This window comes from Dama dama, chromosome 15 (genome assembly GCF_033118175.1).
Source record: "Dama dama isolate Ldn47 chromosome 15, ASM3311817v1, whole genome shotgun sequence".
Lineage (NCBI taxonomy): Eukaryota > Metazoa > Chordata > Mammalia > Artiodactyla > Cervidae > Dama > Dama dama.
The window spans coordinates 78,596,487-78,821,350 of NC_083695.1; the positions used below are offsets into that span (position 1 = coordinate 78,596,487).

Genomic DNA, 224,864 nt, shown 5'->3' on the forward strand with positions numbered 1-224,864 from the left:
GTGGGTTGCCATGCCCTCTTCCAGGGGATCTTCCTGACCCAGGGATTGAACCTGTGTCTCCTGCATCTCCTGCATTGGCAGGCGGATTCTTTACCACTGGGCCACCTGGGAAGCCCCTTGCCTCAGTAGTGGGGTAAAATCAATCCTAGAATAAACACTGCTCTGGTCCTACCTAACAAGTAAAAGGCAGTCCCCAAAGGATCAAACTTTCCAAAGACAGAATGTTCCAAAACAAAGCACAAGAATACTTATAGGAAGTCAGAAATATTTAGCACCCAACAAGGTAAAATTCACAATGTTGTCCTTTCAATCAAAAGTCATCAGGCATACAAAATGAAGCGGGAAGCAATGAACCACAGTGAGCAGAAGGGTTAATAAATTGAAAGAATCCCAGAAATGACAGAGGTGATAGAATTGGTAAATACAGACACTAAAAAATACTTACAACTATATTCTGTAAGTCCAAGAAAGTAGAGGAAATATTGAATGTGTTCAGTAGATGTGGAAAACCTAAAAAGACCCAAGCGAACTTTGTGGCCAACCCAACTCTTGAAGGTAAACTGTGATAAGTTAAAGATGTATACTCCAACTCTTAAAACAACTGCCGTAAAAGCAAAATAAAGAGTTGTAGCTAGTACATCAATGAAGAAAATAAAGGAGAATCATTGTTAACAAGTCACTCAACGAATCCAAAAGAAGGCTGTAAGTGAGTAGAAAGGGGAAAAAATGGATTGATAAAGAGAAAACACATAGCAAGATGGTAGATTTAAATTCATGCATGTAAGTAATCACCCCAGTTAAAAGGCAAAGATTGTCAGACTGGAGAAGAAAGAAAGAACCAATTGTATGTCATCTATTAAAATCACTTTAGATGTAAAGACAAATTGGTTAAACAATTGAAAAATAATGTACCATGCTAATGCTAATCAAAAGAAATATGGGTAGCTATATTACTATCATAAAAAATACATTTCAATACACAGAATATTACCAGAAACAAAGAGGATCATTTTATAATAATAAAGGAATCAATCCAACAAGGGATAAAATGATTTTAAATATTTAATGCATCTAATACAGAGCTTCCAAATATATGAATCAAAAACTAACAGTCTTGCAAGGAGAAATAGAAAAATCCATGACTATAAACAGCAGTTCAACCTCTCTCTCCATAACCGAGCAAGTAGGCAGAAAATCAGTAAAGATGTTCAAGGCTTGTACAATACCATCGACCAACTTGACCTAGTTGACATTTATAGACCACTACATCCATCAACAGAATATCATTTTTTCAAGTGAATACAGAACATGTTTTAGTAAAACTTGCCATAAAACAAGACTCAATAGATTTATAAGGATTCAAATCACATGAAACATAATATGACCACAGTGGGAATTAGAAATCATTAATTTAGACATACCTGGAAAATTCCCAAATATTTGGAAACTAACATGTTTTAAAAAAACAAAAGCAGACCAAAAAACCCCCCATGGTTTGAACAAATAAGAATGAAAATTAGAAAGTAGTCTGAACTGAATGATGATGAGAACACCCCTTATAAAGACTGGGACTCACTCCTTGAAATACCACCTTGAGATCAGTGGTTGGAGTTGAGACCTGTCTTCTCCTCTAAGACAGATGTTTTACTGCTATAAATGTTTCGCTAAGTATTGCTTCAGCTCCATCTGTCAAATTATACCACGTGCTTTTTTTCCTCTGTGAGAGTATTATGAGAAGCAATGTCGACTGACTTGCCAAAATTCAGTGATAAAATATATATGACATTCCATGATCTCAGATATAACAGTTACTCTATCAGAAACTTTTAAAGGAAATAAAGTTTGTCCTGTCTTACTCTTACTGAATCCATGCTGTTCTCATCATCTGCTTTCCTCTAGTTTCATTTTCTTTTTTTATAAATATATATAGAACTCCTACTGCCTGCCAGGCAGCAAAGATGAAACCGTCTAGAAGACACACTCCTGTTTGATCGTTGTGTCCCAAAAGATTCAAAAATCAGCATCAAGTTCAGTAGACTGTGGCCTCTAGAACTCTGTTGATTTGGGGCAAACACTGAGACCCATCTGTCTGCTATCTATTCCTTGCAGGTTCCCAGCTATTAGAAGCCTGATTTTATTCAGGGTGATCTTTTGTCCAGCCCTGAGAAAACAGTGAATCAAAGTATCTGAGTTAATAATGATAATCTTGCTTTCTAATATTCTGACTGTTCCTGCAGCCAAGGTGGTCTTATGATCCAGTTTTGGGCAATGACACCTAAGAGAAAATCAAACTTGAGGATTTCTGGAAAAGCCTTTCTTTCCTGGTAAAAGGTAACCAATACTGTTGGCATGTTACTTTTTCAATCTTTTCCCTATTTTCTCTGCAACTTAATATCCAAACCCCACACTACCAATCACACAAGACTGGTTTTTAAGCCACTTAAATCTTGTTTTCTGTTGCATGTTCTGTCGCTCAGTCATGTCTTACTCTTTGCGACCCCATGGACTGTCACCTACCAGCTCCTCTGTCCATGGGATTTTCCAGGCAAGAATACCAGAGTGGGTTGCCATTTCCCACTCCAAGGGATCTTCGCAACAAATTGCATTCCTGACTCATCTTTAAATTTTAAGCACAGTCCTGGCTGCTAGAATAACTCAGGTATGTGGAAGGGAAAGAGTGATGACAGATAGTTCCTGCTAGTGTATCACCCTGGGGAATGGCAATGGATATGACCTTCGAGCCTGCCATTTAGAAAGTACCTTAGGCCAGAAGAGAATGGGAGCCCTTGTAGACTTTTGGATAACAGCCATCCTGACTGGTGTGTAATGGTACCTCATTGTGGTTTTGATTTGCATTTCTCTAATAATGAGTGATGTTGAGCATCTTTTCATGTGTTTGTTAGCCATCTGTATGTCTTCTTTGGAGAAATGTCTGTTTAGTTCTTTGGCCCATTTTTTGATTGGGTCATTTATTTTTCTGGAATTGAGCTGCAGGAGTTGCTTGTATATTTTTGAGATTAATCCTTTGTCTGTTTCTTCATTTGCTATTATTTTCTCCCAATCTGAGGGCTGTCTTTTCACCTTACTTAGAGTTTCCTTTGTGTAAGAGGGTTCCCTTTTCTCCACACTGTTGGTGGGAATGCAAACTAGTACAGCCACTATGGAAAACAGTGTGGAGATTTCCTAAAAACCTGGAAATAGAACTGCCATATGACCCAGCAATCCCACTTCTGGGCATACACACTGAGGAAACCAGATCTGAAAGAGACACGTGCACCCCAATGTTCATCGCAGCACTGTTTATAATAGCCAGGACATGGAAGCAACCTAGATGCCCACCAGCAGACTAATGGATAAGGAAGCTGTGGTACATATACACCATGGAATATTACTCAGCCATTAAAAAGAATTCATTTGAATCAGTTCTAATGAGATGGATGAAACTGGAGCCCATTATACAGAGTGAAGTAAGCCAGAAAGATAAAGAATATTACAGCATACTAACACATATATATGGAATTTAGAAAGATGGTAACGATAACCCTATATGCAAAACAGAAAAAGAGACACAGAAGTACAGAACAGACTTTTGAACTCTGTGGGAGAAGGTGAGGGTGGGATGTTTTGAAAGAACAGCATGTATATTATCTATGGTGAAACAGATCACCAGCCCAGGTGGGATGCATGAGACAAGTGCTCGGGCCTGGTGCACTGGGAAGATCCAGAGGAATCGGGTGGAGAGGGAGGTGGGAGGGGGGATCGGGATGGGGAATATGTGTAACTCTATGGCTGATTCACATCAATGTATGACAAAACCCACTGAAATGTTGTGAAGTAATTAGCCTCCAACTAATAAAAAAAAAAAGAAAAAGAAAGAAAATATCAATTTAAAACAACAACAACAAAAAAGAATGGGAGACTTCCCCCCTCCCCGATTCACATTTACCACATTTATGACAGAACCAGTACTTCAGTTTGACAGAAAATGGCTTCACAATAGACAGCTAAAAACTTCAAATAAGCCAGGCAGGAGGCAGTCTAGCTTCTGGGAGAGTTTCCTTGGCAGCTTCCTTCAAGCTTGGCAGAAGACTTCAAGCTTCTGCTTGACAGGGCTGATGGCCCACCCCCACCCCAGGAAGGAAGGCAGGCAGAAACTAGGTAGGGTTCCAGGCTTTTGGTCACTAGCAGGGCCTCGGGCCCTGACGGCTCAGCAGATAAAGAATCCTCCTGCAATGCAGGAGACACAGGAGATGCAGGTTGGATCCCTGGGTTGGTAAGATCTCCTGGAGGAGGAAATGGCTAGCCACTCCAGTATTCTTGCCTGAAAAATCCTATGGACAGAGGAGACCAATGGGCTACAGTCCAAAGGGTCGCAAAGAGTCAGACATGACTGAGTGACTATGGATGTAGGGCCTCAGGGCGGGACATCAGCTCTAAAGTTGGAAGTGGGACACTGGATCAGTAACTGCTAGAGCTGGGTAATTAAGGAATTAGCTTCCCAGTTAGGTTCTCCCCCCCCCCCCCCCCCCCCCCAGTTTATAACTGTTAGCTCATTCTTAAGAAAGGAAAATTATTTCTCCTTCTTCAGGAGTGTAGCCAGGCTCTGTGGTTTAAGTCCCAAAGTTCTGTTGAAGGAGCCTAAGTCAGTGCCACTAGCGGTCATTTTGTTCCTGAAAGAAGACAAAATCTGAAGGGCCCTTTGATTCCCCTGTGCAATCAAGCTAGATTGGGTGAGAGGGAGAGGTTTGTCTTGAGTGGGGGTGGGGGGAGGGCATGGAGGCTGCAGTGAAGCTCCACCAGCACCTGGTCACCGGAGACCAATATTAGATAAAGTAATGGGAAGGGCCGCTCTACGTGAGGAGCAGCTACGCTGAGGGGAGGGTGTGAGAAGGATGGGAAAGAAGACCAGACGAGATCTTTCCAAGAAGAGGGGACTACACCTGCCAAAGCCCCGAAGGAAGACAGAGCTTGGCAGAGAGGACTGGACAAAAGCCAGTGCACGCTGGAGGGAGTGAGGGGGAAGGTGGTGGAGGGAGGGGTTGGGAAGACAGAAGGGGCCAGACAGAATAGGGCTTTTTAAGCCATAGTCAGAAGTTTGGAAAATTAGAAAGAAAGCGGTGATGTGTCATACATGTTGAGGAGGAATCCACATGCCCTTTACTCTATCAAGATTAGAGAAGAATGCATCAAAACAGGATCTCTGGACTCAGACAGCCTGGAGAGAGAAATGCGCCTTGATTCAGGAACTTTGGGGTAAGCAGGGGCCTGCCTGGTGCAAATTGGCCTCAGAGCATCTAGGTAAGAGGTAAGTCAGTACATTTTGTAAGCTGTCACTCACTGGCCAATTATTACACGCCAAGCACTGTTTTCAGTACTTCATAGGCATGACCTCAATCAATTCTTTGTATCAGTCACAGTGCAGTGTGGAAAAGAGCCCGTGCCAGACAGCCACTAGCAAACTTGAATAGAGTTCTGCTTAGAAAGTTCTTAGAAGAACTGAAAGGACCATAGGGGACAGTGAGGCAGCCGGTAGCAGTAGAAGATCACTACCTTCCCTGGGGCTAGAGTGACAAAGCCAGGTGCTAACAGAGCCAGGAACCAGAACCAACTAGGCAACAGCTGGGACCAAGGAGAGACAGGCTGCCTAAGAGGAGCAGAAATCACACTGGAGATGTCCCTGGAGAAAGAGGGGGCCACTCTCCCTGGCTTTTACCCCTTTCTGGCTTCCCATCACCTGCCAGTGCTCCTATTGGCTGAAGTAAACTGCAAGGGAGTCTAAGGAATGAAGGTGCAGGGGCTGCCTACCCCACTCACTCCCCCAGCCCCTCCCCAGACAATGAGTAGAGTCGAGAAGGGTGGCAATTGGATCTGAAAGCAAACAGGCAAATAAGGTGCCCATCCTCCTGGCAGCCCCATGAGCTAGGAACTATAAATCCCAACTTTCCACATGGGAAAACTGAGGCATGGGGAGAGGTAAATCTGGTATGTGGAAGAACCCCAATTTGAAATCAGATCCCTCCAATTCTAGAGCTCAAACGTATAACTGATATGTTATTTAGTCAGTGTAGATGAGAGCTTAGGAGTTAGGACTGGGCCACCAGATCCCAGGTCTGAAAAGCATATCTTCATGTTAAACCCCACTCCATGAAGGAGCTGAGGATAGTGATACTCAGAGGGGTTTGGCCTAAAAACTGAGCTGCTGCCAGTCGGGATATCAGTGGACTAACCCCAAGTCCTTCCAGCAGAATGTCTGAGAGTTATGCCAGGACTTGGATGACAGGCCCCCTAGGTTCCAGTCATGAAAGTGAAGTGAAAGTCACTCAGTCATGTCCGACTCTTTGTGACCCCATGGACTATATAGTCCCCGGAATTCTCCAGGCCAGAATACTGGAGTCAGTAGCCTTTCCCTTCTCCAGGGTCTTCCCAACCCAGGGATTAAACCCAGGTCTCCCACAGTGCAGGCTGATTCTTTACCAGCTAAGCCACAAGGGAAGCCCATGAATACTGGAGTGGGTAGCCTAGCCCTTCTCCAGCGGATCTTCCCAACCCAGGAATCGAACCAGGGTCTCCTGCATTGCAGGCGGATTCTTTACCAACTGAGCTACTAGGTTCCAGTCAGAGTTCTGCCATTTCCCAGCTGTGTGACCCTGGGAAAGTTATTTAACCTCTCTGAGCCCCTATTGTCTCATTTTAAAAGTGGATTTGCTACATATGGCTATGTACATATTAACCTACTAATTCATGTTGCTGCATGGCAGGAATCAAACCAATATTGTAAAGCAACTATCCTTCAATTCGAAATAAATTTTAAAAAAAAATTTTTAAGTGGATTTGCTAACATTCCCTTACTTACTGGGTTACTTTGAGGTAAAATGAAATAATGTATACAGATAATTAGCATATTGCCTGCCAAGTGGTGAGATTTACTAGATAGTAGCTATTTTTATGATTGTTGTTGGTCCCCTCTTGCATAGATTCCAGAGACAAAAGAGATATCCTATTCCTTTGAGCCTAAATCCTGCAAATATTTGTCCTGAAACCTTCCAAACTCATTTGAGCCATTAAGGTTACTTTGTTCTGGGGAGAACATCATGGTATTGGTCAGGATGGGATAGGTTGCAATTTAGTAACAAATGTCTCAGAGTCCTGAGACAACAAAGATTATCTGCCTATGCTACATGGAAACTGTGGGTTATTACAGGGGCTTATAAAGTCACTGAGGGAGGCTCCAACTTGACATGTGCTTCCTCGATTGCTGAGGCTGGGACCAGAGAGTGTAGTGAACCATGCACCAGGTCTTAATTCACATCACTTCTGTTCCCATTTCGTTAGATAAAGCATCATATGTAAGCAAGAGAGTGAAGAAGTGTAATCCCACCGTGTGCCCAAAACAAGGTAACTAAACATTTATGAACAACGCTAGTGGTTATCAGAACAATCTCAGTGAAGCTTTTGATTGGGCTGGATAAACAAAGGCCCCAGTCTGGAATGAAAAGATTCGGGAGCCTCTAACAGGCCAGAACTACCCTATATGACATAATAAAAGTTTGTCTTTTTTGAGAAATGTTTTTGTTGTGGTCACAGAACATAAAACTATTTTAACCATATTTAACAGGACATTTCAGTGGCACTGAGTCCATTCGCAGTGTTGTACAACTCTCACCATCATCCATCTCCCAAATTTTTTACCTTCCTAAACTGAAACTCTGTCCCCATTAAACACAAAGTCCCCATTACCCCTTCCCACCCCCTACTCCCCCACACCAGTTCCTGGCATCTACCAGTGTACTTTCTAACTTCATGAATTTGACTATTCTAGGTACCTCATATAAGTGGAATCAAACAGTATTTGTCTGTACCAACTGTGTATTAGAATGCAGTTTTTAGGTTGACTTAACATATACCCTACAATTAGATTTTTTCTTCCCCCCTCTGCTATACAGTAGGTTCTCATTAGAAATCTATTTTATGCATAGCCATGTGTACATGTTAATCTCAATCTCCCAATTTATCCCCCTTCTTTTCCCTGTCTGTGTCCATACATTCTTTCTCTACATCTGTATCTCTATTTCTGCTTTGCAAATAAGTTCACCTCTACTATTTTTTCTAAAAGTTTGTCTTCGTTGTGCTTAGAATTGCACCTCTGAAGACATTATGTCTTTTAGGAAAACCTTTTCTTCCTAAATATTGCTAAAGACCACTTCTCTGAAAACCACTGTCGGTTGTTGGATCCAAGATGGTTTGTGGAGCTGAGTTGCTGACTGAAAACAAAGCAGCTTGTCTTCTGAAAGAGGGATCCTAATTGGGTTAAATTGTGCTTGCCCAGACTTAGCCAGGACCTTTCTACTGTTGCATAACCTGCTGCTAGATTCTTGAATAGTGATGGCTTGTTGAGCAAGCTCAAGCTCTCGGTGTAAGCCTTTTCTCTGCTTTCACAACCAACCCCATGTCCTGCTGGATTGCTTTCTACCCACCTGAATATTTTTTCTTGGCATCTTTCGCTAGCTCAAGGCCCTTCTTCATTCTCATTTCACACTCTGTCCTTAGCAGACCAGGAACCTAGGAGTTGTTCTTAATTTCTTCCCACATTCGATCTGATACTAACATCTGACAATTTTATCTCAGCTTTCAAACTCATCTCCTTTTATTTTCCTCTCTACCTGAACTGTGTTATTTGAGGACCTCACCACCTTCCCTGGAAGCATAACAGCTATCTACTAGGATACCTTATGTCTGCTTTCTACCCATCACCCTCCCGAACATGCCACACATCAACCAGGATGTACATTTGAAACAATGTAGACAACACAGACAGTGTCAAACACCTCCATTTCTCTGCCTGATCCCCACTCCAGCTGAGGAAAATCTTTTCAACTATTCCTTTAGAACTGCCAGTGCCTGGCACATTTCACCCTTGTTAATCTCACCACCCTCATCTCCTCCCGCTTGCCCTCTTTTTCTCTGACTTCAGTCACCATGACTTTCTTTCAGTTCCTAAGAAAAAGGGACTCAGCCCTCCGTTTGCACAAACTACCTTCTCTGCCAGCAGTGGTCCCCCCCACAGCCCTCTTTTTCCTCCCACTCATCCTTCATATAACATAGTTCAAATCTCACCTCCTCGTGAAAAACTTTTTGACCCTCAGACTAAGGCAGGTCCCCTGCCATACACTTCTTCTCCAGGGAACTTGTCACAATTTTAATGAATATTATTTAATTGTAGAATTAGCCACATATAATTAGCCATCATCTTTCCCTCTGAAATGTCTATCTTAACATCTCCCATCCCCTTCCTTTTTATCCTTAGCACCTAATAGTGCCTTGTACAAAACAGATGCTTAAGATCTATATGTTAAATGTCTAAATGCAAGACACAATTAACCAACAATTAATAAAGAGGGTGTGAATGGCTATTACAATGGTAAAGAGTCCTGGACACAGATAGCTCCAGGGACAGAAGTATTCCAGGAGAGATATGTGAACCTAGAGTTTTGGGGGCTCAGGACTCACGTGTCCTGGGGAAGGCGTACACCCAAGTCTGACAGGAAGGTAGGAAGCAGATTTCCCATTCCTCTCCCACACCCACCTCCTGAGCCATAGTAGTGGGAACCACATAATGCAAGGGGAGCAGGGGCCCCGGTCCTCGGGTAACCAGCAACACAGGGGAGCTGGTCCACCATGGGTGAGAACGCCACAGCTGAGAGCGAGGCAAAGCGCGCAAGTGCCCAATACGCTTGAAGGAAGGGACTGGAAAACACTTGAAAGGGAAAGCTAGACAGGACTGGAGACAGACTTATTTTTATTTTTCTTCTCCTAGAATCAGTCTTTGTCAAAAAGGAAAATACCCAGGAGAATAACTTTCCCAAAAGAAAATCTTAGAACATCTATGTCCCCAAAAGTAATGAAAGTAAATTTATTTAAAAGTGTTCTAAAAATGAGCCTTAGTTGAACTACAATTGATCTTTCCTCTAATTAGACTTAATAAGTTTCTAGCTGACTTTGAACTCATTAGAAAAAAAGAATAAATGCAGAGTAGTTTTGTCTCTCCTTGTCCTCTTCATGAATTTTTTTTTTCTCTTTTAACTTACAGTTTTCCCAAAAGAAAATCTGTCCAAAGTAAAGAGTGTTATCAACCCAGTTTCCAGTGATCTAAATTACCTGATATAAAGTGACACCCCAACAAGCATAATACAATTGACTGTGGCTTTAACCAAATATTTTCTGCTGGTCATCATCATATTACTCCATAAAATATTTGAAATTTGTTACAAGGATGACCTTCAACATGAAGTAAGGTATTAAACAACAGGCTTTCCATAATTGAGGGTCATGGGTTGAAATCCTGTCTCCTAGGTCCACTTTGTCATTCTGCTGTCTTGGGGTGGGATTAAGTCTGACCCTTCACTCAATTAAGATGACTTCCTGTTGCATATTCAATTTTGCTTAGAAGATGGCAAAACATTTCCCCCTTTATGAAACTATGTTAAATATTTTTTCCCCAGAGGGTCTGTGTTCTAGCCCTGTGTCCCTACCTTACCTCTGTATGTAAATTTAGCCCACAGACATGAATTGTAGGATTCCTAGTAGCCACTAGAGGCTACAGGTGGGATTAAACAGACCTTAATATCCACAGTGTTGGTTTTCCTATAGATTATTTATAAGTGATTTTCTTAAAGAACGGGCCATCTAAATTTCTAAGTCACCTGCTCATTAATTTTTGAATAAATATAATCTAGGCAAAGGGTGAATTATCTCTAAAGTCCCATCAACTAAGTAACTCCTGGAATGAAAGAACTTTAGCCTCCCAAAGATAAGGTTTAGCTATCTTTAAGCTCTGCAGGGCGATAGTATGCCTTATGTACACAGCAGAAATTTCTTAGTGATAATAATAGCTACAATAATAAAATTGTCTACTTGGTCAGTCACCACACTTTATAAACCATGGTGATTCAGCTAAATTCAAATTAAGTAGAGTAGTCAGCTGGCTCACCTTTGCACGTGACCTGCAATCTGTTTTTATTTATGAAACCAGAGCTGCCACCTTTAAAAATCCTGTCATTAATGAGTCCTGGGCTTCATGGTTACAACATGGCCACTATTCAGACACATCCAAAATTATAATTATTCTGAGCTATTAATTAAAGCTGGACAAACTATATTATCCAGAACAATGAAGGGTCTTGGGATGCTGAATATAAAACTTAATGTATGGTTTTAAGCTGTGCTTGCTCCATTTCCCTCATCTGTAAAACGAGACTAATAACTGTACAGACTTTATAGAGTTACTCTGAGGAATAAGAGGTAAAATCCATAAGGCTCTAGGACGATGTCTATGAGAACTATATAATGTTTGCAGTCATAATAAGAATTCCCAGGAAAATGTTCAGGTCCTCTAGAAGGAAGGCTGCACTTGATCCAATTATCAATCCCACTTGCTTTCACAGATCAGGCTTGATTAATGTGATTTTTGAGAATCACCAGCTTCCCCAGCTCCAACTCTACAAATGTTCCTTTTCCACTTAGAAAAGTTCTAGAATTTTCCTTTGAAACTCACACTACAGATTGAGTCAGTAAAGTTTTTGAAGCAGTAGTTCGTAACTTCTTAGAATTAGGGAACACTTTGAGAGTCTAATGAAACTCTAGACTTTCTCCTTTTAAAAAAATGTATATGTAAAAAGTTTCTATTACATTTCAGGGGGCTCATGACCCCCATCCATGATCATTCATGGACCCCAGATTTTAAGAATCAGTGTTTGAAAGCATGGCTTGGAAGAGAGCCGCCTTCATATCTTGCTCTTTTAACAATGTCTGAAACAAAATGAGACAGAAACACATACTTGCACATTGTAAAACTGTTAGCCAGGGGAAAAGGGGGCCAATAAATAAAGGGTTTTGATGAGGATGAAGATGATGGAGGAGGAGGAGAATGAAGAAGAGAACACGAGAGGGAGGAGGCGTCACCCCAAGTGAATCGAGGTTGGTAGACTAAATGCACACTTCTGCCTTCACGTGAGCCACACATGCAGCAGGGCTTTGAACTGGCAAAGACTGTATGACTGTTATTATTGGCAACTCAAGGCAGTTTATCTGATTGTATCACAGCTTTCTTTTCAACCTCAAACAGGTAAAATATTATCACTGGGACTCTTCACCCCTGTTCCTTGGCTCAGATACAAAAGAAATGCTAATTACGGGAACTGAGCTGTGAATTTTGAGTGACCCTAGGGACCAAATGATTATCTGGTTGTCTTAAGTTGTGGGAAATTTGTTAGGGGGTTTTAAAATTACACTAACTGTTTTTTACCTTAAGTGCTCCACCTGGAGAAGTATTCAAGTCTCCTGATAAAGAATGATTTCGAAGAGGTAATAGCATCGGCCAGAAGACCTCTGGGGTGAGTCAAGGGTACTGTAAGGAGAAAAGCCCGAGTGAGGCTGGTGTGCCCAGCCGGGGTGGTGAGATGGGTTTGCCACCCTGACTCCAGCTGACGAGGGCCCCTACGCGTCTCCTGTTTCTAACAGTGATGAATGCCAGAAACCCAAAAGGAAGAATAATATACTTACAACAAAGATCACAGAACGAGGCCAAGGACTCGGTTACATTTCTGCCCCATTACCATCTTAGATTGCATCCATGCCTCTAAAAGCCGTCTTCCCAGGGTCTCCAAGCAATGACATATTCTTACCTGTGCTGACCTCTGCTCCTTGGTCTTCTACCATCACCACCCCCTGCTTACTGTGCCCCCGTCCCCAAGGCCATCACTTTGTTCTTGGACCCTCCCAAGCTCACCCCTGGCTCAGGGCTTCTGTATTTATTGTTTCAGCCAGGAACATTCCTTCTCTAGATGTTTGCATGGCTGACTCATTCTTATGTTTAAGTCTCAGCTCAGGTAGCAACTGAGCTGACTCTGTCCCCTGCCCTGTCACCTGCTTTATTTATAGCACTCGTCACTAGCTGGAAATAACCTCTTGATTTGTTTTCTTCATATTGTCTGTCTTCTCCATTAGAATGTAAGCTCCACGAGCGTGGGGATCATCTATGCCTTGATCACAGCTGCAGCACCCGAGGCTTAGTGCAGAGAAGGCACTAGACATGTACTTGTTGGCTAAAGGAATGAATGATCATCATAACAGCTACATTTATTGAGCTCTTCCTCTGTGCCAGGCACAGAGCTGCAACTGTTTATAAATACCATCTCACTGAATTTTCACAGCGGCTCTCCAAGGTGAGTCTCTCTTATCCCCATGGTACAGATTAGGTATCAGAGAGGTGATGAGGCTTTTCCAATGTCAAAGCGAGTGAGTAACTAAGACCTGATTTGAACCAAGGTGTATTTAGCTCCAACGCAGACACTCTAAATTAGGAACCAGTAGGCTTTTTTTTTTTTTTCCTGTAAAGGGTCAGATCATAAATATTTAAGGCTTTGCAGGGTCCCTATCACAACTACTGGACTCTTGTAGAAAACAACCATGACAGACATAAACAAGGGCATGTGGCAGCGTGCCAGCACAACTCTGTTTACAAGCAGGGAAAGGGTTTGGCCTATGATTCACAGATCCCTCCTTTATGTCATAATTCTAGCTATGCTTTCCTAGAAGGGGATTCAACACAAGAGGAGGAGGGGAGTAAAATAAAAATATCACACTGTGTGCTCGTCAAATAAGAAAGACAGCAAGTGGATTAACTAAGTTTAAAAAAAAGGCAAAATAGACAATGAAATTCAGGTGGGAGTTGTGACTCTACTGATTCAACTTTTCAGCTGAATTATAACCATCACTGAAGATAACTGGAGAGTTTGGTGCAGACAGGGAAGCCTGGCGTGCTGCAGTCCGTGCGGTCGCAGAGTCAGACATGACTGAGCAACTGAACAACAGCAAGGTATTCTGTTTGAACCACAGTCCCATTCATGTTGTAATGACAGGTGATCTCACCTGCCAACATGCAAACAGACCCACATACCCTCCATCCCAGCAGGCCCAAGGTAGGCAAGATTGAAGGACAGAGTAAGCCAAGGCACACTGATTGCTAAAACTCTTCCTCTCTCCACCACTGAGCCTGAAAACTTCAGTCTCTTCTTCCCAAGCAAATGTCTGAGTTCACTGGCAAGAGGTGAAAGATGTGAATCACAGGTCGGAGCCAACCCAGAGACATCTCTTGAAGCCTCGTTGAGGAGGTGAACATACTGGGTGCCCAGCTGTTTAATCAGAGTGGCTCTTGAGACTGAATATCAGCATGAAAGCAAAAGATCAACTCACCAGAACCTTGAGCCTGGGTTGAAAGGTGAGAGCTGAACTTTGGGAAGATGGGAGGCAGGAACAAAGGTGCTTTCTGTAGTGCTTAGCTGGTGCGTGGGCAAAAGCTGGTGTGGGCTGGAGCCGTGGAGGACAAAGCCTCCTCACTGCACAGTTTTCCTCTCGGGCAGCCCTAAGGCATCAGAAACACGGTGGATAAAATACTCATTTCTCTCTTACCCTGAAGAAAGAATCCCTCTGGAAACAACATATGATTCTTTTTTTTTTAACATATGATTCTTATCTTAGACCAATAGGTGAATTTTCCTCAGTCTGTATGCAATTTTCTAAACATGGGCTTTAAATGTTTGAAGAATGACAAAGATCCAAACCTTAGTCAGGGCCCTGAACCTTCTCTTCTCCGAGGCCTGCATGTGTGCTTTCTTGTAAAATCCAATTCTCATAAGAATGCTGCTGAGTCAGTTTAACCAGAGTCCCCACCTTTGACCTCTGATTAGGTTCCTTATCCTCTGCCATCTCCCCAAGTGATATTCGACACCTTAGACTTTCAGCAAAGAATCCTATTAGGTCAGTCCACCCAGAATCCCCCTCATCCTTGATGTTTCCTCTTGGCAATTTTCTACCCACTGACCCCCAAACTGCTCCTTAGCTATAAATCCCCACTTGCTCAGGCTCTACTGGGAATTAAGCCCAGTCTCTCTCCCCTACTGCAAAATCCCATTACAGCAGTCTCTATATTTATCACAGTGGTCTTGAGTGAAGCCTGCCTTGCCATCTTGAACAAGAGTTGTTGATACTTTTTTTTCTTCTAACACAGAAAGGCACCTCCAGCATGGTAGAACCAGCATCTGAAGGGGAATCTAGAGATGCGAGATCTGCATTAACAAGCAAAGATGTCCTGGGTACCTCTTCCCACTCTCTTTATTTTCTGAGCCTATTTTCTTATCCGTAACATAGCAAGTCAGTTTTATACCTTTTCATCCATCTTTTTGTCTGTTTAACATCTACTATATGTATTGTTATTAATATTCATATTTAAGATCCTTTCTACTATTATAAAAATTGATTTCTATTGAATACTTGGTATTTACCAGAATTGTGCCATATGCTTTCCATATATTCTCATATTTAATTCTCACAACATCCCTATGAGGAGAAACCCTTCTGATTGCAGACTCACCGGTATGACAGCTCAGGTTCAGGAAGGTAACATAAATTGCCCAAGGTCAACTGGAGAGTATTTGGCAGAGTTGGAATTTGAGCCTGAACCTTTTTTCTTTGAGAACTGCACTATCTTCATGAGTCTTAGAGCCCCTGGTCAGGGTCTAAATGGAGAGGAAAAATGCAGATTCAAACTGTCTTGCCTAACTTTTTATTACTGCACCACAATTTCTCTCACTGATTCAGGCTATAAAATACCAGGGTGTTTTTCCTGGAGGAGATAGTGCTGGACCTGCCAGGGATGTTCAGTGCATGGTCTTGAGACGCTTAAAACCCAGGAAAGATGATAAAACCCATGACTTTATCCAGGCCTCAGGAGTCCTGATAACCCACAAAGTGCTGTCATCCTCGATGCCTTAGAGTCATTTTTGTGCTAAACCAACAGCAAACAATGGCATCTACAGATCTCTGGTTATTGGAGAATCTTTTCTCTTTGCTAAGGAGAGGCAGTACCTTTATGGATGGACCAAGTCAACAGTCTAGTGATACAAGCACTCCTTGAAACAAACTGTTAAAATTTCTTTTTTGAAATGACATATCCATGTTGACTTGACAGGGAGGAGGTTGCAGGCACATGGTAGGATAAGGGTAGAGTCCCAGAAACAGAAGAGCAAGGCTGGCAAAGTTACTGGTTTGTGCAGAGCTGACTCTTGGGGTGGAGGAGAGAAAAGAGGAATGATTTTAATTATTGAATGTCTATACGATCTAGGTGCTTTTATATACACTAAGCATTAGGTCTTGACAACAATGTATAGTTTCTATTTGACAGATGAGGCTAGCAAGACAGACAATGCGAATTTGTATGACTCAGGAAACTCAAACAGGGGCTCTAGAGCAACCTAGAGGGTTGGGATGGGAGGGAGGTGGGAGGGGAGTTCAAGAGGGAGGGGACGTATGCATATCTATGGCTGATTCATGTTGATGCTTGGCAGAAACCAACAAAATTCTATAAAGCAATTATCTTTCACTTAAAAAATAAATACATTTTTAAAACAGAACATTGTTTCAATAAAAGCTAAAAAAAAAAAAAAAAAGGACTTCTAGCTCTTTTTTTTTTTTTTTCAATCTTTACCTCAGTGCCTGTGTAGACACACCTTCCTACTCTAATTCAGATTTTCATGAAGCAGATGGCACTACAATACCAGTATATTTAGGCTGTAAAAACTAATACAGTGCAGAACATACAATCTCAATAAAATAGGATGAATTAACAACTCCTAATGTGGTTTCTCAAACTTAGATGTCATCTGATCCAATAGTTCCCCACTGGGGATATTTGGAAATATCTGGAGATACTTCTTGTTGTCACAAAAGAGTGGAGGTGTACTACTGGTATACAGTGACTAGGATGCTGCTAGCATCCTGCAATGCACAGGACGGGTCCACAAAAAATTATGACCCCTAACGTCAATAGCGCCAAGGTTGAGACAATCTAATCCAACCAAACGTGATTCACTAGGAAACCATGACCCAGAGAGATGAAGAGACTTATCCAGGGCCATACATCAATCATATGCCTGGTTGATGACATCCCCTGGAGCCTTCTACAATTGTTTCTTGCCAGACCTCAAGGCTAACCAGCCGGAAGGCTGCCTGTGGTAAGAGAGACCGGTTCAGTGGGAAGGAAAGCTCATGTTGGCATAAGGGCCCAGGTAAACCAAACGTAATCGCACCAGCTCAAAAGGACCACAACTCTTCAGTCTGGATCATCCCCTGAATAAGCAGCAAGGGAGGTTCTGGAACTAAGAGACCAGAACTCAGAACACAGAGTATTCACCTGGAAGCCTTTACTGGCCACCAGCTTCATCCTCCCACTCCTTCCTTTCCTGAGGGTTGCAAACCAAACACAATCATCAAGTCAAAAAAAATTTTTTTTTCTTTTAATAATTAAATAGGCAAGTTAAAAATATTAATGATTAAGTGGTCATATTAGGTCAAGTAGAAATTGCCAGAAACTGAGTCTCTCTAAAACATACTAGTCATTTGCATTGTCATTGTCACCATCAAAAAGTTTTAGACCACTTATGTGTCAAGAGACATGCTGGGACCCAGGGGAGAGATGGGCAGAAGGAGAAGAGGATCTCCACCAGAAACACACAGAAGTTATATCCTTGACCCCAAGAAACATTAAGTCCAAATGTGAGGGTCTCCTTTGCAATTGCCAGCACAGAGCAAAGCCCACATTGCAAAACAGGTCAAATAAAGCCCTTCTTAAAGCTAACTAGCTAAACCTTGTATGAGTGACTCATTTTAAACACCTTTTAACATTCAACTTCAGTCCAAGAATTTGGACTTTACCACTTGTATAATATTACTGGGATTTGGTTTGCCTGGTGGAAATTCTCTTCTAAGCATCAAGCCTTGGGGGCGGGGGTGGGGGGCGGATTTTCAATGCCCTAGATAATACCTGGAATGGCAGGTAACCAAGTGCAATATGGGACTTCATCTATCAGAGCAGATGCTTGAACCCCAAGGTCCCCTAACCTAAGAAGGTAGGCAGAGGGCCCCCCAAAAGGCAACTTTGAGCTAGAGTACCAGCATCTTTTCCAGTAAGTCTCTAAGCTGCATCTCAGTGGAAGATGGGGATCTCAGTTAACACAATTCTGCAAGATCAACTTTTATCTTAAAATTTTAATGAAAAATTAAACATCCTGATAACAGTGAGTACTAATGGCTTTTATTTCCATCACAAGTGCTTTCTGAGATGGATAATTCCCTTTTAGATTTTCATGAGTTTGACCCAGAAATTGGATATTCAAGGCATTAAACATACAGAAGCCTGGGCCGCCAAGAAAACAGTAGAGTCTATTTAAGGACTGGGCTGCCACAGGCGGCTAAGTGTCTTGGGGAAGTGAGTGGAATTTGAATACAGCAGCTCTCCCACTCTGCTACAGACTAGAAAATCAGATACTAAGACAGACGGCCCAGGGGCTCCTGCTTGGGTTTGGACATAGGTGTTAATTTCAGTGATGAGCAGCTTCTTGGGCAATGATTCCCAAACCTTGAACTATCGCTTTTTTATTCAGCCCAGTCAAAATATTCAAATTCAACTCAGCAGAAATGGACAATCTACAAACATCATCATGTAATAAAGAAAAAAATGTTTTAACAGCCCAACAAGCAGGACCGACAGCTTCTCAGAACAATGGGAAGTTTCTCAAATTGAATATCCATGGTCATCTTAAAGAGCTGCTACTTTGTCCTCAGGTCTTATGTCATCATAGACTAGAAAAATCTCATAGACCAGCACCCATCTGCAGTCTGGAGTCTGGGTATTGTGAGCAGCCACTGGAGTTGTGTGAAGAATTAGGCTTGAGACCCAGCTTAAACAGAGAAGATATTCCAGGGCAAGGATAGGGAGGAGTGAGGGGGTGAAAACGGGGGGACAGCAGTTTCGCTGAGAATAAGCTGCTCTGCTCTCTGGAGGCCCTCTGCACGCTGTACTGTCACAGTACGTTGCTTGCTTAATTACCCGTCTCTTCCACTGGGCTTTGAGCTCCTTGAGAGCAGTGTCTGTGCCTTGTTGCCCCAAGTCCCAGGGCTAATGAGATGTGGTCGTCAGGCAAGGGGGCACTGGAAGGAGCAATGGAAAAGCACAAGGGACACACAGTGCTGCTTCAAGACCCACATGATCTGAGGATCTGGAGGGCACATTTTCTATTATCTAATCATGCATGCAGTTTCTCCCTGGTGGAGTGAAAGGGGTTCCACCTCCATCCTACCTGGCAGACTCATCCTGAGTATCAGCCCACAAAAGAATTAAAATGTGCCCAAGAGGAGCTTGGTGGGGGTCAGGTGCCAGGGGACCCCTGAGCGATGGCTCAGGTCTGATCCTTGGTCTCTGAAGCTGTTTGGGCAGCAGCAGGACTACAAGTGGGAGCAGCCAGCCTCCTGCCCACTTGCTGCTCGATCCTCCTGTTTCCCCCCTGCCAAGTCTGAGAAGGGTTCTCAATTCCAAGGTTTTCACTTTTCCCAGACCCTTGCTCCTCATAGTCACATTCTGGAATTGACTCAAAGAAAAACATCCCTGACACTGTTACCAGGAGCTCCCAGGGTTAAGCTCCACAACAAGCTCCCCTTCCCTGCAGAGAAAGTCCAGCCCACAGGGAAATAGATGTTGCTTTCTTTCAAGACTCATTTTGGGTGTGTTTTTGTTTTTTTTTTTCCAGTCAACCTGATTTCTAGCAGGACGCTGAAGCCCAATAGACAGGGCCAACTTCAGCTGAACTTCCTGCCAGCCCCACCGGCCACTGGATGGAAGCCAGATGCAAAACTCACGCAGCAAATGTGCTGAGAGAAGGGGAGGATAGGGTGGGGAGACAACACAGGAGCCCAGGAGTGATGATTGAGCGTTTTCATTAGCTGACTCAGTGCAACAACCAGGAGCCCCGTTAAACATCTGAAATGCAGCCTAGGGGCTGAAGAACTAGGTTCCATGTTGATGGGATTAGTGAAGGTGTTGGTTCTGGGAACTGAATGGTGACGGTGAGTTTCCCATTGCAAACATCCTGCCATTTTCCGCTTTTGACCTGTTGGGGAGAATTGACCTTGGGGTACCACTCACTATTTAAAGTCTTGCTGGAAATGGTCTTTGTCTAGTGTATTATTTACAGCGTAGCATCTCTTTTCCTTTCTCAACATCCAGTCTTCTGTGACTCTCCCACCAAAGAGGGTCTGAAGTCCTGAATCCTGGTGAATTCACTTACATGACTTAAGATATCAATCCTCCTGCCTGCTACCTACTGCCTGCTCCCTACTGCCATGCCTGCTCCCTTCAGCCATCACTGCCGAAAACACTGATGGCCCTGGGAGGTCCTACTAAGACCTGTGACCATTGAGCAACAGGTGGGAGTTGGCTAGAAGACAACTGAAGGCAAAAGAATGAAGCCCCAGCTAAGGAAGAGGGGATGGAGAGAGAATTGATTTGTTTCTGAAGGTCATGGGCACAGGGTCCCCAGTGGGAAGGTGGAAAAGAATTGAAGTTGCTGACACCGTTCTTTCAGGAACTTGAGACTGACCATTTCCTTTCATCACTTTCTACAGGCTCAGGCTTCCCATCACCTCCCGGAACTTCTGCCTTTGTCTGGAAAAAATGCTAACCAGCTCCTTACAAGAGCTGTCAGTGAAGCCCCGGCCAGAGGGCCCACAAAGACACTGTGTGCAGTGGGAAAGGAACATGGTGCTCCTGGGAGGCTGGGCGGGTGGGGAAGGGGGGCAGCCAGAGAAGATGATGTGCCCACCCCGAGGTACTCACACCCCCACCCACTCTCCTCCCAGCCTGTCCGTGCTTGGAATTTCACCACCAGAGAAGACTGCCCCAGGTGGGTTAATCATCCAGGATGGAGGTGTAGGAACCTGGGGGAGAAAGACACTGAGAACCTGTTTTCTGCACCCCCAGCTACCCCTGCCATCCCTGGGAAGGGGTTAGGGATTTTCAGCTGATAGCAACAATCCCAGGGGAGAGAGGACATTGGGCGCCAGCGACGGAGTAGGATGTGAGGGTGCTGGATAAAAGGGATTCTAGGAGACCGGCCAGCTCTTCCTCTGTCCTCTTTGAGTTTGGGCCCCGCCTCTCTCCAGCAGTGGAGGCAGCCAGGTAGAAGAGCACTGGACAGGGAGTCAGGAGGCCCCTGTTTCATCTGCCTCAATCCTGCTGCAGGTCAAGGAATTGTCAGACACCAGAGAGCAACAACTCAGTCTCAGGAATCATTCAGCTCATCAAAGGGGACTTTCTCATTAGCTCTCCACCCCCATCTGAATCAAGTCCTTTGTTCTTTTTTCTCGTCACAGATGGGGACGATCTATTTATCTGTGTAATTGTTCTGTTTGTTTATTTACCACCTCTCATCCCCCACCCTGTTGAACTGTAACCTCCCTGAGGACAGGGAGCTTCCTCTGCTTCATTCTCCACTACATCCCAACGCCCCTCACACGGGAGGCACACACCACTGTTTAACGAAAGCAGATTCTTTATTACCAAGGTAACCCCATGAGAGAAGTCTTAGAACCATTTTACAGATGAGGGAACAGGCGCTTAGACAATTTAAATAGTCAGTGGAAAAGGCAAACGTCAGCCGTGGATCTGAATGGCCCTTCCCCCATGCTGTACTATGTTTGTAACAAAAATGACCAGATGACCAGACAAGGGAGAGGCCCTTAAGCTGTGGGCATTGGCTTAGGCTTTTCGGGCTGTGATGCTGTAGGACCAGACGCCCAAGATGGCTGGAGAAGAGGAGGTAGGAGGAGGGAGTGGGGTCTCTCGAGAACAGAGAGCAGCTCAAAGCCAGAGTCCCTGGGTAGGTGCCTGGTCTTGCCACGTCAGGCGCTAGATCAGGATAAGGAATCATAACTCTGTGCCCTGGGCTCATCCTCTACCTCTTGACATTTCCCTGAAAATTATGAGGCAGAAGCAGGATTCACTTTGATGAACTTCTCAGACCAATGACTCTGAAGAGTCTCAAGAAATCCAGCGGGCTCAGTAGAGAAAACTCCCTGGGAACCACCAAGTGTCAGCGGGAAGAAAAACTGCCATCTGTGGGGCAGCTTTGTGGAACCAGGCCCTGACACCCTCCCACAGCAGCTAACAGAGCAGGGACAACTGGGTACAAACACCTGAGAATTAAGGCAACACAGATGGAAACATCTGGAGATTAAGACAGTCACCGAGACAGGAGAAGGGCAATGCTCTTGGCATGGCTATTTCTTCATCAAAAATGTGTAGGGAAAAATCAGTTTTAAGAATAACCATTTACCATTTGTTGTTTAGTTGCTAATACACGTCCAACTCTTTTGTGACCCCAGGGACTATAGCCAGCCAGGCTCCCCTGTTCACGGGATTTCCCAGACAAGAATACTGGAGTGGGTTGCCATTTCCTTCTCCAGGAGGTCTTTCTGATCCCATATCAGGATCGAACCCATGTCTCCTGCATTGCAGGCAGATTCATTACCACTGAGCTACCTACCATAAAAGGCTTCTTTTCCACTTAATGCCAAAATAAAATTGTTTTTTGGGGTTTTTATTGCATCATATCCCCCCTCCTCAGCCACCTCTAGAAAACCTAACAATTAGACAAGACAGAATCCATCCTTTCAACTCTCTCTCATTTTCACTACAAGAATGGTTGGTTAAGTTCCTGCTCACACCACAAGGGCCCTGCTTTCATCTGTAGCAAGGAAGTTCTTTGACATCAAGCTCTGTCTGCCTATCTCAAGCTTGAAAAACACCACTGAGGTGGGACTATGATGAGGACAAGAATGGACAAGGCACATCAAACCCAGATCCCAGACAAAGTGGGAAACAAATTCTCCTAAACAAGGAACTCAGCCCACTCTTCCTTCCCTGATGCCAACATCCCAAGGATTGGTACCACCAAGACACGCCTCTGAAGTTAGATGTGACAATGTTTCAAGCTGAAGCAAATGGATTTCTCAGCAAGTGTGCAAAACCTTCTCAGTAGGGAGCCAGGGAGGAGGATGACAAAGAGGCCAAGGGAACAGCTAGACCTGGAAGGATTTCATGGGGACAGAAGCACACAGACCTAAATGGCACATCGCCAACCATCACACTCACACCTCTCCAGGTGCAAACATCTCATGCCTTGGCTCTGCCTTTCCATAGAATCCCAAGATTCTGACATCTCTTTCCTTCTTCCTTCCTCCACGTCCTTTGCCTTTCCCAGGCAGTTCTCCACCCCAGCCCTGCCCCCAGCCCTCCCACTTCAGTCCCATTTCCTAAGAAACCAGAATCCCCTCCTTCCCCCGCCACCAATTTTTTTTGTTTGTTTAAATACCTATATCCTTGACTCTGTGCTGATTGAGGACTTATTTCCAAGCAGCTGATGAGCAAAGCCGATGGAGACTCTGGAGAAGACTGCCCCAGTCAGGGTGAGGGATGAAAGAATATCTCCTCTGGGTGCTTGTTTGTATGGCCAGAAATGGAAGGACTTTGGGTGCTCGGTAGTAACCTTGGAAAAAAAAATCCCCAGGCGGCAACAAACCCTCCCAATGCAGTTTTGAAACACCACGGGAGGAGGAAGCCCTCTTTGATCAAATAATAACCAGCCAGAGATAAGGCCCGCTAGGCCGAGCCCAGCCGGCCAATCACATACCTCCTTCCCACCACAAGGACAAACAGACCCAGGCTTCTCACTCACCCAGGAGTGAGTTTCAGGGCTTGTTATAATTTAATGATGCTGCCACTGGTGTCTTCTTGACTTTGCCTGGCGGGGCTTTCTGACTAGGAAGTGAAGCTTGCAACTCAGGAACCTCACTCTCAGTGGAGGCACCCGGCCAAGGGGCTGCAGCTGAGGACCCCATGTGATCACATGACACCCAGCTTCCCACACTGGTGCTCCCACCTTGCCCGAGAGAGTCCTCCCTGCAGCTGGGGAGCAGCTGGGGTCAGCAGGGGGTGAGCATATTTAACTCACGTGACCCAAAGAGGTGGTAGAGACTCCTGTGACTCACCCTCATGTGTTGGAGATGCTTCACAGGCATTTCTTAGGGACCCTTTGTTAGCAGTGACTTTGAGCTTTTCTCCATCCTCCAGACTTCCCAATCACCCTCCCCTTCTAATGCTATCAGGGCTTGCTTAGGCCACAGAGGTATATATAGAGAGAGGGTGGGTTCTGGACACTTAACAGGCCTGGGAGTGAATAATGGCCCTCCAGCTCTTTTCCAGGTCACTGTGAGGTTCTTACAGGCCCTGAGAAGGTATAAACAAACCCTTCAGTAGTACTGTTATATGAGAGGTTAATATCTAAAGGAACTCAAGGAGCACCCTCTTTGGCTTTGTTGTGTTTTTATTTTTTGATGTGGACCAGTTTTTGAGAGTTTTTATTGAATCTGTTACGGTATTGTTTCTGTTGTATGTTTTGGTTTTTCAACCTAGAGGGATGTCAGATCTTAGCTCCTCCACCAGAGATTGAACCTGTACCTCCTGTGTTGGAAGGCAAAGTCCTAACCATTGGACCATCAGGGAAGTCCCAAGAACCCTTTTGTTATTAAGTAACACAGCATCGATTTTAGGGCATTTCATCACCCCCCATAGGGAACCCCTTTCCACTAGCAGTCATTCCCCCTCCCCCAGCCTCCCCATCAGCCATTCACTCAACAATATTTATTCAGCATCTATCACTGGAGGAACACCAGGGGTGAGTTCTCCACCCTCATGAAACAATGTTACAGCATAGGAGGCAGGAGTTTAATAGAGTCCTCAGTGCATGGAGCCAACAGCAGGGCAGTAAAGGGGGCTTGTCACAGAGGATCGGCTCCCCTCCCAGGGCAACAAGGGAGAAACCAGCAATGGTGCAAGGGAAATGGACTCAAGTCAGAGGGCCCCATGCAGCCCAACCTTCCCCAAGGGAACTTCCTGCAGATATCAGACAAGGGGGGGAAGAGGAAAAGCAAAATTGTATCTTCTCTCCTTTAAAAAAAAAAAAAAAAAAAAGACTGTTTTATATATATTGGGTTTCCCTGGTGGCTCAGACAGTGAAGAGTTCACCTGCAATGCAAGAGAGCTGGGTTCAGTCCCTGGGTTGGGAAGATCCCATGGAGGAGGACATGGCAACCCACTCCAGTATTTTTGTCTGGAGACTCCCCATGGACAGAGGAGCCTGGCGGGCTACTGTCCTTTGGGTCTCAAAAAGTCAGACACAACTGAAGTGACTAAGCACAGCATATATATACAGTCTCATGAAGAATAATTCCCATACGATGCAGTTCTCCCATTTAAAGTATATCATTCAATAATTTCTAGTATATTCACACAGCTGTACAGAATCAGTTTTAGAACATTTCATCACACACACCCCCACCAAAGAAATTTTTTCTCATTAGCAGTCACTCCCCATCCCTGCCCTCCATTCCCACCTCCACCAGCTCTTGGCAACCACCAATCCACTTTGTCTCCCGCGGATTTGCCTATTCTGGACGTTTCACATAAATGGAATCATACACTATGTGGCTTTTGTGACTGGCTTCTTTCACTTGCCACGATGTTTTCAAGGTTCACTTCATTGCTTTTTATTACTAAATAATATTCCATTGTAAGAATATATGACAATTTGTCTTTCCATTCATCCATTGATGGACATTTGGATTGTTTCCACTTTTTATGCTGTTACAAATAACGCTGCTATGGACATTCATGCTCACATCTCCACTCCCTTTTTTCCCTCAAATTCACAATCTCATAGCAGGGAAATAAAAGGAAACAAAGCAAGTGAGAGAACTAGCTTTTGAAAGACATCTCTCTAACTGGAAGGTGGAATAGCACAGCAGTGGCTAAGCCTCCTATCTGTGTACATTTTCACAACATGTGAATTTTCACAATTCTCTCTCGTGTAGTCCTCTCTCTAATCCTAGGGATGAGGGAGGTTTCATTTTTATTGCCATTTTAAAGATAAGATCATAAAGAATAAGAAAATTTGAGTAACTTGCCAAAAGTCACCCAGTAAAGAAATGGACCAGAATTGAGTTCTCTGTTCTTTCTACTCCAGCTCTTCTCACACAAAACAGGCTTTATTCTTCTTTTATATACTCAGACTTGGCTTCCAAGATGCATAGCTCAAGGGCGTGGGGGTACAGAGGAAGAAGAAGAGAAATGAAAGAAAAAGAGATTTGGCATTATTTATGGAGAAAGTGGAAATTAGGCCAACAAATAGTTGTCATTGTCTGCATTTAAAAAATTTGTACTTAAGGCTCAGGAAGATTAAATATCTTATCTAAAGGCACAGAACTAGTGAGTCAGCCATCGCTGATTTAAAGGCAGCTACGTGATTTCCAAACACAGGCTAGATTAGCTTCTTTTCTTCCTAACATCTAACCAAGAGTGGTAGAGCTCTTGGTTATTCAGGTGGGAAGAAGGATTAACTTTGGAGGGAGCACTGCAGGTGAGGGTGGGCCTGGGTGATAAAGAGGCCATACACAGAAGGGAGTGCAGAAGGGGATAAAAGAACATGAGAGTCTGAAGATGCAGAGAAAAGACAACTATGGAGAGAAGAGCAGAAAAGCAAACCAGAAAGAATGTGGAGCGAGTCCAGCTGAAAGGCTGGCCAAGTTCCCAGCTTGTCCCATGGCCAGGAATGTTTCATCCAAACCCTTGCGGTCACTTGATAAACAATATGAACAGATGTTCTGAGTGCAACAGTGTGGGAAAAATATCAACCAGGGACAGAGCTAGAGAATCCATCCAGCTTCTCATCCCCTGTCCAGTCCCAATCAAAGAGCCCAGCCATGTACCACCCAAGAGGGATTCCCTGAGGAGCAGGTGGGCAAAGATCTCTATGGGGGAGAGATGAGGTCAAACAGGCCGGGTGAGCACAGGTAATTGCTGGACACAGCTCACCTCCCCCAAGGTGGAGATTCCAATGCCAAGTGCTTCTCACCTGGGAGTAGGGATGACGTAGGGATGACGTAGGGATGACGGCATGAACAACAGGGCTGTGGGCATGCCAGAGGTCTGGAACCAACCAGGCATCTCATGGCTCTGGCTCTTGACTCATTGCACCAAGACCATGCCAACTATACTTGGTTTCCTTGGGCCCATTACCTGCAGAACTCATTACACAGAAAAGGACTATTAGTTCAGTCAGTAAAGAATCTGCTTGCAGTGCAGGAGATCCGGGTTTGATCCCTGGGTCTGGAGGATTCCCCTAGAGAAGGAAATGGCAACCCACTCCAGTATCCTTGTCTGGAAAATCTCATGGACAGAAGAGCCTGGTGGGCTGCAGTCCATGGGGTCGCAAAGAGTCGGGCACGACTGGGCGACTAACACTTACTTACACTTACTTCAGTACCTAGCAGGCAAACCACTGTCAGGAAAAGTGGGTTAGAAAATCTCTTTAAGGTTAGGAAGCAGACCTAAACTAGTCACAGGACTCTCAAATCTCTGAGCCGTCGGCAAGATCCACTTCTGGAAAATGATGGGCTATCTTTGGAAAGTCTGCATCATGGGCCAGGTCCCAATAGACACTTTCCCTGTCACATTTTCTCTTTACAAAAACCTATAGGGTGGAAATGGGCTTCCCAGGTGACTCAGTGGTAAAGAATCCACCTGCCAATGCAGGCAATGCATTCCCTAGGTTAGGAAGATTCCCCCAGAGAAGGAAATGGCCACCGCCTCCAGTATTCCTGCCTAGAAAATCCCACGGACAGAGGAGCCTGGCAGGCTACAGTCTCTGGGGTCACAAAGAGTCAGACACAACTTAATGACTCAGCATACACCCATGCATAAGGTAGGAATATGTATCCTCATTTCACAGGATAGAGGGTTGCCCTGGTGGCTCAGATAGTAAAGAATCTGCCTGCAATGAAGGAGACCCGGATTCGATCCCTGAGTCGGGAAGATCCACTGGAGAATGGAATGGCAACCCACTCCAGTATTTTTGCCTGGAGAATTCCATGGGCAGTCCCTGGGGTTACAAAGAGTCAGACACCACTGAGGAATAAACACTTTGACAGGATGAAAAAGGAGAGCTCAGAGAGATTAATTAGTTCACTTGAGGTCACACACAATCGGTGGCAGAGCAGAAACTTGAGCCTAAGGCCATCTGACTCCAAAGCCCATAATCTATTTCTTGTCACCACTCTTTTCTTAGATTCATTTTTTTCTGTCTCTGACAAGCTGCCACTTATTCCCATTCTTCCTTCAGCGATTTTTCTAGCACTCTCCAAGTCATTTTTGTGCATGTGATATATAACATATATGCACCTAAGTTCATATTCATACGTATCTGTGAGAATATATATCTGTGTACACATATCCACATGTATGCCTCCTTGCTTTTAGCTATGTGTGTTCCGTTGCCTTCCTGGAAGGGAACAAGTGCCTTTTCTTTTAACTTCCTTGAGGCTGTGGATAAGTCTGTCCTGAGATGCCTGAATGGATGTCAGCTGTTGGAAAAGACCCTGACACTGGGAAAGATTAAAGGCAGCACAAGGGGACGGCAGAGGATGAGATGGTTGGATGGCATCACTGACGCAATGGACATGAGTTTGAGCAAGCTCTGGGAGTTGGTGAAGGACAGGGCGGCCTGGCGTGCTGCAGTCCATGGGGCTGCAAAGAGTCCGACACGGCTGAGTCACTGAACAACAGCAACGCCGAACAGAGAAATTGGCTCCTGTGACCACGGCAGGTTCCCTGCTGCAGGCATCGTCTGAGGACCTGGTCTTGGGATGGGGCTTTCCTAAGGGTTTCTGAACCTGACACTCAGGCTTAAGATTCTCAAAAACAGAATTTTCAACAAACAAGGAAAGATCAGAGAATCCTGGCCCAAACCTAGAACCAGCAAAAGGCAGACACTGGTCCACAGTGAAATGGTCCTACTAACCTCAGATACAGGGCTCCTAACTTCTGCACCAAGCTATGTCACCTTGGGCAAGTTCTTAAGCACTCCACCCTTCTACTATCTTTATTTGTTTATTTCTTTTTTGGTTGGGTGCTGCAGCTTTCAGAATCTTAGTTCCCCAACCAGGGATCGAACTCCGGCCCACAGCAGTGAACACTCAAGAGTCCTCACCACTAGACCACCAGGAAATTCCCTTATCTTCTCATCTTTAAAATAGAGGTGCTTCATAGGGTTGATGTAAGCATTGGCTGCATTAAGATATGTAAGTTCTTAGAAGAGAGCACACCATGTGCCAAGCTCACAATACATGTTGACAACGTACCCTCTCAGATCCACTGGAGACTCCTGACAAATCTGCCCATGGAGCTTCAAGCCGTGGCTCTCAGCTTCTCAAGCCAACCCATCTGGTAGTAGTCGGGCCAGACAACTCCTTCTGAAAGCTTTGGTTCACAGGAGAGAGTTTGCACTCTGATTTTAGCCTCTCCTCATTTCAACAGTTGATGGAATAGTCCTGCCTTGAATATGAACTTTTCAGTGTCTCTGTAGTGTGTCCACGCCCTGGGATCGGGTCCCTGAAACCACAGACTCTGGAGAGAGATAGCCAGTCTTCAAATCCCAGTGTCACCACTCTACCTCTTTGTGCCTCAGCTTTCTCATCTGTAAAATGGGGATAATAATGGTGCTTATAGGATCACTGTGAGGATCAAATGAGTTAACTTATAAAAAGTTCTAAAAACAGCTCCTAGCATATATTAAGGTCTATATTAGTATTATTGTCATGACTCTTATTTTTACTGTAGAATTTAAAATATTTTAATTGTGGTAAAATAGTTATTGCATATCAGTTAGCATCATTTCTATTTTAAAAACTTTTTATTGAAATATCATTGATGTACAATATTATATAGGTTACAGGTGTACAATATAGTAATTCACAATTTATTGTTATTATAAAATATTGGCTATATTCCCCATGTTGTATAATATATCTTTATAGCTTACTTTAAATATAATAGTTTATACTTCTTAATCCTCTTTGTCATGTGATGTGAAGAGTCAACTCATTGGAAAAGACCCTGATGCTGGGAAAGATTAAGGGCAAGAGGATAAGGGAGCAACAGAGGATGAGATGGTTGGATGGCATCACTGACTCGATGGACATGAGTTTGAGCAAGCTCCAGGAGATGGTGAAGGACTGGGAAGCCTGGCATGCTGCAGTTCATGGGCTCACAAAGAGTTGGACACAACTGACTGAACAACAATTTCTTAATCTCCTACCCTTATTGCCCCCCCTTTCCCTCCTTCATCATCATTTTTAAGTGAGAGTTCAGTAGGATTAAGTATATTCACAGTATTGTGCAAACATCATCACATCCTCTCCACGTGGAACCATTTTTCATCTTGCAAAACTGAAACTCTGTACCCATTCAACAGCAGCGCCTCATCTCCCCTCCTCCCAGGCCCTAGAATTCATCGTGCTATTCTATGAGTCTGACTATTCTAGGGACCTCACAGAAGTGGAATCATACAGTATTTGTCCCTTTGCAACTACTGTATTCCCCTTAGCATTAATGTCTTCAGGGTTCATTTGTGTTGTAGCATGTGTCAGAATTTCCATTTTAAGGCTGAACCATATTGTATATATAGACCACATTGTGTTTATGCATTCATCCATCCATGGATTCTTGAATTGCTTCCGTCTTTGGCCATTATGAATAATGCTACTATGAACAGGGGTATATCATATCTCACTGAGTCCCTTCTTTCAATTCTTTTGGGTTTATACCCAGAAATGGAATTTCTGGATCATGTCACAATTCTGTGTTTGATATTTCTGAGAAACTGCCATATTATTTTCCATAGTAGCTGTACCATTTTACATTCCCAACCAACAGTGCTCAAGGGATCCAATTCCTCTACATTTTCCCCAACGCTTGTTATTTTCTGGAGTTTTTGTTTGTTTTGTTTTTATAGTATCCATCCTAATTAGTGACAGATGGTATCTCATTGTGGTTTTGATTGGCATTGTCCTAATGATTAGTGATGCTGGGCATGCACTTATTGGCCATTTGTATATCTTCTTTAGAGAAATGTCTATTCAAGCCCTTTAAGCATTTTTAAATCAGGTTGTTTGCTTATTTGTTGTTTAATTCTCATCATGATTCCTAAGCATTGACCTCTGTAATTTATATTATTTGGAGCTTGGTAACATTCAGAAAACAAAAACTGCTTGTTTTCCAAATAGCTTACAAGGAAAAAACCAATTTCTTAAAACTGCTGACAGAAAATGAAAAGAAAGTCCAAGTTATTGAATTCAGTGCCTTTCCTTCTTTGTACTTGTATAAACTCTGAGACATCAGGGTATTAGCATGAAATAGTGTTTGCCACCAAAAGAAAAACACTTCCTGCTGATAAATAGATGTCCAGGGAGTTTTATACAAATGGCCAAACGCTGAGGGAATTAACACAGATCTTGAGACATAAGAATGTTAGTAATAATATAAACTGAAAAGACTGACAAAATTCAACTCAAAAGGCCAATAATTGGAACTAATAAAAACTACCGCCATCTCCAAATCTAAAGTGCAAAAAAAGATGCAAGGTCTGTGTCTGTGCAAGACAGATTTTGTATGTTTGTGTGATGTTATGTATAGATTGTGCAAGAAAGAAAGACTGCATGTGTACATGTTAAAAAAAATCAGGTGATATAATTTAATTCTGGAACAGTCGGGCAATTCAAGAATTGGTACTCTGTTTGGTCTTTTGTCACCTAGTTATTTAAGCAAGCGTTTCTCCCTTGACATGTTAATAGATTCTGAACATACGAAAATGTCACTTCATTTCATGGTAGAAAACCAAATGCATGAAATATCATTTCCTGGGTATTCTGTGAAAACAGAAAACACATACAACCAATACGTTTCTTATTTTTCTAGTTAGACTGGAAAGTATGGGGGCAGAAATATGCTCTAGCATTCTTCAATTTTCCTCCACATTGCCTAGCAGAGATCTTCCACATCATAATATGAACATGACTGCAGATAGCTACTGGGCTAAGCACTCTATATAAAACTCTAGCAGCCCTGCAGAATAGATATCATTATGCCCACTTGACAGATGAGAAAATTGAGGCTCAGGAAATCTAAATGTGTGATAGTATTGTGGATATGTTTTAAAAGAAGAACAGTGTCCTTATTCTTCAGAGATTTCACCAGTGAAATTATAGGAGGTTAGGGATTTGCTCCAAAATAATACAAGATGTGGGAGCTGGATGAGGCTAAAGGTGAAACAGAATTTGCAGTGAGTTGATAATTGTTGAAGCTGTGTTATGAGTGTGTTGATGATCTATTATATGATATGTTATTCTATTTTTTCATGTTTTTTCTATGTAGTTTTTTCCCTATTTTTTGTGTGTGATAAATGGAAAGACTTCCCACTACTACCTCATGCTTCACAGAGCTTAACAGATATATGGTAATGAAATGAATAGCTTTGTCCGTTGTTTGTACCCCACCATGTATATTAGCAGGATTCCAATCATTAGGAGCCCCACACACAGTCTCACATGTCTCTATAGGTTTTTTTTTTAAAGACTCATCAGTCTACAAGGCCCTTCAATATTGTAAGCTTGTTGATGATCCACCTAATTACTGTACCTGGCATGGAGCCTGGTAGTTGATAGATACTCAGTGAATGTCAATGGATGGAGGCAACACGTGGGCGTGGGGCAGGCTGAAATGATGCAGAACACTTGGCACACACACCTATCATATTGCTTAATGGGAACATCCTAAGCTCTCCTCCAAGGACCCCTCTTTGAACCACCAGCACACATCATCCCCCCACAGTCTCACACTGCTCCATCACTCTTCTGTTGTTATTGCCTTGGCCATTATTTAATGCACATTCCCTCGCTGAGGTGTGCATGTTTGGTCCTCCCAGCTAGACAATGGGCTCTGAGGGATGGGAACCACGTTCCTCAGATCCCTGTAGCCTCCGGGCTGAGCATGGAGCCTGACACAGGGGGCGCAGGCAAACACTGCATATCATGGCAGCCACAGAGGTGCACAGTTCAGCTGCGACGTCAAGAGAACCTGCTGCGGGAGCGTGGTTGACTGACAGCCTCTAGGTGCCGCCCCTTTGGACCACGCCGTGTTCCCACCAATGCCACACTTCTGCTGGGCTACTGCTGGCCAGGGCGGGGCCCTAGAGCCAGTCCCTTCCTACCCGCTGTGACATTCTTTTACCGGCTCAGCAGTGATGTTCCAAAGCTGCTCTGTGGTCCGAGGCTCTTCCTATCGAATATCACCTTCCCCCTCTCCTGCCACAGGGCTCAGACCTGCATCCTGGTCCAAGGCTTGCCTATGTCTGCTCCTTCCCCCTTTACAGAAGCATCCCCCTAATAAATCTCTGGCATATCTATTCCTTTAGCATTGGTTTCTCCAAGGACTCAAAGTACCTGAGCTCTGATAATATCCAGGGACTTTCACAGTTCCATACATGTGTGAAAAATGCTATCGACCTCCCAGGGACATCAGAATCAATGCAAATAAATTAAATAAATTGCATACCGCACTAAGCTGTTCTTTTCTATGCTGAAGTCACAAGCTGCAGTAGAGTGAATCAAGTTTCCCTATTCAGTTACACGTGACCATGGAGACCTTGAGCAGAGCACTTTACCTCACAGTGCTTCAGTTTCTTCTTCTTCTTCTTTAAGTGAGGCTAAGAAGATCTTCCTTCTGTTGAAATAAATGTCTAGGCTCCAGATGGAGACACTCCTGTCTTGGATGCCACATCAGCAACCTGAATCTTAGGTAATTTTCACTTCCCTGTAATGCTCTTTACTCACCACTCCTCAAGCACCAAGCCACCTCTGGGCTCTATATTTATTTCCTTTTTCCTTGTTAAGGAAGGCCATCAGTGGCCAGAGGATGAGAGGGGAAGGGGAAGGGATTTGCAGAGCACAGGAATTAGAACCCAGAGGTTGGAGGGAAGTGGGGGGGCTGTTTCTCATTGGAACTATAGAAAGAGGCTTGGAAGAGATGTGGGGAAGTTTCACCATGCCTGGCATCCAGGTTGCACCCTAAACCCATATGACCCTGGGTACACCACTCACTCTCTTGAGCATCTCCATATCAGAAAAGGTAATTGGTGGCCTAAATGACCTCCAAATCCCTTTAAGTGCCAACATCTATGATCCTGTCTACCCCAGCCAGTATCTTCCTCTTTTACTTCTTGTGGACCCTCTCCTGATGTCTTATAGGAAAAATGACTTAAGGTGTTAATGTAATGTGGTCTTTGAAGAAAGGAGAGTCTTTTTTTTTTTTAATATTTTTTTTTTTTATTAGTTGAAGGCTAATTACTTCACAACATTTCAGTGGGTTTTGTCATACATTTGAAGAAACTTTTAAACATGAACTTTTACTTCTTAAGGAAAGTTAGTTTGTGGGATGAAGGAGCATAACAGAATTGATTTCTCTATTCTGTTCTTTTCAACTAACCCCTGAGCCCTCTCTCCTGCTCCACCCTCCTCTCTGGCACTTTTTCCTGGAGCCCGGTCATTGGCTGTCCTTGTTCTTCTCTTGCTCAAGTGACTCACCTGATGGGCTGAGAGGTCAAAGCCCCTTCAGTTCCTACAGTCAGCAGTGGCCTTGGCTGTTAGACCTCTAGTCTCCTACCAAGCGGAAGCTAAGATTAATCTTCTCAAGAGAGTTCTTCCTGGTTGTGCTGTTCCCCATGGTTGAAGAACATGGATTGAGCCAGGCAAACGAGGAATGAACTGCAGACATTCAGTGAACAGTTGGCTCTCATCCTGCTGCTGCAGGTGGCCAGGCAGAGGTCAAGGTTCCCACCCCCACCCCCAACCATTGCGCAATGACACGCCAAGGAGAACTACATGGCAAGCACTTGGTGACTTTTGGAACCACAAACAGTTCAGGTTAATGTGATTGGAAGACTTATTGGGCAACCATACTACCCCTTCCCCTCTTTTTCTACCTTGCCATGAGACTCCCTGATGACCCACTACCTGCTCAGGCAAGAACACCAGCTTCTCAATTATAAGAGACCACATCACCAAGCATAGTTCAACTAATTGACCACCTCCTGTTAGCAGACATGAGCAGAACCATAGCCTCCTCACTAATCATTTCCAGATCTTTTCAAACAAAACCTTTCTTTCAAAAGGTTAATCTTACCACTGGACTGAGAGATGAGGTAATAACAATGGATGATGTAATAACAATAGATGATGTAATAACAATGGGCAGCTGAAAATATTCCTTAAGTGAAAGAGTACTGTAGTGTCATTTTGACCACTCTGCTTAACATTTTAGAAAACAAACATTGTTTTGTGTTCATGCATTCTGTGAAGACCTCTAAATCAATAGTCTCAGAAATTCTGACACATTCTGTAACCAAGAGATCAGAGAGTTAAAATCAGACAATCAAACCACTAATTTATTGAGTATCTATGTTTCACAGAGCACTGTACTATGAGTTGATACACAGAAATATAAAGTTCAGCTCTTGATTTGGGGATGGTGAGTTGGTCACTGAAGGGGGTTTAAAGACGTAAAAGTCACAAACCTACATAGAAATCATTGAGTGAAAATAGCCAGATGTTATGAACTCCCACTGAAATGAACATGTGAATAGGTACCTTCCTGGATTAAGCATATTATTGTGAACATGGCCCCACCAAGTTCAAAAATGAGAGTTGGTAATTTTGCATGGAGCATGGAGAGATAAAGGACAGACTTATTTAATACTGAATTCTACATGAATTTCAAATCGGTTAGGAGGGCAATCATAAACAATGGCTGTAAAACTCACAATAAAGATTTAAACAATAAATCTTTATAAATAAACTCACTTTACAAATAAACTCACTCAATAAGAATTCCAAAAGTAGATAGCTCAGAGCTGGAGAAGTTATCATGATATTTTATCAACAGTTTCTACTTCACTTGTGGATTTGTCCTTGTATTTTCAAAATAGTTGCTACACTCCAGGCATCACATCCACATTCCAAGAAGGAAAAAGAAAGGGTAGTATAAACAGCAAAAGTTTTCTCTTTTTATTTTCTTTTTATTTGGGAAGAGGAGCCTTTCTCAGATATCTGCTTTCATTCTCTTGATGAGAATAAATAACATGACCACACCCAGCAGACTTCCCCTTGGCTCAGATGGTAAAGAATCCACCTGCAATGCAGGAGACCTGGGTTCGATCCCTGGGTTGGGAAGATCCCCTGGAGAAGGAAAAGGCTAACAACTCCAGTATTCTGGCACTGTATAGTCCATGGGGTCGCAAACAGTCAGACATGACTGAGTGACTTTCACTTTCACACCCAGCAGCAAGGGAAACAGTAGCTTTCCTGTACCAGGTTCCATAGTAGAGAAAAGCAAGGAAGAAGGTGATTTAAATAGGTTTCACTGGGCCAATAGTATCTCCCATATTCTATCACATAATAATCACGTTATGTATGAAACACACTGAATTTTAAGTGGTCATATTATAAGAGATTATTTCCCTGGCCTCACTAAATGTGCAACATGGCCCAATTTTTATTGGAATTTTTATTATGAACAACTTTTAGACATAATTATATTTTAGGAGTATCTTTTTAAAGATTGTTAGGTATATATTTTATAGTCATTATCTCTGAATTGTGAAACCATAGATTTTTAAAATTTCTTTGTGCTACCTGGGGTTTTTATTTCATTTTATTTTTTCTAGTTATTTTATCATTATTATTTTACAATAAGAAAACAAAATAAAATTTCTTAAATAAGAATATTCGTGATGGTTTATGGCATAGTCAAATGAAAAAGCAGTATATGACATGTTCCCAATTTTCTTAAGCATATATGAGAGAAGTAAATAATATGTATATGAGAGAAGTGAAAGCCTGGAGACTTCTCTGAGTGCTGGGAATATGGATTGTTTTAATTTTCTTCTTTCTGCTTTTTAGCATTTTCCAAAAGAATCACAGTAAAAAATACTAGAAACAAACAGCTATCTCAGGTTAAGCAGTTCACTGCCTGGTCTTGAAGGAAAGACAGCCTGGCGTATCACTGAACAACAGGCTTTGTGAATGAAAATTGCAGCCAAAAAAAAAAGAAAAGAAAAGCATTCACCAGAGGAACAAGCCTGGTTTGTTGACACCAAAAAGGATACAGGAAAAAGCTTCCCTCACTCCCCTTTTCCTTTTTCCAAAAGCACTTTCTGCTGAGAAATATTAAACCCTCTTAACATCTTCAGGGGATTCTCAAGTCCGAGGCTCAGAGCCCGACAGAGGGATGTCTGTTCCTTTCTGGTGCATCAGCTGTGAAACATGGCGGATTGTTTTTCAACCAATATGGCCACTGGAAGGGACATTTTCCTAGCCTCCTTTCTTCCCAGGAGCAGGAGAAGCTGGCGAGCAGAAAGAGGGCTGACAGCTCCTTTGCCCTTCAGATGGCCCCGTCCATATTCAAATCCAGCAGCCATCCCCTTCTCTCTCTGGTTCTCTCTCTTTCTTTACTGCTTTCTCCCAGAAAGCAAAAGGCCATCCACAACTCTCCTGAATATGCAGAGGCAGAGGCTGTAATCCCAAAGGCCTGGGAAATTAACAGTCCTGCCCCCACTGACTCCATCTCAATGACAGACAGCCCATTCCTCAGGCATTCATTCATTCCTTCATCTACTCACTCTTCCATCCAACCATTCAACAACAGTGCCTGGTCTGGGGATACAGTAACAGCAAGACAAACAAAACATGGGACTTCGTATTTGCAGGGCACAGGGGCGAAGGGGACCAGACAATAAGAAAACAGGAAACACAGCAACACATGCTTTCATAAGAAATAGAAAGAACTATATTCACACCATGTAAGAATATAAAGCAGGGCAAGTTTCTAGAGAGTCACAAAGAAGCAGGGTGGTCAGGAAAGGGTCTTTCAGGAGATGATATTTGAACTGAACTTGAACAGTGGGAATGGGGTAGCCGTGAGAAGCTCAAGCATGTTACAGACAGGCTGCAGCCGGAGGTGAGATCAGAGTCCTGGGAGCATGGGGTCTTATAGGGAGGAGGACAAGGGTCCATAAACAGGGTAGTGGGGAGTCAGAGTGAATGGTTGCAAGCGGCCATCCAGGTCTCAGTGACTATTTTCCAGCCCTGCTGAATGGGAACACAGAAGACTTTTGATAAAAAGTTTCTTATTTCCTAGGAGTATCCAGTCTTAGGAGGCAGAAATGACACCTAACACAACTGTGGAAGAATTCAGGGCCAAATTGTGTGGCTCTGGTTCTACGCAAAAGCATCTGGAGATACTGAGATCAATGTGAGCAGAAGCAGTAGAGGATTTCATGACTGGGGTGGGGTGACAGGAGAGGGGAAGATCAATCCCACGGTGAAGACTGTGCTGCACTCATGCCCCTCCCTCCACTGCAAACGCCTTCACCCCTTCACTGCTCTCTTTTCTACTCACTGTGGTCTCCAAAACCTCAAACCAGCATCCAGGCGGATGCCTTCAGTTAATCAGAGTTAGCACAGGAGGAGAAATCACAGCCTAAATCAGAGATAGTGGGTCAGGGAAACTGGGGGGAGAACGTGCCTCCCAAATAGAGTGGCCTAAGGATCAGATGGGAGTTTCCCAAGTGAAGCTGGAAGAGATAGTGGTCCCAGCTAGAAGCAGGGCCCTTGTGAGGACTAGGAGTTGGAAAGGGGGCAAGTGATTCCATGTAGCTGAGTTTATAAAGTGCAGGGGGGCAGAAGAGGCTGGAGACATGAACACAGAGGGCGGTGAAGGTCATGGGAAGAATTGGAACTTGACGGGACAGCAGTGAATAGTCTTTGAAGGGCTTAAGCAGCAGGACATTGGGTGGATGGGCAATATCCTAGTCTAACTTCAACCATCATCCTAACTGCTCTACAAACCAGGGACAGTGCAGGAGAGGGGGCTGTTGCAGGAGCCAGGGCATGGGGGGGTTGTTGGGCTACAGTGTCCGGGGAAATGGAGCCAAGTAGGTGACTTGGAGGAAATTTAGGACAGGGAATTGCTTAAAAACAGTGATTAGACGTGAGCACAGAGAAGAGGGTTGAGGACAGAGTCCGGCTTCCTCACGTGAGTCCACAGGTGTCCCCACTGACAAGGGAGAACTGAGCTGGGTATTCAGATCTGCAACACCCCCAGGAAGCATCAGAGCCTGAAGTTTTTGCAAAAGATGTCTACATCTCTACTGAGAACTTTACACACCAGACACGCAGCTGCTTCTCACTTCCGCTTTAGGTCTCAGGCACACTGTACACAAAGGCCTGTATGTCCCAGGCATCTCCTTATACAGGCACAAAGCAGTAGCCCAGCCTTTGAAAACCACGTGACATTGTAATTTGCAAATGGATGATCTGCACAGAGGATCATGCTAAGGCTCAGAAAGGCTAGGGATGTCATTAAAGGTCACACAGCAAGTTGGAGATGAGTAGAAAGTTAGAACAAACCAGTCCCAATTTATTAGACTGCTTGCTGCTCAGGTCCCTAACCAACCCAGCATCTTAAGTTATTATGCCTCTTCCTGCCTTAGCATGTTTAAGCAATAGTGCCACATGCAGGAGAAAATGACAAAGCTCTCACCCTCTGTGTGTTGTGTCAAAATCTCTACTAGACTCCCTTGCACATTATGAACACCCTTCAGGGTTTGCCCTGGAGAGGTCGATGGGTGAGCAGGGATTCACATCTACATGCATCCCAGTTCCTCCAGATTCTACATCTTCCTTCTTTGATGAGCTTTTAAAACCTGAAAGAAGGTGGAACAGGGTGTGTTCAGATTCTGAAACATGACTTTGGAACGGGACCTCACTTCTGAGAGCAAGCTGTGAGCTGAGGTAACACCTCTGACTCCTCTTTTCTAGGGGCTCCCCCAGCAGGCTTGTGAGCACCTTCTGTGGGCAGGACTGCCATCAGCACTTCTGTTCAGGCCTCTGCACTTTATGCAGACAGGAAGAAACAAAAAAAGATTTTGTAAAGTTTGCCTTCTCCTGAACCCTAGGCCCCTTTTGACTGACCTCCTTGTGTGAGGCATGCAAATTCAAAGCAGCTGAATTTTAGTGTGAAGGGAAACGATGAGACATCTAAAGATCTGGGGAAAGATGAGGGGAGGGGGGGTCCTGGCATCTCAGAGGCTGGGAAATCCCCACTGGGGTTGAGCCCACAAAGTAGAGAGTGAATATTGACAAGCCAGACTTTAGGCTTTCCCCATCCTCTACATCATTCATTCATTCAACAGATACTTTCACAACATCTTATAAAGCCTTCTGGATGCTGGAGCTATACTAATAAACTCAAAAGATCAAAATCTGTTCTCATGTAGCTGATGTTAGGGTGGGGAAGACAGATGATTAGGAAGAACATCAGATGTTAAGTAATGATATGTGCTGGGGGCAAACCTAAGTCAAGGAAGGAGACAGATGGGGAGGGTAGTATGTGAGGAGAACAGGGGTGGTGTTGGGGCAGGGAATATAAGGGATTCTCCTACAGGTTTAGAGAGAGTATGGTTAGCTGACATCTTTTTTTTTTTAACACAAAATCAAAGAAGTAGGTTTTTTTTCTTAATTTTTGAAGTATAGTTGATTTGCAATGCTGTGTTAATTTCTGCTGTACATCTGCTGACAGCCTGATTTTTTGAATTCTAGCCTCCAGAACTGTGAGACAATAAATTTGTGTTATTTTAAGACAAAAAGAAAGAAATGAAGAAAAAGGAAAGGAAAAGAGAAAACTCGGAGAACAATGAACCATCGTCATTATTATCACCCTTCTATGCTGCTGCTGCTGCTGCTAAGTCGCTTCAGTCATGTCTGACTCTGTGCGACCCCATAGACTCTGCCTACCCACCAGACTCCGCCTTCCCTGGGACTCTCCAGGCAAGAACACTGGAGTGGGTTGCCATTGCCTTCTCCAGTGCATGAAAGTGAAAAGTGAAAGTGAAGTTGCTCAGTCCTGTCTGACTCTCTGCGACCCCATGGACTGCAGCCTATCGGGCTCCTCCATCCATGGGATTTTCCAGGCAAGAGTACTGGAGTGGGGTGCCATTGCCTTCTCTGATCACCCTTCTATAGGTGAGGGTAAAGCAGCATCCTTCAGGCCCCAAGTGAATTAACTAAGATACCTCTGTTAAGAACAGGGCTCCTCATGGGCTAAAAGTTTTACATAGTTCAGTAAAGCCTTGTCCCTGATCCTGACCTTGGCCAGAACAAGAGTGGTTCCCCCTAGTAATTTGCTCCTCTTGGGGCTTAACTTACACAACCTCGTATTGCAGCTGTTTTTTAACTTATCACTTCGTCTTCATGGTGAGTGTTTCAGAGTCGCATTGTATTTATCTTGAATGTTAAAAGCACACATCACATATTTAATATTTGGAGTAATATTAAGGAAATCAATCCTGAATATTCATTGGAAGGACTGATACTAAAGCTGAAGCTCCAATACTTTGGCCACCTGATGCGAAGAACTGACATTGGAAAAGACCCTGATGCTGGGAAAGATTGAAGGCAGGAGGAGAAGGGGGCAGCAGAGAATGAGACGGTTGGATGGCATCTTCGACTCAACAGACATGAGTTTGAGCAAACTCTGGGAGATAGCAAAGGACAGGGAAACCTGGTGTACTGCAGTCCATGGGATCACAGAGTCGGACATGACCGAGCAACTGAACAACAATTGCATTGGATGATAAGTTTAAAATACATTCATTATCAGACTCTCTCTCCCACCCCAGTTGCTATCACTCTGGTCAAGCTCTAAGTCCCTGCAATGTTATGGCCCCTGGTACCAACCACTCTGACCTCATAACCTGTGACTTGTCCCTAAGGCATTGACCCAGCCACATTGCCCTCTCTAGTCCTCCATCTGCCAGGAAGGCTCTTGTCTCTAGAACTTTGTGCTTCTTCTTCCCTCTGCACCAAATAACTCCTCCCCAGTCACTAATGTGGCTCCTTCTCCAGCCTCCCACAAGTCTTTGTTCAAATGTCCCTTTCTCGGTGAGGCCTACCCTAAACTCCACATCTCCTGAACTTCCTGTCACCTTCTCTGTACCACTATTATATATTTTATTTATTCATTTATAACCATCTCCCTCCATTAGAAAGGGCTACAGCAGAGCTTGGCAAGAGTAAATATAGGTGCTTGACAAACACGTGCTGAATAAATAATCAGTGGGTCTCATCCATAGCTCACTGTATCTATACTGCATTTCACTCCCTTGACCTGACTATCAGTTCCAAGTTTAACTCAGGCTCTGAGACCAGAGAGCATCTTTCACAACTAATAATGTTCAAGCAGCAAAGTGTAGTTGTAATAAAGCATTCTTAGCTCGTGTGAATGCCAAGTGTCCCAGAGTCCACTCGACTCTGCTTACCCCAGACCCAGAAAAAGAAGTCCTAGACATAAACACAACCCATCAAGGGTTACAAACAATCATCTCAGCAATGTTGAAAGTCTAATGTGTTTTCAGTGCTCTCTGAGCTTCTCCTTGAATGATGCTCTCAAAAGAGGCTTTTCCTCTCCAGATTCTTCTTCCCTAGTCAGACACGCAGGCACACACAGAAGTATGGAATGATGGAGCAACGGAGCAAGGCAGGATTCAGGGTCCAGAGGGTTAAATTCTAGTCTAGCCTCCTATACTTTGTAGCCATGAGTTTGCACAAGTCCCCTGTAGTCTCTGAACTTCAACTTACAAAATAGCATCTAATCTTAATCATCTCCATATGCTCCTTTCTAGCTCTGAAACTATTAATCTCCTGTGAAATCTAAGTCTCTGTAAAGAGGATGCCAGAAAGATTCAGGATTGCATCTTCTCTCCTCTTCCACTTGCCCTGTCTCTGCCGTCTGTCTCTTCCCTCTGAACAGACCATCTTCAGTCACACTCAAGGGCAATCTTGATTACAAATTTCATGAAAGGGTCTCCTGAGCTTCAGGTAGATCATCTCTGAAATGCAATAAGCATACTGACCTCTTGGGATAAAATAAGCTCATATACACAAAGCACCTCCCTCAGGGCATGATATAGAGCAAGCTCTTGGCAAACATTCATTCTCTCCCTTTCAGGGCCCCTCACGGTTGGTTTGGATGACTCCAAGGAAAGAGAGAGTACACCAGATCATTAACGCTGGCCTCCATCTGATCGCTTTTTCATCTTCTTTTCAGAGATAACAGGCCAGGCCAGTTTGCCTCGGTCTGTACACTTCCTCCTGGGCTCAGTGAAACCATCATGATGTCAACAGGCATTTTTGTGGATCACTCACAATACTTATTTAACTTACATGCAGAGTATATCATGTGAAATGCTGGGCTGGCTGAAGCACAGGATGGAATCAATATTGTCGGGAGAAATACCAATAACCTCAGATATGCAGATGACACCACTCTTATGGCAGAAAGCAAAGTGGAACTCAAGTGCCTCTTGATGAAGGTGAAACAGGATAGTGAAAAAGCTGGCTTAAAACTCAACATTCAAAAAACTAAGATAATGGCATCTGGTCCCACCACTTCATGGCAAATACATGGGGAAACAATGGAAACAGTGAGAGACATTATTTTGGGGGGCTCCAAAATCACTGCAGATGGTGACTACAGCCATGAAGTTAAAAGATGCTTGCTCCTTGGACAAACCTAGACAGCATATTAAAAAGCAGAGACATCACTTTGCTGCCAAAGGTCCATATTGTCAAAGCTATGATTTTTCCAGTAGTCTTGTATGGATGTGAGAGTTGGACAGTAAAGAAAGTTGAGTGCCAAAGAATTGATGCTTTTGAACTGTGGTGTTGGAGAAGACTCTTGAGAGTCCCTTGGACTGCAAGGAGATCTAACCAATCCTTTTTAAAGGAAATCAGTCCTGAATATTCATTGGAAGGACTGATGCTGAAGCTGAAACTCCAATCTTTTGGCCACCTGATGCAAAAAACTGACTCCTTGTAAAAGACCCTGATGCTGGGAGGGATTGGGGGCAGGAAGAGAAGGAGGCGACAGAGGACGAGATGGTTGGATGGTATCACCAACTCGATGGACATGAGTTTGAGCAAGCTCCGGGAGTTGGTGGTGGACAGGGAGGCCTGGCGTGCTGCAGTCCATGGGGTCGCAAAGTCAGACACAACCGAGCAACTGAACAACAGCAACACAGTGGCTTGGTTTTTTGCAACAGGCAGTCTCTCATTTAATCTTCAGAACAGCTCTCTGTGAGACAGATATCATATCCCCATTTTAAAGATGAGGAAACTGAGGAATGGGGTGTTAAGTAGCTATTCACAAGCTAGTGAGTGAAGACTGGGAGTGAACTTCTAGTTTCCAGATGCCCTGTTCCTTCCTCCTTTCCAAAGCTGTATGGTGAAATGGGTTGGAAGGAATGAGTGACTGCCTGGGAAGCTGGGCCAAGTTGAAGGAACTAACATCACCCTGGCCCCTGAGTTACTAAGGGGAGAAAACTAACACACCTTAACCTGTTAGGCAGCCACATGTCTACGGTATTACATCTTATTTCTAATTTTTCAAATGATCTTATAGGAAATAGGGGTTCAGAGAAATTAAGGAACTGCCCTGAGGACACCCAGGCAGTGGTGGAGTCAGGACTCCCACCCAGACCCCCCTGGCTCCATGATCCCCCCATCACTCTGTAATTATTTCTAGTAATGTCAGGAAGCAACAGTTAGAAATGGACATGGAACAACAGACTGGTTCCAAATAGGAAAAGGAGTACATCAAGGCGGTATATTGTCACCCTGCTTATTTAACATATATGCAGAGTACATCATGAGAAACGCTGGGCTGGAAGAAGCACAAGCTGGAATCAAGATTGCCAGGAGAAATCTCAATAACCTCAGATATGCAGATGACACCACCCTTATGGCAGAAAGTGAAGAGGAACTAAAAAGCCTCTTGATGAAAGTGAAAGAGGAGAGTGAAAAAGTTGGCTTAAAGCTTAACATTCAGAAAACTAAGATCATGGCATCTGGTCCCATCACTTCATGGCAAATAGATGGGGAAACAGTGTCAGACTTTTTTTGGGGGGGCTCCAAAATCACTGCAGATGGTGATTATAGCCATGAAATTAAAAGACATTTACTCCTTGGAAGGAAAGTTATGACCAACCTAGATAGCATATTAAAAAGCAGAGACATTACTTTGCCAACAAAGGTCCCTCTAGTCAAGGCTGTGGTTTTTCCAGTAATCATGTATGGATGTGAGAGTTGGACTGTGAAGTAAGCTGAGCACTGAAGAATTGATGCTTCTGAACTGTGGTGCTGGAAAAGACTCTTGAGATTCCCTTGGACTGCAAGGAGATCCAACCAGTCCATCCTGAAGGAGATCAGTCCTGGGTGTTCATTGGAAGGACTGATGCTGAAGCTGAAACTCCAGTACTTTGGCCATCTGATATGAAGAGCTGACTCACTGGAAAAGACCCTGATGCTGGGAGGGATTGGGGGCAGGAGGAGAAGGGGATGACAGAGGATGAGATGGCTGGATGGCATCACTGACTCCATGGGCATGAGTTTGAGTAAACTCCAGGAGTTGGTGATAGACAGGGAGGCCTGGCGTGCTGCGGTTCATGAGGTCGCAGAGTCGGACACGACTGAGAGACTGAACAGAACTGAATATTGGATGCTGGGTCCTAGGGCTGAGGTCTAACAGCTACATTATTTGAGCACCTACCCTACATGAGCCCTGCTCTGAGTCTCATCACAGGAACCAACAGCAAAGATTTGACATCAACTTCGCCTCGTCTCACCTGAGCCCACCATGTACCCTCCCTCTCACCAACTGTCCACTCACCAGGCCTTGAAATTGCTCTGTTTCAGTATCACTGTCCATACTTTCTCAGAGACAAGGACACCTCGGGGCAGAGACTGTCTGAGGTCCATCTTTGCCTCCCCCGCCCATGGCACCTGGCTTAAAACCTCTTTCTTAAAGCTTGAGAATGAACAACTTTCCTCTCAGTACCATGGGAACTGTAATAAGAAGCACATTTTACTTCATTTAGAGTGTTGTTGTCAATCCTGAGATGAAATGGGCTTTGAAATTCACAGTTAAGCCATAAATACTCAGGTTAAGAGTGACTTGAGAGCTGAAACCATCTGATTCAAGGTTGAGCCCTTATCCATGACCTCAATGCACAAACTTTGGCAGGTCTAATAACCCTTTAAAAATGTCTGTAAATATTTTTGAGGATGTTCATTTGTCTACCACAAGAATTTATAGCTTTCCTCAGATTCCCAGAGTGGATGAAGACCCCCCTCCCTAAGTACACAGTACATGCTCAGTCATCCATCTAACTGCTGCTGAATGAACACTTCCTTAATAACCATTTTCTACCTGGATTAATGGGCTTCCCAGGTGACTCAGAGATATAGAACACGCCTGCCAATGCAGGAGATGCAGATTCTATTCCTGACTTGGTAAGATCCCCTAGAGGAGGAAATGGCAACCCACTCCAGTATCCTTGCCTGGGAGACCCTATGGACAGAGGATCCTGGAGTGGCTATAAGTGCATGGAGGGATCACAAAGAGTTGGACATGACTAAGCAACTAAACAATGACAACCTGGATTAATAGCTAAAGGAAGAGAAGTGTGCAAAGTACAGACTATTTATTTCACTGGTGTCAGGTAAAGCCTTTGGGGTTCTCCTAGGTGACCAAATTCTTTTTCTCTGTCCAAGTATCATGTAAATCAACACTCACAGGCCAAATCTTAAAAGTGATAATGTTACACAAGTTTTGGACTGGAAACTGGGAAACCTGAATTCTGATTAAAGTTGTTGCTTAATCAGTCAGAGTGGCCAAAGGTAAATCCTTGAAAGCAAGGTGATTAATGGCAGTTCTTAACCCAGATAATCACAATAGTGTGATCGCTCACCTAGAGCCAGACATCCTGGAATGTGATGTCAAGTGGGCCTTAGGAAGCATCACTACGAACAAAGCTAGTGGAGGTGATGGAATTCCAGTTGAGCTATTTCAAATTCTCAAAGATGATGCTGTGAAAGTGCTGCACTCAATATGCCAGCAAATTTGGAAAACTCAGCAGTGGCCACAGGACTGGAAAAGGTCAGTTTTTGTTTCAAGCCCAAAGAAAGGCAATGCCAAAGAATGCTCAAACTACTGCACAATTGCACTCATCTCACACACTAGCAAAGTAATGCTCAACATTCTCCAAGCCAGGCTTCAGCAATACATGAACCGTGAACTTCCAGATGTTCAAGCTGGTTTTAGAAAAGGCAGAGGAACCAGAGATCAAGTTGCCAACATCCGCTGGATTATCGAAAAAGCAAGAGAGTTCCAGAAAAACATCTACTTCTGCTTTATTGACTATGCCAAAGCCTTTGACTGTGTGGATCACAATAAACTGTGGAAAATTCTGAAAGAGATGGGAATACCAGACCACCTGACCTGCCTCTTGAGAAACCTGTATGCAGGTCAGGAAGCAATAGTTAGAACTGGACATGGAACAACAGACTGATTCCAAATAGGAAAAGGAGTATGTCAAGGCTGTATATTGTCACCCTGCTTATTTAACTTATATGCAGGGTACATCATGAGAAATGTTGGGCTGGAAGAAGCACAAGTTGGAATCAAGATTGCTGGGAGAAATCTCAATAACCTCAGATATGCAGATGACACCACCCTTATGGCAGAAAGTGAAGAGGAACTAAAAAGCCTCTTGATGAAAGTGAAAGAAGAGAGTGAAAAAGTTGGCTTAATGCTCAACATTCAGAAAACTAAGATCATGGCATCTGGTCCCATCACTTCATGGGAAATAGATGGGGAGACAGTGGAAACAGTGTCAGACTTTATTTTTTTGGGTTCCAAAATTACTGCAGATGCTGATTGTAGCCATGAGATTAAAAGACATTTACTCCTTGGAAGTTATGACCAACCTAGATAGCATATTAAAAAGCAGAGACATTACTTTGCCAACAAAGGTCTGTCTAGTCAAGGCTATGGTTTTTCCAGTGGTCATGTATGGATGTGAGAGTTGGACTGTGAGAAAAGCTGAGCACCGAAAAATTGATGCTTTTGAACTGTGGTGTTGGAGAAGACTCTCTTGAGAGTCCCTTGGACTGCAAGGAGATCCAACCAGTCAATCCTAAAGGAGATCAGTCCTGGGCGTTCATTGGAAGGACTGATGCTGAAGCTGAAACTCCAATACTTTGGCCACCTGATGTGAAGAGCTGACTCACTGCAAAAGACCCTGATTCTGGGAGGATTGGGGGCAGAAGGAGAAGGGGACGACAGAAGATGAGATGGCTGGATGGCATCACTGACTCAATGGACATGAGTTTGAGTCAACTCCAGAAGTTTGTGATGGACAGGGAGGCCTGGCGTGCTGCAATTCATGGGGTTGCAAAGAGTTGGACACGACTGAGCAACTGAACTGAACTGAACTGAACCTGTATTCTGCCACAACCAAATGACAGATGACTTTCCCGTTGGAAAACAGGTATTTTTTTTTAATGTGTAGGAAAGTAAAATATGACAATAATTCCCACTCACTCTGCATGCATTAACAACATGTTCCAGAACAGTCTTTATGACACCACACACCTGCATCCTTCCAGGTCCCTATGCTTCTCACCCACTTCTATCCTTCCTTTTGTTCCTATCCAAGAAAGGATATGAGCAGGTGAGCAACAGAACTTCCTCCCAATTTAATTTAAAAGTTAATTGTTTCCAGATGCAAGTGCGTGGGTGAGTGTGTGTTACAAACTCATATGATATCCCTCCAGCAGACTGTGAGCATTCAGAGCTAAAGAACCACAATGTGTGTGGGTGGAGAGACTGTGACTGTATAGTCAGGTCACTAGGAGAGCACATCTCAGGTTTGATGTTGGGCTGTGTGACTTCAGGAAGTTAAGTGACTTTTCTGGTTTTTTCATCTGAAAAATGGCAATGATGGCGCCTTACTCATAGGATTGTGAGGAGTAACCAAGACTGGTGTGGAAATGACTACACAGTCCTGTGCTCAGCCCGCAGAAATGAATTTTGGTGCCTGTCTCCTCCTATTCCCCTCTCTGGACCTCAGTTTCACAGTCATCAAGATGAGAAAGTTAAATTAGATCAAGATCAGAAGACATATGTTGGCCTCCCTCACCTCCCGCCTCTAGCATGGCTCCCAGTTACTTTGGGAAGAGTCTTTCTTAAAATGGGGGAAAGAGACAGAAACCCTGTCAGCAAAATGGTGCAACAAAGATTTGCTACTTGAAAACGGGCCAATATTTTTAAGTGAATCTTCTTTACAGCTATTTCTCCCTGAAGGAGAGGAAAGCTCTGCCTTCAGCCCTCTAGCGCCCACAAAGGGAACCCACTGTCTAGACTTTCCACACCCTACAGATAGAATTAAGTAGCTACAAACCCTCATTTCTCAAACTAAGGGACCAGTATCCTTGCAGGAATATGGCAGGAGCTAAGGACACCCAAAGGCACAGGGCAAGCAACTCATCCTCCTGAGATACCAGTTTTATTCTAATTTATTTTTCAACTTTAATTTTTCATGCTAAGTTTCTAAAGTGGCTATATAAAACCTTAGTTTTGCTTTTTTAAAACACACAGAGACATAATACAGTGTCAAAAGTTTTTATGGCTGTTTAAGACTGGGGAGGAGGCATAATCCATGCACGTATTCCACTGTGAGGGAGAAAATTTGAAAAACACAAGACAGAACAATCTCCCTCAAATCTCCTGTGGTTGCATATCTCTGTCAGGTCCAGGCCTGCCTGAGACTGTCAGAGCTTACTAAAAGCAAACAGATTCGTTAAAATATAAAGCTGGTGGTGGGGGTGAGGAGTAGGGGTGAGGGGAGATTTGAGTTCACCTTGAAAAGAATTAGCTCTAAAGGCAACCAAAGCAGGGACAGCTGACAAATTAAATGCTCCTGGCACCAGCCTGTAGGATCCTAAGGGAACATTTCCATTCTGTGCCCTGGATGTGCTTTCGTGGACATCCCACAGCCTGAGGCAGATGCCTTTATGATGTTGAAGGCAGGTAGGGAATGGGTCCATCCTTCTTATAGTGTGTGAAAGGAAACCCAGAAGCTATAAACGTTGTCATGGAAAGAAAGCTCACAAGTCAACTAAGCATCAAGGATGACAGAAGTCCTACCATTTCTAGGCACTGCTTACATTTTGAAAGCAATTCGTTTTACAGCTAGGAAGTATAGGAAAGCAATTCATTTTATTATGTACAATTGGGAAGTATGGGAAAGTATAGGAAAGAAATAAAAGTCACCCACAACCCCTGTTTTAGTCAGTTTAAGCTGCTATATCAGAATACCAAAGACTGTTGTTCAGTTGCTAAGTAGTGTCTGACTCTTTTGCGACCCCATGGACTGTAGCCCACCAGGCTTCTCTGTCCACGGGATTTTCCAGGCAAGAAAACTGGAGAGGGTTGCTGTTTCCTTCTCCAGGGGGTCTTCCTGACCCAGAGATCAAACCCACATCTCCTGCACTGGCAGGCGGATTCTTAACCACTGAACCCCCAGGGAAGTCCTACCAGAGACAGGGTAGGTTACAACAATAGAAACTTATTTCTAACAGTTTGAGAGGCTGGGAAGTCCAAGATCAAGGCACTAGCAGATTTGATGTCAGGTGATGGGTGACTTCCTGGTTCATAGAAGGCTATCTTTCTGCTGTGTCCTCATGTGGTGGAAGGGGAGAGAGTTCTCTGGGCACTGAGGACTGAACCCTCATGACCCAGTCATCTCCCAAAGGGCCCACCTCCTAATACCAACACACTGGAGGGGTTAGGATTTCAACATAGGAATTTTAGGGGAACACATTTAGTCCATAACAATCTCTTCTCCCAGAGATAACAGCTGTTAGCATTTTATATAGTGTATACATATACAATATACATATGTGTATATATAACGTATATGTGTATGTACAATCTAAATTTGGGATCATACTATACCTAATGTTTTATAACCTACTTTTTCACTAAGCATTGAATTATGAGCACTTTTCCATGTAAATATTCTGCCTTCTCAAAGGTCTCCAGAAATATCCAATCTGCTTTCAGGAAAAAATAAAAAAGATTTGGTTTTATTTCTAACTAGTAAGAGACAGAGATGCTGCTCCTTAGATATTTTTGAGCCCCAAAATTGACCATCCCAGGGAGGTGACCATCTTCCTCGAGGCCCGAGGACTTTACCCAGATGGCTCCTTAGGAAAATGACATCTGTAAGAAATGAGAAGGCATAACACTCAGCTTCCAATGGCGCTTTCCCGGAGGACAGCCCCACAGTTGCTGAACCAACTCACCATTTCCCTGCATGTTTCAGTCACTCACAACCTTCCTGAAAAAGTGGAAGCAGCCAGTGTAGAGGAGGCCCTGCAACCAGCCAAGAGGAAATGCTCACTGTGTTCCCCCAGCCCCCACATCTACACCACCCTCACTCACCCTCTAGCGCTTTTACAAATCGGATAAAAATCGCATTTTCCTTCCTTCCAGTTTCTCATGTTTTCTTCTAACACAGGAGGCTGTTTCAGAAGTTGGAAGATGGCCACTTTTACCCCAAAGCTCCCCTGCCCTCCCACCCAACCCTGAGAAGAGTTTTTCTTTTGGAAGCCAATGCAGACCTTTCTCTATTTTGGCCTTGAGACAGAGGAGGAGGGGGTGGTCACACTGGGACAAGGGAACAGGCCAAACCAGTCAGCTTCTCCCTCAGGACCCTCTCTTTCTCCCACCACTTTGGGAGGTTAAAAGGGGGCGTTTTGAAAGGCAGAAGAAAACAGAAAGCCTTTTGGAACAACGCTTTAACTGTTACCAGATCCCTCTCATAATATTGGGACAGGAGCCAGGTGAAACCAGACTGGAATGTTCCATATGTTCTCACACATTTCCCCTCCACCCTGCCCCACAAAGTGTATCCATTTGCAAGAAAAAAAAAAAAAGAAAAACACCCAAGAGTAGTATTGTAGTATTGTTCACCACACTTCCTGGTCCTCAGCTCCTCCCAAAGTGGGCAGATAGGATAGGCTTGCAGAAAACCAGATTGCTTCTCATACAAAACACTGCCAGGCATTTTGGGGTTTTTTTGCATATGTTCATTTTAAGGCAGACTCCTCCTCCCTCGGTAGACTTTTAAAACCAAGCCAAAGCACCAGATTTATTTGTAAAATAATAAAACATCGACTCTATCAAGTGTTTTTAGAGAAACCTTATTCCAAATTCCTTGTTTTGCTCATGGAGACACCAGGAGATGTGCCTTGTTTCAGGGTCAGATATGGACGTGGTGGCCAAGGAGGGAGGTGACTCCTCAGCAATTGTGGAGGAGGCCAGGGCTGTGATAGTGACCTTGGCAATGCACACACCTCCTCCACCATCTCACCACCCCCGGAGAGAGTTTTGAAAGAATTTGCTCTTTTTTAAAAAAATATATTTCCAAAAGAACATTAAAAATTCAAAACTGCGTTGGATTCTTGATATCTATTTTGCTGTTTAGTATTTATATTTGAATTGCAAATAGGACGAGGTGACACAAGATCTTTAGGTCTTCAAGCCCTGCAGTCTTAACACAGCCTGTTCTTTACCACTTCACCAGGCCTCAGTTCTTCCTACATCAAACATTGCTCTCCTGCCTCCAGCCTCAAACAGTCACGTCCACAACCCACTCGGCATGGGTGGCGGGGCGGGGCATGCTGACTTTCTGTGACATGTTCCTCCTTCAAGAGGCTGGCTGTGATATTTTCATGGACCTTCTGCTGTGGAAAGTGCTGGAAGCTGGTGGCGGGAGGAGAAGAGGAAGGTGCACGGAGATTTCCCCTGTTGCCCTAAATAGAAGGGTTCAGAATTAATTTCACGCAGGGAGAAAGGAAGGTGGGGCCAGGATCTCTGAGCGCCATCCTCCCACTACACAAGTGAGGGAACGGAAATCCAAGGGAGGTCTCAGATTGCCTGTGGGCAGAGTCAAAACTCAATCCAGCAATCTCTGTCTGATCCCGGGCATTTGAGAAGAAACCTGCCCTATGAACCCTAGTGTCTTTTAAAGGGTAAGCATGGGAGTTACTGCTAAGGAATGGCACTAGGGGGAAATTTTTAGACTCTGACAGACAGAGAGTAATTAAGAGGGTTTTCACCAGAATGATCTAGGCTAGGGGCTCTTCCAAAGAAAGTCTGCTTTCTCACTCCTCCCACTCCATCCCCTCCAAACCTTCCAAGGTGGAGAGATAAAGTTGCCCCCATGGTTCCAATACATAAAACCCCCCTCCTCCAGCCACTCTGATGAGAATCCACAGTAAGCTTGATTCCTCAACCCCTTCCTCCTTCTCCCCCACTCCCCCAGATGCTCTCTGAAGGCATCTGGTGAACAAAGCCACCAGAAAAGTTCACCCAGGAGTATGCCCGAAAGATGTGTCCTAAGACCTCTTAAAGGTTGTCAAACCCATGAGCCAAATCACAGGCTAATATACCTCCAGCCTCTGAATGAAGCCCATTGTTCAGGCCTCTGAGCAAAGCTGACCCTGAGACGTCAAGACCTGGAGCTTCTGGGTTTGAGCTTCTATGAAGATGGGTTGGGGAGAGGAGGCAGAGGAAGGTGAAGGGTTGAGACCCCCAAAATGGTGACAGCTTTTGGCTGACACTGGTTGGATACAAGGCACAAGAAGGAAATGACTTCCCTTAAATGAAAACCAGAAAGTCCTGGCTGGAACAAGAGCAAGGAAGGAAGGCCTCACAATGCAAGCAACCTTGACCATGGCGCTGGGTTCCCAACTCCTGTGTCACCCCTGCCCTGAGAACCAGCAGGTGTGTGTGTATAAGTTACTCAGTTGTGTCTGACTCTTTGTGATCCCATGGACTGTAGCCCTCCAGGGTCCTCTGTCCACGGAATTCTCCAGGCAAGAATACTAGAGTGGGTTTCCATTTTCTCCTCTGGGGGATCTTCCCGACCCAGGGATTGAACCCAGGTCTCTTGCATTGTGGGCAGATTCTTTATCATCTGAGCACCAGGAAAACCCTTTTAACACTCAGGCCCAGAGTGGTCATAAAAGTCTTGGTTCTCTTTAGTTCCTTTCAGCAGAGTCAAATCATGTGGCATTTTCACTTAAAAAGAAAACAAATAAAAACCTTTGGAATACTAAGGAAAAACATAAAAGGCAGGAATACAAAAAAAACTGCAGAGTGACAGTCAAGACATTCTGCAGTAAAGTGTTCTGTCTCCATTGAGGTCGTGAGATAGTTTGCTGACAACCAAATACACTCACTCACCCAACGATACAAATGTGTGTCCTGCATTTCATTACTTCCAATGCAGTTCTTATAGCAGACATCACTAATCAGTCACAGTACTTCATCCAAATGTTGCCTCTACTAATCTGAGAATCTTTCTCAACACAGCTTTCTATACAGCCAATACTGGCATTGGTGGCTAGAGATCAAGCTTATCTGCCATCTCTGCTCTTGCCAAGAGGGCTGAAGAAACAACGGAGCACCTTGTTCAGTTCCTTCCCTTTTAGTTCCATTTGTCTTTTGACCAAGAAAAGCCTCCAGTCATCAACTTGATTTCTTTTTGGGCGGGACATGGTATAACAGTTACTTTCAATGAATTTCCAGGGCCTCCCTCATTGAAGTGCAGCCTTTTCCCATGTTGCAACAGACCATAGAACCTGGGACCTTTCATTAGGTCTCTTTCTAGGCTAGACAAATCTTGTCCACACTGGGCAACCTCCTAGAGTTGGAGTCCTCTCTGCCTTTCATACTCATCTCATCCCACATAGTCTGCCCACGTAAGTACTGATGGGCCCTGGCCAGAATGGGAAGATTCAGGCTTTCCCCAGATCTCAACCCAGACATCTCCTCCAAGTCTGCAAAATCATGTTCTAGGTGTTTAGTAATTCTTTAGAAGATATCCTGAGTGTCTTGGGTTTCCTTGGTGGCTCAGATGGTAAAGAATTTGCCTCCAATGCAAGAGACCAGTCCAATCCCTGGGGTGGGAAGATCCCCTGAAGAAGGGAATGGCTACCTACTTCAGTATTCTTGTCTGGAGAACTCCATGGACAAAGTGTGTCTTAGTTATATGTTATTTTCAAATTTTTATCATTTCACTTAAAGCAGGAGTTGCAAACACAAATGCCTTCAGAGTCGAGACGGGAAATAGAAATGTGAGAGGCAGAAGCAAGTGGAAGCACAGGTAGAGACTCTCAGTGAGTGGCAGTGACAACTGAAGAGCCTGTGACCTGTCAACAGGGGGCAGGGGCATCTCTGCAACCACACTTCTGTGCACCACTACCACTCTGGGCACTGTATTGCAAATTAAAATTAAGTTGTTATGTGAATTCTTATTTTAAAATGTGGGCTCAAATTCATAAAGCCCTATGAGAGCCAAACAAGTCATATCACCTGCTGGCTAAATCGGCCAATGGCCTGCCTGCTCATGACCTCTGATCTAGGGAAGGCTCTTCTGTAAATAGTTACAGATTAGGTAAGTAGTGGGAAGTGACCCTGGAAAGAAAATAGGGAACAACTATCAACAGAGTGGAAACACTTGAGCAACAGTTGGGGGGTTATTAGTCCATGGTACACAATGGAGGAACTGTGATTAATTTATTAAGAGGGATGGAAAAGAAGGAAATAAAACCAGAAGCATAAGTTAAGGGAGGTCAAGGAGGGACCTTAATATTGATATCTGGGGATTTTATTTGATCCTGGAAATTCACAAGGAACCATTAAATATGTTTGAGCAAGAAAATGATTGGCATTGTCCTGCAGAAAGATCTTTGAAAAGCTGGCCATCCCTAGACTCTCCTTTTCTGAAGGATGAAGCTGCCTCCCTCCCTTTAATTAAACCAGTAGACTACAATCAAAGGAAAGCAGTGGAAGCTACAGCCCCCTTGGCAGTACAGGCACAGCTGAAACCCAAGCGCAAACTTGCCGACTTGACTTTGTTCTTTTTCCCAAAAGCCACTTTCTGGTCATTCTCTCACTTGCAATGTGTAAGCTGCCTCTAAGGGCCACCTAGGAGTTACTTAATACGGGCTCCGAAAGGCCTGGGACAATGGGGATGACGCGATCGGCTCCCTTGAAACCATAAATGTAGAAAAACAGGGATTGCCCAGCAGGATAATGGTTTCAGTGTATTCAGAGAAGGAGGCCCTGGCGCGAAGTCATGGGCTTGAGTGATGCAAAGGAAAGAATTCTGATCCCTGCTCAGGATAAGCTCAGGGGCACAGGGGAGAGGTTGATATTTGCAATTTTTCCAGTGGCCATTTTATAGGGACCCTCTCCTGGACCCTGATGAAAGATTCAAGCATGTAGTTTACAGTCACAGTGCTGTTATCCCCACCTTAACCCCTTTCACCAGCTGGAAAATAAAAATGTGTGCTCCCCCACTCCCTGGATGGCTATGAGGCTAAGTGAGGTGATTCTCCAAGGCTCCAATTCCCCGAACTCCACCTGAGAGATGAGAAACAGAATCTGGTACTGCCCCTCTCCTACTCAGTGGTGTGGGGATGGGGGCACCCTTGACACAGAGGAATATTTGAGGTTGAAACTATTCACAAGTGATCCTGAAAGTCCAAGACATGGAGTCATTTGCTCTTCCTAGCCATGTGAATTGAGTTTCAAGTTGTGCAGGACTAGGTTGTAGGATCTGATTCCATAGTTAGTGGTGGAGCCCCATCAACAGGTCACAGTGCAATGCAGTTTATTGTCACGTGTGTACTAGTTAATGACAAGTTGTAGAAAGTGCCTTAAACAGAGAGTCAATTGCTGGTGAAATAGAGAAGTTTTATTTAAAAGGTGAAAGTGAATAGGGCCTCCCTGGGGGCTCAGATGGTAAAGAATTTGCCTACAATGTGGGAGACCTGGGTTTAATCCCTGAGTGGGGATGATCTCCTGAAGAAGGGAATGGCTACTCACTTCAGTATTCTTGCCTAGAGAATTCCATGGACAGAGGAGTCTGGAGGGCTACAGTCCATGGGATTGCAAAGAGTCAGATACTACTCTTATCATTATTGGGGAAATCATATTCTATGCAAGTATTATCAAAATGGGGATTCAAGAAGGTGTGGGGGACTTCTTTGGTAGTCCAGTGGCTAAGACTCTCTGTTCCTAATGCAGATGATCTGGGTTCAATCCCTGGTCTGAGAACAAGGTCCCACATGCTAACTAAGAGTTTGCCTACCATAACTAAGACCCAGCATAGCCAAATAAATAAATAAGTAAATATCTTTTAAAAAAGAAGTTCCTGAGATCCATTCCTAAAGATTATCAAGGTTCTACTACAGTAGAAGTAAGAAAGATCAAGATACCAAAATTTCATAAATAATAGACTCAATGATGTTTTTTAAAAGCATAGCTTAAAAACAGTAATAACAACAACAAAAGAAAGAAAATAGACAATAGTGTAGGAGTTGCCTCAAGGGGATAGAATTATGCATTTTCTCAGCTTAATATTTTATAGACTTTCTAGATATTCTGCAAAGAGAAAATATTACTTCTATAGAAAGAACAAGTGAAAAGGAAGCCAAAGGGGAGGGAGAATGAAGGTAAGAAACTGGAAAGAAGAGGACAATAGAGGATGCTAAGAGCCATGTCTTAACCTAACCTAAACTTAACTTTAACCTAACCCAAGTGTGCAAGCTCCAGCTCAGAGTCACTACTTAAGCCTTATCGCTATTTGCACATTCAATAAATTGTAACGTGCACAACAGTCTGGCCTTTCCACAAGATAAAAACACCACCAGCCATAAGGCCAGCTTTAGTGTTGGAAATGGTGATCTCTGTAGTGTGTGTGAACTTATAGTTTTTAGAATGGAGTCATTTGCCCAAGGATGCACAGAGAGTTAAGACCAGAACCGAACTGAGGATGGGGGCTGGGTTGGAGGAACCTCAGGCTTCCCAAGACCTAGGGCAGACCACGATGTCCTGTGGATACCGTGGAGTGTGCACAGAGTTGCAAATGGATTTCCTATCAATTTTAACCATCTTTTAAGTCCACTGGGGAGGATAGATGTCCACAGCTTTTTAATCCAATGTAAGATGTAAGAGAATAGGGTTGATTGCAAACCCAAAACTAAAGCTGTGTAAATAGTATGAGGTAACTAGTGAAGGCCATAGGGTGCAAAGGTCAGGGAAGGAAGCCACAGAACTATTCAGCATTTGCAATACCTGAAACGAGTACAGGCCCGACCATGCAACTGTCCAAATTGCTCAAATTCAACTTACTGAGCTACTCTTTTGTTTTCCAAAGGAAAAATATATATTATTGCACTACATGCTCCCATAAAATATCTCACAGCTGGAGAAATATTCAGTGACCACAAAAATCACTAAATCAGTTGGCTCCATAAAGACAGCTAGTGACAGTAAAAACATATGGTAATGAAACCAGAAAGACAGCTCATTGGTGTCCCAGTCTTGCAGGTGAGAGGTAGTAGGGATTTGGACTAAATTCATCCTGTAAGTTCTAACCCTGCATGTTCTTTTGCTTTGACCCAATTTCCCAACCCATGAGGATATATGGGCTGACAAGACAGAGTTGATGGATAAATGGTCCCTTAGGATGGGGTTTACAAGTTAACTCAGTGTCAGAAAGACTGGACTGCAGGCCAGATGTATCTTGAGGTCTAAAGCTCCCAGAGTGTTGAAGACACCCAATGGTGTGGGCATCATGCAAAGGTGACTCACAAATCCACATACGTGGGGACCTCTGGGTCTATCCAGTGGAAGCTCCAAGGGTTCAGAAGAAAGATATCCTTTATTTATTTTTTTATTGGAGTATAATTGCTTTATAATGTTATGTTAGATTCTGCTATAACCAACGTGAATCAGCTGTGTATGCTAAGTCACTTTTGGTTCAGTTGCTCAGTCATGTCAGATTCTTTGCGACCCCATGGACTACAGCACACCAGGCTTCCCTGTCCTTTACTATCCCCTGGAGTTTGCTCAAACTCATGTTCATCGAGGCGGTGATGACATCCAACCATCTCATCCTCTGTCATCCCCTTCTCCTCCCGCCTTCAATTGTTCCCAGCATCAGGGTCTTTTCCAAGGAATCAGCTCTTCACATCAGGTGGCCAAAGGATTGGAGTTTCAGCTTCACCATCAATCCTTCCAATGCATATTCAGGACTGATTTCCTTTAGGATTGACTGGTTTGATCTCCTTGTAGTCCAAGGGACTCTCAAGAATCTTCTCCAACACCACAGTTCAAAAGCATCAATTCTTCAGTGCTCAGCTTTCTCTATAGTAAAACTCTCACATCCATACATGACTACTAGAAAAACCATAACTTTGACTAGGCAGACCTTTGTTGGCAAAGTAATGACTCTGCTTTTTAGTATGCTGTCTAGGTTGGTCATAACTTTTCTTCCAAGGAGCAAGCGTCTTTAATTTCATGGCTGCAGTCACCCATCTGCAGTGATTTTGGAGCCCCCAAAAATAAAGTCTGTCACTGTTTTGATTGTTTCCCCATCTATTTGCCATGAGGTGATGGGACTGGATGCCATGATCTTAGTTTTCTGAATGTTAAGCTTTAAGCCAACTTCTTCACTCTCCTCTTTCATTTTCATTAAGAGGCTCCTTCGTTCTTCGCTTTCTGCCATAAGGATGGTATCATCTGCATATCTGAGGTTATTGAGATTTCTCCAAGAAATCTTGATTCCAGTTTGTGCTTCATCCAGCCCAGTATTTCTCATGATGTACTCTGCACATAAGTTAAATAAGCAGGGTGACAATATACAGCCTTGATATATTCCTTTCCTGATTTGGAACCAGTCTATTGTTCCATGTCCAGTTCTAACTGTTGCTTCTTGACCTGCATACAGGTTTCTCAGGAGGTAGGTAAGGTGGTCTGGTATTCCCATCTCTTTCAGAATTTTCCACAGTTTGTTGTGATCCACACAGTCAAAGGCTTTATCATAGTGAATAAAGCAGATGTTTTTCTGGAACTCTTGCTTTTTCAATGATCCAGCAGATGTTGGCAACTTAATCTCTGGCTCCTCTGCCTTTTCTAAGTCCAGCTTGAACATCTGGAAGTTCACGGTTCATATACTATTGAAACCTGGCTTGAAGAATTTTTAGCATTACTTTGCCAGCATGTGAGATCAGTGCAAATGTGTGGTAGTTTGAACATTCTTTGGCATTGCCTTTCTTTGGGATTGGAATGAAAACTGACCTTTTCCAGTCCTGGGGCCACTGCTGAGTTTTCCAAATTTGCTGGCATATTGAGTGCAGCACTTTCACAGCATCCTCTTTTAGGATTTGAAATAGCTCAATTGGAATTCCATCACCTCCACTAGCTTTGTTGATAATGATGCTTCCTAAGGTCCACTTGACTTTGCATTCCAGGATGTCTGGCTCTAAGTGAGTGATCACATCATCATGGTTATCTGGATCATTAAGATCTTCTTCATATAGTTCTTCTGTGTATTTTTGCCACCACTTCTTAATATCTTCTGCTTCTGTTAGGTCCATACCATTTCTGTCCTTTATTGTGCCCATCTTTGCATGAAGTGTTTCCTTGGTATCTCTAATTTTCTTGAAGAGATCTCTTGTCCTTCCCACTCTATTGTTTTCCTCTGTTTCTTTACGTTGATCACTTAGGAAGGTTTTCTTGTCTCTCATTGCCATTCTTTGGAACTCTGCATTGAGATGGGTATATCTTCCCTTTTCTCCTTTGCCTTTAGCTTCTCTTCTTTTCACAGCTATTTGTAAGGCCTTGTCAGACAACCATTTTGCCTTTCTGCATTTCTTTTTCTTGGGGATGGTCTTGATCACTGCCTCCTATACAATGTCTCAAACCTCTGTCCTTAGTTCTTCGGCACTCTATCAGATCTAATCCCTTGAATCTGTTTGTCACTTCCACTGTATCATCCTAAGGGGTTTGATTTAGGTCATACCTGAATGGTCTAGTGGTTTTCCCTACTTTCTTCAATTTAAGTCCAAATTTGGCAATAAGGAGTTCATGATCTGAGCCACAGTCAGCTCCCAGTCTTGTTTTTGCTGACTGTATAGAGCTTCTCCATCTTTGGTTGCAAAGAATATAATCAGTCTGATTTCAATATTGACCATCTGGTGATGTCCATGTGTAGAATCTTCTCTTGTGTTGTTGGAAGAGGGTGTTTGCTATGACCAGTGCGTTCTCTTGGCAAAACTCTATTAGCCTGTGCCCTGCTTCATTTTGTACTCCAAGGCCAAATTTGCCTGTTACTCCAGGTATCTCTTGACTTCCTACTTCTGCATTCCAGTCACATATAATGAAAAGGACATCTTTTTTGGGTGTGTGTTCTAGAAGGTCTTGTAGGTCTTCATAGAGCCATTCAACTTCAGCTTCTTCAGCATTACTGGTTGGGGCATAGACTTGGATTACTGTGATACTGAATGATTTGCCTTGAAAACAAACAGAGATCATTCTGTCATTTTTGAGGTTGCATCCAAGTACTGCATTTTGGATCCTTTTGTTGACTATGATGGCTACTCCATTTCTTCTAAGGGATTTTTGTCCACAGTAGTAGATATAATGGTCATCTGAGTTACATTCACCTACTCCATTTTAGTTCACTGATTCCTAAAATGTTGATGTTCACTCTTGCCATATCCTATTTGATCACTTCCAATTGACCTTAATTTGTGGACCTAACATTCCAGTCTCTTATGCAATATTCTTTACAGGATCAGACTTTACTTCCATCACCAGTCACATCCACAACTGGGTGTTGTTTTTGCTTTGGCTCCATCCCTTCATTATTTCTGGAGTTATTTCTCCACTGATCTCCAGTAGTGTATTGGGCACGTACCGACCTGGGGAGTTCATCTTTCAGTGTCCTATCTTTTTGCCTTTTCATACTGCTCATGGGGTTCTCAAGGCAAGAATACTGAAGTGGTTTGCCGTCCCCTTCTCCAGTGGACTATGTTTTGTCAGAATTCTCCACCATGACCCATCCGTGTTGGGTGGCCTTACATGGCGTGGCTCATAGTTTCATTGAGTTAGACAAGTCTGTGGTCCATGTGATCAGTTTGATTAGTTTTCTGTGATTGTGGTTTTCATTCTGTCTACTCTCTAATGGATAACGATAAGAGGCTTATGGAAGCTTCCTGATGGGAGATACTGACTTTAGTCATGTCCACCTCTTTGCCACACTATGGACTACATACACTGCCAGTCTCCTCTGTTTGTGGGATTCTCCAGGCAAGAGTACTGGAGAGGGCTGCCATGCCCTCCTCCAGGGGATCTTCCCTGACCCAGGGATCAAACCTGTGTCTCTTATGTCTCCTGCATAGTAGGCAGATTCTTTACCACTAGTGCTGCCTGGGAAGCTCCTATATGTATACATATATCCCCTCCCTGTTGAACCTCCCAATCTCTCCATCCCACCCCTCAAGGTTATCACAGGGCACCAAGCTGAGCTCTCTGCACTATATAGCAGGTTCCCACTAGCTATATACGCTACTCTCCCAATTCGTCATACCCTCCTCTTTCCCCTGTGTATCCACATGTCCATTCTCTACATCTGTATCTCTATTCCTCCCTGCAAATATGTTCATCTGTACCATTTATCTAGATTCCATACATATGCATTAATATACAATATTTGTTTTTCTCTGACTTACTTCATTCAGTATAACAGACTCTAGGTCCATCCACATTCTTTGCAGTGAAAGATGTCCTTTAAATGAAGGGAACAGAGCTCCATAAAAGAAGGTGCCAGATAAAACTGCCCTCCTACAAGGACTTAGAGAAACGGTGATAATGTTTCAGCAATACTGCCATTTATTGAGTGCTTACTGGGTGCCAAAGTCTTTATCTACCTTCTCTCATTTTGTCATTGTGACACTCTTTGGAGGCAGGTGTTGGGATTACCATCACTTCCCAAATGCAGGAGGTAGGAGAAAAGAGAAATTAAGAATTGTATCCAAAGACACATAGTTGGTTTCTCTCACTTTCGTGCCCTGGCTCTAACCACCACACACACGTTCCTATCAACATGCCCCTCCCATCACTCCTAGAACAATTACATCATGCTCAGGTACCCAGGCTGAGCTGCTTTCTCCCAGTCGGGATGAGACTCAGACAGCAATCACTGTATTTTATGTCATCATCTAACACATATGCTAACACCAGATAACAGAAATTTGGCTGCAGATAATCCAGAGATGGACCCCCCTGCCCTCACAGCACTTACAGTAGAGTGGGAGCAAGAAGCGGTCAACAAGAAACAATAATGTGATTGTGAAAGCACACCGTTGATGCTTCAGAGTGCATAGGAAATGATGATGCAAGGGATTTTTGTTTTCAGGCCGTTTTGAACTCCCAAGACTATTTTTGGGAGTAAGTGAGGTGAAAACATTCCAAAAACAAAGATCATGGCATCCAGTCCCATCACTTCATGCAAATAGATGGGGAAACAATGGAAACAGTGACAGACTTTATTTTCTTGGGCTCTAAAATCACTACAGATGGTGACTACAGCCATGAAATTAAAAGATGTTTGCTTCTTGGAAGAAAAGCTATGACCAACCTAGACAGCATTTTAAAAAGCAGAGACATTACTTTGCCAACAAAGTTCCATTTAGTCAAAGCTATGGCTTTTCCAGTAGTCATGTATGGATGTGAGAGTTGGACTATAAAGAAAGCTGAGCGCTGAAGAATTGATGTTTTTGAAGTGTGGTGTTGTAGAAGACTCTTGAGAGTCCCTTGGACTGCAAGGAGATCAAATCAGTCAATCCTAAAGGAAATCAGTCCTGAATATTCATTGGAAGGACTGATGCTGAAGCTCCAATACTCTGACCACCTGATGTGAAGAACTGACTCCTTGGGAAAGACCCTGATGTTGGGAAAGATTGAAGGCAAGAGAAGGAGGGGACGACAGAGGATGAGATAGTTGAATGGCATCACTGACTCAATGGATGTGAGTTTGAGCAAGCTCTGGGAGTTTGTGAAAGACAGGGAAGCCTGGCATGCTGCAGTCCATGGGGATGCAAAGAATCAGACACGACTGAGTGACTGAACTGAACCGAAAATCCTTTTCACGATAGTACTAAGGCATTAATTGCCTTTTTCACTGAGCTGACATTTACACTAATAGTGCAAAAACAATGGTGGATAAACCTGGTGCCTTAGCAAGAATCAAGGCCGTAGCACCCAACATTATCAAAAGTCTTTGTAATTGTCAAAGCAATACTCTCCTAGATTTGGGAAAAAAGCTGTTTTTCACTAAAGGATAATTTATGCTTAATGAAGCAGTAAAAATTATTAATTTAAATAACCAACACTTGAGTACTTAACTTTTTAACATTAAATTAATATTGTATATAACAGAATGGGAGTCATGCATAAAGCACTTCTGTTACATACCAAAGTGTAATGATTATTTTGAAGAAAAGCTGAACTAGTCACTTTTTCAGGGAATAGCACGTTTACTTGAATGAACAACTGGCAGACAAACTACAGTTATTCAGACTTGGATATTTGGCAGGCATTTTCTCTAAAACAAAGTAAGTGAGCTTATCACTACAGGGAAATAACTGATAATATTTGTTGCCAATGATAAAAGTTGAACTTCTGCTAGAAAAGTAGAATTTCCAAAACCTATTATCCACCATCAGGATCTCAACAGCCTCTTGATAGCCACTGAGTTTTCAGAAGAGATGTTGGTGATCTTAATGAATGTGATTTTTTAAAAATACTTATAATGAATGTGTCAACATCTGGAAAATTTGCAAACTCCATGAACTAAGATTTTTGAAAAAACCAATGCAAAATGTTCTAAATCACGCATAAGTAAAAATCTCTTAAAGTGTAAGGTAGACCAATGAACTCAGTGTTGCAGAGTATAAAAAATTCATTTATAGGTTTCAGATTCCATGTTGTGACTCTTTTGCAGTTGTGTCCAACTCTTTGCGACCCCATGGACTATACAATCCATGGAATTTTCCAGGCAAGTGTACTGAATACTGGAGTGGGTAGCCTTTCCCTTCTCCAGGGGATCTTCCCAACCCAGGGATCAAACCCAGGTCTCCTGCATTGCAGGTGAATTCTTTACCAGCTAAGCCACAAGGGAAGCGCAAGAATTCTGGAGTGGGTAGTCTATACCTTCTCCAGCAGATCTTCCTGACCTAGGAATTGAACTGGGGTCTCCTGCATCGCAGGTGGATTCTTTACCAACTGAGCTGTCAGGGAAGCCCCATGTTGCAACTAACTTATAGGAAATTACAATTCATTGAGTTTTGGTGTTATATCAGAAAAGAACATACACAACTTTCTAAAGACTCTATTAAAACACTCCTCTCAAACCAGATCTGAAAGAGACATGTGCACCCCAATGTTCATTGCAGCACTGTTTATAATAGCCAGGACATGGAATCAACCTAGATGTCCATCAGCAGACGAATGGATAAGGAAACTGTGGTACACATACACAATGGAATATTACTCAGCCATTAAAAAGAATTCATTTGAATCAGTTCTAATGAGATGGATGAAACTGGAGCCCATTATACAGAGTGAAGTAAGCCAGAAAGATAAAGACCAATACAGTATACTAAAGCATATATATGGAATTTAAAAAGATGGTGACGATAACCCTATATGCAAAACAGAAAAAGAGACACAGATGTACAGAACAGACTTTTGGACTCTGTGGGAGAAGGCGAGGGTGGGATGTTTCGAGAGAACAGCATCAAAACATGTATATTATCTATAGTGAAACAGATCCCCAGCCCAGGTTGGATGCATGAAACAAGTGCTCAGGGCTGGTGCACTGGGAAGACCCAGAGGGATCAGGTGGAGAGGGAGGTGGGAGGGGGGATCGGGATGGGGAATACATGTAATTCATGGCTAATTCATGTCAATGTATGGCAAAAACCACTACAATATTGTAAAGTAATTAGCCTCCAACTAATAAAAATAAATGGAAAAAAACCAAAACACTCCTCTCTTTTCTAACTGTAAACGTCTGTGAAGTCAGATTTTCTTCTTATACTTCAACCAAAACAACACATCACAAAAGACTGAATGCAAAAGCAGCTACAAGAATCCAGCAATCTTCTACAATGCTAGATATTAAGGAGACTTATAACTATCTGAAACAGAACTGCTATGAAATTGTTTTCTTTTTGAAAATATGCTCACTTTTCATTAAGATTCATTATTTATGCTAACATTTAGTGTTTAGTATTGTTATATTTGAGCATCCCTGGTGGCTCAGTGATAAACACTCTGCGTGCCAATTCGGGAGACATAGGCTTGATCCCTGGGTCAGGAAGATCCCCTGGAGAAGGAAATGGCAACCCACTCCAGTATTCTTGCCTGGGAAATCCCAGGGACAGAGGATGCCTGGTGGGTAATAGTTCAGTTCACTCACTCAGTCATGTCTGACCCTGTGAACCCATGAACCGCAGCACACCAGGCCTCCCTGTCCATCACCAACTCCCGGAGCTGACCCAAACCCATGTCCATTGAATTGGTGATGTTATCCAACCAACTCATCCTCTGTCATCCCCTTCTCCTCCTGCCTTCAATCTTTCCCAGCACCAGGGTCTTTTCAAATGAGTCAGCTCTTTGCATCAGAGGGCCAAAGTATTGGAGTTTCAGCTTCAACATCAGTCCTTCCGATGAACACCCAGGACTGATCTTCTTTAGGATGGACTGGCTGGATCTCCAAGGGACTCTCAAGAGTCTTTTCCAACACTACAGTTCAAAAGCATCAATTCTCCTGCACTCAGAGTTCTTTATAGTCCAACTCCCACATCCATACATGATTACTGGAAAAACCAAAGCCTTGACTAGACAGACCTTTGTGGACAAAGTAATGTCTCTGCTTTTTAATATGCTATCTAGGTTAGTCATAACTTTCCTTCCAAGGAGTAAGTGTCTTTTAATTTCATGGCTACAATCACCGTCTGCAGTGATTTTGGAGTCCAAGAAAATAAAGTCAGTCACTGTTTCCATTGTTTCCCCATCTATTTGCCATGAAGTGATGGGACCGGATGCCATGATCTTAGTTTTCTGAATGTTCAGCTTTAAGCCAAATTTTTCACTCTCCTCTTTCACTTTCATCAAGAGGCTTTTAGTTCTTCTTCACTTTCTGGCATAAGGGTGGTGTCATCTGCATATCTGAGGTTATTGAGATTTCTCCTGGCAATCTTGATTCCAACTTGTGCTTCCTCCAGCCCAGCATTTCTCATGATGTACTCTGCACATAAGTTAAATAAGCAGGGTGACAATATACAGCCTTGATGTACTCCTTTTCCTATTTGGAACCAGTCTGTTGCTCCATGTCCAGTTCTAACTATTGCTTCCTGACCTGCATACAGGTTTCTCAAGAGGCAGGTCAGGTGGTCTGTTATTCCCATCTCTTTCAGAATTTTCCACAGTTTATTGTGATCCACACAGTCAAAGGCTTTGATATAGTCAATAAAGCAGAAATAGATGTTTTTCTGGAACTCTCTTGCTTTTTCTATGATTCAGCAGATGTTGGCAATTTGATCTCTGGTTCCTCTGCCTTTTCTAAAACCAGCTTGAACATCTGGAAGTTCATGGTTCACGTATTGCTGAAGCCTGGCTTGGAGAATGTTGAGCATTACTTTACTAGAGTGTGAGATGAGTGCAATTGTGCAGTAGTTTGAGCATTCTTTGGCATTGCTTTTCTTTGGGATTGGAATGAAAACTGACTTTTTCCAGTCCTGAGGCCACTGCTGAGTTTTCCAAATTTGCTGGCATATTGAGTGCAGCACTTTCACAGCATCATCTTTCAGGATTTGAAATAGCTCAACTGGAATTCCATCACCTCCACTAGCTTTGTGCATAGTGCTGCTTCCTAAGGCCCACTTGGCTTCACATTCCAGGATGTCTGGCTCTAGGTGAGTGAGTGATCACACCACTGTGATTATCTGGGTCATGAAGATCTTGTTTGTATAGTTCTTCTGTGTAGTCTTGCCACCACTTCTTAATATCTTCTGCTTCTGTTAGGTCCATACCGTTTCTGTCCTTTATGGTGCCCATCTTTGCATGAAATATTCCTTTGGTATCTCTAATTTTCTTGAAGAGATCTCTTGTCTTTCCCACTCTATTGTTTTCCTCTGTTTGTTTGCATTTATCACTGAGGAAGGCTTTCTTATCTCTCCTTGCTATTCTTTGGAACTCTGCATTCAAATGGGTATATCTTCCCTTTTCTCCTTTGCCTTTAGCTTCTCTTCTTTTCACTGCTATTTGTAAGGCCTTCTCAGACATCCATTTTGCTTTTTTGCATTTCTTTTTCTTGAGGATGGTCTTGATCCCTGTCTCCTATACAGTGTCACAAACCTCTGTCCATAATTCATCAGGCACCCTGTCTATCAGATCTAGTCCCTTAAATCTATTTCTCACTTCGACTGTATAATCATAAGGGATTTGATTTAGGTCATACCTGAATGGTCTAGTGGTTCGCCCCACTTTCTTCAATTTAAGTCCAAATTTGGCAATAAGGAGTTCATGATCTGAGCCACAGTCAGCTCCTGGTCCTGTGTTTGCTGACTGTATAGAGCTTCTCCATCTTTGGCTGCAAAGAATATAATCAGTCTGATTTCAATATTGACCATCTGGTGATGTCCATGTGTAGAATCTTCTCTTGTGTTGTTGGAAGAGGGTGTTTGCTATGACCAGTGCGTTCTCTTGGCAAAACTCTATTAGCCTGTGCCCTGCTTCATTCTGTACTCCAAGGCCAAATTTGCCTGTTACTCCAGGTATCTCTTGACTTCCTACTTTTGCATTCCAGTCCCCTATAATGAAAAGGACATCTTTTTTGGGTGTTCATTCTAAAAGGTCCTATAGGTCTTCACAGAACCATTCAACTTCAGCTTCTTCAGCATTACTGGTCAGGGCATAGACTTGGATTACCGTGATATTGAATGGTTTGCCTTGGAAACAAACAGAGATCATTCTGTCATTTTTGAGACTGCATCCAAGTGCTGCATTTCGGACTCTTTTGTTGACTATGATGGCTACTCCATTTCTTCTAAGGGATTCCTGCCCACAGTAGTAGAGATAATGGTCATTTGAGTTAAATTCACCCATTCCAGTCCATCTTAGTTCACTGATTCCTAGAATGTCAGTGTTCACTCTTGCCATCTCCTGTTTGACTACTTCCAATTTGCCTTGATTCATGGACCTAACATTCCAGGTTCCTATGCAATATTGCTCTTTACAGCATTGGACCTTGCTTCTATCACCAGTCACATCCACAACTGGGTGTTGTTTTTGCTTTGGCCCCATCCCTTCATTCTTTCTGGAGTTATTTCTCCACTGATCTCCAGCAGCATATTGGGCACCTACTGACCTGGGGAGTTCCTCTTTCAGTATCCTATCTTTTTGCCTTTTCGTACTGTTCATGGGGTTCTTAAGGCAAGAATACTGAAGTGGTTTGCCATTCCCTTCTCCAGTGGACCACCCTCTGTCAGAACTCTCCATCATGATCCATCCATCCTGGGTGGCCCCACACGGCATGGTTCAGTTTCACTGATTTAGACAAGCTGTGGTCTGTGTGATCAGATTGGCTAGTTGTCTGTGACTGTGGTTTCAGTCTGTCTGCCCTCCGATGCCCTCTCTCAGCACCTACCATCTTTCTTGGTTTTCGCTTACCTTGGACGTGAGTTATCTCTTCACGGCTGCTCCAGCAAAGCACAGCTGCTGCTCCTTACTTTGGACGTGGTGTAGCTCCTCTATAACCTCATGGGTTATAGTCCTTGGGGTTGCAAAAGAGTTGGACATGACTCAGAGACTAAACAACTACAAATTATGTTTAAATACATTTTTAAATATTTTTAAATTTTCTCAGATTTAATTTCTAATATGACAAAATACTAATGGACATAATCCACAAAAACAAAGCTCTTCAACAATTTTTAAGAGCGTGAAGAAATCCTGAGACCAAAACTTTTGAGAACTGATGACTTGGATCTATGTGGTCAGTAATAAAATTATTAAAGACAGAAATAACCACTTAAATACCTAAGTATTGCCATTCCAAGGCTTCTATGTTTTGTTCACTTCTTCCATTTTCTTCATATAATAAATATTTATTGGTTGCCTGATATGATCATTATTAACTACTACTTTTGCCAATAAGACCTACAAAATTTCTTGCTTTCCTTTTCATCTTACAAACTGAATTGAATTCGTAAGCACTTTAGTTAATGCCTCCCCTAGAGTCACATAGCACAGGGTCATCGTTAGGCTTTCATTATTAACTGTGTGATGTAGGCAAGATTCTTAATCTTTCTGGGTCTCAATAGCCTCACTTGTACATTGGAGATAAATATACATATCCACCTCATTGGGTTGTTGCAAAGAATAAATTTGTCAACACATGAAAAGTGTTTATAATAGTGCTAACCTCATAAATGTGGCATAACTATCAGCTGGGATTATATTATAAAATAGCTTACTAACTAACATCACTCAACTTCAAAAATAAATCCCTTTCAATAGCATGTTTACTTTGAAGATAAGGAAGCCAGTCATTAAAGGGCCTGTTGAATATCCTGGACATAACAATCTGAGGGCCTTCCACTTATAACCCCTCTCCTGAAGGAAAGGGAAGGCAACATTGCCTTATGCCTGATCACCATATTTTAACCAATTTGAACTTGACTCTCTTATCTCCACTGATTGGACCAGAGACTGGTCACTGTATGGGCTAGTTTGCAACCACTGAGACAATTGGCCCAGCAAAAGAGCTCCACCAATAAGGAACTAGCTGACCAATCATGTTTTCTCCTGAGATTGTCCGGGAATCTATATAGGGCACTGCAAGCAGAGGAGCAGGTGGCCAGAATGTCTTGGGAACTAGAAGGAGATGTGGCAGCATTGTGCCAAGATTTACTCTTCTGGCCAGATGATCATCAAAACCTTTGCCAGGTCTGATAGCCCCATGACACCTCCAGCCCAGGACCCCAACTTCTTCTGTCCCCTAAAGGCCAGAGTTCACCAGCCTGAACTCTGAGGCCTGAGGCTTGCCTGCTTTGCTCAGAAAGCCAGGCCTCTCTGAAATGTGTGTAGTCTTTCTACTGAACCGGGTTCTCATTATCTCTGTGGGGCCTGCCTGCTCTTTAGATTTCAGTGATGGAGGGGAGAAAAGGAAAAATGAGACCTTTTCAGTTGGTTTGTTTGATGTTTTTTTCCCACACAGTCGGCTGCCATCAAAAAGCCATCACACTGTCTGCAGTTCTGCTGGGCCAGAGCCCAGGAGATGGCCACCAGTAGGCACTTCTAATGCAGCCTGGGTTGACAGGCATAACCTTGCGATGTTGCTAAAGGAAGCAGAGGTGGGCATAGGGGATGAAGGAAGGGCAGAGAATCTCAGCATCACATCTATTTCCTGGACAGATGTACAAACAACTAGAGAGGATTGGGAGACCTCAGTTTACCCGTAATCCGCATCAACCATTTCAATCTTCAAAATGAACAACTGAGATTTTTCAGTCTTCTGTAAGTTACCCATCACCAAAACATCCCATTCTCAATAAGTTGCTGCTTTAAATATTTTCCTTGTAGAAAATTTGCCACCACGGTGTATAAGCTAGTTCTTCCTGGTGCATCACTGGGTTCATTCTGCAGAGCCCCTAGTCAGGCTCAGGAATCTTCTGTGAGCATATCCCTGCATAGAACCAGTGCCAAGGTTGATATTGACTGAGGATCTGCAGGGCAGTGGATTCAAGAACAGTGTAGCATGTCCGAAGGTGATTTCTTCTCTTGCTGTCTGCCAAACCTGAAGATTTTCAGGGAGTAAGATACCTAACCATTTCTAGAATGCGATCAGGAAAGAAGTCATTCTTTAACAACCCAGAATCAGGGCTTATGAAAGCAGCCTTTCAGAAGGTAGGACTGTCTAAGACCCAGTCATTAATCTCAGCTTATTTCCCAAAATCCTCTAATTGGGGGCCTTGAGCCAAGTCCAAGGCCTTTGCTTTGTGCTCATTAGGCAGTCAGTTAACCAATATTTTCTGAGCATTTATCAAAGATTTTCAGGTCATAAATTGATAAGGTTGGAGTTCTCTCTTAAGGAGATTGATCTGTCAAAAATTTGCCTGGTTGACAGACATCAAGGAATACAGATGAGGCTATTCTAGCAATTAAGTTAGGATGTTGGGGGCATAAATAAAAATGGTGACAGGGCACATAGTGAACCCTGAAATATTGGCATAAACCCACTAATAGGCAAATACAGTGTGATGACTGTAGAACCAGACAATCACGGGTCACATTCAAGCACCAGCATTTACTCCAGCAAGTGACATAATTGTCCCAGATTTCAGTCTTCTTATCTGCTAAATGAGAATAGTAAAACCCACTCATAGCTAGAAAGATAGGTAGGTAGATAGAAAGAAAAATAGATAGATAGACAGACAGGTACACACAGACTCTTCCCAAAGGTAGCTCTATGTATTTGACTGCTATCTGTTCACCAAAACCCATTTTCTCTTCTCCCTGGGCAGACAGCTGAAGTTATATGCCACGTGACTGAGTTCTAGTCAATAAACTGTAAGTAGAAATGATGTGTGCTCTTTCCAGGCCTGACCTTTACAGATCCCCACTTGGAGCTCCTCTATACTCTTTTTCTATCTGTTGGCTTAATACAGAGATCTCTGAGGTCTCAGAGAACCAAGCCATGAGATGCAAGAAGCCCAGTTCTGTGGATAGTCACAGAAAGACTACTGGCCAACTGGAAATAATGGTCTGAAACTTTACATAAGAAATGAATTTCTATTATATTCAGTCAGTTGAGTCATTCATTCATGTCCAACTCTTTGAGACCCCATGGACTGCAGCACACCAGACTTCCATGTCCATCACCAACACCTGGAGCTTCCTCAAACTCATGTCCATTGAGTCGGTGATGCCATCCAACCACCTCATCCTCTGTCATCCCCTTCTCTTCCCGCCTTCAATCTTTCCCAGCATCAGAGTCTTTTCCAATGAGTCAGTTCTTCACATCAGGTGGCCAAAGTACTGGAGCTTCAGTTGTTTCAATGAATAGTCAGGACTGATTTCTTTTAGGATTGACTGGTTGGATCTCCTTGCAGTCCAAGGAACTCTCAAGGGTTTTTTTTTCCAACACCACAATTCAAAAGCATCAATTCTTCAGTGCTCAACTTTCTTTATATTCCAACTCTCACACCCATACATGACTACTTGAAAAACCATAGCTTTGGCTAGACAGACCTTTGTTGGCAAATTAATGTCTCTGCTTTTTTTTTTTTTTCATTTATTTTTATTAGTTGGAGGCTAATTACTTTACAATATTGTAGTGGGTTTTATCATACATTGACATGAATCATCCATGGATTTACATGTATTCCCCATCCTGATCCCCTCTCCCACCTCCCTCTCTACCCAATCCCTCTGGGTCTTCCCAGTGCACCAGGCCCGAGCATTTGTCTCATGCATCCAACCTGGGCTGGGGATCTGTTTCACTATAGATAATATACATGTTTTGATGCTGTTCTCTCGAAACATCCCACCCTCGCCTTCTCCCACAGAGTCCAAAAGTCTGTTCTGTACATCTGTGTCTCTTTTTCCATTTTGCATATAGGGTTGTCATTACCATCTTTCTAAATTCCATATATATGCTTTAGTATACTGTATTGGTCTTTATCTTTCTGGCTTACTTCACTCTGTATAATGGGCTCCAGTTTCATCCATCTCATTAGAACTGATTCAAATGAATTCTTTTTAATGGCTGAGTAATATTCCATTGTGTATATGTACCACAGCTTCCTTATCCATTCATCTACTGGTGGGCATCTAGGTTGCTTCCACATCCTGGCTATTATAAACAGTGCTGCAATGAACATTGGGGTGCACATGTCTCTTTGTCTCTGCTTTTTAAAATGCTGTCTAGGTTGGTCATAACTTTTCTTCCAAGGTGCAAATGTCTTTTAATTTCATGGCTACAGTCACCATCTGCAGTGATTTTGGAGCCCAAGAAAATAAAGTCTCTCACTGTTTCCTTTGTTTCCCCATCTATTTGCCATGAGGTGATGGGACTGGATGCCATGATCTTAGTTTTTTGAATGTTGAGTTTTAAGACAGCTTTTTCACTCTCCTCCTTCACTTTCATCAAGAGGCTCTTTAGTTCCTCTTCAATTTCTTTCATAAGGGTGGTGTCATCTGCATATCTGAGGTTATTGATATTTTTCCAGGCAATCTTGATTCCACCTTGTGCTTCATCCAGCCCGGCATTTCGCATGACATTCTCTGCAAATAAGCTAAGTAAGCAACATGAGAATATACAGCCTTGACACACTCCTTTCCCAATTTGAAACCAGTCTGTTGTTCCATGTCCAGTTCTAACCGTTGCTTCCTGACCTGCATGCAACTTTCTCAAGAGGCAGGTCAGGTGGTCTGGTATTCCCGTCTCTTGAAAAATTTTCCACAGTTTGTTGTGATCCACACTGTCAAAGGCTTTAGCATAGTCAATGAAGCAGAAGTAGATGTTTTTCTGGAATTCTCTTGCTTTTTCTATGATCCAACAGATGTTGGTAATTTGATCTCTTGTTCCTCTGTCTTTTCTAAAACCAGTTTGAACATCTGGAAGTTCACGGTTCATGTACTTTTGAAGCCTAGTGTGGAGAATTTTGAACATTACTTCATTAGTGTGTGAGATGAGTGCAATTGTGCAGTAGTTTGAACATTCTTTGGTATTGCCTTTTTTTGGGATTGAAATGAAAACTGACCTTTTCCAGTCCTGTGGCCACTGCTGAGTATTCCAAATTTGCTGGCATATTGGGTGAAACACTTTCACAACATCATCTTTTAGGATATGAAATAGCTCAGCTGGAATTCCATCACCTCCACTATCTTTGTTTGTAGTTATGCTTCCTAAGGCCCTAAGCATTCTAGGATGTCTGGCTCTAGGTGAGTGATCACACTGTCGTGGTTATCTGGCTCATGAAGATCTTTTTTGTATGGTTCTTCTGTGTATTCTTGCCACCACTTCTTAATATCTTCTGCTTCTGTTAGGTCCATAAAATTTCTGTCCTTTATTGTGCCCATCTTTCCATGAAATGTTCCCTTGGTATCTCTAATTTTCTTGAAGAGATCTCTGGTCTTTCCCATTCTATTGTTTTCCTCTGTTTGTTTGCATTGATCACTGAGGAAGGCTTTCTTATCTCTCCTTGCTATTCTTTGGAACTCTCCATTCATATGGATACATCTTTCCTTTTCTCCTTTGCATTTTGCTTCTCCTCTTCTCTCAGTGTTTGTAAGACCTCCTCAGATTTTGGGCCTGATCTCTATCTTTCTATTCTTGCACTGAACCTGACATCATAATCCCTCAATAAATTACCATTATGACTGTTTTTGTTGTTTTGCCAGAAATACAAAGACCTACAAGTTCTCAGTTTAAGAAGACAAGATACACACAGCAGTATACAGTATATGTGATGCAGACAACAGAAGTTCATAGTCCCCAGGAAGGAAATCTGAGATAGCTTCACATAGCAGGCAGCACTGAGTTTGTCTTTGCAGACTGGCTCTGAATTGCCTGGATAATGCAGACTCCATTCATTCACTAAAATTTTAAGAAATCAACAAAAAACTCCCCATAATTAAGTATCTACCCCTGTAGTCTGTAGAGCACTTCAGCTCTTACCTAGTATTTCTCTATTTCTCATGTCTGCTGCCAATGATGTCCAATGTGGTCTGGCCCAGGTTGCTATGCCAGCTACCTGCACCTTCTGAAATCATCTAACTTCTACTTTCCATCCCTGAAAACTCTGACTCAAGAAAGGATAAACAGGCACTTCAGAATTTTTGAATCCCTTTTTCTTGGGTCCATCACAGCCCTGAGTTTATGGCTTTTAGAAAACCACTGGTCAGCCACTGGTCAATGAGACTATAACTATGTGTGTACATTGCTCAAGGTTTTTGCCTTTCCCCCTGCAGCTATTGGGCTCCCCTGGTGTCTCAGATGGTAAATTATCTGCCTATAATGCAGGAGACCCGGGTTTGATCCCTGGGTAGGAAAGATCCCCTGGAGAAAGGAATGGCAACCCACTCCAGTATTCCTGCCTGGGGAATCCCATGGACAGAAGAACCTGGCAAGCTACAGTCCATGGGGTCACAAAGAGTCAGACATGACTGAGTGACTAACGCTTTCATTTTCTGCAGCTATTGATCAATAAATCCATTTTCATTACCATTTCCCTCTGGCTGTACAAGCAAAGAGCTTCATTTCAGAAATCAAAAGACTGATCAATCCAATGAGAGGGTTTTGTTTTAATCAAAAGATTGATTAATCTAACAAAAGGGTTTTCTTTTTTGGCCGTTACCATACACAGAAAGTCTGCAACACAAATTTATTCCTCTAATTCCCCTCTGTAAATAATGAATAATAGATGATAAGATGGGAATTCTGCCATGACTTATTAGTTGTTTAATCAAAACTATTGCCTTTTAGTCTTTTTTAAAATGTATTTATTTTATTAGCCATGCCACGCAACTTGCAAGATCTTTGTTTCCCAATCAGGGATCAAATCCGTGCCCCCTGCAATGCAAGCATGGAGTCCTAGGCCCTAGACTGCCATGAATTACCCTACCTTTTAGTCTTTAAAACCAGTTGGAGTGCCTATTTTATAGGAATAGTAGAAACTACCTTTGTAACTTCCCAAGTTTTCAATTTTCCCCAAATGTTGAACACAGACATTGTAATTCTCTAGGTTCAGAAAAGCACAATGTATTCACTGAGATGTGAATTAGACTTAAACACATGTTCATCCAGTTTATTAAACAAATGGGATCCACATACGCAGTGTCAGGGAAAACAGAAAAACAGGACTACTTAGAATTTAGTACATGAAACCATTTAAAACATTTAATCACAACATCCAGCATGCATTTTGTAGGAGAGTGCTAAGCAGGCTGCAGGATTTTGAAACACTTCCTCCCCCACCTCAGGATGCTATTTGGTTCTTAGAGGAAAGGGGGAACATTGGTGGGTACATACACTACAGTTGTACCAGAAACCACTCTGATGCAATGTGGAAATGTTCCCTCTTCAGAAACACTTAAACAAAGATGTCTGCAGACTGCTGTAATCATACCAGGTACTGAGAACTAGTATGGACTGCAAAGAGCTGGCTGAAGGAAAATCAGAGACACATTTTTAGGGCTTCAGGAGGAATCTGAGCAGGTTGTTATATGCTAACTAGCCAAACTGAATTGAGTTCACATAGAAATCCAGAGGGCTTCTCTGGTGGTTCAGTGATAAAGAATCCCCCTACTAATGCAAGAGACACAGGCTCAATCCCTGGGTCAGGAAGAGCCCCTGAAGAAGGAAATGGCAACCCACTCCAGTATTCTTGCCTGAGAAATCCCATGGACAGAGGAGCCTGGTGGGCTACAGCCCATGGGGTTTCAAAAGAGTTGGACACAACTTAGCAACCAAATAGCAACAACAACAAAGAAATCCAGAATAATACCCTTCAATAGAGGTTTGTGTCTGAGAGCAATTGCTTTGCAGTTTTAAATGTCCTTTGGCTTCTTCCAAAAAACAACTTTGTGTCATTCACTCATTCAAAAAATATTTTCTAAATCAACTATTGGCTAGCTACTGTGCTGGGAGCTAAGGATTTAATTTTAAGCAAACACCCAGATATAACCCTTGCCTTGACAGAGGTTTCATTCTGATAAAGGAGGTTCATTCCAAAATCTGAAGTCATACTATGATAAATGCTACATAGGAGAAGTGCATTAGTTCCAACCGTGTCATTCTGTCTAAGAAGCAATCCAGTTGCTTATCCTGCAGATAACTGAATGGGTTTCAACTCATATGCTAATTCCAGCTGATTCAAACAGTGTCTGAAGTACAGTGTTGATAATGTGTCTGAGGCCTTGTTTGAGGTCAAAGGGGAAGAGTTTCCTGATGAGTGAATCTGGCATGCATACAGAGGGGGAAGTGACTGTCTGTGTGCCATGTATCTGATGTACCTGGTATCCACCAAGCGCACATAGGCCTTCGAGAACAAAGTGATATGTGGTTACAGTTGCACAGTTGTGTAGCAGTAGCAGACAAGATCACTATATAGGTTCTTTTCTTCTGCTGCTCCTTACTTTCACCCATCTCTGGCTACCTGAGAGGACTGGCCTGTAGGTCTACACTAACTCATCACAGACAGTAAGGAAAATGAAACTCACTCCACCTCTGGCACAATTACATGGATATCAGACTTCGTGAGACTTTGTCAGGGAGTGAGGAAGAAGTCACAAGTAGCACATTGGGTAAGAGAAGGCTCCCCATGAAGTTTCTGAAAAGAAAAACCAGTCAACCAAAACATGGATCCTAGAGGGCAAGTCTGTGAATTAGTGTTAAGTTTCTAAAGATCCATGGGACACTTACTCTAATTTTAATTATAAATCTATAACCAGAATGGGGGCTTCCCCAGTGCTGCCAGTGGTAAAGAGTCCACCTGCCAATGCCGGATACGCAGGTTCAATCCCTGGGTTGGGAAGATCCCCTGGAGGATGGCATGGCAACCCACTGCAGTGTTCTTGCCTGGAGAATTCCATGGACAGAGGAACCTGATGGGTGACAGTCCATGGGGTAGCAGAGTCAGACATGAATGAGTTCATAACCAGAATGACTGTAATTTGCCAGAGAAAGAAAACCCAGACTGGCACTATCTACCAAGGATGGAAATGTTGAAGATATGAAAGTCCAAGCAAGAGGAAATGTGCTTCAAGTCAAAAAGGAAAGCTTGCTTGGGTATCTGGGAAAAGAGCTCTAAAATGGTGAATGTATTATCTCCATCCTACATCAGAGCCTCCTTAAGTGACATACCCCTACCCCTTGCCTGGAATATTCTGTCCCTACACACACACACACACACACACACACACATGCATACAAGCATACATGCACACATCCTATCAGCATCTACCCCAGCCCCTCATCCTTCAGGTCCCATCTTAAAGAGATTTCCTCAATCATCTAAATTAGATGCCCCTTCTCTGTCTCATTATTCTTTATTTTTAAAGCCTTCTTGTGTCTTTTATCAATATCCTTACATTTACCCCAAGTAGGAGATAGATAGGTAGATATTCATATATATGTATTTAATTACTACCTGGTACATTACAGACACTTATTACATATCTGGTGAATGAATGAGTGAGTAAATGAATGAAAGAATAAATAGATGATACTCTGAGAAGTTTTAAGAACAGAACAAATTACTTGCCTTGAATGTTTTAGACCAGCAATGAGATCCCTAATCCTGATCTGAGGAGGAGCCGTTTTAATTCTTCAGTCCTAAGATTGGAGGAGGGTCCTAGTCCTGAAAGAAAGAAGGCAAAGCTTTATCTCCTGCTTAGAGACGAGCCAGATAAGCCTGGAGAGGCCAATTCGTATGTAGGAACTGGTGGCTATGGGGTCTGGGGAGCTATGGGGGTGGTGGAGCTTCTTGTTCTGATTTTCGGAGGTACTGTCAGAAGAGGGTCTTTCTCATTTCTCAACTCTCCTTTATGAAGTGCATTTGCTAAGAGAGAAACACCACTTTCTTTGGAGAATTGTGAGAGGCCTAGGCCATGGAGGCCTGCAAGGGAACACCCACTCATTTGCAAATTGGCGGAGAGTCTCCCACAAAGTAGAAGAAGGCTTGATTCAGGACTTAAAGGAAACAATGCAATCTGTTCAACAAAGCCAACATTTAACAAACCCGAAACAGTGTGCTTTAAAAACTGAGTTAACAAAGCAGCCTTTTAAATTTTACTGCACGCTTATTGGTTTTATTTTCAAACTTCCATCTGTTACCTCAGTAAGAGTTTACTGGTTTGTTTATCATCATGATTCATCACCTATAAGATTCCTGAGCTATGAACGACAGCGTTGATTGGAATTCTGCAAATGGCAACACTTTTGCATCTGGGCCAGCTTGTACCAATCATGCAAGACCTTTGACTAGAACTGGTACCTTCCATCGCCTGGCAATTCACAACAGAAAGACACAAGGAGAGACAAAACATCTTTCAGATGAGCCTGCCATAAATCCATTTGGGGCGGGGGGTGCGCTTTTAAGATGCTGATATTTTAAAAATCTTCCCATCCATTTCGTGTTTTATGGAGACATAGCCATGGACCTCAGTGGGATCCATGTTGCTTTGGGATCATCTCCCAGTGGTATGCCACTCATTCCATCATCTCAGGAAAGGAAAGGAGTGGTGAAAAGCAGAGAGGATGGGGTAGGGCCATGGAACAGTGGGTAATTACCAAGAAAAAAAATAGGAGCCTCCTACCTTTTATCAGAGCAAGTATCAAATACTGTTTGGGCCAAGTACATTTTGTCCCATTCTATTTCTTATGCAAATTAAACATCTAGAGACCAGCCTGCCACAAAAGTTAACTCTGCTTCCCTGACTTCATTCAACTTGCCCTCGAAAGGAGTATCATGTACCTGATTGTTAGCTGGATTCCCCCCTCCGAGAAATTGTAGGCAAGATCTTATCATTATCGGGCTTCTTTAGAAATCTAAAGCACCTGTCCTTTGTGAAGGTGGGCTTCTAAAGAGAGAAGCATTCCATTAGAAAAATGCCCGGAGTTCATACGGGAACACGATTGACACGTCTTCCCGGCCTGAAGGTACCAACCTCAGAGGAATAAACTAACGAATGTGGATGGAGCACTTACTGTGTGCCAGGGACTGTGCTAAGCAATTCAGAAGCATAATTTCATCAGGCCCTTGCAACAGCCACAGGAGATGGGGAGCCTGAGAATACAGATTTAGAAATGAAGGCTTGGTAAGGTCAAGTCTCTTGCCCAATATCACACAATTGGAAATGGACAGAGCCACAACCCCTAATTCCAGAACCTGTGCTCTTAGTTACCTATGACATAATTCAGCACTAATGACATTAACAAGTACCATCCAGTGACAATCCACTCCTAAGAGGATTCCCTCTTCAGATTTTCCAAGTAGAACTGTGCATAAAACCAGTTTTCCCTGATGTTCTGCCCCTCTAGAGGGCAATAAACCATTCTAGGACTTCCCACTGGTCCTTCCTACTCGTGGTCCAGTGGTTAAGAGTCCACCTGCCAATGCAGGGGACATGGGTTCGAGCCCTGGTCCAGGAAGACTCCACACGCCTCAGGGAAGCTAAGCCCACATGCCACGACTACAGAGCCCGTACTCTGGAGCCCTCATGCAGCAACTACTGAGCTCACAGGCCAAAACCACGGAAAGCCCAGGCTCTGCAACAAGTGAGGCCACCACAGTGAGCAGCTCACACGCTGCACCTAGAGAGTAACCCCCACTCACCACAACTAGAGGAAGCCTGCACACAGCACCAACCCAGCACAGCAAACAACAAGAAAATAAACTTGTAAAATAAAAAGTCAACTTTATTCTAAAAAAAGTAGTCACTCTGTGTAAACTGATTTATATTTCTTTTAATACTCTGAGTAACTGTTATCATAGATATGATCAGAGCCATTCAGGAGAGGAGGAAATTAAGGCTCCCAGAAGCTAAGTAACTTGCCCAAGGACACACAGCTAGTAAGTGGCAGAGGTGGGCTTTGGATCCTAGGCATCTTGTAGGCATCCATCAGATATTTCCACTGGGATATGGGAGAGGCCTGTAGTTCCCCTGAAACCCTTTTCATGAGTGAATTCTGCCCTTCCTCATGAGTTCAGATGATCCTATTGATTGGACTGGGCCAAGGCTGGCTGAAAATAAGGATGTATTGAAGATCGGTGAAAAGAACTCATGTCAGTGTATGGCAAAAACCACCGCAATATTTTAAAGTAATTAGCCTCCAATTAAAAGAACTATTAAAAAAAAAGAATTCTCTTGAAATGGAAACAAGTATCCTAACGTACATGAAAGATCAACACTGAATTATCAGTGACCGATAATCGTTGATACCCAATCAGAAGGGCTGTCCTTATGAAGTTAGGCTTACTTGTTACTTACTCTGTTGAGCATGCCGACCCTCCCTTTTTCCTCCTCCCATCGCATGTTCCCTGTACAGATTTCCATCACTCTGTGCCTCCCACCCACTCACCCACCCAGTTCCTTGTTCTGCTGACTTGCCTTTGTCTTCCCAGAGCCTCATCCCTGGTATACTGTAGGTACTCAACATATGTTTTAAAAAGTAGATGGAAGAAGAAGCTCAGAGATAGTGCTAAATCCTAGGAAAGAGAAACTCAGAATCCATGCATGCCTGTGAGATTCAGGGGCCATTTGTTGCTCAGGAAGTAATGCCTGTAATGAGTTGTGGGGACCAGTATAAACATGCTGATACTTCCAGGTGGCACTGAACTGGATCCCCAGTGTTAGAAGCACTAATGTGTTCCCTCCTTTCCCCCTCTTCAGCCCATTCAGTCTTATGTAAAAAAATACACTCATTGCGTGTGTGTTATACAATGTAGACATGCCTCATGTTGCATGACTCTACCATGGGCACTTCATGGTACTTCCTTGGAAAAGAAAAACAACTCAGGGATGCAAGCTGGTTGCCGGAAATTGTTACTTATCATTTTGTGTCATCTATTTCTTTACCTAGCACTTTACAGTTTATAATAGCCTTTACATCATTCCTCTCCCACCCTGTGAGTTGAGGTTGGGGCTGAGACTTCCATTTATAGAGAAGGAAACTGAGTCACAAAAATCTATCATGGCTGGCCATATGGATCTTTCCTCAGTTCTTAGGTATCATCACTGTAAGCGACACCATTGATTCAACAATAGGTTTTGACGATATAAAGATCTCTATCATATTGTAAATACATATTGCTTATAAGATACACCAATGTTTCTAAGACTTTAAATTATATGCATTCAGAGGGAGAGACACGGATCTTAAAACTAAGGAAATGTGATAAGGTTAACAGAACAAAGACTTAACAAGCATTCTAACTCTGAGGCACTGTGTACAATTTACCTTCTCAGCTACATTGTAAACTCCTGCTTGCAGGGCATTTTTATACACTTTTTACATCTGTCTTCTCAAAATGCTTAATATAGTGGCTTCTGTACAGTAAGCTCTAAGTTGGTTGATAAAAGAGTCTGTTTCCTCTAAAAACAAAAGCTAAAAGAAACCCTTATTTTTCATTCTTAAATTTCATGGTGCTAAAAATTCCCAGAGAATATATTTGGAAATTTGCAGGAGCAGCATTTTATCTGTTGTTTCTTGGGAGATCTTGTTTGGTGACTAAGAACTGAGTCATAAGATTGCCTGTCTGAGAAAGACAAATGTCATGATATCACTTATATGTGGAAACTGAAGTATGATACAAATAAACTTATTTACAAAACAGAGTCACAGACACAAAAACAAATGGAGGTGGGGGGAGATAAACTAGGAGTTTGGGATTAACATATACACACTACTATATATAAAATTAATAAACAACAAGGTCCTACTGTATAGCACAAGGAATTATATTAAATAATTAATCATAATGGAAAAGAGTATGAAAAAGAATATATATATATATATGAATCACTTTGATATACACCAGACATTAACACAACACTGTAGATCAGCTATACTTCCATAAAAAAATTAAGAATTTTTAAAAGTTGTCTAAGTTCCTTCTTCCAGTATCATCACTCTGGGAGACTAATAAGACTTTAGAAAACTCAGGTGCCTACAATCAAAGTTGTATTTTAGAATGAAGTTCTAGATGAACTTCTAGATGAAACTCTAGAAATTCAGGGCTTATTACAAAATATTAGAGAAAAAAATCTTTAACATGTTTGCATGAACACAAGCAGCCTGTTTTTTTCTTTAGTATCAGGTGTAACACTGTGGGACTTAAGTCTTTCTACATTCGCAGTTCAGATCGCCTACACATAAAAAAAAAAAGCAAGAAATAAACCTAAGAAAACAAGATGTAAAAAATGAAAACTGCAACCTGGAACCATGCAGAAAATAGTTTGCTTCTGATCAGAGTTATTTTTTGTATGAGGAGGAAAAATCAACTTTTTATTCCACTCCTAGTTTAAAAACTAGCTATTAAAAAAGTTTCTCCAACTCTGTGAAGCAAAAGAAATTAGCCCCGAGTGGCTGTAACTGAGCTTCCCATCGGATTATTGTGCAAGATTGCCTTTTATTTCCCCCCACAGTGGATAATGCGTGTTCATTGTGATTTATCTGGAGTAGGTTTCTTTTACACACTCGGACTATATAAAGTCCAGGTAGGACTGGGAACACAGGCTTGAGGAGCACCTGAGAGGCAGCCTCCAGTCTGGGAGAATGAAACAGTTGGGAACGTGAGCAGCCGCGTGTGAAATTGACGCTCTCTGCGGTATGAGCCCCATGTTTGCCTCCCAGCCCAGATGAGGAGCCATTAGAAACGGGAGACAGTATCAATATCCTCTGATTGTGCTTCTTTTGTTCTCGCCCTTGATTTTAATTTCTTGCACAAATCTCTGACCTAGAATGATCAAGACTCAGGCCCTGGCAGGACCGTGAACGTTTGGCCAACTTGATTCGGCCACCTGGCAAAAGCAATGGTGATGAGGGCCTTTGTCCTGTTGGCTGTCTTCGCAGAAGCCTCTGCAAGATCTTGCACTCCAAATAAAGCAGGTATGCTCTGGTACTACCCCATTTTCCTGGAAAGGAACATTTCCTGACACGTATCTTCCCAGAGCTCAAAGCTCTGTATTTATATTATTAGGAAAATGCTGTTATGTAGCCAAATAGTCTTCTCTAGTGGCTGAGATGGTAAAGAGTCTGCCTGCAATGTGGGAGCCCTGGGTTCGATCCTTGGGTCAGGAAGATCCCCTGGAGAATGGAATGGCAACCCACTCCAGTATTCTTGCCTGGAGAATCCCATGGATGGAGGAGCCTGATGGGCTACAGTCCATGGGGTGGCAAAGAGTCGGACATGACTGAGCAACTAACATACACACAGAAGCACTTAGCACCCCAATGACCATTCGATTTTTCCTGCAGAAAGTACAAACATATTGGATAAACTTACACTTTTTAAAATTGTGGAAGTGTTACTTGCTTAGTCGTGTCCAACTCTTTGAGACCCCATAGACTGTAGGCTCCTCTTTCCATGGAATTCTCCAGGCAATAAAACTCTAGTGAGTAGCCATTCCCTCACATTGAGGGGGCTAGATAGATGAATAAATAGAGATAAAATCTTCACCTTTTTCCTCTATTTTCCACTTGATTATTGATTTTCTGTGCTATGCCATAAATTACTATTTCATAGCATGATGCATAAACTGACATTTTAACTTTAATGTGCTCATTTCGTGGGATTAAAAAATATGTATATACATTATGTAAATATATATATATATATATATATAAAATCTGGTTTCATACATATATATGAAACCAGATTAAAATATACATGTATTTCCAATTTATTCAATCTAGTTTCAAAAATATGTTCCTTAAAATACGTTCAAGTTTAAATATGGACCAGTTTTGAATACATGTTAAGAACAGACCTGGAGGAGCCTGGAGGGCTGCAGTCCATGGGGTTACATGACTGAGTATGCATGCATGAGGGTGGAGGGAGATGGGTTGGTAGCAATAAACTGGTAGAACTTAAAAAAAAAAAAAGAATAGTGCAGATTTTACACAGAGGTTGCAAAATCTTTAAGTGAGGAATTTTAGTGACTGATGTCGGGGGGAACTTTCATCAGATCTCATGAAGAATAGTAGGGAAAATATTTTTAATCAATTGCTTTGCATGCTAAGCTGTAATAGGAGCTCACCATTTGTAGATTAATATGATTACCAGATCTGATTTCAAACCTTGTCTCTCATCTTTCCAGATGTCATTCTCGTGTTTTGCTATCCCAAAACAATCATCACCAAAATCCCCGAGTGCCCCTATGGATGGGAAGTGCACCAGCTGGCGCTCGGTGGGCTGTGTTACAACGGGGTCCATGAAGCAGGTTACTACCAATTTGTAATCCCAGACTTGTCACCTAAAAACAAGTCCTATTGTGGAACCCAGTCTGAGGTAAGTCCGAACTATACAGGGAAGAGCTGCTAAAAGGAGGCAAGTGGGCCCATCTGCTGTCCATCCTTAAAAGGGTTCAAAATTCACCACTTTCTGATTAAGAGTCAGTCCCAACCCCCAGATTTCCTGAGATGTGAGTGCTATTTAAATTCTTGTCTTCTGCCTAGTTAGGATTTAAATTTTATTCTTCCAATTCATTGCCCGAGTGGCTAGACCACCTTCTACGAGTAGAACAAACCACTGGGTTGGCCAAAAAGTTCATTCAGGGTTCTCTGTAACATCTTACAGCCAACTCGATGCATTTCCCACCTCCGTGTCACCTGGAGCTCTGAGTATGTGCTCATTGCTGCCACTCTTCCTGAGCTGGATAGGTGGGCCATCTTCTACTCAAGATTTTGAAGTGGTGACAAAGGGCATTTGGAAGGCATCTTAAAGGAGAGACCAAAGTATAACACAGCCCATAATTGGGTCTTGTAAAGTACCTAGGATAGATCATCAGAATGAAAAGGAAGCACAGATATCCTCTTGTCAAGTGTCCTTATGGGATGGAGGAGAAACTGGAGACTTCCCAGTCACAGTTCAAGGCCACAACCAGTAGCGATACAATCATGAAGAAAGGCTAGGTCTAGTATTCCTACTGCCTTGACTGTAGGAGACAGTACATCTACTAGGTTTCAGATCCTGGGGACACATTCGCTTCCTAAAGGCCCCACAGTGATTCAGTGATTTAGTGGGAAGAATAATGGGTATGAGTAACAAAAACATCTTGTTTTTCTATATCCTGGTAAAATGAGCTACAAATCGCCTGTGTGGTCTCAGGCAGACCACTTCTCAAGTGAATATTGGAGATCCCCTATAACTCTACTATTCAATGATTTTAAAGTCTAAGAAGTCAGAGAAAAGAATCTCAGAATTAGCGCTTATGATTGGAAGAAGGAAAGATCAAGAACTAGGCAGTAATGTTCTAGAGCTGGGAGCTAGGTGAAGGTGTCACATAAGATTACTTGGGCAGGGGAAAGAAATACAAAGCTGATGTTGGGAGATAAGAGATTCCTGAACCAGTTCAGTTTGGTCAGAAGCCTGATAGGTATATGGATTTTTTTTAAGTACACCACATTCAACTTAGATTATTTTAAACAATCTTGAACAGATGTAAGAACTCTTTACAAAAATTATCAGCTCACCTACAAACAAGAATGGATGTTATATCAATGGCAAACATCTATGTCTCCCCATGGACTTTTTTCTGCGCCATCATCCAATATTTTCCCAAGAACTTTCATTCACATCGTGGGCATAAAGGGCTACCCTAACTGCCTTCTTCCTTTCTCCAGTACAAGCCCCCCATCTACCACTTCTACAGTCACATCGTTTCCAATGACAGCACCGTGATCGTCAAGAACCAGCCCGTGAACTACTCCTTTTCCTGCACCTACCACTCCACCTACCTGGTGAACCAGGCGGCCTTTGACCAGAGGTAAGCTGCTCTAAGAGAGGAGGGCTGGCTGCCTTGCATCTGTTCTGCAGTCCCTGTCAACCAGGCATGTTTCAGTCCTTATGCAAAATTCTCTCCCCTTTTCAGAGTGGCCACTGTTCATGTGAAGAACGGGAGCATGGGCACATTTGAAAGCCAATTGTCTCTCAACTTCTATACTGTAAGTGGTCTCCAGGTCCCCACTGCTGCCCTATGGCCTTTACAGGAAATGATGGGATGTTTCCACAGCATTTATTCTCCTCTAAGCTGTATATGGAAGCCCATTCTTGAACTGGAGTTGAATCACAAGCTTTGGTGTAGTGTTAAGCCTCTTTGAAGACTGGATACAACAGACATTCAGATTCATAGACTGGATGGAAGAAAGGAAAGCTGTCACAGAGAAATAAGGTTAATCTTCCCATTTCACAGATGAGAAAATTGAGATGAGAAATCTTGTGAGTTACCAAATGTCAGTAGGTGGCAAAGACAGCCACAGTCTAATTCTCAATCAAGATTAGTTCCCACTACAACACACTCCAGAGATTTAAATTTAGGATCCAACTCTTGTTCAAACATCAGTCACAATGCAGTGAGCTTCCTACCTGGGACAGGGTTAAGGGGAAAGGCTAGGGTGGCTGCAGATGCCTGGTTTTTTGGTCTCCAAAGCCTTTTGCGTAGTGGGTCTCCTCTATGTCTAATTTTGGCATGCTGCCTATGTTGACATTGAAACTAAAGGCACTCAGAATAAAGCACTCCAGAGAAACCAAGTATGCAATGGTCACTAGCCCAGCTGCCCTCCTTTTACAGGGGTGCTTTGTCTTTTAGACCTGCAGCTTCCAGTGAGGATGCATGCGTAAAGAGACAATAGCCCAGTTGGCTGGAGGAAAACACAGGCAGAAATTAGAAATAGACACCTTTTCGTAAAAGACTAGAACTGGAAGAAAGCCTTAAAGGCCATCAAGTGCAACCTATTCATTTCATAAAGGAAACAATTATCTTGGAACTGGAACTCCTGGAACTCCTGGAACTCCACTGACTTTGAACTCTTGGAACTCACTTAACCAGTTCCCTGAAAGTGAAAAGTCAGTCATGTCCAACTCTTTGCAACCCCATGGACTGTAGTTCATGGAATTCTTCAGGCCAGAATACTGGAGTGGGTAGCCTTTCCCTTCTCCAGGGGATCTTCCCAACCCAGGGATCGAACCCAGGTCTCCTGCATTGCAGGTGAATTCTTTACCAACTGAGCCACAAGGGGAGTCCAGTTCCCAGTTCTCTGGAAGCTATTAATCTGCTGAACTTAGAAGGTGAGATGTAAAAGGGATCCTAGAATAACCTAGTTCATTTTACAGAAAAGGATCTAATACCCAATGAGAAAATGATCTGCCCAAGACCCCACTTGTAGTCTAGAGCAGTTCCCAGTCTGGAACAAGGTCTTCTAACACTGGTCTCCAGGGCAAACTTACTATGCAGGGAATGAAGCGTAAGTGTCATGACCCCTAACATTTCGTTGCTGTTGTTCAGTTGTGCAGTCATGTCCGACTCTTTGTGATCCCATGGACTGCAACACCCAGGATTCCCTGTCCTTCACCATCTCCAGGAGTTTGCTCAAACTCATGTGCATTGAGTTGGTGATGCCATCCAACCATTTCATGCTCTGTCATCCCCTTCTCCTCCAATTTGACATGCAGAGGCCCTTTTTAAGGCCCTGTGTCTAATTTTGTATTCAAAGTTTTAATTCTTTTCTTTCAAGAGGGCTCTCTAAATAAGCTTCAAGGTCCCACAAAACCTAGATCTTCCCCAGGCTACACATCACTAGTGATAAAGTCCTGAGAAAAGGAATCCCATACAACCCCTTGACCTATATGGGCAGGGGCTTGAAGCAATATGGATCACCAGGGTGATGAAATAATGGCAAAACCACTGAAATAACTGAGGAAGGTTCTCCAGGAAGGAAAATAAGCTTCACACATGACAACAAATCCAGGGGACATGTTGATGATGGGTTATCTTTACTACTGAGTCCCTGTCCGGAAGTACAGGATTGTTGCTTTAACCAGATAAAACTGTAGATATGACCCCATGAAGATTTTACGACAGGTGGAAATGGAGAGGCACCATGATTGTCAAAAAATTCACCATCAGTTATGTGGAGCGAAGTTTCAGACATGAATATCAAAACTTAGATCTTTTTAAAGAAAAAACAAAAGTCAGGAAGCATGTTTTCAGCATCACCAGGCCATCCACTGGGCTAGACAGACTGCTTCTTTGAACTGCTAGAAATGAGTTCTTGCTAAGGCTTTCCCTGGGGCCCACCACAACTCTTACAGGACAAAGGAACCTTGGCAACGAGGGGGCTCTGAGGTTACAACTGAGACTTTGGTACTCATTAACATTCCCACAATGGGCTCGGTTTCCTGTGCCTTACCCATGTAGTTGGTATTTTTCTTCTCCTCCCTTCTTCCACTTTCAGAGCATTCTTGTGTGCTTCTGAAGCAACAGCTGATTCCTGCATAAATTTCCATCAAATTAGCAGAGACAGAGCAGTACCCTGCCTGGGCCAGTGGAATCAGCGCACTGCTAATTGCCCAGGATTCCAAGAGCTCCAAATGCTGGGCTCCAAAACCACCAGTTCTGCTCAGCCTGCTTTCTCTCCTCTCTCTCCATCCTCTTCTACTTGTTACTGCGAGTGGTTCTGTAGTTGGTATTCTTGGTGAAAAGTTTTTTTTACTTTCAATCCCAAATAAAGGAAGGTAGTCAACTGGCAGAAGTAGCCTAACACTGAGGTTAAGAAAATAGGCCTTGACATCAGACCACAGGTTGAAAGCTTGGTCCCCTATTTACTGTAGTATGACCTTGGGCAAGTTAGTTAACTCCTCTAAGTCTCCACCTACGAATTTGTTCAATGGGGATAATAATAGCACTTACCTGAGAGGTTTGTTTTAAGGGTTAAATGAAATAATCTTTATAAAACACTTTGCACAGTTCCTGGCACAAATAAATGTCCAAGGAAGTAGTCATTCTCATAATTGTAAATTTTGACCTCATTTTTAAAATATCTATTTGGCTATGTCTAGTCTTAGTTGCAGCATGTAGTTCCCTGACCAGGGATTGAACCCAGGCTCCCTGCATTGGATAACCAGAGTCCCAGCCACTGGAGCACCAGAGAGGTCTCCAGACCTCATTTAAACTGGAAACTGAGAGCTCCTGGCTCTAGCACTGTTACTTTTATAGGGTTGAACGTCAATGTCAGAGTGGGATTAGGTTGACTTTTATTCAATCAAAAATGGTATACGCTGTTGCTTTTAGCTAGACAGAAACAAATGACAAAGCTGGGATGGAACAAATGTAAGAAACAGAGACCAAAATCATAGACTTCCAGAGTCAGAACAAACCTCAGAGGTGATTAATGTAGACCTTCCATCTAATGCCCCAAACCCTCTGCAAGACTGCTGAGGGATGAACTCCCTGTCTCTTCCAAGGACGATGACAAATTGGGCCTTCCCATTTTAGGTCAACATGTGAAACCTGACGTCCTGAGCTCTGGCCCACTGGTCCCAATTCTCTCCTCTGAAATGATACTGCTAAAGGTCCTTCAACTAGCTTGAGCCCATCTTTCCCAAACTAAATATCATCCCACACTTGGTGGTCCATTCATCATCTTATTCACTCTTCTCTGAGTATGATCCCCTGGATTAATGCTCCTACTAAAAGGTGGAGCCCAGAATTTGCCAAAACAAATTGCCTGGGTCTTAAAGGGTGATGTTCTCTGGACATAGGTCCCTAATTTTCATGTTATTAAGAAAGTAGGGGGGACACACTGAGGATTGCCTTCTGTCAGGTGAGAAGTAGAGAAACTGACCATCAAAGGTGTTTCTTCTCAGAAATTGAACTAAGGGTGAAGATTGTGTTTGACACTTTGTAACAATCAGGAGGGTTCCTCTGCAAGTGGAGGCATCCCAATATTCCAATTCCTGGTTCCTAGGAGAGGGGGGCCAGGAGAAATACCTCTAGCTACATTGGTGATGGTATTATCATCCTTGGGTAGATCCTACATTTGGAAACAGTCCCTTGAAATAAAATAAACCTCAGAAAATAATAAGGAACATTAGAAGCCACTATCCTCTGCCACTTCAACTTGCACATTAAGCTGATCACTTATATTCAAGAATGTTATTATTTAATCATTACAACCATTTAAATGGTGCAGGGGGCTGAGAGAAGGGAAGAAAAAATATTGACTTCTGGGTGACCAAGTCAGGAGGCCCTGGCTAGACCCGCGATTGATAAGATAATGTAAGAGACCCTAGAAGATGATCCTGAACCCTCTTGTCAATTCCCTAAATTTGACGCTTAGGGAGTTAAGGTCTATATCATCTAGATGTCCTTGCTGTCATTGTTTACCCATTGCAGTTCTGTAAATCTCTAAGTTCATGAAACTCAATTTTTTCATTAGTATCCTGGTCTAAGCTTTATGCTCCTATTGCATACAGCCACCATCATAGAAACAGTTCTGCAAGGCAGACGAAGGCAAAAGGTATTCCCGTTTTGAAGATGGGAATACTAAGGATCAAAAGGCTGCCTTGCCTGTAGTGTGTCCCAAGTTAGTGATGGGAACTAGGATTAATCCAGGATCCTTGTCTTGATTCCCCTGTACTTGAATCATGGCAATGAGTCCCAATTGTCCCTGAATTGAAGCCATAGTCTCCTGGATCCACCCCTACAGGCTAACTTCCTCTCCTGCCCTCCTCACTCCCTGCCTCTCCCCACCGCCCCTTTACTCACTCACGTTCCAGCAGACTGGCCACCCTGCTGTCCTGCTTGCCTCTCTCTCCCCCTACAGCCTTTTCCTGCATGGCCTGATGCCTGCATGGCATCTCCTCCCTCCAGTTTTGATTCAAATGTCACTTCCTCAAGGAAGCCTCCCAACCACTGCATTTCAAATTAAAACCTGTCCCCTCCTTGCACTCCCAATCCACCTTACCCTGCTCTACATTTTTTAAATAGTTTTTCTATATAGAATACTAGAGTCTATCCTAGCCATATAATTCATTTAACCTACTGTCGGCTGTCCAACTCCCTTGCTAGAATGTCAGGTGGCTGGAGACAGCGATCTCTACTTGTTCACTGATAAATCTCAACAGACAGGACAGCCTGACGTAGAGACTCTCTCAACAGAGAGAGCAGTTCCTGATACATAGTAGGTGATCAGAAAGTTGTTTCTGTTGTTGATGTTAACTGAACTTGGAATCAGAGTAAAAACTTTGCAATCCAAGCTGGAATCTGCTCAAGGAAATAGTAGAGGAACAAGGGCAGTGCAGGGTTGTATGCATTTGGTCCCATGTCTTTTGGTGATTCAGTAAACCACAAACCTTCAGCACTGCTGGATTCCACTCTTTTTCCATCAAGCAAGTCTCACTCCTCATCAGCATAGATGCAACATACAGTACATGTCTCACTGTAACCAGCAAACCCAGTTATATAATGTCCTCATCCCTGCTAAGATGGCACTAGGATCCTAGGAGGTATCACTTCTCTGGCCCAAGAGGGTCTCACTGTGGTCTCACAGCCTGTGTCTTTGGGTTGATCCCCACCCCCCATCCCGTCCTGATGTATCTGCTCCTGTCAGACCAAACTACTCAGCCTGACAGATCATAATGCCCAGTGTCAATTTCCTTCCAAAGAATGCCAAGTTCTCCACTAAGAAAGAAGCGCCTTTTATCCTGGAGACATCCGAAATCGGTTCAGATCTGTTTGCAGGAGTAGAAGCCAAAGGGTTAAGCATTAGGTAAGTATGTGTTCTTATTGTCTGTATTTGCAAATACAAAGATGAGAAAAAAGAACCAGACCAGAGGCTTTTTAATCACCCAGCGTTTCTAGGCATATAATTCTCAGGCTTAAAGTGAGATGCATTTTGTTTCATTTCCAGGTTTAAAGTGGTTTTGAACAGCTGTTGGGCCACACCCTCGGCTGATTTCATGTATCCTTTGCAGTGGCAGCTGATCAACAAGGGGTAGGTATGGTTCTCTGGACCACAAGGCTGAGAGGTGAGACCGGGTGATCCGGGGTAACTCTGGCTTGGGATGGCTGGGAGGAAGAGATGAAGCCTGTTGGGGCCACTTAGTGACTTCCTCTGTATTTCCAGACTGAGTAATTATACTAGGAAAAGCCTACATAGTACTTTCTAGGTAACAGATACTACCCCGAGAGCTTTATCTTGTATTAACTCACTTCCCTGACAACTCACTTCCCTGACAAGGTGAGTATGATTACTATCATTTCCTCTTTCCAGATGAGGAAACTGAGGCATAGGAGGAGTTAAGTAATGTCACATAATTCGTGTATGTGCGTTTTTATGGGGAAATGGGCACGCTGGATTCAAATCCAGTCCATCTGACATCAGAACCCAGATGAGGACTAAATTAGATGTCCATGTAAAAAGTTTAGCACATAGTACCTGGTTGGTATCCAATCGATTTTAATATCATTGTTTTTATTTACTAATAATTCCATGGGTAATTCTTAAAATTTAGAGGACTAAAGTATTGGAATTATAGCATAGAAAAGTGATTCTAGAAATCACACATAGATGGTTTAGAAACAGTACACGGGAGGTATAAAGACCAGCTTAGAGGCTGTGACAGCTCTAGAGCCCAAGGTGATAAGACCTGAATCAACGTTATAGCTAAGTGAATGAAAAGAAGGTCATCCAATGCCATCCAAGCAGGGAGAAGCAATAAAAATTTAGCAACCGATCGGATATAGTAGAGGGAAGGACAGGGCATCTGAAGAACATGTGACAAAGAATGCTTTCTACTGTTGACTGTGGATTGTGAAGATGAGGAATAGTTTGTAAGCTCCCAGGGAAGAGAGGTTCTGGGTAAGGGAGTCTGGATTCTCCTTGAGTTCATGATGACATGCTGACCCTGAGATGACAATTGTCTAGAAACACTTAGAATTGTAACTTTGGAAAACAAAAGAGAGGATGAGTTAGATTAGAGATGCAGGCATTGTCCACACAATGCGCAGTAAACTCAGAAGAGGCCATTCCCCAAACCAAAGCAGACAATTACACTGGAACCCATCAGGGCTAAGCAAAAATACAGGGGCCAGGGACAAAGATGATGAGATAACAAAGATAAAGCCACTTTGGATCTTTATTTAAGAAGCACTCATACAGCCCTTGGGCTTCCCTTGAGGCTCAGCTGGTAAAGAATCCACCTGCAATGCTGGAGACCTAGGTTTGATCCCTGGGTTGGGAAGACCTGCTGGAGAAGGGAAAGGCTACCCACTCCAATATTCTGGCCTGGAGAATTCCATGGACTGTATAGTCCATGGGGTTGCAAAGAGTTGGACACGACTGAGTGACTTCACTTTATATAGCTCTTACAACATACCAGACACTGCTCTAGATAGGTATTTTACAAATACTTTCTTCAATTTCATTAAAATTCCTATAAAGTAGGTAGTATAGTAATCACTATTTTATAGATGAGGAAACTGAGGAACAGACAGATTGAAATTCCAGAAGTCTAAGCTAGTAAAGGGATGGATGATCTGAGCAGCATTATGGACAGAGGAGCCTGGCAGGCTACAGTCCATGGGGTCGCAAAGAATAGAACATCACTGAATGCACGTGCGCACACGCACACACACGTCACCTAATACCACGGGGTAGGATAGGTCAGTAAGGGCCACATGCAAGCCACCTATCTTCCTGCAGGGATGAGAGCTCAGTTTGGGTCCTTATTTCATATGTTATTGAATGAGCCATTTAGGTTTTGTTGTTGATGGTACAAATCCAGTGACTTCAGAGAGATTCTAAAATAAATTATTGACCTATAGGGACTTTGAAATTACCAACAGGCATTGGGAACCTCTGTCAAACAAAGGCCACACAAGAGCAAAGTCTTCTGACACATCATGGAATTGTCTCCTTAGATAGTTCTGGTCCTCTTGCTCACCTAGCAGATGTGTGATATGACAGAAAAGGGAATGCTTGTGACTTTGGGGTAGTCTCTACAAGTGGTCCTCGAACTCTAGTGCACACAGGATTTTCTTCGGGTGCCTGCTCCTCATGCAGACCCATCGCAAACCTACAACTTCAGAAGATCCCAGGGTGAACCCTGGGAATCTGCATTTAAGTGCTGCTAAATCAAAGAAGCCCTGATATAGTTGCAAACTCTGCCTAGCTGAAATGGCCCCTTGAGGCTGGAGATATATGCACAAAATCCAGTGCCAAAGGGGAGAATTAGAAAGTCCACTCCATAACCTCCCACATGCTTTTGGTTCACATCAGTCCCTTTGGGAGGAAAGCTCAGTTTTCAAGATGCCTGGAGAGATTGGAATAAATAGGTTGTCAGGAATTTTGACCTCAGATGGGGAAAGGAGACTCCTGTGACGTCAGCGTAAAAGCCTCCCTGTGGGCATTCTGCAATCCTGAGCTACCTGTCACGGACAGGCAAAGGCCACGGCCAGCTCCGAGAGACAGCAGTGCCAAGGCATCTAGGCCTGCCTGATGCCGGCCGCCAGCAAAGCTCTGCTCGCGCTGTTTTCCACTGGCTGACACCAGGCCTTGGACACTCCAGCAGCAAGGATCTATTTTAAGCTTAGTCTTGAATCTGTACAAGGATCTCAGGTTTATTGACCGAATGATCCTTCAAGAGTCTTGTTTCACAGCTCGGAAAATGCCCCCAGCTCTGTCACTGCTCAGAGGCCTCCACCGACAGAACCCCGCTTCCGGCCTTGGTCAGATAAAGGATGCAGTGTTCATGCCTCATTTCACTCAATGACTCTCAGAGTTAACATCCCATCTGTCCTCCCTCTAATTTGGCCCCTAATGTCTGATTCTGATAGAGGGGGCAGGGGAGGGTCCACCATGAAGATTCCCTGGGGTGGTTGCTCTGCTCTCTGTTGTATGTCTTAAGTTGGAACGACAGTAGAGTCAGAGGGACACGCCAGGAGAGGCATGAACTTTGGGGTCCAAGTGGGGCTGTTCACTGGTCTTGAGCTCTTGAATTCATAGACCTTTGTTCGATAGAGGTCAGATCCTGATGCTCATCGTCACCTGTATGCAAGACTCCACACTCTGTGGGCCTCCCAAGAAACACTCTGTCTCTTCCAAACACCTGGTTGAGTGTCTGGCACTTACGTAGAGAATCCATATGTGCTGGGCAAACGAAAAATTATTGTGCTTAAACCAGGGTTTCCCAATCTCCCATCCAAGTACTAACCAGGCCCGCCCGACCCTGCTTAGCTTCCGAAAGCAGACGAGATCGGGTGTGTTCAGGGTGGTATGGCCGTAGACCAGGGTTTCCCAATCTTGACACCATGGACTTTTTGGGCTGGATCAGTCTTTGTTGTGGGGTCTGTCCCGTGCCCTCCAAGACATTCTGTAGCATCCCTGAGCTCTATCCTTTAGACGCCAGGAGCATTCCCCTGCCCCTCAAGTCATGACAACCACATGCCAAATGGCCCCAAATGACCCAAACATGGGTTTCAACCCATGTCCATCTATGTTATCATTTTTTTTCTTTTACTGCAATTGTACTTTTGGAACTTTGAAACTTCCCAATAGCACATTCTCCTTACAGAGAATTTAGGGGAAAAAAAAAAAACAAAAACCATAAAGGTGAAAGAAAAAAAGCAAAAACTGTCCATAATAGCCAGGATTAACATTTAGGTGGTATCCTTTGAGCCATTTTTCTGTGTGCATATTAAAAATGTCCCTTTTTTACCAAAGTAGTTACGTATAATAGAATGGACATAAAACTTAAGTAATAGAATGTAAATTCAAATTCCCAGTGGCAAAACCTCATAATACACACACAGCAACGTGTTGGGTGTGACCTGGACAGAGGTGGCTGTGGCAGCAGGCTGGGAAATGCTGCTCCTAGCACCACCATTTCCATTTTGGACACATGCTGAGAGTCTGGACATATTCCAGTCCTCCAAGGACACTATCTTGGGGGTTTCATTTCTTTAGGACAGAGATGTGATGGCTTACCAGATGTGTGGCTTCTCAAAAGTTGTTTCACCCTGGCTGTACTCTGTAGAATAGGGATGACCACAACCATCTCATAGCTCCTCAAAGAGACCCCAGAGAAATGAAGATAAGTGAGGTGCCACCAGTCAAAGTGCTTCAGAAGGATAGCATGCTGTGTAACGGCCCAGAAGAGGCTATGCGTGACTTTGCCTCAGACACCTTTGCTAGAGTTCATGAGGTGACCTGTCTCCCCCACATCCCTCCCCCAACCCCATGTGCTCCAGCTGCCCCACGGATGAAACCGTCCTCGTGCATGAGAATGGGAAAGACCACAGGGCAACCTTCCAATTCAACGCCTTCCGGTTCCAGAACATCCCCAAACTGTCCAAGGTGTGGTTACACTGCGAGACGTTCATCTGTGACAGTGAGAAGCTCTCCTGCCCAGTGGTAAGCCACCCCTCCTGGAACGAGAGTGTTACCTGAGCGTGGGCGGGGGGGGGGGGGGGGGGGGTGGGGTGGGGGGGGGGGGGGAGAGCAGTGTTTGAGAAACTGTATTTTTTTTTTTTTTTAAGCTGAGAAATTATCACTAGACCCTCTAGGTGTGTGCTGAGGACATTCTGGAGGAAAGGATGTTAAGGGTGGGAGCAGATGTCCCAGGCGGTTCTGGCCCACCACCAACAAACTCCATGGTCTGGCCCATGTCACTTAACATCTGAGCCTGGTTTTCCCATCTTTAAAGATAGAGTGGTGATGAGTAATAGGGGCCCTTCTCTTCAGAGAGTGGGGTTAGGGAAAATGAAAGCAATAACAGACGTGGAAATGCTTTGGAAAAGTTAAAAGGATAAGGGAAATTCAAAATCCAGGTGATAGCAGTAAGCTCTGGATGGAAGGCAAAGGTACTTTCAGCTCTTGACTTACCAGCCTGAGGGTCCATCTCTGGGACTTGTGATGGACTGGTGAGATGCTGTAGGAATTCCCACATGAGAGCATAGTTGTTCTGGGCCCGAAAGAAAGGGCCCAGCTTCCCAGACACATTTAGTGTAGCTCATGCAGGGTGGTCAGTTTCCCTTCTGCTTCTCCCCCAAGAAGTTGCTGCAAGATCATTCAACATGCAGAGTAAATTCAGGTGGGAGAGAGTTTTCCGTTGGGACCTGGTGGAACCTGGTCCTTAGAGCAGTGGTCCCAAAGTGCAGTCCACGCAGCTTCAACATCACTTGGGAACTTGTTAGATGAGGATGCAAATTCTCATCCCCCTACCCCAAATCTACCTGATTCAGACACTCTGGGTGGGCCCAGCCATCTGTGCTTTAGCAAGCTCATTGGGTAATTCTGAGGCATGCTCCAGTTTGAAAACCACTGCCTTATAGATCTCAAAGCAATTAATTCCAAACTGTCACCTCCTTCAGTGCATTTGGACCAGAGTCCTCAGTAAGGAGGGACACAGTGTTTCTGAAGAGGGTACCTGCTTACCTGTAGTAACCAACAGAAATAAGATGATTATTTCAATTGATTCCTATTTGGCCAAACAGTACTCACTTATGTGCACAAATAGATAAAGGGAAGGCAGTTAGAGAAACATTTAACTGTTCCTGGAAGGATAATCATTGGTATTACCCTTAGAAAACAAAAACGAACCAGAACACATTTTTCAGGTGTCCACATCTCAAACCACTCTGACTATAGTAACTATGGGCAAAAGTCTTGCTTCTCATCAAAAGAAACAGGGTTAGTTTCCACCACATGCTATGTGGATTTGTTTCAGTTTGAAGAGCTCATGATGGAAAGATTTCTTCCTTTTTTTCAAGTCAGAGAAGGGATGAAATACACCTCTCTCTTGGTTATAAAAGAATAAGGGAACTAGTATCTGAGGTCTGGGGAATTTTGACTCCATCAAGTTTGTGACTTTTGGGAAAAAAAAAAATCTCTTTTCTCTCCTGTGTTTCTCATCCCACCTCCACCCTCCCCTCCCCTTGGCTTCTGCTGGGTCTCCAGACTTGTGACAAGCGGAAACGCCTCCTCCGGGACCAGACCGGAGGCGTGCTGGTGGTGGAGCTCTCCCTCCGTAGTAAGCTTCTCTGTTTTCCAAATGGTTGCCTTCATGTCGGGCTATGTCCACAGGCACGGCCAGTTTGAGCATTTTCACTGAATTGCCAAACCAGTTGTGCCTGTAGACACAACCTTTACCTGCAACGAGTCTCCCCACCTGGGGGCAGTGGGGAGGTTTGTTAATTACCCTAAAAAGTTGGGCCTGTGGCTGAAATTCCAATGCCCCCCAGGGACTACGAAATGCTGAACTTCCAGACACGGTGTGCAGGCAATAATAATAGAAAATGAAGCTACTGGGGCATCCAGGGCAAGTCAACAAACCAGTAAAGGAGTGAGCTTGGCCTGGGTTGGTGCTGGGGTTTCAGAAATAAAGGAGCCCCATATGGGTCTTGTCTTCTAGAATGTACCATCCAGCAAAGAGAGAGATGCTAAATGCTAAGGGAAAGGGAGATGACTGTTTGTCATGGTGGGGGAGGCAGGGTCTATGGGAATGGACAGGTGGGCAATTCAACCTAGTCAGGCTTAGGGAAGACCTCTGTGGGTTGTCTTGAAGTCTGGCCCTCACGGCGACTGTGACATCAAGGGTGGGCAAGACTGTGGCCAGGCTGGAGTCACCAAGCTCTGGCCAGGAACCCAAACCCAGTCACTACCTGATTTTGTATGATCTTCAAGCTAAGAATGGTTTTTCCTTTTTATGTCGTTGAGAAAAATCAAAACAGTATTTCATAATACTCGAAAATTATATTAAATTCAAATTTCAGTGTTTCTACAGAAAGTTTTATTGGAACATGGCCACACTGTTTCATTTAAGGGTTGTCTCCACCTGCTTTCAATCACCTCAAGTGGTTGCAATAGAGACCATGTGGTCTGTGAAGCTGAAAATATTTGCTATCACCTGCCCTTTCCAGAAAGTTTACCAACCCCTGCTATAGAGAGCTGAGAAGAGAATGGTGAGATGAAGCCTTGTCAAGCCTGCTAGAAATTTTGTCCTAAAGGCAATGGGGGGGTCGGTTGGTTTAATCAGGGGAAAATCAGTCAGGTTTGTGTTTTAGGAACACAGCTGCTCCCTCTGCGATATTTTCTTAAAGCTTCTGCATTTTCTCTTTACTCACTACAGGCAGGGGATCCTCTGGTCTCTATAGCTTCTCAGGTAAGGAAAAGAGCTCCATGCAATGTTTTTAACAGGCAGAAGTGTGTTTCAAAGGGGCTTCCCAAGTGGCGCTAGTGGTAGAGAACCTACCTGCCAATGCAGGGTTCGATCCCTGGGTCAGAAAGATCCCCTGGAGGAGGGCATGGCAATCCATTCCAGTAATCTTGCCTGGGCAGAGAAGCCTGGCAGGCAATAGACCGTAGAGTTGCCAAGAGTCAGATATGACCAAAGCGATTTAGCATGCATGTGTAATTTTTTAATTAACTTATTTTTTATTGAAGGATAATTGCTTTACAGAATTTTGCTGTTTTCTGTCAAACCTCAAAATGAATCAGCCGTAGGTGTACACATATCCCCTCCCTTTTGAACCTCCCTCCCGTCTCCCTCCCCATCTCACCCCTCCAGGTTGATAGAGACCCTGTTTGAATTTCCTGAGCCATACAGCAAATTCCCATGTGTTTTAAAAGAAGCTTACCTTTGGTCCCTTAAGGTATACTTTAAAGCACATCTGAATGAGGTGGAGGGGGGCTGGAGGTCGAGGTCTCTCTCCAACCAGCCCCTGAGCTCGGAAGGGAGGGAGGAGCTGGGGGCAAGTTGGATGAAGCAGAATGGGATCCATACCCCCAGCCCCACCAAGTCTGAGCAAAGATATCACCAGGTGGTTTCTTTGGGGTTTCTGCATTTGGAGAGCTTGAGTTTTCAATAATCTGTTCATTCAACAAATATTTCTAGTCCCTTCTGTGACCCTGCTGTCATGAACTGAGTGACCTTGAGCCATGACCTCACCCGTGCATCCCCCAGTTTCCTCTTTGAAGCTGGGTTAATAATTACCCATCTCATACACAGAAGTTGTTGTGTGGATTAACTATTACAGCTAAGAGCCCTAACCAATGCTCAGCATGCAGCAAACATCCAGTAAATATCAACCATAATTACTGACTCTGTGCCAGGCACTCTTCTAGGTGGTATGACTATCACAGTGAACAAAGCAAGCAGGGCTCCTGCCCTTCCTAATATGTGTGAAGTGGGGTGGGTGGGAGCTGAATAGTGATTTAGATTGCAGCCTGAGAAGCCTCTTGGGAGAAGATCTCATCAAATGAGGAGGAGGAGGTAGCTATGCGAGAAGATGGGCAGGACAATTCTATTTATTCGCAAACTCACAGATGTAGGCTTTGCTCTCACAGTTACAGGAAAGCATGCAAACCAATTCCTTATGATACTCAGATTCTCATTCTTAAAGGAAGTTCTACAGCTAACGCCATACAGTGAAAAGCAGCATCACTATATTATTTAAGTTCAGGTTCCCATTTGTCAGAGTTCCATATCCTGAGCTTCCTCTGTTGGGTTCTTGCACTGATGAAGGTGAGCTATGGAAAGCCTGGAGGATGAAACAATCTGACTACACACAAAACTTGCAGAGCTTTGTGAAAACCCACTCAACGCCCTTGAGTGGACTCTTTGATGTTGACGCTTTTGCTGAGTTCTCCTTGTCGAATTGTTTCTGTCTCCTTTCCTGTCTGGTCCACAGATGTGCTCTATCACCTCATCGTGATGCTGGGGGTTTGCGCTGCATTATAAGGGAGAGCTGGGCAGGCAGCTGCAGCTCCTCCACGAAGACCATCTCCTCTGTCAATGACAAACCCACATTTATTGCACTGCCAAAAAGAACAAACAGAAGAGCAAATCGTTGGGGAGCAGAGAATAGCGCTTTGCCAAATATGTGTTCTGGTGATCTTTGTGAATTTTACTGATTGTTTTTTCTTTGGTGCCCCACTTCCTCCTATGACTTCCTGTGGCTCTTAAGTTCTGCCGTCTCTCCCCTGCAGCTGGCGGGGGAGTCTCCTTTCCCCAGATTCAAGTCGGGGCTGCAGTGGACTCCTTTGAAAGTTATTCTAATTTTAAGAGAGTAGCAACCAAGCACAGTTGAACATTTTGAGGAGACGGTAGAGAATAAGCACAAAGTCAGCACTGGGGACAGAACACACAGGAACAGCCAACTCTGCCGAAGGGGCCTTTGTCATCGAGGCTGTGCAATTCCTATCTGAGGACCAGGGTTGAGCCACGAGGCAGGGGTTCTAATCTTTCAAGTGATGATGTGGAAATCAGAGCAGAAACATTTATTTTGCTCCAAACTGAACAGTATGAAAGAAAATGATTCTTGAGAAATCCCCATGAGTGCTAACCTAATTTTTTTTACTGTAAAGTTTTAAAATATGTATAAACATTATGTAAGTAGACACTCACTATGTTTGTAGCTGATATAGACTTCTAAGATGAGAAGAAAATGACAAATTGAATAGGACTCAAGCTGCAAAAAGAATAAAACATTAGCATTAATTTCACGTGATAATACAGCATTGCCTGAATGAAACTGCTGCTTGCAACATGCCTCAGAGGGACTACTGTGACAGGTTCTCTGTAGCTTGGCAATCCCATCCTACTATGCCTTGTGATGCCCAAGGCTCTCACTATTTTTATTCACTCTGCTAAGAAATCTTGATTCAGAGAATGGTCTGACCTCATTTAGCCTTGACTGTGACATTCAAGCCCATATCTGTTTTAATCTCACTAACCTGTGATCGTTCAAATAGAAGCAACAAAACATCGGAAACATAAATGCAAATAAAATGAAAACAAATGGCCAGTGAAACCACATGGTGTCTGATGCTGAGAGCACTGCCACTCCAGTGACCCAGAAAACATTGAGAGGAATGATTTATACGGTCAAACAAAGAAAAAATCAAAGAAGTTGTCGTGGTAGAGAATCGGCAGATCCCAGAAAATATATTGAGGACCCCAGTTGAGGCTAGCAGCTGGGATGTCACTGGAAAAGCCTGAGCTTTAAATTCTGTTCTTCGTTTTGTATAGATTTGGGCTTATCATTGGAAAACATGTCAGCTTGTATCTCTGCATTTAATGTATTTGAGAAGTTTTAAGATCTATAGTTTGATGGTTCTTTTAAATGGTGTTAATGAACTCAAATTAAGCTAATTCTAAAATCTCTGGAGACACGGAGTGCGTGTTTAGCAATAGGTTACATTAAAATAAGTTGATGTAGTCGAAACTGGTCTCAAAGCTGGTACTCCAACCATTTGGGATCTCTTCTTCCTATAAATTCAGAATTTTTGTAGCTAGGCTTTACTTCAAAAGGACAGAAGATATATTTCATCGGTTCTAGTCAAAAATTCTTTAATAGCATACTCACAGCCAAATCCTTGGCTGTCAGAGTAAAACAATGTTGTGGTAGTTTAGCTTTGTTTTATCATAATGTTTAATGATCTTGTATCTCTTTGTGGTGCTACAGAATAAATAAAATATCTTAAAGTAAATAAGCAATGACTATAGCTTACAGTGTTAATATATCATGTTGATAGCCAATTCTTCAATCCATTCAGGGGTTTCTACAACTAGAACTTAGATTCACATATATTCCACTGGTGTTCAATCATTTTATCCTACATTTGCATTTCAAAAATTCCAATATTGGGTTTTTGTGCAAGGAGGTGGAGCCATTTCACATGATGAGTGTTTGGGGGATAAGTTTTTGTGGCCATTGATGTCTCTAAAGCCATCATGTCTCAGTAGCAACTGCATACGTTTAGACTTGAAGTTAACAGGTCTATGATATTTGGTTATATGTTTCATGTCTCTCAACTTCTCTATCACTAAGAGAAAGCTACTCTCAAAACATTCTCTCTTGCAAATTCCCATTAGTGCTGAGCAAAAAATAGACATTGAGAAAAGGAGGAAATAATAATTTCCCCTTTAGGCATCCTTGGTTGATATAGAAACAACCTGGATACAGATTTTAGGAAATTGCTCTTATTGAAATTCCTGGTTATGTGTCCTAAAGACATCTCTCTCTCTTAACTTGAGTAATTCAAAGGATATATATAGAGACATGGACATATACACATACATATATATATACTGAGTGTATACATGCACAGAAATCTCTACCTATTTGTCAACTGATAGATACAGCTATACCTATAGCTATAGAGAGATATATGGAGAGAGATGTATGTATATATTCAACATATGTGTGTATATGAGTCTACGTGTGTGCATGTGTATGTATATATGTGAATATGTATATGTAGGCACATGTGTGTATATATATATATATATGTTCTATGAGCATGTGTGATTGGATGCTAAATGTACATGTCATAATGTTTGATGAAAAAGGCAGAAGTAACAAAGTCTTTACTATATGAACATAACTGTGTAAGCTTGTTGGCTAGGGCTGGAAGGGTACAAACACCCACATTTGACACAAATACAAAGACTGGACAATAATAGTTGATGATCACATCCCACCCCATCCTTACATCTGTGTATCATTTTCTGATTCTCTTTCAATGTACCAATATTGGGTTTCTCAGTTACTTCCACTCTTTGGCACATACCTCTATTAGTCCTTAATACATTGCATCACTGGTATGCTTCCTCTTCCCCAGTAAACTGAGAGCTAAAGATCATGGAACATTTCATTTTTTCTTGTGTCTCCCAGTGTGGTATCTGGCACAGAGTAAGTACTCAATAAATGTTCTTTGAATTAATGAAATGTGCATAAGGATGGATAGATACATAGGTAGATGAATAGATGGATACATGAATGGATGGATGGATGGATGGATGGATGAGAACTGGCCGATCTCTCTTAGAGACCCCATAGCAGAAGCTGCCTTGTTTGATTTCCTGATGGAACAAAGTACAAGCACTCAGAAGCCCTGATCCCAAGCAAGGGAAGAAGATATAAGGCGTGAGGAGACGACTTTTGGCCCACGGTCTCCATGCCGAGGTAGCTCTATGTTTCCTGCATATAAATGCCTTTTTCTCTCTCCTTCTAAGCATCAGTCAAGAGCTTTCAATCCTTGATGCTGAAGGGCTTTGGAGAGAAGCAGAGCCCACCACAATGAAAATGGAATTGTGGCATCTGTGAAGGTCCTAGAAGTCAACTGCTCACCTCTGGGCAGAAGAGTCCTGCTGATGGGAATGCTCAAGCACTCAGTGGAGCTGGGTTACTGTTTGTAAAGCTCTTCCCTCGGTGCCTAGATAGTGTTCCTCTTCCTGCAGAAAGGCAGGAATTCCACCAAACCTTTTGTCAAGTTTGGTATTAAATGCTCCCATCCCATCAAAAAGCCCTATACAGAGCTCAGAAATATCTCCACAACAGCCACTCTGAGGTCAAGTGAAAAAGAAAACATTCCTTTTTGGTTTTCACATCTTCAGTCCTGGAAATTCAATAGAAAAAGCCTCAAAGAGGACATAGCATTCAAGTTGCTCTGCCATTTTCAGCAGCAGCCACAAGGAAGATAATCTAGATGCGAGGAGTTTCACGGAATTAAAAAAAAAAATACTGTAAATGCATCAGTGGTTCAGTAGATTTATTGCAAAACCCACAAAAACAACATGGGACCCCATTCTTTTTGTAAAGGGGGAATTACTCATGGCAGAATCGATGGGTTCACCTTTTCTTCTGGAGATTAAAAAATAAAAAATACTTCATAAAAAATTATGAAGTATTAAATACTTCATAAATGAATTTTAAAAATCCAACTTAAAATTCAAGCCTCAATTCTATCCTTTGCTCAGTGGATAGGAAAGACATTAAACAAGAAATTGAGAACAGGATATTATGCATTTGGAAGGCGTAGTGCTCACAGGAAGTGAAGCCAGGCCTTCCAGCCAGAGTGCGGGAGTTCTGCCTGCCCGGGGTGGCCTAATTCTGCTGAATTTCAGTGATTCACATCTCAGATAGAGCTTCAGCCTAGAAAACATTCCCGAGATGCCTTCAGCTGTGGACTTCTGTGTCCCTGCAGTCTGATTAGCTGATAAGGATAATAAACACTAGAGGTTAGGGAACAGGCACTTTGCAAAGGGAGGCAGGTTCCTGGCCCCAGGCTTCATTCTCCGGCTTTCTCCTTCCCCAGAATGAAGTTGGATTCACTGCCAATTCACAAGTTAATGGGCTGGAAACTTCTGGCAGGGAGGCAGGCTCACTGGCAGGTCTGGGAGCAGCAGCCCTGGTCCCCCAGGAAATGAGCTCACTGTATCCAGTTCATCAAACTCCAGGTTTGCTCCACAGAACTCCATATTAAAAAGTAGAGACATTACTTTGCCAACAAAGGTCCGTCTAGTCAAAGCTATGGTTTTTCCAACAGTCATGTATGGATGTGAGAGTTGGACTACAAAGAAGGCTGAGAGCTGAAGAATCAATGCTTTTGAACTGGGGAGTTGGAGAAGACTCTTGAGAGTCCCTTGGACTGCAAGGAAATCCAACCAGTTCATCCTAAAGGAAATCAGTCCTGAATATTCATTGGAAGGACTGATGTTGAAGCTGAAACTCCAATACTTTGGCCACCTGAAGCGAAGAACTGACTCATTGGAAAAGACCCTGATGATGGGAAAGAGTGAAGGCAGGAGGAGAAGGGGACGACAGTGGATGAGATGGTTGGATGGCATCACAGACTCAATGGACGTGGGTTTGAGCAGGCTCCAGGAGTTGGTGATGGACAGGGAGGCCTGGCATGCTGCAGTCCACTGGGTCGCAGAGTTGAACGCGGCTGAGCGACAGAACTGAACTGAACTGAGCAGGACTCCAGGGTGTGCTGAGGCCAGCTAGATGGCACCCCCTAGTGGGAGACTGACTCAACACCCTGGAACCGTAGGTGTGTGCTCAGCGGCTCAGTCCTGTCTGACTCTGCGACCTGATGGACTGTAGCCCACCAGGTTCCTCTGTTCATGGGATTCTCCAGGCAGAATACTGGAGTGGGTTGCCATATCTTTCTCCAGGAGATCTTCCCGACCCAGGGATCAAGCCCTCATCTCCTGCATCGGTAGGTGGGTTCTTAACTACTCAGCCACCTTAACCACAACCCCTACATGGGATATTTAAGGCACCCCCATGGACTTTCCTGGGACCTCACAAACACCTCTGAAGAAAATCCTCACCTCAGAAGATCTCTGGGACTTCAGCTTCTTCCTCAGCAAATTCGGGGAGTGGAATGGTGAAGTCTTCTTTGCCCTTCAGCCAGAACTTGGTTTGTTCTCCTTTGCCCTGTGGGAAGTCAAGGAGAGCTGATGAATCTCAGAGCAGGAGAGGCTGCCTGTCAAGTGTGGTCTCTCGGCAGACAACTCAGGTCACCCTTGCTGGCTTCCTGAGAATCATGTCTGTAGCCCAAACTGCAACCAGGCAGGAGCTGCCTCGGTAAGGGAGACACTTCATCACCAATGAAATCGTGATCATGTCCTTGGACTAGGCTGATAAGCCCAAGTGGACACTCAGCAAATGGCCTAGGGGGTGAGGGCCAGTGGAGTCAAAGTCTGCTGCAAAGAAAATCTTTTAAAGTAATAATAAAATCTATTGAGCTCTTACCGTGAATAGGGCACCAGGTGAAACACCTCACTTACAGGTTCACAATTAACACTCACAACCATCCTGAGAGGGCAGTCTTAACACTGTTCCCATTTTACAGATAATAAAACCAAGCCCCCAAATCAGACAGCTAAGAACTAGTGGGGACAGGATTCATAGCTAGGTCTACACTGCTGCCATCTAAAAAGAGCTTCCTCTTACCTGACATTAGATGACGCCAGAGTCAGGCTTAGTAAACTGAGGAGTTGAAGGTACCCCGCCCCCTCCACTTCACTTCCTTCCCTGGACCCTGACACTCACTCAAGCTCCCAAAGTCCTAGTAACCACTCACCACCCCCACTGTGAACATCTCCAAGATGTGAGAAGTACCACCGCCCCCAGAAAGGCAAGGTTTATCAAAAAGATGAGGAGGTTTCATGGTACATTTCAGTAATGGACTGGGAGAAAGGCAAAGGGAAAGGGAAGAGATACTGAAATGTGTAGAGATGCAATGAGGTCTAAGTGCCCCCAGACCAGTGGGCTTCCATCCCCTCCACCTGGGCACTTTAGACTCAGGAGAAGGGAAATAGAAGAATGTGGGCATGATTATTCCCAGGTGGTATTTGCTGTTGTTTCATGTGGGAGACTACTTCATTCTGGGGTGTTTAAGCAGAAGCCAGGAGGCCAGTGCAGCAAAGAGGAAGGAGGCGTTGCACGAGAGGTTAGTCTAGGTAGGAGCCAAGGTCACAGATTTCATGTTTGACCATCGAGGCAACTATACAGCCCTCTCTGGAGGAAGACAACTGGCAGTCACAAGAGCTCTATGTGAACCTCAGTGATCTCCATGAACCACGGCATGGAGACGCACTCATTCCATCAAGTTCCTTGACATCTCCTTCCGGGACCCAAGTGGGGACGGGTGTTCACAGTGGCCCTGGTCTTACCTTGACTGGAATGGTGCCTCTCTTTTGCAAATCGTACCCTCCCAACGCCAGCAGGATGCCTGCAGTGCTCTGAGAGACCTGGATCCGGAGAGTTGCCAGAAACCAGATACAGTTTCTGGCAGCTCTCCGGAAACAGATACAGATACAGTCTAGTCATCACCATGGTTGTGAATTTCCTATGGATGTCAAAGGCAGAGCAAAGGCTGAGGGAACATCTCACACTTGGCTCAAATTCTGGGACTGCCAGCACCTCTCATTAAGTGAATCACAGACAACATCCTCACATCTGGGACACATGGGCTGGGACCCCCAAATGTACAGGCATTGTTTACACGCTGCTAGGTGTTGCCCAAGCTTTAATAGGTTCAGTTTAGAAATAAGACAGAACTGACTCTGTATGCAATTTGGTGTTCCTGATGGATGGAGGTCAGCTGTGCTCCTCGGGCTCCCAGGGATGGTACCAGAACTGAGATGTACCACTGAAAAGGTCCTTTGTAACTTGAACTGCAACAAAAGTCAGGCTTGGAGCCTACATAAGCACTTCCAATTTCATATTTTATCCTTGAACTCTTAACTTACAAGATAAGACAGTGGTTTAAATCTGGATTGGGGAACTCACTTGATTAACTAAGACAACAAAGTAATCAGAGGGGAAAAGACTTTGTGTGTGTATCTTATGTGTTGTGAAAGATTTACAAATTATGTTAATCTAAATTTTTTAATATTTAAATCACTGAATAATTAGTTTTTCCAGTTGATTAATGTCTCAGTCAATAAATGGCATATATATTCCAGCAATAATCAGTGCAATAAAACTATTCTAAAGCAAAAGAATTTGAAACTCACCGGAGTTCCTGGCCATAGATTTCTTTGGTATCACCAAAACTATACATCAAGTTTGGCACATTGCTACTGACAGGCCAAATTCTGCCCACCACCTGTGTTTGCAAATAGTTTTATTGGAATATAAAGACACCCAACATTTATAGGTTGCAAACTGCTGCTTCTGCATGACAACAGCAGTTACGTAGTTGCAACAGAAATTATGGCCTGCAAAGCCTAAAATACTTACTCTCTGGTCCTGCTCAGAAAGTTTGCCAACTCCTACTCCTTATTTAAATGATCTTACCCTGTGTGTACCTGACTGTTGAGGATGGAAAGTCTTAGAAGGAGCTGTCATGTGTGTTTACAGGGCTCCATCAAGAGCTCAGTGCAAAGCCTTACCTACAAAGCTTGCAACCAGTGTTGTCTAAAATGGATAATGATCTTATCCTTCAGATGGGAAAGAGTAGACAAAATGCAAATGGTCTTCTAAAAATACTCTCTGGTTAAAGATACGGGACCAGAGGGACAGCGAGCTCGTGTTTGCAAAGTGCTGTAAACAATACCCACGCAAACTGCTGCTTTCCCTTCTGGATGCCACGTTCACGGTGTCTCCAGACAGGCAGTATCTGGGCATGGTGATTCCCACCACACCAGCCACCACGGGACCTGCAAAGCCAAGGACAGAGGGGCACGGCCAGTTGGAAATTTCCCCAGTGTCAGCTCCACAATGAACATCCAGTCAACAAATGTTTGTCAAGTACTCTTTGGGGCAAAGTTTGGCAACAGATTTCAAGGTTTACAATGAGGCAAACTACGGAATTCACAGACTCTGAGTGGAAAGCAACATAATCAATTGTTATGGGTTGAATGTTTGTGTGCCCCACCTCATGTTCACATGTTGAATCTCTAAACTCAATACAGTGGTATTAGGAAGTGGGGCCTTTAGGTGGTAATTAGAGGAGGTTATGAGTGTAGGGCTCTTTTGATGGGATTAGTGCCCTTGTAAGAAGAGGAAGGGGACTTCCCAGGTGGCACTAGTGGTGAAGAACCTGCCTGCCAATGGAGGAGACATGAGATATAGGTTCGATCCCTGGGTCTGGAAGATCCCTTGGAGGAGGGCATGGCAACCCACTCCAGTATTCTTGCCTGGAGAATCCCAGGGACAGAGGAGCCTGGTGGGCTACAGTCCATGGGGTCGCAAAGTCAAACATGGCTGAAATTACTTAGCCCTCAAATGAACAGGAAGAGACACCAGAGTTCTCTCTCTTTTTCCACGTGAGGATACAGCCAGAAGGCACTCTGCAAGCTTGAACAGGTAGAACCCACCGTGGTAGAATCCTTGAGCTTAGACTTTGCAGCCCCCAGAACTGTCAGAAATGTGTGTAGTTTAAGCCACCCAGTCTACGTATGGTATTTTAACAACCAGGCTGACTAAGACATAAATTAATGATGATATTCATGCACTGGGGATGTACACAAAGCATCAGTGGCACAAACATAGGAGTGATTAATTCTGGTGAGCAGTCAGGGTCTATTCTAGTTAAGTTGTGAAGGAGAGGAAGGAGAAGGTCTGGCTACCATAATTTGCAGGGTCCAGTCTCAAATGACAATAAGGGATCTTCCAATCAAAAATTATCAAGAATTTCAAGACAGTGACAGAATAGCATTTAATCAAGTGCAGGTCATCTATTCCCAAGTCACAGGCCCATGAGTTTGATAAAAACAGATCAAAGGGCATTTGATGGTGAGGCATGGAGGAAAAGCAGCCCAAAATAACTGTTCTGGTTTGGAGGCTCCTCCTTTTTTTGGGCTAAACAGCTTGGAATCTTTGTGTGTCCTTGTTGTTACCAAGCAATCTGGCTAAGTAGAAATATGCAAGCAAAGATGATTCAACCTTTTCTTTGTCCCTGAGGATAGCACCATTTGGTTTCTGGGCTTCTGAAAGCCTCGGGCCTAGGGTGTGAATTTAGAGCCGTCAGCTGCTGTATCTGGACCACGAGGCCACCTGCCCTTAGCGCTGTCTACCTGTGTGGAGGCCAGTCGGAGCTGCAGCTTCTCCTCGGGCATGTGCCCCATCTGAAAGTGGATGGTGGCACCGAGGAAGTGCAAGGACATCATGGCAATCTCGTCCACGTGTCGGATTCCACTGCGGATGGGAAGTCCGCTAGCCACCATGTATGCATCTCCAATGGTTTCAGCCTGAAAACAAAGGAAGAAAGCAGCTTTGTTTTCTTCCCAAGGGAGGCTGGGAGTGAGGGGATGAGTGTGAGGCAAGGCCCCTCGTTCCTGATCCTGCTTTGGGCCCCATCCTTGGAGGGGTTTCATTCCGTGACCTCCACCCCATCCAAGTCCTCGCATTTCCTCAAGGTCCTGCCCTTGTCCTGTTTCCTCCAGGAAACCTTCCTTCCCTGGCCCTCTTCCCCACAGTCACGGCTTTCCCTTCTGAAATCTGATGCTGCCGGGGACCATATTCCCCCAACCCAGGTTCAAAACTAGTTAGGCAGACAGCAATACATTGATGAGGCAAAGATCACCTCATCAGACTTGAGACTTGAAAGATCACCAGGACCTATCAAGGGCAGTTCATCTTATCCAACCTGCAAAATCTTCACTCCACGTAAGGGCTCTTAGGTACCACTATGCACACGTTTATACTACACAAAATATATAAATGTAGGCATCCGTCTTCTTTTCCCCTAATCCTCCTAATAAAATCATCTTTCAGATCCTTCATTCACAAGAGAGAGTAAATGACAAGTGTAAGTATAAAGTTACAGCTCCTTTCAGATCCATCTGCATTTCAGCAGATTCCAACAATGATGGTAAAGGTGAACTTTCAGGCCTTAGCCAGGCAGTAAGAACACATCTGCCTCCCGGTGACACTGAAATTACCCAAATCAACAAGCACACAAGTCAAACTGCTTCTAGGCTACCTCACCCCACTGTGGGCACATCCTTTAGAAACACAAACTGATTCGAGCATTAGTTCAGGCAAAACATAGCTGAGAAGAAAACACGAAGAGACGATCCCAGAGGAGGATCTTCGAAGCAGAGCAGCTTCTGTTTTTGTTGGGTGAATGTGATCTGCTCTTTGTGATTGTCCGTACTATCCTTCCATCCACTCTTGAGTTGGGGCTACATCCTTGGGGAACTTTGGGGGCACACCACTGAGGATGTGTTGCCAGAGGACATGATTACATTGCCCCAAGTCTTCCTGATCCAGGACCACAGGCAGAGAGCCCTGGAATCAGAGGTCAGAGCTGATGAGCTTGTGGCTGCCCACCTGGTGTGTGTGAACATGGGCGTCCTGGAGTCATCATCTGGCCCCACCAGAAAACATATAAGGTGGCCTTGTCATTAATGAATGAAGCCAAATTGTCAGTTTTTGTTCTCTTCCCCTGCAAAACTCCTCTTTCATTCTAGGTGACCTTTCCATACATCTCCAGAGTAGTAGTACTAGTCAGGTAGTTACTATCTGATCTTTAGGCATGAGTCTGATAATCTAAGCTTGAATTGCTAAAGATCACAGTAAAAGAAGTGAGACACACCGGATTCAAAGACAATCTTTAAAGGAAAGTAAATGTGAGCCTTTCTGAATATGAAAAAAAAAAAAATATTCAGGAGGGAACTGGAGGAATTAGCCAGTAGAAGGTCAATGCCTGTTTTAGAAATGTGTTTACTGTGAGATAAAATAATGGAAAGGAACAGAGGGAACAGCTGATGATTCTTGACAAGCACCTACATCTGTGATGAATCAAGCCCTTTTCCAAGAAAACAAACAGGAATCAAATATTGAGTTTCTGCCATGAATGGAGATAGACTGCCAGCCTAAAATAGAGCCTTCCTCCTGACTGATGTCTTGGGCTGGATTCATCTTCATTCATGCCCAGGGAGGGACAGCTACAAAGATCATGTGTGCCCCCACGACCCGGGAACCAGGTGTCTCACCTTATACACATCATAAGTTTTAATGATGTGATCAAATACACTGTATTGGTCAGTAAGGAGCTTCACAACTTGCAGGGGGGAGCTGAGAGAGCAGAGTTTTGTGAATCCAACAATGTCAGAGAAAAAGATTGTCACCGACTCAAAATGCTCTGGTTCCACGGACATTCCTGCTACAAGCTGTTCTCCAGTGAAGCTGAAAACAGAGAATAAGGACGTTTTTGAATAGTATCTTATTCATATTATCTCCTATACATCCCTACAAAGTCTCCTTGGTAGATCTTTTTTGCTTCAGTGCATTAGATTTTTGGTTAACAAGAATCCATCATCTAGAGGGAATTTTCTGACACCCATCTCTCAGCCTGCATTTTCTCTAAAGAGATATTTTAATTGGTAGGTATAAATTCAGGGAGGAGTGAGGAGCAGGTCACATAAATGCCTTTTCAAAAAGATTTTCTCCCTGAGGGAACTGCATTTTCTCCTACTGGTTATAGAGTTGATTAGAAAGACTCAGTCTGCAGATGTGGAAACAACTGTAAGCACTCATCAATTCATAAATTAACATTTTTGCTTCTATCAACCAATCTCACATTAACACATTCAAATCGCCAACCCCCTTTCTTTGTCAAGACACACAGAAGGACAGGAATTTTAAGAGCAGATGCTCTGTCAAGCATTCGGGGTGTGCCCAGGTGATAACAGAGCCAAAAATGAAGTAAGTTTTGAATCTGAAGTTAGTAGTGCATACTGTGCAAAGTATTTGGACAGACGTATAACATAAATAATCTGATAATGAAGGACAAGGAAGCCTGGCATGCTGTAGTCCCCGGGATCCCTAAGAGTGGGACACGACTCAGCGACTGAACAATAATCTGAACAATAATCTGAACAGACCGAGAGTATTGGGCTCATGAAGCTAGGGCACCCTCCAGTGGTCGCCTCCTATCACTGCATTCACTATATTCCATCCTTTACAGATCTGTATTCTGCGATTCCTTTGGATTGGAGGGCATTTGCCTCTGTCTCGCTTTACAAGATGTACCAAATTACACATAGAATGCTTGACCCATTTTAGAAAATCCTAACATCCTCTTAGGAAAAGAACAAAGGAAATTTTCTCTCCATGTGGGGCCTCCTTAAATAGCAATGGTGTTGCTTCCTGGTTCTTTTGTCAAGGCCCCAGGAACTTTGGATTACCTGGGCAGCACTGTGGACAAAAGCTGATCCACTTTCCTCTTCTCGGCCATCAGCTGGTTGGTCCTCTCTTCCACCACCTCCTCCATGTGATTGGCATACGCTTCCAGCTTGCTCATCACACTGTCTAGTACACTCATGCGGCTTTAAAAGAACTCAGAGATTTACATCTTTGTCCAAGAACTTTAGGGCCACAGTGGAACACAACATCCAAGTATACATTCCAAGACAACATGTCGTGCCCTTAAGCTTTCATACTCAAGCGTTGCCAATGGGGAGCAGTGCAAGGACAATGGCCATAGGCATCTGGCAGGACAGTCCGTCCTTTACCAGCCCTGTGATCTTGAACTGCCCCCATCAGTCTTTGGAGCCTCAGTTTCTTCATCTGAGAAATGAGGATAATAATACATACTTCACAGGGTCCTTCGGAAAATTCAGAGAGGCAGTGGGTACCAGGGCTGTGTCTGCTACCCAGCGGGCACTGAACAAACAGTAGCCTTCGCTGCCCTCCCCACGCCCCTCTTCCCTACATGTTTCATGTCATTGTCATGGTCATGCGGAGATGTAGGTTTCAGGAGGAGTTGTTCTTTTCGCTTAGGATGGCAACACCAGATGTTTTCTTTTCTGGTGACAGATATCAAGGGCATTTCTAGATCCCATAGGCTCTTGTTTTAGAGGCATCTTCAAAGAAATCAAATAAATTTTCCATCTTTCACGTAAGGAGACTGAGGCTTTTATAGGAAATACACTTGCCTTAACATTGACCCTATTTTCTAGGTAAAAAGTATTCACTGACTTGAGACCTACTATTTAAAACTATTTTGATGTGGAAAATGCAGAACATGGGGCTGTTCTGTTAAGAACATATAGTGGAATGGCCAAATTAGGAGTAGACGCCCAACTCCCACACAGGCGTCTATCAACTCAAGCTGCTTCTCAAAAGCTGTGCCTTCTGACATTCAAAAGATCACACAGTGACCCTCATGTGAAGCCACTACTGAGAAAATTATTCAAGAGGCATGAATAATTAAAGTCAATAACCTACTTTAAGTTTGGTGGATAATTTTTTTATCCTACCATCCAGTCCCAATGAATGAGTCATAACCCCTGGAATACTGGCTTGAAAAAGATTCTGAGGTCATATCAGAACTCCTTGGGAATGAGAGTCTTGATTGATAGGCAGTATCTGGAGTGCAAAAAGGAGGGCAATAAAAGTCTGATCCATGTTTACATCATTTATGAAATAAAGGGAGAATTTACCACTAGACTGAATGAGTATATGATGAAAGAAGAAAAGGAAGGGAGGGAGGGAGGAGGGAGAAGGGAGGAGGGAGGGAGGGAGGGAGGGAGGCACACGGAATCAATCGTAGTCCCAGAGCTTTAAATTCTAATGGTTAAATAATTAGGAGAAAGCCTCTGCTACACATCTAACTCACACTCTGGGACTAGCTTCCTGTAAAATCTTCTTGATGGAACAGAAAGTGGGCCTTTTCTCTGGAGATTCATCCCAGCATGCCTTCACCATGACCACCATCTTTTCATTTCCCTTCTCCTCCAACAGGGAAGGTCAAAGTGGCCCGGAGACCGTGGGGTCCTGGATTCAGCAAATGATTTCTGAAATCCATTTGGAGTTTAGGTAGCCCAATGCCTGAGCTTTGGGCCATTGAGTACACTTTGCTTTAAACAGAGGTGTTTTCAAATTTAAAAACTCAGTTGTTAAGCAAATCAAACAGGTTAAAATTTCAGAGAAATCTGCATATTTTACAAGAAATGTTAGAGTTCTCCTGGAAAATGAGGACTCCTAATGTACACCCTTATTAATCTGACTTTTTTCTAACAAAACTTTTCTTGAAATGAAGGATATCTCCCTGTGATTTCAGGAGTATATATGCATTTGATACTAGAAACACCTAAAGTGTGCTTTATGAAATTTGCATTACTGGTAACATTTTTCATAAAAGTTATTTTAACAAACAATAAATTGTAACTAGTATGCTCTACCTCTGTGGCCAACTATGTAAACTTACTTTCTTTCACTTCCTCATTGGCTTCTACAGACTTTTACTAAACATTCTGGTTTGTAGAGGAAATAATATTTGACAACAATGTACATGTTTTTTGTTATAAAAACACTGTAGTTGTGACAAAAATGAATCTTAAATTTTTTACTAAGTGTAAGAAGCCAATCTGACAAGGCTACATTCTGTATGATTCTGTGTATATTGGTATCCCAGAAAAGGCAAAATTATAGAGAGAAAATAGATCAGAAGCTGCCAGGAATTTGGGGAGGAGAAAAAGTTAAATAGGGGAAGCACTGGGGATTTTTTATGGTCATGAGTTATTCTGCACAAAATTGCGTTGGTGGGTCATGACACTGTGTATTTGCCAAAACCCACAGGACTTTACAGCACGAAGAATGAACCTTAAAGAATGCAAATTAAAAAATATATCAGCTGGGAGACTGGACAACTGCAAGACAGAATACAGAGACCAAAGAATCTGTTTTACAAATGTGTGACATAACCTCATTGAAGGGGGAGCGGGTAAAGCACTGACGTAAGCAGCTTCTAAAATGAGTAGATAGGGACTTTCCTGGCAAGTCCAGTGGTTAAGATTCTGGGCTTCTGCTGTAGGGGACGCGGGTTCAATCCCTGGTTGGGGAAGTTCCACATGCCCTAGTTCCACATGCCCTAGTTCCACATGCCCTAGTTTCACACTACATACATTTAAAAAAAAAAAAAAAAAAAGAGTTCTCTTAAGGTCGTCCTTGGTGGTTCACTTCCTTGGCGGTCCAATGGTTAAGAATCTGCCTTGCAATGTAGGGGATGTTGGTTCGAACTGGGTCGAAAAACTAAGATCCTACATACCACAGGGCAACTGAACACACATGCTGCAACCAAAGATCCTGCATGACTCAATGAAGATTCTGCACATGGCAACTAAGACAAATATTTAGAAATAAAATGAGTAGGGATAATAAGACTAAAGCCAAAAGGAAATATTCATAATCACTATCCTCTAGCTGGTAGAACTGCTTTTCCTGGGGGTTCAGGTGAACAACTCGGATACTACTGTAAACATATACTGGGATTGAACAAATAAGTAAATGGGTGGCAGATGGCAGGAGCCAGGATGCTCGCTATTGGAAAAGGAGGTTATGCATAAGTGATGGAGAGGGGCTAAAATAAACGAACCATGTGACAATGACACTGGCGACGTCAACATGAACTCATGTTTAGCTTGATACAGATACAGATGGGGGGGAAATGATATGAATGTGTTTATACATATGAGCTAGTATATACACATATATTATCTTACTCTGTCTACTGAGAGGGGCTAGAAACAACAGCATGCCCGTAGCAACAGTCACATCTAGCACCCAGGTGTTCATTCTCCAATAAAGGAGTCAGGGCTCCTTAAAAAAAGCAGTTGACTCTAGTATTGAAGCAGGGAAAATCCAAGATGAGGCTAAAGCATCTTATACTACCAGGAACTAAGGAAGCACAAAATAAAACCCTGCAACAAGTAGATGTCAAGTGTATACAGAAGGCAACTGAAATGAAACAGTCAAGGTAAAACAATATGAGCAACAAAATAAAGTAGTATTAGATAACTCAAAATATAAAATAACGATATCATATAATAAATTGTATATACACATCATTGTTCAGTTCAGCTCAGTTCAGTCGCTCAGTCTTGTCCGACTCTGCGAACCCATGAACTGCAGCACACCAGACCTCCCTGTCCATCACCAACTCCCAGAGTTTACTCAAACTCATGTCCCTTGAGCCGGCGATGCCATCCAACCATCTCATCCTCTGTCGTCCCCTTCTCCTCCTGCCCTCAATTTTCCCCAGCATCAGGGTCTTTTCCAATGAGTCAGCTCTTCGCATCAGGTGGCCAAAGTATTGGAGTTTCAGCTTCAACATCAGTCCTTCCAATGAACACTGAGGACTGATCTGCTTTAGGATGGACTGGCTGGATCTCCCTGCAGTCCAAGAGACTCTCAAGAGCCTTCTCCAACACCACAGTTCAAAACCATCCATTCTTCAGCGCTCAGCTTTCTTTATAGTCAAACTCTCACATCTATACATGACCACTGGAAAAACCATATCCTTGACTAGATGGACCTTGGTTGGCAAAGTAATGTCTCTGCTTTTTAATATGCTGTCTAGGTTGGTCATAACTTTCCTTCCAAAGAGTAAGTGTATCTTAATTTCATGGCTGCAGTCACCATCTGCAGTGATTTGGGAGCCCAGAAATATAAAGTCAGTCACTCTTTCCACTGTTTCCCCATATATTTGCCATGAAGTGATGGGACCGGATGCCATGATCTTAGTTTTCTGAAGAGGCTCTTTACTTCTTCACTTTCTGCCATAAAGGTGGTGTCATCTGCATATCTGAGGTTATTGAGATTTCTCCCGGCAATCTTGATTCCACCTTGTGCTTCCTCCAGCCCAGCATTTCTCATGATGTACTCTGCATATAAGTTAAATAAGCAGGGTGACAATATACAGCCTTGATGTACTCCTTTTTCTATTTGGAATCAGTCTGTTGCTCCATGTCCAGTTCTAACTGTTGCTTCCTGACCTGCATACAGGTTTCTCAAGAGGCAGGTCAGGTGGTCTGGTATTCCCATTTCTTTCAGAATTTTCCACAGTTTATTGTGATCCACACAGTCAAAGGCTTTGGCATAGTCAATAAAGCAGAAATAGATGTTTTTCTGGAACTCTCTTGCTGTTTCGATGATCCAGCAGATGTTGGCAATTTGATCTCTGGTTCCTCTGCCTTATCTAAAACCAGCTTGAACACATTACAAATGAAATATAATAGGTAATTGAACGAATAAATAAATGGGAGAGAATAGACAAACCTGTAGAAATAAATTCCAAATAATTTATGCAGCTTGCTCTCCATTCAAGGTGGTGGAGTACACGCCCCTGTCCTTAGGAGAAACCTTCACACAGGGACTTCTTTCTTAAGAGGACAGTATAGGGAGAGAGGAAATCAAGTCTCAAACGTTAGTGTTAGTGGGCCTCAGAATCAACTGCGGAGCTAATTAAAACACAGATACTGGGTGCATCCCTCTACTTTTCAATTAAAATAATCCTCCAGGTGATTCTGATGCCCATTAAAATGTTTGAGAGGGTGCATGCTCAGTCGCTAAGTAGATTTCGACTCTTGTCGACCCCATGGAGTGTTGCCCACCATGCTCCTCTGTCCGTGGAAATCTCCAGGCAAAAATACGGGAGTGGGTTGCACGCTGTGCCCTTCTCCAGGAGATCTTCCTGACCCAGGGATCAAACCACTGTCTCCTGTGTCTCCTTCATGGGCAGGCAGATTCTTTACCACTGAGCCACCTGGGACGCAGTAAAATGTTTGAGAACCACTGCTCTAATGTGTGCAGAGAATTGATATTGTTTCCAGGACCAGGATTTGTTTGCAGGGATGTGGGAGAAGTTAATGGAAGGGTGTGTTTGCCCATAAACTATGTGCTTATTGTACTCTTCCTGGTTGTGGTCCTGTGTCTCCATCGTCCCCTGTGACTGGCTCTCATTCAGCTTGGTAAGCAGATGACCACAATGAGGGGGAAATATACCCATTGTCCATAGTCTTTCCACCCCGCCACCACCCCCCTCTGCAAGTTGGTACAATCACGTGGCAGCTGAGCTTAACAAGGGTGGGTGGGCTTCTGCCTGTATTCCGCGAGGGAAGATCTGTTAGCTGCTTGGTTCCAAATTCAGATGCCCCTGGATTTGAGATTAGCCTTTTGGGAGGAGTCTCACCTCTCCTTCATTTTGCCACAAATTAGAAACCTTTGTACTAGTCACTTTGCTTTCAAAGTGACTAGTACACTCAGAAAGGCTCCTGACTTGAAAAAGTCTCCAGGAAATGCACGATGATTTAAAGAAGTGTTTTGACATGGGCCATCGGGGATGGACTAGAAATAGTAGGGAAGGCAGTAAACAAAAGGGGAGAATGATAAGGGCCCTCCAGGTGGCGCTAGTGGTAAAGAATCCACCTGTCGATGCAGGAGATACAAGAGACACAGGCTCAATCCCAGACTCAGGAAGATCTCCTGGAAAAGGAAATGGCTACTCAGTCCAGTATTCTTGCCTGGAGAATCTCATGGACAGAGGAGCCTGGTGGGGTATAGTCCATGGGGTTGCAAAGAGTCAGACACAACTGAACACAGCGCAGCAAGGGGAAAGAAATCATGAGAAAGGCGGGCTGGTTTACATACAAACTCACACACACACACACACACACACACACACACACACATACATATCCTCTCTCCAAGACAGTGGTTCTCAACCTGAACTACATGTTAGAATCACTTGGGAAACTTTAGAAACCCAGATGCAAAGGTCATACCCCAAACCAGTGACATCAGACTCTCTGAGGCTGAGATCCAAACCTCAGAAATTTTTAAAAGTTCCCCAGGAAATTCCAATGTGCAGCCAAAGTGGAAAATAACAGTGCTGGGGGTTACACCTACTATACATTTTCTAATCAATTTTGATCAGGTTTTGCTTCACCTCCTATTACTTTTGCCTTTAATTCCCTCATGAAATGTGTTCAGAGACAATCTGGCTCCCCAAACCTCTCAAACCTGAATATATCCTAAGCAAGCAGAAAATTGGACACCATTTATCAAAAAATTTAAATATGTTTAAAATAGGTTTACCTTTTCAATATCGTGAACAGAAATCTACCCTGAAGAAATATTCACACATGTCCAAAAAGATTCATGACTACTCACTGCAGTAATTTGGAACAGAAAAAAAAAAATGGGAAGCAATCAAAATGTCTACCAATCAATAATACTGGGTTGGTCAAAAAGTTCATTCGGGCTTGTTTGTACCGTCTTACCCAAATGAACTTTTTGGCCAGCCCAATATATAACATAACGTTACAGTGAAAACTTCTGTAGTCCTTAAGAAAAAACAAAACAAATTTGTATTTACAAATACAGAGCAAGAGATGCCCAGACAGAGGGCACAGCATGTGCAAAGACTCTGGAGTGAAAGTGCGTCACTTTGGAGGCACATATAGGTGGCCAGAGAAGGCTCAAACTACCGCACGATTGCACTCATCTCACATGCTAGTAAAGTAATGCTCAAAATTCTCCAAGCCAGGCTTCAGCAATACGTGAACCATGAACTTCCAGATGTTCAAGTTGGTTTTAGAAAAGGCAGAGGAACCAGAGATCAAATGCCAACATCCACTGGATTCTCAAAAAAGCAAGAGAGTTCCAGAAAAATATCTATTTCTGCTTTATTGACTATGCCAAAGCCTTTGACTGTGTGGATCACAATAAACTGTGGAAAATTCTGAAAGAGATGGGAATACCAGACCACCTGACCTGCCTCTTGAGAAACCTGTATGCAGGTCAGGAAGCAACAGTTAGAACTGGACATGGAACAACAGACTGATTCCAAATAGGAAAAGGAGTACATCAAGGCTGTATATTGTCACCCTGCTTATTTAACTTATATGCAGAGTACATCATGAGAAACGCTGGGTTGGAGGAAGCACAAGGTGGAATCAAGATTGCCGGGAGAAATCTCAATAACCTCAGATATGCAGATGACACCACCTTTATGGCAGAAAGTGAAGAGGAACTAAAAAGCCTCTTGATGAAAGCGAAAGAGGAGAGTGAAAAAGTTGGCTTAAAGCTCAACATTCAGAAAACTAAGATCATGGCATCTGGTCCCATCACTTCATGGGAAATAGATGGGGAAACAGTAGGAAAAGTGTCAGACTTTATATTTCTGGGCTCCCAAACCACTGCAGATGGTGATTGCAGCCATGAAATTGAAAGACGTTTACTCCTTGGAAGGAAAGTTATGACCAACCTAGACAGCATATTAAAAAGCAGAGACATTACTTTGCCAGCCAAGGTCCATCTAGTCAAGGATATGGTTTTTCCAGTGGTCGTGTATGGATGTGAGAGATGGACTGTGAAGAAAGCTGAGAGCCAAAGAATTGATGGTTTTGAACTGTGGTATTGGAGAAGATTCTTGAGAGTCCCTTGGACTGCAAGGAGATCCAGCCAGTCCATCCTAAAGCAGATCAGTCCTGGGTGTTCATTGGAAGGACTGATGCTGAAGCTGAAACTCTAATACTTTGGCCACCTCATGTGAAGAGTTGACTCGTTGGAAAAGACCCTGATGCTGGGAGGGATTGGGGGCAGGAGGAGAAGGGGACGACAGAGGATGAGATGGATGGATGGCATCACTGACTCGATGGACATGGGTTTGGGTGGACTCTGGGAGTTGGTGATGGACAGGGAGGCCTGGCGTGCTGCGATTCATGGGGTCGCAAAGAGTCGGACACGACTGCGCGACTGAACTGAAAGGTGGCCAGTGCGATTAAAAGGAGCAAAGCACAGGAGGCGGAATGAGGAAGATGGAAGAGGCTGCATGGTGGTCCCCAGAGAGATATGTCTGTGTCCTGATCCACAGGACCTGTGAATGTGACCTTATTTGAAGAAAAACTGTCTTTGCAAATATAATTATCTGGGGTTGAGGCGATCATCTTGGATTATCTGAGTGGGCCCTGATCCAAGGACAAGTATCCTCATGAGAGATGTACAGAAGAAATGTACACAGAAGACGTGGCAATGTGAAGATGGAAGCAGAGATTGGAGCTGTGCGGCCGCAAACCAAGGAAGGCTGGGGCAGCTACCTTGAAAGAGGCAAAGACTGGGCCTCCCCCAGAGTATCTAGAAGGCGCTCAGCCCAGCTGAACCTTGATTTTGGACTTCTAGCCTCTAGAACTGTGCGAGAATATTGTTTCAAGCTAGCCGGCTCATGGTCACAGCCCTCGTTGTTTTAATCTCTAAGTCATGTCCAACTCTTTGCAACCCCTTAGACTATAGCCCGCCAGGCTCCTCTGACCATGGTATTTTTCAGGCAAGAATACAATACTGGGGTGGGTTGCCACTTCCTTCTCCAGGGGAACTTCCCAGACCAGGGATTAAACCTGCATCTCCTGCTTGGCAGGTAGAATCCTTACCACTGAGCCACCAAACACTAATATGAGTCACAGAGGCTCCATCAGAGGCTTCAGTGATCTTGCAGGCTATTTATTGTAAGGGCTTATCTTTCACTCCCCAAATGGGAAGTCAGGGGGAGATTCTGGGTAGAGAAGTGACACAATCTGACTCATTTCCTTACAGAATTGCTCTGGCTGCTGTTATTGAATAAAGTGTGTAGTTCCGCGTTCCTTAATTTTTTGTAACCAAACTGTAATTTGTCATCTATTTCTTTAAGGAAGAGTATGAATTTTAAAAAATAAAAAATAAGACTGGAAAAGATTCTAAATTAATAAACATCTCACAAAGCAAAGAATAAAAGCAAGCATTTAAAAGGTAGTTCTCATTGCTGTGTGTAGCTTCTCAGTCGATTCCGACTCTTTGCAACCCCATGGACTGTAGCCCCCCCAGGCTCCTCTGTCCATGAGGATTCTCCGGGCAAGGATACTGAAGTGGGTTGCCATGCCCTCCTCCAGGGGATCTTCCCAACCCAGGAACTGAACCAGGGTCTCCTGCACGGCAGTTGGATTCTTTACCAGCTGAGCGACCAGGGAAGTAACTGACATCAACAATATCCTGTGCTTCCTGATGTGAAGAAGTATTCTTGCTAAAAATAACCTACATGCAACCATTGGGAAACTGACAAATTCAGATAGTAGCACATTCTACAAGACAAGAGATCTGGACTCTGAAAATGTCAGTATCTTAAAAGACCAAAAAAGGGTGGAAGGATGGAACTGTTCAAAACAAAAAGGGTCTAAAGATGTAAGATTTTTAAAATAAAAAACTGACTACACAGGAAAAGAAAAAAGCCTGGACTGAATGACCAAGCCGGCCAAGGAGTCTCTCCCAGCATTACCCGCTGGCGTCAGGTTTTGATCATCGAAAGGTCCAAGGTCCTGGTGGTGGATCGGCTCTCTCATCAGGATGGCAAAGCTGTAAGCATCTCCCTTCGGGCTGCCAGACCAGGGCACCTGGCGGAGCCACAGTAGTTGTGGGGCCATCCAGTAGAACTCTGCAAAGCCAAGACTGTCAAAGGTCAGAGCTGCTGGGTGGAACAGAAAAAGTCAACCCTTCTTTTTCCAGGAAGCACAGGAGCCCTGAAAGTATCAAGCCCCTGAGAAGTTGGCCCTGATGTTTGGAGACATCTCCATATTCACACACTTGGGGGCCCATGTGTGTGAATATGAAGGAACTAGTGAGGATGATCCTGCCCTCATGCGTTAACAGCAGTTAACTCATGACTGTGCAATTACAGGTGGCTTTTCTTTTCCTTTTTTCCTTTCTGTACTGCCTACATTAAAAAAAAAAAAATCATCTAACAATTCATAGAACATAAAACTACTTGAAAGCGAACAACTCCGTGGCATTGAGTACCCTGGCAATTCCATACAGCTGTTACATCTAGTTCCAGAACATTTCTGACACCCCAAAATAAAACCTTGAATCCATGAACCAGTTTCTGACCGTTTCCCCCACCTCCCAACTCCTGCCAACCACCAATCCACATTCTGTCTCTACAGATGTATCTGTGCTGGATATTTTATAAACTTACATTTCTTTTGTGGTGATGTTTATAGATTTTTATATCATTATAAACTACAATCATAGAAAGAAAATACAGTGGAGGATGGGGAGGAAGAAATGGCTACTAACAGGTTTTCACCATTTCCCCCTTTGTCTTTTCTGCAAGATACCATTTTACAGACACCTCCCCAGGTGCACACAGCGAAGCTGTTGGCAGCATGCTGCTTTAGAGAGAGGCGGTCAAAGCGGAACACGCTGGGCTCACTAGGGCCCAGGACAGTGCAAGGCAAGACTCAAGGGTGCTCAGTAAGCCTGGACACGCAGGAAGAGGCGTGGAGTCTCGGTTTGCACACAGGTGGAGGAGGGCTGGACTCCAGGTGGTGTCTTGTCTCAAGTGTACATCAGAATCACTTGAGAGGCTTTCAGAAAACAACACAGATGCCCAGACCCCGTCTTCATAAGTTCTGATTCAGTTGGCACAGGATGGGACCCAGTCCCTTTCATGTCTTTTGAAGCATCTCAAGTGATACTGAAGTGCAGAGAGGGTGGAGAACTACCAAGCTCATCAACTGTAAGGGGCCTGGCGGGTGGCGCCTTCTCTGCTGAGAACACAGGATGAAGACATGAGGGGACAAGAAGGCTGAAGACAAGGGCAGTGACTCCCTTCAGCTCACCCAGCTAAGTTAGGGCAAGGACTAGGCTCCTCACTCAGACACCCCGCCATGGACTCAGGCCACCAGTGGGTTGTGTTTTGTTTTTTTTTTTCTTCTCTTTGGGTGACCGGAATAACTGCATCCATCCACCCCAGAGGATAGCCCACCTGCAGGGACCTGAGCGAGTAAGCATCAGAAAGTGCAGGGTGGGGGTGAGGAGCCCTGTACCCCTCTTCTGACAGCTAGTGGGTGCAGGGTTTGCAGTGGTTACCCAACAGGTCCGTCGTTTCCTCATCGTATGTTCTGTATGTCCAGCCATGCTGGAGTTCCCACAGCCCGAATCCCAACAGCTTCACCTGCATCCGGCCTTCCACCAGGCAGTTGGAAAGCTTCAGGTTGCCATGGGACCCCAGGGGGCTCCTATGGAGGAACAGCAGGCCCTGAAGACTGAAAATGAGTCAATGGATTAGAGCAGGTACTGATGGACACTGCTGGAAGACAGAGACCAACGGACAGAAACAGACAGGCCCATGGTGGGAGACATGTCCATTTCCACATTCATTTGTTCAAGAGCCCCTTACCCAGGGGGTCACCCTGGGCAGGGACATCCAAAAAGGAGAAAACTGTTTCCGGCCCCTTAATGTGGAGCCACAAAGGCAAGGCCAGCTTAAAAAAAAAGTAGCCTTGTGATCAGACTCTTGGGTTCAAACCCCAGCTCTACCACATGGTAGAGGGCAAGTAACTTTACCCCATGAGCCTCACTCTTCTTGTCAAAACAGAAATGACAGGGGACTTCCTGGTGGCCCAGTGTTTGGGGGTCTGCCTGCCAACGCAGAGGACATGGATTTGACCCCAGGTCAGGGGGCTGGGATCCCACATGTCATGCAGCAACTAAGCCCATGCACCGCAACACGTTACATCAATTATTTGTATGCAATAGGAAAGCACTATTATTTATAGAATTATTTGTTTATAAAGAGGACAGAAAAAAAGCCTAGAGTCAGAAGACATGTTCAAACCTAAACTTTACCACTAAGTTTCTTCAAACAAATCATCTAACTGGGCCTCAATTTTAGCATTTGTGAGATGGGTCTGCCTTAGATCCCTGCTACTTGAAAGATGTCCCAGGGACCAGCAGCATCAGCATCACCTGGGAGATCAGCAGAAATGCAGAATCTCAGGCTCTGCCCAGACCTACTGGATCAGACTGTGCATTTAAACCCAGTCCCCAGGAGATGCATGTACCTGTTAAGCTGAGAAGACTTGTCCTTGTCAATTGTTCTCAGCCTTGGCTGCACATTAAAATCACCTGGGGAGCTTAAAAGACTAAAGGAATGCTTGGGCCCAGACACAAGAACCTGTATTACTGCAGATTACATATCACACAAAGCAAGCCTGAATGCAGAGGAGACTGATCAGAATGGAGGAAGAGGACTTAATCTGACGGCGGGCTGAAAGAGGTCAGTCCCCAGGGGAGTGATGACTCTTATTTGCCAAGGAGATGAGGGCGAGGGCGTTGAGGGGGGATCTCACAATGAAGAAATTCGGGGTTTTAAACTGCTCCCTGTGGGGGTGGGAGGGAGGCTCAAGAGGGAAGGGACATATGGACACATATGGCTGGTTCACATTGTTGTACAACAGAAACTAATACAACATTCTAAAGTAATTATACCCCAAGTTAAAAAAATTTTTTTTTAAGATATGTTAAAATATTTAAAAAATAAACTGCTCCCAGGGAGCAGGGATGGAGCTGGAAGATAAACCCAGGCTGGGTCACCTTTGAAGCCCAGCCACTTCTCAACCCCTCGTTTTACTGTTTCTGGAGCCCTGGTGTTGGTAGAGGAGGGTAGAGGAGGAAGCGGGTAGGTGAAAGCATACCTCTTCTTCTGAGACCCCTGTCGGGTTTAAATGAATCACAAGTCTAGCCTTGAGTCACGTGGTGTGGTCACAAGGTGGCACCAGTGTCCAGCAAGGAGGAATTCGAGGAGTGTCCCTGAATGGATTATTGCACGCTGAGACAGGGTCCTTGGGCCTCCTGGGCACCAGCTCCAGGACTCCCCTCTTCCTCCAGCCGTAATGTCAGGCTGAATCACTGCCGGCTTTAGCAAGAGTCCTGAGCCAGTATTGCATAGAATCCAGGCTAATACAGAAAGCAATAAGGAAACATTCAAGACCGTGGGTACACTACCCCCACCTCACCCCTAAAAAACCAGGAAGCTGTGTTCCTTTACCACTCTGCTTCGTTGTTTCTTGAGATGACAAAGTTGAATCATATTTCAGAAATGCGACTCGCTGAACCAGTCCCAGAGGGGCCTGGGTGGGGTTGCCTCAGGAATATTTCCGGCGAGGCTCCAACAAACAGAGGTCTGGGCTTGAAATCTGGGGAGACCTGAGTCCCATCCAGAGTCCTCTCAGACCTCACGGAGACCTCTCCATTCCGCAGGACACCTCCTGGACACACACGACTGTCCCTGTCCTTGCTAGTGCCAGGCACACCCCAGACATGAGACCTTCTACATTCTGGTTGCTGCTGACCACCCCTGACACCCAGGGATATTAGCAGAGCTCCTTCCATGAGGACAAAACTGACATGTTTAGGGATGCCCGAAATCCTAGGAAGGTAGTTCTCTCCAAGAGATGGCATGCATCTGTCTGTTTTGTTTTCACTTTTCTATCTTGATGGAAATGTCCGATAATGGCCTGGAATGTATTCTGTTGTCTGAGAACAAATAGAACCATGAGAGTTTCACAGTTTAAGTGCCAGGTTTCATACACTTTTGGCAGTTCTATTACCTACATGTCTGAGGCCACATTTATTTTCCAATTGGAAGGCTGAGGCTGGCCCACACGGCTTCTGCCTCTGAATCCGCACACCTGTGTTCTTTAGCACTTGGCAGGGAAGAAAGAATTCAGCTTTTGGAGACAGACTGGTTGCAGAGCCCGATCTGCCTCTTGCCAGTTGGGCCGGTTACTTTACCTCACTAAGCCTCTTTATTTTTCCTTTTGAAAATGAAGTAAATATGAATATTACAAATAATGGAGCTAAGGAGAAATTAACCACAAGGTTAATTGCTAATTATTAAGAGCACTGTCCAATAAAAATATAATGTAAGCACATGTATCATGTTTAACTTTTTAGTTAAGCAGGTAAAATTACTTTTAATATTTTATATAACCCAATGTATTAAAAAAACTTATCGTTTCAACATGTCACCAACATGAAAATATTATTGAGATATTTCACATTCCTTTTTTTTAAAAACTAAATCTTCAAAACTGGCATGCATTTTATCTTTTAGCACATCTCCATTTGAACTAGCCACACTGCTAATGTTCAGTAGTCACATGTAGCTGGTGGTACCATATTTAAACAATGCAGGTTTGTCCTATTGTTCAATTAAATAAGAAAGCGTATGGTTTTCAGTATTAGCAATTGGGTTATCAGGGGTAACAGTAACACCATGCATGCTCAGTTGCCAAGTCGTGCCCGACTCTGTGACTCCAAACACTGTAGCCGGCCAGGCTCCTCTGTTCACGGGATTTCCCAGGCAAGAATACTGGAGTGGGTTGCCATTTCCTCCTCCAGAGTAAACCATATTCCTGCTAATACTAACAATTAACATTTATCAGATCACTGTTTTAGAGCAGGCATGATGCTAAGCAACATGCATATCTTAGTGCTCATAACAACGCTATGAGGCAGGTACTGTCATCTTTATTTCATACACAGGGACACTAGCTAAGGTCATCTGATCCCTACATGGCAGAGCCAGGGTTTAAATCCCCAAGACGACTTCTATGCCAAACTGTCCTTCATCCTCTTAATCAAGATATCTCTCACTGAGAAACAAAGGCCCATCCCTAACTCAAGATGAGTATTATACTCTCCAAAGATCCTTCCCAAGCTGGCCCCACTGGGTTGAACTCTCTGAGCACAGGACAATAAGATGCATTCCTCTGCACCCTCCCAATTGTGTTAACCCAATTAGGCGCTTGATCAATATGCATTTGCTATCTTGAAAAGTCGGTGGCATCTCAGAGTCTCGCTGATATCTGGTATAGAGGAGGTTCTGGTCAAATGGATATTGTGAGAGGAATTGTTCTTATGACTTGTATGTGATGGCCAGAAGTGCAACCTGACCCTCAGAGCTCGGTCCAGCACCTGGGTTCGCGTCTAAGTCACCCATGCCAGAGCTCCAACATGCTATAGGGAATTTTCTGTTATTCTTAACCCCCTTTCAAGGAATGTTTGCAGAGTAATTGGCCTCAGAGGCCCTACATGAGCCTTGACATAGTGCAATGAGCACACTTCATTTCAGGAGACAGTAAGCCTTCCAAAGCAAAGAGTCAAGCTGTCCTTTGTTCTTCTGGCGTGGATTGGAGGACAGACTCAGTGATCCTAAAATAGCTGATGACCACCAGGGAGACTGTCCCCTTCAAAGTGTCATTCACACCCACCCCAGCATTTCTCCAGACCATCCTTTGAGTTAGTTCTCAAAAACCAAACACCCACACCAAAAAGGCTAGTCACTCACATCATGGTGAGAACTTACTAGCTTTCTCTTTACATCCAATATAAATGATGCCAACTGCTTTGATTGGGGTGGGAGGCAGATCACTGGAGATGAGATGAGACTACTTCCCTGGGCTTAGTGGGAAGGTAATGGAAAGTAGTCATGTATGGATGTGAGAGTTGGACTGTGAAGAAAGCTGAGCACTGAAGAATTGATGCTTTTGAACTATGGTGTTGGAGAAGATTCTTGAGAGTCCCTTGGACTGCAAGGAGATCCAGCCAGTCCATCCTAAAGATCAGTCCTGGGTGTTCATTGGAAGAACTGATGTTGAAGCTGAAACTCCAATACTTTGGCCCCCTCATGGGAAGAGTTGACTCATTGGAAAAGACCCTGATGCTGGGAGGGATTGGGGGCAGGAGGAGAAGGGGACAACAGAGGATGAGATGGCTGGATGGCATCACCAACTCAATGGACATGAGTTTGAGTGAACTCCGGGAGTTGGTGATGGACAGGGAGGCCTTGCGTGCTGCGATTCATGGGGCCGCAAAGAGTCGGACATGAAAGAATGACTGAACTGAACCGAACTGAATGGAAAGTAGGGGAGGGGAATAAGAGAAGATCCCAGAGGAGAGGATACCACGTCAGAGCTTCCTATTTTAAAACTGTTACAGCACCATCTAAATAATTTCCTGTGTACAAATCCTGACCTCTTCTTTTTTTCTCTAGCTTAATTTTAAGCCATTCAAAGATGAAAACAAGTCCTTGTCTTCCTAAGAACATGCACAGATTAGATCAAATCCTTAAGAGACACTCAGTGAAGTTTTACTAAAATAATATGAGTGGTAGGCCAGAGATGTCCACAGAAACCAATCACAGGGAGGTTTCTCTTTGTCTGCCTTGCTTGGTAACAATATATTGGCTTCCTACTAAGGCCTGGGAGGTCAAAGTTTAACAGGGTCATTAAGACTTAGCTCCTTAGACACAAAGAGCAATCAAATTCTTGAGGAACAAATGTCCTTCGAGGTCAATCAGGTCAACCTCATCCATGAAACCTACATGGAGGCTGAGTAACAATAATAATAATAATAGCTAAAATATATCTGATACTTCCTCTGGCTTAGATACTTTCTCGCACTTTGTGTTCATTAATTTACTTTATCCTTGCAACAGAATATGAGGCAAATCTATTTTTATCCCTATTTCAGATGGAAAATGAGTCAGGTGGGCCATGACACTGTGGACCAGCATTCTGAAAATGCTCTCTTCACCCTGGGCTAAAATCCAGTTTCTCCTTCTAAGCTCACTGATCCGCTCCTACCATTAGAGGGGCAGTAACTTGCCACAGTCACTGAGTGAGTCACTGGCCTAAAAACCCAGGAGAGCAGAGTTTATATTTCACCCATGTATCCCCCACAACACTCAGGCAGGGTCTTGCCTATAGGAATCTATCAGTTGATTGATGGGAATGTTGATTCATGGACAGACAGCCTTGTCCTGCAGCCATGTGTCAGGGTGAGTGACTCCCTCACCAGGACCCATTTCCAGGTCATTGGCTTGGTCCCCTCTAATGGAAAAAGCAGATCAGTGAGCTTAGAAAGACCAGCTGGATTTTAGCCCAGGGTGAAGACAGCACCCTCAGAATGGGTCCCACAAGTCATTTTCCACCTGTGAAATAGGGATGATATATCTACCTTTTTTTTAGAGCTTCCTTATATTTTGTTGTGAGAACAAAGTAAGCACTAAATATATTTTAGCTATTTTTACTATTATTCCTCCTCCTCTTCTTTACATCCATCTCAACCCTCTTTGCCCAAAATAAAGATTCACCTGCTAGTTTACTTTCTCAAATATGCATCCTAAGGCCACCTCTCAGATCAACAGCTCTATGGTGACTGTGGCAGTTATTCCCATTTTCTGGAGAAAAGAATCAAAAGTTAGGGATAAGGAAGGGCTATTAGGATCTCCCTCTCCAACTCACTTTATGATCCAGTAATTAGATTTTCTTTGTGGTAAAAAAATTCTATGCTAAAATGTAAATACTTCGTTCATATTTAGCTATCCCTTCCAACTTGAGTGTAAAATATTTTACTACTCTGTTGACATGTACTTGAGATCAGGGAGGGTGAAAAGGATGGAAAATCTGATGGAAGAGGTGGATTTTAGGAGTGGAATTACTTTGTTTGAAGAGATTTGAGGAGGACCAGAATTTTCAAGAAAGACTACAGTTAATGCAAGACACAGAACAACTCATGAACACTATTTGTTCTTTACATAGGTTTACGTGATACTCACACTGACTATGTCATATTCAAATGAGAGCTTGAACATCCAATCCATTTCATTGCCTGAGTTTCTCAAAACATCCTGCTGCTGCTGCTACTGCTAAGTCGCTTTAGTCATGTCCGACTCTGCGCGGCCCCATAGACGGCAGCCTACCAGGCTCCCCCGTCCCTAGGATTCTCCAGGCAAGAACACTGGAGTGGGTTGCCATTTCCTTCTCCAATGCATGAAAGTGAAAAATGAAAGTGAAGACGCTCAGTTGTGTCCAACTCTTAGTGACCCCATGGACTACAGCCTACCAGGTTCTTCCGTCCATGGGATTTTCCAGGCAAGAGTACTGGAGTGGGGTGCCATTGTCTTCTCCCAAAACATCCTAAAAAACACAATTATCCCAAACATCACAAGTAACTCACCTGGAAGCACAGGGAGCTTCATAGTTCCTGTAGATTTGATCCTAATGCATGATAGGATAACACCTGAGGCAGAGAACTCTAAATCTAGTAACCAGAATTCTTCCTGAGAGATACCATAACCCAATTCAATATTGAGAAATTTACACAGTCTTGAGTTTTACAAATATTTCCTTGTTCCTGACATAAAGCTGGTGGTCACATACCACGGGGAGGGTGGGCCCAGGAACACAGTCTAGAAGTAGCTATGACACCATAGGAGACAAAACCAAGCTCAGACAATTTCTACCCAGAACAGAGAAACCAGACACTTGGCAACTGTGCTGCTAATTTAATCCTCTGCAGGCAGCCCAGCAAGATAATTCAGATCTTGAAATTAGACCAGAGAAGAACTGCTCTTGGATGAAGGGGCAAAAGCACTGATAAGCTTCTTTATTCAGTTCAGTTCAGTTGCCACCCAGTCGTGTCTGACTCTTTGCGACCCCATGAACCGCAGCACGCCAGGCCTCCCTGTCCATCACCAACTCCCGGAGTCTACCCAAACCCATGTCCATTGAGTCGGTGATGCCATCCAACCATCTCATCCTCTGTCATCCCCGTCTCCTCCTGCCCCCAATCCCTCCCAGCATCAGGGTCTTTTCAAATGAGTCAGCTCTTCGCATCAGGTGGCCAAAGTATTGGAGCTTCAGCTTCAACATCAGCCCTTTAAATGAATACCCAGGACTGATCTCCTTTAGGACGGACTGGTTGGATCTCCTTGCAGTCCAAAGAACTCTCAAAAGTCTTCTCCAACACCACAGTTCAAAAGCATCAGTTCTTCGGTGCTCAGCCTTCTTTGTGGTCCAACTCTCACATCCATACATGACCACTGGAAAAACCATAGCCTTGACCTTTGTTGGCAAAGTAATGTCTCTGCTTTTTAATACGCTGTCTAGGTCGGTCATAACTTTCCTTTCAAGGAGTAAGTGTCTTTTAATTTCATGGCTGCAATCACCATCTGCAGTGATTTTAAAGCCAAAAAAATAAAGTCAGCCACTGTTTCCACTGTTTTCCCATCCATTTGCCATGAAGTGATGGGACCGGATGCCATGATCTTAGTTTTCTGAATGTTGAGCTTTAAGCCAACTTCTTCACTCTCCTCTTTCACTTTCATCAAGAGGCTCTTTAGTTCTTCTTCACTTTCTGCCATAAGGGTGTCACTAATCAAGTGTGAGGTAAGATTGATTCTTTTCCTTGCCTTAAAACTTCCTTTCTTGCAATACTAGGTGACAATGCAGATGTTCGGTGATTCTGTGCAAACACCAAAGAAGGGGACAATGTTTTCATGCCTCAATTCATACATCTGAAAATAATGATGGAATAACAGCTTGTGATTATAGTATGTTTCCTGTCCTAGGGATGATGCTGTGTGTTTACACACTGTCAGCTAGTTTTCACAAAGACCCTTTGAGATAAGAACTATGACCGCTCCCATTTTACAGCTTAGGAAACTGATGCTCAAAAGATAAAGTAACGTGTTAAAGACCATACAACTTCTTAGTGGCAGAGCTGGGAGGTAAATCCAGGCAGTCTGCCTCTAGCAAATAAACCAGGGGGATGATTGAAGTCTCCCCAGTGATGGGGATTTACTAAAACCACAGGGCTTCCCCGGTCGCTCAGACAGTAAAGAATCTACCTGCAGTGCAGGAGAACTGGGTTCAATCCCTGGGTTGGGCAGATCCCCTGGAGAAGGGAGTGGCTACCCACTCCAGTACTCTTGCCTGAAGAATCCCATGGACAGAGGAGCCTGGTGGGCTAAAGTTCATGAGATCACAAAGAGTCAGACACAAGTGATCAACTAACACAACACAACATAAAACCAGGGTGTCCAGAAGTGAATGCTATAAACCTGACTCCCTGCAAGGACTGGGTTCAAGGGAGATAGACACAAAGAACGAAGACGCAGGATTAAGGCCAGGATTAAAGGCAGAGAATAGGCTAGGAGAGCTCCCAGGATTCAGGTGCTGAGTTAAGAATAAGGGGACTGAGGTCTTTAGACCTCAGTTTGGGCTCTTGGGGTGGTGGTTTTGGACCAAGTTAAGGAAGCAGATTCCCACCATTGCCCTTTGGGGTGAGGGCCACTCCCACCCAAGGTGGGAATGGGGCGTTGGCAGAGGAGAGGCTGAGGTCAGCAAAGTTTTGTCTCCTCCCAGGGGTGGGGGCCTCACCAGTCGGATTTCCTGCAGCACAGGCGGCTTCCTGATTCAGGCTTCTGCTTGGTCACCAACAGAGCAGATGGCCACATGTTTGCCCTGAAGCCGGAGACAGAGCAGAATGTTCTTAACCCAGGGTTAACCAGAAAATGCTACACTCAGAAAGAGCTAGGAAAGGGTGGGGGCGGTGGGGGGAGGGAAAGAAGACTGGCAAGAAATCCACCTAGGAAGGGATCACTGAGCACTTCCCAGCCCAAACCTGCCCGAGGGGTGACATGGTGCTGTGTCCAGGATCTGAGCTAACTGCTCAACACAGGAGACCTCATTTAACAGGCAGCAGGCCCTGCAAGGCAGGTGTGATTCACCCTTTTACAGACGAGATCACCGAGGTTAGGGAACTTGTTCAAGGTAGGTAGTACAAGTTCAAGGAACTTGTTCATCTGTAGGTAGGTAGTACAGTCAGAATTTGAACATCTGCATGTAACCACTTTGCCCTCAGAAGTGCCTGGTAAAGCCCTACTGGGGCATAAAAGAGCTCTTGCCCCTGCTGGCTGTCGGCAAAGGAACTGACATCCCCCGAAATTGTCACACTAGATGTGATATGGTTGTTCCTTCTGGACACAGGGGTGGCCCTCAGGGGTGGCTGCAAAACAGGACACAACTCGGTTGCTCTCGATAAGATGACCACGTACTAGTGAGACCGTGACTTTTATAGATGAGGACGATCCGTGCCAAGGTGAATAGCAGTTAACAAATGAGAGTCAGGACTCCAACCCTGATCTCTCTGACCTGGAGTGCAAGTGCTGAACTGCTCCACACACCTCTGCTGGGTCTGTGCCAACACGGACAGTGTCGTGGTTAAGACTCTGGGCTCAGGCTACCGCAAATCAAGTTCTGGCTCTGGCACATAACCTGATGCGTGACCTGATGCTGAAATCATTCCTCAGTGAGCACGTGAGGATGTGACCTCTCTGCCTCCTGCCCCCAGGGCCTCCCCAACACCTAGAGAATGTATTTTAAGATTTTTTTTAAATTTATATATATATTTTTTAATTTGGCTGGGCCAGGTCTTAGTTGCAGCATGCAGGGTCTTTCATTGTGACATGCAGGATCTAGCTCCCTGACGAGGGGTCAAGCCCAGGTCCCCTACATTGAGAACACAAAGCCTTAATCACTGGACCACCAGGGAAGTCCCTAGAGAATAGACCTTAAACAGAGTAACCCTGCTTTTCAAGAAGAGTCTTACTCAGGACCCTAATGGAGAATACAATAGACCAAAGCAGAGCTGTTTTAGTTGCAGAGGAAGAGGAGGGCTCAGAATTTCTCCCCACCACACCTCTACCTCATTCTATCATCCACCCAAGGCCAGACCAGTGAGCCCCAGGATCCCCAGAGACACTTGAAAAATAATTTACAAATGAACCCCAATCTCCTGATCAAGCCTCTTTGACTTGAAAGTGAAAGTGTTAGTCGCTCAGTCGTGTTTGACTCTTTGCGACCCAATGGACTGTAGCCTGCCAGGCTCCTCTGTCCACGGAATTCTCCAGGCAAGAATACTGGAGTGGGTTGCTATTCCCTTCTCCACGCTTTGACTTAGTACCTGTCAAGTCACCTTTTATTTAAAGTCTATTTATAATTCATCTATTCAATAAATAGTATATTTAAGAATACCAATAAAAGGAAACTAATTTTGAAAATAAAGCCAATATAACAGGAATAAAATATACATAACACAAGAAGAATGTTTGATTTTGACTCATCATGCTTTCTTTATTTTTACAATTAAGCTAAATGTCTTCAGAACAAACCTGTTTTCCTTGGTCTAACTTGAGAGCTTTTCTAACAAGCAACAACATTCTGGAACACTTTTGCTTCGAGATATTTGAGATTTATATATTTGTTGAAGTGCATAGATTCTAATTCAATAGTTGATCTGCCTATCTTGTTATTCTCTCAATATCATCAGTAGCATGTATTCCTGAACAAGTACTATCTGAAATTCTAAAATTTTTAATCTTTGACATAAAGTTTATTTCAGTTGTGGGTTTTCAATCACTTTGAGAATCACTTGAAAGTAAACTTGAAACCCTCCCTTCACCTTCCCTCAGGAACAAAGCACTCTTATCAAAGTGTAGAAACTTGGGTTCTGTCTTTCTACTCTAAAGAACATTTCTCACTAATCCCTCTGGGAAGGCAAAAAGGACTTCAGAATAATCAATATATGCTGGCAAAAATTACCCTGTCTAATATCAACAGCAAAAACAAAACAAAAAAGTTGGGTGGGGGGGGGAAAGACACTTCAAAACTTCAAGCTTAAAGTATGCATAAAAGACAGTTAATGCTGTATTTTCTGGAATTACATAAATGTTATATATGTATCAAATAAGGTCATGCTTGTTAAATGTATGTCAAGCCTCGCAGCCCTGAGAAGCCCACACTTCAGTGTACCCTGGCATTACCTCTCTCCTGGTCACCACTAGCAAACACACCCTCCCCAAATGACACCTCTTCTCTGAAGCCTTCACGGTGCTGCAACATTCAATCCCTGAGCCACATCCACAGAGACCCGTGGGGGTCTTTGCCTCACCTTGCAGACGTATCCCAGAGCACCCACCTCCCTCGGAAGGCATCCGTTCCTGGTGTTCCCTCCACTCTGCCGGCCTGAAGTGGATGGGCAACACATGTGTGTTGAATAAATGAATTGTATTGTCTTAATTATCAGTAAGTTAAAGAAGTTGATGTGGTTTTGAAAATAAATGCTCCCCAGGAGACAGCTTTAATATTTGAGCAGGATATATGGGTTCTTCTACTATCCAGGTGGCACTAGTGGTAAAGAACCTGCCAGCCAGTGCAGGAGACACGGCTTCAATCTCTGGTCAGGAAAACATGGCAACCCGCTCCAGTATTCTTGCCTGGAGTATGCCATGGACAGGGGAGCCTGGTGGGCTATGGTCCGTGGGGCCGCAGAGTTGGACACGACTAAAGTGACTTAGCATACGTGCATACAGGTTCTTCTATGCACCAGAAAACAGAGCTGAAGGGAACTTTAGACACCATCTGATCATATTTAAGTATTCAGAAGATAAGGCCCGGAAATGATGTTCCCAGCAAGAAAGTGGTAGGTCTAGAATCCGAACTCAGGGCCTAAGACTCTCCATGAAGCATTCACTTTATAAGTGAGTTAGCCTGTGCCCTCACAGGCTCCTAGCTCAGGACCCTTCCATGGGGTACCAGCAATGAGCAGGAAAGTGGATGTCTGGGCCAGGCGTGGCCTCACCTTGCTCTGGGGCACAATGGTGATGTTGTCATTATGATTTGCCACCAAATATCTTTATTTTCGCCTCTGCAGTTTTCCTCTCTTTATCGTTAAAATAAGACCTATGATGACAGCTCCCAGGATGGTAATCAGGAGGGTTAGGGTGAAGATCACAGCAGTCACACCTTAAGGGCAGAGACATAGCATTGCCGAGGCCTGCCTAGGAGCAGAAGTGACCACACTGGGCCCCAGTCCAGCCCTGCCAAACAGAAGGCTCAACAGCTGCCCAGGCGCGGGTCCAAGTTAAAGCACCCAGAGTCTACTCAGATGTGTCTTCTCGGGGAATCCTATTGGACCCCAAGTGCATGGTCTTCCCACACCCAGCTGATTCCCATGGCAACTGCACTCACCTCTTCCTTATATAGAAACTTCCCTTGTAGACAAAACTTCTAACACTATCACCACCCCCAACATATACTATGTTCTCTTTACACTTGTTCTCAGTTATGATCCACCTCGTTGCAGGCCTGGGCTCCTAACCACCAGGAAACACTCCCTTTTCCAGACTCCATCTCTGTAGAAATGGAATTCCCGAGACTCAAATCTCAGGGGCCAAGTTTTCTCAAGGCAGAGGTTCTTGATAGGCGAGGCTGGTGACATTGCCTCCCCAGGGGATATTTGGCAATGTCTGGAGACATTTTGGGTTGTTACAGCCAGAGGGCGCTTCTGGGATCTAGTGAGTGAAAGCCAGGGATGCTGGTAGGCCTCCTACGAGGCACAGGACAGCCCCTCACACACAGAGATTATCCCATCCTAAACATAAGTGCTGTTGCCAACTGAGGAGCCCTGTTGTAATGAATCCTTTTCTGCTCGCTTCTCCGGGTGGCCACTCTGACCTGCAAAAGCCGGCTCAGTTTCACAGAGCTCGTTGGGAAATCTACAGCCAGGTCTGTCCTCAAGCAGGGAGCCATGGAGCCAAGAAACAGTGGAGAAATTCCCCGTGGGTCTTAAAAAAGAAAAAGAAGAGATCTGGGGTGGGGGGGGGGGACTAAGATGGCAGAGGAATAGGACGGGGAGACCACTTTCTCCCCTACAAATTCATTGAAAGAACATTTGAATGCTGAGCAAACTCCACAAAACAACTTCTGATCGCTAGCAGAGGACATCAGACACCCAGAAAAGCAGCCCATTGTCTTCGAAAGGAGGTAGGACAAAATATAAAAGATAAAAAGAGAGACAATAGAGTTAGGGATGGAGATCCATCCCGGGAAGGGAGTCTTAATAGAAGTAGTTTCCAAACACCAGGAAACCCTCTCACTGGCGGATCTGGGGGAAGTTTTCGAATCTCGGAGGGCAACCTAACTGGGAGGAAAAATAAATAAAACCCACAGATTACATGCCTAAAAGCAACTCCCAGCAGAAAAGTACCCCAGACGCTCACATCCACCACCAGCAAGTGGGGGCGGAACAGAGAGGAGTGGGCAGCATTGCTTAGGGTAAGGACCGGGCCTGAATGCCCTGAGGGCAATCGGAGGGAGCTAACATGAGATAGCAACTTAAACTGTGGGATAGCAAGAGAGAGAGACTTAAGTTGGGAAAAGCCCTAAACTTCGGCACCACCCGCCGCTTCCCAGGTTCCCAGAACGAAGGACTGAGCGAATACCAGAGAAGAGCTAGCTGGCGGAGGACTGGCCCATTGCCCACCGGATGCAGGAGGCAGGGGGAAGGGGAAAGGGGCAAACTCAGTCCCAGAGATGGCACCCCTACCAAACTGCAAACAGGCCTCCAGCTTCTAACCAAAGACTTCCTTGAGATTCTTTTTTTATTTTATTTTATTTATTTATTTTTTTTATTAGTTGGAGGCTAATTACTTCACAACATTTCAGTGGGTTTTGTCATACATTGATATGAATCAGCCATGGATTTACACGTATTCCCCATCCCGATCCCCCCTCCCACCTCCCTCTCCACCCGATTCCTCTGGGTCTTCCCAGTGCATCAGGCCGGAGCACTTGTCTCATGCATCCCACCTGGGCTGGTGATCTGTTTCACCATAGATAGTATACATGCTGTTCTTTTGAAATATCCCACCCTCACATTCTCCCACAGAGTTCAAAAGTCTGTTCTGTATTTCTGTGTCTCTTTTTCTGTTTTGCATATAGGGTTATCGTTACCATCTTTCTAAATTCCATATATATGTGTTAGTATGCTGTAATGATCTTTATCTTTCTGGCTTACTTCACTCTGTATAAGGGGCTCCAGCTTCATCCATCTCATTAGGACTGGTTCAAATGAATTATTTTTAACGGCTGAGTAATATTCCATGGAGTATATGTACCACAGCTTCTTTATCCATTCATCTGCTGATGGGCATCTAGGTTGCTTCCATGACCTGGCTATTATAAACAGTGCTGCAATGAACATTGGGGTGCACGTGTCTCTTTCAGATCTGGTTTCCTCAGTGTGTATGCCCAGAAGTGGGATTGCTGGGTCATATGGCAGTTCTATTTCCAGTTTTTTAAGAAATCTCCACACTGTTTTCCATAGCGGCTGTACTAGTTTGCATTCCCACCAACAGTGTAAGAGGGTTCCCTTTTCTCCACACCCTCTCCAGCATTTATTGCTTGTAGACTTTTGGATAGCAGCCATCCTGACTGGCGTGTAATGGTACCTCATTGTGGTTTTGATTTGCATTTCTCTAATAATGAGTGATGTTGAGCATCTTTTCATGTGTTTGTTGGCCATCTGTATGTCTTCTTTGGAGAAATGTCTGTTTAGTTCTTTGGCCCACTTTTTGATTGGGTCATTTGTTTTTCTGGAATTGAGCTTCAGGAGTTGCTTGTATATTTTTGAGATTCTGGATGGTCGACATCCGCCGGGAGGGTCGCAGCTAGAGTCCAGCTCCCCAGAACTGACACAAGGCGCACCCGACCGGCGCGCACGGAAACTGAGGCTGGGACCGCGGAGGGGAGAAGGCGCCCTGCACCCAGGGAGAGTGCGCTCCTCAAGCTCCTGGCTGCCTGAGCTGCTCTGCCCGGGGAAGGCACAAAATGCAGGCCCAACCGAGTCTGCACTTTTGTGGAATACCCAAAAACCTGAATCTGAGCGGCTTAGGCCTGGGAAGTGCCAGCTCCCTGGAGAGCAGCCTGGAGCCTGAGCAGTGTAGACTGGGAAAGCACACACACCCGCCCCGAGCGGGGCAAACCCAGTGTGGCCGGAAAACCGTGAGTGCTCCCCACACAGGCCCGTGACATTTGTCTGCAGCGCCCCTCCCTCCCCACAGCACAATGGAACAAGCCAACCTAAACAAGAGACCACCTCCACCTGCGTGTGTCAGGGCAGAAATTAGACACTGAAGAGACCTGCAAACAGAAGCCAAAGAACAAAGGGAACCGCTTCAGAAGTGACAGGTGCAACAGATGAAAATCCCTGTAGTTAACACCGACTACACTGGAAGGGGCCTATAGATAGCGAGAAGTGTAAGCTCGAACAAGGAGCTATCTGAAACTGAACCGAACCCACACTGCCTGCAACAACTCCAGAGAAATTCCTAGATACATTTTTACTACTATTTTTTAATTTTTAATTAAAAAAATTTTTTTTTCTCTTTCTTGTTTTACTTTTTCTTTTTTTTTTAAGTCCTCTATTACTCCTCTATTACTCCTTAATTTTCATTTTTATAACCCACCATAACCTGGCCAAAAAAAAAAAAAGGAGCCTATTTTTAAAGCGAACTCCATATATATTTCTTAAATATTTTTGTGTTTTTGTGGTTTTTTTACTATTGTATTTTTAAGAGTCTAACCTCTACTCTAGATTTTTAATCTTTGTTTTTCAGTATTTGATATCAATTTTGGACATTTAAGAATCCAACCTTCAGTACCCATTTTTATCCAGGAGTGTGATTACTGGTTTGATCACTCTCTCCCCCTTTTGATTCTCCTTTTTCTCCCCCAGATCACCTCTATTTCTTCCCTCCTCCTTCTCTTCTAAACCCAATTCTGTGAATCTCTGTGGGTATTCTGAGCTGCGGAGAACACTTAGGGAACAGACTACAACCTAGATCTGTCTCTCCTCTCTTGAATCCCCCTTTTTCTCCTCATGCTCACCTCTATCTCCTTCCTTCCTCTCCTCTTCTTCATGTAACTCAGTGAACCTCTCTAGGTGTCCCTCACTGTGGAGAATTCTTTCACCATGAACCTAGAGTTTTATTATCAGTGCTGTATGGAGGGAGAAGAGTAAGATGGAGAAGCTCCTGAAAGAGTAAGACTGAAAGCCAGAGGCAAGAGGCTTAAGCCCAAAAACCTGAGAACACCAGAGAACTCCTGACTACAGGGAACATTAATTAATAAGAGATCATCCAAAAGCCTCCATACCTACAATGAAACCAACCACCACCCAAGAGCCAATAAGTTCCAGAGCAAGACATACCAGGCAAATTCTCCAACAATGCAGGAACATAGCCCTGAGCATCAATATACAGGCTGCCCAAAGTCACACCAAACCCATAGACCCATCTCAAAACTCACTACTGGACACTCCATTGCACTCCAGAGAGAAAAAATCCAGCTCCAACCACCAGAACACCAATGCAAGCTTCCCTAACCAGCAAACCTCGACAAGCCAATTGTCCAATTGTCCAACCCCACCCACTGGGAGGAACCTCCACAATAAAAAGGAACCACAGACTACCAGAATATAGAAAGGTCGCTCCAAACACAGCAATCTAAATAAGATGAAAAGGCAGAGAAATACCCAGCAGGTAAAGGAACATGAAAAATGCCCACCAGGCCAAACAAAAGAGGAGATAGGGAATCTACCTGAAAAAGAATTTAGAATAATGATAATAAAAATGATCCAAAATCTTGAAAACAAAATGGAGTTACAGATAAATAACCTGGAGACAAGGATTGAGAAGGTGCAAGAAATGTTTAACAAGGACCTAGGAGAAATAAAAGAGTCAATTAAAAATGAATAATGCAATAAATGAGATCAAAAACACTCTGGAGGGAACAAACAGTAGAATAACAGAGGCAGAAGAAAGGATAAGTGAGGTAGAAGATAAAATGGTGGAAATAAATGAAGCAGAGAGGAAAAAAGAAAAAAGAATCAAAAGAAATGAGGACAACCTCAGGGACCTCTGGGACAATGTGAAATGCCCCGACATTCGAATCATAGGAGTCCCAGAAGAGGAAGACAAAAAGAAAGGCCATGAGAAGATACTCGAGGAGATAATAGCTGAAAACTTCCCCCAAATGGGGAAGGAAATAGCCACCCAAGTCCAAGAAACCCAGAGAGTCCCAAACAGGATAAACCCAAGGCAAAACACCCCAAGACACATATTAGTAAAATTAACAAAGATCAAACACAAAGAACAAATATTAAAAGCAGCAAGGGAGAAACAACAAATAACACACAAGGAAATTCCCATAAGGATAACAGCTGATCTTTCAATAGAAACTCTTCAGGCCAGAAGGGAATGGCAGGACATACTTCAAGTTATGAAAGAGAATAACCTACAACCCAGATTACTGTACCCAGCAAAGATTTCATTCAGATATGAAGGAGAATTTAAAAGCTTTACAGACAAGCAAAAGCTGAGATAATTCAGCACCATCAAACCAGCTCTTCAACAAATGCTAAAGGATCTTCTCTAGACAGGAAACATAGAAAGGTTGTATGAACATGAACCCAAAACAACAAAGCAAATGGCAACGGGACAATTCTTATCAATAATTACCTTAAATGTAAATGGGTTGAATGCCCCAACCAAAAGACAAAGACTGGCTGAATGGATACAAAAGCAAGACCCCTATATATACTGTCTACAAGAGACCCACCTCAAAATAAGAGACACATACAGACTGAAAGTGAAGGGCTGGAAAAAAATACTCCATGCAAACGGAGACCAAAAGAAAGCAGGAGTCGCAATACCTATATCAGATAAAATAGACTTCAAAATAAAGGCTGTGAAAAGAGACAAAGAAGGACACTACATAATGATCAAAGGATCAATCCAAGAAGAAGATATAACAATTATAAATATATATGCACCCAACATAGGAGCACTGCAATATGTAAGGCAAATGCTAACAAGAATGAAGGGGGAAATTAACAATAACACAATAATAGTGGGAGACTTTAATAACCCACTCACACCTATGGGCAGATCAACTAAACAGAAAATTAACAAAGAAACACAAACTTCAAATGACACAATGGTCCGGCTAGACCTAATTGATATCTGTAGGACATTTCACCCCAAAACAATCAATTTCAACCTTTTCTCAAGTGCACATGGAACCTTCTCTAGAATAGATCACATCCTGGGTCATAAATCTAGCCTTGGTAAATTCAAAAAAATTGAAATCATTCCAGTCCTCTTTTCTGACCACAATGCAGTAAGATTAGATCTCAATTACAGGAAAAAAACTATTAAAAATTCCAACATATGGAGGCTAAATAACACGCTTCTGAATAACAACCAAATCATAGAAGAAATAAAAAAAGAAATCAAAATATGCATAGAAATGAATGAAAATGAAAACACTACAACCCAAAACCTATGGGACACTGTAAAAGCAGTGCTAAGGGGAAGGTTCATAGCATTACAAGCTTACCTCAAGAAACAAGAAAAAAAATCAAATAAACAACCTAACTCAACACCTAAAGCAACTAGAGAAGGAAGAAATGAAGAACCCCAGGGTTAGTAGAAGGAAAGAAATCTTAAAAATTAGGACAGAAATAAATGCAAAAGAAACAAAAGAGACCACAGCAAAAATCAACAAAGCTAAAAGTTGGTTTTTTGAAAAGGTAAATAAAATTTACAAGCTGTTAGCCAGACTCATCAAGAAACAAAGGGAGAAGAACCAAATCAACAAAATTAGAAATGAAAATCGAGAGATCACAACAGACAACTCTGAAATACAAAGGATCATAAGAGACTACTACCAGCAGCTCTATGCCAATATAATGGACAACTTGAATGAAATGGAAAAATTCTTAGAAAAGTATAACTTTCCAAAACTGAGCCAGGAAGAAAAAGAAGATCTTAACAGACCCATCACAAGCACAGAAATCAAAAGTGTAATCAGAAATCTTCCAGCAAACAAAAGCCCAGGACCAGATGGCTTCATAGCTGAATTCTACCAAAAATTAAGAGAAGAGCTAACACCTATCTTACTCAAACTCTTCCAGAAAATTGCAGAAGAAGGCAAACTTCCAAACTCATTCTATGAGGCCACCATCACCCTAATACCAAAACCAGACAAGGATGCCACAAAAAAAGAAAACTACAGGCCAATATCACTGATGAACATAGATGCAAAAATCCTTAACAAAATTCTAGCAAACAGAATCCAACAACATAATAAAAAGATCATGCATCATGACCAAGTGGGCTTTATCCCAGGAATGCAAGGATTCTTTAATATCCACAAATCAATCAATGTAATACACCACATTAACAAATTGAAAGATAAAAACCATATGATTATCTCAATAGATACAGAAAAAGCCTTTGACAAAATTCAACATCCATTTATGATGAAAAACTCTCCAGAAAGCAGGCATAGAAGGAACATACCTCAACATAATAAAAGCTATATATGACAAACCCACAGCAAACATTATCCTCAATGGTGAAAAATTGAAAGCATTTCCCTTAAAGTCAGGAACAAGACAAGGGTGTCCACTCTCACCACTACTATTCAACATAGTTTTGGAAGTATTGGCCACAGCAATCAGAGCAGAAAAAGAAATAAAAGGAATCCAGATAGGAAAAGAAGAAGTAAAACTCTCACTGTTTGCAGATGACATGATCCTCTACATAGAAAACCCTAAAGACTCTACCAGAAAATTACTAGAGCTAATCAATGAATATAGTAAAGTTGCAGGATATAAAATTAACACACAGAAATCCCTTGCATTCCTATACACTAACAATGAGAAAACAGAAAGAGAAATTAAGGAAACAATACCATTCACCATTGCAACAAAAACAATAAAATACTTAGGAGTATATCTACCTAAAGAAACGAAAGACCTATATATAGAAAACTATAAAACACTGATGAAAGAAATCAAAGAGGACACAAATAGATGGAGAAATATACTGTGTTCATGGATTGAAAGACTCAATATTGTGAAAATGGCTATGCTACCCAAAGCAATCTATAGATTGAATGCAATCCCTATCAAGCTACCAATGGTATTTTTCACAGAACTAGAACAAATAATTTCACAATTTGTATGGAAATGCAAAAAACCTCTAATAGCCAAAGCAATCTTGAGAAAGAAGAATGGAACTGGAGGAATCAACCTGCCTGACTTCAGGCTCTACTACAGAGCCACAGTCATCAAGACAGTGTGGTACTGGCACAAAGACATAAATATAGATCAATGGAACAGAATTGAAAGCCCAGAGATAAACCCACATACCTATGGACACCTTATCTTCAACAAAGGAGGCAAGGATATACAATGGAAAACAGACAACCTCTTTAACAAGTGGTGTTGGGAAAACTGGTCAACAACTTGTAAAAGAATGAAACTAGAACACCTTCTAACACCATACGCAAAAATAAACTCAAAATGGGTTAAAGATCTAAATGTAAGACCAGAAACTATAAAACTCCTAGAGGAGAACATAGGCAAAACACTCTCCGACATAAATCACAGCAGGATCCTCTATGACCCACCTCCCAGAATATTGGAAATAAAAGCAAAAATAAACAAATGGGACCTAATGAAACTTAAAAGCTTTTGCACAACAAAGGAAACTATAAGCAAGGTGAAAAGACAGCCCTCAGATTGGGAGAAAATAATAGCAAATGAAGAAACAGACAAAGGATTAATCTCAAAAATATACAAGCAGCTCCTGCAGCTCAATTCCAGAAAAATAAATGACCCAATCAAAAAATGGGCCAAAGAACTAAACAGACATTTCTCCAAAGAAGACATACAGATGGCTAACAAACATGAAAAGATGCTCAACATCACTCATTATCAGAGAAATGCAAATCAAAACCACAATGTGGTACCATTACACGCCAGTCAGGATGGCTGCTATCCAAAAGTCTACAAGCAATAAATGCTGGAGAGGGTGTGGAGAAAAGGGAACCCTCTTACACTGTTTGTGAGAATGCAAGCTAGTACAGCCACTATGGAGAACAGTGTGGAGATTCCTTAAAAAACTGGAAATAGAACTGCCATATGACCCAGCAATTCCACTCCTGGGCATACACACTGAGGAAACCAGATCTGAAAGAGACACGTGCACCCCAGTGTTCTTCACAGCACTGTTTATAATAGCCAGGACATGGAAGAAACTTAGATGCCCATCAGCAGACAAATAGATAAGGAAGCTATGGTACATATACACAATGGAATATTACTCAGCCATTAAAAAGAATTCATATGAACCAGTCCTAATGAGATGGATGAAACTGGAGCCCGTTATACAGAGTGAAGTAAGCTAGAAAGATAAAGACCAATATAGTATACTAATGCATATATATGGAATTTTAAAAGATGGTAGTGATAACCCAATATGCAAAACAGAAAAAGAGACATAGATGTACAGAACAGACTTTGGGACTCTGTGGGAGAAGGTGAGGGTGGGATGTTCTGAGAGAACAGCATTGAAACAAGTATACTATCAAGGGTGAAACAGACCACCAGTCCAGGTTGGATGCTTGAGACAAGTGCTCAGGGCTGGTGCACTGCGAAGACCCAGAGGGATGGGATGGGGAGGGAGGTGGGAGGGGGGATCGGGATGGGGAACACATGTAAATCCATGGCTGATTCATGTCAATGTATGGCAAAAACCACTACAATATTGTAAAGTAATTAGCCTCCAACTAATAAAAATAAATGAAAAAAAGAAAAAGAAGAAGACAATTAAAGGTCAGTGCCAACTTGATTTATTCTACTTGTCTCTACCTCAGGTATAGCAGGGACAGCTGAAACACACATGTCATTGCAAAAACAGGCCTTGGTCTCTTAACTCAAACATCTGCTGACCCATCTAGTTTCCCCCCCACCCTCACCTAGACTGTTTGAACCTAACCTTCAGGTAGTAAAATTCATGAGAGAGCAATATCTTTTTGCTGGTTAGAATAACTGACTCGATCTTTTGATTCAAACTATGTCACTTCTGATTTCAAAGACAGCGTGTCAATTCTCCGATGTTGCTGGGGTTTTCTTCCATGTTTGATTTAGACAAATCTTGTTAGAAAGCATCTTCACACTTCACAGACTATAACATCCCCACTGTGTGGAGAATGCCTGTTCCTGCAACACTGAGAGCCTATTTGGCCATGGTGGATTTATTTCTTCTGTGTGTGCTTAATCACTCAGTCATGTCCAACTCTTTGTGACCCTATGGACTCTAGCCCACCAGGCTCTCTGTCCTTGGTGATTCCCCAGGCAAGAATACTGGAGTGGGTTGCCATGCCCTCCTCAAGGGGATCTTCCCAACCCAGGGATTGAACCCAGCTTTCCCGAATTGCAGGCAGACTTTTTACCACCTGAGCCACCACGGAAGCAAATGAGTACTGAAGTGGGTAGCCTATCCCTTCTCCAGGGTATCTTCCTGACCCAGGAATCAAACCAGCATCTCCTGCTTAGGCCAATCCACTTGGGAACATTAAAATTCCATTTTAAGATGCTTGCTCCTTGGAAAGAAAGCTAAGACAAACCTAGTAAGCATATTAAAAAGCAGAGACATCACTTTGCTGACAAAGGTCCATATACTCAAAGCTGTAGTTTTTCCACTAGTCATATATTATGTAAGAGTTGGACCATAAAGAAGGCTGAACACCGAAGAATCACTGCTTTTGAAGGGGACCACAGAGGATAAGATGGTTCGATGGCATCACCGACACAATGGACATGGGTTTGGGTGGACTCTGGGATCTGGTGATGGACTGGCCTGGGGTGCTCCGGTTCATTTGGTCGCAAAGAGTCGGACATGACTGAGCGACTGAACTGAACTGAACTGAATCCTAGAGAAGAGAATGGCAACCCACTCCAGTATTCTTGCCTGGAGAATCCCATGGACAGAGGAGCCTGGCAAGCGACAGTCCATAGGGTCGCAAAGAGTCGGACACAACTGAGCGACTAACACTTTCACTTCACTTTCAGTCATGGTGGACCCCGCAGAGGAGGCACCACCATCCACTCATAATGAGCAGGGGTTGAAGGCACAGACTCCCTGGAGCTTGCAGAGCCAGGAAGATGCAGGCCTATTGGCCCCAAGAGTGTGGTCTTCCACACCTCTCGCTGCTTTGCTGGTGTCCTCAATGTTGAGGCTTGAACACTACTCTCTCCCAAGGTCTGCACAGGAGAAGGGCCGCAGCAAGGGCAATAACCAGGGTTGAACCGGGAAATAAACTGATTTGACAGAGAATTAAACTGAGATCAGGAAGACAGACTCCTCCCACTTCCTCCTCCCTTTTTAAGTAAATGCTTCAGGGTCAGGAAGAAAAGAGGGGAAGCAGGTTAATATTTCCACTTGGAAAAGGTGTGGATGGGATCATTGTGAACTGAATCTATGAATATCCCAAAGATCAGGTCTTGGCTGTCCTTTTGAAATGTCAGGTGAAGTATAAGTCTTAATTTATTAAGGGAATGACAGGCCAAAGGAAAGATAAATAGCTGCCCTTTAACAGGCACATGCATGCGTGCTTGCTAAGTCGCTTCAGTCGTGTCTGACTCTTTGCGACCCTAAGGACTGTAGCCCACCAGGCTCCTCTGTCAGTGGATTCTCCAGGAAAGAATACTGGAGTAGGTTGCCATGCCCTTCTCCGGGGGATCTTCCTGACCCAGGGTTCGAACCTATGTCTCCTGAGGCCCCTGCAGTGCAGCAGATTCTTTTGCTGTTGGACAAGTGCATACTTCGGAGTACCTGAAGAACTGTGGATGGAGGTTCATGCCATTGTACAGGAGAAAGGGATAAAGACCATCCCCAGAAAGAGAAATGCAAAAAGGCAAAGTGGTTGTCTGAGGAGGCCTTACAAATAGCTGTGAAAAGAAGAGAAGCTAAAGGCAAAGGAGAAAAGGAAAGGTACCATTACCTTTGAGGTACACAATGAGGTACCATTACACGCCAGTCAGGATGGCTGCTATCCAAAAGTCTACAAGCAATAAATGCTGGAGAGGGTGTGGAGAAAAGGGAACCCTCTTACACTGTTGGTGGGAATGCAAACTAGTACAGCCGCTATGGAAAACAGTGTGGAGATTTCTTAAAAAACTGGAAATAGAACTGCCATATGACCCAGCAATCCCACTTCTGGGCATACACACTGAGGAAACCAGATCTGAAAGAGACACGTGCACCCCAATGTTCATTGCAGCACTGTTTATAATAGCCAGGTCATGGAAGCAACCTAGATGCCCATCAGCAGATGAATGGATAAAGAAGCTGTGGTACATATACACCATGGAATATTACTCAGCCGTTAAAAATAATTCATTTGAACCAGTCCTAATGAGATGGATGAAGCTGGAGCTCCTTATACAGAGTGAAGTAAGCCAGGAAGATAAAGAACATTACAGCATACTAACACATGTATATGGAATTTAGAAAGATGGTAACGATAACCCTATATGCAAAACAGAAAAAGAGACACAGAAATACAGAACAGACTTTTGAACCCTGTGGGAGAATGTGAGGGTGGGATATTTCAAAAGAACAGCATGTATATTATCTATGGTGAAACAGATCACCAGCCCAGGTGGGATGCATGAGACAAGTGCTCGGGCCTGGTGCACTGGGAAGACCCAGAGGAATCGGGTGGAGAGGGAGGTGGGAGGGGGGATCGGGATGGGGAATACGTGTAAATCCATGGCTGATTCATATCAATGTATGACAAAACCCACTGAAATGTTGTGAAGTAATTAGCCTCCAACTAATAAAAAAAATAAAATAAAAAAATAAAAAAATAAAAAGGAGAGATATACTCATTTGAATGCAGATTTCCAAAGAATAGCAAGGAGAGATAAGAAAGACTTCCTCAGCGATCAATGCAAAGAAATAGAGGAAAACAACAGAATGGGAAAGACTAGAAATATCTTCAAGAAAATTAGAGATACCAAGGGAACACTTCATGCAATGATGGGCTCAAAAAGGACAGAAATGGTATGGACCTAACAGAAGCAGAAAATATTAAGAAGAGGTGGCAAGAATACAAAGAAGAACTGTACAGAAAAGATCTTCATGACCCAGATAATCATGATGATGTGATCACTCACCTAGAGTCAGACATTCTAGAATGTGATGTCAAGTGGGCCTTAGGAAGCATCACTACGAACAAAGCTAGTGGAGGTGATGGAATTCCAGTTGAGCTATTTCAAATCCTGAAAGATGATGTTGTGAAAGTGCTGCACTCAATATGCCAGCAAATTTGGAAAACTCAGCAGTGGCCACAGGACTGGAAAAGGTCAGTTTTCATTCCAATCCCAAAGAAAGGCAATGCCAAAGAATGTTCAAACTACTGCACAATTGCATTCACCTCACTCGCTAGCAAAGTAATGCTCAACATTCTCCAAGCCAGGTGTCAACACAGGACCTGAACTGGGAACTTCCAGATGTTCAAGCTGGATTTAGAAAAGGCAGAGGAACCAGACATCGAATTACCAACATCTGTTGGATCATCAAAAAAGCAAGAGAGTTCCAGAAAAACATCTACTCCTGCTTTATTGACTATGCTAAAGCTTTTGACTATGTGGATCACAACAAACTGTGAAAATTCTTCAAGAGATGGGAATACCAGACCACCTGACCTGCCGCCTGAGAAATCTGTATGCAGATCAAGAAGCAACAGTTAGAACCAGGCATGCAACAACAGATTGGTTCCAAATTGGGAAAGGAGTATGTCAAGGCTGTATATTATCACGCTGCTTATTTAACTTATATGCAGAGTGAAATTCTGGGCTGGATGAAGTACAAGCTGGAATCAAAACTGCTGGGAGAAATATCAATAACTACAGATATGCAGATGACACCACCCTTATGGCAGAGGGCAAAAAAAAAAAGTTGGCTTAAAACTCAACATTCAGAAAACTAAGATCATGGCATCTGGTCCCATCACTTCATGGCAAATAAGATGGGGAAACAATGGAAACAGTAACAGACTTTACTTTTTGGGGCTTCAAAATCACTGCAGATGGTGACTGCAGCCATGAAATTAAAAGACGCTTGCTCCTTGGAAGAAGAATTCTGTAATCACAAGCCCAACAAACTCCAAGCCCCATGGACAGAGCAGCTGGCCAGAGTTGGGAAAACCCACCACAGTCAAGTCACTTACACTGCAACATGGTCCGACTGGAGCCTTTCAGACTGATGACTAGCCGCCTCCCATCCCGGAAATCGCTCCTGGCTGTTACCACTTCCATCAGGATCTCAGCATACAGCAGGACTGCATCATGAAGGTAGGCAGCGTAAGGGCTCACCTTAGATGGAGGAAGCAAAGGCGGGCTTGAGAAGGGCCAGTGGCCTCCTCCATCACAGCCTGGGCTCAGTTAGAAGCACTTATTTCCATCCTCTTAACAGTGTGACATAGCACACTAGAACATACAACTAGACATAGAACCTAGCGCAGGTTCTGCATCGTTCTGACAGAAAGGAGGGCCCTCCACGTGTCCCGGCCTGTGCCAGTAAACCCGGGGATCACAACTGCACTTTTCCTCATTAGGTCTTGTTTTCTCTAGTAAATTGCATGATCCTTCAGGTGGGGAACAGTGTTGTCAGCCATAGGCAGGAGGGGATAGGGTTTAATCCAGAGGGTTGGAGCCAGGAGCCAGGTTGGTCCTGGTACTGACTGTGAGACTTGGGTAATTTCCAGAACCTCTCTGAATCTCGGCCCATTAATTTATAAAATAGGCAGAAGGCTGTTATTGTGGCGGCAGAATAGGTATGGTATCTATTGTATTAAGTGGAACATATTCGGTCTTCACTTAGTCAACAAAAATGCAAGTGCCTACTAGGTCCAAGGCACTATTGTCCCTATAGAACCTGGTATGGAGCTGATACTTAGTCATTGACACCCCAAATATTCATTGATCACCTTTTCTTGTGTGTTGGGGTCCACAGTCGGCTGCCTCATTCCTCACGGAATCTCTGTCATCAGTAGCTTCTCACCAGCTTCAGGCTCAGCTTGGCACTACACTGGAAGGAGCTCGACTCTGGCCGATCGTCTGGCTAACCAGACACGTTGCCCCATTATCCCACTCAGTCTGGAACTACCACTGGCTGATGGCTGCCTTCTCCCTGTTCCAGACCATCTGCCGGCCTTGACTTGCCCTAGCTCCACAGCTCTGACCATTCCATTATGGTTCCTGGTCCCGGCGTCCTGCTGGGAAAAGAAACTGTCGAGGTCTGAGTGCCCACCGGTGTGTGTTCTGCCTCTTCCATGTACTATGTCTTCAGACACTCCAAACTACAGACTGGAAGCTAATGTCATTATCAGTCCCATTTCTAGAAGAGTCTCAGGTGCCAGAGAGGTTAAACAATTCCCCTCAAAGTCTCATGGTTAGTAAAAAGCAGAATAAGGATGGAAGCCCAGGACTCTGACGCCCAAGCCATGTGACCGCTCAACTAATAACCGCTCTGCCCTCCTCGTGAACCTGGGTGCAGATTTCACAACTCATCCGGCCACTGTTTATTTGGGACGGAGGAAGATGGAGAGAGAGAGAGAGAGAGAGTGTGTGTGTGTGTGTGTGTGTGTGTTAGGAGACTGGGGATTGGAGGGGGAAGAGAAGGAAGTATGAAAGCTAGACACAGATATCCTCGAGGAAGGGGGGACGTGTACAGGAAGACCCCGTCAGACCTGCTCTGCCGTGTGGATGGGGCTGTGGAAGGCTGGCCCCCGCAGCCTTCCGTGGACCTGCTCTCGGAAGCCTTCACCACTAGGGCCTTCTCAGGAGGAGCTGGGGGCTATGAGAAACACTGACTCATAGACTGCAGGGAAGTGTGTCACCTTCTGATTTGTCAATACTTCCTTCCAAAAGCTGTCTTGAAAAATAATGAAATAAACTAGCTGTTCTGTAGGAAACACCCTGAGCAACAGTCAGGGTCAATTTTGAATGTCTATTCTAATCCTTGGAAACACATTTGGCAGTCTGAAATACTTCATGATGATGGCTCTGAAAGACCTGACATGCAAAGTCTACATCTTCTAGCAAGCCCTGAAGCAATGAGAAGGAAACCAAAAAAAGGAAAAAAAAAAAAAAAAAAAAATCAGTCAATCAATAAGAAAGCTTACCTGGAGCAAAGAGCAGCTAAGTTGCAAGAAACTCACCTTTTAAAAATGGATGGCAAAAACTTGAAAAACCTACACTGGTTGATTCTCAAATTTCTGCTTATAGTTTAAGTGGTTGGTTAATGTCATTATTACCTACATTATTACAATTATGACAGTAATACCCACTCACTGTGTGAGTGAAAGATGTGAAAGATGAAAGATGTGAAAGATGGTGAGATCTTCCCCAGTTTCCCTATTATTCCCTCTCGTCTCCTCTGAGAGGTTTCCAATGTTCTAGACATAGACAGAGGTGTGTGTGAGCATACATACATTTTACATAAGTAGTATCATGTTACAGAGAAGGCAATGGCACCCCACTCCAGTACTCGCCTGGAAAATCCCATGGATAGAGGAGCCTGGTAGGCTGCAGTCCATGGGGTTGCTAAGAGTCGGACAGGACTGAGTGACTTCACTTTCACTTTTTACTTTCATGCATTGGAGAAGGAAATGGCAACCCACTCCAGTGTTCTTGCCTGGAGAATCCCAGGGACGGGGGAGCCTGGTGGGCTGCCGTCTATGGGGTCGCACAACTCGGACACGACTGAAGTGACTTAGCAGCAGTAGCACCAATATCGTGCTATAATGGTGTTCTGCAGCTTGATTTTTGTCAGCTTCAGCATATACTGGGAACACTTTTTGCTGTTTCATTGCTAAGTTGTGTCCAACTCTTTGTGACCCCTCGGACTGTAGCACACCAGACTTCCCTGTGCTTCACTATCTCCCAGAGTTTGTAAACACTTATAGGAAATGGATTTACGCTATTCTTTTTTAAAACAGCATGAATTCACTTGCGTGGATGCTGTGAGGTCTATTTTTAGGCCCAAATTCTTCTTGCACTTCCAACCAGTTGGAATTGGATCATCAAGGTTTGGGGAGAAAGTGACAAGAGGGTTGGATGGGCTTCCCTGCTGATGCTGAGACTTGGTGCACCATCTTCCCCTCACGCGTCTGAAGGCAGATGAAGGTGAAGAGGTCAAATGAAGGTGAAAATGTGGACAGCAACGAAAAGGGAAGGTAGGAGGAGGTTCTAAGAAGCTTGGCTTGCAATTAGAATTACAACTGGCTGCCCAAAGAAACCTGAGACACTTTGGCAATCTGAAATACTTCATGATGAAAAGATGAAAGAAACCTGGAACATTCTTATGCACCTTCCTATACTCGCTTTTTCCCCATTTCAGTTTCTTCATTTCAGTTCAGTCGCTCAGTCCTGTCTCTTTGTGACCCCAGTTTCTTATGATCATATAAAACAAGCTCATTTTACAAAGGTAAAACTGCTGGGAAAATTACACAGTGTGTCCTTGGCTAAATGCAAGAAGCTTTTGCTTAGAAGCCTGAGGGTGCACACGTGGTAGTTAAATGTACAGACGCTCAGACCAGCCCACCTGATTTGACTACTCAGTCGCCTTCACGCACTAGCTGTGTGGCCTTGGGCAAGTTAATTCGCTTCTCAGGACCTCCATTTCCTTATCTTTCCATAGGATGGTGTGAGCTAGTTTTAGTTTATCAAGCACTCACAGTGGGGCCTGGCGGTTAGCACACACTCCGCAAAGCAGAGCTGTTGGGCCCAAGGGCTCAGTCCCAGAGTCCAGAAGACCAGCTCTGTCACTTGGGAGCTCCGCGATCTTCGATAAGTTCCCTTATTTCTCTAAGCCTCAATTTTTTTCATCTGTGAGTTGCAATGCTAATAATCTCTATATTACAAGGCTGTTGAAAATATCAAATGCAATGGTGCATGTAAACAATGCATGGACTATCCATCTGCCTCGGGGGCTGTTGGGAAAATCTAGCACTGATGCAGGTATAATGTAGAACTTGGTATTCATGGTGGGGTACGTGGTACATGTCAGCTGTCCCTATTGTTACCAAAAGAACCAAACCACCTACGAATTGCCTCATTGGACCAGCATGTTGGTTTTTCCAGGACTTATTGGGGCTCAAACAGAGGTGGCTACGGGAGAAAAGAAATTGGGAGGCACTGAGTTTGAGAGCGTTAGGGTAGGTCTCAGCAACCCAGTAGGAATGACAGTTTCTCCTCAGCTGGTGTTTGCTGATATAGACTACAGAGGGCTTGGCTCCAGAGCCAGCATCCTGGCTCAAAGCCAGTCTCCCCATCCTAGTAACTGAGTGAACAAACTCTGGGTAGGTTCTTTGCACTCAGTCTCCCGATCTTCAGTTAAGGACGCAAGAGTCCCTGCCTCCCAGGGTTGAGTATTCAGTGAGCTAATGCATCTGGCACCTAGCAAGTGCTGAGTGTTGGTTACCTCTGCCTGCCGGAGCCACTGAGGGGTCATTGGCACCCACCTCCTGCTGCTGCAAAAGGATGAAGACGAATTCTCCTGTGTGGAGTCCCAGGTTCTCTGCAGCCAGCAGGATAAGCCTTACATCTTCTGAGCTGCAGATTAAGATGATAACTATAAGACAAAACAGAGTTAGCCAACTGCACATGGGCATACACACATATACATGTTTTAAAGTCTAGCCTGAAGTCACTGCAAATGAGACATAAACCTTGTCTTTCCTTGAGCATGCTTTAGGAAACAGGAATGCCTAAACTGCTCCCTCAGCCTATATTTCTTCTTTGTCATGGTTTTTTAAAATAACTTGTTTTTTTTAAAAGTTAACGTGTGCATAACAGAAAACCAAAAACACAAGGAGCGAAAAACAAGTCATCCATAATCACAAGCAATTTACCATTTGGTGTGTCCTTCTAGGTCTCATTTGTGTATTTACACAACTAAGCATCTGTTTTTATGTAATTAAGATTTGGGGTTGTAACCACAGGTCTATATGAACCTCTACTTCTTGAACCATGCCAGCCATATACAAACCAGCAGCTTTCACCTCATGGAACTAAAGTCTTCACTGCAGCTCTCTCCCAAAGCACAAATGGAAAAAGTTTGAGACCACTTCTGGGCTCTAGTTTCTTCATTTAATTGTCTCAGAACAATAGACCTGGTTTGTAGGTAGGTTGGATTGACAGAGAACTTAAAACCAGGAGAACTTAGACTGTCTGAATTGGGATGGGGAAAAATGAGTAGACCATGGTATTTTTTTTCCATCCAAATATATCAGCATGCATTCTGAGGGCACAACAATGATTTACTTTTATGTATTTATTTTTATATCAGAGCATACTTTCACTTCAGAATTTTTACTTTTTTTAATTGATGTATAGTTGATTTACAATATTGTATTAGTTTCAGATGTACAGCAAAGTGATTCAAATATATGTACACACACACATATAACTTTTCCCTTATAAGTTTTAAAAGATATTGAGTATAGTTCTCTGTACTATACAATAGGTCCACGTTGGTTATCTATTTTAGTGACTTATTTTTTAAAATGAGATAAATTATAGTCTATTTATCTGAGCTCCAGCTAGGTGCCAGGCAATGTGCTAAGCAAAGGATACATCAGTGAGCAAAACAGAAAGTCTTTGTTCTCAGGGAGCTGACAGTCAGAAAGACAATACACAAGAAGTTAGAGAGGTCATTCGAGATTCTAATGAATGAAGGGGAAAAAGAAAGCTGTGATACTAATGTGGGGATGGGGAATTGCTCCACATCAGGTGGTCAGGAAAGGTCCCTTAGAGGACATTGGATGGACTCTGGGCTGAGTCTGGACGGAAGAGAGGAAGCTGTTTATGAAAAGAGTGCTGGGTGGGGTGAGGTGGGATTATGGGTGGGGTGAGTCCCAAAATCCTAAAGCCAGAAGGAGCTTAGTTTATTTGAAGAAGAGAAAAGAGTCAGTTACTAATTCCTGCTAGAAAGTAGAGTCTTAGAAGTATTACCACAATATTCACTATGATGTGTTTATCAGTTACTTGGTCTGGCACTTTACAGGCATGACCTTATTTAATCCTCTCTGTTGTATGAGATAGGTAAGATGACTGTCTTCATTGTACAAATAAGATGTCTGGGGCACTGAGAGGTTAAGCTACTTGCTCCGGAGCACACAGCTAGAAAGTGTCAGAGACCAGTTTCAAACCTAAGACTGTCTGTCTCCAGAGCCCTAGCTCTGAATCACAACCCAAGACCAAGACCCAGCCCACTTAGCAGGTTCTTCCAGAAATTACCATTTACATCAAAACACTATAGCATCAAGAATTTCACTGTAGAAATCTTGTTGGTGGTGATGCTTTTATGTATCATTAATTATATACCCTGTTTTCATCTGCTTACATTCATAGAAAAATGAAAATTCTTAGTTTTTTCCAAACAATCATTTTTTTCTCTGCCTCAAAAAACATAAGCAACAGAAGATTCTTTCCTACTTACCCATGGAAATCAATGACAGGCTCCTAAGATTCTCTTGAAGGAAGACTGGATCGTTGTTGGATCTCACGCTGGTGGTGATGGTGAAATGGGATTTGAGTTCATTCTCTACAACCCTCCATAACTCATCCACTCCATCCCAGGAGGAAGCCCCGGAGTGACCTCCAAACATGCCAATGTGTTTCCAGCCCAGGTAGCAGAGGCTTTTCCGGAGGACATCACCGATTCGGTGCATGGGGGGCATGAGGTTCACATAGGTATCATACAAGAGGTTGTTCTCCAGTTTGGCTGTTTGTCCAGCGATGTCAGACATGGGGATATTCCACTCAGAAGCCAGCAAATCAATAATCCTAAAGTAACCAAAGGGATATCTTTCCATAATTGAGTTTTGTTACTGTCCAACTTCATTATAAAATATCTGCCTCAACTTTGGATTCAGTGAGTCTATGGGTCATACTGAACCCTCTCTTTGGGAATATTGATAACGTCTTAGGTTCAACATGATAATGCAAAATCTCAGAAAACAGTAGCAATAGCTAGCTGAAATTGTGGGGGCACAGAAATGGAACTTACAAAATGAGCAAGTAGTAAACCTTGGAATTCAGGTAGTGTGATAGCAGAGCCCACACTCATAGGTACTACTTACTTTTTTAGTCTTTCTTAATGTGTTCCTTATTCTTTTCTCATTCATTTTCCATGATGAGCCTACTATTTACAGGAAACTTCAGAGACCTTCCTCTTAAAAAGATCTTGAGATCAATTATTACAGGAGTTAAGACATGTAAAAATAGCTGTAGAGTTAAATATGCCCTTCAACATTTATAGACAATAGATTTAGAGAAACTTAGGGGAGTAAGAAATTGCTAATTTGGGAACTAGGGGTGTGAATATTGAGGGTAGAGGGATGAAGACAGACTCCATGGCTTTTGAGCTTGACTTGGAAGAATGGGTAGGCTTTGTTAGTCAAATGGGGAATTCTAGGAGAGATTAAGATTCAAATTCAAATGTAAACTTAACTCTGTAGCACCCACTAATAATAGTTCTGCAGTATTTTTGAATACGAACACTGTACTGTCTATTCAGCCTTTGCATCTACACCTCTAAGAGCACAAGATACCCCAGGACATTAACAAAGCTAATCTCATTAGCTAAACGAATACAAATCATTCATTTCTCTCATTTTCTTGCCTTAGCTTATGGTAATCTGTCATATACACCAAAGGGAAAGCTACGCAGATATTTTTCTACTTAAAGTTGTGTTCAATTTCTTCTGAACCACAAGGCTGACAACGTTAGTGTGAATAATGAGTTCATATCCAACAACACCAGGGCCAAACAATCCACAGATTTTTAGTGAACATCAACAAGTTAGTGAGTGAACTAACAATTCTTGACTTGTGAGGATTTCTTTAAAGAGAGTGTTGTTTTCATTGTATGGTCTGGTTACATTTCAAAGAAATGATACCCAAGACTTGACACAGTTATTGTTTATAATAATGCCATCCAAGTCAAAAGATTTTTCAACTCTATACCATCACTTTAAGATCACCCTTTCCAATGGAAACTCAGAGTTTTCTTAGAAGGCTGTATACTCTGCTTCTGTGGCTTCTGGTCATGCTGGTCCAAACAAGGGAGAAATCTCTTCTTTCTGGACCTGGCTGATGAAAAGAGCAAGACTCCTTGGCACCACAGGTTGAGTTGGTGTAAGTAAACTCCTAGCTGAAATTTCCAAAGTCCACCAGCTCTGAGTTGATCTTGTCCATGGCAATCTGGAGGCCACCTTTGTACACTGAATGGATGGGAGATGTTCCAGGGGCCCTGAAAACCCACAGTGAGTTTAGCAGCCTCAAGCCATGTCATCATCACACTGGCAATGAGCATCAGAACCAGTGTTAGGTGGCCAACATGACATGCAACCCCCAAACAGAGCCCAGATCTGACTGAGAGCTTAGCACCTGTGCTAGAAGCCATGAATGGTATCTAATACCTGGATCACAGCAGAACTCTGAGAGGCTCAGCCTCCTGACCACTTGTGCCCAAGAGCTTAAATAACAGTACACAGTTCCCTGAGGACCACAGCTTGTATTCTCTTCAGTGCTGTTAATTAATCAAACTCTTCCATTTCCAGAGACTATCCTAACACATCTAGAAGCAGCAGTCTTGAGGAAAGAGCCTGGGGCAGGGAGGTGATGTGGCCCTGGTAATTGATCCAGTGGTACCACTGTTCAGCTTCATGGTTCTTGACAAGTTACATAACCCCAGATCATTTCCAACCCCCAGGCCCTTCTCCCCTAGTAAAATATGAATCATGGGAGCCACTCAAGTGTAGACAGTCTAGGACTTAATTCTGACTCCATCACATGTAGTTATGTCATCTAGGACATGTTACTTCCCTTCTCTATGGCTTCATCTCCAGATCCACAAAATGGGGGTAAAATTTAATGAAATCTTCTCCAGCTGACAAGGTAAAGATTAAAAAAGATCATACAAATCCAGTGGTTGGTACAACATCTTGGCAAAGAGAGCCACTTTGTCAGTGTCAGATGATGGTGGTGGTGGTAAGGATGATGGGGTGATTGATGATGTTGATTGTGTAATAATGGTTATTATTTCTTAATCCATCTTATAAGAAATTTTCCTAGAATGAGTGGTTATGAAAGAGTTTACTCACAACTGGCACAGTTTACATCCCTCACCTTGGTCTAGAGACCATGGGAAGGTTACTGGCAAATGAATACTAATTCTCCCTCTACACAGATCGGGGAAAAGAGCTGTGGACAGTTCTTTATTGAAGAATTACATATGAAGTATGAATACTTTGCTTGTAAAGAATCATATTATACGAAGTATTAATATTACAGGGATGACAAGACTCTTGGGAAGCCGTTATTATCCCCAGGTAAGATGACCTAGCCACCAACCAGGTAAATGCACATCAGTATAAAGAATTCAGCTCAGTTGCTCAGTCTTGTCTGACTCTTTGAGACCCCATGGACCGCAGCACACCAGGCTTCCCTGTCCATCACCAACTCTTGGAGCTTACTCATACTCATGTCCATTGAGTCAGTGACACCATCCAACCATCTCATCCTCTGTCACCCCCTTCTCCTCCCACCTTCAATCTTTCCCAGCATCAGGGTCTTTTCCAATGAGTCAGTTCTTTGCATCAGGTGGCCAAAGTATTGGAGCGTCAGTTTCAGCATCAGTCCTTCCAATGACTATTCAGGACTAATCTCCTTTAGGATGGACTGGTTGGATCTCCTTGCAGTCCAAGGGACTCTCAAGAGTCTTCTCCAACACCATAGTACAAAAGCATCAGTTCTTCAGCACTCAGCTTTCCTTATAGTCCAAATCGCACATCTAAACATGACTACTGGGAAAACCAAAGCTTTGACTAGACAGACCTTTGTTGGCAAAGTAATGTCTCTGCTTTTTAATTTGCTGTCTAAGTTGGTCATAACTTTTCTTCCAAGGAGCAAGTATCTTTTAATTTCATGGCTGCAGTCACCACCTGCAGTGATTTTGGAGCCCCCCAAAATAGTCTGTCATTGTTTCCATAAAGAATTAAAATACGATTAAAATAGATTTTCTTTTGGATCCTGGCAGGGTAGGAGCTGGCATCTCCCACTCATCTCAGGATCTTGTATTCTAATACAGTAGACTCGCTATGGATCTCAAGGCTTGATCTGAGGACCACTTACATCAGCCTCTTATGGTTAAAAAGACAGATTCCAGGTCTCCACTCCAGACCCTATGAACCAGATGCCTTGAGTTTACTCTAGGAATCTGCATTCAGCAGATGCTCACTTACTCCTAAATACACTAGTGTGAGAAGCTCTGAGACCGCCTAAGACGAGAGAGGGCAAGAATCACCAATAACTATTCACTACTTAATTTCCTTCAGTAGCAAATTCCCAGCATGGGATTACTGAACTTTAGCTCTGACCTGCTTCAGAGGACATTTCAAAAGCCCTGGATTATGGGGGGTTGCTTTTCTCCAAACCAAATTCATTGTCACTGCTTCTGCACTGAACTTCAGATTCTCTCTCTTCTCTGCTAGGACAGCTTGGTGTCAGCTTGCTGCATCTTAAAGATTAAAGTCTAAATTCTTTAAAATCTGAGTCTAACGACTCCCTCACTCTAATCACAGGCAGAATTCCATGAACCTTTTTGGCTCAAGTGCTTATCAGATGTAAGTAGGCTTGGGTAAGTCAGTTAAATCTGTGCCTGAGTTTTGTCAACTTCAGAAAGAGCTGAACAATATCCCTCTCAGAAGGATGTTGTAAAGGTGTTGTGTGATAACATAACTACTTAGCACAGTGCCCCACACTTAGTAGGAACTCTGTAAAGAAGCACTGCTAAAGGGCATGTCATTGCATAAGTCAGGGTCTCGAGACCAGGATTCTGGGAACAATATTATATGATATACTCTGTGTGCCCTCTCTCCCACTATCACATACAAACTTCTTAAAATAGGTATTCCCACTCTGGATAATTTGAGATTCTTTGAGATTATAGATTGCCTTCCCATAAGAAACCTTGAGGTGGATGACTGCATGTGTTCCTCTTTGGATCCTCAGATCCAGTACAGTGTTGCACCGGTAGGCATGCAAATTATTATTAATCATAATAAGTATTTTTGTATTGAGCATGGTCAAAACTAGGAGAAAATGCCAATGACGTTCAGTGTTGGTGAGAATTTAAGAAACAGACATATACTCCTCATAGGAATATTGATTGATAGCAGTTCTCATATACATCTTTGACTCAGAAATTCCAATTTGGGGGATATATCCTACAGAAACAAGAGCATATGAGAGCATATGATAACATATAACCACATTTTTTTAAAGATTTTAAGATTTTTTTTTTTTGATGTGGACCATTTTTAAAGTCTTTATTGAATTTGTTACAAAATTGCTTTGTTTTAAGTTTTGGTTTTTTGGCTGTGAGGCGTGTGGGATCTTAGCTCCCCGGCCAGGGAGGGAACCCGAACTCCCTGCACCACAGGTGCAGGTGAAGTCTTAACCACTGGACCACCAGGGAAGTCCCCACAATGCTTTTTTTTTTTTTTTGACAGTCAAAAATTAGATACATTCTCCATGTTCAATAGTAGGAGCCTGGAAGTGTAACATGGAGTGAATCCATATGACTGAGGAGAGAGCAGTCGTTACAAATGATGTTTTAAATGTGCATTTATTGACTCAGAAAGATAGTCACAACTAAGAGAGGAGGCACACTTTAAAACAACATGAACAGTATTCCATCTTTTATTGTCTTTCTTAAAAGCACATAAAATTACATAACAAAGATTATATGCATCAAACCAATAAAAACTCCAGGTGATAGGAATTATGGGGTATCTTTTCCTCTCGTTGCATAATTTTCATATTTTTTTATCTTCATGTGTTTGCAATAAGAAAGACAAGTGAAAGATTTAATAAACCTACAGACTTGTATTTGCAGAGTGACATCACAGTGGATTAAACGGTCTGAATTTCTGCATCAGCAGAACTTCACTCTGGTTTGGGCCTACACTTCTCTGCACTTGGCTTATGCTGTGCTGAGCTCAGTCCCTTCTATGTCTCCATTGCTCTCAGAGGGAGAGAGAGAGACAGAGACCTGAGGGTTGGGTAATGGTGAGCATCATCTGGAAACCGTTGCCATGGTAACAGCCCTCCCCTGTTTGTACCAAGTGCTTTATTGGCAAGAGTAGCAAGGCCTGAGGTTAAAACCAGCCTAAGGAGATTTGTAGGGACTGTGGCTGCTGGAGAGGACACACTGTTGTCCACTTTGCTGCTTCAGACCTGCCCTTTTCTAGGAGATTCTTAGGCTTGTAAGCTATCAGTGCTGTGGTGGTACATAGGGGAGGTCATGTTGTTTCATCCCATGATGCTTTGGAATAGAAGTAATCTGTGCTTGGCTCCCAGAGGTGCAGAGCTTTGTTCCCTATATTAGCACTTTGATTCCCAGATACTTTATCTTATCTCTCTTTCCTGTAAAGATTGTTACTGAGGGAGGATTCTTTCTTCCTAATTTACAGTTTCCTCACTGCTGACCAGCTGGGCCATAAACCAGACATAGGGCCAGCTGTTCACATGTAAGATCAGATATGATTTACCTGTTCCCAGGGTGATGGGGCTGGCTTTTTTCTACCTGCCCCCCTCCCACTTGCCCCTCCCTCCCTTCAATCTATAAATCTGTGGCCTGATCCTGTTTAGAAAAAAAAAAATGAAAGGCTGGGTTGTAACTTCTCCAGAAGGTGAGAGATAGAAAAAAGACGTTTGGCCCACTCAGAATACAATACAGTGAGCCTGGACTTTCCCACATGAGGGAAAGAGAAGGGAGAGGCAGGCTCTCCAGGAGGCTTTCGGAGTGAATAAGACTGGATCTGAGCCTCCGTTTTCATTTTCTTTTTTAATGTTTTATTTGTAGAGGCTTTATAGCATATTTTAAAGTGTTTTTTTGTTTGTTTGTTTTAAGCTGTGCTGAGCCTTCAAGCTTTTCTCTGGCTTCGGCAAGCGGGGGCGGGGAGGGGGGCTTACTGTCTAGTTGTGGTGGCTGGACTTCTCGCTGTTGCATGTGGGATCTTCCCAGATCAGGGATGGAACCACATCTCCTGCACTGGCAGGCAGAGACTTCTCACCTTACCAGCTTCTTGTGCTGAAACCCTAGGAGTCTGATGGCTTCATAATTAACCCAGTACTCCATGATAGTGATGCAACAGTTTCTTTCTGGGTCTTGCTTAGATGTTCCCATCATGAAGGTCTAGTCCACCATGTACCCACCATCCTACAAGTAAATGTAAGTCAAAATTGTTCTCACCTGCTGGGATGTGAACTTCAAACTTCCCTATTATGTTCTCAGTGCTTGTAAATAGTTGTGATGAAGTCAAGTAAAAAGAATCTCCAGGTAAGTAAATATTTAAAGAGCTGTGGGACAGTGGAGTAAAGGTTGACATTGTATAAAGGAGAGATGTGTTTCTTAGGTTGCAACAAAAGGCAATTCCTTGAATCCAAAGCCTCTCCTTTAAGTAATCTTGCACGTACTACTCCCCAGAGGTTGAGGATGGGGCACTGGTCTTGGTTTTCTGATGAGAACAGGCTGCTTGTTTCTGAAAAGGTTTGGGTCTTCCCAAGTGGCACTAGTGGTAAAGAACTCGCCTGACAATGCAGGGGATGTAAGAGACACAGGTTCGACCCCTGGGTCAGGAAGATCCTCTGGAAAAGAGCATGGCAACCCACTGCAGTATTCTTGCCTGGAGAACCCCATGGACAGAGGAGCCTAGTGGGGTACAGTCCATGGGGGCACAAAGAATTGGACATGACTGAAGCAACTTAGCAGGCACACATAGCTGATTCATGCTGGTGTACAGCAGGTGCTGACACAACTTTTTGAGGCCATTATCCTCCAATTAAAAATTAATTCGTTAATTTAAAAAATAAATAAATAAAAATTAAAAAATAAGAATTAATTCGTTAATTTTTTTAAATGAATGTGTCCTTGCCTTAATTCATCTTTCTCTGGGGATTATACCCCTTTTGACCCATAAGAATGACATGCTCACTATCTGAGCCAATCCAGGGCCTGGGTAACACCCAGCTTGTCCTCTGGGCAGCGTCTCTCTGGTGCGCAGCCATCTAAACCCAGCAGGATGTCCCTCTGGCTCCCCACCCTCTTCAGCTTCTGGTCTGGCGAGACCAGAAACCCTCCCACTTCCTGGCATTCCTGCTCTGCTTGTGTTAAAAGCTCCCAAACAGCTCCCTAGCCACGCACTCAGTGTTGTTCTCCTACGCTGTGAGCCCAGGGAACCAATGCTGCAGAGGATGCTTTCCCTAAAGCCTTGGTGAGGGGACAACTGTAAGATGCCCCACCCAGAGTACTGATGCTCTTGTCTGCGATTTCTCCACACCCCCCTGTAAGAGGCAGTGTAACAGAAATGTTGAGAGCACAAGTTTTTGGAATAAGACAGGCTGGCTGCGATGTTTTGTACTATGTGAGCCTTCAGTTCAGTTCAGTGGCTCAGTCGTGTCCGACTCTTTGCGACCCCATGAACCGCAGCACGCCAGGCTTCCCTGTCCATCACCAACTCCTGGAGTTTATCCAAACTCATGTCCATTGAGTCGTTGATGCCATCCAACCATCTCATCCTCTGTCACCTCCTTCTCCTCCTGCCCTCAATATTTCCCAGCATCAGAGTCTTTTCAAATGAGTCAGCTCTTTGCATCAGGTGGCCAAATTATTGGAGTTTCAACATCAGTCCTTCCAATGAACACCCAGGACTGATCTTTAGGATGGACTGGTTTGATCTCCTTGCAGTTCAAGGGACTCTTGAGTCTTCTCCAACACCACAGTTCAAAAGCATCAATTCTTCGGCTCTCAGCTTTCTTTATAGTCCAACTCTCACAACTATACATGACTACTGGAAAAACCATAGCCTTGACTAGATGGACCTTTGTTGACAAGGTAATGTCTCTGCTTTTTAATATGCTGTCTAGGTTGGTCATAACTTTCCTTCCAAGGAGTAAGCATCATTTAATTTCATGGCTTCAATCACCATCTGCAATGATTTTGGAACCCAGAAAAATAAAGTCAGCCACTGTTTCCACTGTTTCCCCATCTACTTGCCATGAAGTGATGAGACCAGATGCCATGATCTTAGTTTTCTGAATGTTGAGCTTTAAGCCAACTTCTTCACTCTCCTCTTTCACTTTCATCAAGAGGCTTTTTAGTTCTTCTTCACTTTCTGCCATAACAGTGGTGTCATCTGCATATCTGACATTATTGAGATTTCTCCCAGCAATCTTGATTCCAGCTTGTGCTTCTTCCAGCCGAGCGTTTCTCATGATGTACTCTGCATATAAGTTAAATAAGCAGGGTGATAATATACAGCCTTGATGTACTCCTTTTCCTATTTGGAACCAATCTGTTGTTCCATGTCCAGTTCTAACTGTTGCTTCCTGACCTGCATACAGGTTTTTCAAGAGACAAGCCAGATGGTTTGGTATTCCCATCTCTTTCAGAATTTTCCACAGTTTATTGTGATCCACACAGTCAAAGGCTTTGGCATAGTCAATAAAGCAGAAATAGATGTTTTTTCTGGAACTCTCTTGCTTTTTTGATGATCCAGCGGATGTTGGCAATTTGATCTCTGGTTCCTCTGTCTTTTCTAAAAGCAACTTGAGCATCTGGAAGTTCACGATTCACGTATTGCTGAAGCCTGGCTTGGAGAATGTTGAGCATTACTTTACTAGCGTGTGAGATGAGTGCAATTGTGCAGTAGTTTGAACATTCTTTGGCATTGTCTTTCTTTGGGATTGGAATGAAAACTGACCTTTTCCAGTCCTGTGGCCACTGCTGAGTTTTCCAAATTTGCTGGCATATTGAGTGCAGCACTTTCACGGCATCATCTTTTAGGATTTGAAATAGCTCAACTGGAATTCCATCACCTCCACTAGCTTTGTTCATAGTGATGCTTCCTAAGGCCCACTTGACATCACATTCCAGGATGTCTGGCTCTAGGTGAGTGATCACACCATCGTAATTATCTGGGTCGTGAAGATCTTTTTTGTACAGTTCTTCTGTGTATTCTTGTCACCTCTTCTTAATATCTTCTGCTTCTGTTAGGTCCATACCATTTCTGTCCTTTATCGAGCCCATCTTTGCATGAAATGTTCCCTTGGCATCTCTAATTTTCTTGAAGAGAGCTCTAATCTTTCCCATTCTATTGTTTTCCTCTATTTCTTTCCATTGATCACTGAGGAAGGCTTTCTTTTCTCTCCTTGCTATTCTTTGGAACTCTGCATTCAAATGGGTATATCTTTCCTTTTCTCCTTTGCTTTTCGCTTCTCTCTCTCTCTTTTTTTTTTTTTTCGCTTCTCTTCTTTTCACAGCTATTTGTAAGGCCTCCTCAGACAGCCATTTTGCTTTTTGGCATTTCTTTTTCTTGAGGTTGGTCTTGACCCCTCTCTCCTGTACAATGTCATGAACCTCCATCCATAGTTCATCAGGCACTCTGTCTATCAGGTCTAGTCCCTTAAATCTATTTCTCACTTCCACTATATAATCGTAAGGGATTTGATTTAGGTCATACCTGAATGGTCGAGTGGTTTTCCCACTTTCTTCAATTTAAGTCTGAACCTTAGTTTAATTTAATTTAATATGAACTTTAGTTTCCTCATTTTTGATTACCCTGATGAGCTCATGAGAGGATTAGGTGAAGTAATAGATCTTGTTAAACTTTTTATGTTATATTAGAACCTAATTGGTTAACCATGTTGTAATAGTCTCAGGTATACAGCAAAGTGTTTCAGTTAGACATATGCAAGTATCTATTCTTTTTTCAAAGTTTTTTTCCCCATTTAGGTTGTATATGATATTGAGTAGAGTTACCTGTGCTATGGGCTTCCCTGGTGGCTCAGCTGGTAAAGAGTCTGCCTGCAATGCAGGAGACCTGGGTTCAATCCCTGGGTTGGGAAGATCCCCTGGAGAAGGGAAAGGCTACCCACTCCAATATTCTAGCCTGGAGAATTCCACAGACTGTATAGTCCACAGGGTCACAATGAGTCGGACGTGACTGAGCGACTTTTACACACACACACCCCTGGGCTATACAGTAGGTCCTTGTCGGTTATCCATTTTACACAGAACAGTGTATGATAATGGCAGTTTTATAATAAGGAACTACTGTGTCAGTCAAGAAGATCATGACTTCTTTTGAATGAATGCTATGTAAACTCAAAGAAACAAACTGATGCTGCTATGGAGCCCAGAGGAGCAAATAAAAGCCTTCACTGTCTTCAAGAACACCCAGAGCAGGTATAACGTGTTCACTGCTAACACCAGCTAATACCTATTTTCGCTTATATCCTATAGGCATTAAGCCAGAGGATCTTCGGTCTAAATTAGCGTCCAAGAAAAATAGAGCGTGAGCCACTTAGGTAATGTTAAAATTCCCAGAAGAAATATTTAAAAATTAAAAGAAGCAAATAAGATTGATTACTTAGTTTATTCAAAACATTATAAATTCAACACATACTCCATATTTTAAAATTTGAGATTTTATGTTATTTGCTTCATACTAAGTCTCCAAAATTTGGTGTATTTTGTACTTAAGCACATCTTAATGCAGACTTTCTTTGTTTCAAGTACTCAGTAGCCACCCATACAGACTGCTTACAGTATTGGACAGTCCCCATCTGAACCTTCCCTCTAATCAGCTGAGAAATAGAGATGTTTCCTATGAAGCTGTTGGTTCTGGGAATTCAGAACCAGAGCCTCTCTGAGGACCTTCTCACTGTTCATCTGACTCTTAATTGCTCTTGCCCATAAAGGAGCAAGTTGTCTGTGTCACTGAGTCCCAACCTTATTGACATGACCCTGAGAATAACCGTGTTTATATGATGCAAGGAATCCCCTAGGTGGGGTGGTACAGTGTGTACCGGTGTGCTATGGTTTGCCAGTTGGGAAGCTCAGATCCAAACTTGCAAGGCAACCTGCACCCTGAGGGTTGTCTGGGGGAAGGAGGCAAGCTTTTTATTGCAATCTGTGCAAACATCTTTCTTATCGATCAAGTGTTCATGCTTAAGTAACACCTCCTTCCCACAAAGAATGAGCAAGTGGCCTCATGAGCTCAGGCACCCAAGCTGTTGCTGTCAGCAACTCGAGTTGAGCAAAACAAGCTCCTCCAGCCACTGAACCCTGGGGTCAGCTTCTCCCATGTGGTTGACAGTGGGGCCCAGAAAAGCACTGTGGCCACTCCCAGCAAAGCAGACAACAAAGCAGAAAGAGCTGGGGATTGCACAGCTGAAAGACCTGACCCGCTGACACCCCCCAATCCTGCACCAGCCCAGCCCACCTTCAGCTGAGTGAAGCAAGGCTCTGTGTGGGATGGGAACTCAGCCTCAGGAAGCATGTCCAGGCAGGTGGGAAGCCCTTCAGAGGAGGGGGAAGGGAGCCGTGGTTCCATGGCTGACTGGAAGTTCCTCCTCCTGCCCCCAATCCCTCCCAGCATCAGGGTCTTTTCCAATGAGTCAACTCTTCGCATCAGGTGGCCAAAGTATTAGAGTTTCAGCTTCAACATCAGTCCTTTCAATGAACATTCAGGACTGATTTCCTTTAGGATGGACTGGTTGTATCTCCTTGAAGTCTAAGGGACTCTCAAGAGTCTTCTCCAACACCATGGGATGAGTACATGGAATGAGTCATCCTTAATCAATGTACTTGGGCTATGGACTCAGGACTACCTGAACTCAAAATCTGCCTTTAAGACTTTGCCAACTCTTAGCCACGTGCCCTGGGTGAGTTAACTTGACCTCCCTTAGTCTTCCCTCTTCTGCAAAATGATAACAACTTCTTCATCGGACTGCTGTAAGATGAAATGAAGTACTGCAGACAGTTCAGCCCAGTGGGGCCCCATGGGAAGTGCTCAACAATATTCACAATCATCTCAAAGGCCTTTGGAACGGAGCTGACCTGGGAACCTAAGAGTGCTCATCTGAAGGTGTACTCTGAGTGCCATTAGCCTTTTGGAACATCAGATAACCAAGAAAAAGGGGGGTATGGAATTCTGATAATCAGAATAGTCAATTAGGGCAACTTTGTCGAGTTGAGAGAACTTTGTCCCTTCCTTTTCACATCTCAGTGGAAAGGAAAACTTTTAAGTCAGCTCTGCCATGTGGGAAGCTAAAGGTCAATCCATCACAGCTTACATTTCACCTACTTTGTACCATCGCACCCTCTGCCCTGTTGTCCAGCTGACTGCTGGGAGGGACACGACATCTTTTTCCTTTCTGATTCATCATTACTGAGTCAACATGAATAGGTTCAGCCTATAGCTCTAGGATTCTTCCCACTCCAGTATTCTTGCCTAGAGAATTCCATGGACAGAGGAGCGTGGCGGGATACAGTCCATGGGGTGGCAAGAATTGGACGTGACTGAGCGACTAAACCACCACCATAGCCCTAGGACTCGCTTGCTTCTCTTTTTTCTTGGGTCATGTTGCCTGACTTCTAAAGTCTTGGATTAGCAGTCAAAACAGCCTCAGGTCCTTCCTAGACAAGTGTTTGCCAGGCGCCACATGTCCCAGCTACTCCACCCACCCTGCACTGCCCCTTCTCGTCTCCAGCTTCCTTCTTTGCCCTCCCTCGGAATGCTTAAGGGGGAGCATTGTTGAGCAGCTATTCCGGGAATATGAACCCAGTGAAGTGTTCGAAAGCAGAGGAGCCAGAGATGCAAGATGAGTCACCTATATTCTGAGGGCAGAGGCTTTATTCAAAGGAGAAATTCCACTTTCCTCTAGAAGGACTTAAAAGTTCGGTGATGTCTGAAATCTGGAAATACCCCAAAGACCTTTAAATATATTTGGTTTGCTGACTGATTCACACCTCCCAACCTGCTCTAAAACCTGCCTTGCCACCAAACCTGCTCCCGAAACAAGGTCTCTTTTTCAGGAACAAGCTGTGAACCCCCCAGCTTTGCAAAATAGCCCAAAAATACTTTTTAAAAACATGCTTGGCCCCACCGTCATCATCATCATCTTAGGAAGGTAATGTGCCTGCTCTGAGCCTTCGTTTCATCTGTACAAATAACTACCTGGCAGATAGTAAGAGTGCCAAATGAAGTCCTTGTTATGGAGCTTGGCTCCTGGTGGCCCCTGAAGGTGGTGTCCCTCCTTATCCTTCACGGGTTTGATAAGAGTTAGTCTGGAGGTGTTTTATAAATTGAGAGGAGCTATATAAATGCAGATGCATTTATGATGCAGTGTAAAGTTGGCCTGCTGAGAAGGTCTGGCTTTCCCCACTTTAAAAATACAGGAAACCTGGTTTCTTCTTCCAACGGCCTGCCAGCCCTATCACATGAGGTATCTTGGCTGTTTCCAGACTGTGTTACAAAACTCTGGAATGTTGGCTTCTGGTCTTCTCGAATTGTTGTAAATGAGATGTGTGGTTCCTTTGTCCCTACAAAAGGGGAGAGAGGGTACACCTCTCCCCTCCCACTGACCAGAGCAGCCAGTGTGTGTCAGAAATACAGCTATTGGGTCAGACGCCTTACCTCAGACAACTCACCCATGAAAGACATAAAACAATGAAGATTTGCACTTTTTAGAGGCAATGGGATGCCTGGACCCGCAAGGGGCTTGGTTTTTATTGATTTCTCAATGCAAATGGCTATGTGAAGGGAGACGTGGAGGGTGTTGCAAAGCATTATCGAACACGTGGGTTTTTGAAGAGAGAGGCTGTAGGAAACCATAGTTGATCTGGAAACAGTGTGGCCTGCTAGGCAGTGGAAGCCTGGGTTCGGGACTCCCCTCTCCTTCTAAACTGATGACTCACCCTAGCTGCCTGCTTCACCTTTCCGGGTCTCAGGTGCCCTGGAGAATAAAGTTATGGTTGTTAAATCACACTAATACCCACATGGGTCATCCAGCTGGGATGCCAGCACTGATTTACATAAAGAAGAGTGAGAGGCAATACTTCCTGCTGGTGTCAAAGCATCCTCCTGGTCTTGGCTCCTCGCTGGTCTTGGGTGTCACCTCTCTTCTAGGGCACATCGTGAGTTCCACTCTGCGCCAAGTTGTCCTCCCAGTTATAGGGTCACCAGAGCCAAAATGACCCTATGCAGTCCAGTAGTTGAGACTTTTTAACAGTCCAGTAGTTGAGACCGTGGAAGATGGGGTGGCTGCTTGGAGTAGTGGTGGTCCAAGTGTGTCCCCAAACCAGCAGCCTCCACATCACCTGGAATTGTTAGTAATGCAGATTCTAGGGCCCTGACCCAGGCCCACTGAGTCAGAAATGCCAGCATGGGCCCAGCTATCAACATAACAAGCTCTCCAGGGAACTGTATGGCTCCCTGGAGTTTGGGAACCACTCAGAGCCTCATGCTTTCCAGCAAGTGTGGTGTCAGCAGGCGTTCAGTGGGTTGCTACTTAACACAAGTTGACATCACCCCCATCAAGTGAGAATCCCGCCCCCTGCTCCCACTGAACCGTATCTTTCTCTAAGCTACCTCTTAGAAGACTTTTTGTTTCAGGTCCTAGGGCAGGCTTAGGGCTGCGGGGCAAGAAGGGAGTCTGTGGAGTTAATGTGCCGACAGCCTGGATGAGATTCTGGCCATCTAAGACCTCTTAGATGGTCTAACCTCCTGTTAATGAGGACTTGACTCCTCCAGGCCGAACCAGCAGGAAGTGGTGCTGGCTTCTGATTTAGATATTGGTCACCTGACTAAATTCAGTGAGAAGAAACCTAATGCAGCATTTCCCCGAATTTCTGCAGGCCTGATACTCAGAAAGCGTTCAGGTATTTGAGGTCTGCTAGTGGTGAAAGGAACATGTAGCAACAAAGCAGCACCATGCAAAGGCTCTGCGGTGGTGGTCTGCGGCTCTGGGTCAGGTCTGACCTTGACTGCTAACCGACTGCATGATGGTGGGTGATTTTTTTCACCTGAAAAGGCCTCATCGGCCTCACCTATAAAATAGAGATCGCTCTCCAGAGTTGTTTGCGTGCCCATCCAGCATTTTTGCTTAGTGATGATGCCTTGCAGTCTCAAAGATTTTGGACTGGAGACTGGTGACTAGTGACTTTAAAATGGAAAGAGGAGGATAGGCTGAACTGTGATGCCTTAGCAACCCTGCTTCTTCAGTGCTCGCTCAGCTGTGGGTGGTGCAGGCTGTACCCATCATTCTGGGTTCTAAATCCTACCCAGCTATGCCTGTCCCTCTGTCTAGATTCTAGAGTGACTTGAAAACCTTGTAATTCTAGAGGGGTCACCAGCCCATCCCAGAAGAAGGCTTATCTCTAAAAGACAGACCTCTGCTTATCCAAATCTTAACATTATAACTGGAGCCAATTAGAGTGGTGTCTCAATTTTCTCTCCTCCTAAAATCAAGGAGCACTTTTCCCCTCTTGTTACTTAGACTTTCCTTTTCCTATCACAATCTCAGGGATTCTGCCCAAAAATGAAGGTGCAAAACTTGGTTTACCTCCTCCCCTTCCCCAAGGTATGGGCTTTATAAAAGGTTTTGCTTGTTAAAACTTAGCTTTCCGAGCTGAGGACTCTCTCTCTCTCTCTCTCTCTTTCACTCTCTCTCTCTCTCCTTTTTTTTTCTTCCTCTAAAGCCCATTGCATAACAATCTCCTGCTTTAACCTTTTGCCAAATCCTACACTTCTCACTGCCAGGGGTTACTGTGCAAGTGTTTAAATAGGTAACATCTACCTTTGAACCTCTATTGCAATAGGTTCAAAGGTTCCAGGAGAGCTGGTTAGCTACTCTCAGTACGATACACATTGGCTTCAGGTGTGGTCCCGACTCCAGCGCTGAGGAAAAGGCAGAGGCTCCTGAATGTGGTGCTGAACCAGCACAGACAGCTGTGAGGGGCACATTTCCTGGAACCCAGAAGTGAGCGGACTCTTACAAGGTAAAAACTGCAATAATGCTACCTGCTGTATAGCTTATATGATATGGGATAGTAGAGATGGGGGTGACAGGGGAGAAGAAAGTTGGACGTGTGCCTATTCTCAGCCTAAGGCTCATTACAACATGAAATAGCATTTGTTTGCGTAGTGATCTTAGCTGACCTGCAAGGGAGGCAAAAAAAAAAAAAAAAATCAGCTGCAAAAGGTGGGTGGAGACGTGGAAGGAATCTAAACTGCTAGCAGGAGATGGACTTGGAAAAAAGAGTGGTTGATTTCACTAAGTGCAAATAAAACAGACTTAAAAGCCTTAAGAGTTATAGCCAAAGCCAAGATGTGGGTCTCCTTCATCTTCCATTTTGAAATGTCTGTATGATTGGAAATGCCATCCGACAGCTGCAGCCCTTCCCATTCGGAAGGGAGCAGGGAAGGAAACCCTTAGCAGACTTGCTATCCAATGCTAAGGTCTGTACTAGAAGTGTGATATACATTGGCTCATTACCTCCTGTAAGGTAAGGGGTATTATTCCCATTATCACAGGTAAATAATGTGCCTCTGGGCTCTTAAAGAGGCTCCATAGCTAAGAGGCGGTGGGGCAAGAATCTGAGTCCCAATCGGTATGCTGCCTGATGCAGAGTTCTTGAGTGCTGTGAAAACTGTCCATCGTTCCCTCAAAATTCGGCAGTGTCCCTGGTGTGTGTAGGATTGAACAAGAATGCACCTCCAGGTGCTAGAGCTTTAGAACCACCCAGACTCTTCCAAACTTGACAGTGTTTGATCCTGGAGGAAACCATCTTCTCCTGGCCCTAAGCTCTTCATCTGGTTGGTAAAAGAAGACAGCACCCAGGGAAAAGCCCAGCAGCATGAGAATGGCTGAGACTCAACACCCACTCTGCTGCCCTCTGCTCTTCACTGGAGGGAGCTGCCCCTGGGGAAATGAGCTCAGAAACTCAGCAAAGACAAGTGTTCCTCCAGCCAAGAGATGAACCCAAAGATGGAAAGGCGGGCGGGGGAGGGGCACCCTCATCCTAACCTACTTCAGCCTTCTTCCATGTCTAAAGTGGGATCCCATGAGGTCAAGGGACCAGCTCTTAGGTTCCCTGAGATTGGGACATAGCTCACTCTGGTTTTTATGGTTGGAGGCTTTGAGGAACTCCTCTGTGTAGGGAAGGACTCCTAATACATCTCTAGAGAAGACCTGAGCCCTTGTTGGATTTATGTTGAGCCTTCTTAAAGGGACTGAGGCTAGGGAAAGTGCTGCTTAATTCTGGGGTGTCTCAGAGGTGGTGGGGAGAGGTGGGGTTGGGGAGAGGTAGGAGAATTCATTTTTTCTGCCTTCAAATCTGAGAATAGAAACTCCCATGCCCTTCTGAGGCCACAGCCATAGGTGAATCCGATGAGACTACTATGGGTCCTGATGCCCTGTCCTCAAGACCCTTTCAAGGTGTCTTCACATTCAAAGCAATTTTTATAATAATTGTTATTGTTTAGTCGCTAAATTATGTCCAACTCTTTTGCAACCCCATGGACTATAGCCCGCCAGTATCCTCTGTCCTTGGGATTTCCCAGGCAAGAATTCTAGAATGAGTTGCCATTTCCTCCTCCAGGGGATCTTCCCAACCTAGGAATCCGACCTGTGCCTCCTGCATTGCAGGCAGATTCTTTACCAGTGAGCCACCAGGGAAGCCCCTTTTATAATAATATCAAGAAGTAGTTTGCCTTTTCACTGTCGTCTCACGAGTGCACCGTCAAGTTTTTCAGAGCCTCCTGCGAGATGCAGGATCAGTCTGACAGCTAATGCGGCATATGTGCTTGTGGATTCCTGATTTTACAATTTCTCAGATTTTATCTGGGAGGTGAGGGTGCCAGCAGCAAACATTTTTAATTAAACATTGGAGGTCTGAAGAGAATGTGTCACAGGAAACAAATAGACTCTCCGTGGCTGTCCCTGAGGTTCCTGACATACTCATTTTGCTGGCTTTTTCCACACAGCTCCAGGATCGGAGGCAGGCAAGCAGGGACTGGGGAGAGGCGACAGCGTGCATGGCTGGCCAGCAGAGCTGGCCTCCAGGTTTCCCCATGGTCCTGGAAAGGATGTGAGGGCCGAGGTGCCCTGTGGTTGGACCACATTGTCCCGGGAATTCAGCAGGGGTCTCACCTTTCTGACAGGGGTGGTCTGCGTGGGGCACCTCCATCATCTCCGTCTGGTTCTCCCTCGTCAGGCAGACAGAGCGTGAGTTCTGTGAGTGCAGGCTGGCTGCTTTATCAGCCCTCATGGACTGCCAGTAAAGGCTCTGAAACCCAGCCAGGGGAGCTTTGGCGGCTTTTCTCCTTCTGATCAGAACACTTCCACTTTCTGTTGTGAAAGAAAAACCAGGAAGTGAAGTCCCCGAGCACGTTAGAAGCCCGCTGTAGCCTGACTCCTGACTCAGGGCAGCTCAGACTCGGGGCTGACAGCTTGGAACCAGAGATCCTCAGCCTGCAGGGATGCTCTGAAGCCCCCCTGACCCTGGAGGAGCTGGGGTGAGGGGTGAGGACTCACGGGACTCAGAACCAGGAGGCTCCATTCCCTGGGAGCACCAAGAGATGTGGTCCCTTCACAGGGTAAGGGGGCAGCTGGAGGTGTATTTAGCAAGGGGTCTTGTGGGTGTGGGGCAGAAGCCTGGGGGGCATCCTGACCCCCAGCTCTGGAGAGCTTGGAACTTCCTGTGTCCCAAGCACGTGTTGGTACTTGCTTTCTCTGCGGTCTCTGAAGGACTTTTTTAAACCCTCTTCATCAGGAAGGTCAAGGGGGAGGAGGAATGTGGAGCAGGAATTGGTTTTCTTTTCTCCTGCCTCTCTTGGAAAAGGGAACCACAACCCAGACCCCTTTTTGAGGGCCTGAGGCTCTGCCTGTAGCTCGTCTGGGCTTTACTGGGAGGGAAGAGAAGGGTACTACTGAGTCATGTTTGACTCTTTGTGACCCCATAGCATGCCGGGTCCCTCTGTCCATGGAATTTCCCAGGTAAGAATGCTGGAGTGGTGTCATTTCCTTCTCCAAGGGATCTTCCCAACCTAGGGATCTGGGCTGGAGGGTGCCCTCGATTTTCCTGATGGATTTTGAGACCTTCCAAGGGGAAGATCTGCTAGATGTATGACGGATGGAATGAATGCTTTCTGGATGAAGCTGGGTCTGTTTTAAGGGGTAGGGCCACAAGTTGGCCTTCAAGGGGTGAGTGTTGGGAAGGGATTCCATGATTGGGGCTTACTCCCTTCTGTGGGTATTCGTCTTTTTGGTGATTTGAAAAGCAGGATTGAATCTAAACTCTGATTTATAGGTAATTGGTAGTCTTCAAAAGTAATAGAATTAAGCTAAATTTAATTTAATTTAAAAATAAAAGATTGAGTCAGTTAAAAAGTTTTAAAAAGGACTCATTGGTTTTGGTGATACCGCCCTCTATATTCCAGCATGGGAGTTACTTCATGGTTGTTCCCTCCAGCTGATAAATATTTGAGGTTTGAACACTGACATGTCTTGGAAGAGATGTATAATATCTTGTAAATATCACTTATGCAGTTGGCACAAAAAAAGGAGCACAACTAGAAATAAAACAAGAGTCACAAATAATTATAAAACAGACAGGCAATACAGCCAAGTAAAGTAGATGATACGAAATAAGATGCAGGTCGGGTGGGGAAGTCTGACAGAATGCAAGGCAGGCACATCCCAGATAAACATAGTCCAATTCAATCCCTAGGTCAGGAAGATCTCCTGGAGAAGGAAATGGCAACCCACTCCAGTATTCTTGCCTATAAAATCCCATGGATTGAGGAGCCTGGTAGGCTACACTCCATGGGGTGGCAAAGAGTCAGACATTACTGAGCAACTTCACTCACTCAATGTAACATTTTGTTTGTTTGTTTTTCTAAACATTATCCAGACCAAACAGGATGCTTCAGCCAAGTGTATTTGTTGAGGTCCTGACCTAAAATAATCTTTTCTCCAAGTCATATTCTAACTCTCTGGGGGCAATGACACCTAAAATAATATCAGTGTATCATTGAATGCCTAAATGCTAAACATGTAGTGGGGGCTCCAGATACAAGAAGTAGGCTGGGGGTTAGAGAAGGAGAAAGTATGTGGAAACGAAGCAGGAGAGGGAATAGGAAGCCAGTTAAGCACCAGATCATCATGGGTACTCTGACATTAACTAAGACAATATTAGGAGATAGGTGGTGAAGAGAGCAGGCTCAGAGAGGTGAACCCAGTTGTCAACTGGAATTGACGCTACAGTCCGTGTGATGCTAAAAGACATGTTCCATCCACCTCTGTGTAGAGTTAGCCTTTCTCTGCATTTCCTAGATATTTTCATTTATAAAAAGATTCTTATGTATGGTGACCTAGGTGGTAGGTAGGTAGGTAGATATTGATTTCATATATCTATTAGAGACTTTTTAGGTTGATATTTTTCTAGAATGCAAATAATACAGCTATCATTCATTGACTATTTACTGTGGGGGCAGTGCTGTGTTTACTGTTTTATGGGGCTTTCATCTCTTGATCTTCAAAAGCAGTCCTGTGATAGGTAGGTATGGTTTTTTGTAGATGGGGAAACCAAGACTGGGAAACAAACTGGATACAGTATGAAAAGACTGGAGTGGAATCTGGCTCATTTTGTTCTGAGGGCAAACTCTGTCTCCATTTCTGATGAGTCTAGTTTAGTGCATGGACCTAAGAGTAACAAACTAGGAGAAATTTCTTTTTTGCAAATCCTCCCCCTTCACGTCCATGGAAATTGAAAACAGATCGATCAGTGGTTGCCAGGGATGGGGAGGAAAGGAGAGTAACTGCTTAATGGGGAGAGGATTTCCTTTGGGGATGACGCAAGTGTTTTGAATCTAGATAGAGGTGGTTGTACAACATTATGAATGTACTAAGTGCCCACTGAATTGTTCACTTTTAAGTGGTTCATTTTATAAAGTTACGTGATTGTGAAAATGAAGTTGCTCAGTCATGTCCAACTCTTTGAGACCCCGTGGACTGTAGCCTGCCAGGCTCCTCCATCCATGGGATTCTCCAGGGAAGAATACTGGAGTGGGTTGCCATTTCTTTCTGCAGGGGATCTTCCCAACCCAGGGATCAAAGCCGGGTATCCTGCATTGCAGGCAGATGCTTTAACCTCTGAGCCACCTCCCTCCCTCCCCCCACCCTGCCCCTGCCCAGCCAAAAAAAAAAAAAAAAAAAAACACAAAAAACTCCCACTTCTTGGCAGGTGAATTCCTAAACTAGGATTTGGAGATTTCTCAGAAACCAGGAATGTGATTTCTGTTTCTGTCTGTCTCATATGCCTGGCCAGCAGATGAACTGACTCCCATCTGAGATGTGACCTCAGGTGACCCATGTCTGGACACATCCTGCCAGGGTGACGTGTCTCCAGCAGCCCTGAGGTCAGCCATCGCTTTTACTCTCACCACACCCTGCTGTAAATATATTCTGGTCTATTTCTTCCCCTGTATAACTGTGCATCCTGAGATCAGAAATGCACTTCTCATTCCTCCCCTGGCACAGAGCCTGGTATTTCCCAGGTTCTTAATTCATGTCATTAAGATAAATAAGAGCTTTGAAGCTCGGAAGGTTAGGCAGCCCTTGGACTGCTGTTGCCAGGCCATGGTACCCACCCTCTGTTGGGGAGCTGGTCGTAGATCTCTGGGTCTCTCCATGGGTCATTCTACTCTAAGAGGTTGAGGTGGCTGTGGGAGGATGCAGGAGTTTCACAAGGTTGAGGGAGACCACATGGTCTCCAATTAGAAATCCTCTGTTTGAATGCCAATGAGGAGATGGTAAGACATTTGCATATAAGTCGAAGGGAAGTTACAGTACAAAGTCCATGACCAACTCTTCACTTTGGGGACGTCTCAAAATAGAACATCTGATATTGACAAGGAGTTGGATGTCAAGGTAAGTGGAAGAGGGGAAAAAGGAAGCTTATCTTCACTGAGGGCTTCCCATGTGCCAGACAGTGTACTGGAAGGTTCATCCAAAGCAAGGATACTAAACTGCCCCTTCTGGAGTGCAATGGAGGGAAACTGATGCTCAGTGACATTAAGTAACTGTCAAACTAGGAGAAATCAAACAGGGCCACCTATCTGGTAGATGGTAGTGCTGATACTCAGGTACCTGGAAAGGATAGGGCCTTAAAAGTTTACCACTGGAGCTGAGACTTTGCGGAATAAAGCTTGTTGTTTGCACATTGCCTTTTCATACTGTTCGTGGGGTTCTCAAGGCAAGAATGCTGAAGTGGTTTGCCATTCCATTCACCAGCAGGCCATGTTTTGTCAGAACTCTCCACCATGACCCATCTGTCTTGGGTGACCCTACATGGCTTGGCTCATAATTTCATTGAGTTAGGCCAGGCTGTGGTCCATGTGATCAGTCTGGTTAATTTTTCTGTGATTGTGACTTTCTTTCTGTCTGCCCTCTGATGGATGAGAGTAAGAGGCTTGTGCAAGCTTCTTGATGGGAGGGACTGGCTGTGGGGAAAACTGGGTCTTGTTCTGGTGGGCAAGGACAGACTCAATAAGTTTTTAATCCAATTATCTGCTGCTGGGTGGAGTTGTGTTCCCTCCCTGTGGTGTGGCCTGAGGCCACTTGCACACTGAGTCCGGTGAGCCCTGACCTTTGGCCCAACCAGTAGTGTGAAGACTAATTCTGCAAAGAGGCCTCTTTCCCAACCTCTTGCATCAGCCTATCTTTATCCTGGCCTGCAGTGACTTAGTCCTAGCACTTTGTCAAGCCTATCTATGTACAGGCTCTTATCAACTCCGGCGGACGGTACTGGCTCTGCTGACCTCCACACTCTCATAATTCACTCGGTCAGCAATAAGCTTGGAAGGCCTTTGGAAATGTTTAATGAAGCAAGGCTTTCCTTGGGGTTGAGCTGCTGGACTGTGACTTGTTGGAAGCGCAGTAGTAGATCAAAGCTGACTGAGTTTATCTGAGATCCAGTGGGATTTGTCACCGCCTGTCACCAGGTTATGAGTGGCTCAGCAACTATTCTGTACTATCCTCGTGGACTGAGGTAAGATGATTTTGGCATTTGACTTAATGAGGGCTTTCCTGGTAAATTTTACCCAACCCAACTGGCCAAGGTTGGCACCCCAAGGTTCTTTGGTGTTCGGGAACTGAGTGACTCCTGTGCTGCAGTGTCTATACCAGGCTCCACTGTCTTATTCAGTCATTTGAAAGTCTTTTCTTTTTCCCTCTCAACTAAAGGCAGATCCTCTACCCCCATCAGAAGTGCCTCTTCACCATTTCCCTTCATCCACCTTTTCCCTTCATGCTTGTCCTGCTCTTGTGTCTCCAACCATGCCCCACCTCTTACCCAACATCTGGGTATTCCTCTTCCTCTCTTCCCGGAGGTTTATCCTGCCTAATGTGGTGACCACTCTTGCCGTGGAAGAGTGGATGGAGAGACATAGACAACAGTGGAGAAAGATGGTTTGGCGACAGTGACCCTGGTTGGGGTCATGGTTGGGGTCATATTTGGGGTCTTAGCAGCCATTGGCTTCCTTCGTGGTGTGCTCATCCTTGATTGACCCTGGACAAAAGGCTATTGGCAGTAAAGCCAGGGGATCAAGGACCACACATCCTTGAGGAGCTAGTGCTCCTTGGAGGTACCTCCACCATCTCCAGTCTACACTGGCTTCTTCTTCAAATTCATTAGCTCCTCTTCCACACTGCATCCTTCTATGAGTGCTTTTAGTGTTTGATGGACCCATAAGGCCCCAGAGGGCAGGAGCTGTGTCTTCTAAGTGTTTGGCCCTCTGCACACGGCACAATGCTGAATACACAGGTACATTGCTGGATATACACCAGTGTATACAAACAAAATCTTAGTTTGCCTTATTCAAATGAAATGATATGTAAATTTAAAGCACAGAGGATAAATGTATCTCTTGCCACACACACACTTTGTCCAGCCCAGCAGATGCTCCCAGAGCTGGGGTACATTTCACAGCACATTTGTTTCCCGCCTGGGGAAGTGGCTTTATCCCCTGATGGACTAGGAACTCTGAATGTACTTTCCCCATTGCTGAACCTACTGCCTGGCAAACAGTAAGTACTTGTTTATTTGTATACTTGCAGGATGAATGAAGCTTGACCTCACTCAGGTCAGGCTGTTGAGTGTTGCCCTTGCTATGGCAGGAAGTCCCAGATGTGGCATTTCTAAAGAGGGCTAGGCAACTCTGCCCCCATCCCTACCTGCACTCCCTGCCCCACTAGGCATAGGCGCACGTCATGCTCATTGCGAAGTTGAATTTTGCAAACTCTTTCCTTCCCCAGATCACCCCCCTCAACCCTGCCCTTCTCTAAACATGTGACAATGGTGAGTGAAAGCGGAGGACGACTCTCTGGCACTCTGGGCTAAGATAGTCTCCGCGTAGGGGTGCTTGCAGCCCAAATTGTCTGCTGAGCCCCAGGAAACACGCAAGACCCAAACCCAAGGACTGAGCAGATTCAACTCCAATACCATAGCTTTTCTTGTGCCATTTGGCAGCAGAGACATCTCCAGTGTGTATACATCGCAACCCTAAGGATTTGTTTACAGTTAGTGGGCCATGGGACCTGTCCCAAGGCCAGCCCTCCCCTTCTCTTTGCCAGCTGCCCAACAAACTGGAACTGTTGGGTATGGCCTGGGAACTGGGCTAGGAACAGCAAGGCCTGGGAGACTGGACAGGTATATCTATTCTGTTTTCATTATTTTAATTAGAATCTTTCCATGGCTGGAAATGACTTCTTCACTATCCTTGGGGTTTTAACAGGGACCCCATTTGGTAATGGTGTCTTTCTGCTTGGCCCCACATGAATAATCCTGTGGTAGGGAAAAAAGAGGCCCTTGGCTGTCTGCCTTGGGACATCCCAGGCAGTGTGTGTTTTAGAGCGCACTGGGTGTCAGGTCCCCAGGTGAGAAGAGCCCCTGAGGTTTGGGAACCCAGCCCTGTGTGGTGGAGAAGGCTAGAGGCTAGAGCCAGGCAGTGGCCTGAGCACCTGGGCACTGGTGAGTGGCTGGGAAGTTATCTGTAGTCTTGTAGTCAGGATGTTACACCAGCCTCTGTTTTCAGCAACTGCTGAGAATGATGAAAGATGCAATTTCGGGTACCCTTTGGCCCCATGACTCAAACTTCACCTTTGGTTTCTTATCTGCTAAGGGCATTGATCTGGTTACTCTCGGAGCTGCTGTCCAGACTGGCGGGTGAAAGGAGCGTGGGCAATAGGCTGCTGACGGAACGTGGCTTTGGCGGTGAGGGAGGCTTCGTTCTAGAAATGAGGCTGAGGCTGTATTCTCAGGCGTAGTCACAGGAAAGGTCTCCAGCCAACATGGTGGAACTTTCTAAGTCAGCTGCCTGAGTTGGAGGTGGGATAATACAGAGTTGTTCACTTTAAGTTTTTGTTTTGTTTTGTTGTTAAAGCGTGACCGTTACAGATTAAATGATATATCCCCTCAAGTGCTATGTTCCCAGTGAGACCTACTCTAACCTCCCTAATTAAAACTCACCCGACTGCTGTCCCCTCAATCCTCTTTCCCTACTATAGTTTTAACTTTTTATTTGGTATTGGGGTATAGCCGATTAACAGTGTTGTGATAGTTTTTAGGTGAACAGCAAAGGGACTCTGCCATACATATGCATGCATCCATTTTTCCCCAGACTCCCCTCCCATCCAGGCTGCCATATAACACTGAGCAGTTTCCATGACTTACTGGGGTTGTATTTTACTGGGGAGCTCAACAGCAAACCTGAACAAGAATTAGATTATAGAATACTGTGGAATAAAAACTATCTCCCCAGCACCTGGAATGATGTTAATGATATCTGAGCCACCAAGGAAGCCAATGACATATAGACAAGCTTAAGTATCTTGGGCTGAATGATTGAAAACTCAAATTTTCTAGAAAATCCATTCATAAAAACTCCTCTTCAGTCTGTCTTTTCCTATGAGGATTATTCTTTCAGGAACACAAAAGCATACACTACATTGCCCAAGCAGTTTTTCCCTTTGTTGTTGTTGTTGTTTAGTTGCTCACTGGTATCCAACTCTTTGTAACCCTATGGACTGCATGCAGCACACCAGGCTTCCCTGTCCTTCACTATCTCCTGGAGCTTGCCCAAACTCATGTCCATTTAGTCAGTGATGCCATCAACCATCTTGTCCTCTGTTGTCCTCTTCTCCTCCTGCCTTCAATCTTTCCCAGCATCAGGGTCTTTTCCAATGAGTCGACTCTTTGCAGTACTTGGTGATATTTCGTGTGTGTGTGTGTGTGTGTGTGTGTGTGTGTGTGTGTGAGAAGTCGCTTCAGTTGTGACCAACTCTTAGTGACCCTATGGACTGTAACCCACCAGGCTACTCTATCCATGGACTTCTCCAGGCAAGAATACTGGAGTGGATTGCCATGCCCTCCTCCAGGAGATCTTGCCGACCCAGAGTTAGAACCCGTGTCTCTTTTGTCTCCTGCATTGGCAGGCAGGAGTTTTTTTTTTTTACCACTAGTGCCCCCTGGGAAGCCTGATATTTCACATAGTTCTTTCCTTATCAATATATACAGATCTGCTTTATTTTCCTTAATGTGCTCAGTTGCTCAGTCGTGTCCAACTCTTTGTGAGCCCACCAGGCTCCTCTGTCCATGGGATTTTCCCAAAAAGAATACTGGAGTGGGTTGCCATTTCCTCCTCCAGAATTCTCTTTAATACCTGCCAATAAGTCTTTTGTATGTAAGTGGTATAATTTATCTGGTTATTCTCCTATCAAGGAAGACTTTTCTGATGTCTGACGTTATCAGCAGTCCTATAAATTTAATGATGATGAACATAATAGCTAATACCTGAGCCTGTGGGTCAGGCATTGTTCTAGGCACCATACAGGTACATTAACTTCTTTAATCATGAGGATAGCCTTATGAGGGAGATATTAGTATTGCCATTTTATAGACACAGAAATACACAGAGGTTATTTACCCTAGGTCACAAAGCTGATCACAAAAATTGGGTACAACCTGACTCAGAATCCACATTCCTAACCCATGACTCAAACAGCTGCTTAAAGTGATGCCCTTTATTGAATTTAGGTCTTTCTACAAGATAAATTACTAGTCGCGTCCTTAGGTCAAAAGGCACATAATTTAAATTGTGGTTTCAGACAATGGACACATCCCTAAGGAGACTGCCCCAAATTTACATCTCCATGATTGATCCTGCATTTAATACTGCTTCATCATTACTAATCTGGGATTTCATTTAGATTTGCATTTTAAAAAACTTTGAGTGAGGTTGAATGTCTTTCCCGGTTTTAAGTAACCTGTTTGTTTTGCTGTGAACTTTCTGGTCATTCCCTCTGCCGTTGGTTTTACTGGGTTATGTGCTGTTTTTCATTGACTTCTAAGCATTTCTACTGAGGAAATGAGCTCTTTGCCTAGCTGGAATATTTGATACTATTCCCAGTTTATCTTTGACTTTGTCTTTGATATCTTTTCTGCGGGGCAAGTATCTTTTAAAGCTTTGCATAAGCCAACATTTTCCTTGCACAGCTTCTCGGTTTTGTGTCTGTCTTGAGTCTTCTCCATGTCTGTCTTGAGTCTTCTCCATGTCAGAAAAACAATTCTCTCACATTTTTTTATCCCCCAGTACTCTCACAGCTTTCAATGTTTTATATCTCGTCTTTGGTCCATCTTCAATGTATTTTCTAAAATAATTAACTTCTTTCTGGTTGTGCTGGGTCTTTGTTGTTGCTCACATGCTTTCTCTAGTTGCAGAGACCGAGGGCTACTCTTTCGTTGAGGTACACAAGCTTCTCACTGCAGTGGCTTCTCTCGTTCCAGATCACAGGCTGGGATCTGCAACAGATAAACTCTGTAGTTGCCACCCCCGGGCTCAGTAGTTGTAGCACATGGGCTTAGTTGCTCTGCAGCATGTGGAATCCTTCCAGCCCAGGGATCGAACCCATGTCCCCTGCCTTTACAGGCAGATTTTTATCCACTGTACTACCAGAGAAGTCCTTCCAGTGTATTTTTGTTTTAGGGGTAAGAGAGAAATCAGCTTTAGGTATTTTGTTTGAATGGCTAGTCAGTTGTTTCAACACATTGATTCAAAGTGAAAAAAAATCTATCTTAATTTGGACTGCAATTTAGTATATGATAATAGCATCCACTGAGGGTATTTCAGGATTATCTCGTTACATAGACTTGTATTGGTAACCAAGAGAAAATTTCCATAGTAAGCAAATTTGGTAACGTTTACTTCACTGCTACCCACCCAATTCCTGTTATTTTTCAAAAATTTTCAATTTTTTGTAAGTTTTATTCTTCTGGCTGAGTTTTAACTTAATCGTTTCCCAAGAAAATCTTGTTGTCTTTATTAGGGTTGCATTAAATGTATAGATGTATTTAGGAAGATAGGACCCCTTGACTATTTCAAGTATATCTTTCCATTTTTTTTCAAGGTGTCACTTTGTAAATATAGGTTTTATACATTTATTCTTATATACACTATTGGGAATGGCACCTTTTCCATTATTTTCAAAATATAGGAAAGCTGTTGATTCTCTGGCTATGATTTGGTAACTGGCCACCATACTGAAGTCTTCCCTGATGGCTCAGCAGACAACAAATCTGCCTGCAATGCAGGAGATGCAGGAGACATGAGTTTGATCCCTGGGTTGGGAAGATCCTTTAGAGGAGGAAATAGCAATCCACTCCAGTATCTTGCCTGGAAAATCCCATGGACAGAGGAACCTGGCGGGCTATAGTCCAAAGAGTTGGATAAGAGTGACTGCGATGAGGTGACAACTTATTGACATATCTCACGGTATCTAACTGCCTCTTATTTCTTTAGAGGAATTTTAGGATTCCCCTCTCAGTTACTTTTTTTAAAATTGGGAAATATGACAACAAATTTCATCTTGGATATAACTGAATATTGGTCCTTTTGATTTTTGAATGATTTAAAATAGCATAGATACCTGGATCCTGGATGAAGGATGAGCAAGAAATATTGGTTTTTTTAAAAAAATAAAAATAACAATGGCATGGTTAGTTGAGGTTTACCCTCTTTAAGAACCAGTGCTTTTATGTATCTGCCTTTAAAAATTATTATTATTTAGAAAATAAAATAAAAATCATTATTATTTAAAATTATTATTGAAATATAGTTGATTTACAATGTTGTGTTAGTTTCAGGTGTACAGAAAAGTGATTCAGTTATTCATATGTATATAAATATATATATTCTTTTTTTATATTCTCTTTCATTATAAGTTATTATACTGAGTATAGTTCCCTGTGCTATGTCCTCACTATCAGCTTTTCCTCTGGCTAGATTTGTGAAACAGGTTTGTTGTCTCAAATCATGTTATCTTTTATTTTTTTAGTAGAAGAAAACTATTTGCTACAGAAGAGTAAATGTATAAGGAAGTGTGAAAATTCCTTAGTTCTTGACGAAACTGAGTGAAGGATCTTTCAATAGAACACTTATGTGATTCACACTCAATGCATATTAAGGAAAAGTTTATCAGTTCCTCCCAAGTGTACTCATGAGGCTATTGGTTTGTAATGTCCTATTGATCTTTTGCCATTATTTTGAAATTTGTCTATACATATTAACTATTCAGTTAAGGAGTGAAATGTTGTTTAGTCGCTAAATCATGTCTGACTCTTTTGCAACCCTATGGACTGTATCCCACTAGGCTCTTCTGTCCATGACATTTTTCCCATGCAAGAATATTGGAGTGGGTTGCCATTTCCTTCTCCAGGGGATCTTCCTGACCCAGGGATCGAACCCACATCTTCTGCATTGGCAGGGGGATTCCTCACTGCTGAGCCAGCAGGAAAGCCCTTGAGGAATGAAATGAAGCCCTCCTAAACTGGAGGTGGCAGAAATTTAAGGGAAATAACCATGAAGTCTGGGTTAGAACTTAAAGCCCAACCAAGAAAGCAGAACTTTCATATACAGCCTCCTAAATAACACACAGGCCCATCTGGAGTCATTATGAGTTGTGAAGACTTATGACATAGTCTCTAGGAGACAGTAGGTAATTCAGGATGGAAGAATGTTGATTAATTGGGTATAAGAACTTGGGGACTCTGGACCCTCTTTTAATGAGCTTCCCATCGCCACAGAATGAGTCCATACATGCAGGAGAGCACAAAAACCAGTTAAACCCAAATGAGTGGGCCACTTTCTAGAAGGCAACTTTTTTTTAAAAAAAAAGCTTATAATTGCGATATATATCTCATTATTGCATAGAAAAATAATTAGTTCTTCAAGCTTAAAAGCAAAGATAATTTGTCTTATTGTCCTTTGAATTCCAGAAATCCATAGTAACAGAATTACATATTTCTAGGCTGGATTTTTTGCCCACTGAACACTGTAGAAGACTTCATCTGATAAGATCCATCCTGTAGCTGCCTCTAAACCTGGAGGAATAGACTGACCCTGACCAACTTTTGATGTGTTAGAAATACATCCTTTCACCATCTGTTATTCCAAAACCAATGCCTTGTCAAAATATTGATTGGGAGTGCATGTCTTAAGATTGTCCAGAGTGATTTTTGATGATCTAAGATTGGAGAGCTTGTGGGTGGGAGAGTTTTATTAAGGGGAAAATGAGTCAACTGAGAGTATGTAGAACAGATAATTCTGAACTAGAAAACTGATCATTTATTCAGTAACCACTCATTGAAAGTTTCCTCTGTGCCAAGCATGGTGCTTGGCATCATGATTGGAAGCACTGCAGTGAACAAAACAAAAGTCCCCATTCCAATGAAAGCATCAGTTTATTAGGGGCAATGGACCCAGACTCTTTAAGATAGCTGACAGTGACATAAAGAAGAGAAAGCAGGGTATATGATAGCCTCTGAGGTCCAATAGGGTGATCCTAGAGAGTCTCTGAGGAAATGACTTGGAGTTGAGATCCTACCTAGAAGCAATACACGACCATTTCAAATCTGCGGGATAGCGTTTCAGGCTAAAAAGAAGAGCAAAGGTAGAGACCCTAGGATTGGAGTAGACTTATGCTTGAAGAGCAGAATACATGGAAGAAAAATAAAATCTTTTAAATGGAAGGAATAATGAGAAGAAAAATTATTTGTGGACTATAGGGATAATCTGAAAGACTCATAGCAATAAATGTCTTTGACCAAAAACATGAATCTAGAGTAGAAAGGGTCATTTAGGGACTTTATCCAAAGAAAACAAGACTTAAGACATGCTGCCCCAAATCTTCAAAGAAGCAAAACCCAAGGGTGAGTATGAGGTGGTCACAACTTAGGTACCAAGGCTGGTCCTGAGAGCTTGCAAACAGGTATGAAGGCAGAAGGTGTCCTTCAGCTAGCTTGAAAAGTCAGTATGTCAGGAGCCAGATGAGTAACGTTGGCTCTGGCCATCCAAACCACGGAGGAAAGGTGGGCCCTGGAGAGAATCAGGGGAAGGGCTGAGGACAGATGGGCATCAGAGGGGATGGGGCTGAGGCGTGTCAGTTACCACATCAAAAAGCAGAGGAAGCTTTCCACTTGGGGGAAGCCTGTGGCTTGTTCGACCATCTGTAGATAACCTCAAACAGGAACTCCTAGCTACAGCATGACACAGCCCTCCTTCCTCTTTTGTTTAATGCTATGGCACTTCTCCCTACTCCATTCTTTCCCAACTGGGAGTGACATTAGGGAAGAGGAAATGCTTGCAGGGGTTTCTGTGAAGCGACAGGTCCAGAATTGTAATTCAAGTGACACAGGACGCATGACGGGAGAGAGGGTGGCTTTCCCCCTTGTTATTTGAGCACCTCTGGAAATGTTAATAGGTTCTAAAGTTTAGAATGGTAACCAGACCAGTACTGGTATAACCTGAAGGTCTTGCCTTCTTTCAGCTCTTCAGTTTCTCCCATTTAAGCAGTGAGAGAGTTACATGATATGGTTGCAAATTCTCTCTAGTGCCAGCATCCTCAGTTTCAAAATGTGTCTGTGTTGTACATCAAAGAGGAGACTATCAAGATAGCAAAGTCACAACCTATACATTGGGAGAAAATATTTGAAAATTATATATCTGAAAAGGATCTAGTGTCTGTAATATATAAAGAAAGCTTGCAACTCAACAACTAAAGGACAAATAGCTCAATTTAAAAATAGGCAAATGGCTGAAATAGACATTTCTTCATAGAAGAAATGCAAATGGCAAAAAAAAAAAACCAGATGAAAAGTTGCTCAACATCATTAGTCATAAGGGAACTACAAACCAAAACCAAAGTGAGATGCCATTTCACACCCATTACAATGGCTATTATTAAAAAGAGAGAGAATAGCAAAAGTTGGTAAGGATGTAAAAAATTGGAATCCTTTACATTGCTGGTTGGAATATAAAAATGATACAGCTACTATGGAAAACAGTTTGGTGATTCTTCAAAAAGCTAAACATAAAATTACCATGTGAACCAGCAATTCTGCTACTACGTATTTACCCCCAAAGAATTGAAAATAGATATTCAAACAAAATTTATATACACATCATAGCACTATTCACCATATCCAAATGGTGGAAATAACCCAAATATCTATCAGCTGATGAATGGGGCAGCAAAACGTGGTCTATCCATACACTGGAATTTTATCCAGCCATAAGAAGGAGTGAAATATAATACTAATACATGCTAAATTGTAAACATGGATAAACCTTAAAAATATTAACTGAAAGAAGTTAGACACAAAGGGTCACATATTATCTGATTCCACTTATATGAAATATTCAAAATGGGTAAATACTGAGTTGGCCAAAAAGTTTGTTCGGGTTTTTCCATAACACCTTACTGGAAAACCCAAAGAAACTTCTTGGCCAACCCAATACATTGAAACAGAAAGTATATTGGTGGTTGCTAAGGGTGGGGGGGAGAGAGAGCAAGAGTGACAGTTTCATGCGCGCATGGTTTCCGTTGTTTGCAGTGATGAAAATGTTCTGAAAATAACTAGAGATGGTGGTTGCACAACCCTGTGAACGTATTGAATGCTACTAAATTGTCCATTTTAAAACTGGTTTATTCTATGTTATGTGAATTTTACCTCCATTTAAAAAAAAAAAAAATGGGAGCCAGGAAGAAAGGAACTGAAATTCTGTGTATAGCCTGTGTGGGTACCTGATTGGCAATAGCAAACAAAGTGAGTAAGCTATTTCAGCTGATGAAATAGATTCATCCTTCAGTGTTTACTGCAAATAAAGCTCCTTGCCAGTGTAGGCAAGGTAGTGAAGTGGTCAAGCTCATCCCATTTATGGTCAATAGGACAGGAGTATGTCTAAAATGAGGGCTCAAGAATTGGTAGATCATGATCCAGATTAAACCCAATGTATGTATTTCCCCCCCCCATACATATACATGTGTCCATTCTCCCCCCAACCCCCCCTTTTTTTAAATATTTGTTCATTTATTTAATTTGGCTGTGTTGGGTCTTAGCTGCGTCATGGGGGCTTCTCTAGTTCTGGCACATGGGCTTCAGAGCACTCAGGCTCAGTAGTTGCCCTGCAGCATGTGGGATCTTAGTTCCCCCACCAGGGATCAAACTCACGTCCCCTACATTGGAAGCAGGATTCTTAACCACTGGACCACCAGGGAAGTCCCCAGATATGTTTTCATTTATCCCATGCCAGACCTTTATTCATTAAACCAGAAGTTAAAATTGAGCTTTCATAAAGATCCAGTGTTCCAGGTTTTCTAGAGAAAAAAATCTGACCTTCCAGTGACCCTGGTCTCACATTACTACATGGTAAGAATCAGCTGGGCTGGACAGAGTGTGCCACCGTTAGACTGGCCAAGGGCTGTTTCTCTCCTCCCTTCATGTTACCTGCCAGAAAGTTCACCCCTCTCTTCCCCATCCCACCGTGGCACATTTCACCTTTAATCCTCTTTTGAAAATTTTGTTTACAAAGTCTCCCATTAAATCTCCCCTTAAGACATAAGTCTGCCTTGCGTAAGAAGAGAGCAAATGTCCAAAGGGCAGCAATTTGTTCTTGAGGCCAAGAAGGGGGTACAGGTAAAAATCTCTTATTTGAGGGTGGGATGAGGGCAGAGGGCAGAAGCCCAGATCCTAAGATACCACCAGACTGGTGGCAGAATCCAGGCTGAGGCGGGGAGAGGTTGCCAGTGGGCAGAGGTGGGTGAGCACAAAGCAGGTTTCTCCTCACTGTGGCACTGCGACCTTTCTGCGCATTTTGCAACTTTCCCTGGGGCGGCCCCCCTTCTCACACTGGCTGGTGGCCAGCCTTTGAAGAGACAGTGTCCCGCATGGCTGACTCTTGAATGGGTTTTGCCTCCTGGACTGCCACTTTATCATACAAGCCTGGTAAAGCCTGGTAAAGCCAGATTCCAAAAACCCCAGCTCTCAGAATCCTGGCAGATTGTGACAACAGCACCTGTTGTTAGGTAACCTACCACCTGTGGGATCTGGCTTTTATTTTTAAGCTTCTTTTTTTTTTTTCTTTCACCTAAACACAACGTGCAAGAAGCCAGAGTTGGGACAGTCATCTCAGGCTCTGGAAGTTCAATTTTCCTCCATACAATGGCAAGGGACTACTCCAAATTCAGGTAATAACCAATTAGAGGCAGAAAAAAATGATGAAAAGTGACTCAGGGTTTCTTGTGACTGTTTCTAGTCCCACACAAAATTTCTAGGCTTTATAAAAGGCTTTGTGAGAGTGGGCTGAACTGTTTCTCTTAATGGAGAAATTTCCAGATGCCTGCTAGTGGCAGCTGCCTCAAAGCTCGAATGGTGACTGTGAGTTTGATCTGATAAAGCTCTTTGTTGGACTTTATTCACTGTCTTGATTTTGAGTAGGAACGTTTGCTCTTGTCTCTTGAGATATTGTTCTGTAGGGCATTACAGTACATTTTTGTTATTGTTCAGTTGCTCAGTTGTGTCGAACTCTGCGACCCATGGACTGCAGTACCCCAGGCTTCCCTGTTCTTCCCTATATCTCAGAGTTTGCTCAAACTCATGGCCATTGAGCCAATGATGCCAAACAACCATCTCATCTTCTGTCATCCCCTTCTCTTCCTGCCCTCAATCTTTTCTAACATCGGGGTCTTTTCCAGTGAGTCAGCTCATCACAGCAGGTGGCCAAAGTATTGGAGCTTCAACATCAGTCCTTCCAATGAATATTCAGGATTGATTTCCTTTAGGATTGGCTGGTTTGATCTTGCTGTCCAAGGGACTCTCAAGAGTCTTCTCCATTACCACAGTTTGAGAGCATCAGTTCTTCAGTGTTCATCCTTCTTTATGGTCCAACTCTCCCATTCATCCATGACTATTGGAGAAACACATATAACATCTGAACATCCTTTGCTGTGACTCATAAGGTGCCAGATGAATTCAGCCTCCTTGAACTCTATGGCTAGACACTGTAAGGAGGAAATAAGTTGTGGTTTTGTCAATTTTAATGGGGAGGCAGCAGTGGGAAATGATGAATGACCTTGGACAAGTCACTTTACTTCTGGGAGTTTCTATTTTCTTATCTGTAAAATGTGAATTTGTGATATTGGTTAAAATAAATTAGATACTCCATGCAAACAACCCAGCTTGGTGCCTGGCATATAGTTGGTGCTCATATGTTTGCTGCTGTTATTGTCCTAATTAAGTCTGAAAGTTATGAGGCAAGACCTGGAAGAGATGATGTCAGTGAGAATAAGGTCCTAGGATCTACCCAAATGATAATGCCTCCTTTTAGAGTAGTTTGAAGCTAAAGTTGGCTGGAAGCTACAAGTAGAGTTGAGTTGTGAAGAGAAGACTTTGTTTCTTTTGGTTCCCAGAGATCTCTTCCTGGCTTAAATCTTCAATGCCCACCAGCTACCATGTGCCAGGCCCATTCTCCAGCAACCTTTCTGCAGACCTGGCTAAAGTTGTCTCTGATAAAAATGATTCCTCCAGGTTCCCTGGAGAAAGAGGACTTTGGACCCAACAAGTTGTCATGCTTTTGATCTCTGAGACCCTCCTGATGGCTCAGAAAAGAAAGCAATGAGCAAGGCATATCTGGGCCAGCAGGAAATGTCCTTCACAGGACAACACATGTTTTCTAAGATGGGTGGTGTCACCTCTCCAGAGGTTCCGTCTTCTGTTTGGCTGATACTAGGGAGATGCAGTTGTAAGAGTCCTTCATGACCCTCTGTCTGCCTGGGTAGTAAAGCTCTCTGGAGCCCCCTCCTCTGACTACCAGCTTATGTTGGATCCAGAGGGCTTCTTCTAGGCTTTGTGAACCAAAAAATAAAATGGTAGTCATTTCTCAAAATGGTCTGGGAAATGATTAGCCTCTTTCCTTTGATCCTTACCCACTTGTGGGAGGACAATCAAGTAGCCAGGGTGGAGAACATATTCTAGTATTTCCGACATTGCTAAGGTAAACAGTGAGAGGAATTCAGCTGGAGAGTGGTTAATCATGGCTATTTGGAGGGTTAGAAGCTGTGTGTGTGTGTGTTACTTCTGTAAGCATAGAGAGCTGTTTGAGCAAAAAAAAAAACATGGCAATTTCCTCTTTTTCTTTCCTTTCTTTTTTTTTTTTTACAGGCCTGAATTTCCTGCTGCTATTCATAAAGATGCTTTTTATCTTTAACTTCTTGTTTTCCCCACTTCCAACCCCGGCACTGATCTGCATCCTGACCTTCGGAGCTGTCATCTTCCTGTGGTTGGTTAACAGACCTCAGCCCGCCTTGCTTCATGTTGATCTGAACAAGCAGTCGGTGGGAATTGAGGTAACATGCCAATTGCCTTTGCAGTTTGTCAGCCTTCATGGAACACAAACTGTAACTCAAGACCTTAGGAGAGGTGGTAAAGGAGACTGAGAGTAGTGTGGGAAAGTAAGCCTTTTTGATTAGCAAAAATAAGCAGAAAATCTACAAGTTGAAAGTTCTAGTAATGGTACATTTTTGTTTTTAATGAAATCACAGATTTTACTGATTTTATGATGCCAAAAATCTAGATGTGGGATTGGCAAACTATTGCATGCAGACAAAATCCACCTTTATCTGTGTGAGCAAGCTAAGAACATTCTTTATATTTTTCAAGGGATATGTAAAAAGAATAAAAGAAAGGGCTAGATCATACGTGTTCCACAAAGCCTAAAGTATTTACCATCTAGCCCTTTGCAGGAACACGTTGCTGACCCACGATCTAGATGATAGAGTCAGTACTCTGCGGACAGAGGAACATTTTCATTAAGAAATACCATGTCTGAGAATGGTAAAAAAAAAAAAGTTATCGAATTCAATTCCAGCTTTGAGTTAATAGTCTCTCTTAAAACTGACAGACATTGAACTGGGTTTCTCCCCTCAATTCTTTGACATTTTAGCAAATCATGCCACTTCCTATATCTCTGAACTAAGGGATAGCACCACGAATTTTCTCTCATGATTTTTCATCTTCAACCCTTTTCAGAGAAGAAAGCATTAAAGCTAACCCTTTCTGATCTTGTTACAAACTCTGTGCTTCTAGTTGGGAATCTGATTCCGAGTTGCCTCCATTCTCCATCACCCTCCGTTTTATTTGGAAAGATTTTCATCAGCAACTTCCTGTCCCTATAATCCCGATACTTCAGGCTGCCATGTCTTTTCAATCGTCCCTTTCCCCTGAGTCTTTAAGAGTAGACTGTTGGTTTCCCCTCGGGAACTTCAACCCACTGAAGTCTGACCTTCATCACTACCATCCCCTCAGACTTCTCTGCATCACTCATAATCTAACTTCTAAATTCAGTGATTCACAACAAGGCGCTACTCTACAGTACAGGGAACTATAGTCGATATTCTGGCATAAACCATAGTGGAAAAGAATATAAAATATAATGTATATATGTGTATAACTGAGTCATTTTGCTGTGCATCAGAAATTAATACTACATTGTAAATCAAGTATACTTCAATAAAGAATAGATTAAAAAAGTAAATTCAATGATTCTTCCTCTCAATTGACTTGACACTTCCTTCTTAAAACTTCTTCCTTTGCATTTCATCATATCCTTCGGTGAGATTTCTGCCTAATTCCAAGATAGTCTTTCTTTGTTACTTAGATTCTTTCTTCTCTTTATTCTAGAGTTTCAATCTCACCATCTTTTGATTCCTCTGAAGCAAGGGTTGGCAAACTTGTTCTGTGAAGGCCAGATAGTGAAGAGTTTAGGCTTTGCAGACCACATGGGTTGTGTTGCAACTATTCAACTCTGCTGTTACACTGTGAAAGCACCAAGAGATATGTAAATGAGGGCAGGGCCGTGTTCCAATAAAACTTTATTTAAAAACTGGCTAGCCATGTTTGGCCCTAAATATAGTCTGCTAATCCCTGCTTTCAATCCTCACAGCTTTTGAGAAAACCTCCCTCTAATATGACATGAATATGTACCTGAAAGGCTATGACACCCAAATCTGGTGTCATATTTGGTGACACCTAATCTGGAACTCTCTTTTGAGTTCCAGTCCACCTCAGTGACACTTGAGTACCTCAAGCTCCACACATCTCTTTATTGCTTGTCTTCTCCCTTCATACCGACGTGCACACACACACACTCTTGCATACACACCTGCACCCTTTCCTGCTTCCCCTCCCACTCTATCTCAGTTAAATGCATCTCTGCTTACCCAGTTGCCAAAAGTTGAATCATCTTTCATTCTTCCTCAATGCTGTCTATGTAAGTAGACATCAAGACCCCATCTTTCTTTCCTAGAAATAGAACTTTGTTTTTGATGTCTTGACTTAATGTGACATCTGATGGAAATCTTCCCTGATGCTCCAGATTAAGTCAGATCTTTTGTTAGAGTCTCATGGGTTATCTTGGACTTTCATAGCTGCTATCTTGGTAATAACTTAGAGTTTTGAATGCCTATTTAATTGATGGCAAGGCTTCTCTAACTTTCATGAGGGTTGAACCGTACCTCTAGCTCCTACGGTAGCTCCAGAATATCTAGATCAGGACTGGATCCTAAAGTTCCAGATGACATTTCTAGACCTATCCCTAGCTATGCCCTCATTCTCAAATACCCTGTTCTTGAGCTGCCCATCAGAATCTGCAGTATGTTTTCTTGCCTTCTTTTTTTTAAGTTGAAGCACAGTTGATTTACAATACTGCATTAGTTTCAGGTGAAACACATAGTGATTTTTTTTTTGCAGATGATATTCCATTATAGGTTATTACAAGATACTGGGTATAATACCCCTGTGCTATACAGTAAATCCTTGTTGCTTCCTCTGCATCTTTATTCAGGCTATTCCTTCACTCTGAACTCTTCTCTTTTCCCTCCATTCTATGAAACTACATATTTTTGGTAAATGCTTACTGTCTTCAGAGTCTCTATTGAAATATTATTTCTTCTCTGTAGGCTTTCTATTTGATTCAGTATTGGTTACTTCATTCATCTCCCCAAACATATGTTGTTATTACAGTGTGTACATCACGGTATTATATTTGCATGTTTTCCCCTTCTCGTCCTACCCCAGCTCCCAAAACTCTCATTTATGTGGTGATCATGGGCAGATCCCCTGGAGAAGGGAAAGTCTATCCACTCCAGTATTCTGGGATGGAGAATTCCATGGACAGTGGAGCCTGGCGGGCTACAATCCATGGGGTCACAAAGAGTCGGACACAACTTAGCAATTAAGCCCAGCACAGCACATAACTATAATATTGTCTCATCTCTGTGTGTGTGTGTGTGTGTGTGTGTGTGTGTGTGTGTGAGTGCATATGCATATACCTAGGGAGGTGGAGGTAAATTACCAAAAACATAACTGCAACAATCTCTGGGTTTCTCTGATATAAAGATACCACAACTTTGAGACTTAAAAAAATTGATTGATTGAATACTAAAAGGGTCATCAGTGTGACCTCAATAGTCACTATTTCTGTTCTTTTCAACTCAGTCCATACAGGTTTGGAAAGGGTGGGGGAAAACTCAGGCTTGACCTAAACTCAGTCTTGTGTCTTAGGGAGGAGCACGGAGAGGCATTTGCCAGAAGGACAATGACCTGATACGCAACTACTTCTCAGATGCCAAGACGGTATATGAAATCTTCCAAAGAGGACTTGCTGTGTCTGGTAAGCCTGGCTGTTTCCCCTGGCCTGTAAGACCAAGGTGGGCTCTTGTTCCCTGCCTCTCCTTCCCTGTCTCACTTCTAAAACTTTTAAAACTTTGTTTAAAGGTGCTCCAAGAAGAATTAAAAATACAGCATGGCAGGGACATGAGCAGAGGATCTGGGTGGTGCTGGAAGCTGTGTAGCAGGACAGACTTGGGCTTGAAACCCAATTCTTCTGTTGCCAGCTATGTGACTGCACAAACCACTTTGCCTCTCTGAATCTGGTTCTCATTTAATACAAGGAGAACTTCCTGGCCCAGTGGTTGTTAAAGAGTTAACAGTAGGAAAATATTTTGGTTAATCCACTAGTACATTTGTTTAGGAGGATGTGTTTCATAAATGTAGTTCCCTACATTATAGAATCTGAGCCAGAATTAGCATCCAGGCCTCCTGACTTTTTACCTTGACCTTGCTCCTAGTATCATACTGCTGGACCTTGTTGCTGCTTTTAGTATCACAGAAGGTAATTGTCTTTTGGACTTTCCTAGAAGCATTATCCCATGACCTTTGGTAGGTTCATTTCTAATGAATGAAAGAAGTACATAAAGGTTCAGTACTTCTATCTGGTATCATTGAACACAATGCTGGGTATACTAGCTTCCTTTCAAAATCAACGGACTTATAACTCTCCCTATAATTTTTTTTTAATATTTATTTGATTTATTTATTTGGCTGCATCAGGTCTTAGTTATGGCATGTGGGATCTAGTTCCCTGACCAGGGATCAAACCCAGGCCCCCTGCTTTGGAAGGAAGGTATCTTAGCCACTGGACCACCAGGGAAGCCCCACTCTCCCTTTAACTTTTTTTCTTTGGGGTGATATTCTGTCCAGGCAGAGATTTACCTATGTGACTTTTTGTCCTCCACGTCCCTTCTGCCTTTTAACTATGACTACAGCAATATTTAATAGCCAATTCCTGTTGGGTACTAACTATAGTACTGCATGGATAGCATCTACTTATTGTCTTACACCTCAGGGATTAGTTGTCATACACCTCTATTTAAAAGTTTTATTTACTTATGACTGTGCTCAGTCTTCACTGATGCTCATGGGCTTTCTCTAGTTGCCGCGAGAGGGGGTTACTCTGTGTTGCAGGGTGCAGGCTTCTCGTTGCAGTGGCTCCCCTCGTTGTGGAGCAGGGACTTTAGAGTGTGCAGGCTCGATAGTTGTGGTGCCCTGGCTTAGCTGTCACCAGGCATGTGCTATCTTCCTGCACCAGGGATCAAACCTGTGTCCCCTGCATTGACAGGTGTATTCTTAACCACTGGACCAACAGGGAAGTCCAACCTCATTTTTTAAAGTGACAAAATAGAGACTCAGAGGTTCAGGAATATTTTGAAAGTGACCGAACTAGAAAATGTTGATGCTGATACTGAAATCTAAGTCTCTGTCTAGATTATTTTATTTTATGTCAACTCTTGAGTGTTTTGTAAAGATTGTTGTTCCTCAAGACAATGAAGGTTTACATTGTAAAGAAAGCTTCTATCTGAAGGTTCCAGAGTGGACTGTACTTGGTATTTCTGGCTCCACATCAGTACCGATTTAGATTTCCATCCACATAACAAACAAAAACAAACCAACTGCTAGTTTCTTTACTTATTTGGCAACTTAAGATAGTATATAGCTAATATGATAGACTTTCCTTTGAGATTTTCCACTTTTTGAAGTTTTTTTCACTGTGCATGGATTGTTATTGGAACTAGATACAAGTCATTCAGCACACAACATGTGGTACATAGGACACACCTTCATTTAGAAATTTTTTTCAATGTTAAATTACAACTAAACAGATAAATTGGCTTCTCGTGTAAGTATGCATGAAAAATCCAACCTATTTCCATAGAAAAATGACACATCTGCTTAGAACTGGGATGGAACACATCAGCCCTAACCTCTGTCTTTATAGGGTTCCCAGGTGGCTCTAGTGGTCAAGAACACACCTGTCAATGCAAGAGACTTAAGAGACATGGGTTTGATCCGTGGGTTAGGAAGATCCCCTGGAGGAGGGCATGGCAACCCACTCCAATATTCTTGCCTGGGAAATTTTCATGGACAGAGAAGCCTGGCAGGCTATGGTCCACAGGGTTGTAAAGAATTGGAAACAACTAAAGTGACTTAACACAAACACACACAACTTCTATCTTTAATCCCTACCCAGTAGATGGTCCATGTTGAGAATCACCTACATGCATGTGTGCTAAGTTCCTTCAGGTGTGTCTGATTCTGTGTGACCCTAGGGACTGTAGCCTGCCAGGCTCCTCTCTCAGATAATCCAGGCAAGAATACTGGAGTGGGTTGCCATGCCCCTCCTCTGGGGAGAATTACCTGCAGATAGTGTTTAAAATACAGATCCTCTGGCTCCACTGTGTTTTATTGAATTGGAATTCCAGATAGTTGTTCTCCAGTTGCTAAGTTCTGTTCAACTTTTTGCAATCCCATGGACTGCAGTACATCAGGCTTCTCTGTCCTTCACTATCTCCCAGAGTTGGCTCAAATTCATGTACATTGAGTCGGTGATGCCATCCAACCATCTCATCCTCTGTCGCCCCCTTCTCCTCCAAATATGAATTTTAAACAGAGCTTTACAAGGGCTTTGTGTGCCAAAGTTTCAATTCTACCTAGCTTAGGGCCCCAATTTTGCTGAGAAGTTGTTAATGGGTGGATTCTTTATAGATGGCCATGTCTTAGAACAGAAGATCTAAGTTGATTAAATTAATCAAAGGCTAGGCTATTGCCTAGTCAGGACTTTGGCTAATCAAACTGAAGCTGATTAGGGCACAGAGTTTAATGAAACCCCAGTTGGTGCCCCCTTGGGCCAATTATTTGACTTATTCCTTGACCATGGGCCTCTGCTAGTATTTTTATCCATAGGGAAGTGATAAGAACATGAAATATAGTTTTTCTCACCCTTATCAGCTCTGCCACTTAATGAGTGAGCATGAAGTTGCTCAAGTTCATGATTCTTGGTTCCATAGGGATAATGATAGTTATTGGGAAGATCCAGTGAGTTAATGTGACAGTGCAGAGTAAGCTAGGGACCCTAAGAGGTACGTATCACTGGGGGTTAATGTTTGTACGAACCAGTCCATCAGTAGAGCACCAGTGGCCCACACTGTAGGCTGGAGCAGGGGCTGTGAACCCCTAAAGCAGTACTTGCCTGGCTTCAAGGAACATCTCAGTCTGAGACTTGACTTCTTGAGCATTCATGCAGCTGTTTCAGCAGAAAGAAAAAGCACTAATGTTTCCTGTGAATAGTCTCCATGTTCATTTAAAAAAAAAAAAATCTCTTTAGTCAATGTGGCTATCTCTTTCCTGCTTTCTTTCCTTTCTCCTCTGTTGCTTAGTCGGGAAGTTCACTTATTTGCCTCTGAATGCCTAATAACCTTCTCTTTGAATGCTTGCTTTTGGCTAGAACTAAAATCCCCTCAGCAATTTGGCTAGATCCTCTATGTAAAACTTCCTTCCCTTCTGCACTCCTATTTATAACTCAGTTTCATTCTGGCTTAGATATGGGGGTTTCTCAGCCAGTTAGGGGTTTTGCTTAGCCTCATAAGTACCATAACTTCTGTGACTTCTGTGGCTGAAATGACTATTTACTCTAGTAAATGGATGTTGCCAGACTTACTGTAATTTTAAATAAGGCAGAATAGTTTCGATGTTCAGAAGTTTGATTCTTCTATTGTCAAATGTGAGACACAGTTGTAAAAATATCCAAGGCTAATGTACATGTGTGTGTACACGAGTGCTCCTGTGTATACTCATGTGTGTTCTTGTAGTTCTTTATGAGTCTCAGTGTCTCAGAAGACACTCTCATATAAAGTACATTACCAGCTGATTCATGAGAGTAAATGAAGCTTAACAGATAAGGGAAAGAGTCCCATTTTAATAGCTGTGAAAGAAGCTTAGACTAAAGTAATAACTTTTAAAATCTGTTAAACCAGAAGACATATTAAAAAATGACTATTTAGTGTCTATGACTTGATATTTGCTGGTGGGAGAAAAAGCAAATTGTCCCAACTGATTCACCAAGTAATGTGGTGCTGGGTATCAAAAACCTGAGCTGTATAACATGGAACTGGCAGCTTGGATTAGAGGTGAGTTTGGCAGAGGATGGATAAGTGTATACATGTATGGCTGAGTCCCTTAAGCATCACAACATTGTTAATCGGCTGTACCCCACTACAAAATAAAAAGTTAAAAAAAAAAAAACCCTGAGCTTTCTAACCAACTCTCCTCACCCCTAGCTCCTGCCACCCTTCCCAACCCAGTTATTTCATTTAAAATACTCTTTTCTAAGAAAATGTTCTAACTTTGAAATGATCAATTTGAAAGTATGTATTGTAGCATTATTTGAGGTGTCAATTTTGGAAACAATCTCCATGCCCAAAATGAGATCAATTCAGCTATACACTAGAATCCTTCACTACTTGGCCAAAATAAGGCCATTAAAATCTCTATAGAGAAGAAATAATAATGGGAATAGTTGTATAAAACGGGGGAAGAAAGCAGGATACCAAATTATATATGTGGATTGAACATAACCTTGAAACTATCAAAGGAAGTATCAAAGAAAATACTTAATATCAGTCTCGATAATGGTGTTTATGTGATAAGATTATTGATGACTTGTACTTTGATTTTTTGTCTGTTTTTATGAGCATATTTTTTTACTGTGCATGTATGTTAAGTCACTTCAATCATGTCTGACTCTTTGTGACCCTGTGGACTGCAGCCCGCCAGTCTTCTCTATCCAAGGAATTCTCCAGGCAAGAATACTGGAGTGGGTTGCCAAGCCCCTTTTTTAATGTAGGGAAACTCAGTCCAAGATTACCCAATACAGGTTATTTGTGTTCACTTGTAAGTTTTTGCTTGTTCACGTCATGTGGGCTAGTCCATATTCATGGCTTTCCCCAAATGCCTGTTACCATGGAGGTCACATATTCCAACATGGAACCACCCCTGTTTTTCAGCATTTCCTAAATGTTGCAGATGCAGCTTTCAAGGCTCTCTCTGTCTTTGAGAACTGAGTACTTACCACTTTTGCATTTCCTTGGAACGTAAGAGAAAATTGCATCTTTACTGGATTTGTCCTTTGTGTCTTGTCTCTTCCTAACCTCCTTTTACTTTCTCTGGTCCAAAGAATTTGCAACTGGAGCTGATTTTCTCTTAATATTATGTTTTTAGACAATGGGCCTTGCTTGGGATATAGAAAACCAAACCAGCCCTACAGATGGCTGTCCTACAAACAGGTAAGTCAGGCCCATGATTTTGGATAAGTTCTTTTGCTTATGTGGTATCCTGAGCTAGTTTGTTCTCTCTGGAGTCTTGATTGCTTTTTTTTTTTTTTTCTCTCTCTCTCTCTACCTCTCTCTTTTGTAGGTGTCTGATCGAGCAGAGTACCTGGGCTCCTGTCTCTTGCATAAAGGATATAAACCATCACAAGACAGCTTTGTTGGCATCTTTGCTCAGAATAGGCCAGAGGTAACTGTGTTGAAATTAACTGAAAGAAATGAGTCAGGGCCAAGTCTAAAGACTTTAAACCCTACCCCAAATCCAGCACTCTGACGCTTGATGAGGACTTATGAAAGCTGTTTAAAGACCTCAGACTCTTTAAACATTGTTCCAGCTGAAAGAGTTATAGTGCATGGCCTCTTTAATCCTGGTTGAATGTCTGGTGCTATTTGCTAGGTGACTGGGCTTCTCTCATGTGTTTCCAGTTATGTGTCATTTTATGCCAGTCTGCCATATGAGGAAAATAAGGAAACTGTGAGGGGACTGGCACATAAGAGCTTGAAGATGATGTGGAAAGGGGTGAATTGGTTTTAGAAGTGGAACCTGCACATTGTCCCTGAACTAGTAACCAAGGCATCCACTTCTCCTGAGACCAGCTGTAGCCATCTTTCCACAGTGAGTTGAAAGCAGATTTTAGACATTGCAATGATTGGAATTAAGCTTATCTCCAAGTTCAGGTGAAGTCATTAGGCCCAATATCCTCAGAGAAAAACCTTTGTGTGTTTTGGAATACTTGCATGACATACACTTACCCAAGCCAGTTGTTTAACTGAAAATCCAAGGCGGGGGCAGGCCTGGCTGCACTTCTGGGTGCATCTATATACTTCATCTTCCTTTAACCCAGCCTCAGAGATATCCTTGACTCTAGTTCAGGAACTTAATACCAAACCTGGTATCTATTAGGGCTGCCATAAAAAAAATACCACAGACTGGTGGCTTAAACAACAGAAATTAATTTTCTCATAGTCCTAGAGTCTGTTCAAGATCTCCAGTTCAAAGTCAAGGTGCCAGCAGGTGTGGTTTCTCCTGAGGCCTCTCTTCTTGGCTTGCAGACAGCTGCCTTCTTGCTGTGTCCTCACTTGACATTTTCCTCTACCATCCCCAGGGTGTCTTCCTCTTCTTATAAGGACAATAGTTATGTTGGATCAGGGTCCCATCCTTATGAGCTCTGTGCTATACTGTGCTTAGTCACTCAATCATGTCTGACTCTTTGTGACCCCATGGACTGTAACCCACCAGGCTCCTCTGTTCATGGAATTCTCCAGACAAGAATACTGGAGTGGGTTGCCATGTCTTCCTCCAAGGGATCTTCCCAACCCAGGGATCAAACCCAGGTCTCCCACATTGCAAGCGGATTCGTTACCATCTGAGCCACCAGGGAAGCCTGAGGATACTGGAGTGGGTAGCCTATCCCTTCTCCAGGGAATTTTAACCAACCCAGGAATGGAACCAGGGTCTCCTGTGTTGCAGGCAGATTCTTTACCAGCTGAGCTTTATGATCTCATTTCACCTTAATTCTTTTTAAAAGGCGCTATCACCAAAAACAATTGCCTTGGTGTTAGGGCTTCAACATGAATTTAAGGGGGAACATAATTCAGTTCATAATGACATTTAAGACCCATGATTATCAGGTTCTGACCTATCAGCCCAATTCCTGTCACTCTTTATGCTTTCTTATGTATATGTAGTGATGTCATGCAATCCTGCTTTGTTCATTCACTTCCTTCATCCTTTTCTGCCTCCATCTCTGTAACCAAATCCTACCTGTCCTTCAGCTGCTGCTGCTGCTACTAAGTCACTTCAGTCGTGTCCGACCCTGTGCGACCCCATAGACGGCAGCCCACTGGCCTCCACTGGGCTCCTCCGTCCATGGGAGTTTCCAGGCAAGAGTACTGGAGTGGGTTACCATTGCTTCTCTCTGTCCTTCAGAGCCCTGCCCAATTTCCATCACTTTTCCCAAAGTAGTTCCAGATAGCCTTACCCCACCCCTGAGAGTGACTCTGTTTTCTTAAGACTCCCTAATGCTTTCTGTAACTCTTATGGATAGATTTCTACCTTTGTTTTATAGTTGTCTCTGCACCCACCTTATCTCCTTTATTTAATTATATTTTATAGCATCAGCAATGGCAGTCCCTAAAGCATCACAAAAAAGAAGAGATTTGAGGGGACTTCCCTGATGGTCCTGTGGTTAAAACTCTGTGCTTCAAATGCTGGGAGTCTGGGTTCCATCCCTGGTCAGGGAACTAGATTTCACAAGCCACAACTAAAGATTCTTTCTTTTAACACAGAGCCGCCAAATAAGCATTTGTTGACTAAATGACTGAATTAACATATTTCCTCGTCAAAGCATATGCTAGTCCTTATTTGAACATCTCTCCATACAGTGGGTCATCTCTGAGTTCGCTTGTTACACGTACTCCATGGTAGCTGTGCCCTTGTATGATACCTTGGGAGCAGAAGCTGTCATATACATCGTCAACAAGGGTAAAACTTTGCTATTACATTTTAACTTGATTCTTTCTTGATGCTGAGTAGTTCCTCATTATGGGATTTTGTTAACAGAATGTTGTGATCAGAAAAATGCTCAAGTCTCTCTTGTCCTGTAGCACCTAGGATATAATTTAGAGGGAAGTTACAAAAAGCCCATGAATCAGGGATATACTCAGAAGTTTCAATGAAATGCTTCAAGGTGGCGTAATATGACAATATAGTTTGGCAGTGAGCTATTTTCACTGGCCACCCTGGATGAAAGGCCATAGAGTGAGTGAATAAATCACTTAATTGACAGTATCACTATGAAACTACTGGTTTAATTTCCTACTCTTGTAAATCGAAGTGAGTATAGTTCACCAGCATGTACCACTGTCCATGGTGAGCCTGTAGACAAAATGACTATTGCTAGGGAAACAAGTTCAAGTTCAATGGGCAAGTAAGCGATATACTAGATGTTACCTTCCATCACAGAACTGGTAGATTAAGTGAGTAGATCCATTGGAACTATAGACTTAATCAGAAAGTTTCTACCTGTGTAAACAAGCATCAAAGCAACTGCTACCATTAAAAATCATAAAATGCTTGTCTGCTAAAATCCTACTTGCCCACTCCTTCCCCTTTTAATCCCTCCTCCCCATGCCCCCAAACAAAACAAATGGACAGGACCACATATGTGACCAAGCATGTCTGTATTCTTAACCTGAAGGAATTTTGTGGCTCCTCTAGAAACTATAAACGGTTGGCAGTATGCAAGGAAACTAAGTGCTTCTGTTTCAATTAAGTTTATTTTATTATCAATGGAATGTTTCAGATTTTATACATTATAAATCTGATTTACAAACATAATCTCCTTTAGGGATCCAGCAGTTTTGACATTTTCAAAAATCTTTTCCTCTTTGAGAGAAAATCGGGGGCACGGCAACACAAGAGGCTGACCTCTGGCTCTCTTTCTGCTTTCAGCTGATATCTCCACGGTAATCTGTGATACACCCCAAAAGGCATTAGTCCTGATCAGTAATGTGGAAAAGGGCCTCACCCCAGGCCTGAAATTGGTCATCCTCATGGATCCCTTTGAGGATGACCTGAAGAGGAGAGGGGAGAAATGTGGAGTTGAAATCTTATCCCTGTTTGATGCTGAGGTAGGGACCTGAAGCTCAACTGCCAAGCAGAAGGCTGGTCTCACACCATGGGCAGCTTGCAGGACTTCCATACAAGAAAGCAAGTTGATGTCCTCCAGAGGTGGCAGGGGAGGAATCAATTACATTTATCCTATTAAGCTATGGGAATCATTTCCCCAAGACAAATCAGAAAGCCTGCTAGTGGGGGAGGAAGGTCTGTGGCCAGCAGACAGACTTCCAAGTAGAGAATTTATAAATACAGAAGGAGTTAGGGAGGTGATCCTGGAACCAGGCTTCCTAGGTTCACCTTCTAGCTCCATATCTATTAGTTACATGACCTGGGGCCAGTTGCACCACATCTTCCTTTCCCCCTTTGTAATATGAAGATGAAACCATCCCTACTTCATAGAGGAGATTTAAAGAGTTAAATGAGAGAATATAAAGTGCTCAGGAGAGTAATATAATGTGCAGTAAGCCTTGAAATGTCAATTATTCATTTTATTTAAAATGATTTAGCAATGGTCCTGGAAGACTGAACCTTGAGAGTCTGATGGGAAGTTTGGACCTTTGGGATCTGCCCTCATGAGCTGGTATTCTACAGAGAACTTATACTCTACCCTGAGACTTCCATTGTGCCTGAATGTTGGCTTCTGGGCCTGACCTGGGTTGGAATTTTGGTTGTATTCCCATAGAGGTGTTCACATGCAAAAGGAAAAGAGGACTGTATTTGTCCTAAGAGTGTCGATCTCGACTAATGTCTTTCTTTCTTGCTTTTCTGTTCATGCAGAATTTAGGCAAAGAGAACTTCAGAAAACCCATGGTAAGTTTTCTTCTGCCTGTTCTTGAGTCTTGCCATCTTCAACTCTCAAAGCTCACAGTAGACTAAGCCCTTATGCTTCCCCCTCCAGCCTCCTGCACCAGAAGATCTGAGCATCATTTGCTTTACCAGTGGGACCACAGGTCAGTGCCCAGGAAGTTGCCCCAGATGCCCCTAGTTAACCAAAAACATGGCTTGAGTCACTGACCACTGGTGGGCTGGTAAATATACTTTACAAGCAGCCCTATCCTGAGGGACTTATAAACTAAGACTTCTGAATATGGTTGCCCACTTAGAAAAACCCACGCATAAGCAAACACATTTCAATGAACAACCAGGAGCAGTTTACATGCTATGGAATGGAAGGGCCTTAAAGATGGCTTCATAAAGTCAACTTTCTCACACAGCCTACCACTCTCTCAATTTAACATCACTGGAATGGCTTCACTCAATCAAGATAGCCCAGTGGTAGATCTAAGCAGATCATTCCGTGTCCTCTTTCTCCCCCTCTATGTAGCTACCTAGTTACTAGAACTCTTAGTAAATTTTAATTTGAGCCATAATAATCTAGAAGTTATAGCCATTTCACCGTGCCCCGTTTATAAAGTGATGGCCAGGTAATATTGTTAGATCTGAAGTCTTCAACATGAAAACAGCACGAGGCAGGGTGGGGGTCACTTGGATTCTTCTTTTTGTTGCTCTCTGAGACTGCAGCTGTGTCCTGTGTGGTAGCACAAGGCTAATAATGCAGTCAGAGTAGAGTTTCTGGGGGTATCAGTTATTCATAAGCAGAGTCATACACCATTCATAAAAAGACCCAGGGACAGAAGAAGTTCTCGGCTCCGTGGAACAGAACCAAATGAATGTAGCTTCTTATTTCAACGCCAGAGACAATCTGTTAGTCACTTACTGGATCTTTCCACCTCTTCTTTCCTACAGGTGATCCCAAAGGAGCCATGTTAACCCATGAAAATATTGTTTCCAATGCTTCTGCTTTTCTCAAATGTATGGAGGTCAGTGGTCAATTGAAAATGAGGCCATCATTAAAATGTCAATCTGTTGTAAGATTTTAATCTTAAAGTGAGAGGAGGCAGAGAAGGAAAAAACAGATCGAAGGCCTGAGTGTGGATAAATACTGGTACATCTTTGTCTGGAGCTTTGCTCTTTTATTTATTTATTAAGATATATATTTTTAAAAATCTGGACCATTTTTAAAGTTTTTATCGAATGTGTTATAGTATTGGTTCTGTTTTATGTTGTGATTTTTGGGGGCTACAAGATATGTGGGATCTCAGCTCCCTGACCAGGGATAGAACTCACACCCCCTGCATTGGAAGGTGAAGTCTTAACCACCGGACCTCTGGGGAAGTCCCATAGAGTTTTGCTCTATTAGGGACACTGCAGATCTCCACACTCAATGCAGTTAGAGCAGCCCTGAGAGTTACACGGGGCACATCGGCACAGCTGTGTGCCGCAGTCCTAGAGAGAAGAAGTGTTTAAATCCTCTTTGGAAGAGGAAATTAACATTAACCCATTGTTGTCTCCTTTCCATTTCCTGATCTCTAGGGTGTTTTTGAGCCCAATCCTGAGGACGTGACTATATCCTACCTCCCCTTGGCTCATATGTTTGAGAGGGTTGTACAGGTAAGATCCTATATTCCTAGCAGGTGTGTGAAAAGAAGGTCCTGACTTGCTAGTCCCACATTTATTCCAAGGGCAGCTCTGCAACATTTGCCATCCACTGTCTAATGTGAGGGCACGGGCAGCAGGGAATTGTCGTGGCTGAGTCCTAATCTGGGCATCATCCCTAACCTGCTGCAGAGTCTTCCTGTGTTGAATCTGTCTATATCCCACAGGGAGAATGCTTGCTCCTGCCTTCACACAGGGTGCCTGCAAGTCCTTGGAGCTCACAGCCCAGAGCTTACTATCTATCCTGCGCAGGGAGATGAGGCATTGTTTTTTCTTTTCTTTGGGCTAGAAGTTTTGAAAAGATCTAGGCTTAAAGAAAAGGAAGTTCCCCACAGAGGGGTGAAGAAGGAATCTTTGATCCAGATAAGGTATCCAGAGTGTGTCAGGGGGAGCTGCTGACAATGGTACATGTGCTAGGAAAGAGCTGGTCTTCTGCGAGTGGTCACCAAGCTTTTCAGGCTATTTTGAGGCTGGTTTGAGAACCAAAAGTGAAAACACAGGTGTCATTAGGGATGGAAAATCCCCTCTCTGATCCCTGCTTAAATATCTCTTCAACCAGCTTATCTGTTGGTACATGAAATGCTAAAATGGAAGGTTCAGTTCCTTGGGTTAAAGTGCTGATATTTGATTAATATAATATTAATTCTAATAAGTGTGTTTTTCACATTTTCAGTCAGTTCAGTTGCTCAGTTGTGTCCGACTCTTTGTGACCCCATGGACTGCAGCACTCCAGGCTTCCCTGTCCATCACCAACTCCTGGAGCTTGCTCAAACTCATGTCCATTGAGTCGGTGATACCATCCAACCATCTCATCCTCTGTCGTCCCCTTCTCCTCCTGTCTTCAATCTTTCCCAGCATCAGGGTCTTTTCCATTGAGTCAGTTCTTCACATCAGGTGGCCAAAGTATTGGAGCTTCAGTTTCAGCATCAATCCTTCCTATGAATATTCGGGACTGATTTCCCTTAGGATTGACTGGTTTGATCTTCTTGCAGTCCAAGGGACTCTCAAGAGTCTTCTCCAACACCACAGTTCAAAAGCTTCAGTTTGTTGGCACTCAGCTTTCTTTATAGTCCAACTCTCACATCCATACCTGACTACTGGAAAAACCATAGCTTTGATTAGACAGACCTTTGTTGGCAAAGTAATGACTCTGCTTTTAAATTTGCTGTTTAGAGTGGTCATAGTTTTTCTTCCAAGGAGCAAGCGTCTTTTAATTTCATGGCTACAGTCACCATCTGCAGTGATTTTAGAGCCCCCCAAAATAAAGTCTCTCACTGTTTCCATTGTTTCCCCATCTATTTGTCATGAAGTGATAGGACCAAATGCCTTGATCTTAGTATTCTGAATGTTGAGTTTAAAGCCAACTTTTTCACTCTCCTCTTTTGCTTTCATCAAGAGGCTCTTTAGTTCTTCTTTGCTTTCTGCTATAAGGGTGGTGTCCTCTTTGAGGTTATTGATATTTCTTCCGGCGATCTTGATTCCAGCTTGTGCTCCATCCAGCCAGCATTTCTCATGATGTACTCTGCATATGTTAAATAAGCAGGGTGACAATATACAGCCTGGACGTATATTCCGTGAATATACGTGAAAACTTGCGGAGTTTTCACATTTTATCACTTCTGAAATTGAGATGGTCTTACCACTGTAGCCATGTTCTAGTTTGAGTGGCAGTGCTTGTAATGCTATGTAATGAATGGGCTCTTAGAAACCATGCCTTAGACACTCATCCAGAGCTGTGGGTGGGGTAGGGGTGGGCCTGCAGCCTCACAATCTGACTTACCTGTCTTACCACCTCAGCAGAGGCGAGTGTCATCCTGTCTAGGGAGTAGGGTCTCAGAGTTCTGGGTACATGAAGTGTCAGGGGTGAGGGGGTCCAGAGAAAAGTGCCCATTTTTGTTGTTGTTTAGTCACTAAGTAGTATCTGGACTGCAGCACACCAGGCTTCCCTGTCCTTCACTGTCTCCCAGAGTTTTCTCAAAATCATGTCCATTGAGTCAGTGATGCTATCTAGCCATCTCATCCTCTGCCACCCCATTCTCCTTTTGCCTTCAGTCTTTCCAGCACCAGTATGTTTTCCAATGAGTCAACTCTTCACATCAAGGTGCCCATTGGATGTCTTTAATTCTGTCCCAACAGAACCAACTCAAAGAGGTTCTTTGGCTCTGAGCCCCGCCCTCTGGTTTTGCTTTTAGGCTGTTGTGTACTCTTGTGGAGCCAAAGTCGGATTCTTCCAAGGAGACATTCGGCTGCTGCCTGACGACATGAAGACCTTGAAGCCCACATTGTTCCCTACGGTGCCTCGACTCCTTAACAAGGTCTATGATAAGGTACTTACCTTTCTTCTCCTGGGCTGGCCCTGAGCTGTGTGGGGCTTAGGGCTGACTACAGCTCCTAGAGACTCTGAGTTGCTAAGAACTGTGCTGCATCTCCAGCCTTAACCCCACCCCCACCAGCATCCACTTACAGCCACACTTAAAATGCAGCCATGAAAAATCATACAAATGAAACCCCCTTTCCTCTGGATGAGATTACTTGGCTGTGATATGGAGAAACAGATGAATTCAGAGACTTGAGGAACCTCTCAAAATTCAGCTGACTTGGAAATTGTTGCTCTGATTTCATAACACCTGCTGGTTAGGGTGTCTCTTGCTGAGGTGCTAAGCCCATGGTAAATATTTCATATACAGCCCATCATTTCATTCCTACAAAAACCCAGGAAATCACATCAACGTTCATTATCCCTAATTTACAGATGACGAGACTGAACCTTGGAGGTTAAATAACTTGTCCAGAGTCAGGTCTAATAAGGAGATGAGCCAAAATTTCATGGCCTCATGACAGATTTAGCTGTTATTGATCTCTGCTCTGTTTTTCATTAAGGTTAGGAAAATGGTGATTTTTCTAATCCAAGCATTTCTCTTGCCTTCATTGGCTGGAAGTCTTCCAGGAAGGCACACATATTTTATTTTTTCCCTTTTATTTATCAGTCTTGAAAATAATGAACTGGTACCCCAGTGACCTTCAAAACTGGTCAGTGAGAAGTTTTCTTTGTAATATTATGATACTCGATAACATACATACATATGATCCTAAATCAAAAGCCCTGACAGTGGTACACAATCAGCTGTTTCATCAGTACTCTCAGGTAACTTTGTAGATAGATGCTACCCTTTGGGGACATGCTGTATCAATTGTCAAGGTTGTTTGCTAAGGACCAGGAATTTGGAGGAGCTGGAGCTTTGTCTGTGTGTACGAAGTTCACTTGTTTGTTAGCATGGACTTTCATCATTATTCAGCATACCAGTGCATGAATAAGAGCCACTTTCTTTTGATGCTAGGAGGCACTATCTCTTGCTTGGTGATGAATGGCTTTGGTGAGTATACAATAAGTTTCCAACTAAGAGGAGCTGTCACTCTGCAGGTACAAAATGAAGCCAAGACACCCTTGAAGAAGTTCTTGTTGAACTTGGCTGTTGCCAGTAAACTCAGTGAAATAAAAAAGGGTATCATCAGACGTGACAGTCTGTGGGACAAGCTCATCTTTAGAAAGATCCAGGTATGTTGGGTAGGTCCTGATGGAGCCAGGTACGTGTCTGGGTTGCCCTCTGCCTCAGCATACTTTGCTTTTCCTTTGATGGTCAAGTGTCTGTTTAACTGGAGACCCTTTGGCACTTTCTGTGTTCACTCAACCTTTTGAGATCTCTCTCAGACAATTTTGCCACTAAAGGGTTTTGGCCGAAATGCAGCACTTTCATTCTCTTAGGTGGTCTGTTGAGAGTCCTTAGTAATTTGAAAGGTCCAACAATACAAATTACCTGAGGAAATGTAAAAAAAAAAAAAAAAAATTGCAGGTCTGGTTCTCGCTGTGGATGGTGATGACCATAAGGGCCAACATTTTAAGTTCTTTTCTACAATGATGGACCCTTTCTAAGTGCTTTGTGAATTAATGAGTTTAATCCTTATGACAACACTGGATAAGTGGGCTGTTCTGCCCATTTTGCAATGCAGGAGACTAAAGCTGCAGGAATAGTTTTCAGCAGGTCTTTTGTTTCTATTAAACAGGAAAGCCTGGGTGGGAAGGTTCGGTTCGTGGTCACCGGAGCTGCCCCCGTCTCACCTCCCATCTTGACGTTCCTTCGGGCAGCAATGGGATGTCTGGTAAGCCAAGCACCATTTTTTTTAAATTTTTTATTGGAGTGTAGTTGCTTTACAAAGTTGTGTTAGTTTCTGCTCTAGAGCAGAGTGCATTAGTTATATACATCCATGGATCACCTCTTCTTTCCTTCCCGTTCAGGCAACAGGTCCCCTTTTTTGGATGATAGCTAATTTCACTTTTGTACAAGTAAAACTCACTACTTAAATACAAATGAAAACCCAAATGAAAAGTGCCAAGGAGAAAGTCAGCCAGAAGCTGAAAGTCAAGAGAAAATATTCTTCCAGTCACCGTGTAATGCATCTGTGTAAAGAAACGTTGACACAAATAGCATCAGTGTTAACAAAACTTTGCCATTTGCAGCAGTGTGGATGGACCTGAAGAGCATTACGCCAAGTGACATAAATCAAAGACAAATTCTATGTGACATCACTTATATGTAGAATCTAAAAAATACAACAGACTAATGAATATAATAAAAAAGAAGCAAGCTCACAGATACTGAGAACAAACTACTAGTGGTGGGTAGAGGGCAATTTAGGGATAGGAGGGTAAGAGGTACAAACGGTTAGGTACAAAATGAGTTACAAGGATATTATTATATGGGAAATATGTCTGATGTTTTATAATAACTATAAATGGAGTATAATCTTTAAAAAATGGCATCGGTGTTCTAACACACTTGTTAAGCAGTGCTCGCCCCATCCATATTGATTGTAGTCAGATAAACATCATTTTAATAGTTTTGTAATAGTTTATTGGATGTACCCAAATAACTAGTCTCCTGTTGATGCATGTTAAGTCGCTTTGGTCGTGTCCAGCTCTTGACTCTTAGAGACCTATGAACTGTAGCCAACCAGTCTGCTCTGTCCATGGGATTCTCCAGGCAAGAATACTGGAGTGGGCTGCCATGCCTTCCTCCAGGGGATCTTCCTGACCCAGGGACTGAACCTACGCTTCTTACCTTTCCTGCATTGGCAGGTGGATTCTTTACACTTGTGCTATGTAGGAAACCCAGTCTCCTATTTGAGAGACGTCTTTTTTTTTTTTTTTGCTGTTATAATCAATGAGGTGATAAGGATATTAGTGAATATTTATGCAACTATCAATTTAGGATAAATCTTTGCAAGTGGGAATTATTGGGCCAAAGTATATGAGTTTTTTACATGTTAATGTTGATGCTCACACTTCCTCAGAAGGGTCTTGTCTTTCTTACACATTCCTGCAAATAATGCACAAGTCCTGTTAGCCCCACCTTGTTGCTAGTGATAGATATTTTCAGTCATTTAAATCTTAGCCAAATAAATACTTGAGAAATCTTATTACAACTTTGTTTCTTTTATTAACACCAAACATCTTTTTGGGGGGTCTTTTTTTCCCCTTGCCCTCATCGCACTGACCATTCACCGATTTATTTAATAGTATTTGTGAGGTTTTGTTTGTTTGGCTGCACTATGAGGCATGCAGGATCTCAGTTCCCCAACCAGGGACTGAACCCAAGACCCCTACATTGGAAGTGCAGAGTCTCAACCACTGCACCCCAGGGAAGCCCCTAAACATCCTTCTATCGTTCACCGGCACGTGTGTTGCTTTCATGAATCACTACATTACTTCCTTATAGAAAAAAGAACACAGGAGAGTTTGGTTCTCTTTCACCTTGCTTTCTAAGAATTCATATAGTAATAAAATCAATCTCTGTTGTGTTAGAAGTGTATTTCCTAGTCTCATCTTTTGCACTGTGTACTGCTAGGTAAAAGTTTTTAAATGTTTATGCAGCAAGTCACCTTTTTTGTGTGGCTTTATAAGGGCTTAGACCTTAGGCTTCCTGACCCGACCCTCAATATTGCATAAAACTGTTTTCATCCAGATTTTCTGGTAACCTTGTGGTTTTACCTTTTTTCAATTAAGTCTCTGCTTCATCTGGAATTTAGTAAAAGGGCTTGAGTACAGATGGTCTCATATTTTACCCCCAGATAACTAGTTTACCCCCAGATAAACTAGGCTAACTAGTTTATTCTTTTGTCCAACGTGCACAGCATGAATGAAACAAACAGCCTTGTCCTCATCAAGTACCACCTATGTGTGTACCTGCCTTCACAATAGATTCTGAATTGATGCCAAGGCCAGAGTTCCTCTGGCCTTTCAAACTAGCATCCTCTTGGCCATGCTTAACACCTTCCCTTCCCTCAGATCCTAAAACGCATAGATCAGAAGGCCCTAGGTCATATCCCTCCCAGAAATGCCTTCTCTTCTCTTCTGCCAGCTCTGCCTGGGACAGACCCCATCCCCACTTCAGACTCCACATGTGTTTCCCCCACAGCCCCTCTCCAGTCAAGGCTAGCCTTCATACCAGCAGTTGGTCTGTGCTACAGACCAAATCTGGCCTGTTTTCTCTATTTATAAATAAAGTCTTGGTGGAACACAGCCACACTCATTTATTTATGTATTGTCTACTGCTGCTTTGGTGCTATATTGGCAGAGTTAAGTCACTGACATAGAAAACAAATGGTTCATACAGTCAAAAATATTCACTCTCTGGTTCTATATACAGAAGTGTGCCAACCCCTGTTCTATACCATAGCTATTTCCCTTAAAATATACTTCTCATTTTTTTTAGCTCCTTCAGTAGCATGCCCTTGCCTAGGTTCAAGTCCAGTTGCCATTGGGTTGCATGTCACTTAATGAATAACTCTTTTCCCCATCAGCTTGAAATGCCACATTTCCCAAAGTATAGTATGTTTCCATACTTTGGTCTATTTCTGGACCCTTTTGCTTTTTAGTGAATCCACAGCTGTGAAGACCTAACATCTCAGGTTCTCATGAATTCAAGGTTTTAAGACACCAAGTGTCCTCCAGCTCTTAGACACCTTGCTTTCCTCATGTCTGGTCATAGGGCATGGCCAGCTCCTGCTTTAGCTTGAGTAACTCTCAAAGCCCTTCTTTGGTTCACACAGGTGTTGGAAGCTTACGGTCAAACAGAATGCACCGCTGGCTGTACAATTACATTACCTGGGGACTGGAAATCAGGTATGTTCTTTGTTTACTGGACAGCAGGTGCAGTGACTGGGTGAAGAGTTCTAGATAAACTAGGATTTGGGTGTTTAGATAGCCTCAATACTCTGGAGGAATGTGGCAGATACTAAATCTAAGGGTTGGTCCAGGCCTTTCTATCTTGACTGTCTGGCACTGGTGCCAGATGATTTTTCAGGTTTATTCTTCTAGAGTTAATCCATAAATATCTCTCAAACATGGCTGGAGTTATCACCATTTCCCAGTATCCTGGCTGATTCAGTGTGATGTGTTCTAGGCCACGTTGGAGTCCCCATGGCTTGCAATCATGTGAAGCTGGAAGATGTACCTGATATGAACTATTTTGCCGTGAACAATGAAGGAGAGGTGAGTAGGCTGTGCCCAGCAGTCATTTTTACATAATTGTGGTGGGGATGTGTGTATCAGAAAAAGTACACAGTTGTGAACAGGTTTGTGTTTGATTCTTTCGAGAATTTTAGCAAAGACTTCAGTGTCTTGGAGCCTAACTTTGTCCCCCACAATGGGAATTAAAATCTGGTGCTCTTCATTAGTGTCATTGGTGTTTGTCACTCAGTTTTATCCGACTCTTTGCAACCCCATGGACTGTAGCTCACCAGGCTCCTCTGTCCATGGCATTCTCCAGGCAAGAATACTAGAGTGGGTAGCCATTCCCTGCTCCAGGAGATCTTCAATCCCGACCCAGGGATTGAACTCATGTTTCCCACATTGCAGGCAGATTCTTTACCATCTGAGCCACTAGGGAAGCCCGGTGTTCCTCATACTATAGTGGAAAGCATCAAATGAATCAAAGTGGTGGGAAAAAAAACAAAGATGAAAGGCAGGAGTAGGTGTTTGTAGCAGCTTTTACTGTTGTCACCACCTCGTCCCAACTTCTGTACAGATCTGCATCAGGGGCACCAATGTGTTCAAAGGATACCTGAAGGACCCTGAGAAGACACAGGAAGCCCTGGACAAGGACGGCTGGCTTCACACAGGAGACATTGGTCGCTGGCTCCCGGTGGGTGCTTCTTCAAAACTTCTGGGTGTCCCTTAACAGTGGAATAGACTTGCTCAAAGTGAAAGCCGCTCAGTCATGTCTGACTCTTTGCGACCCCATGGACTGTAGCCTGCCAGGCTGCTCTGTCCATGGAATTCTCCAGGCAAGAATGCTGGAGGGGGTTGCCATTCCCTTCTCCAGGGGATCATCCCAACTCAGGGATCAAACCGAGGTCTCCCACATTGCAGGCAGATTCTTTACCATCATCTGTGCTACCAGGAAAGCCCAAGAATACTGGAGTGGGTAGCTTTCCCTTCTCCAGGGGAACTTCCCGATGCAGGAATCAAACCGGCATCTCCTGCATTGCAGGCAGATTCTTTACCAGCTGAGATACCAGGGAAGCCTGGATACTAGAAATGACTTGCTCAAAGACAGGGGAAAATTTGGTGACTTTTCCAAAGAAGTATAGTAGTGTATTTTGTTGTTATTGTGATTTTTATTTTTCTTGTGGCAGAAACAACTCAAGATAACTCCATGGGCCTGTAGTGTTTGCCTTTTATAGAGATACATATTTTTTCCCCATTTAACATGTAGAGACATATCAAAATGAGGATTCAGGATTTCTAAGCCAAGTGTATGCAGAGACTAGGTTTTGCCTCTCAGTGACCTTCACAGCCTCTCTTGGTGGAAGACACTGAGACTTTCTTTAAAGCATAGCTTGCTGACAAAAAATCAGAAGTAAGTAGTCTCTGTAAACCCCATCTGTTTTCCTAAGAAGAGAGGAAATTCTTGCATAGTAATGATGGTGCCTTAGAATCCCTGTAGGCAATTTTCAAGAGCTTTCCTCTCTGGAAAGTTTTTGTCTACTCTGTGCTGGGGGAGTGGGAATGTAACCATATTTAAAACCCTCTTCTTGCTCAATATTCTCAAGATTTAAGTCATATTCAAGCAATGTTTGACAACAGTCTCTAAGAACACTGGTCCTAATGATGTATTTCATAGATGTGGGTGTTATGGTAACATGTCTGTGTCTGAATGGTAAGAGTTCCCAGGTCTAATAAGCCCAAAGTATAGGCAATAGATGTGTTCTCACACTAGAATTATAAAGGGCTGAGCTTTATTCATCACTTTCAGATAATGTCTGTTAGGCTGAGCTGGTGGTTGATTTCTTGAGTTGGCCTTGTTGATGGTTCCAGGGTTGGTTCAGTCTATTGCCCTATTTCGGGTGTGATCATGTGGACTGTATTTGCCACTTGTCCCAGTTCTACAATTCAAATCCCTAAAAACCTAAGCTCCTCAAACCAATTAGCCCAGAGTAGAACCTGCAAATGACCTCTGGTGGCTGGTCAGAGAGCTCTCCCTGGCTCTGTTTCTGTCTTAACAAGTGCAATTACTGACTTGTTTGATTAGCAGTGGCACAGTGGAGCTGTATAGACTGCTCCTGGATCTAATGGGGATGAAGAAAAGGGAGACAAGGAGGGGAAGATCTAATTCTAAAGTCTTAATAAAAGATAACACTTTCCCTGTTCCCAAGAGTGCTGGAATGAAGTAATTGGAAATTAAGTTACTAGAAATAAAGAGCTGCAAAATTTCTTTGTTGGATGAGGCAACCATGTACATAATCCCAGCGGGTTCAGGGGACTTTTTCTGAGGCTGCCCACTGATTCTTCACAGACATGTGCAATATAGACAGGTTTCGTGGAAGGCTGTGTCCCCTTTCCCCAAAGCCAAAAAGAGAAATGAAAGCTTGTCCAAAAGTCAACGGAGAGGCTAAGTTTAAAAGGGAAGATTAAAAACAAAAAAAGGAAGATTACCTCTGATTTCACCTCGCTCTTCACTGACATCACTCAATAGGCTCAGAAACACTCTGTTGTCTTTCTGTCTGCTATAGAACGGAACTCTGAAGATCATCGACCGAAAAAAGAACATTTTCAAGCTGGCCCAAGGAGAATACATTGCTCCAGAGAAGATAGAAAATATCTACATCAGGAGCAGTCTGGTGTCGCAGATTTTTGTACATGGGGAAAGCTTACGGGTAACAGACATTTCTTAACAATAGCCAGTTTTATAAACACTGTACTTAAACTTGGCTTCTTGGGAGTGCGGGAGGATTGATATGCCAAGGTCAGGGTTGCTTTAAGCTTAATATTGAGCACCATTTCTTTTTGAACAATCACATTTGAATAGAACATTTTTGTAGAGATGTTAAGTGGGAAAATGAGATTAGAGTTCCATGAGAGTTTGAAATATACGATGAAAAAATAGTAGGATTCAGTTCAGTTCAGTTGCTCAGTTGTATACGACTCTTTGTGACCCCATGAACTGCAGCACACCAGGCTTCCCTGTCCTTCACCAATGCCCAGAGCTTGCTCAGACTCATGTCCATCGAGTCAGTGATGCCATCCAACCATCTCATTCTCTTGTCGTCCCCTTCTCCTCCTGCCTTCAATCTTTCCCAGCATCAGGGTCTTTTCCAATGAGTCAGCTCTTCGAATCAGGTTGCCTAAGTATTGGAGCTCCAGCTTCAGCATCAGTCCTTCCAATGCATATTCAGGACTGATTTCCTTTAGGACTGACTGGTTTGATCTTGCTATCCAAGGGATGCTAGCCCTGAATGTCAGGCTTGGGAACCGTCACGTATTAGGAAGATGTAACGCTGCCTTCTTTGCCCCACCAGGGGGCAGTGCTGCGCTAGTTCACATGCCTTCATTTCCTTTCCAGTCATTCCTAGTGGGAGTGGTGGTTCCTGACCCAGATACACTTCCCTCATTTGCAGCCAAGATTGGGGTAAAGGGCTCTATTGAAGAACTGTGTCAAAACCAAGTAAGTCTCACTCAGGAAAGCCTATGCACACCCACGGGTCCATCGTGGGAGGGGGATTCCCTGTTCTCCCCACCCTTCAACTTGGGCACCCAGGGTTTCCTGGAGCCTCCTCGCTGGAAGAACAGACTCTTGCTGTGTCTGTACTGGCTGGTTTTATTAGACTGGAAGATGGGATGGGGAGTTTAAAAACAACTGCCAAAATCCCTATTCTTTTTATAGTAAGATGTGCATTGTGAAAAAATTAATTGAAACATGAGGAATTAATGCCATCCCGAGAAAACCCCTGTTAACATTTAGGTTTGCTTTTTCTTCTCATCATTGTCTTTGAGCAACATTTAGATATCACAAGTGCTTGTGCATGCCCCCACATCCTGCTTTTATCCTGATGAGTTTAGTAGGTGTTTTGAATTGGTTCCTGCTCAGCTTTTCTTTTAGGCTCTTTTTTTAACAGCCAGTCTCTAAGCTATGTTTTCTATTCCTAGACTATAAAGAAAGCCATATTAGAAGACATGCAGAAAATTGGGACAGAAGGTGGCCTTAAATCCTTTGAACAGGTACGTACTACTCATGTTATCCTGCCCTCTCAAGTCACACTAGAAAGTCTTAAAGTTTGCATTTATTATGGGGTTAAGAAGTTCAGTTTCCAAGGGACTGACTTCAGTGGTACTGTTAACCCATTAATGACAAATGGCAGCGACCTTTGCATTCATTTAGTAGTCCCTCCATGCTGTCCATTATTCATTCTCCTTCTCCACTCATGTCTTTCCCAAATTATTAGTGTGAGAATGGGCATATGTTACTGTTCTCCTAACCCTCCCATGTCATCATGCCACTTCTATAAAAGAAAATATTCTCTACGTTTCCTCACATAGCATTTATTTTTTATTTAGTTTTGACCGAGCTGGGTCTCCGTTGCTGTGTGTGGGCTTTCTCTAGTTGTGGCGAGTGGGGGCTACTCTCTAGTTGTGGTGTATAGACTTTCCATCGTGGAGGTGGCTTCTCTTGTGGGGCACTGACTTTCAGGCACACAGGCTTCAGTAGAGGTGGCGTGTGGGCTCAGTAGTCACGGCAGACAGGCTTAATTTCTCCGCCGTGTATGGAGTCTTCCCAGACCAGGGATGGAACCCGTGTCCCCTGCGTTGGCAGGCAGATGCTTAACCACTGGACCACCAGGAAAGTCCCACATAGCAGGAGGGCTCCACAGAACAGTCTGGATCACTAATAAATGTGTGCACGTGTGCATCTCTTCCAGGTCAAATGCATCCATCTACATCCAGAGCCATTTTCCATCGAAAATGGACTCTTAACACCAACCTTGAAAGCAAAGCGGGGAGACCTTGCCAAGTACTTTGGGACTCAAATCAACAGTCTGTATGGGAACACGCAGGAGTAGGTTAAGGTACTTACAGCTGCAAGGGGCCCACAAGTATCCTGACTTGTAGGAATGTGGATTAAAAACTAATCTTACATTCATTTTCTCTTTCCTCCTGTTGTTTTACCTACTAAATTATAAAACCATAATTTTAGGGCTTTTAAAAAATGTTCAGTGAGAGACTTAGCATGTGGAAGCTTAGCCTTGAACTAAATAACTCTTGTCTTTCCCATCTTAAATGTTGCTTAAATGACATGTTAGGTGTTAGGACTACTTTTATCAAGATACCTTCCTTCGAGGTCCGTCTGTACAGTATCTTTGTTCCTGCCTTGTGATCTCCAGCCTTTGTAAGTGATAACTAGTTCAGGGGCCAAAGTGACCGTTTGGGACTTCATCCTTGTTTTATAGTTAACCTAACTCATTGGTGGTCTCAATATTTAGAGTTTCCAGTATTCAAATTAAGAGACCTTTAAGTTCTAAGGAACTTAAGAACACATTTTCTAACTATTCCATAAAACCCCTAACATTAAGTAGAATTTTAAGCTATAACAATATTAATCACGTTTAGGAGACAGATTTCTTCTATGTCTTTCTGTGTTCGCTAAAGTCTGTGTCCAGAAAGGGAAGAATGTGATCCCACTGAGCACTTCCTAAAGTCTCTAGTTTCTTTGACTTGGGAGAAGGTAAAATTGGGCCTGTGACACTCTGTCCAAAAAGAATGTTCTGAGAGTGTTTTCCACCAGTATACCTGGTGACCGAATCTATTCCCACCAGTTTGCCGCTGAGCTGAAAGCTGTGGGTAAAGGAGCTGAAGATCCAGTAAATGAAGCAAGCGCCAAGTGGCAACCTCCTGATCTGGGAATGCAGGCACGAAGCCTGCACAACAGCCACACCTCCTGGGAAGGAATCGACTGATCTTTCCTCCCGACTCCACTTCCTGTTGTCCCTTCCCTGCCTTCAACACGTACCAATATCGCCTGAAAATATAAGGTGTTAAGAATAAACTACTGTAGAACACTGAATTTTGTGGTGTGTTTCCTCGTGGATCGTGAAGAGTCAGCCTTAGACCAGGGTTCCTTGACAATCACGGAAGCTAGTGGCTCTCAAACTTGGCTTCGCACTAGTGTTACCTGGGAGTTTAAAAAGATACCAATGTCTGCGTGACACTTCATGGATTCTGGTTAACCTGGCCAGGGGTACAGCGTGGGCATTGGAATTTTTAAAAGGTCCCTAGGTGATTCTAGAACGCCACTATGTTTGATAGCTACTGAAGGAAATGACCTTGAGGATCAGGCCTTCTATCCCACAGCTGTGAATAAAAAAAATACCAGTCGAAGCCTGACTCCAGCTGAGCACAATGTGCGCTCTTTCTCCTTTATCATCCATATAGTCTTGAAGAGTGTTCCTTTCTGGTCTTTCTAGACCCTGAGCCCAGAAGAGCTA

At 43.4% G+C, this 224,864-nt stretch overlaps 2 protein-coding genes and 1 pseudogene across 6 annotated transcripts; 2 read left to right on the plus strand and 1 right to left on the minus strand.

Moving 5' to 3' along the window:
* Positions 1–84,259: 84,259 nt before the first annotated feature.
* On the plus strand, positions 84,260–102,027 carry TECTB (tectorin beta). Its single transcript, XM_061162645.1, has 10 exons — positions 84,260–84,335; positions 85,547–85,737; positions 87,072–87,214; positions 87,320–87,392; positions 92,893–92,996; positions 93,138–93,221; positions 97,478–97,640; positions 99,186–99,258; positions 100,357–100,389; positions 101,918–102,027. The coding sequence occupies exons 1-10, from the start codon at positions 84,260–84,262 to the stop codon at positions 101,965–101,967; spliced, it is 990 nt and encodes a 329-aa protein (XP_061018628.1). The 3' UTR covers positions 101,968–102,027.
* LOC133069900 (guanylate cyclase 2G-like) lies at positions 100,794–161,090 on the minus strand (annotated as a pseudogene).
* Positions 161,091–175,360: 14,270 nt separating this feature from the next.
* On the plus strand, positions 175,361–224,443 carry ACSL5 (acyl-CoA synthetase long chain family member 5). Of its 5 annotated transcripts, XM_061162642.1 has the most exons (23): positions 175,361–175,535; positions 180,867–180,957; positions 196,092–196,276; positions 199,491–199,599; positions 204,822–204,886; positions 205,017–205,118; positions 207,314–207,413; positions 208,383–208,561; positions 209,328–209,360; positions 209,449–209,500; positions 210,297–210,370; positions 210,924–211,001; positions 213,239–213,373; positions 214,468–214,602; positions 215,109–215,204; positions 218,154–218,226; positions 218,507–218,595; positions 219,131–219,247; positions 221,118–221,261; positions 221,948–222,049; positions 222,532–222,603; positions 223,302–223,448; positions 224,196–224,443. In XM_061162642.1, the coding sequence occupies exons 3-22, from the start codon at positions 196,121–196,123 to the stop codon at positions 223,440–223,442; spliced, it is 2,052 nt and encodes a 683-aa protein (XP_061018625.1). In that variant the 5' UTR covers positions 175,361–175,535; positions 180,867–180,957; positions 196,092–196,120; the 3' UTR covers positions 223,443–223,448; positions 224,196–224,443. The 5 variants fall into 5 exon arrangements, with proteins under 5 accessions (XP_061018625.1, XP_061018623.1, XP_061018624.1 ...); XM_061162640.1 differs by lacking the exon at positions 180,867–180,957 and having other exon boundaries at positions 175,362–175,535; XM_061162641.1 differs by lacking the exons at positions 175,361–175,535; positions 180,867–180,957 and adding an exon at positions 177,907–178,134.
* The last annotated feature ends 421 nt before the right edge of the window (positions 224,444–224,864 follow it).

Excerpts from the sequence above, each read along its gene's own strand:
- ACSL5 (XM_061162642.1), top strand. The coding sequence starts at position 196,121 with ATGCTTTTTATCTTTAACTTCTTGTTTTCCCCACTTCCAACCCCGGCA. Across the intron at positions 196,277-199,490 it reads AGCAGTCGGTGGGAATTGAG|GGAGGAGCACGGAGAGGCAT; the intron begins GTAACATGCCAA and ends CTTGTGTCTTAG. Across the intron at positions 208,562-209,327 it reads TATCCCTGTTTGATGCTGAG|AATTTAGGCAAAGAGAACTT; the intron begins GTAGGGACCTGA and ends CTGTTCATGCAG.
- TECTB (XM_061162645.1), top strand. The coding sequence starts at position 84,260 with ATGGTGATGAGGGCCTTTGTCCTGTTGGCTGTCTTCGCAGAAGCCTCT. Across the intron at positions 87,393-92,892 it reads TGTCTCTCAACTTCTATACT|AATGCCAAGTTCTCCACTAA; the intron begins GTAAGTGGTCTC and ends TTCCTTCCAAAG. Across the intron at positions 92,997-93,137 it reads GCCAAAGGGTTAAGCATTAG|GTTTAAAGTGGTTTTGAACA; the intron begins GTAAGTATGTGT and ends TTTCATTTCCAG.